Below are 281,837 nucleotides of genomic sequence, written 5' to 3'. Positions count from 1 at the left end.
TTGTTTTGACATCTGAACTAATAAAATACTTGTATCTTGTGGGCTTAACAGTCCCCATCCTACCCCCAAAAATTGCTTTGTTCCTTTCTATAATGTCACTGTACCATGCTATTGCTCTAGGACAACAATATTTTTTTTAATTAAAAAGGAAAATGGTATGACAAACATTTGTCACACATCTGTTAGAAGTGATGAATGAAAGGCTTTCCTGAAACTTCAGAATCAACTACTAATGAGTCAGGCATGTATATATTTTCTCAACTTGTAACGTAACTGAAAAAGTAATCAATTATTTGTCCAGAATTTTTTTTTGTCTGTGGTTCAAAATAGGTAAGAATATGTTAGCTTTATTATTAATACTAATTATTTGACTGATATCTGTTGCAGGAGATAATTCAAGCAGTCGTAAGCTCTTCTAAATTTGTGTGGCAAAACAAAAGGACAAAAATAAGAAAGAAATGTGTTGAATGGGCTCACTAGTGAAAATATGTCCTTGATAAAAGAACTATTTAAGATACATTGGATTTGTGGGCCATAAATTATATCTGTTCGGCACTTGAAATACTGATGTACCTTTTATCACAAAGCTAACAAGTGTTTGAAGTATTGAATATATGAAGCAACTCCTCTAACTTTGTATAGCTTACTCTGCCACCTGTTTTGTGATCACTTCTTACATTCTTATTTATCATGCTAGCAGGAGGATAAAAAGAAAAAGATAAAGAAGTCTCCAGGAGACAAGATATAGTAGTGAAAGTCTGTCACTTGTCAATTTTCAAAAGTCAAAGCCTGATAAGCAATTACAAAAAAAATGCTTAAAATCCCGAAGGTGAATCTTGCCTATTTTTATTCCAACTAATTAGAAGGAAGCTGAAGACAACACTAAAAATCAGTATGAAGCAGTTGAGCACATATTTTTGATTAAAGTAAATTTAAGATGAGTGTGTTGGAAACTAAGTTATACCTATGAAGGAAGCCAAAGAGAATTTTAAGAAGACTAGCAATTTATTCAAGGTGATGAATGGTTTGTACAACTTTAGTTATTGTGAATAGTTAAAGCTTTTCTTACTTGTCTTCAGTCCATATTTTTTGGGTTCAGTCTGTGTTCTCAACGGAAAAATATGTGTCAGCGTTCCAACCAAACTCTCCATCTCAATTCAGCACTCCGAGACAAAGTCCATCCAAGCAAGAATTTATTAGAGAAGTCATATTGGCACATCTGGAAAAACCCGGATCTGAAATACTGCGTTTTCCCCTGCTGAATTAAACTCACATCCAAACCCCTTACTGATCTCCCTCAAGTCACACTCCAATCCACCTCCACCCTGAACTCCCGCCAAGTCTGGTCACACCCCTCCAACCTCCAGCTCCTCGGCCTTGAGCTTTGGTGAAAGAAGGTTGTTGTGGTTATCCTCCCTTGTCACTTTACTTTCATTCCCAAGGTTGCCCATTCTCCCTTGTGACAGCCCCAAATCTGGTTCAAGATGGATGGGGGCGTTGACCACGTGTCTCTCAGAATCCAGTTATCTTCAGTATTCCAACTTAGATGGTTTGCAGTAGAAGTGATAGTGATAGTGCAGGGAAGTCTCAGTAGACGTCTTGCTATCAACAGGAGCTTACACATCAAGGACACAGTTGCAATCCTTTCATTGAACTGATTGTCTTTCTACACAGATAGTCCTCAAGTTACAACAGTTCATTTAGTGACTGTTTACAGTTACAACAGCGCTAAAAGTGTGACTGACAACCATTTTTCACAGTTACGACTTTTGCAGCATCCCCATGATCATGTGATCAAAATTCAGATGCTTGGCAACTGGTTCATATGTATTACTGTTGCTCTGCCCCAAGGTTGCGAGGTCCTCTTTTGTGACCTTTTGACAAGCAAAATGAAATGGGGAAGCCAGATGCACTTAACAGCTGCGCTACTCACTTTTCAACGGCAGCAATTCACTTAACAACTGTGACCAGAAAGATTGTAAAGTGGGACAAAACTCATTTAACAAATGTCTCATTTGACAACAGAAATTTGGGGCTCAGTTGTGGTCATAAGCCAAGGACTACCTGTATATGACAAGTATTATCTATTGTAATCCTTTTGATAGATATCCAAAAATCACAATATTTAAATACTCCAAAACTATAGGAGTCAAAAAATCCAAGGATGTGCAATGAAAATGTTCAGAATTCTAATTTAGCCTGGCCTGCTAGATGGTATTTAAGAAACACAGCTGGAAGACATAAGTTTGTGTAAGGTTTAAATCTATTTCAATCATCCATTTGTAAAATTATGCCCTTTCCAGAGAAAGAATAGAATAGAATAGAATAGAATAGAATAGAATAGAAAATAGAAAATAGAAAAGAAAAGAAAAGAAAAGAAAAGAAAAGAAAATGGAATGGAATGGAATAGAATAGAAATTATGGAATAGAATGGAATGGAATGGAAGAATGGGATGGGACGGAAGAATGGGATGGGATGGGATGGGATGGAATGGAATGGAATAGAATAGAGTAGAATAGAATAGAATAGAATAGAATAGAATAGAATAGAATAGAATAGAATAGAATAGAATAGAATATTCTTTATTGGCCAAGAGTAATTGAACAAACAAGGAATTTGTCTCCTTGTTAAGATTGTCTCTGAATAAGTTTGCAGTGTACATACAAACAAAAATGTAATATAATTATAAGAAACCAATAATAGAAGGTGATAGGAAAGATGAGAAAGGTAATAGCAATACAGCCTTACTAGATAATGCATATAATAACTCTTGCAGTTTGCTGTGTCTTCCACCACTGCAATTGTAATAGAGACACATACTTTGCACAAGTATAACACATGTTCACTGAACATCAAGTAATTCTAATGATATGATAATGTCCTATTTTTAGGTTAGACCGACGCACATGATTTCCTTTTGGAGTTTCAGAGTCACTCTATTCCTCAACATGGTCTCATGACCCACATGGTATATATTGTAGAATAGAATAATAATAGAATTGGAAGGGATCATGGAGATCTTCTAGTCCAACCCCCACGCCCTGCTCAAGAAGGAGACCCTATACCATTTCAGATGAATGATTGTCTGGCCTCCAGTGATGGAACACCCACAACTTCTGAAGACAAGTTTTTCCATTGGTTGATTGTTCTCACCATTAGGACATTTCTCCGTAGTTCTAGGTTGCTTCTCTCCTTGGTTATTTTCCATCCATTTTTTCTCCTCTTACCTTTGGTACTTTGGAAAATAGTTGGACCACCTCTTCTTTGTAGAGCCCCTCAAATATTGTAACACTGTTATCCCACCATGTCTCCCACTAAGATTCCAAGATCCCTCTCACAGCTACTGCTATTAAGCCTGGTTTCAACCAGTCTATATGTGTACTTTTGGTTTTTCTTGCCTAAGTGTAGGACTTTACTTTTCTTCACATTGAATTTATTTTTGTTAGATAGGGCCCAGCGTTCACGTCTATCAAGATCCATCTCGATGTTGAGCCTATTATCTAGGGTGTTGGCTATTCCTGCCAGCTTAGTATCATCTGCAAATTTGATAAGTTCCCCTTCTATTCTCTCATCTAAGTTATTTATGAAAATATTGAAGAGTAGTGTGCCTAAGACCCCACTGCTTATTTCGCTCCATGTAGACGGAGTGCCATTAAGGACTATTAGTTGAATATGGTTTGTCAGCCAGTTTTAAATCCATCTGATGGTAATGCTATCCCACTTTTTTCTTGCTTCTTTTTTCTTGCTTCTTCTTTATCAAGAAGTAAGTTGTGGTCTCTTTTGTTGAATGTCTTGCTGAAGTCTAAGTATCCTATGTCCACAGTATTTCACTGGTCTGCTAATTTAGTCACTGTCAGCCTTCAAGATTTCTTTCCTTTGCTTTGCATCTTTCAGCTGTCATAAGTAATGCGGGGGAAGAAGGGTGAAATAGTTATGGGAAGTGAGCTGGAGGTTTCAGAATAAACTGTATAAGTTGAGGCGAAAGTTTCTTGTTTATGCTTCTTTCTTATGCTATGCGCAAGCACACCTCTTTATCAAAATATGTCAAGGTCAACGGACAGAGGTCACATCACCACCTGAAGATGCCCACATGATGTTACATACAACTTTTAATTGGATGGAAAGTTTGGATTATTGTGGGTGGGAATGATGCCATCATTTTGTATATGTGATTTACGCGCTCATTTTCTCAGAGTCAGAATTCCTTTGGTGCTACCACTTAATTTCCAGTAAAAGATATCTTTTCTCTAATTAATAGAATCTAAGTATTTCTTTCTTGGATTTTGAATGGAGCACCAGCTGACATTATTCTGAATCTCAGTTTGCCAGCCCACCCAGAGAATTAATATTTTTTCTTCCGAGGGGGTCTGAAAACAATGTCTAATCCAGTCAGCAATCAAAAAGACCTGGGAGCAGCAGGAAGGCCAATTTCCCTGCTGTTAGATGCTGCAGGTGAAGCTGAGCTGTTTGCAGAGCTACATCTTGATGAGAAACCAGCCGTAAAGCCTAAATGGTCTCTGGGAGTCAGCTGGAAAGATCCGGAGGAAGAAACCCCTCCAGGAGTGACCACTACTCGACGGCGTAGCAGAGAGGAACCATAGCAAGAGGATGAAAGAAGGAATCTTTTATTAGCTCAAGCCTTACATCTTCTGAATGAAGCTGTCGAAGGAACTCATGCTGATCAAAGGTATGAGAGAGAAAAGGGGGAGGCAGTCCCAGCTATGAGAGCCCAAGTAGCTGCCCTCGTAAATCAACCTGGGCCAGCGCAACTGGTGGCCGCAGCCCAGGGCCCCCCAGCAGGGGGAGCAATTGCCTGAAGGCGTCAAACTCCAAAGGTGCCTCCATTGGAAGTTAAATATGGAGGGGATCCCAAGGAGTTAGGATTCTTCCTGGGCTCAAGCCCACAGCATTTCATTGGTCTACTAGTTTAGTCACTTTGTCAAAGGATGAAATAAAATTGGCTTAACAAACCTGTGCTGGCTACTAGTTATAACTGTATTTGTTTCTAGATGTTAGCAGATCTGGGTTGTTTTGTTATTTTTGCCATTATATTACCAGGGATTGATGTTAGGCTGATTGGTCTATAACGGTGGTGGCTAACCATTGTTGGCTCCCGTGCCGATAATTGCGCGTGCACTCATGCACTCATGCTCGTGCCTGCACATGTGATCCCCCCACCGTGCACCATGTGTCTATGCCTGCGTGTGTGATTCCCTCATCGCATGCCTGCACCTGTGCATGTGATTCCCCTGCCATACGCCGTGCACCTCTGCGCCTGCGAGCACGATCTCCCCGTGCACCATCTGCGCAACCGTGTGCAATCCTCCCATGCGCCATCCTTCTGTGCATGCACGCACGAACCCCATGCATTGCGCATCTCTGTGCATGCATGCGTGACCTCCTCATGTGCACTGCACATGTCTGCGCATGTGCATGTGTCTCCCATGCACCCCCTCCTGTGCATGCATACCAGATAGTTATTTTATTTATTTTGTTTGTCAATTGCTTACAAGATAATAGGTATAAGTAAAAACATAGTTATTGAATACATGGGTACATATAAGAAAAATAAAAATAAAAGAAACAATAGGACAGGGACGGTGGGCATGTTGGTGTGCTTATGTACGCCCCCGAGAGACCTCTTAGGAAAGGGGTGAGGTCAATAGTAGACAGTCTAAGGTTAAAATTTTGAAGGTTTGGGGAAGAAACCACAGAGCCAGGTAGAGTAATCCAGACAATGACCACTCTGTTGCTGAAGTCATATTTCCTGCAATCAAGTTTGGTGCGGATAACCTTGAGTTTGTATCTATTGTTTGCTCTTGTGTTGTTATGGTTGAAGCTGAAGTATTCATTGACAGGTAGGACATTGCAATGTATGATTTTATATACTATACTTAGATCAGATCGGAGGCGGCGTAGTTGTAAGTTTTCTAGGATACCCAAAAATCAGCTGTCAGGCGACACAGCGGAGCTCTTCTGGGCGAACTCTCATGTGCCGGCAGAAGTGGCTCAGCATGTCACTTCCAGCACGTCTGCCATAGGTTCCCCAACATGGGTCTAGAATTTCCTGGGTCTATTTCCCCCTCCCACCTTTTTAAAAAAAAGACGGGAAATACATGAGCCCTTTTCCACTCCTCTGGTAATTCCCCATTTGTTCCAGCATTTTTGAAGGATGTGATACAGTGGTTCTGAGATGACATCTCCCAGCTTCTTTAGAACTCTGGGGTGTAATTCATCCGATCCTGGGATTTGTGTTCATCAAGATCAGACAGATGTTCTCTTCCCATTTTTTTTTCTTATTTTAACTTTTATTTCTAGTTTGTCTAAAACATTTCTAAAACATGCAATTGATTATGCTTAATTTTGGTTTCATGATTACATTTTTTTTTTGGTTTGCACTCTTCTTTCAATACTGGCATCAATCTTTGTTGCAGGTTTGTCTTGATATATTCTCATTGTTAGATCAACATATAATATTAGTACAATATATAATATAAGTCTCCTATTTAGAGGACTATCTTTTGGCCTGTTGAACTCATAAGTTGGCACTCAGATGTATCTAAGAATTTTATGTTTTTTTAAAGGAACAATAAAGCAGAACTGATTTCCTGTTGCTTTTTCTCAGGGTTGAAAAGTTTCATAGTCTTTTCCCCATTGTGGATTATTTTATTTGTTTAATCATATTTACATAGCCATCAGTCTTACAAAATGTGACTTTGGGTGGCACACAATAAAAAAATAGACCAGAAAATAAAGAACATTTCAAGAATTCTACAGTTTAAAAAAACAAAACAATAATGTTATAGGCAGTGCAGCCTGAGAACCCTCTGGTTCCTGCTTTAACAGTTTAGTGTTTATGTTGATGATGTATTCATATCAATTCCCAAATATTTTATTTCTTTTAAAAATAGTATTTGCTTATTCTTAATGCATCAACCATAAAATCACTATCAAATCTCTATGCAAAAGCCTCCAAATCTAGCCTTAGATTTGGAGGGTTTTCTATATTTTCTATAGTAAATATGGGTACGAAAAACAGTCTTTTATATATCCAGATTCTAACATGTTTGTATCCTTTCCAGCCTTTTTTCAGATCCAACAAACCTCCCTCCCAACTGCATTGCTAAATTTATGTACTATGGCTGCCAAAATTAATTGCGTGGTTTCCAACTATGTAAATTACCAGAATCACTGGGCCTCTCACTGAATTAAAATATATATATAAAATGTGGTCCGTGACATTAACAGGTTGTCCATCTGCATATATCTAAAACAGCCCACATTTCCATTTTAGAAATGACAATAAATAATTTAAGAAAACTGGTGAGGTGACTAAGCGGAAGCGTTCCAGAATGGATGAAGGAAGAAAAATGAACAGAGAAAAGGCATCTCCCACTTTTATTATACGTCTGAAATTCCAGGAAAGTAAATCTCTGAATATTAGTTTCTGTCATTCTGCTGGTGGGTTTTCCTGAAGTATTTGTCTCACCATTGTGGGAAACTGGATACTGTATTAAACAGAGCTTTGAACTGCTCCAACAGGATTTTTTTTTCTGGGTTTATATTGTTAGTGGAATAGCTACACTCCCGATAGCTGGATCTTATGAAGAATTGCACAAGGATGGACATATTTCCCAACAGGCCCAGTTAGTCCAGTCAATTGTAAGAGATGCCAGAAGGTAATAGTTTAGCAATACTTGGTTGGCTATGCATTGGCCCTAGACTAGAAGAGTCCTGTGAATCCACTGCAGTGTGGAATAGGTTCATATATGAGATGACATTTGTGTCTTGGAGCAACTCAGCTCTTTTGCTCTAATCAGGCATGTTTATCTGGATATATATTAAGAAAAATGTTTACAAATGCCATCTTGGCGTTAGCAGTCCTCATGGATAACCCTCTTTTCCGTTACAGTTCTCAAGACAATTAACTGAAGGCAGATACAGTAAAATGCCATCTGTGCTGCTAAATGAGGTTGACTGATTTGGATAGGAATAAATACGATTGTCAAAATATTTTAATGAAGCATCCACAATTTGAAATACATAAATTGATGTTAAGCATTGAAAAGTGCTGGGGAACTTGGGAGAAGGTGTTGAGTGCGCCCAAGGATCTGCAAGGATCTCATCTGCCCTGTAAAACGAAGTAACATAAAATATGGAATTAAAAAATTGCTGCTTTGGAAAATTCTCCTATCTCTCCCACCCTCTCTCTTTCTCTCTCTGTGTATGTGTGTCAGTGGTGGGATTCAAATTTTTTTACTACCGATTCTGTGGGCGTGGCTTGGTGGGCATGGCAGGGGAAGGATACTGTAAAATCTCCAGTCAGGGGTGGGATTTGCCAGTTCTCCAAGTTACTCAAAATTTCTGCTACCGGTTCTCCAGAACTGGTCAGAACCTGCTGAATACCACCTCTGGTTGGTGTGTGTGTGTGTGTATGTGTGTGTGTAAAATAAATGAAGAATAGAAACAGGAGAGAAATACATTCAGAAGTGTCACATTTTCAAAACAACATATCAATAATATCTCATTGCAATTCATGTTTCTTCAGCATAGAACTCAGTTCAAAAATGGAATACATTAATGAAAACAATATGTAAAAATACTAGCTAGAGTGAAAGTAATTGCCTGTTTCTCTGTTTATTTATTTATTCAATTTATATAGCTACTCACCTCTCATTCATTACTCTGGATTACTTACAGTTAAAATATAATCAGTACCAAACAACCAATAGATAAAGCAACTATAAAAACAATCAAAATGTTTAAATAATTAAAAACCATACAGTACAGTCACCAGATAAGCACAGTTATTCAAGAACAGAACAACCAGAAAAGGCCATGCTCCTCATCAGACATCATCTCTAGGGGATAACAAGACTGCCACTCCTGACTGGATGGGTAGATATCACTGTATGGTGTGTATGTGTATATATCCATTTGTTTATGAATCTGCATGTATGTACAGGTATGCAGCATGCTGAGATGTCCTTTCACTTTGATGAAGCTTCGGATAGAGTAACTAGTTGAAGCTAGTCTCCAAAGAAGCCCCACTTCATTTCTAGCGCTTCATCTAGGCAAGGCTGGATGGAAAATGGACATAAGTCATTTTTTGTCTTCCTCTCCCCTCTCTTAAACTTATGCAGAAATGGAATTAATCAAACTAAACATACAAAGACACTACAAACAACTTCCTTTGTTGTAAAACATGCCACTCTTAAATGGTCATTATTTTCTTTTTAAAAAGCTGTGTAGATGACTGCTGCCAAAATTCTTCTGACAAGCCGAAATACATCACAAAAACTTTGGCTGGCTAAGTACACCAGAAAAAAAAAAGTGAATAGTTCAAATATTCCTGGATGATATGCTTCAAACATTTGGAGTAAGCTTTCCCTTAGTATTGTCATTCATGTCATTTTTGAATTACAACAATTGAGAGTGGAATAAATAGTTTCCTGAACATCTCAATACCACTTAATATTTTGCATTTGCCATTATGAGACAATAACAATAAAATCGTATTTTCATTAGTCAACATCACTGGTATTATTATGATGCAAAATTCTAAGAATGATACATGCAGAAGGATTTGGGGAAATGAATATAACACCCATACAGAATATTTCTTCTCCTGCATTATTGGGAGCTGAATGCATGCAGATTTTATACAGCGAATGGCAAAAAAATTTATGCCCCAGGAAATCATTTCCTCTGTTGCTTTCTAAAGAACACAAAGGTCCATTACAGGGTTAGCTATTGTATCAAGTAATAAACTCTATAGTATACTGAATTCTGTATAGCACATTGAAATACTTGGGGAGAAAAGGTCTGAAATAAAAGGCAAACTTATTTTTCCTAGACTTGATTCTTGATTTAAAAAAATAATCACAACTTTTTTTCTGGAGAGTGGACCTCAGAGTATCCAGAAAAAAATGAGCTTTACAGAACATATTTCTTTTATAGACAATATTCAGCTACCAAAAAGCATCACTACACTCATTGATCTGATTATGTCCCAGACAACTAAAATTCTCAGCCTCATTAAAATTTAATACCTGCAGAACTACTATAACTTATAGCCAACTGATTTGAAATATAATTTTGAGAAGCAGCTAGAGATCTGAAAGAAACAATTACATTCTTACAATTTTCTTAAAAGTTCTTTGCATTGAGAAATGACAAACAAATATTAAAAATACCATGACAAAAGCATTTTATTTTTGGTAGTGCCACAGTCTTAGTAATTCCAAACAATTAGATATCTACAGGTGAAACTCAAAAAATTAGAATATTGTGCAAAAGTTCATTTATTTCAGTAATGCAACTTAAAAGGTAAAACTAATATATGAGATAGACTCATTACATGCAAAACAAGATAGTTCAAGCCATTATTTGTCATAATTGAGATGATGATGGCTTACAGCTCATGAAAACCCCAAATTCCACAATCTCAGAAAATTAGAATATTACATGCAATCAATAAAACAAGGATTGTACATAGAACAATACTGGACCTCTGAAAAGTGTAATCATGCATATGTACTCAGTACTTGATTTGGGCCCCTTTTGCAGCAATTACTGCCTCAGTGTGGCATAGCATGGAACTATCAGCCTGTTGGAAGGAAGCATGAAGTGCTCCAAAATCTCCTGGTAGTCGGCTGCGTTGACCCTGGACTTAATGAAGCCCAGTGGACCAACACCAGCAGATGATATGGCTCCCCAAATCAACACAGACTGGAAACTTCACACTGGACTTCAAGCATCCTGCACTGTGTGCCTCTCCATTCTTCTTCCAGACTCTGGGTCCTTGGTTTCCAAATGAGATGCAAAAGTTGCTCTCATCAGAAAAGAGGACTTTGGACCATTGAGCAACGGACCAGTTCTGTTTTTCTTTAGCCCAGGTAAGACGCTTCTGACGTTGTTTGTTGTTCAGGAGCGGCTTGACAAGAGGAATACACCATTTGAAGCCCATGTCCAAGGATCCATCTGTGTGTGGTGGCTCTTGATGCACTGACTCCAGCCTCAGTCCACTCCTTGTGAAAGTCCCCAACACTTTTGAATGGCCTTTTCCTGACAATCCTCTCCAGGCTGCAGTCATCCCAGCTGCTTGTGCACCTTTTTCTTCCACACTTTTCCCTTCCACATAACTTTCTCTTAATGTGCTTTGATATAGCACTTTGGGAACATCCAACTTCTTTTGCAATTACCTTTTGAGGCTTTCCCTCCTTATGGAGGGTGTCAATGATGGTTTTCTGCAGAAATGTCAGGTCAGCAGTCTTTCCCATGATTGTGATTCCTACTGAACCAGACCATTTAAAGGCTCAGGAACCCTTTGCAGGTGTTATGGTTTAATTAGCTAATTAGAGTGGGACACTTTGAGCCTAGAATATTGAACCTGTTCACAATATTATAATTTTCTGAGATTGTGAATTTGGGTTTATAATTATCTCAATTATGGCATATCACAGCTTGACCGATATTGCTTTGCATGTAATGAGTCTATCTCATATACTAGGTTCACCTTTTAAGTTGCATTACTGAAATAAATGAACTTTTGCACAATATTCTAATTTTTCGAGTTTCACCTGCATATAATTTTTCGAGTTTCACCTGCACGATATTCTAATTTTTCGAGTTTCACCTGGATTTTTCTTTTTCCATCATGCATTTGTTGTGGTTCTTTATCAAGAGCCTTTTCAATATAACCGTTATTGTGTTATGGCAAGAAATATACAAACTCTTTCAATTCCAAAAGAAGCATGCAATTCAGGATTTCTTAATCCCGTGGAGAAACATATGGCAGGATAGAGAGAGGAGGGAAGGAGAGGAAGTGAAGTTAGATGATTAACAACCCTACCCTCTAATTGCATTTCCTTAGAAAGTCTCTAAGCACAGTCCTTTGGTGAGATATTTGCCTGCAGATTTCTCAGGACTATAGAATTACAGGTTTAGTTATTTTCACCATATCATTAAATTGTTGGTTTCACAGCATGAAAATACTATGCTAAACCCTAACGGGAGAGAAGGAAATACAAAATATAATGATGCCCTGCAAGAAGTCTGCACTAAGGGTCTGAAAGAAGATGAGAGAAAGGCAAGGGCTCGGGGGAAGGATATCAAGGGCAATGAGCAGAGAGAAAGCTCATCAATTATTTTCTTTTCTGGAATCCTTTTTGAAATGTAATTCACAATCTTTCCAGGAAAAAGATTGTCCATATTAGGTCTACATTATTCAGCAGGCTTCATGTTATCTTTCAATTCAGAGTCTAAAAATATAGCATCAGAGATGACGCAGTATTTTTATGACTCAACACTTGCATAAACTCCTCCAGAGGGTCACATTGCACAGCCAATAACTGATTTTAGCTTTCTGTGGCTTTGGGTCTGAACCATTAGTTGTGCCAAAGAGGGGTGTGGAATAAATAGTTACACACTGTTAAAAAAAAATCAGTTAACTAGTTCTGCTAGGACATGTAATAGAATTAACTAGTTCTTGTAATTAAGACCCAAATCCACTATAATTCTTACCAAAGTGTGAGTGTATAATTCTCAAGTAACCTTAAGTACTAGGAGACTAATAATGCAATTCTGTAAGTTCTATTTTCTTCTAAAAATTAGCAGGTTAACAGAGTTGGAAGGACCTTGTGGGTCAACTAGTCCAACCCCTCCACCCAAGTAGGAGACCCTACACCATTTCTGACAAATGGCAGTCCAATCTCTTCTTGAATGTCTCAAGTGACTTAGCATCACCCATAACTTGTGGAGTACAGGTGAAACTCAAAAAATTAGAATATCGTGCAAAAGTTCATTTCTTTAAGGAATGCAACTTAAAAGGTGAAACTAATATATGAGATAGACTCATTACATGCAAAGCAAGATAGCAAAGCAAGCCGTGATGTGTCATAACTGAGTTGATTATGGCTTAAACAAACTTTTGTGCAATATTCTAATTTTTTGAGTTTCACCTGTAAAGTAGTCTAAAGTAGATTAAAAACTTCCAAACCGTGTTTTATGAAAACAAGATGTTGAGCAATTCCAAATGAAAGTAAGGAATAAATCAATTTAGCCTTTCTTTTTAATCTGTTTAAATACAGAATTCCGAAAGATTAAGCCCACCCACTCCACCCCACCCAGAAAACAATCATGGGGAATCACTTTGTGGGTTGGGGTTTTTTTTTCCATGTTTTTTTGGAGTTTTGTATTTTAATTTTCATTTGAATAAAATAAAAAATAGATAAAAATAAATCGACTTTTGTCTCGATTTAGTAGCTGATTTCACTAATATGAGATACGTGGGTACAATCTTTATGTAACCAGCCATAACTTCTCAATTGCTGATGCTCCTGATGACCTTGAAAGGATGAAAGACGTCACCCAGCAGCTTCCTATAGAAACCGAAAGAAAGAGAACTTTCCTACTATCGCTGGTTGAAATTGCCCACTAAAGAAGGAATGGCAACACTACAGAACAGTCCTTTCAATCCCCGGCCCTCTGAAGTGGTCTAGAAAGATACAATGCTCAATAGCGTCAACAACCATTCAGAAGTTCAAGAGGACAAGAACAAATGCATTACTCTCATCCAAATCTTGACACAGATACTGTACTGTTCGGTGTATAAGACACACTCCCCCCACGGGTGGGATTCTACCAGTTCGGACCAGTTCTATAGAACCAGATGTTACGATTCTGTGCAGTTCAGAGAACCGGCAAATCGCGCCACTGACTGGCCCCTCCCCCCGTCCTGTCAGATTTCTGCTTTCTAGCTAATCTAAATCGCTGTTGTACTGCTTTGCCTTCACCCGGGAGGCTTCCCTGAGGCCCAGTCAGGGGTGGTATTCAGGGGATTGGGGGGGTGGGGGAGATGTGGCCTGAGAGCAGAGCCGAACCTTCCTTAGGACTGAAGCTTCTATTTTTCAGTGCAGACTCAGGCAGCAGATTGCAGAAAGGTAGATCTCTGAGTGAATTTGTGATTCGGCAAGTAACTCAATCTGCTTTGCCTGATTTTGGATAAAAGTTGTTCTTTTTTAAAATAAAAAATTCAATATTTACATAAATATTTACAATATGTACATACAAGCCACGCCCAGCCAGTCACGTGACCACCAACCCACCCCCAGTTAGCAAGCCACACCTACCCAGTCACATGACCACCAAGCCACACCCACAAATTAGGCCATGCCCACAGAACTGGTTGTCAAGAAATTTGAATCCCACTCCTCCCCCCCCCAAAAAAAAGTGGGTGGAAATGTCTATGCATCTTATACAGAGAATATGGGCCCATGTCTGGCCTCCCAAAGCCTCCGCCATTCCCATTTTTTGCCCTCCCTGGCATCCAGAAGCACTTTGCAGGCCAAAAACGGCCGCTGGTTAGCCTTTTCAGCTTCCCCATTTGACATTTAGTAACTGAAAAAGCACTTTCTAAACTCTACATTGGAATTGTGCCCCTGTGTCTGACACGAGTGATAAGACCACGTAGCGAAAGACACGATCTAAAAAATATCTTGGGCTGTCTCTGGCATTGGGCCATCCTTTACAGGGTAGAATTTAGACCATCTTGGCCTCAAAGATCTACCACCGCTAACATGGCAATGAAGACTTTGGCAGAAGGTAAATCAGTAATGAAATCCAGAGACTGTATGCCGAGGGTGATGGTGGGGCATAGCCCTGCAGGCTTCTGACGGAGCGGTTTGGCGCTCCTGCACTTGTGGCAAGAAGTCACATATTCCCTGATGTCTGCAGCCATCCTAAGCCATCAAACGTCTCTTATAGTTCTATGCAGGGTTTTGAACATACAGTACAGTCCCTCTAAGCCCTGCCGTTTGATTATCATTGCAAAAGCTGCAGTACCTCTTCTGTGCACTGGGGGGCACTACTACTCTGCCTCTGGGTTTCAGAATACCTCCCTCCATTGCAAACAGGGCTACTCTCCTTGAGGTCCTCTATCCTGGCCCCTGAGAAGTAATCTCATTGTTGTTGCTGTCCCTTTTATCTTGGTGAACAAGTTCTGGTACAATTGGGCAGCTCCCAACCTCTCCGTGGGCTGGTGGTGATTGGTGAATCTGAACATTGGAAGTTTACAGGATTGTTGTTGGCTATGGAATCTGCTGAACAAGGAAATATGCTTATTTGTGAGAGAGCACATCTGGCATTAAACTCTTGGAGTCCGAGACATATGCATTGTAAAAATCAGAACATGAGAAGAATTGGCTCCATCTCACGTCTAGGCGAAAGCGGCTTGGTTTCTTGCAGGGTGGGTAAATTCTTGCCGTCAGTGTTGACCTCTATAGAAACGCTTGCACCTTCTAGGAAGAGTCTTCAGTGCTGGAATGCCGATTTAATGGCAAGGTGTTCCTTATTAAAGACGTCATAATTGCATTCTGGAGTTGTCGGGACCCTGGAAAAGAGGTTGCATGGATGAAAGCTGTCCTCTTCCCCCTCCCTCTTGTAAGAAAACAGCTCCAACGAGTTCATCTGAAGCGTCTGTCTGGACAAGGGCTGTCAAGGAAAAAGTTGCTTTAACTCTTTAAACGCTGTTTGGTGTGTTGTAGTTCCAGCAAATTGAACTTCCCTTCTGTTGGATCAATTGGATCGATGGTTTGGCTTTATGAACAATCCCTGGTCTAAATTTCCTGTAGAAATTAGCTAGCCCAGGAAGCATTGGACGCCTTCGGCTGTACAAGGGGCTTGTCGGTCAAAGACAGCTTGGACTGTCTGAAGGTTTCCTTTTGTGGAAATACGGTAATAAGTCTAGTTATATAGATATACTGTATAATGATAGCGGTTGCGATAGCAGAGATGGAGAAAGGTACAGCAATAGCAGTAGCACCTAGTGTCAGCTCTGCCATTTTCAGCTTAGATCCTCGCTGGCATCCTGCTATCAACGGCTATCAACTTTAGGGAGAAGGGGAAGGAGACTAAATGTACAAATGAGCATGTGTGGGGCATAAGTTTGGAGAAGAGGGAGTGGAGATGACAGCTCGACAGACATCAGAGGTGCAGGGAAACAGCCTATGCCATTCTCTGAGGCCATGAAGCTCGAGAATCTAATACGCATTGCTCCGAACATCTGAGCGTTTCTCAAAACACCTATACGGCTTGCCATTGGCTGGAGTCAAATCGGTCAAGGCGGAGGGGCAGGATGAAAGGGAAAAGTTTGTAATGTTTTGCATGGGAATTTTAGTCCTAGCCTGACTTTACCGCAGCCAGCAATCTTTAGTTTAAAGAACCTATCACTTCAGCAAAATCAAAACATTTGGTTTTTAACGTTGGCTTTCTTTTGAAACCTAAAATATTTTTTTCTACAAAAATACACAGGTTTTCTCTTCAACCCGTTACACGAGCGTTCACAATAATTGTCTCGTTGGAACCACTTGAATTAATTACTGCCCAAAATAGAAGCATTGCATAAAAAGTTCTTTTGTTGCATTCTGTGAGAAAAATCGATTACAAATGGCCCATGCAATTAACCACTCTCTGTCATTTTCTAAAGATTATAACACTTGACAATACTAATAATAACACAGATTCAAGGAAGGTCAAGTAAGGACATATCTTGTATGTCAGTTGAACTAAATAGGCCACAATTCTGCACTTACTGAGACCTCTGTTTTATTTTCAAATGTTGTACAGTAACTGCTGCTGCTGATGTAACTGAATTAGCAATGCCACTTTGCTTTCAGAAATTACAAAACGTTCTAAAGATAAAATAACATATTTAAAACATTACATAGACATCACCTATAAAAGGCATCACCTAGCAATATTTTCCCCAATTAATTTTAGTAATGAAAAGATAAGATAATATTTTATACACAATTAGAGGCTGCTGAAAATTAGGAATGCTCGTTTATTGTATGCTCATTTCCAAGGGCTATGGTTTATTTATCCAACATGACAGCCACAAGACCACACATATATATTTGGTAAATACAGATCAGTCCCTGACTTAGAACAGTTCCCTTAATGACTGTTAGAAGTTAAGTCACTGAAAAAAAGTCATTTATGACTGTTTTTCACACTTATAACCATTGCAGTGTCTGCATGGTTGGAAAAAATGACAAAAAAACATATAGACTTGAAACCAGAGATATTTTTATTGGGAATTTTACCTGAAATATATAGTAAAGACTTGGAATATCTGATTATAAATGTATTAACAGCGGCTAGGATTGTATTTGCCAAAAACTGGAAAAATGAGAAAACACCATCACAGGAGGAAATCATTAAGAAAATATTGGAATGTGCTGAAATGAGTAGATTGACATTTGAAATTAGAGAACAAGAGGACAAACAATTTTATAAAATTTGAGATCTATTCTATCAATGGTTAGACAATAAAATACAGTAATGAAATATGTAGACTTTTAGAAATTTTGTATATCTACAAAATGATTTTAGGATAGATTTGGGATGATAATATGAACTGTTATAAAACAAACTAAGTAAATTATGATTATCTTGTAAAACATGAATGAATAAAAGTATAGTCAAATGACTGATTAATAAATTAAATACTAAGGTATTTAATTTTTGATTGAAAATACGAGATTATATGTAATGTAATTGTAATTGAAGACTACAAAATGGAAGCACAAAACAATTTGTAAAGCAACCGGCACACTGCATGTACATATATGGAAGATGGTTTGATGTTTTTATGTTTTGTTTGTTTATGTTTGTTTTTAAAAACCAATAAAAACTTTAAAAAAATAATAATCAGTTGAGTAGGCGTGGCTGGGTGGTCACATGACTGGGTGGGCGTGACATGGGACTCGTGTGGTGCTAAGGCAGGCCTTCCCTGAGACTCTCCCTCCCTCTCATTATGCGGGTAATCCTTCAGTTACAAATGTAACCTGGGGATTTGACTGAATCACGTTAAATGAACGTGATCACTCCGTATTTTCCCCAATGCATTTGTTAATTGAATGCACATGAGGTATCTCAGCCTGGGGAACAGCGTATGGGACCAAGTGCTGCAGCGGGCCATCCAAGGCTTCGCCCAATCCAATCTGGGGTCTCCATGATGGGGACAACTTTGCTAGCATCCCAAATCCCACTTAGTCTTTCCCACCCCATTTCCCGTGGAATACTTATGTTTTGAAGATCTCCACAGGTCCAGAAGAGGCTGACCCACTGGCAGAGAAGCCAAAGTGTTTTATTCAACTGGTGGCAAAGCTGTAAGAATGTGAAAGCTAAGGAAGCTTTCTGAGAAAAGACTTTTGCTTAGGGACACATGGCCAGCGGGGCCTCCTGCTTTAGGACAGCTTCAGGGATTGAAGTAGCAACAGCAGCCAATCAACAAGGCGTTTGCTTCCTTTGTCTCACTGGGCTGAACTGCGAGACGTTGATTGACTGGCACACCCCAATTCCTGAACTAGCGATTTAGTAGCATGCAGGAGGCTGATCCATGGCAGAGAAGCTGGTCTTTTATTCAAATGGGAAAAGCTATTTTCCTCACTTTTTACAGCTTCATCGGCTTCTGACTTTGGCTTCTTCCGCCACGAGGTTCAGCCTCTTCTGCAGGTCTTTGAAAAGTAAGTATAGTAAAGGCATGGGAAATGGGCAGGAATAAGTGGATTGGGCCCATAGAGGCTCCATTTTGGCCTGTAACAGGCTGGGGAAGGCCTCCAGAGGCCTGAATGGGGCAAGGCTGCAGCTGGTTTGCAAACTGAGCAAACAGTTAACACCTGGTTCTAGAGACGCGGTGCAAACTGGCTGAATCCCATCACTGATACGGATCATCAGTTTGATTTGACAGACAGCAGCCTAATATGTTGTCTATTTAAAAAGCAATGATGAACTCCATGAAATATTTATTTGATGTATAATTTATATTACCACACCCCAGCAAACATGCGATAATATTATGACTTCTGTTTTCCATTTGAACCATCCAAATCTTAATTCCTAAACTTTATAGAGAGAGTGAAATAAAAGTATAGTCTTTGTAGCCCTTAGTAAAATAAGAAAATTTCTCCTACTCCTTTTAATCTATATAAACTCTTTGAAAAATCCAGTTTGTACTAAACTCATTTTTTTTCCTTAGAAACAGCCCTTGATTCAGCATTAAGCAAATACAGTAAAGTAAATTTAACAATCAATATTATAGATAAATTCTACAGCACCTATAAAATAAAACAGAAAAGGAAATTCACTTTAAAAAAAACCCTAGAAAACAGAATGTTCTGTAATTCTTTATAAATTTGTCTTTCTCTATGATATAGAAAATTCATATCTGACTGTTCAATTGATATAAAATAAATGAAGTCACCTACACAAAGGTAAGACTTCTAAATATGTAGATTTCTGTTCAGCTTTCGGAGAAAACTGCATAACAGGTACATGTGAGTATTAAAAGCAATACTAGGTACAGCTTCAAACAGTTTGTTTCTATTCTCATTTTGCTATGTATAAATCGGTACATATGCTTTGCTTAAAACTTTGTTTAATTTGAATACTAAAACATTTCTTAAGTTTTAGGATTCCCCCATTATGATTTCGATTGACTGTTAAAGAGTTTAAGTTGTAGTTTAATGGCTAGTTTTAAAAACAGAGTTGTTTTCCCCCTCAATTTTATTAAAATTGATTAAAATGTTATGACTCCCATCAAATTACTGTATCTGATGAGCATTACAGATATTTGGTAAATGCTATAAAGTGCACGAATAAAAATTAATTCAATTATCACGGTTATTGACCATATTTTGCCATCAATTTTTCATTTACTTATCATTGCTGTCAAGAGGAAGCTACTAAAACATTGATGGCAAATTGCAAAGCAGTGTGCTATGTTCTATTTTAAACACAGAACAAAGAAAGATTTGCTGGATTAAAATCCTGGGAGGTAAACTGAAATGCCCCTTCCTTCAGAATGTCATATAAAGACAGAGGACAAATCAAATTACAATCGAAATACATTCTGACAGCAGTCCCAAGAGTTTTGAGCCAAAAAAACAAACAAAAGAACCAACAATATTAGAAGCACAATGCTCTAATGTTTCAAGTAAAGTGTGCAAAAGGTCTTAAGAATAATAGCATATTTTCTTCTTGTCTGTTTTTGCTATTACAAAACAGTTTCTTACAGACGGAAAGCCTCATTTGCTTCCTTTATAGCAGAATGAATTGTTTTCTCCTCTTAAACATAGCTAATCATTCTTATTTGGTTCAACTGTCTTAAAAGTTTCCAGAATCTATGTGGAGAGGAGACAGGAACTAGCAAAATATTATACAGCTCTTTGGGCTTTTCTCCTGTCACAAAGAATAATAGCGCCATTTATTTTACAGCTACTGTTAAATAAGCTTTAACAAGAAACAGAAAATGTAGCATGCTTCTTAAATTGCCAAGAACAAAGATGAAAATTTCAGCCCTAACTACTTTCTGAGTTAGCGCCTGGTCTCAGTGCGGACTTCGCTAGTTGTTTGATTAAGCCTTGAATTGTTTATTTCTGATATCTATATCATTCAGCATAAATGTAATTGCCATGTTTGCCAGCTCACATGCACCAAACAGATGGAATCTAATACTTTGTTCATTTTGAATTCCACTCTCCAATCCCTTTCCAGAACAGTGAACAAAGCTGATTGAACAGGGATATCACTAGCTGACATATTTAGCCATTCAGTTTATTAAAAAAAAATACCCTGTTTTAGAGGCACCAGGATTATTCCTTCTCAGGAATTAGAATCCCAACTAATGCACTGTTTTTCTAAAAGCTTTTTTTTGAAAAGAAGATAATTCTTAGTCTCAGGAAGCTGGAAAAATGACAAAAACAAAGCTTCAAGTCTGGCTTCTACAAAGCGTTCTTTTAACAGCGTCTGATTATATTGCTTAATTTGGATATTAAGAGCCTGAATTTTGATCCTGTGACCACGGGGATGCTGCGACCATTGTAAATATGAAAACGTTCGCAAGTCACTTTTTTCAGTATGTTTGCAACTTTGAATGGTTATTAAATGAACGGTTGTAAGTCAAGGACTACCTGTAATTTCTCATGTGTGCAATAGATGCTTTGGGGGATTATTATAGTCTCACAAACACATTCTACGAATATTTGTGCATGACAAAGAAAATCAAACCCTTTCATGTTTAAAAGGCAAAAGGCAAGATTTTAACGATTTAAAATGTGCTCATTAAAAAGTAAATACTCATACCAGATTTCACCAGGGGTGGGATTCAAATAATTTAACAACCGGTTCGCCCATGATCAGGTGGGCCGTCATGAGACACATAGCCCAATCCCATCCTCCAGCTTTGTTGCACATATGGGACGAGTCTCCCGCGACAGCCAACCTGACTCTGGGTGAGCCAGTTGTTAAATTGCCACCATCAACACCACTATCAAAGTGGATCCTGGGCTCTGCGCTACAATGGAGAAATGAGGAATGGAGAGGTCTTTCTTCTCCCTCCTCCTCCTCCTTCCCTCGTGCCAGCCACCCCGTTTCCCGTTTTCTCCATTGCAGTGCAGCGCGGCACTGCAGAGCTTGTCCCTCCCACCACTGCCCAGATGCCTTCACTTCCCCTAAGCTTTTCTTTGCCTCTCTGATTTTCAGCTTAGCCGTGTTTCTCCGTTGCATTTCTTGCCATCGTGTGGAGGCAAACAAGTTGGTGAGGCTAAAAAAGGAAAGTTCAATCAATCAACTCCAACTTCACGAGATCTTTTTTTGGGTGTGAGAAGTTGGAATTGGATTGATTGAACTTTCTTTTTTTTTTTTTTAGTCCCATAAACGTTTGTTTCCCTGAACACGAGGGTGAGAAACGTTACGGAGAAATGTCACAGAGCTGGAAATCAGGTAGGGAAACAAATGCTTGGGGAAAGTGAGGGCATCTGTGTGCCAAGCACTGAAATGAGCCGCTCTTTCTCCAGCAGCTGCCCAGGCCTGCCAAGGGAAGGCTGGCATCAACCAGCACTTAAACATGGCGGCATTCCAGCTCTGGCCAGGAAGGGGCCACTGGCATGGTTGCTGCAGGCAGGACGCCCACTCTCTTTAGCACCGTTCCCAATCGTCTGGTGCTCCACTGCCACTTTGGCCCCGGGTTGCCGCCTTATGCGAAGGCCCTGCCTGAGACAGTTTTCACCCGAGTGATGTGATCAAAGGTTTCTATTGCTCCTCTCTTGGACTTTTGGGGAGGGTTCCCCCCGGCCTGGAAGGACGTTGAATGACAACCAGACATATTCCAGAAAAGAGATTTTCCAGAACACATCTAACCAGTTCATAGAACTGAACAAAAAAATTAGGCACCGGTTCTGCCGAACCAGTTGAACTGAATGAATCTCACCACTGGATTTTACCCCTAACAGTATCAACTGCTTTTTTTCCTCTCTCTCTCCCTATAGCAATAGCACTTAGACTTATATACCGCTTTATAGTGCTTTCCAGCCCTCTCTAAGCAGTTTACAGAGTCAGCACATTGCCCCCAACAATTCTGGCTCCTCATTTTACCCACCTTGGAAGGATGGACGGCTGAGTCAACCTTGAGCCTGGTGGGATTTGAACAGCGAAATTGTAGGCAACTGGCAGTCAGCAGAAGTAGCTTGCAGTGATGCACTCTAACCACTGCGCCCCAGAGGCTTTGCATGGTTCATGTGAAATCATAAAATATGAATGTTCATTAACAAATTTAACATAATTTTATGATTCTAGAAATGAAATTGATCCAATAATAATTCATGATGAACCAGTTTGTATATTGTATGTGTATATGTATAATACTACATGTTTAAGTTAATAGTTGATCTTGTTTGTATCTCTCATGCGACATCTTTAAGATTATTCTGCCAATCTGTGTTGTTTCATCTGATTAAAAATTCATTCCCTAAGAAGAGGCAGATTCAAGAATATGTATGTCACCCTGGGTTATAATACTACTGTACTATACTATATTATATAATACAGTATTATACTATGAATTAGAAGCTATATTTTTCTATATTTAGGTGAATATACATAAATAGACAGAAGCATTCTGAAAGAGGAGTTTTAAAAATATCTTTCTCTTTCAGACACTTTTGTCTATTTAAATGTATTTGTCTCAATGCAGAAAAATAAAATGTTCTGAGCTCTATGAACTATTTAGTCATCTTAAATAACATTTGTTAAATTAGATTAATAAAGGAACGTTTGAAACTAAACAATAATGAGATTTTATAGTCATATCTTCATGAAGATCAATCTGACTTTTTGGCAAAAAGACTGTTTTGAACATGACTGAATACTTACAATATCATAACAAGAAACAGGTAGCTTTAATATTTTTGGATGCACAGAAGGACTTCAACAATTTAAATTGGATTTTTTTTATCTTTTGGAAGATACGGATTTGGAGACAAATTTATTCAGTGGGTCAAAGCAATTTATACATCACAGCAAGCAAAGATGATTATTAATGAAGACTTAACTAAACCATGTGAAATTTAAAAGGGTTCAAGCCCCTTATTTCGCCTGTTGTTTATATTGGTGTTGGAAGTTTTGAATATGAATATTAAGCAAGATGAGAAAATAACAGCTATAAATATGAAAAAGGAAATTTATAGATTGAGACCATTTGTTGATGATTTAGTTATATTTTTACAAGACCCCAAACTGATAATGAATATTTGATGAAGAAACTAAATGAGTTTGGAGCTTTAGCTGTCAAGATTGAATTGCTCTACTTATTCTGACAGGAGGAGGGAACGGGGAAACGAAATGCTAAGATTTTGTCTACGGACCACGAGAGCCTGAACCTCACCAAGGTCACGACTGCAGGCGTTACATGGAGACATGGATTGTTCTCACAACAAAAGGAAGTTTTATAATTGGACAATGTGAACAGCCAGGGGTGGGGAGAAATGGAATCTATTAGTTAACTGAGTATTTACGGAGGAAAATGAGCTGGTTTTGCTTCTGCAGTTCCGAAGTGGTATATCCAATAAAGTTATACTTTTGGGAATTCAAAGATCCTGAGAGTGTCTACTTCTTTTGTGTTCACTAGTCAGAACGTTAACATTAGCAGGCTTCAAAATAAATAAACAGAAAACAATTAACAATTAACAAACAGAAAACAACAATAACGCTTATTAAGAATATGACCTCTCAGGACTATGACTGAAAAGTCAGGTTCTAAGATAAAGAAAAAGGTGAAATACCTGGAGGTTATGTTGACAAATACAAATCATACAGTAATTGATTAAAAATAAATTTGTGCTTCTTTGGAATTTGTTTATTTTATTTATGTATTTAGAAAATGTATTTGCTGCCCATCTTGTATCCAATGATTCTTTTAAAAAAGACATTAAGATGGGATAAATTGCAACTATCACTATTGGGTAGAATCTCAGTAATTAAGATGAATGTTCTACCAAAGGTGCTTTTTCTGTTTCAAACACTATCAACTCTTATAACTGATACTCCATTTAAACAATGGCAAGTTGACATCTCTAACTTTATATGGCAAAGAAAAAACCCAAGAATTAGATATAAATTATTGCAAGATGCTAAGGAAAGAGGAGGCTTGGGTTCACCAGATTCGAAATTGTATTTTGATGCCTTTTGTTTGGTCTGGCTAAAAGAGTGGGTGACTCTCCAAAATAAAGGTTCATGAAGGAGGTTCATGAATTAAGATTTTGATGACATGATGATAAGGTTAAATTAAATATTTATTTCAATAATCACTTTGTAGATATGCCATCCTATGAGTCTGGAATAAATATAAAGTAAAGATCTCTGTGAAGATGCCCTTTTGAGTATCACCCAAAAGAGAAGGACCAGGGGAGACAGGAGAGCATCTTCCAATAGTTGAAGGGCTGCCACAGAGAGGAGGAAGGGGTGAAGCTATTTTCTAAAGCACCTGAAGGCCAGACAAGGAATAATGGATGGAAACTGAACAAGGAGAGATTCAACCTGGAAATAAGGAGAAACTTTCTGACAGTGAGAACTATCAACCAATGGAACAGAAGTTGCCCTCGGAAGTTGTGGGAGTGCCATCACTTGAGACTTTCAAGAAGAGATTGGACTGCCATTTGTCAGAAATGGTGTAGGGTCTTTTTGAATTCTCCACCAGTATCTTTGGGCCACCACATATGGTAGAATCTTCTGTGTTTTTTACAATTGAATATTACTGATCTCTGTTCCTTGCCTGCTTTCTTCGCTTGCTACTGCCTTCACCACTCAACTTACCACAACAATCAAGTCCAAGACCACGGACCGATACTGACTAACCCTGTTTATTTTGATATTCTGTTGATAGCAAAGGTTATTTGTTGTATTATGGTTTGATATTTGTGTGCTGTAAAAGATATGGAACTGGTAAGAAGACATTATACCTGGATATTTCTGGACTGTTAAAAACATGTGTGACATGGACTGTTTATTGGACTGTGCTATTTATTCAAGTAAACATTAATTCAACTTGTTCAACTCTGTGTGGCTGTATATTTATTCATAACTGTTCTCATAAACCATTTGTGTGTGCATATCCTTTTTATACAAGAGTTACTCTGCACATATCCTAACAAAACTGCCCACGGAGCTGTTGATACAATAATTCACTCAACAACTATTTACAAAGTCTGCACTACTATTTCTATTAATCTTCTCATCATTCCTTATCACTCATCACTGATAGACTAATAAAATATTTGAAACCCCAAGAAACTAAATAAAATGTAGGGTAGTGTTCTTTTAAAAAAAACAAACATACATTATTGTCTATATATTACAAAATATATGGGGAAACCTTAGTAGGAGTAAAAGCAGAATTATGATCTGTTTGGAGAAAAAAAAAACAAAGAGGTCTTTGATGGACAATATTTTGATTGGAGAATAAGTGGACATTATCCTTGGCTCTGAGAGTCACAGATACATCTGTTAAACCAGATACACATACATTTAAGTTACATAATCTTACCTTCTTCTCTTCATCATCCTACCTCAGGCACTTATTTAGAGAATTAGGCACTGCACAATAATGTCCATGAGGAAGCTAATAGAAAGTCACTGTATCAGACATACATACGCCTGCATACTTAAGCATTCCTCTAGGGGCCTCTTTTTGTTATATTAAGCAAGCAGATATTTTCTTAAAATTACAAGGCAGTTAGGTAATTAAAACCTCTCTTCCCATTGATCCTGAGAATTTCCACATTGCTAATATGGCGATAGTTTTTCAGTGCTCAATCAAGTAGGCAAATTTGCTCAATGCTTCACAGGCTACAAGATAGTGAATTACAGATGCAGCGTCCTGTGTTCTTAATAATACACTGGAAATGCACTATGTGTGAATATATGTATCTGTTTTCCTTGAATAGCTTTTGACCATATTTGGTTATGTACTTTCAAAGTCTATAAATAAGTCTGCATGGTAGACCAGAATAGACAAGATCTGAACTAGTATTTTAATTTTCCTCATATTAAGAAAAATCATTTCCGCACAGAAAGGAGCTATCTTCTTATCACATAGCTGGAAATAATTTGTATTATTAAGAATAATATATTTATAAAGTATTCAGCTGCTTGAAACTGTAACGGAACTACAGACATCATACCGGCAAAGAGTGAAAGAAGGAAAAAGAAAAAGAATCCATTATTCCAGAGAGTGGCTGGATCATAGATCATAAGCCATAACTTGATTTCTTTGGGACTGATTTAGTGCCAGACAGAGTTTAATTAGCATTAAGGCTGTAGATTGTGGCTTAAAAATTATCACGATGGGTACTTAGCAAGATGGATGAATCAAAATGCAACTATTCCAAGAGTACTATTCCCAAAAGGAGAGAGAGTACTATTTCTTCAGGTTTTTTTTCTTTGAAAACATTTCTCTTCTCATCCGAGAAGCTGCTTCAGGGAAATATTCTGTCAGTGTTCCAACCAAACTCTCCATCTCAATTCCGCACTGAGAAATAAAGTCCGTGCAAGTAAGAATTTATTAGAGGAGTCATATTGACATATCTGGGAAAACCCGAATCTGAAATCCTGCATTTTCCTTTGCTATATTAAACTCACATTCAACTTCCTTACTGATGATCTACAACTCACACTCTCCAATCCACTTCCGTTCTGAACTCCCACCAAGTCCAGTGACTTGACCTTGACCTTGGGGAACGAACGTTGTTGTGGCTATCCTCCCTTGTCACTTTACTTTCGTTCTCACAGTTACCCATCCTCCCTTGTAGAAGCCCCAAATCTGATTCAAGATGGATCCAGGGCAGACAGTTTGCATCCCCTTAAGCGATGATAACATCCTGAAACGAAACAAGTGATGGAAGTTAGAAATTACAGCAACTGACCACCTCTTCCTCCCCCCAGGGGGCCACTTTGGCTTATCGGGAAATTTCTCTAGAAACTGTTTCACTAGCTTTTCTGCTGTCACATTCCAACTTTTTACCCAAGCGGCTTCGGACAAAGGGCACCCCTTCCACTGAATTAAATATTGTAATTGGCCCCTATGCAACTTAGAATCAAGAATCTTCTTTACTTTGTAATGCTCTTCTCCCTGGACCAATGTTAGTTTTGGTGCTGGTCATTCACTAGGTCTTACTTGGAAAGTAACAGCCAGCTTTAGTAAGCTGCTATGGAAAACTGGATGCACCTTCCACAGCAAGCAAAGGAGACCCAGCTGCATAGTTACTGGATTAATAACTTTTACTATAGGGCAGGGGTCTCCAACCTTGGCAACTTTAAGACTTGTGGACTTCAACTCCCAGGGTTCCTCAGCTGAGGAACCCTGGAAGTTGAAGTCCACAAGTCTTAAAGTTGCCAAGGTTGGAGACCCCTGCTATAGGGATTGGACCTAAGAACTTGGGACCTAGTTTCTTTGTGGGCAATTTTAGGGTAAGATATTTAGTCGATAGGTAGACTCTGTCACCCAGTTTGAAAGGGCTTGTGGAACTGGTGTTTGTCTGCTTGACATTTGTATTTCTCAGCAGAACAAGGTTAAGCTGGTGCTACTATGGACTGCGCTATTATAAGCCACCTCAGCAAATGGCAGCAACTCACCCCAATTGTTCTGTTGGTAGTCCACGTAACACCTCAGATACTCTTCCACCATTGCATTGGTTCGTTCTATGGCCCCATTTGTGCTTTGATAAAAAGCCAAACTCAACCCTTGAGAGGATCCGACGAACCGTAGGAATTCCCTCCAGAACTTAGCGGTAAACTGCACTCCTCTATCTGAGATGATCCGTGGCAGCACTCCATGAAGTCTCTAAATCTGTTTAATGAACATTTTCACTGATTTCTTGGCTGAAGGTAAATCCAGGGCAAGCAGTAAAATGCACTTGCTTAGAAAAGAGGTCAACCACTGTCAAGATAACTGTACCCCTCCCCCACTGTCTGGAAGTTCTACAATAAAGTCCATTGTTATTTCCTCCCAGGGTGGCTGGGATCAGCTACGGTTTGCAGCAGACCTGGCAGTTTTCCTGGTCACATTTTCATCGACGCACAGGTGGAGCAGCTTTCGACATAATTAGCTTTTATCTATATTGGCTTTCATCTTTTGCCAACCAGACTTGACGCCACATCAAATGGAGGGTTTTAGGAACCCCAAATGTCCAGCCAGCCTCGAATCATGGCAGTAACTAAAATACCAGAGTTTTTGCCTGCGAATATATTTAATTGGAGAACGTGAATGGTGACACCCAGCCTGTGAACGTGCTCAATTGGAGAATCTGGTTTATGAGACACCCAGAGGGGAAGGGGGGAAACAGGGTCACAGATGACTGTAAATTACATATGCCAGAGTTGGCTTCATACAGGGTGATACCAGTATATTGCCTCTAATGAATCCTTTGAAGTTTATTGATGTTTGGCTGGAGAATCATGATTTAATTAGATGATTGCCTGAATCCTGACAACTTTCTTCCTGATGACCCAAAGGGCTCATCCCTCTCCAATCCACTTCCATTCTGAACTCCCACCAAGTCCAGTCACTCCCCTCCAAACTCCAGCGACTTAGCCTTGAGCTCTGGAGAAAGAATATTGTTGTGGCTGCCCTCTCTTCTCACTTTACTTTTATTAATATAATGTTTTATTGTTTACATATTTGTTGTTAGCTGCAAAGTCGTGCCTGACCCATAGTGACCCCATGGACAATGTTCCTCCAGGCCTTTTCTGTCCTCTACCATCTTCTGGGGTCCATTTAAGCTCACGCCAACTGCTTCAGTGACTCCATCCAGCCACCTCATTCTCTGTCGTCCCATTCTTCAATTCTAGTGCAATACTATAACAGATAATCTTACTTATTGCACTGTACAAAACAGCATTAAAACAGTCTGACATATGTTTACCTAATAATCTATTTTTAAAGAAGTTCACTTCTAGTGATGAGGACTTTACAACTTCCTGTGTAATTTGTTCCAGTCCCTAAATGTTTTTATGTTTAGGAAACTCTCTTCAACTTATCTTTCTTCCTCCAACCTTATCTTGCTTCCTCTAGCTTGCTGCTGTGTTGCCATGGTGAGACATCAGTTTGCATTTTTTTCCCCAAACTCTGAATTTGAAGAGGGCTTTTGTCTGTTCTCTGAGTAAATTGTTCAGAATGTCAGAACTATGTATTTTGTTTTCTACTGCTATTACAAGTTTTTACTTGGGGGAGGGGGGAGTTTTGTTGAAGTTGATGGAACTTTGTGAGAATTAACTTCCTTGATCAGAGAAAAGATTAACTATGTTTATTTCTGATTGGAAATTCCCTATAGAAAAAAATGAAGTTGTTATTTATGGTTTTTGATTAGACAGCACAGATTAAAGAAAGATGAGTCATGTTGTAACCATAGAGTAAGAAGTAAATGTATAATTGTAACTAATACATAAGTTATACTTATATACACAGTGTATTGCTGTAAAGAAGATGAAAGATATTTTGTATCATTTTCCTTTTGTATTACTTTTTTCCTTTCTTGCATTTTTAGCTTTTTCTTTTATTTTTTTGTATTAGTTTTTATACACACACACACACAAAGTATGTATATGTGTGTGTGAAAATAGAGAGAGAGAGAGAGAGAGAGAGAGAGAGAGAGATTTTCAGTCAATTTTGTTTTGCTGCAGCCTGATTCTACTGTGATTGAATTTCATTTTTCCCTCATTAATCTACACTCAGTATCTCATAATGATAAAGTAAAAACAGAAGTTTAGAAATGTCTGTAAATTTATTAAAAAGAAAAAACTGAAACATCACATTTTCAGACCCTTTGCAACAACATTTGAAATTTAACTCAGATGCCACTCATTTCTCTTGATTGTTGCTGACATGTTTCTTGATTGTTTATTTTGTCAAGCAATTATAAGATAACAGGTATAAGTATAAACATGGTTATAAATACATGAAATGGATATGAATAAGAAAAAAAGAAACAAGAGGACAGGGATGGTAGGCACCATTGGTGCGCTTAATGCACACCCCCTACCTACCTCTTAGGAAAGGGGTGAGGTCAATAGTAGAAAGTCTAAGGTTAAAGTTTTTGGGGTTTGGGAAAGAAACCACAGAGTCAGGTGGACATCCAGACATTGACCACTCTGTGGCTGAAGTCGTATTTCCTGCAATCAAGTTTGGTGCACTTAACCTTGAGTTTGTATCTATTGTTTGCTCTTGTGTTGTTATGGTTGAAGCTGAAGTATTCATTGACAGATAGGACATTGCAATGTATGATTTTATATACTATACTTAGATCGGACCGAAGGCAGCATAGTTCTAGGTTTTTTGGTCAAGAATTTTGAGTCTGGAGCATAAGGTATTCTGCAATGAGTAGGAGTGGAGAACTCTTCTTGTGAAATATTTCTGGACTTTCGCAACTGTGTTAATATCAGATACGTAATGTGGGTTCCAGACTGATGAGCTGTATTCGAGTATTGGTCTAGCAAATGTTTTGTATGCTCCAGTTAGTAGTGTAATATTACCAGAGAAAAAGCTACGTAGGATTAGATTAACGACTCTTAATGCCTTTTTGGCTATGTAGTTACCATGGGCTCTAGCACAGGATCCTTGACAGAGTTTGGATCATCAATAAGGTCTTGACTATTCAGCCTGTATTTTATTTTCTGATTTATTTATTTTTGCTAATATGTAGGACAGAGCATTTATTTGTTGAGATTTGAAGTTGCCATTTGTTTGACCATTCTGATACATAGTCAAGGTCTTTTTGAAGGGTAGCAGTATTGTCTGTTGAATAGCTTTACATCATCAGAGAAGAGAACGCAGTTGCTCTTGATATGACCACAGAGGTCATTTATGTAGAGTATGAAAAGAGTTGGTCCTAGAACACTGCCTTGGGGGACACCACTGTTGACAGGTACAGAATTTGATAGGACGCTCCCAATTTTGACCATTTGTTGTCTGTTTGACAGGAATGCTTCTATCCAGTTATGCAGGTGTCCAGAGATACTGTAAGATTTTAGTTTTAAGAGTTTGTCGTGTACCACTGAATCAAAGGCTGTACAGAAGTCTATGTAGATTGCGTCTATTGCTTTGCCCTGATCGAGTTGTGTAGTCCATATGTTTTAGCAGTGTAAGAGTTGCAGATTAGGCTGGGGTCTCCTTTTTGAAAATGGGGATGACCGTGGCTTGTGACCATAGTTTTGGCAAGGAGCTCGTCCTGAAAGATTTTTCAAAGATTATGCTTAGAGTTTCGGCTATGGCAGTGGGTAGCTTTTTTAAGAAGTAGGCACATGCTCCATCTGGTCCAATAGATAGAGATGGTTTTAGATTGCGTAGTGCTTTTTCAACATTGTTTTCTGTAAGATCGATATGTATTAGATCATTGTAGTTGTCTGTGGTTCGACTAGGAAATACTAGGCATGATCCATTGCTGTTTACAAATACTGAGCCAAAGAATGTGTTAAAGAGGTTGGCTTTAATAGTGTCATCGTTGCAGTCTTTACCATTAAGTCCTTTCAGGGGTGGGATGGACCTTGAGTCTTTTAGTTTGTTGTTTACAAAATTGGGGAATTGGTGCGTAGAAGGTTTTCCTCTTGTTTAATGTGATAATTGGTGCATTCAGTTTTTATCTGGTGGCATAAAATTTTGTATCGGCTTTTGAAGTTGGCAACGTGACCAGATTTGTTTTTTCGCCAAAGTGATCTCTTTTTGGATTGAAGCTTCCTTATTGTTATGGGTAATTTCTTTTTTCTGGTTTTGGGAGTTGTTAATGGTACATATAGTTTGATGACTCTTTTGACTTCAAGTCAAAATATGTTGTAATGGTCTTCTACAGTATTGCATCCAGAGAATAGAAATTGCCAATCAAGGGACGAGAAATCATTGTTTATAAGATCATAGTTGCCTTTTTTGAAGTTATAATTGGGGATTCCATCATGGTGATGATTTTTGTGTGGATGTATGTTGAGACAAAAGTCAATCATGTTGTGGTCACTGTTGGAAAAGGGTTCTCTAATTTGTATTCTGTAAATTGAATTCAAACTATTGCAGAAGATGAGATCGAGGCAGTTGTTAAGTCTAGTGTTGTTGGTTACTAGTTGTTCTAGTCCCAGATTTGTTACTGCATTGTAGATGGTTGCATGTGTGGGCTCAGTTGTACATTCGTTAAGGGTCCAGTTAATATGAGGTAGATTGAAGTCACCAAGAAAGATAAAAGTGTGTGGGCAGGATGCTGCCCATGTTAGTAGTGTATTTAGCTTGTTTACATGTTCTATGTCATAATCAGGGGCTCTGTAACATAGTAAGAATCGAAATGTGATATTTAAGGACAGTTCACAGACAATGGTCTCAGGTATGGCAAGCTCCTGGGTAACTTTTGGATGTTTTTTAGATGTAGGGACTTTTTATAGAAGATAGCAACGCCACCTCCTCTGCGGATTTCATGATCTGATCGGTAAACATGATAGTCTCTTACTGTGGTAATGGAGTCAGAGAGAGATGCGTTGATCCATGTTTCACAAACAAATATAATCTCAAATTTAGCCATATTTAGTAAGAGGAGAAATTCAGGTATTTTATTTACAAGGTTTCTTGCATTGAGCAGCTAGCATTTAAGGCCAGTTGTGGTTGGAATAGAGGTAGTTAGGGGCGTGCATGCCTAGTTTTGAGTGATGTTGGATTGGATGGGGTGGGGTTGGATGCGGAGTTGTGGGTTGTGTGACTTTCTTTTGATGCAATCAGCTCTGTAGTCAATGTACAGGTCCTTTTCTTCATTGTCTAGACCGTTTTTGAGTTTTGCACAGAGTTCATGGGAGCGGATTCCTTGCAGTATGGATGAGTCTGGTCTTGAGCGAAGTTTTTTGTGGTTGGGATTGGTTTTTGCAATGGCATTTATTGTATGAATGAATATGCGTTTGCTGGACTCATTTTTGCATACAATTCTACAAAATCTTGGGGCCACAGAGCTGTCATTGTATTTGTACCCATGGCCATCTCTGGTTATTTCAATGGTATCTTCAGGAGAGATGTTTGCTGTATTTGAGTTGCTTATGATATCACGAACTTTGGTGATGTCATCTGATTTGTTGGTGTCTTCGAGACCAAATAAGATGGCATTTGGACATTTCTGTTCACATTCCATGGTGTCTCTGACGAGTAAGGTGATATTATTTGTGGAATTATTTGAAGGGATAGTAATTGTCTGTGGCTGTGGTTGGTGGTTATTTTTGGTTGTAGTTGTGATTGTAGTTGAGGTAGTGGTTGTAGTTGTTGTGGGATTTGATTTTGAGCTGATAGGTACTCATCTGTGCTGTATTTTTTTTCCAAGAGAAATTAGGCTTGCTTGTATAGTTGTTTCAAAACATGTTGCTAAGCGTTCTTCTATTGAGTGAATTAGTGATTCTATGCTTTCAACTCTGTCAGGTAGGGTACTCAGTTTGCTTAGCTTAGGAGAACATGATGGACATAGATACAAGAATGTATCTGAATTTTTAACCATATTAGCTAGGCTTTTATTTGCATTTAAGCAGGCAGGGTGGGCTAGATTATCGCATAGGTGGCATTTGATGTAAATTTCTCTTTGATTGATGGTTTTAAGACATTTGAAACATGTGCAGGAGTCTGGGAGGTCATTGGTAGAGATATTTTTCTTTTGTTTTGGTTTGGAGTTTTTGGTTGGCATGGTCAATGGCAATAGTACAGTAATCAATTACAATAGCTAGTTAATGTGATAGGTGGACAGTTACTTAATGAATGTTGGTAATTAATAAATGTTAATTGATATGTCAGAGAACAAATCAAAAGGTTGCTTATTACTAAAAATCAATCAATCAATCAATTGGTTATTCAAATCACTCTAATCAAATAATTTTGCTAAGCAACAAACAGCCTAATTTATTACAGTAATTACTAAACACACTGGTCAATTAAATTCACTAAGTCACTGGTTTTACTCATCACATATTCAGTAATTACACTAGATGCACTAAACACTCAATCATACTAAGCAATAAAAACAATAAATCAATTGATCATTTGATAAAAATTATTTATTTTAAAGAAATTGATTTTGTTGAGATAATGAAAGTAATGAAGTAAGATAATGAAAGTAATGAAGTAATTAATTGCATGCATGATGTTACATCATCATTTATGCAAATAACAAACCTGCACAATGGGAAGGGCACGAGGCAGCTATTCAGGCCAGGTTTATCTCAGCCAATAATGGTCCCATAACTTGCTACCCACCAGGTTTTGCTTCAGTCTCCTAGATCATTTCCCGACTTTCACTAACAGAGTATGAATTGTTTATGACAGCCTGGCCAGTGGAATTTCCTACAAATCCCAGGTTGGCCTTTATTCCTAGTCTGCTGGAAGAAGGGGCAGCCTGATAGGCTATGCCCTTCATTGAGGGCGATGTTGCCTTGTTGGATAAGTATCATAACTTGATGAAAAATGTACGCCTCCTTTTGGTGATTTAATTAAGAGAAGAATAGCAAATTGGGTGATTTGCAAGCTGAAGCAAAGAAACCACCAACTTTATGACTATATAGCTGATTTCCAGTACCTGCCAGAGACGTGCATTAGAATGATTTTACCCTGATTGGCCAGTTTCAGAAAGGATTCTCTGATGAATTGAGGGATGAATTAGTAAGACAAAATATAACATACAATTTTTAAGTATTGTTTCAGTGCTGTATGTTAATCACCTGGTGATCTGAAAAATTAAGGCATGGATGAAACAACAAAGGGAAGATATTTTACAGCCTTTTGTTGCACTACACACACACATACACACTCTATCTATCTATCTATCTATCTATCTATTTCTCTTGATTGTTGCTGACATGTTTCTTGATTGTTTATTTTGTCAAGCAATTATAAGATAACAGGTATGAGTATAAACATGGTTATAAATACATGAAATGGATACGAATAAGAAAAAAAGACACAATAGGACAGGGAGGGTAGGCACGTTGGTGCGCTTATGCACACCTCCTACAGACCTCTTAGGAAAGGGGTGAGGTCAATAGTAGACAGTCTAAGGTTAAAGTTTTTGGGGTTTGGGGAAGAAACCACAGAGTCAAGCAGAGTATTCCAGACATTGACCACTCTGTTGCTGAAGTCGTATTTCCTGCAATCAAGTTTGGTGCAGTTTACCTTGAGTTTGTATCTATTGTTTGCTTTTGTGTTGTTATGGTTGAAGCTGAAGTATTCAATGACAGATAGGACATTGCAATGCATGATTTTATATACTATACTTAGATCGGACCGAAGGCAGCATTTTTTTGGTCAAGAATTTTGAGTCTGGTGCATAAGGTATTCTGCAATGAGTAGGAGTGGAGAACTCTTCTTGTGAAATATTTCTGGACTTTCGCAACTGTGTTAATATCAGATACGTAATGTGGGTTCCAGACTGATGAGCTGTATTCGAGTATTGGTCTAGCAAATGTTTTGTATGCTCCAGTTAGTAGTGTAATATTACCAGAGAAAAAGCTACGTAGGATTAGGTTAACGACTCTTAATGCCTTTTTGGCTATGTAGTTACAGTGGGCTCTAGCACAGGATCCTTGACAGAGTTTGGATCATCAATAAGGTCTTGACTATTCAGCCTGTATTTTATTTTCTGATTTATTTATTTTTGCTGATATGTAGGACAGAGCATTTATTTGTTGAGATTTGAAATTGCCATTTGTTTGACCATTCTGATACATAGTCAAGGTCTTTTTGAAGGGTAGCAGTATTGTCTGTTGAATAACTTTACATCATCAGCGAAGAGAACGCAGTTGCTCTTGATATGACCACAGAGGTCATTTATGTAGAGTATAAAGAGAGTTGGTCCTAGAACACTGCCTTAGGGGACACCACTATTGACAGGTACAGAATTTGATAGGACACTCCCAATTTTGACCATTTGTTGTCTGTTTGACAGGAATGCTTCTATCTAGTTATGCAGGTGTCCAGAGATACCGTAAGATTTTAGTTTTAGGAGTAGTTTGTCATGTACCACTGAATCAAAGGCTTTACAGAAGTCTATGTAGATTGCATCTATTGCTTTGCCCTGATTGAGTTGTGTAGTCCATATGTTTCTGCAGTGTAAGAGTTGCAGATTAGGCTGGGGTCTCCTTTTTGAAAATGGGGATGACCGTGGCTTGTGACCATAGTTTTGGCAAGGAGCTGGTCCTGAAAGATTTTTCAAAGATTATGCTTAGAGGTTTGGCTATGGCAGTGGGTAGCTTTTTTAAGAAGTAGGCACATGTTCCATCTGGTCCAATAGATAGAGATGGTTTTAGATTGTATAGTGCTTTTTCAACATTGTCTTCTGTAAGATTGATATGTATTAGATCATTGTCGTTGTCTGTGGTTCAACTAGGAAATACTAGGCATGATCCATTGCTGTTTACAAATACTGAGCCAAAGAATGTGTTAAAGCGGTTGGCTTTAATAGTGTCATTGTTGCAGTCTTGACCATTAAGTCCTTTCAGGGGTGGGATGGACCTTGGGTGAGTCTTTTAGTTTGTTGTTTACAAAACTGGGGAATTGGTGCGTAGAAGGTTTTCCTCTTGTTTAATGTGATAATTGGTGCATTCAGTTTTTATCTGGTGGCATAAAATTTTGTATCGGCTTTTGAAGTTGGCAACGTGACCAGATTTGTTTTTTCGCCAAAGTGATCTCTTTTTGGATTGAAGCTTCCTTATTGTTATGGGTAATTTCTTTTTTCTGGTTTTGGGAGTTGTTAATGGTACATATAGTTTGATGACTCTTTTGACTTCAAGTTAAAATATGTTGTAATGGTCTTCTACAGTATTGCATCCAGAGAATAGAAATTGCCAATCAAGGGATGAGAAATCATTGTTTATAAGATCATAGTCGCCTTTTTTGAAGTTATAATTGGGGATTCCATCATTGTGATGATTTTTGTGTGGATGTATGTTGAGACAAAAGTCAATCATGTTGTGGTCACTGTTGGAAAAGGGTTCTCTAATTTGTATTCTGTAAATTGAATTCAAACTATTGCAGAAGATGAGATCGAGGCAGTTGTTAAGTCTAGTGTTGTTGGTTACTAGTTGTTCTAGTCCCAGATTTGTTACTGCATTGTAGATGGTTGCATGTTTGGGCTCAGTTGTACATTCGTTAAGGGTCCAGTTAATATGAGGTAGATTGAAGTCACCAAGAAAGATAAAAGTGTGTGGGCAGGATGCTGCCCATGTTAGTAGTGTATTTAGCTTGTTTACATGTTCTATGTCATAATCAGGGGCTCTGTAACATAGTAAGAATCAAAATGTGATATTTAAGGATAGTTCACAGATGATGGTCTCAGGAAGAGCAAGCTCCTGGGTAACTTGGATGTTTTTTAGATGTAGGGACTTTTTATAGAAGATAGCAACACCACCTCCTCTGCGGATTTCATGATCTGATCGGTAAACATGATAGTCTCTTACTGTGGTAATGGAGTCAGAGAGAGATGCATTGATCCATGTTTCACAAACAAATATAATGTCAAATTTAGCCGTATTTAGTAAGAGGAGAAATTCAGGTATTTTATTTACAAGGTTTCTTGCATTGAGCAGCTAGCATTTAAGGCCAGTTGTGGTTGGAATAGAGGTAGTTAGGGGCGTGCATGCCTAGTTTTGAGTGATGTTGGATTGGATGGGGTGGGGTTGGATGCAGAGTTGTGGGTTGTGTGACTTTCTTTTGATGCAATCAGCTCTGTAGTCAATGTACAGGTCCTTTTCTTCATTGTCTAGACTGTTTTTGAGTTTTGCACAGAGTTCATGGTTGTAGAGTTTTGGTTGTAGTTGTGATTTGGTTGTAGTTGGTTGTAGTTGTGATTGTAGTTGAGGTAGTGGTTGTGGTTGTTGTGGGATTTGAGTTTGAGCTGATAGGTACTCACTTATCTGTGCTGTATTTTTTTTTCAAGAGAAATTATGTTTTCTTGTATAGTTGTTTCAAAACGTGATGCTAAGCATTCTTCTATTGAGTGAATGAGTGATTCTATGCTTTCAACTCTGTCAGGTAGGGTACTCAGTTTGTTTAGCTTAGGAGAACATGATGGACATAGATAAAAGAATGTATCTGAATTTTTAACCTTATCAGCTAGGCTTTTGTTTGTGTTTAAGCAGGTAGGGTGGGCTAGATTATCGCATAGGTGGCATTTGATGTAAATTTCTCTTTGATTGATGGTTTTAAGACATTTGAAACATGTGCAGGAGTCTGGGAGGTCATTGGTAGCGATATTTTTCTTTTGTTTTGGTTTGGAGTTTTTGGCTGGCATGGTCAATGGCAATAGTACAGTAATCAATTACAATAGCTAGTTAATGTGATAGGTGGACAGTTACTTAATGAATGTTGGTAATTAATAAATGTTAATTGATATGTCAGCGAACAAATCAAAAGTAAGGTTGCTTATTGCTAAAAATCAATCAATCAATCAATTGGTTATTCAAATCACTCTAATCAAATAATTTTGCCAAGCAACAAACAGCCTAATTTATTACAGTAATTACTAAACACACTGGTCAATTTAATGCACTAAATCACTGATTTTACTCATCACATATTCAGTAATTACACTAGATGCACTAAACACTCAATCATACTAAGCAATAAAAACAGTAAATCAATTGATCATTTGATAAAAATTGATTATTTTAAAGAAATTGATTTTGTTGAGATAATGAAAGTAATGAAGTAAGATAATGAAAGTAATGAAGTAATTAATTGCATGCATGATGTTACATCATCATTTATGCAAATAACAAACCTGCACAATGGGAAGGGCACGAGGCAGCTATTCAGGCCAGGTTTATCTCAGCCAATAATGGTCCCATAACTTGCTACCCACCAGGTTTTGCTTCAGTCTCCTAGATCATTTCCCGACTTTCACTAACAGAGTATGAATTGTTTATGACAGCCTGGCCAGTGGAATTTCCTACAAATCCCAGGTTGGCCTTTATTCCTAGTCTGCTGGAAGAAGGGGCAGCCTGATAGGCTATGCCCTTCATTGAGGGCGATGTTGCCTTGTTGGATAAGTATCATAACTTGATGAAAAATGTACGCCTGCTTTTGGTGATTTAATTAAGAGAAGAATAGCAAATTGGGTGATTTGCAAGCTGAAGCAAAGAAACCATCAACTTTATGACTATATAGCTGATTTCTAGTACGTGCCAGAGATGTGCATTAGAATGATTTTACCCTGATTGACCAGTTTCAGAAAGGATTCTCCGATGAACTGAGGGATGAATTAGTAAGACAAAATATAACATACAATTTTTAAGTATTGTTTCAGTGTTGTGTGTTAATCACCTGGTGATCTGAAAAATTAAGGCATGGATGAAACAACAAAGGGAAGATATTTTACAGCCTTTTGTTGCACTACACACACATACACACTCTATCTATCTATCTATCTATCTATCTATCTATCTATCTATCTATCTATCTATCTATCTATTGCCACTTGTACTTCTTCCAGCATTATCTTTATTCAAACGGTGCCCAGAGAAGAATGAAAGACATTTGGTGTGGGGGTGTTCTGTTTAGAAATAAAGAGCCTGCCCCCACAATATAGCTAAGGAGGAAAGAAATCCAAAGGAAACGAGTTAAGTAGCTATTTAGAATGGGAATCAGAATGTTTTTTAATGGCATACAGTGCTTTTATGTTTACTCTGTATGTATCTGTGTACATGCTATTGGTACTAAAATGATAAAACAATACTTTATTTAAAATTACCTTACAGGACTCTGAACCCCAAAGGTCTTTGTGCTGCAAAGACCTGCTGTCAGATAACATTTATATTGAGCTAGGAACTGTGAAAATGCATTTCTTACCTTAAGTAAAATCAATTTGATAAAAGCTGAGATTTATTTATTTAGTGTATGGCACGTTAGCCAGGGATCACTGAGATGGTTGGCTACCCCTGTGAAATACCTTTATGGTATTAATACCTTTATGGTATTAAGAATAATATCAGACTATACTTATTCTATCATTCCACTGTTTAAAACAATATCAAAAAATGAGACTTGCACTGGCAAATATAGATGCTGGGAAGTGATATTTTCGGGCAGTTTTGTTTTTACCCACGGGATGCCTGAATGCAGGTATGTAATCAGGAAAGTCTTCTTTCTTGCCTCTTTGTGGTTTATTCGCTCATGGGAGAATCGAGCCGCCAAGCTGCTGGGCTCAGCGGTGCGCAGCCCCAGCGTCTTAACACGTGAGCCACTGCAGCCCCGCAAAAGCTGAGAAAAAGTCAAATACATGACAAAAATATTCTGCCTGGTTCATGCTTCTTTTATGAGGAGTATTTCCTGCTGAACTATTGTCTTATCAGAAAACAAAAATGAAATTTCTTTTTTTTTTTAAATGATTTTGCGATCCCAATATTTTTTTTAAAAAAAGTTGAAGCTTAAATCTGGTACACATGCATTTAGAAGTGCAGGCCACATTATTAGAATGGAAGTTTTGTAATTATCCACTTTTATTTCATAGGCATAGCCAGCATTTCATCACAGAGTAAAAGCAAGCCGTGTAGAACATGAAATGGAAAATTGGAATGTGGAAATTCTACAACCCCTGAAGTCCAAATGTAGCCAACAGAGGGATCACTTCCCAGCATCTTTATTTGCCAGTGCAAGTCTCATTTTTTGACGTTGTTATAAACAGTGGAATGATAGAATAAGTAATGTCTGGTATTATTCTTAATACCATAAACAATACATAAAAGAAGAAAGGCAAAAAGTCCTGTTGGAAGAAATATCCTTCTGGGTCCAGTTCCAAGTGGGGAAGAAAGACTCTGGAAACATGGTGACGGCTTGGAAAGATGGTTTATTGATGAACAGAATAGGTTCCTGGGCACAAAAAAAGGACAGAGATGCTGAGAGTCCCTTGGTTTTATGCCTTCTGTCGGGATTTGAATTTGAGCTTGTATTCTGATTGGTTGTCAGACTCCCATGGGGCCAGGCAGGGGCAACTCTGTAGGCTGTCCTGAGTCCCAGGCTTGATTGAGCCTTGCTGGGTGATGATGTAATGAAAGGGCTTTGGGCAATTCCTATATGGCTCTACCTGGAGGAGGTAGAACTTTGTTATGTAAAATAGAGTGGCCCAGGCCAGAGTAATGGCCCCTTAGCAAAGGTGGGGTGGGGGAGGTTGAGTTTCTGCCTCTCTGAGTTTCTACTTTTCTTTTGGGGGAAATATTCTGCCCTTTTAATATATTCTAAAATATTTCATTTTCCTAGGAGAGGGGTGGGTTTTAACTTCCAACAGTACCATTAAAAAACCCAATATCAAAATATATAAACAAACGATTTCAGCAAGAAATATCTGATGCTTAGAAGACATGTAAGGTTGAAAGCTTTTTAAAGTAAGCCCCGGACAATAATAGTTTAAGGTAAGAAGAATCTACCCAAAAGTCTCCCGCCTTCCCCCGAGTTTGGTCTATCATAGGGAGATGAGAAATCTGCTCAGTTTAGTGTATGTTTCAATTTGGTTTCCTTAATACAATTGTGAATTTTATTTCAATCCCCAGTGTACTTGCTTTACAAACCATAAATTTCCACAAAATATATATATTCCATACTTGATCATGCTAAACCCTGCAATGATATCCTGTATTTCTTGGAGAAAGAACATTTGGTCTCTTTAGAAAGACGAGCTGAACTGTGTGAGCGATGCTTCACTGTCCAAAACAATGTGGTATCTTATAAATAAATCTACCAAATATTTAACTCAATTGGACCATTATTCTATATTACAATTTTATATATAGCTTTGTACCATATTCAAAATTATACCCCCCAAATGGTAAACTTTTAATATTTAAGTTTTATGCTGTTTCTTAAATATTATATACCATCCTACTATTGTTTCAGACATTCTACTGAGAGCTAAATCCTAAGCAATCTTTTAAAAACAAACACCCCAACATACTCAGGTATTCACTATTAATGTAATATTGAACAGCCTTAATTTCTATTAATCATATCAATTCCCCATTTATTGAGTTGTACCGTTGGGGAGCAACCGCTGGCTGCCCTCGGCCCTTGGGGAGCAACCGCTGGCTGCCCTCGGCCCTTGAGGAGCAACCACTGGCTGCCCTCGGCCCTTGGGGAGCAACCGCTGGCTCCCCTCGGCCCTTGGGGACCAACCGCTGGCTGCCCTCGGCCCTTGGGGAGCAACCGCTGGCTGCCCTCGGCCGTTGGGGAGCAACCGCTGGCTGCCCTCGGCCCTTGGGGAGCAACCGCTGGCGCCCTCGGCCCTTGGGGACCAACCGCTGGCTCCCTCGGCCCTTGGGGAGCAACCGCTGGCTGCCCTCGGCCCTTGGGGACCAACCGCTGGCTCCCTCGGCCCTTGGGGACCAACCGCTGGCTCCCCTCGGCCCTTGGGAGCAACCGCTGGCTCCCCTCGGCCCTTGGGGAGCAACCGCCGCTGCCCTCGGCCATTGGGGACCAACCGCTGGCTGCCCTCGGCCATTGGGGACCAACCGCTGGCTCCCCTCCGCCATTGGGGACCAACCGCTGGCTGCCCTCAGCCCTTGGGGACCAACCGCTGGCGGCCCTCGGCCCTTGGGGAGCAACCGCTGGCGGCCCTCGGCCCTTGGGGACCAACCGCTGGCTCCCTCGCCCTTGGGGACCAACCGCTGGCTGCCCTCGGCCCTTGGGGACCAACCACTGGCTGCCCTCGGCCCTTGGGGACCAACCGCTGGCGGCCCTCGGCCCTTGGGGAGCAACCGCTGGCTGCCCTCGGCCCTTGGGGAACAACCGCTGGCTCCCCTCGGCCATTGGGGAACAACCGCTGGCTCCCCTCGCCCTTGGGGAACAACCGCTGGCTGCCCTCGGCCCTTGGGGACCAACCACTGGCGGCCCTCGGCCCTTGGGGAGCAACCGCTGGCTGCCCTCGGCCCTTGGGGACCAACTGCTGGCTCCCCTCAGCCACTGGGGACCAACCGCTGGCTGCCCTCGCCACTGGGGACCAACCGCTGGCTCCCCTCGGCCACTGGGGACCAACCGCTGGCTGCCCTCGGCCCTTGGGGACCAACCACTGGCTGCCCTCGGCCACTGGGGAGCAACCGCTGGCTGCCCTCGGCCACTGGGGAGCAACCGCTGGCTGCCCTCAGCCCTTGGGGACCAACTGCTGGCTGCCCTCGGCCACTGGGGACCAACCGCTGGCTGCCCTCGGCCACTGGGGAGCAACCGCTGGCGGCCCTCGGCCCTTGGGGACCAACCGCTGGCTGCCCTCGGCCCTTGGGGACCAACCGCTGGCTGCCCTCGGCCCTTGGGGACCAACCACTGGCTGCCCTCGGCCCTTGGGGACCAACCGCTGGCGGCCCTCGGCCCTTGGGGAGCAACCGCTGGCTGCCCTCGGCCCTTGGGGAACAACCGCTGGCTCCCTCGGCCATTGGGGAACAACCGCTGGCTCCCTCGGCCCTTGGGGAACAACCGCTGGCTGCCCTCGGCCCTTGGGGACCAACCACTGGCGGCCCTCGGCCCTTGGGGAACAACCACTGGCGGCCCTCGGCCCTTGGGGACCAACTGCTGGCTGCCCTCGGCCCTTGGGGAACAACCGCTGGCTGCCCTCGGCCCTTGGGGACCAACCACTGGCGGCCCTCGGCCCTTGGGGACCAACTGCTGGCTGCCCTCGGCCCTTGGGGAACAACCGCTGGCTGCCCTCGGCCCTTGGGGACCAACCACTGGCGGCCCTCGGCCCTTGGGGAGCAACCGCTGGCTCCCTCGGCCACTGGGGACCAACCGCTGGCTGCCCTCGGCCCTTTGCGACCAACTGCTGGCTTCCTCGGCCACTGGGGACCAACCGCTGGCTGCCCTCGGCCACTGGGGACCAACCACTGGCGGCCCTCGGCCCTTGGGGAGCAACCGCTGGCTCCCTCGGCCACTGGGGACCAACCACTGGCTGCCCTCGGCCCTTTGCGACCAACTGCTGGCTGCCCTCGGCCACTGGGGACCAACCGCTGGCTGCCCTCGGCCACTGGGGAGCAACCGCTGGCTGCCCTCAGCCCTTGGGGACCAACTGCTGGCTGCCCTCGGCCACTGGGGACCAACCGCTGGCTGCCCTCGGCCACTGGGGAGCAACCGCTGGCTGCCCTCAGCCCTTGGGGACCAACTGCTGGCTGCCCTCGGCCACTGGGGACCAACCGCTGGCTGCCCTCGGCCACTGGGAGCAACCGCTGGCTGCCCTCGCCACTGGGGAGCAACCGCTGGCTGCCCTCAGCCCTTGGGGACCAACTGCTGGCTGCCCTCGGCCACTGGGGACCAACCGCTGGCTGCCCTCGGCCACTGGGGAGCAACCGCTGGCTGCCCTCAGCCCTTGGGGACCAACTGCTGGCTGCCCTCGGCCACTGGGGACCAACCGCTGGCTGCCCTCGGCCACTGGGGAGCAACCGCTGGCTGCCCTCAGCCCTTGGGGACCAACCGCTGGCGGCCCTCGGCCACTGGGGACCAACCGCTGGCTGCCTCGGCCACTGGGAGCAACCGCTGGCTGCCCTCAGCCCTTGGGGACCAACTGCTGGCTGCCCTCGGCCACTGGGGACCAACCGCTGGCTGCCCTCGGCCACTGGGGAGCAACCGCTGGCTGCCCTCGGCCACTGGGGAGCAACCGCTGGCTGCCCTCAGCCCTTGGGGACCAACCGCTGGCGGCCCTCGGCCCTTGGGAGCAACCGCTGGCTGCCCTCGGCCACTGGGGAGCAACCGCTGGCTGCCCTCAGCCCTTGGGGACCAACCGCTGGCGGCCCTCGGCCCTTGGGGAGCAACCGCTGGCTCCCCTCGGCCACTGGGGACCAACCGCTGGCTGCCCTCGGCCCTTTGCGACCAACTGCTGGCTGCCCTCGGCCACTGGGGACCAACCGCTGGCTGCCCTCGGCCACTGGGGACCAACCACTGGCGGCCCTCGGCCCTTGGGGAGCAACCGCTGGCCCCTCGGCCACTGGGGACCAACCGCTGGCTGCCCTCGGCCCTTTGCGACCAACTGCTGGCTGCCCTCGCCACTGGGGACCAACCGCTGGCTGCCCTCGGCCACTGGGGAGCAACCGCTGGCTGCCCTCAGCCCTTGGGGACCAACTGCTGGCTGCCCTCGGCCACTGGGGACCAACCGCTGGCTGCCCTCGGCCACTGGGGAGCAACCGCTGGCTGCCCTCGGCCACTGGGGAGCAACCGCTGGCTGCCCTCAGCCCTTGGGGACCAACCGCTGGCTGCCCTCGGCCACTGGGGAGCAACCGCTGGCTGCCCTCGGCCACTGGGGAGCAACCGCTGGCTGCCCTCAGCCCTTGGGGACCAACTGCTGGCTGCCCTCAGCCCTTGGGGACCAACTGCTGGCTGCCCTCGGCCACTGGGGACCAACCGCTGGCTGCCCTCGGCCACTGGGGAGCAACCGCTGGCTGCCCTCGGCCACTGGGGAGCAACCGCTGGCTGCCCTCAGCCCTTGGGGACCAACTGCTGGCTGCCCTCGGCCACTGGGGACCAACCGCTGGCTGCCCTCGGCCACTGGGGAGCAACCGCTGGCTGCCCTCAGCCCTTGGGGACCAACTGCTGGCTGCCCTCGGCCACTGGGGACCAACCGCTGGCTGCCCTCGGCCACTGGGGAGCAACCGCTGGCTGCCCTCAGCCCTTGGGGACCAACCGCTGGCGGCCCTCGGCCACTGGGGACCAACCGCTGGCTGCCCTCGGCCACTGGGAGCAACCGCTGGCTGCCCTCAGCCCTTGGGGACCAACTGCTGGCTGCCCTCGGCCACTGGGGACCAACCGCTGGCTGCCCTCGGCCACTGGGGAGCAACCGCTGGCTGCCCTCGGCCACTGGGGAGCAACCGCTGGCTGCCCTCAGCCCTTGGGGACCAACCGCTGGCGGCCCTCGGCCCTTGGGGAGCAACCGCTGGCTGCCCTCGGCCACTGGGGAGCAACCGCTGGCTGCCCTCAGCCCTTGGGGACCAACCGCTGGCGGCCTCGGCCCTTGGGGAGCAACCGCTGGCTCCCCTCGGCCACTGGGGACCAACCGCTGGCTGCCCTCGGCCCTTTGCGACCAACTGCTGGCTGCCCTCGGCCACTGGGGACCAACCGCTGGCTGCCCTCGGCCACTGGGGACCAACCACTGGCGGCCCTCGGCCCTTGGGGAGCAACCGCTGGCTCCCTCGGCCACTGGGGACCAACCGCTGGCTGCCCTCGGCCCTTTGCGACCAACTGCTGGCTGCCCTCGGCCACTGGGGACCAACCGCTGGCTGCCCTCGGCCACTGGGAGCAACCGCTGGCTGCCCTCGGCCCTTGGGGACCAACCGCTGGCTGCCCTCGGCCCTTGGGGACCAACCACTGGCTGCCCTCGGCCCTGGGGACCAACCGCTGGCGGCCCTCGGCCCTTGGGGAGCAACCGCTGGCTGCCCTCGGCCCTTGGGGAACAACCGCTGGCTCCCCTCGGCCATTGGGGAACAACCGCTGGCTCCCCTCGGCCCTTGGGGAACAACCGCTGGCTGCCCTCGGCCCTTGGGGACCAACCACTGGCGGCCCTCGGCCCTTGGGGAACAACCACTGGCGGCCCTCGGCCCTTGGGGACCAACTGCTGGCTGCCCTCGGCCCTTGGGGAACAACCGCTGGCTGCCCTCGGCCCTTGGGGACCAACCACTGGCGGCCCTCGGCCCTTGGGGACCAACTGCTGGCTGCCCTCGGCCCTTGGGGAACAACCGCTGGCTGCCCTCGGCCCTTGGGGACCAACCACTGGCGGCCCTCGGCCCTTGGGGAGCAACCGCTGGCTCCCCTCGGCCACTGGGGACCAACCGCTGGCTGCCCTCGGCCCTTTGCGACCAACTGCTGGCTTCCCTCGGCCACTGGGGACCAACCGCTGGCTGCCCTCGGCCACTGGGGACCAACCACTGGCGGCCCTCGGCCCTTGGGGAGCAACCGCTGGCTCCCCTCGGCCACTGGGGACCAACCACTGGCTGCCCTCGGCCCTTTGCGACCAACTGCTGGCTGCCCTCGGCCACTGGGGACCAACCGCTGGCTGCCCTCGGCCACTGGGGAGCAACCGCTGGCTGCCCTCAGCCCTTGGGGACCAACTGCTGGCTGCCCTCGGCCACTGGGGACCAACCGCTGGCTGCCCTCGGCCACTGGGGAGCAACCGCTGGCTGCCCTCAGCCCTTGGGGACCAACTGCTGGCTGCCCTCGGCCACTGGGGACCAACCGCTGGCTGCCCTCGGCCACTGGGGAGCAACCGCTGGCTGCCCTCGGCCACTGGGGAGCAACCGCTGGCTGCCCTCAGCCCTTGGGGACCAACTGCTGGCTGCCCTCGGCCACTGGGGACCAACCGCTGGCTGCCCTCGGCCACTGGGGAGCAACCGCTGGCTGCCCTCAGCCCTTGGGGACCAACTGCTGGCTGCCCTCGGCCACTGGGGACCAACCGCTGGCTGCCCTCGGCCACTGGGGAGCAACCGCTGGCTGCCCTCAGCCCTTGGGGACCAACCGCTGGCGGCCCTCGGCCACTGGGGACCAACCGCTGGCTGCCCTCGGCCACTGGGGAGCAACCGCTGGCTGCCCTCAGCCCTTGGGGACCAACTGCTGGCTGCCCTCGGCCACTGGGGACCAACCGCTGGCTGCCCTCGGCCACTGGGAGCAACCGCTGGCTGCCCTCGGCCACTGGGGAGCAACCGCTGGCTGCCCTCAGCCCTTGGGGACCAACCGCTGGCGGCCCTCGGCCCTTGGGGAGCAACCGCTGGCTGCCCTCGGCCACTGGGGAGCAACCGCTGGCTGCCCTCAGCCCTTGGGGACCAACCGCTGGCGGCCCTCGGCCCTTGGGGAGCAACCGCTGGCTCCCCTCGGCCACTGGGGACCAACCGCTGGCTGCCCTCGGCCCTTTGCGACCAACTGCTGGCTGCCCTCGGCCACTGGGGACCAACCGCTGGCTGCCCTCGGCCACTGGGGACCAACCACTGGCGGCCCTCGGCCCTTGGGAGCAACCGCTGGCTCCCTCGGCCACTGGGGACCAACCGCTGGCTGCCCTCGCCCTTTGCGACCAACTGCTGGCTGCCCTCGGCCACTGGGGACCAACCGCTGGCTGCCCTCGGCCACTGGGGAGCAACCGCTGGCTGCCCTCAGCCCTTGGGGACCAACTGCTGGCTGCCCTCGGCCACTGGGGACCAACCGCTGGCTGCCCTCGGCCACTGGGGAGCAACCGCTGGCTGCCCTCGGCCACTGGGGAGCAACCGCTGGCTGCCCTCAGCCCTTGGGGACCAACTGCTGGCTGCCCTCGGCCACTGGGGACCAACCGCTGGCTGCCCTCGGCCCTTGGGGACCAACCGCTGGCGGCCCTCGGCCCTTGGGGAGCAACCGCTGGCTGCCCTCGGCCCTTGGGAACAACCGCTGGCTCCCCTCGGCCACTGGGGACCAACCGCTGGCTGCCCTCGGCCACTGGGGACCAACCACTGGCTGCCCTCGGCCCTTGGGGACCAACCACTGGCGGCCCTCGGCCCTTGGGGAGCAACCGCTGGCTGCCCTCGGCCCTTGGGGAACAACCGCTGGCTCCCCTCGGCCATTGGGGAACAACCGCTGGCTCCCCTCGGCCCTTGGGGAACAACCGCTGGCTGCCCTCGGCCCTTGGGGACCAACCACTGGCAGCCCTCGGCCCTTGGGGACCAACCACTGGCGGCCCTCGGCCCTTGGGGACCAACTGCTGGCTGCCCTCGGCCCTTGGGGAACAACCGCTGGCTGCCCTCGGCCCTTGGGGACCAACCACTGGCGGCCCTCGGCCCTTGGGGACCAACTGCTGGCTGCCCTCGGCCCTTGGGGAACAACCGCTGGCTGCCCTCGGCCCTTGGGGACCAACCACTGGCGGCCCTCGGCCCTTGGGGAGCAACCGCTGGCTCCCTCGGCCACTGGGGACCAACCGCTGGCTGCCCTCGGCCCTTTGCGACCAACTGCTGGCTGCCCTCGGCCACTGGGGACCAACCGCTGGCTGCCCTCGGCCACTGGGGACCAACCACTGGCGGCCCTCGGCCCTTGGGGAGCAACCGCTGGCTCCCCTCGGCCACTGGGGACCAACCGCTGGCTGCCCTCGGCCCTTTGCGACCAACTGCTGGCTGCCCTCGGCCACTGGGGACCAACCGCCTGGCTGCCCTCGGCCACTGGGGAGCAACCGCTGGCTGCCCTCAGCCCTTGGGGACCAACTGCTGGCTGCCCTCGGCCACTGGGGACCAACCGCTGGCTGCCCTCGGCCACTGGGGAGCAACCGCTGGCTGCCCTCAGCCCTTGGGGACCAACTGCTGGCTGCCCTCGGCCACTGGGGAACAACCGCTGGCTCCCTCGGCCCTTGGGGAACAACCGCTGGCTGCCCTCGGCCCTTGGGGACCAACCACTGGCAGCCCTCGGCCCTTGGGGACCAACCACTGGCGGCCCTCGGCCCTTGGGGACCAACTGCTGGCTGCCCTCGGCCCTTGGGGAACAACCGCTGGCTGCCCTCGGCCCTTGGGGACCAACCACTGGCGGCCCTCGGCCCTTGGGGACCAACTGCTGGCTGCCCTCGGCCCTTGGGGAACAACCGCTGGCTGCCCTCGGCCCTTGGGGACCAACCACTGGCGGCCCTCGGCCCTTGGGAGCAACCGCTGGCTCCCCTCGGCCACTGGGGACCAACCGCTGGCTGCCCTCGGCCCTTTGCGACCAACTGCTGGCTGCCCTCGGCCACTGGGGACCAACCGCTGGCTGCCCTCGGCCACTGGGGACCAACCACTGGCGGCCCTCGGCCCTTGGGGAGCAACCGCTGGCTCCCCTCGGCCACTGGGGACCAACCGCTGGCTGCCCTCGGCCCTTTGCGACCAACTGCTGGCTGCCCTCGGCCACTGGGGACCAACCGCTGGCTGCCCTCGGCCACTGGGGAGCAACCGCTGGCTGCCCTCAGCCCTTGGGGACCAACTGCTGGCTGCCCTCGGCCACTGGGGACCAACCGCTGGCTGCCCTCGGCCACTGGGGAGCAACCGCTGGCTGCCCTCAGCCCTTGGGGACCAACTGCTGGCTGCCCTCGGCCACTGGGGACCAACCGCTGGCTGCCCTCGGCCCTTGGGGAGCAACCGCTGGCTGCCCTCGGCCACTGGGGAGCAACCGCTGGCTGCCCTCGGCCACTGGGGAGCAACCGCTGGCTGCCCTCGGCCACTGGGAGCAACCGCTGGCTGCCCTCAGCCCTTGGGGACCAACTGCTGGCTGCCCTCGGCCACTGGGGACCAACCGCTGGCTGCCCTCGGCCCTTGGGGACCAACCGCTGGCGGCCCTCGGCCCTTGGGGAGCAACCGCTGGCTGCCCTCGGCCCTTGGGGAACAACCGCTGGCTCCCTCGGCCATTGGGGAACAACCGCTGGCTCCCCTCGGCCCTTGGGGAACAACCGCTGGCTGCCCTCGGCCCTTGGGGACCAACCGCTGGCGGCCCTCGGCCCTTGGGGACCAACCACTGGCGGCCCTCGGCCCTTGGGGACCAACTGCTGGCTGCCCTCGGCCCTTGGGGAACAACCGCTGGCTGCCCTCGGCCCTTGGGGACCAACCACTGGCGGCCCTCGGCCCTTGGGGACCAACTGCTGGCTGCCCTCGGCCCTTGGGGAACAACCGCTGGCTGCCCTCGGCCCTTGGGGACCAACCACTGGCGGCCCTCGGCCCTGGGGAGCAACCGCTGGCTCCCCTCGGCCACTGGGGACCAACCGCTGGCTGCCCTCGGCCCTTTGCGACCAACTGCTGGCTGCCCTCGGCCACTGGGGACCAACCGCTGGCTGCCCTCGGCCACTGGGGACCAACCACTGGCGGCCCTCGGCCCTTGGGAGCAACCGCTGGCTCCCCTCGGCCACTGGGGACCAACCGCTGGCGGCCCTCGGCCCTTGGGAGCAACCGCTGGCTCCCCTCGGCCACTGGGGACCAACCGCTGGCTGCCCTCGGCCCTTTGCGACCAAGTGCTGGCTGCCCTCAGCCCTTGGGGACCAACTGCTGGCTGCCCCCGGCCACTGGGGACCAACCGCTGGCTGCCCTCGGCCACTGGGGAGCAACCGCTGGCTGCCCTCGGCCACTGGGGACCAACCACTGGCTGCCCTCGGCCCTTGGGGACCAACCGCTGGCGGCCCTCGGCCCTTGGGGAGCAACCGCTGGCTGCCCTCGGCCACTGGGGACCAACTGCTGGCTGCCCTCGGCCACTGGGGACCAACCACTGGCTGCCCTCGGCCACTGGGGAGCAACCGCTGGCTGCCCTCGGCCACTGGGGACCAACCACTGGCTGCCCTCGGCCCTTGGGGAGCAACCGCTGGCTGCCCTCGGCCACTGGGGACCAACTGCTGGCTGCCCTCGGCCACTGGGGACCAACCACTGGCTGCCCTCGGCCCTTGGGGAGCAACCGCTGGCTGCCCTCGGCCCTTGGGGAGCAACCGCTGGCTGCCCTCGGCCACTGGGGACCAACTGCTGGCTGCCCTCGGCCACTGGGGACCAACCACTGGCTGCCCTCGGCCCTTGGGGAGCAACCGCTGGCTGCCCTCGGCCACTGGGGACCAACCACTGGCTGCCCTCGGCCCTTGGGGACCAACCGCTGGCGGCCCTCGGCCCTTGGGGAGCAACCGCTGGCTGCCCTCGGCCACTGGGGACCAACTGCTGGCTGCCCTCGGCCACTGGGGACCAACCACTGGCTGCCCTCGGCCCTTGGGAGCAACCGCTGGCGGCCCTCGGCCCTTGGGGAGCAACCGCTGGCTGCCCTCGGCCACTGGGGACCAACCACTGGCTGCCCTCGGCCCTTGGGGACCAACCGCTGGCGGCCCTCGGCCCTTGGGGAGCAACCGCTGGCTGCCCTCGGCCACTGGGGACCAACTGCTGGCTGCCCTCGGCCACTGGGGACCAACCACTGGCTGCCCTCGGCCACTGGGGAGCAACCGCTGGCTGCCCTCAGCCCTTGGGGACCAACCGCTGGCTGCCCTCGGCCACTGGGGACCAACTGCTGGCTGCCCTCGGCCACTGGGGACCAACCACTGGCTGCCCTCGGCCCTTGGGGAGCAACCGCTGGCTGCCCTCGGCCCTTGGGGAGCAACCGCTGGCTGCCCTCGGCCACTGGGGACCAACTGCTGGCTGCCCTTGGCCACTGGGGACCAACCACTGGCTGCCCTCGGCCCTTGGGGAGCAACCGCTGGCTGCCCTCGGCCCTTGGGGACCAACTGCTGGCTGCCCTCGGCCACTGGGGACCAACCACTGGCTGCCCTCGGCCCTTGGGGAGCAACCGCTGGCTGCCCTCGGCCACTGGGGACCAACCGCTGGCTGCCCTCGGCCACTGGGGACCAACCGCTGGCTGCCCTCGGCCACTGGGGACCAACCGCTGGCGGCCCTCGGCCCTTGGGGAGCAACCGCTGGCTGCCCTCGGCCCTTGGGGAGCAACCACTGGCTGCCCTCGGCCCTTGGGGAGCAACCGCTGGCTGCCCTCGGCCACTGGGGACCAACCGCTGGCTGCCCTCGGCCCTTGGGAGCAACCACTGGCTGCCCTCGGCCCTTGGGGACCAACCGCTGGCTGCCCTCGGCCACTGGGGACCAACCGCTGGCTGCCCTCGGCCACTGGGGACCAACCGCTGGCGGCCCTCGGCCCTTGGGGACCAACCGCTGGCTGCCCTCGGCCACTGGGGACCAACCGCTGGCTGCCCTCGGCCACTGGGGACCAACCGCTGGCTGCCCTCGGCCACTGGGGACCAACTGCTGGCTGCCCTCGGCCACTGGGGACCAACCGCTGGCTCCCCTCAGTAAACTAAGCCCAATAGCTTTCATTTCCCACAATTCTGGTATTCTGATACGCAGGGACCGCTGCCCAGGAGACAAAACCCGTGTACATTTTGCCTGGGAGTTCAGATGTATGCCTTTCACGAGGAAAGGTCTTTATTCCGTCTGGCAACCCGCTTTATACTAGCGAATCCGCGATTTTCTCCATCGCCGCCGCCTCTTTCGTGCGCGGCTTTTCCCCTCAGCCGCCCGAGTTCTAGTTTAGGCGCTCGCTGATTGGACACACACACACGGACACACACACACACACACACACCCCAACCCACATCCTCTGCCTTCTAGCCGGGAGAGAGCGAGGGAGCCGCTGGGGAGGGGCCGGGAGGGGCAGCCGAAACCAGCTGCCCCGACGCGCCTTCCCAGCATGAATTAGCCGGGAAAAGGCTGAGCGCCTTCGGGGGGGGGGGGGGGGGAGCGCGCCTGCCGTTCCTTCCCCTCGCTGCCCTTCGAAGAGCGCGGCTGGGGCGGCGGCGGCAGCCCCCGAAGCGAGGAGCAGCGCCCAGACCGGCCGCTCGTGAGCTGCCCCGGAATGTCGCTCTTTCTCCCTCTCTCTCTCTCTCTCTCCGCCCCAAGGCGATCCTGAACAGGTGACTGCGCCCGCCCGCCTAGTTTTCCAGGAGAAAAGCGCAAGCGCAAGAGGAGCCGGGAAGGGGTTTGTGTGTGTGTGTGTGTGTGTGTGTGTGTGTGTGTGTGTGTGTGTCTGTGTGTGTGTGCGTGCGTGTGTGTGTGTGTGCGTGTGTATGGGGGCGCGGGGAAGGGTTAAAAGCTGCCCCCCCGCCCTGTCTTGGCTCGCGCTTTGCAGCCTCGCTTGGCTAAGCCGCGGCGCCTCGGTTGTTTCCAGGGCGGGCGTCGCTTCTCCCTCGCTTCTACTTTCGTGGTCGGCTTCAGCGGGATCCCTTCCCCGGGCATCGTCCAGCCGAGGCAGGTCGGTGTGCGAAAGGGAGGCGGGAATGGAAGGAGCTCGTTTGCCTCTGTAGTAAATCCCACCGGCGGGTTTTTTGCACTCTTCCATCCCAGCCCGAGAGGGTTTCTTTATTTTGATGGATTGATCTGGCTTGTCAGTTGCTTACAAGGTAATAGGTATAAGGATAAACAGATATGAATACATGGATATGGATATATTTTTATTTACTTATTTGGCTTAATTGCTTACAAGGTAATAGGTATAAGTAAAAACAGTTATGAATACATGGATATGGATATAGTTTTATTTACTTACTTGGCTTGTCAATTGCTTACAAGATAATAGGTATTAGGATAAACATAGCTATGAATACATGGATATGGATATATTTTATTTATTGACTTATTTGGCTTGTCAATTGCTTAAAAGGTAATAGGTATAAGGATAAACGTAGTTATGAATACATGGATATGGATATATTTTTATTTATTTACTTATTGGGCTTTTCAATTGCTTACAAGGTAATAGGTATAAGTAAAAACATAGTTATGAATACATGGATAGATATAAGAAAAAAGAAAGAAACAATAGGACAGGGACGGTAGGCACGTTGGTGCGCTTATGCACACCCCATACAGACCTCTTAGGAAAGGGGTGAGGTCAGTAGTCTAAGGTTAAAGTTTTGGGGGGTTGGGGAAGAAACCAGAGAGTCAGGTATGTTCCACGAAGTCCGATCCTTTAAGTATAGTATATAAAATCATACATTGCAATGTCCTATCTGTCCGTGAATCCTTCAGCTTCAACGATAACAACACAAGAGCACACAATAGATACAAACTCAATGAGGTTAACTGCACCAAACTTGATTGCAGGAAATACGACTTCAGGATTTACGAATCCTCTACCTGACTGTGGTTTTTTTTCTCCAAACCCCCAAAACTTTAACCTTAGACTGTCTACTATTGACCTCACCCCTTTCCTAAGAGGTCTGTAGGGGGATTGCATCAGTGCACCAATGTGCCCACCATCCCTGTCCTCTTGTTTCTTTTTATTTTTCTTATATGTATCCATGTATTCCTACGTATGTTTATACTTAATATCTATTGCAAGCCATTGACAAAAATAACTAAAGAAATAAAACAGAAATCAGTAACAGGCAGGGCTGCTTCGAGTTGCAGCTACAGGTGGCAGCGGGGCTAGATCCTCCTTCCCACACCACCATCAGGCTACCTTCTTTTCTTGGAAAGGAGCCTGTCTGGTTTGTTTTTCCCCCCCTGCGCCGCATCCGGCCACCCGTCCCGCGATCCCAAGCTGCTCCCGCTGCTGCAGAATCCCCCCCGCCCGCCTTCCCCTTTTGAGCGCGCCTGGGGTTTTTCCCACGGATCGCGCGCAGCTGAAGGGGAAATGGCCTGGCATGAGGCCCTGGAGGTCAGGGCTTCCAGGAACTGGCAGCGGGGCAGGTTCGTGGGAACAGGCGAGCAGAGCCCCTCCTAAGTCAGGTTTGCAGCCTTGCAACCCTGGCTGGCGTTCCTTGAAGATTGACGGTGGTTCAGTCGCAGGGGTCTCCAACCTTGGCCACTTGAAGCCTGGAGGACTTCAACTCCCAGAATTCCCCAGCCAGCTGGCTGGGGAATTCTGGGAGTTGAAGTCCTCCAGGCTTCAAGTGGCCAAGGTTGGAGACCCCTGGTTCAGTGATCCCTGGACTGTATCTCGGCCTCTAAAAGTAGCTTCCCTCTCTGGTGTAGAACCCTTGGTTGCCCACTCGTAAGACTGATTCCCACAAGACGTGGGTAGCCCTAAGACGGTTTGCTCTACTGATGGATTGGTTGCTTCTGATTCTTGCCTGCCTCTGGATTTTGGAGGATTGACAAGATTTCCCCTTTTTATTCTTGTAGTCATTAACTGGTATGGATCAGATTAGGCTGCAAGGGTCATTGACCAGCCAGGTCGTTTGGCTGAGCTGAACGGGGCTGGGTAAGAATGGTTGTTTATGGATTCCTTCCAAATTCATGCACGATTTCCTTAGACCGCTGCCTTTTTATATGTAGAATAGGTGAAGAAATGCATCCTAACAATGAAAGCCTGCAGTGTATGAATGTCATTTAATCAGACATTTCAATGAGAGAAAAAAAAGATAAACTCTAAAACCAATTGCATGGTATTGTGAAATAAACAGGAAATCAGCTCCCCACAGAAAAGTCTTTCAGGAAAATAGGGTTATAGTACCAGGCAACTGTCTTCAAGCAGAAGGAAACTCCACAGCTTTGAAGGCTACCGGTATCTTTTCTTTTGTGGAAAAACTTGGCTTTTGGAATTTTGTTCGTCAGACAGCTATTAAAAGTGAAAGACCAACTGCTCTATTTTTAATTGATTTATTATTGATGTATACATTCATTTTAATGAATAGCGGAAACAATAGCTTGCAGCCATAGAGACAGCTATTTCTAAATATTTTAGCTCCAAATATATTGCAGCACAAGATGTAGCCAAGTAAACAAAACAAGTTAGTTATTTTAAAGATTGTTTTAGGTTTGCTCATATTTTAATATTTAGTTTTACATTTTACTTATATTTTAAAATTTTGTCTATCATTTTGTTAGTTACCAAGAACCATTTTTAGTAGAATACTAGATAAATTTTGTTGATGTACAAAAATTAATCTTCGATTTTTCAGTTTCTTAAAAGAACTGTCTTTTATTTCAAGCTTTGGTTGGTGGAATGAATACAAAAACAGATTTTACAAAAAGCAGTTTGTTTTCTACTGTAGTTTGGTTTCATTTGTTTACAAATTATTTTATAGTCGTATTGTTTTCCATAAGCTTAGAAAATAATTGATTAAAATTTGCTATGCCTAATAGATTCATTTTGAATTTATTATAATAGGATGTTGTCCTCTGAAAGGCCTGTTTGTATTAGTTATAAACATTTTGGTTGACATCATTTATTTTGATGTCAACCAAACATTGAAACATGTGGTGTGATACATAGATAGATAGAATTCTTTATTGGCCAAGTGTGATTGGACACACAAGGAATTTGTCTTGGTGCAAATACTCTCAGTATACATAAAAGAAGAGATACATTCCTCAAGAGTCAAGAATCACAAGATACAACACTTAATGATAGTCATAGGGTACAATATGCAATCAATCATACTAGGAAACAGTCAATGTAAATCGTAAGGATACAAGTGACAAAGTTACAGTCATACAGTCACAAGTGGGAGGGGAGGGGGGATAAGGAGTGATGAGAAGATTAACAGTAATATTAGTGCAGACTTTGTAAATAGTTGGACAGTGTTGAGGGAATTATTTGTTTAGCAGAGTGATGCCGTTTGGGGGGGAGGAAACTGTCCTTGTGTCTAGTTGTTCTGGTGTGTTCTGGGCTCTATGGTGTCATTTTGAGGGAAGGAGTTGAAACAGTTTATGTCCGGGGTGTGAGGGGCCTGTAGATATTTTCACAGCCCTCTTTTTGACTCGTGCAGTATATTGACATCAGATTGCAAGATTTTGCTAGATGTATAGCGAGGATTTCTGTGCTATGTTTGCTATTTGAATGTTTAATTATTATTGGGATGAAGGAAAAGTGAAAGCTAAGCATTATGTATTTGTTTCTGATTTTTAACCACTTTTTTACTTTTAAGTGTTTAAAATTTCATTATTGGTTGGAATTTAGATGCAAATGAAGAGTTAGTAAATTTATTGTGGCATAACTACAAGCTTACTCTATTAAATGCATTTAAAAATGGAGCTTGGTAATACAAAAGCATGTGCTACAATGCTTCCAACTTTTTAATATATCATAAGAATCTTTGCAACTTTATTGTACTTTCTTATGATTTGATACCTTGTCATTTATTACATGCATGTTATTCACAACTACCTTTTGATAGGCACTGCAAGGCTAGTGAAGAGAATACCTTTCATCTTGATGAAATAGTAACACTGGAACAACATATCAAATGATCAACTTATGACAATAAGGAGCCTTTCATAAAATTTTAAAGGAGTAAGAAAATCAAGTTCAATTAAATAACATTGGAGAATAAGAATGGCTAATACTGTTAATAAACATATCACTGAGCTGAAAGATTATTGAAATTTTACTTTACAATGTTGAAATTTAATATTCTTATTTAGAGACACAGCAGTCTTTTTCACTGGATGAATAAAGTAACTAATGGGTGTTATCAGTATTTCTGAATTTGTGGACATCTAATTCTTCAGTGAATTAATTTATGGTCATCTCTGTGCATTACTTTGAGTATGATGCTAAGATTGTATCTCATTACATTTTGTCAGCCAGGTCAGTCAGGAGACTACGGAATTTGGTGCTGGACAGAAAAGTGAGACAGCTGATCAGGGGTCTATCTAAAAACAATAAAATCAGACAAAGACATTTATTTGAATTGTCTGAATTCCACTGCAGTGGAAAATATATACAAGAAGTATGCCTTGTCTCAGTTGTACCATAATTTGTTTCATTGGTATTTAAAGCCAGGAGGGACGTGTTTTCTCCATTTGTCTTTCTACCTCTTTCATATACTGTACTACCATTGAAATATATTTACAAAATTCGTATTCCTTAAACAGTAACAAAGTAGTTAACTTTTATTATTCAGAATTCCTTGGAGGGCATTACCTTAAATCACAGAAGTGTCAAAACTCATAACATTCCAAGGTAGTTGGCTTGGAAGTCTTAGTGAAATTAATTTGTTGTCATTAACACACTTTGAAAATAATGGGAAATGGGGTAAGATGTTGCCTTGCATATATTCTCCAAAGAATGCATTGCAAATAGATGCCTAATAGAAAATACCAAACTCCTCTTCTATGGCATGTTAATGTAAAAAGTAAGTATGAGAAAAATAAATAAAATTGTATACAGGTATTCCTCAACTTACAAGTGTTCTTTTCTGTACAACCCTTTGTTTAGTGATTGTTCAAAGTTATAACATCACTGAAAAAAAATTGACTTACAACTGTTTTTCACATTATAACTGTCACAGTATCCCCACAATCACGTCATCAAAGTTTGCAACTGGTGTGTGTTTATGACAGTTGCAGTGTCTCAGGCCATGTGGTCACCATTGGTGACCTTCTGACAAGCAAAGTCAATGGAAAAGCCATGAAAAATAAATGATTATGTTTGTAAAAGTGACAAATTGAAAATTAGAAAAGTAGCATTCATTGTTCATATACATCGAATTATTAGCCCCTTGATATATATACCTGTCCATATTTAAAATATACCAATTCACAGATGGAGGACTTTAAACATATAGAAATCCAGTTTGTATTCACTGCAAATGAATGATAGCGATGAATATGCTAGTAACATATGGTTGTGAAAATTAGACATTGAAAAAGAGAAAAATAAGACATCTTCAAATGATGGATTTGGAGGTGATGACTAAGGGTATTGTGGACTTCAAAAAGAACAATCTAGTTAACAATTCAAAAAGCTGGCTGCTTTCTAGGAATGATGATATTTTAGGCATGATAGAAGCAGAAGGTGGGTTAGAAAAATGCTTACGTAAAACAATGGGAAGACTGATAAGGTGGATGGAAAGAATGACTGAAATATCGTTGGAAGAGTGATAGGTTTTGTAAGGGGGTGATTTGCAGTGTAGACAATTTGTTATGATAGTACCTATCAGTTCTTATATCCCTTTTTTCAGAGTTACATATATTAATAACAATTGCATGCAATATTATAAATACATTTCAGAATAAGTACTGTAAGGATTTACCCCAATAGCTGTAGGTCTCTACACATATCTGTTTGCAAGTTAAACTGAACGTAATGGGCCATCTGAATAAATGTGCTTATTGAAAAAAATACATTATAAATGTTGTAATTCATATCTGCTGTTTTCATATCTGGAACTCAATCGTACTTGCTTAGGGTTTTAAAATAGAGTTCTGTCTTGGAATATGTGCCGAGGAAGACAAAAGAGAAACAATCATCAGGCCTGATTAACAAGAAAAAGTCTCAAAATGCTAAGGTATTAAGATGGCTTCATACTCTTAGAAAATTGATCCCAGATTATATGATATTATATATTATATTGTATAACCTCGATATTAATGGTTTAGCCCAGGGGTCTCCAACCTTGGCAACTTTAAGACTTGTGGACTTCAGCTCCCAGAATTCCTCAGCCAGCCATGCTTTGAAAATAAAGAAATCTCAGTATAGCTGAAGAAGCTTCTTGGATGAAAAGCAAAATATCTTCAAAGAAAAACAAAGTTGAAAAAGCACCTTTGGGACAAACAGTAGGAGAATTTTAAGAAAAATGGTGGAAAGAATTTTACAATTCAAAGTTTGTAATAATTATTTTATGCAAATGAGAACCACTAAAAGAACAGCAAATATATATTGTAGAATTGTTATTCATTGCTAGTTTTTTTTAAAGCAGGGATATGTTTGATTGCAGATATTTTTGAAATACAGCTTTCATGATCCCTCAAGACCTTAGAGGATCCTTAATTGGTTGTCCACATTTCAAAATATACAGCAATTCTTTAATTAAGCAGCTGTTAGCTTGATCCTATAGTCTGCTTTTTTGAAGTAAATCAACCATTGAGCTGTTTCCAGAAAAGTTAGTGTATTCTGCACACAACAAAGCCTCTGTTACTTGTCTGCTATAGTGAGATAAAATTACTTATTAAAAAAGCACCATTACCACAAAACCTTGACATACCATCTGGCAACTAACGTCTTTGGCAGACAACATTTTTTTCTAGTTTTCTTCAGACTTTGGGAACATGTAAAATGAGCGATTGTGGTAGTTGTAGTCCAATAACATCTGATCAATATGGACCAGGACCAGGCCAAAAAGTCTGTCTGTTTGTATTTACTTACTTATTTATGAGTGACTTACAACATAATAAAATACATGGAAATAGAAAATTGTAAAAATATAAAAACAGATACAAATTAGAGGAGATTAAAAGAAACAAAAAAAAAACTTGGGTTTATAGTGGAGAGTTGATGGTTATTTCTCTTGTTACTACACTGGCCACCTCCAGTCAATAGCTTCTCCCTCAGGGCTCAATGCCAACCAGCATAACCAAGTTTTAAGGCATTTCGTGAAGGCCAGAAGAGTGAGGGTGGACCTCATCTCCTGTGGAAAATGTTTTAAAGGGTGGGACCATGCAGAAAAGGCTCTTCTGGCCCCCACCAGCTGCAATTCCCTTGGCTAAAAGGGTCTGCAGTAGGCCTCTTTGGCCAGCACCGGTGGGATGGACAAATCCCTGACCCATGCCGCAAAGGCTTTAAAGGTAATGATCAACACCTTGAATTGGCCCTAGAAACAAATTGGCCAGTGTAGCAACTGAAATCAATTGCTCATGAATATAGTATATTCTCCAATTTTATTTTATTACTTATTCTGAGATTTGGAGAAATCTTTCCAAGCAACTAAATATTGCACCTTTTCCCAATGACGTTTGGAATCTAAAATGTCTTCAATCTAAAATAACTTCAAAATGTTTTTCTACTCCGATCATTAAAGAGTCATGTGGAGGTGGCTCACACCTCTGAGTGGGAAGGTGATCTTGGTCTTTAACAAACTGCCACACTGGGTGGATCCAGTAAAGAGACTCAGGCAAATCTAATTTCATCATTACCCGGTTGACAATGCATTTGATGGGTAAGGGACCCACATGCCTGGGTCCTAATTTCTTCGATTGCTGGGATTGCAGGTATTGAGTGGATAAATAAACATGGTCACCAACACTGAAGACATTGAAGTTTTTATGCACTTCTTGTCAGCCTGCTTTTTATATGCCTCCCTTGTATCTGCAAGGGATTTTCTCAAGATCAGCCATGTTTTCCGTAATTGGGAAGGCACAGGAAGGTCATTAAGAGGCAGCTCGAACATGGGAGTAAAGTCTTGTTCTGTAACCATTTTGAAAGGGGTAAATCTGGTACTACTATGTCCCAAATTATCATATGCTACCTCTGTAAATGGTAAGAGGTCTGTCCAGTTGTCTTGTTGATAATTAATATAGCACTTGAGTAGGATGGTATTGTACTGGTTCAGCCCAGTTCGTCCGAACTGATGCTCCAAGGATTATCTGTGAGCAAACCGGTTTACTCCAACGATCAGCTGCTGGGCCTGACCACCCGCTTCGGCTCTACTCTGACCTTTATTTCCTGGTTTTGAAGCTCAGCTGCTTCACGTGGCACAGCGGATTGCTGTGCGTTTAACACACACAGTGCAGGATTGCAGGAGAAGCTCAGTAGCAAACCCTCTCTGCATGCATTTGGCATGCACACGCGCCCATCAAGCCATGCCCTCAGAACCGGTGGTAAAAAAAAAATTGAATCCCACCATTGCGACTTGAGATATTGTTCTAACACTGAGTTCAAACGTTCACACACCCCATTCACTGGGGGGTGATAATTGGAACTAAGCCCCTGGTCAGCCCCAAAGAGGTTTAAAACTCCTGCCAGAATTTGGAAGTTAATTGCATTCCCCTGTCAAATTTTATATTGTGGGGCCCCATGCAGCCTATAGATATGTTGCACAAAAAGCTTTGTGGGCTGAGAGGATTTTTTGACATGGGACAAAGTGTATCTGTTTGGAGGACAAGTCAGTTGTTTCCTGACTTTTCTAGGAGTTCTACTGTGAAGTCCATTGAGATTTCCTTCCATGATGCTTTCAGCTTGGTCGCAGGAGCGCTGGGGTTTTCCCTTGCCACGTTTGGCAGAGGCATAGATTGGGCAACTTGTCCCATAGTTTTCAATGTCCATTTTTAACGATGGCCATAAAAACTGCTCCTTAATTAGATGCAAAGTCTTCACAAAGCCAAAATGTCTCTCTTTTGAGTCATGGCTTTTACCCAGGATTAATAATCTCTGGCTTTCGGGCACATACAATTTAGCCCCCAGCCAAGCTAGTCTGTCCCATATGGATCATTCATTGTTGTGACTTTGAAACCACTTGTCCTCCTGCAGTGAGGTTTTAAGAGCTACTGTTGCACTGTTGTCTATCTGAGGTTTTCTCTCACTTGCGCAGCCAGCTGGCACGATGGAATTAATGGATTGACCACATCTATCTATTCTGACGCATTCATAACAGAGCGTCAGCCAGGATATTTCCCCCACACACACACACACACCCTGGGAAGTAGCATGAAGTCAAATCGATTAAAATAATGTGCCCATCGGACTTCTTTGGGCGACAGCTTTCAGGGGGTTTTCAGCATTCCTATGTTTTTGTGGTTGGTCCACACCTCAAAAGTACCTTGTTCCATTCTAGAAAATGCCTCTAAGCCAAGATCCCAGCATAAGCCTCTTTCTCCCAAACTGTCCATCTTTGTCCAGTCTTTGACAGTTTCTTAGAAGTGTAAGTGCAAGGCTTGAAAGGTTTCCTTGTTTGTTTTGCTGCAAAAGCATGGCACTTACTGCCACATTACTAGCATCTGCTCAAATAATAAATGAAGTGGTTGGATCTGAGTGTTTTAAGACAGGTTCAGTTGCAAATAGACTGTAAGGACCTGCCTCAGCTGTCTGCTCAGGAAAGCATGATTCTTGAAATGGTGGTAGTTCAAAAGGAAACATTTACCAAGAGAAAGTGCCTGCAGAGAATTCAGGTGGAATCTGAAATTCCCACACAAAGCTATTTTTTCATCTTCACTCCAATCCCCCAGTCCACCAGTAGTCAATGTAATGCCGCAAAGGTGTGAGAACTCTGAGATGTTAGCTTAATAGCAGTTCATTCTCAGGGTGCTTTGACCTTGGTAACAGGCTGGAACTGGCTGGGAGGAAGCCCATCTATTGCGCAGACCTGCCCCGCCCCCCTTCCTAGATACTATGTGTTATAGCAAAAGCAGAAGCATGCAAAGAATATGGCTCCAGCAACCTGCCCCCTCCAGAATGGCAATGTCCCTAACATTTGAGCTTTTCAAATCCTGCCTGGCATTCCATAGTTCATTTTAGAGGTTAGCTGCTTTTAGGTTTGGCTGCTTCTTTCATTTTCAAAAGATTAGTGATGGGGAATGCAATTTGGGCAAGTGATGGGATAAATTGCTGGTAGAAATTGCCGAAGTCCAGGAAGCTTTGCAATTGCTTCCTGGTGTGTAGTGGAGCTCAGTCCAGTACCGCCTGGACCTTTTGGGGGTCCATTTCAACTTTGTGAGAGATACGGTAGCCCAAATAGTCTATTTTGCTCTGGTGAAATGGATAATTAGAGAGTTTGGTGTACAGTTTAGCAGTTTTTTGCTTCTTGAGAATCACTTTCACCAACTTCATATACTCATCTTTCACCTCCATATAAATTAATATGTCATCTAAATACAGGAGCACTTCCCCTTGTATAGGTGCTTGTGTAATACCTCTTTAATCAGTTGCATGAAAACAGCCAGAACACCTCGGAGGCCAAAAGGGAGGATGTTAAACTGGAGACACCCTAATGGGCAGTTGAAAGTGGTTTTGACTCATCCCCTTCTTTGATCCTCACCCGATAGTACACCTCCCGCAGGTCCAATTTAGTAAAAAATCTCTTTTTAAATTATTTTTTTTATTTTTTATTTCTAAAAATACAACATTGTGTGAACAGTGTGGTTCCAGGTCAATTAACATTTTAAAACAAACATTACCCTATTTTCAAATGTATACTATTAACTTTCTTAAGTAACTTAGTATTACTATGTATTACCAGTTTTATCAATCAGTATTCATTCCCATATGCTACTTTATGTCATTCTCTATGTTCTTATCATTTTCTGTTATACATGTTCCCTTAAGAGTCATATTTGCAATATTTAACAAATTATATTATTTAAGTAATTATTCATAAATTCATATTAATGTACATTTTCTGGTATTTATCCCCTTCTTAATGTTAATTATGCCACTGTTATATATTTAAAACAAAGTCCCTCTCTAATCTCATTGTAATACACAAATTCATTTAACAAATTTATTTCATTTAACAAATTATGCATTCTAATAATAATATAATCATTTTTATCTATTACCATAAACTATGTTATTATTCTTTCTATCATATTCCACATGTCATTTCTTTCCCTACAATATCATATTAGTTTTCATACATATTTCAATTAACAATTATCAATCTTAAATAATCATCCTATAATAAAGTCTTAATTCCATATTTGTTTGAATTAAAATATTGAGCCTTATATTTATTACAATTAACAATTTATATGTCTTTAGTAATAGTTCTACAATAAAATATTAATTTCAAATTTCTCAAAGTTAGTTAAAAATTCTGGATCAGGATTAAGTCATGGATAGAAGAAATAACAACTGAAATTCTTCTAGCTCTCTTGGGGTCATTGAGTAGAGCTTTGGTTTAGGTAGCTTGGCCCCTGGCAAAATCTCTATAGCACAGTCTGTTAGTTGGCGAGGCAAGAGCTCATTTGATCCCTTTTCACTGAACACTCCCCTCAGGTCCCAGTACTCTTTGGGGATAGGGGTAAAGTTCTTCCCCTGCTCATGCACTGGTCTGGTTGCCATTCCCATTGCTAGGTTCCCTGGCTGCCACAGGTGAGGGTTACTCCCTTGGCTCTTCCTTCCCAGTCATCTTTCTTCCCGATGCCTCGATGAGTCTCGATGTCTTGATGAGTCTCCCAGGCCTCCAGCCTCCTTCGTCCACTCAGAGATCCACCTGGGGTGAAACGCTCTGGATGAGCCTTTCCCCAGCATTCGCCTTCCTCCTGGTCGTTGCCTTTAGCCAACATTGTGTGTATGGTCCCCAGGGTAGAGTGGTAGGTCTCTCCAGGTTGACCACTATTTCAGATTCTACCGAATGTCAGGCTTGTCCCAGTAGTCCCCCTCTTGAATCCATTGAATTAAATCAAAATAACTTTTACTATGAGAAACTGGTTGCAGTAAAGAAAACCTGAACTTTCCACGCAATGCAAAATCAATTCTTTCAGTTTCCCAATCCCAACACCCCCGACCAGTCCACCGGCAACCAATATGATGCCAAGAAGATGTTTTGAGAATGATGAGGTGCTAGACAAATCACTGTTCACGCTCAGGACACGACCCTGGTAAAAACTGGCTGGGAAAGGCGTCCGTCCTCTTTCCAAAGACCGTCCTTCTCCCTAATTCCCAAGCATAGCGGACCCCATTGCCTCCAGCACAATGGCAGAACACCAGAATACAATGATGGACCTGAGAAATATGCTGCAAGAATGTAATAAATGGTTTAAGACTTCATATCTATATTGTATATAAGGTTTTAAAGGCAACAAAAAAAACCAGAATGAAAATAAAAAACTAATTTGGCATCCTGCATTATTTTGCTTCTACTTGCTATAGCTGATACTAGTAAACAGTCTGTGTGAAACAATGGCACTGAAATGCATTAAAATGGCTACTCTGATTTGGAATTGCACCTTGCACTCAAATTTTTGTTTGGTTTTCTGTTAGAAATTTCAACTTTGATTGCTGATTTTGTGACTAAGTATAACACTTAACTGTAGCAAACTGTTCTTAAATTAGCTATGTGCCAAGTATACCTAATATGGTTAAACTATGATAGGACCCATTTTCCTTTTTAATTAAAAATAGTTATGGGTAAATTTAAATAAGATTTGAACTATGGCTCCTAGAAGAGAAATGCTAATCGTTTAGCCATGTTGTCTTATGATCTGTCTTTTAGTGACCCAGAGGTTTTATTATAGTTTTCTGTCCCTGTGTCACAGTTCTTAAGGTTTGAACTCAAAATGAAGGTTCTGAAAGATGTGATCAAAACTCCATTTATAGTTGTCCACTGTTTTTTTTAAATATTATTCAGTCAAGAACCCTGCTTTCTATCAAAATCATGCTTTAAAATGTTAGTATTAAAATAAATATGTTTCCCATTGTTAATAAAATAACAGTACTATGTATACTTTTAAATATATCATATCATAAAATTTAGGTATTAAATGAGAGCATATTAATATTGCTTTTAAATCTCAAATATTATATTGCATTTTGTCTTTTAATTAAAATGTTATGCTACTTTAGAATATCCTTTTGTAGTCAGTTTGATACATTCCTAATTACTTTGGATTTAATTCCAGTAAATTGGGCTTGAAATGTCAAGTATTAAAGGATCAAATAAATCACTGTGTTTACAGGAAGATCCAGTTGGAAGGAGACTAAATGCCAAAACCTTCTGTAATAATAATGACTGTTACAAAGCCCTGACTTCTAAACAGGGTTTTAAATTAAAATTGAGGGACATCTCTCTTTTAGACAGTTAATATTCCTCAATTTCTTAGTAACTGCTTGCTCACTGAGGAGCTGAGACTTCAGTTTCAACATTTCTAGGTCTTAATATCTAATATCCCAAACTGCAATCTGTTTATATATACATTTTAATTAACGATATTTCTACCTATGTAAATAGAATACTTAATTGTTCAGATATATATCAATGAAGTTACAATTAATTTTCACACATTTTCTGTTATTGCACATTATTTTGAAGTATGGTTCATTACTTTCCAACATTACAGATTGCAGCATCATGCTGGGTAGTCAACTGCCCTGTAGTGCTACAAAATCTCTTAGAAAACTGCAGAGCTGCATACAAAGTAATCATATTTAAATGCTGTTGGAACCACAGGAATGAAATCTGGAGGCAGAGCTGGGAAAAAATAATTTTCTGTCTAATATGCTTCAGTGGTTTGTAAGGAAACTTTCACATGCCTTCAGCCATTATCATCAATTTTCTTAGCCATCTATGCTTCCCCCTCAAAATATAAGCTGATTTCACTGCTTATGACAGAGGTTAATTCCCAGTTGGTAAAAGTTGGGAAGGAATAGATAGATGGATGACTGGATGGTTTCTTTCTTTCCATAGCAACACACCTGACACTAGTTCATAGCAATATATTTTAGTTCTATTTCTTTTCTTCTGGGAGAGTGCCTGGAGGCAAATAATCAGATTATTTTTGAGAACAAAAAAAATATATATGGATCTTAGGAAGTCACTATAGAATTCCAATCTAATTCAGTTGACAGCATATCTGTTCTTCATTCTGAATTCAGAAATAGTTTCTATTATATGTTGTAGTTGACCCAAATTAGTGCCAGGTGAACTGTTTGTGGACTAGATGTGTGTTTTATGAAGTGAGACCAATTTGTAAATTGTGGGTTAGATTTGGTTCCATTTATCTAACCCAGATTAATTATGTGGGGGCAAATGCTGCCTTTTACAACCAGGATACGATGATACCAGCTTAAAGTTATCTTCATAACTTAAATGGAAAGCACCAAGAAAAATATAAATAAATATTACAGCAATCTATATGAAGATGGTTGTAAGCAAGGCAGATAGTTTCCCGCAGACCATCATGCTGTATCATGTAAGCTTTTTTTTTTTTCAACTGGCATCCAGTCCATAATCTGTTAAAATCTTTAGCCTTGGGAAGCAATAAAAACAGAGTTTACCCATTTGATATATGATATATAAAAGAATTAAAGTGTTATACAATTGACTTTCTTCAGAACTGTTTTTCTCATATTGTCCCCCAAATTGATTTAGTTTGATTCTGCTTCATTGTTCCAGAAATACCTGTTTCTTGGCAACCTAGTGAAAACTGGGTTTTCATATCTTTTTCTTTTGCTCCCAAAAGAGAAGAATGTAAGAATTCATGTGCCTGCAGCTTATTATGTCACCAATTACTGTATAATTTAATAAGATGTCCAAAAAAATAGAGATCAGAAATTGAGAATGGAGAAATTATGCCGGTTCTTTAATATAGTGCAAAGTATAATATAATACTCCGTTCACTTTTTTCCCTTTTGTTGCAGACTAAAAGAAGATAAAGTTGTTTTGGAAGTTGATTTTACAGTCATAAGTAATTTGCCAGAAGAATCCCTACTGTTAGCTTCTTTCTTCTGTTGTTGGTTAATGGAAGTGGCACATTAAGCACGAACTAGAGATATACAACAATTTTATAACCGCGATCTGTACAGTATGTTCTGCACAAAACTGAAAGAGCTGAAGATCACTGGCGAATGTCCTTTCTCCTTGCTCAACCAAAGTTGCATTCCAGATGAAAATGAGGAAGAATGTGCGGAAGTGCCCAACAGTTCTACGGCTTCTTTGCCCATCTGCAGAGAGAAAGTCCCTCGTGGGAACTTGCCTCAAAGGAAGATCAGCAGGAACCGAGTATTTCTGCATACTTTAGCCGAGAGCATTTACAAGCTCATCTCTCCAGAAGTAAGTTGTTTGGAACAGCAATTGGAAGATGCTGTGTTGTTTTTTTTAAAAAATACCCCTTTCCAATCTTTTTTCTAGACTATTAGAAACATGTTGATACAGGTAGCCTTTCTTTCTACTAGCTGAAGATCAGCTTATGTTACCCATTTTTTACTTGGGAATATTTTTTCAACTATCATGTCCCGGATCTGATTGTATGTCTCCATTGACATCAATCAGAGATTGTTCTAAGAATCATGTGGAGAATACAGTATAGTTGAAATAGAATTAGAAGTTGAAAATACCAATAAATGTCTGTGTTTGTTACTTTCTTTGAGTTTTAAAAACTAGAAATTGTGGAATCAAATGAAACTTAAAAATCCTTGATACATTATTTCTTTTAAACATAATTATTAATTACATTTTGTTTTAATAACGAGAAATATTTCTGTGGTATTAATTTCAAATGTAAAATACTAAAGTCAGCACTAAAGCTTTTCTTCAGGCAACGTAATCTTCCTTTATACCTATTTTCCTTTCATTAAATGTCTTTAAATTTTGGTGCAATAAATAATGAAAATGGCAACAAATGTTAAATATAGTAGCCACCCAAATGTGCTATTCTGATGGATCGATAATAGGAGTGGACAACCATCTATTGAGGATTGCTGGGGTCTGGTTAACTATCGTTGGATAACCTGCATTGTGCAAAGGCCTGGCTTAATTGCTTAGAAAACCTACAAGTCCCCTTCATTCCTCTTGGAAATTTGCTAACCAGAAATCTCTTAAAGCCATAATCTTTGAGTGCGAATTGTTGAGGAGCAATGGAGAATAATTCTGAAATATAAGTGCACTGTTCATTTTTTAAAAATGTTAGTGCAGTAACAGCTGTTCCTGGTGAGCATATTATTTCAATGTATCTTAAAATGAAATCACAAATTTATGATCTGTATACGGATGTGATTATTTTGATGAAGAATCCTTGTGTACTACGCAAACAGATAGTTAGGAATTTTGGCAATCCAAAAATCTGTATGTTTTTGTTTTGTATGAGGTAGAATTCTATCTTAAACAAGATGTTCCTGGATTCAGTCCTGCTGTTGGCTTATGTAAATTTCAATATGCCTTTCTTTGAAGAAAGAAAGGAAACTACTCTTGGTCTAAACTGTAGTTGACAAAAGGTCACACATTATGTGCAGATTCTCTGAAAGAGACCTTCCTAATTAAGTATATATTTCTATTAAATATATAGAATGGATTTACACCTGAGCTAAATGACATTTGGGCCTTTTCTCTCCTTCTGCTTAAAAGACCAGGTTCTCTCTGACACCAATATTACATATTGAAATCTGATTTAATATGACCTTTTCTCATTTCAGTATGAAAAATTGTATCTTGCATTTCAAAGAAGCCTAGCCAATAATAACATAACAGAAATCAGGTGAGTTATCTGCAGCTGCAGCATTTAAATTCAAAAAGAGTGATAGATTTATCTAGCAGTTATTGCTGCCTCATTAATTTCAATTTCCTATTGTATAATGGCTAAGTTTTAATACTTGCAAAGTCATAGTTGAATTGCAGCTTTATAGTATAGTTTCTTCTCTTGGTATTTTGGATTGTAACACTTAATATGCTGTTGGTACAGGGATGTATATTATTAAAAAAAAGGCTTTAACATTATTAAATGTACACTCTTTTTTTTTTTTTACAAAAATGGTGAGAAAATAAAAAATGAAGTAACAAATCTCTGAGGGATTTTTCTGTAAGTTAGCAAAGGTTTCTGTCCCATTGATCCAATAAGTACAAGAAGTATGAAGAAGACCACACAGTGGCAATAAAAATGTATATAAATATGATCTTTGTTGCCATTTTGTGATCATCAAATTTTTGCAGCTTTGGCCCTGGGGACTCAGTTTGTGCTGATCAATAAAATAGTGTCCTCTGTTCTAAATAGCAAAGAAGTTGAACTATAAATTAGTAGAAAAATTTGGACTTTTTCATCAACACAGGGTTAAAAGACTGAATCTTGAGTTGTACCTCCTTTGTAGGAGAAAGGAGTAAAATATTTCACTTTGAAAATAGCTTGTGCCCCTTTCCTTTCCTTTCCTTTCCTTTCCTTTCCTTTCCTTTCCTTTCCTTTCCTTTCCTTTCCTTTCCTTTCCTTTCAAGCTGTGCTGTCCTGAGTCATGAAAACTGACAGCTTAAAAGTTTTACATATGTTTTATGAAGATGCCAAAAAGCCAGACTTCAGGTTGGATTGTACCATTTCTTAACATTTTAGCTGCTTCTCTAACCAATTTGATATAATCAGAACAAGAGTTATGATCTATTTGTGGCACTGCAGTTGCAAGCAAACTGATTTGGCTGCATGTTCTGTCAGTTTTCAAATTTAGATTTGATCAGAATTTCATGGCTGTATATGGATATATGCAGTGGTGGGATTCAAATAATTTAACAACCGGTTCTCTGCCCTAATGATTTGTTCCAACAACCAATTCACCAAACTGCTCAAAAAGTTAACAACCAGTTCTCCTGAACTGGTGCAAACTGGCTGAATCCCACCACTGGATATATATTTAGAGTGATCATCATTTAATTTGTGATAAATGGAAAACCAAACTAAGAATGAGGATTATACTTTAAACCCTGATACATTACTTGTTGTTTTATTAAGTGTGTATATTTAAATTTTATTTTGTCTTTACTAGACAATTGTAGTATTAATTTTGTATTTTCTTCCTTTACAGACAGTGTGAGGAAAAAGATTTTGAGAAGCTACTCACTGATAATGCAAATCTGGCTGGTAATTATATATTTATGACTAGCAAGTACTAACACTAGAATCAGTTTATTTAGTATCCCCAATAACCCAAGTTCCACCAAGACTACTAGTGACATAGAGTCTTCTTTAATGTCTTACTGTCAAAAGGAAAACACGCAGCTGAACAGACAGATAATCAACAATATTGAATTTATATCCCTTATACTCTGATAGCATGGCACGAAATTGTCGACACTGCTAACTATATATGTATGTATATGTGTGTGTGTGTGTATGTAAGATATTTATACTCCATTTTTATGCTCTTCTTTTTTGTTATTCACATGTTATTCACAGCTCCCTGAATAAAAGATTAGAATGCAGATCTCCTCTAATGGTGTCTCTCTGTGAAAAACATCAAATTAAACGTTATCTCAGATAATCTCAAATTCAAACTAAATGTTAAGCTGTACAGAACTCCAAATCTGTAGAATCTGTTGCCTTGATTAGTAGGGAAAAAGCAGCAATCAGAGTTTTTTTTTCTTATCCTTAAATTTTTCATTTAATTCGTTGCATTTCTGTCCTTTTCATTTCAGAAGGCCAAATGGCTAAGAGCAGATTAAATTTAAAAAAGGGTTAAAGATCCACTTGTGACCCATTTTACATTTGCCACTTGCACCAATAGTAATTTTTAATAAGAGCAATTGCACCCCAAAGTTTGTGGTATGTGCCTAGTTGGTGGTTACATTTCTCTTGCCACAGCCAATAATAACTGCTCACCAGATTTTTACAAAAAAATAAAATAAAAGAGCAAGAAGAAAAATAATACTTTGCTCCAACCATATAAGGTCTCAGGAGAGAAAAACTGATTTCAGAAAATGATGTAAAATAGTTATTTATCTGAAATGTTTAGTAATAGAAAACAGGGTTAGGTAAAGGAATTGAAAGGTGAATGTACTTTGAAAATCAAAACTACGTTGACTGGGGGAATTTAAAGATTGTATTTAGAACAATATCGGTAATCCAAATGTTTTATTGCCGGCAGGAATTCCAGTCACTGTTATAAGAGAATCCCTTGGCGAAGAGTTGTTCAAAATATGTTATGAAGAAGACGAACACATCCTTGGAGTTGTTGGGGGGAGCCTGAAAGACTTTTTAAACAGTTTCAGTACTCTTCTGAAGCAGAGCTCTCATTGCCAAGAAGCTGGAAAAATGGGCAGAGTTGAAGAAGTCTCAATTTTGTGCTTGGAAAAAGATCCCAATTTTTTAAATGTATACTATTTTTCCCCCAAAAAACCAACTACCCTCATCCTGTCTGGCATTATTAAGGCAGCGGCTCTCATTTTGTATGACATGGAGGTGGAAGTAATTGTAATGCCACCTAGCTTCTGCAAAGACAGTTCCGAGTTTATTGATCAACCTTACTTGTTATATTCTGTGAACATCAAAAGCACAAAGCCATCGTTATCACCTTGTAAACCCCAATCTTCTCTTGTCATTCCTACTTCTATGTTCTGTAAGACCTTTCCTTTCCATTGCATGTTTGACAAGGCCATGGATATTTTGCAAGTTGGCAATGGCATCAGGAGGTTATTAAACAAAAGAGAATTTCAAGCAAAGCCACAGTTTGATGAGTGGTTTGAAATTTTAGCTCCTAAAATAAATTGCACATTTAGTGGGATCTTGACAATGCTGAACATGCAGTTTACTATAAGAGTGAGACGAGGAGACAAAGTTCTTAAAAAGTCAACAGGGGTAAGAATTGGATGTATCATTTCTTGCTTAAATCCATTTTTCTTTAATTAAATATGAGACTGTGATTCAACTTGTATGTACTGTGGTGAGCTACAGTTTGCTTAATTATCTTTGTTCGGATAAATCAGCCACCAACCATAATTCATAGCCTACAGTGTCATGGTCCATAAAACCAGTCTGATTATGACTAATCATGATGAATGAACCCAGCCTATCATTGATTGGTGTAGATGATCCACTCCACTTTTTAAGGTTTTCATCTAATACTCTTCACTGTGAATTTATGAAGGAGAGACACATGTTAAATATTTGAATCTGTATCTTTCCTCTATGCATGTTTATTTTCAGTCAGTACAATAGATTTTTCAAAAGCGGGAGATGCTCTTGCATGCATTTGTGCAAAACATTGGTTAGGTCTTCAGATTAATAGACGATATTCATCTTGATGAAAATTTCAAAAGTCTAGAGATACTTTGAAAAACGTACACATTTATAAGTAACTTTATCAGAAGACAAACTAGCTATCAGAAGATAAGGTAGAATATAGGCATCAGAAAATCAAAACCTGTTAAATGCATAATTGTTTGCCTGGAATGTGGATAGATACCACAGTAAATAAGTTTATTTTTGTTATCTTTGTATATGTTAAGGAGCTTCAGAATCCTCTCACCGCTTCATTTCTCTCTCTCTTGGCTTAGGTTATGGATCTTAAAGGACAAATGATTTACATTATTGAGTCTAATGCCATTTTATTCTTGGGATCTCCTTGTGTGGATAGACTGGAAGACTTCACAGGACGTGGCTTGTATCTTTCGGATATTCCAATTCATAACGCACTTAGGGATGTTGTTTTAATAGGTGAACAAGCCAGAGCTCAAGATGGATTGAAGAAAAGATTAGGGAAGCTCAAAGCAACCCTTGAAAAAGCTCATCAAGCTCTTGAAGAAGAGAAGAAAAAGACGGTTGATCTTCTGTGCTCTATTTTCCCCGAGGAAGTTGCTCAGCAGCTATGGCAAGGACAAGTTGTGCAGGCCAAGAAATTTAGTAATGTCACAATGCTTTTTTCTGACATTGTAGGATTCACTGCAATCTGTTCTCAGTGTTCAGCCATGCAGGTTATCACCATGCTTAACGATCTTTACACTCGCTTTGATTATCAGTGTGGAGAACTGGATATCTACAAGGTAAAGAGTGGTTTCCCCAAGAGAAATAATTGCAAAAGAAGGGAATGGATACGAAGAACTATTTTGATTCAAAAATATGACAGGTTTTAAACATATATAATGGAGTATGTTTATTTGCAGCTAAACTGTAAGTGTAATCAAGTAGGAAGCCTAATGTAACTTACAAGTTGATATTTTAGCTTCAAAATGGGAAATTACCGATATATGCTTTAGACTGCAATCTTTACTACATTTGCCTTGAAAGACATTGACTTCAACGACACTATTTATGAGAAAGTGCTTTGGGGTAGCGGGTAGTGCCTCAAAGAAGTAGAATTCAGGGTAAATATGTTGACATAATGTTTTTATTATAATAAAGAATTGCCAAAAATGAATCCGACTTTGCTACGCAAAAATATTTAGCAGTTGATAGATTGCTTAACAGAACTATGCATGTTGACTAAAAGAATAGGTGGTTTGGGGAAAAACATGGTTGACACAAGCATTTCAAACTTCATTTTAGGTTTCCTTTTTAAATTTTTCATCTTATAAATTGTTCATTTTAATGTTTAGGTAGAAACCATTGGAGATGCCTATTGTGTAGCTGGAGGCTTGCATAAAGAAAATGAAACCCATGCAATTCAGATTGCACTAATGGCACTTAAAATGATGGATCTGTCCAATGAAGTGATGTCACCACATGGGGAATCCATAAAGGTTAGCAAGCTATTTGAACACGACTTCACTTATTTTTGGAATAGTAATCAGTCTTCTCCCAAAGTGATACTTGCAGCTGAAGACTCACAGTTGGGTTTTCTGGACATAGTTCTTAACAAGTTTTTAGTTTGCTATTTTTTTAAAAAAAAAAACCATTAATACAAATAAAACTAGCACCCTTCATTTAAATATATCAAATCCAAATTTCAAACCTTATATCTTTTTTATCACTCGTGTGTTACTGTTATGACGTTTAGCCACTCTTTTGTCAGTGGGAGTGATGGCTGATGTTATTGCAATGATCATCTGATTTCAGAAAATCCCGTCTTCTGTTGTTCCTGTCCCATGTAATATTACTGTGTATACTTTTTTCCACACACAATTTAATTTAATATGCGAACAATGTTTCATATTAATGATGCATTGATCTATTTGTTGTAACCTGAGGGTTTTTTTTACAGTTCAATAGTAGGACAGATGAATGACATCATATAATTTGTTGCTCTGCTTTTTTAAAATTTCCCAAGCTTGTAAAATTGAGTTTGAGTAGAAGATGACTGAGAAACAAATTTTGGGTGTTTTTTTTGCAAAATTGATTTTGAGATATGGTGCTTGCTCTTAGACTATTTTGTATATAATGCTTAGTATGTTATTATATTATCACATGCAACAGTGATAACATACTGTATGTGTTTGAGACTCGGGATTTTGATGTTTCTTCATTATAGGCTGCGGTTGAATCTTTGCGTATACTATAGATTAGAATTATCTCAAGTAATTCATATTCATTAGAAACCTGTAAATTTAAGCACTGGAATCCACTGAATACAGCTTCCAAGCTGAGCTCACAATTCATCCTGACGTATAGAAATATGTAGAACTCAATAATATTTTCATTTTGGCTAAATGTGGTTATGATTTTTAACATCTTTTTCTTCTTTCTCTCTTATAAAAGATGCGCATAGGACTACATTCTGGCTCTGTTTTTGCCGGTGTGGTTGGTGTAAAAATGCCCCGTTACTGCCTGTTTGGAAACAACGTAACACTTGCCAACAAGTTTGAATCTTGCAGTGTCCCTAGGAAAATAAACGTTAGCCCCACTACCTATAGGTATAGTAGTTTTACCATGTCAAGTACTTGCGTTTGCAGCTTGTTTCTTACTACTGTTAACAATAATCCGAAACCTTCCTTCTCTCCCATGGCATTCTTTTGAATTCTTGCCCTATTGCTTTGTATGTACTGGTGATAGCCCTTACATCCTCCTATCTATGCTGGTGAGATCTGCAGGTAATATCTGAAATATGTAATGATAGCTTTCATTCACATTGCAGGTTGATAAAGGATCACCCTGGCTTCGTGTTTATTCCTCGCTCAAGGCAAGAGCTTCCTTCCAACTTTCCAAGCGATATACCTGGCACCTGTTACTTTCTTGAGGCTTATCTTCAAGGGAAAGGCGCAAAGGCCTGGTTTCAGAAGGAAGGTGCTGAAGAAGACAAGACAAATTTCTTGGGGACATCCACAGGAGTGGATTAAATTGTATTTTGGAGATAACATATTGTGTGTGTGTGTGTGTGTGTGTGTGTGTGTGTGTTTATAATATTTCTGAGTTTTTATTTCCCTTTTTTTAAAGAAACATAATAGCACTTTAGCTTATTAATCACTTGAAAGCCAGTATTAAATTTTAGATAAAAAGGATATTGCATACTATGTGGAATTTTTATTGAGATAATATATTCATTGTATAAAAAAGAATAGTTGAAGCAGTAACAAGACAGAGACAGTCTACCTTTGAAGAATTCCGTCCCTCCAAGCAATGAACTTTGAAGTCAGATGGGTGCTTTGCACCTGCCCCAATTCCTAGTTTTAGAATCGGCTTTCACAACAGTTTCTCAGCATTCTACAGCTCTATCTGGGCTGTATGAGAGCATCAGAGCATGTACCACAGTTTTCTTCTTTTTTTAAGAGAGTGGACAAGGTACTGGCCTAGAAGATAGGAGGCTGAGTTCACCTCAGGCATGAAACTGACTGGGTGACCTTGCCAGTGACTCTCAGCCAAATTCACCTTGTGGGACAGTTGTGGGGAAAATGGGAGGAGGAAATATGTATATTCATCACCTTGAGTTATTTATAAAGTAATAGGTGGAATAAAAATTAAATAACTATTTAATTAAGTAAATAGCAAGCGCCAGGTGAATGTCACAGCTGTTTTAGTGAATTTTTCTAAATGATTTCATAAGGAATTGGAAAGTGCAGCCATACATTATGGTCTACTTACTGCTAAGGATGTCGACAAGCTGTTTAGACTAAAACATTTATAACCCCAGCCCCCAAAGCCATAATTTATGGAATTATAGTCCAGAATATCTGGATTTCATACCTGTCTGTTGAAACCCAATTCTTGGTGCGCTTTTTTTCCCTTCTAATGTCTTTTTTATGGTTGTCTTCCTTGGCAATTTTCAAGTTGTGTATAAATTAACTTAGATGACACTGTGCTTCTTATAAAGCAATATTTACACCCGTGTACTACATGAACTTAAATTCAGAATTGCCTCTACTTTATTCTATGTCTAGTTTTTTTTTAATGCACAACTGTTAATATTATCTACAATATATACCTTTCCATGAAAAGAATATATGTTTTATCCAGTTCATGAGAAGGCCATTGAAATTACTCACTATTGCAATATTTGTTCCTTAACATCAACAAGAACGCTTTGGTCAGGTGATAATACCAAAGATTTTGGAGATACTAAGAGGTAAACTATGTCATTTAGATGACAATTTTATTTGCACCTTTCTAGATAAATGCCAATGAATTCAGTAGGACATATGAGTAAACATATGTAGGATTGTTATTTCCCTATTTGTATGGTGTTGGCAATTTTTAGAACTAGTATACAAAAGATGCTAGTCACTGCTAGCACTGTCTATAAATTTGTAATATTTAAAATAATCAAATCTAAAATCTATATTCAAACAGCATTTTAAGTTTAGGAGGCACACATTTTATAGGAAGCACATCCTGTATATACCCTGTTCTCTATAATAGCAATAAATGTTTTCTCAAGTTAAGTAATTTTAACAGTTTAGATTAAAATGTGTATAATCTTTGCTTAACAGTATTAACATAGCACAGATATTGGAAAATATGAGGACTTATAAATCAAATATATGTATATAGAGACTTTGAATGCATAATGGTAATGTTTGAGCTCAATAAAAAAAATTACACAGAAAACATGTACAGAATTTCGATACCACAAAAATTATTTTGCCTTGGTATACTTTATTTGCCAGTTAAGTTTAATAATAACATTAATGTCATAGGGCAACATTTAATTTAAGTCAGTCCTTATGTTTTTCAGTCCTGAGTAGATCCTGTATAATTCTATTTTTAACAAACGCACATTACTCTTATAGTTCCTAATATTTCTGAATACCTAGACATGCTTACTCCACTTCACTAGTGCCAGTATGTTTATTAATTAGGGCTCGTTGTTCCATGTCATACCTGAGAGACGCATAACCAGACTAAGAAACGTATTTGTCCTTTGGGAGTTATGCTACCACCATAATATGAAAAAAAAAATGGGTGGAGAAATTGAAGACTCATTTCATTTCATTTCCAATTTATATTAAAATGAAATGTAGTACTATCAAATTTGGAAACCATGTTTCTAGGTATCCAGAGGCCACATAGGACTTCTGATGATACCACACAGTTCATGCGGTGCAACACATCTATTATGGGAGGAAAAACTACACAAGTAACTTTTTCATTGCAATGTTCCGAGTCCTTCATGGATAGCTGATTTTCAGAGGCACTGAAATGAGGAAAAATCAATTGTAGCACATGGTAATAAAAATAGTATGTTTAATGATGCAGAGAATTAGATATTATTTTAGATCATATTATATAACACATTTCACAAATTTGTGACTGATGGGACATGAATATTTGTATTCCATTATACACTGCTCAAAAAAAATAAAGGGAACACAAAAATAAGACATCCTAGATCTAAATGAAAGAAATATTCTTATTAAATGCTTTGTTCATTACATAGTTGAATGTGCTGACAACAAAATCACACAAAAAGTATCAATGGAAATCAAATTTAGCAACCCAGGGAGGTCTGGATTTGGAGTTACACTCAAAATTAAAGTGGAAAAAAACACTACAGGCTGATCCAACTTTGATGTAATGTCCTTAAAACAAGTCAAAATGAGGCTCAGTAGTGTGTGTGGCCTCCACGTGCCTGTATGACCTCCCTACAACACCCGGGCATGCTCCTGATGGGGTGGTGGATGGTCTCCTGAGGGATCTCCTTCCACACCTGGACAAAAGCATCTCCCAACTCCTGGACAGTCTGTGGTGCAACGTGGCGTTGGTGGATGGAGCGAGACATGATGTCCCAGATGTGCTCAATTGCATTCAGGTCTGGGGAACGGGCGGGCCAGTCCATAGCATCAATGCCTTCGTCTTGCAGGAACTGTTGACACACTCCAGCCACAGGAGGTCTAGCATTATCTTGCATTAGGAGGAACCCAGGGCCAACCGCACCAGCATATGGTCTCACAAGGGGTCTGAGGATATCTCGGTACCTAATGGCAGTCAGGCTACCTCTGGCGAGCACATGGAGGGCTGTGCGGCCCCCTAAAGAAATGCCACCCCACACCATTACTGACCCACTGCCAAATCAGTCATGCTGGAGGATGTTGCAGGCAGCAGAACATTCTCCACAGCGTCTCCAGACCCTGTCATGTCTGTCACATGTGCTCAGTGTGAACCTGCTTCCATCTGTGAAGAGCACAGGGCGCCAATGGTGAATTTGCCAATCTTGGTGTTCTCTGGCAAATGCCAAATGTCCTGCACCGTGTTGGGCTGTAAGCACAACCCCCACCTGTGGATGTCCGGCCCTCATACCATCCTCATGGAGTCTGTTTCTGACCGTTTGAGCAGCCACATGCACATTTGTGGCCCGCTGGAGGTCATTTTGCAGGGCTCTGGCAATGCTCCTGTCCCTCCTTGCACAAAGGCAGAGGTAGCAGTCCTGATGCTGGGTTGTTGCCCTCCTACGGCCTCCTCCACGTCTCCTGATGTACTGGCCTGTCTCCTGGTAGCGCCTCCATGCTCTGGACACTACGCTGACAGACACAGCAAATCTTGCCACAGCTCGCATTGATGTGCCATCCTGGATGAGCTGCATTACCTGAGCCACTTGTGTGGGTTGTAGACTCCATCTCCTGCTACCACTAGAGTGAAAGCACCGCCAGCATTCAAAAGTGACCAAACCATCAGCCAGAAAGCATAGGAACTGAGAAGTAGTCTGTGGTCACCACCTGCAGAACCACTCCTTTATTGGGGATGTCTTGCTAACTGCCTATGCTTTCCACCTGTTGTCTATTCCATTTGCACAACAGCATGTGAAATTGATTGTCAATCAGTGTTGCTCCCTAAGTGGACAGTTTGATTTCACAGAAGTGTGATTGATTTGGAGTTACATTGTGTTGCTTAAGTGTTCCCTTTATTTTTTTTGAGCAGTGTACTTATATTGTTTCATTTCTTTCTTCCCTTTCCTGTATTTGTATCAAATGACTTTAAGCCAGAAAATTGCATAATTTTGCAAAAGTAAGAAGAAATTGAACAGAATTAGTACAGTGCAAGTTACACACACACACACACACACATATATGTTTTCTTAAGTTTTCGCAGGTACTTACATGTATGGCATTCAGCTTTGTTCGGGTATTTTCCCACGTCATTGTAGTTGTGCTTTTAAAGTTGTAGCAACGTTTCAGCAGAATCTCATTGCCATCAGAGTAAGAAGCATTACTCTGAGAAGCACAGAGCCGAAGACACAAGCCTGAAGATGATGAATGAGACTTCATCGAAACGTTGCCTAGATACTTCCAATTTTACGTGGGAGAAAACCCGAATAACCAAAGATCCACATACAAGTACCCGCGAGAACCTCAGAAAACATATATATATGACATATGAATCCTGGAAATTCTTGTCCTGCCTTCTGGTGCTTTGGAGAAAAAGTCAATTCCTTTTTCACTGTGACAGCCCCTCAAATACCGGAATACAGCTATCATGTCACCCACCCCTAATAAGAGAAGAGGTTTGGAAGCTAAATCATTTGATGAACAGTTGAGAGAGCTGGATATGTCTAGCCTAACAATGAGAAGGATAAGGGGTGACATGATAGCTGTATTCCGGTATTTGAGGGGCTGTCACAGTGAAGAAGGGATTGACTTTTTCTCCAAAGCACCCGAAGGCAGGACAAGAAGTAATGTGGGGAACCTTGTTAAAGAGACCCATCCTAGAAGCAAGGAGACATTTTCTGACGATGAGAACAATTAATCAGTGGAATAGTTATCCTCCCAGAGCTGTGGATGCTCCATCACCGAAGTTTTCAAAAACAGACTGAATAACTACTTGATTGGGATCCTGTCTTGAGCAGGTTGGATTAGAAAACTTTGAGGTCCCTGGCCCAGTGAATCTGTGTTCTATGTTAGGCACGCTGTGTAGATTGGGAAACTACAAAAAAAGAAAAAAAAGCCAAACTCAGATCACTGAAACATCTTGTATTACTACTTTTCCACTCCATAAACAGTAGCTTCTGTATTTCGGTTTAAAAAAACAACGTATCTTTAGCCTTATTTTTTTTCTTCTGATATGATATAAAAATTGTTGGGATGCTTTAAAGTATGGTTTCGGGCTCTAATGTATAATTGGAACGAATCAATGACATAAAGCAACACCAATAGTCCATTTGTAAAAATAAAAACGTTTGAATTTCAGGTTCCCTTGATTAAATAACGCTTTGGAAAATCTCAAGATGATTTCTAGACATACTAGTCACTTGCTGGAAAGGCACATTTTGGATAATAAGCCTGCTTCAAATGCAGATTCCATCTATGATTCAGAATTCTGTATGAAGAGTTATAATTTTACCAATGTTACTATTCAGTAAGCTTTTTTTAAACAGATGTAAACACCGGCTGAAGTTGCAGCAAAGGAGGGGAGGATTTTGTCCAGATTGCAGGATAAAAAAATAATGTTTTTAAGGTACCATAAAGTCACATTCTAGTGGAAAGTTAAAAATCACTTCAATAGGAAATGGTGGATATTTTTAAGCAGGAGCAGACATTTGCTTTGGATGTTTTATTGTGGATCCTAACAATGATCAGAGAAGATTCTACAGCTATTAGGGAGCGTGGTAGATGCCAATATTTATCTTGTTTGATAAATCTTGCCTATATAATTTCTTTCTTTCTTTCCAGTTTTCATCAGAAATTATGACCTGTGCTATTGCTATACAGAAGAACTAGAAAAAGAGAACAAGTTAGTGCCTTCCTATATGCAGTCTGTATCAATCATATTCAAAGTTTCCTTTGCACTATATGACTTTCTTTCAGTGCCATGAAATTCCATTTATATGAGGCATATACAAACATATAACCGATTACTAAGAATAGTACCCAAATACAACATTTCAAGATGTTTCTCTCCTAAGTACAAAAAGTAGATCTGAATGTTAAATATGCAGTTATATTGGAACATGAGGTTAGACATACAGTCAAAGAAATAATAAACTGTTCAGGAATTTGGAATAAAGTAAACAATCCTCTAACAATATATGTCCCTTGGGCTTCGGAGGTTACAGAGCTGACAGCAGAGTAGCTTTTCAGAGTAGCAAGCGAAGACAAACTCTACTTTTCTTTTGTATCTACTCAGACCTCATATCCTGAAATACATGAACACAACCCAATTAACCCTTTCATATATTTTATATAGTCTTGATAGTGTCTTTGCTGAAATAATTCTTAAACCACTGGCTCTGAATTAGAAATGTCTGGCTCTGAGGATGACTGGCACGTAGTTGGAAAACTTCTCTGGAAACTGAAATAACTAAGGTTGCATCTCTGGTTGAAGGGTAGGAAAGAAAGAACATATCAGAGAACACCAGCTTTGTCTGTGATACTATTCAATTTTTAATATGTTGTGTTGAGAGCAGGAATTGGCCCATAAAAGGACGGAAGAGATATTTCCACTATTCAGCAAAGTTAAGTAAACTTTATGTCACATTAACTCAATTTAAAAAGCTTGTACCTTGATGATAGACAGCATATTTGAAATAAAAACGTAAAGTAAAATAATCAGCTAAAATATTTTTCAATATTGACTTTTAATGAAAATCCTGGCAAAAGATGGTAGCAAGTGTTCAATTTTATTGCTCTACAAATGCAGATAGATAAGGGATGAGATACAAGGAAAATCCAAATAGATATCTAATCTTGACAATACACACAGTCCTCAACTTACAACCATTCATTTAGTGACCATTCACAGCTACAATGTTTCCAAAAAAGTGACTTATAACTATTTTTCACACTTATGACCTTTGTAGCATCCCCATGATCATGTGATTTACATTCGGATGCTTGACAACTGGTTCATATTTATGACGATTGCAATGTCCCGGGTAATCACCTTTTACTATCTTCTGACAAGCAAAGGCAGTGGGGAAGCCAGATTCACTTAACAACCATGTTACTAATTTAACAACTGCAGTGATTCACTTAACAATTGTGGCAAGAAAATGAGGCAAAACTCATTTAACAAATTTCTCACTTAGCAACATAAATTCTGGACTCGATTGTGGTTGTAAGTCGAGGATTACCTGCACAGATAATTATTTCTGTGCAGAAGAAATCAAGTCCCAATTTATCATTTGAAAACACTGGATGATCAACCAGGTAATGTATTTTGGAAAGCTACAATTCTCTAGATAACAGATTTAAGAGATATAGGCATGGCTGATTTAAAAGTATTGATCTGGAGAGCTGCAGTATTTGAGGATGTCTAAGTAGCAATAGCATCAGCACTTAGACTTATATACCACTTCATAGTGTTTTACAGACCTCGCTATGCAGTTTACAGAGTCAGCCTATTGCCCCCAACAATCTGGGTCCTCCTTTTACCCACCTCGGAAGAATGGAAGGCTGAGTCAACCGTGAACCTTTCAGAATCGAACTCCTGGAGTGAGCAATGAGTTAGCCAGCCGTAATGTACTACGTTCTAACCATTGTGCCACCACGGCTGTGCAGAATTACAATGCATTGTATGGGCATTAAAATCCAGATTGTCCGATTGTTTCAGATTGATTTAGTCAAGTCAGTTGAAGATGTGCAGAGAAAACGGAGTAGTGTCATTTTGAGGGATAGGAATACTGATGTCAAAAGAGCTTCTCCCATCAGATTCTTTCTTTGTATTTCCGGTAGAAATAGGAATCAATTTATATGGATAGATGGGGACAAACAATCTCTCTCCTTCCCTCCCTCCCTCTCTCTCACACACATGTATGAACATTTGAATAATTATAAATATAGGCCTGTGAAAAGCACATCAAAATCCATAAGTTCATATATCACATTTTGTAAATTCAGTGATATGAAAAAAATTCAGATGAAGCAGAAAAGTGTAAATTATAAATATAGAAAGTGAATGCAGTAATCTTTAAAAAGCGAATCAGTTTGGCAAAATCATCTGATTATATTTGAAGAACAAAGCAATCATAATAGAAAATTTATTTGATTAGATTTCACTGATGGATTATGTCACTTTTTCATACTAGATATGTAGCTAGGCTCTGATTTGCAGATTTTAATCAATTTGCAGATTTTTTTCAGTCAGTTGTACCTGGGTGTCATGAAAATTTGGATTCATATTTCATTTTATTTACCAATAAAATGCAAATTGGAAGGGAGTGACTTGAATTGAATCATAATTTGCAGTAAAATGTAATAAATTTTGATAATGAGAAGCTTGGATAATGCTGACAAGGGCTAATTTTGTGTCATCATCAAAACATATATAATAATTTACAATTTATCTTTTTCTACTTCATAGATGTTAATAACTACAGTATAATTAAATGTCCAATAATAACATACCTCTGAAATCACATTATTGCTTTAAATCAATCATTGTATTCCATATTTTTATCAGTTATTTTCAAAAAAGCAGAAGACACCAATATGGTTTATTTCTGCCAAGAGGTATTTCATATAATTTTTCAGCATATTACTGATGCCTTTTGCAAGATAGTACAGTACAGTACATTGCTGCAATTTTAAAATGGATCTCTGAAGACCTGCGGTGGTAGAAGGAAACATTTTAAATGAGACCTTAAGAAATAATTTTGAAACACTTGGCATTCCAATGGGTGGCAAAACTGTGGATCTCAAAATATTGTTCTATTACAGTTTTGCCAATTTTCCTCACGATAATCCATTGTAGGAAGAAAAATCCGGTCTGGTTTCAAATAAAATGGAGAATGACTGACTGCAAGCAAAGGTTTATTTTGTTTCCAGAAACTTCAGTGACAACAGCAATGCTTCTGGGATGGCTGACAAAATGGCTGAATGAGTGGATGGATCTTTACAAGTTTCTGGGGGTTTGTGTTTGAGATGCTTCAGGGGGTTGTGCAACATAAGTGAACTTTGTGTCTTTTGCTATTCTAATGGTGGTGGGTATATCCTATTATGTGCCCTTTCCTCAGGGAAACGTAGATTCTCAATCCTATCAACTCTGGGGTAGCTGGGCTGAAGATGTTTTGTTTATGAACAGATTGGCCTGGATTTCTTAATGGGACAAAATATCCATATCTAAAGACTTGAAGCTTCTGCTTGAGGCTATGGGGCTGCTTTCTGTTAAGATTTTTCTCCATTTCCTTTTGGGGAAATATAATATTCTGCCTCTTTTAATATTCTCCAAAATATTTCATTCTCTTGGGGGGCTTCCACACCATATTAGTTAGGAAAGTTGTAATTCAATAATGAAGAGGCTCATATACCTTATCCTTGTTTCACTTGCCATCTATGTACAGCTATAATTTTGGAAAATATTATGGTTTTTAAACCCCTGTTTTTAATGTTCACTTTAATGATGAAGCAATTTGGTAAATAATCACAGTATTTTCCCATTTCCTTTGAGAACAGTCCATGCTAGTGTTGTTACTCCTGGTCATTCAGTTGTAATTATAATTTCAATTGAGTACTGTCAAACTGGCTCTTCCCTATGCAATTATTAATGAGATCTAAGCTACAATAGAATTTTATCTATTTATTTATTTATTTGGTTGGTCAATTGCTTACAAGATAATAGGTATAAGTAAAAATATAGTTATGAATACATGGATACATATAAGACAAATAAAAAAAATAAAAAGAAACAATAGGACAGGGACGGTGGGCACATTGGTGCGCTTATGCATGCCCCCTACAGACCTCTTAGGAAAGGGGTGAGGTCAATAGTAGACAGTCTACGGTTAAAGTTTTTGGGGTTTGGGGAAGAAACCACCGAGTCAAGTAGAGTATTCCAGACATTGACCACTCTGTTGCTGAAGTCGTATTTCCTGCAATCAAGTTTGGTGCGGTTAACCTTGAGTTTGTATCTATTGTTTGCTCTTGTGTTGTTATGGTTGAAGCTGAAGGATTCATTGACAGGTAGGACATTGCAATGTATGATTTTATATACTATACTTAGATCGGACCGAAGGCGGCATAGTTCTAGGTTTTCTAGGTCTAGAATTTCAAGTCTGGTGGCATAAGGTCTTCTGCAACGAGTAGAGGAGTGCAGAACTCTTCTTGTGAAATATTTCTGGGCTTTCTCAACTGTGTGAATATCAGATACATAATGTGGGTTCCAGACAAAAAATCCACATCTTCATTGTCAATTGGCAACTGAAATGAATTGGAACAGACTGTAAAGGGACAATCTGTAATGTCCAGTTCTTGATGGGGCAGACTATCTAAGGATCTACAGGCACCACCCATGAGCTTGTTGCATCAGAGGACTTCCACAAAAGCCTGAAGATCTGGCTCTGCCAGTTGGCTTGGGGCTCCAAAGGGGAAATTTCACACTGGTTGGTTGCTCAACTAATAGCAGTTCCCTCATCTCCCCCGTAGTCTCCTCCCTTCCTCCCCATCGTTAGTTATAATTTGCATTTTTAATTTGAATGTGATTTTATATATTCATTCATATATTTACAGCTTCATTTTAGTGTTGTAAGCCATCGAGATATCCATGTTGGCGAGATGGGCGGAAAACAAAATTAATTAATAAATAAAAAAGTAACATATATCCCCATTACAAGAATCTGTATACTGTACTTCCTGGAGGGGAAATTTTCCCGAAAGCCATCACTCTGCTAAACAAATAATTCCCTCAACACTGTTGAACTATTTACAAAGTCTGCACTACTATTACTGTTAATCTTCTCATCACTCCTTGTCACCCATCCCTTCCCACTTGTGATTGTAGGACTGTAACTTTGTTGCTTGTATCCTTACGATTTATATTGACTGTTTCCTAGTATGATTTGATTGTTGATTGTACCCTATGACTGTCATTAACCGTTGTACGTTATGATTCTTGATTCTTAATGAATGTACCTTTTCTTTATGTATACTGAGAGTATTTACACCAAGACAAATTCCTTGCATATCCAATCACACTTGGCCAATAAAGAAGTCTATTCTATTCTAATTCTATTTCTATTCTAATTCTATTCTAATTCTACTCTATTCTAATTCTATTCTTCATCCCAATATTCTATTCTATTCTTCATCCAATATATATTCTATTCCATTCTATTCTAATTCTATTCATCCCAATATTCTATTCTATTCTTCATCCAATATACTATTCTGTTCTATTCTATTCTAATTCTATTCTTCATCCCAATATTCTATTCTATTCATCCCAATATTCTATTCTATTCTTCATCCAATATATATTCTGTTCTATTCCATTCTATTCTAATTCTATTCTTCATCCCAATATTCTATTCTATTCATCCCAATATTCTATTCTATTCTTCATCCAATATATATTCTGTTCTATTCCATTCTATTCTAATTCTATTCTTCATCCCAATATTCTATTCTATTCATCCCAATATATATTCTATTCTATTCTATTCTATTCTATTCTATTCTATTCTTCATCCAATATATATTCTATTCTATTCTATTCTAATTCTATTCTTCATCCCAATATTCTATTCTATTCATCCCAATATTCTATTCTATTCTTCATCCAATATATATTCTGTTCTATTCCATTCTATTCATTCTATTCATCCCAATATTCTATTCTATTCTTCATCCAATATACTATTCTGTTCTATTCTATTCTAATTCTATTCTTCATCCCAATATTCTATTCTATTCATCCCAATATTCTATTCTATTCTTCATCCAATATATATTCTGTTCTATTCCATTCTATTCTAATTCTATTCTTCATCCCAATATTCTATTCTATTCATCCCAATATTCTATTCTATTCTTCATCCAATATATATTCTGTTCTATTCCATTCTATTCTAATTCTATTCTTCATCCCAATATTCTATTCTATTCATCCCAATATTCTATTCTATTCTTCATCCAATATATATTCTGTTCTATTCCATTCTATTCTAATTCTATTCTTCATCCCAATATTCTATTCTATTCTTCATCCAATATATATTCTATTCTATTCTATTCTATTCTATTCTATTCTTCATCCAATATATATTCTATTCTATTCTATTCTATTCTATTCGGATTCTATTCTATTCTATTCTATTCTATTCTATTCTATTCTATTCTATTCTATTCTATTCGGACTCTATTCATTCAAGTACAGCCAAGGCAATGAAATATAGCAGGGGCAGTTTCCTGCAAGGCCGAAAAAAATTCAATTTCTCGAAAGACATATATATATATATATATATATTTTTTTTATAGAAAGATAAAAAATAAATGAATAAATAAGTAAAATCTCTCTGAGGAAAAAGCCAACCGGTCCCTAAGGCGACCGGGCAGCGTGTTCATATTATTGCTGGGGAAAGCGGCACGAGGGGCGCGCAACGGGGAAGAAGAGATCCTGTTCTCACAGGATCGGGGGCGGGGGCTCGCGCTTAAGAAGGCGACGTTCCGCCTCTTCTTCCCCTCTCTCTGCCCCCCCCACAGCCGAGGGGGGATCGATCGCGAGCTTCGTCGCTACGCGCCCGCCCGCGTTCCCCGACCCTCGAATCCATTTTCCTCCCCCGTCCCCCCCACCACCGCCCGGAGCCCAGAAGAGCGCCCAAATTCCTCCTCTCCGCCTTTTGATTGGAAGCCGCCTCTCCTGGCTCGATCTTGCCATTGGCTACGGCTCGGTGACAATCAGAGAATGCCCACCCACCCCACCCACCCACCCCCGCCCGCGCGGGGCGGCTGGCGCGCCGAGCTGGTGCTTTTGCTGCCTCTTCGTCGGTCTTTCTTTTTTTTTTTTTTTTGCCGCTCGCTGGAACCGCGTCCGCCCCGTCAAGCCGGGGACGGGACGGGACGGGACGGGACGGGCGGGGGGTTGCTAGACGGCAGGCGCGATGGTGAGTGTCCGGGGGCGCGGGACGCTTCGCGAGGGCCCGTCGGAGCTGGGTGCGGGGAAGGCGGAGATGCGCGGCGGTTGAGGTGGGAGGTGAAAGGGGGGCAGAGAAGGGGGGAAAAGGAGGGGGGAAAAAAGGGGGGGAACGTAAGCTGAGGGGGTGCAGCGGAAGGGGGGGAAAAAAAGGGGGGACACACACGTAATCCGAGGGGGTGCAGCGGGGCCCGCCCGGCTCCTTCCTCTCCGTCCCACTCCGGGTGGCCCCTCGCGTTGCCCCCCCCACCCCCCCACTTCGCCCTTCTGTGCCAATTTTAACATTTTAATTTTAAGACTAATTTAATCATGATTGTAATTTAAGATTAATTTTAACTCCTTCAGTGGGGCGTTCGAATTTGTCTTGGATAAGAAGCATTAAATCCCTGGAATAGATGAAGGGGCAAGTTGCCAGCTTTCCCACCTGGGCTTTTTTTTTCTTTTAGTATTTATTTGATTTGTAAAATCGCTTACAAGATATATGAGAATATATACGAATATAATATATAATATTATATAAGAATATATAATATTATATAATATATCTGTTTAATTATATATATATGTATGTGTATATATATATATATATAATATATCTAAATATAATATTATATAAGATATATATATATATATAATATATATATATATATAAGAATATAAGATATATAAGAATATATATGTATGCATGTGTATGTATGTATCTGTATATATATATTTGTTTTCTGAGGTTCTCGCGGGTATTTGTATGTGGATCTTTGGTTGTTCGGGTTTTTACGCGTGGGAAAACCCGAACAACCAAAGATCCACATGGCATTCAGCTTTGTTCAGGTATTTTCCCACGTCATAGTAGTTGTGCTTTCAAAGTTGTGGCAACGTTTCATCAGAATCTCATCTGCCATCGTCAGGCTTCTGTATTGGGTTCGTCTGGTTGAATGGATGAACACTGTATAGTGTTCATCAGATGGACCCAATACAGAAGCCTGACGATGGCAGATGAGATTCTGCCGAAATGTTGCTACAACTTTAAAAGCACAACTACAATGACGTGGGAAAATACCCAAACAAAGCTGAATGCCATACATGTAAGTACCGCGAAAACCTAAGAAAAGAAATATATATATATATATATATATATATATATATATATATATATATATATATATATATATATATATATATATAAAAGATATATAAGGATATATAAGTATAAGAATAAATACAGTTTTGAATACATGAGGTAGATGCTTATAAGAAAAATTAAAAACAAAACAATAGGACAGGGATGGTAGGCACGATTGCTGCGCTTCTGCACGCCCTCTTGTCTGGGGTTTCCACCCATCTTCTCCCTCTTTTGCTCCAAAGCCTTGTAGCCACAAAAGACTTCCCTCTCTCTCCCCTTTTTCTCTTTTGACAGTATGGTTTTGTCAATCACGCCCTGGAGCTGCTGGTGATTCGAAATTACGGCCCCGAAGTCTGGGAAGACATCAAGTAAGTGAGAAGCCAGGTGGGCTTCAGGTTCACCTGCAAACCCCTCCCACCCACCCCCGGGGCCAAATGTTGTGGGCACCGACTGTCCTTTCCTCCGCCCCCCGAACCGGCCCTGCTTCCTTGTTTCTTAAATCAGGAAGCCCAGCTGAGAAAGTTTTCCTGGCTCTTCCTCCTCCTTGTCTCATGGAGCGAGGCTGTTTACACTTGGGGGTCTCTCTCCAGGCTTTGCCTGGTTCTCACGCTCTGGAAGGGTGCAGGAGGGAGAGAAGGGCTGGCGGAAGACTCTGATTTCCCCTAATGGGAGAAAGAGGAGGTGAGAGCAGCCTGGCACTCAATTGGTCGTGGGAAGAGGTTACCCTTTTTCGTGGTTGATTCTGACCTCAGAGTTGATGGGAAAAACAAAACAAAACAGGCAGCCAAAACTTCTAGGGTTGAGAATCTCCATGGGGGAGAGGATGAAGAACCATCTTAAGTTTTTTAGCATTTCTTGTTGTCAGGCAAGAGTGCGTCCTGCTTCATTGATTCATCCAGCAGGAGAAAGCACCTTTTTTCCACGCGCCTTTTTTTCTGGCTCTCCCTTAAGTGGAATTGTGTCCTGTTTTGCTTCCTTTAATATAATCTCTGCCTGTAAATATGCATTAGGTTTGCAAAAACAGTGTATAAACCTAAAACCTGTGTCAGAAAGACACAGAACATGCTTTTTGGTGCTTTTGAGTTAGTCTTGACTCTTGGCCACTGCCTGGACAAGCCCCTGCAATTTCCTTGGAAAGATTTCAAAAGTGGTTTTGTCGTTTGCCTCCTTCGTAGGGCTGAGGGAAAGACTGGCCCAAGATCCCACAGCTGGCTTTGTGCCTAGGATCGAACTAGAACTGGTGCTCTCCAGCTTCTTACTTGGTGTTTTAATCACATCAACAGACTGCAGTAGTTATCTCCATAATTTTATTAGGATCAACAAAATACAAGCTTGCAGGTTTGCCATATGCCTTTATAGATGCTAAATACAAAACAACCTGTATGTGGATGCAAAGAGGCCAGCAAGAGAGAGCCATCCTATCCTATCCTATCCTATCCTATCCTATCCTATCCTATCCTATCCTATCCTATCCTAAGAATGCAAAATTCTATAGAATGCAAAAACTTTCACACTGCACTGGGTTATATTTATTATTAGGTCAAACATAATTATTCCATTATGCATAAAATTAGTATGTAACTTGAGCAGGAAAATTATTCCTAATTCCAATTATTCCTAATATTGTTCCTGAGAGGACATTTTTTTTTTGAGGAATTGGTTGCTCGGGTCTGCAAACATTAATACATGTTTATCACAAATTATTTTTCTTGCTGGGAAATTTTAAATGAGCTTTCATAAAATGGATGTTGGAAATTCTTAAATGGGCCTTATATGGGGCAAGTGATTAGGTATAATATTCTATGGATTTATAGAGCTGTTGTGTTAGACTTACATGCTATATGTTATATGTGCAAACTTTTGTTAAATATTAATTTTCAAAAATTATTAGCCTGATTCCTATTTTAAAATCAATATATGTAAACTACCCAATATCACAAAGCCAACCCAAAAATATACGGAAAAGGAATAGAAAAAGATATTATTTTAACATGTTGGTTGCAAATGTGGCAATTGGGTATAGGTTTTAAGTAACAAGCTGTAAGTGTCTTTTCTAAGACTCCTAAAAAAGGGGATTGTCTAATTTTTAGGCCAACTGGGATTCTATGGAACCTTAGCTATTGTAATTGAAAAAATAGGTTTAAAAATACATGCATTACATGGTGTTAATGCTTGCAACTGTAGGCATTCTGACATGCTGCAATTCGATTGCCAACGCCTGAAAATGGTTTCGAGGCTTCTTCCATGGTACATAGATTAAGAAAAGCTGCCTAGATGTAACTTAATTTAATAAGTTATATCTTTTTTCTTTCTCTTTGCCATAATTGAATGCCACATGTTAACAGACAAATCTATATGCTTATCATTTTGTCATTTGGCACAGTTCTTCATTCAAACAAATAGTTTCACCTGGAAGACTGCATTACAGTTTGTGTATTTATATATAAGACAATAATCTTATCCAGGATGTCTGAATCATCCCTTCTTAACTGGGTTAATGCTGTGGATCATGTATAGAAAATGTGGAATCCTAGAATTGGAAATGGCTGTTGAGCTTATGAATCTTATTTGCAAAAGGAATTTCAATTAACATACTGGCTAGCTTCAGCTTAAAAACAAAGGAGAGTCCCCTATTTTCTGCGGGTTGGTTTTACATGCCTTAACTCAGTCTATGACCAGCATTTCACAAAGGGAGTTGAATGTTCCTTTGTACTTTGGCACATTTGGCTGTCCATGAAAGATAACCACAGTTGGATCTGATAACACTTGGATTAAAGACCATTAAGAAACTGAACTAGAAAGCTGGAAAAAAAAAAACATGTCAGAGCAGACTGGAAATTTATTTTCATATTATTGCCAAAAACAAAACGTCCATAACAAATCCAAAAATACACACTATGTGAATGTATACAAGTTGCACAGACAGGGAAACAAGACATAAAACTAATTAAGATAACTCCTTTCAAATAGACTCTCAATTAGATTTACTTTCCTTCAATTAAAAATAATAGGAAAAGAGAGGAAGAACAATTCCGAAGGATTTCAGTTTCCCCCATTTGTCTTCATTCAAGAAGGTGCAAAAGTTCAGTAGCATTTAGTGATAGGAGAAAAACCATTTTCCATGTTTGTTTTGATAGTTTATATCAGGTGGCAGTTCTATGCATTCAAAAGAGGGTAGAACAGTTGGATGCTCCTAGATCTTCCCTCACAGAAGGAAGCCCATCTTCATGAGTCAGTCCCCCAATTCATTTCACTTTTATGTTAACTGTCAGTTACTTTCTGGGATCTCAGGCATTATTTTTTAAAATTCTACCTGGAAATGCTAGTGATAGAACATGTTATGTTCTTCACACTTACTTTATCCTCTGTTGATGTCTGATTTCTTCTCTTCTTATATCTGCTAAATATTCTCATTGTGTAACTAAGTAGGTCGTTACACAATGAACTCACTGTTTATAATGATTGAATTTTTAGCATACAGCCTTTTCTCCATTAAAAATTCAAGTATTTCTGAAAGTGCAGTTACTTTCTGTCACATTTATCTTGCCAATCTTCTGAGGACCAAAACCCACGCCAGAGGAAAGAGATTAGTAAGAAGGATAAAAAAATACTGTTGTATAACAGGAGGAATTGGAATGAAATACAAACTATTAATATTGTGTTTCAGGTAAATTTTTGACAAAGGGATAGCAAATGATTTGAGCTGCTAACAGAGTTCTGTTTATATAACAGAATGAGAAATTCATATTGTTCTTTAAGAAAGTAAATAAGTTTTTCATGTAGAATCCTTATCTTTTATACTGTTATTTTTTTATGATTAATGTAATAGTGATAAAGTAGCATGCCCAAATTTAACCTCTGCCTATGACAAATACATATTCCCATTTTCTTAATTAAATCTGGTAGGCATAATATTAAACTGAATTACGCTACTGTAATTTAATTAAAGATGCAAAAAGAGAGGTCAGTGTAGCTATTTCAACAGGCAGTGCTTCTAGTCCTTCCATGGGACCTTTGCCAAATGAAATAGACCTGTCATAAACACAATATTTGACAGTGCAATATATATTATCTGCTAAAAGTAATTGAGTTTATGGGACTTAGCTCTTAAGAGGTAAATGTATGATTGTAACGCACATGAAATTTCAGAGTTTTGCACCTGAGTTCTTTGATTTACACAAAGTGAACCAGAACAATATTGTTTAAACTGAAACAGGAGATCCATCATTTCTAAGACAGAAACAAAACAATACTCCTAAAAATACACACACAAATGCTTAGCAAACCTGTATAGCAGGACTAATCACTCTTGTATCCTGTTTTAGATTACCTACCTTCTTTTGTCTGGACTTTCCGTTTGAATCAAACCTGACCTTCTGATTTATTTTCTAACTAGATCTTAAAGGCTTCAATTTTCTTATGGACTATAAAAGGCAACAATCATATTTTTGTGCACCTGTATATGTATCATACAGGTGCACAAAAACATGATTTTATAAAAATAAAAAAATCTATCATAAGAGCGGTGGGATGGAACGCTTGCCTCCCACTTGGAAGGTTAAAAGTTCAGTCCTAGGTAATGGTAGATGTTTCTTTCCTAGGGTGTAAAGCAAAAAATACTTGCTACAAACTGCATGGCATCAGGAAGGGCATCTGGCCAGGAAATGCTCATCTCCATCTAGTTGCCCCGACTCTACCCCAAATTAAGGAATTACGGGGTCATAAAAATGGAGCTTTTTAGTATACCTATCATACGAATTAAACAGATGATTTGCATCCTTCAAGCAATTGAAAAGATTAAGCAATGGGCTGTCTGAGGAACTATTTTACCCCAATGGGATTGACTTGTCCTACCCAAGCCAGCTGAAGGAACATGCTATGAACCCAGTTAGTCAGTGGATTCTGGCTGGGGTCCAGAAAAAGAGCCTTTTCCGCTGTGACTCCTGCCCTTTGGAAGATGGTGTACGTACGCTTTCAGCTTTCCTAAAGGGACTGAAGACCTGACCCTGCCAACTGGCCTAGAGTCCCAAGGACGCCAACCATTCTAGACATAGCTAAAGGGCTAAGATAACTCCCACGGACGTCTTGCTTCCTTCCCCCGAGCTTTGTCAGTTTTAAGCCAATTTGATGCTACTATTTATTGCTTTGATATTTTAAGATTTTTAAATCAGGATGGCATATAGGTTGAATAAATAAATACATTAATAAACTTACACAAAATTTATAACACCTTTACCTGAATTAGAATCAATCAGAATCATAAACTCTGAATTTAAGCCACTCCCATCTCCCAAATGCACACAGGAAGATCAGATAGGCAATTTGTATACCTTCCCAACCAAGGGTAAACCAGGGGTGGAATTCTACCAGTTCGGACCAGTTCAGTAGAACCGGTTGTTACGATTCTCCATAGTTCGGAGAACTGGAAAATCAGGCCACTGGCTGGCCCCACCTCTCTACCACTTCTCTGTTCCCTGCCCAGTCAGTCCTTATCATGCACGCGTGACATGCCTGCAGCCTGCTTTTGCCCACCCGCCTGGCCAGCCATTGCTGCCTGTCTTCCGCTGCAGTCTTGCCTGATCTGATCTCCCTGGGTGAGTGAGACTCTACAAGCCCTCCCCCACTTGCATTTTGCCGCCGCCGCTGGTCGCCTTTTCCCACCACCACCACCACCTCCACCACCACTTGCCTTCCACTGGGGAACACGTGCTCTCGCCTGCTGCTCCATCTGGGAGAGAAAGAGAGTCTTTCCGGCACAGCGAAAAGCTTGCAAGTCCCCCTCCCATCGGGAAAACGGCTCCTGGGCAAAGAGAAACAGAGAGCAACCTGGCTGCTTTTCTGTCGCTGGCTGAGCCCTGATGGGAGGGGAACTTGCAAACTTTTCAAGATTGAGGTTAAGAGCGCCCCAGAGGAAGCCAAGAGCAAAAGTAGAAACTGCAAGGGCGACAGGGGCATGTGACGTTTCCCTCTGTAGTCCCCTCCCAGGTGACAGCCAGGGCTTTGCCTCCTCTTTTCCTCAGAGATGCAGTGTCTGCCTCCCTTCACACTTCTTGTGGAGGGACACGCCCCCGCCTTGCTCTCGGTTTCTTGGCTTCTTCCACTAAGCCGGCCAGGGTTGCTTGGATGGTTAGCAAGCAGGCGGGAAGGGGGGCGCGCTGAACCTACTTGCTTCATCCGGGGTGGCTTTCACTTTTTCCAGCCTCCTTCCCCAGTTCCACCTCCTCTGGCTGGCTGCCAACAGGCGGGAAAGGCAGTAGAAACAGACAATGAGGGCGCTGCTCTTTTCCACCCTCCGTGTGCTCCTGGGCCTTTTATTTACAGTCAGCAGGGTGACCAAGCTCACCGACCTTCCCTTTATGGGATTCATTTGTTCAAAATACAAAACAGGTTTGTATTGAAACACCTTGCTCTGTTTCATTAGCTCTTCATGTATCCCTGCATCCCTGGTGACACCCACTGGGAGCTGGTGAGGTGGGAGGGGAAGCCCGCTTGGTGATGCAACCCTCCAGGCTGCTGTGCGCTTGCGCCCACCCCAGCTTCCAACTCAAGCCTAATCTAGCAAGTGACATGATTTAGGGCAGGAGTCTTCAAAATTGAGAGCTTTAAGACTTATGGACTTTGACTCCCAGAATTCCTCCTCCAGTCACGTTAGTTCAGGAATTCTGGGAGTTAAAGTCCACAAGCCTTAAAGTTGCCAAGTTTGGAGACCTCTGATTTAGCCAATCCTGATTTTAATGAAGGAAATGCTGAAGCAGAAGTGAATCGATCAATAAGTATGATGATCAGGAATTGGGATATTCTCTATTTTAGGTGAATATGTATTATATTATCCCTTTGAATGATCTGGAAATACTTTTTACTTTTCAATAATGTTTGGATTTTCAAGTGACAGTGCTGGAAAAGAATGCAACTGCACAATTACACCTAGTGGCAACAACTTCTAAGCTAAAAGATTTAGCGGGAATCACCTATTCCGTAATAACGTATTAACTGATTATGCAATGTGTTATCTGCAGTGCTGCATTTGAATCTCCAGAATTTAACTAAAATGCAGCAGTTAAATTGCTATATGTGTTATAAAATTTACAGTGACTGTCAAACACAATTTAAGATATTAAACTTTAAATGAGTTCAAGGCTATCTGAAAAACCATCTCGATATGAGCCAGTCTAAAGGCTAAGATCAGGAGATGCCCTAAAGATACCTTCCCTTTATGGGATTCTTTTTTTCAAAATACAAAACAGGTTTTGGGATTACCTTGCTCTGTTTCATTAGCTCTTCATGTATCCCTGCATCCCTGAATAATTTAAACACTTTCTGTACTAGATATCTTCTGCTTTGGTAATGAGAAGACAGTCTTTATCAATACAAGATGAAATATGACAAAATTCTGGAAAGCGGAAGTATGGTTATAGAGATGATGGCGGTACTAGAGGTACTACGTTGGTTAGAATAGATTTGGTTGTGATAATTATTGAATTTAATCCAGAAAAGAGTGATTAGATAGCCTAAAATGGTTTGGGTAGTTTTTGTACTATTAAAGGCTCATCTCTCTCTGAGTAGATAAGTCCACAAAGTAGTTGAGGGTGAGACTCACAGGAGAATTTCTGAAAAGGAAAACCACTTTGGAATCTAAGAATGAAGATGTGTCAGAAGACAGATGGAATAAAAAGAGACCAAAAGTTTATGTCTGAAGGTTATAGAGAAGTTCCACACTAATTCATTGCCTGTGAGATATAGAACATTGCCACTAACTTAATGTAAATGCTTTTCTTAAATCTAGTTAAATAGAGAATTCCTAGTGCTTGAAAACATAGAGGGGTATAAATATATTAGCATATGACATGTGTTAAGCAAAGAGACTTGAACCTGGGAAAGTGAAAGTGAAATTGCTTTTTGATGTCTGTTAAATTATGTTTTCAAAAAGTATGATTAAATAAGGTTTTGACTCCTTTGTTCTCTTGGGAGGGTATTCCCTTTTCAGAGCAGGGATTCCTTTTCTTTCCTTGCCCCCGCCCTGGGATTTCTTTGTCACAACTTTATCTCCGCCCTCTCCAACCTCTCCGCCTCACACAAACACACATACACAGAGGTTGGACCTTTCTTTCCTCCTGGCCCATACAGGCAACACCCAAGCAAATGACTTAGAGTTGGCCATGCCCACCCAGTCCAAAGACTACCAAGCCATGCCCAGCCAGTTATGTGACCACCAAGCTACGCCCACCCAGTCACATGACCAAGCTACACCGACAAATTAAGCCACGCCCACAGAACCAGTTGTTAAGAAATTTGAATCCCACCCCTGATTAGAACTATATAAAAGCATAGTTCATGAGCTACAACCATTACTTGCACATGACCAGAACTTCTCAGCTAAGAAAAACTCTCACCATGGCCTAATAAAATGTATAAAAGCGAAACTGGGAATGGCAATAAAACAACTCTTAAACATTACACTCAAAACAATTCAAGCAATTGATTGCTCTTAAGAAGAGACAAGACACAATGTCCTCCTGGGAACAGCTTATTGTGGCAGCAAAGCAAAAGAACTCTTTGCTATTCTGGCATCTAATAGCTAGTCACCCTGACAGAATTCATATCCCACGAGAGGCCTGTATACTTCCTACAACCTGGGAACGTCACTTTCAGAAAATATATGAAGACCCCTCCAGCCAGAGTATAAGGTGTATATACAGTGAGGGATTTACCTGAATTTCTCCCAGTTTCAGATTCCGAAATTAAATTGCTCATTGGCCAACTCAGGACTGAGTTGACTTCATTTCTGCTGAATTATTAAAGAACAATTTGGAGTGGTAGATAACAGTTCTGGTGCCGCTATTTACTTACATCGACTCCACTGGCCATGTCCCGGAAGATTGGGGCTCGGCAATTGTCCCAATTTTTAAAAAGGGAAAGAGACATGATCCTTACAGACGAATAAGTCTGCTAAATAACAATCAGCAAACTCTGTGCCATACACCTCTACAAGATAAATTAAAGGAGTGGCTGGATCTTGAGAATTTGATCGCTGAAAAGCAAGCTGGGTTTAGAGAGGAGAGGGGCACCACAGATCAGCGCTTAGTTCTTCATCATCTGATTGAAAAATACCTATAAAATAGACCTGTATCATTATATGCCATTTTTATAGATCTCAAGATAGCCTTTGATACGATTACCAGATCTAAGCTATGGGACAAACTGGAAGCTGTCTCAATTGACCGCAGGCTTCTTCATCTATCACGTGCCCTACATACTAAAACATCCCTAAAAGGGGAGGTGTAATATGCAAGGTTCCCTCTTGAAGTCAGTAAAAACTCAAGTGGGTTAAATAGGTGCATTTTGGGCCCCTTGCTTTTTAACTTCTATATAAATGACATGGTAAAATGGTTAAATAAAAACAACTTACCACCCCGCCAAAATAGGTGATCGAAGCATCACCCTGCTCTATGCAGATGATGCTGTGACCCTCTCCAGGACACCAGTAGGTATTAAAAGAACCTTGCGAGCCCCTATCCAGGATTGTAATTACAATAAACTGGACATAAATTATGAGAAAACAAAGATTACAGGCTTTGCAAAAAGGCCAAAATTCTTCATGGTATCTAAATGGCCATAAAATAGAGCAGGAAACCACCTTCAAATACCTGGGAGTGGTCATCCAGGTCACGAAAAACACATGATGAATATATGCTTGCCTTGAGCCAAAGATCAGCAAGCGCCATCCTTACATTTTTCTGCACAAAGGGAGGATATTATTTGTCTGCTGTACTTAAACTTTTTCTAGCCAAGCTTCTTTATGGGACCTTCCTTGGACCTTCAGCTTTGTGTTTTACACCATTGGAAAAAGTCCAATCTAAATTCATTAGACCAATTCTCCGATGTCCTGTTGTGCCTCAAATGCACTCTGCACCTGGAGACAGGATTGACAAAAGTCGAAGCAAGAATCTCTGGCTAAAGCTTAACTTCTTTCTGCAAAGTCTGGCTCCCTTGTCCCAAGACAAATTCTCCTCATCATGGATCAAGGCTGTCAAGTTCAACCTTGCCAAACTAGGCTCTCCCCAGCTTCAGTACTCAAGATAGACTACGACCAAGCAAAACAAACCTTGCGACAAAGGGTAGAAGACATCGAAAGGCAAATGGATTTAGGGAAAGCTCTGCTGTTTCTGTCTCCAGACACCATTAGATACGTGTTGTTGCTCTTGTCAGCTATCTTAGCCAGTCGGAGTCAGCAAACCACTGGAAAGCATTTTCACATGGTGCCTCGTGCTTCCATTGGCTGTCCTGTATGACAAGGATAAAAATATACCATTGACCGAAAGACTCTGTTCCTGTGGCTCAGGAGAGGTGGTGATTGTGGGTCACATACTCCTTCGATGTTCCTTTTACACTGAGATTTGGAAAAAACATATTCTGTCAATAATTGCTAGGTATCCTGGCCATTCTGACACTGCTTATCTCCAGTGGCTGCTTAAGGACGAACGGTCCATAACAGTCCATAACTACAGCGCAAGTGGCTGGATTCTGCGTAGCAGCATTGGGGATTTATCGGAAACGCCTGTATAATGCACCATAGTTATGTCATATAACAAATGTGGCAAACCCTTTGCTCCGCTTATTCCTTTCCCTTTTAGTATTAAACTGACAATGGGCCACGCAGTTTATGGATTGTAACTGTAATACAGCTAGGTCATGCACGACAGATTGGATTTTATCATAGATTTTAGTTATTTATTATTTCATACTAGAATTCTTAATTGTATATTTACTGAATGTTTTTATTTGTTCTGGTCTCTGGTCTATGACTGAAAAAAACCTATTAAAAATTACCTTAGTTTATTTTCAGTGCATTTTAATGATTTATTTACTTTTGAAAATAACAAAGTAAATTATTTCTTGAGAAAGAATCTTTCAGGAAAAATATATATATATATTTACATATACACACTGATTTTTAAAATGCATTTAACATAATTTTGTCCAAAGTAGACATATCTTAAAGCAGTTTATAATAAAAAGTGTTAAAATACAGTATTAAAAACACTGTAAATTATAATTGCATAAAATATATTCATTAAAATTGTGTTTGTAAGGTGGGGAACAAAACAAAATAATTCATATAGGGAAGGATCTCAAGAGGATAATATGTTCCTTCTTAATATAGCACATGAAGTAGAATATTCCAGAGTGAAGACAGAAGAGGGCTTGTCTATCAGTCTTCACAAGGTGACACGATCAGTTGCAGCAATGCAATAAGTGTAAATTTATGATCTTGGCAATTTTCCAAGCCTATAAAAGGAAAGAATATCTCTAGGATATCTAAATAAAAAGTTGTTTAAGGCCAAATGTGGTGCAACAAACTCTTCAACTTCTATCACATTAGTTTGCATTATATTATGCTGTCCTTGAAGACCACCATGAAACTTCAGTTGGTGCAAAATAATCGTTTCTGGTCAGTTGCATTAACTGCCACGTTACACTGACACAGGAGTTCTGTTGGCTAATGAAATATTTCAGAGTGTTGCTCTATATTAAATATATTATTATTATTATTATTATTATTATTATTATTATTATTATTATTATTATTATTATTATTATATTAAAAGTGCTAGTTGTTACTTTTAGAGACCCATATTGCTTTGTATCTGCCTGCTTGGTGTGACCAGAGAGCATCTGTTAATGATCCCCGCTTACTATGAGATGCAATGGTAGAGGGCCTGATCCTGCACATTTTCTGTGGAGGCTCCCCTCCTAGAGAAGAGGCAAGACTGCTGTTCTGGAATGGCTTTGGGAATTAAATGTGGAACCCTAAGGTAGTTTTGTTGTTATTGCATAGTAATTCACTTTTATTCTATTAATTGCTAGTATTAGTATCAGTATAGTGTCTAAGGTCATTGCTAGGTGTCTACAATAATTAAGTAAAGAGAAACCGTTTCAGGCAGGTAATGGATGTAGGAAGAAGCATTGATCCTTGTGGTAGTAGTCCATTATTCAGCTTACGATATCTGCTTCTATTGAATTCTGTGAAAACTTGAAATAACCTATTATTCAACATCTTGTCAATCAAGGCAGTGGTGTTATGATAAGATGTAACCTTGCTTAGTTTGAGAAGAAGTGCCTTCTCCCCAGATAGTATGATAGACTAGCAAAGGTCAAGAAAAACAGAGACATTTTCATGATTTCATGAAATGATTTCAGTGGTAATTGTTCTTTCTTTTCTTTGCTTGCACCTTACTGATGTATAGTGGATGCTAATAATAAGATTTCCTGTCCATTGAGATCAGAATATTTGGGGGGGAAAACTAATTCTGAAAACACATCTTTTTAATCTTTTCTATTGAAGTTCAGAATTAATATTAAAGTAACGCTTTAAATAACATGACAGTTCTGTGGGTTGACATGTGTTCAGAGTTGTTGATCATGGTTTCCATACATGGTGAAATCTATGAAGGGGATTTCCCTCTCCCCTAAAAATAGGAAATAACGGTTACGCATTAGAGTGTCTAGTGTTTTGCTAAGCAAAAAGTCACTTGCCCTGTGCTGCATTTGCTATTTAAGAAATCCTTTATTCTGGAATACTTTATTTTATGAAACAAATAACCCCTACCAAACGAAAATTCTTAAAGCATTGCGGTCTTTTTAGATATGAACATTTATCATATCTATCATACAGTATTTATTATGCTTTTATATAAAACCAGTTAACATTGTATGAATTAATGTGCTAATGTTTGCTGTTTACCTTGTCTATCTGCAGAAAGAAACATGGAAGCTAATACCCTGTTTCTCCAACAATACGGCCTCCCCCAATAGGAAGTCCCAGCATGTTTTATAGGCATGAAATGAAATTAAGCCCCTCCCCCCAAATTAAGGCCTATATTAAAACATATGAAATGGGAGGGAAATGGCGGGGGGGGCTTGCCGTTAGGAAGTACTTTTGTTGCACACCGGGATATGGTGCTGCCTGCATTGACCCCGATACAAAGTGCCCCACCAACGCCGAGGTCAACATCCAAGCCGTCGCTGCCCGCCTGCCTGAAGATGCAAGGGGGGGAATTAAGTCACCCCCGAAAAGACGGCCTAGCCATTTTTTCGGGGCTCAAAAAAAAATAAGACCCGGCCTTATTATATGAGAAACACTGCAGAACAAGAAATTTTCTTATTTTCAGCTGTTGTTGACAGCTCTGCTAAAGTGAAAGCCAGTCTTAAAAATATTTTAAACTATAAAACAGTAGTTCTTGCTTTTTTTATTCCTCTCAAAAAGGAAAGGCTAAAAGTAGCATTTATCTTATTAGAGTGCAACATCAGGTTTATCTCTCAGAAATAGTCCAACTGCTTCCTGAGGATTTGGAATCATATGGTTTCCTGCTCTTGGACTTTAACAGTAAGCAGCAATAACAACTGCCAAATGTTCCAGCTCGTCTTAACTAATTGGAGTTATTTATATGCACTCCATCCACCCTTACCCTCTTCTCACATGCATCAGAGACAATGGATTTACATAAAGGAAAGTCCTAACATCTATTTCAATATTAAAATGTGTAACCTCCAATTTGATTTGAATAGTAAAAGACATAGAAGAATATACAGTATCCAGGAGTTGGATTTATCCAAATTGTTTTAAGCAATTCTAAAAACAAAAATAAACAAGAATATTCTACCTTGGCAATATATAATTGACAAAGCAATGTTCTGAATTAATAGCAGAGAACGAAGGGAAACTTCAGAATTTTAATGGTCCGTGAGAATAAATTTGAGAAACAGGAGGAGGAGGAACTGCAGCCTAGGTGTTTTTGTCTCATGTCAAAAATACAGAAACTAGAAAGAGGGAAATTATTAATTTAAATTTTAAAAATTAAAAACTTTAATAAAAATATAATATTGCCTGGTGCTAGGCCATATTAATTGCAGAGGTATTTCTGACCAGCAAGTCATTCTGTGTCCATATCTGTCCCAGGGGGCAGTGCAAAAAATGTTAGTTGTTTGAATAGTGCCACATTCACTGTCAGCATCCTTATCCTCAGAAAGGAATGCCCATTTTAACATGTGTTCTTTAGTTCTAACTTTAGTTGGCTAGAACTAAAGGACACATGTTACAATGGGTGTCTTATTTAAATATCTCCAAACTGTCCACTTCCTCTCCAGGCAACTCCTCAAGTGGTTCTATCCAATCATAAAGACTTCCATCTTTTTAGTTCTTCTGTTTGAGGTGTGGTAACAATCTCAGTGCAGTCAAAAAAAAAATTCCTTGATTTCAATCTTTTTGTAGGGGATACTCGGCCAAATAATGGGTGTGCTGGATCATGTAACACCTTTCCATGTTCTATGTCAAGTGCTACAGTTCTTCTAACACCTGGTGGGACTATTCCCACCAAGATAAAAAGTCTGTCAAGTGGGGTGCGGTGCAGTCATCCAGGAACAATGCGGCATGTATCACTAAGCACCATATCCACCTGTGTAGAATGCACAGACCAGACCCAAATGGAGTAGGCGTATGCCACTGAGTAACAGTGCAAGGATGGCCATTCATAGAATAATGCGGTGGGCACCCCCAAATCCTTTATGTTTCTCTCAATAGGCCAAAATAAATCAGGTTCAAAATAAAAATGTAATCTTTCTTGAATAAAATGAATGAAGGAACTTTCTAGTGGATCCTTCAAAACATTACCATTGCTTTGCTAGGATGGCAAGATGATCAATTCCACTGATACATTATAAGACATTTTAACAAAATTCCTGATATTCTAATAGACAAGAAATAAATAAGTAGCAATAATGCTTCTGTGCACACAATGATTCTGGAATATGGGCTTTAATGAGAAGTATTTCAAATGTTAAACATTTCAAGTCACATGGAATAAAGATTTTGTGTCTGACTAAATTGTTAACGGCCTATTATCAAACTTGTCCTAGATAAAGTTGAATTGTATGAACGTTTATAAAGAGATGTGTAGTGTTTTCTTTTTTTCTCTTTACGATGATCTCCATTCTATTTTGCCATTGTTCTCTTGGGAGCATTTCCCCTGATGAGCTGTTCCTTTTTATATTAAAAATTTATTGCATGAGAATTCACAGTGAATACGAAGTGCGGTATCTAGATAGAGCATCAAGGTTATAAGTCATGTTTTCTAACACGGCCATAAATCAGGGCTAAGGAGAAACAGTGCTACGTAATCAGGTCACACATCGTTTTGTTAGTGGAAGAGCAACGGAATGCGGCATTTCCTTGTAAAATACGGAGCAAAATTTTGAACTGTTAACATGATCACTGTTCTTCCTCTGCTTAGCCGTCATTTTGCCTTATTGCTTATAGTTACCATTCTAAGGTTGAAGGCTGGTACAAAGAGTGAACAAATAGCAGAAATATTAAGAATGCTATTTTGCAAAAAAAATAATAAAAAAAATCTATTTGTTAGAAAGTCAAAGTTAATTGTCTTAATTTATATCATTTGTCCACCCAAGAAAAATTTGGAAAGGAAAGGAAAATTTAGAAAATGGTCTTATATAATATGGTAGATCAAAATAATAGACTATGTAATAGGTCACATAATACACCAAAGTAAGTTGTTTTAATGTTGTCTGCAAACATTAGGATTTATTTGTTTATATAAATCTCTCTCACCGAGTTTAATGCAGCTTAAATGTGCTCAGTTATTTGGGTTATTGAACTGAATGACAGCTACTGCCCTTTGTCCAAAGGGGTAAAATAAGTATGTGACTCTCCTTTGTAATCTGTTTACTGTCTCCATATGCTCACCCAATTTAATTTCAAAACATAAGCAGTGACTTTAAGTTCCACTTCTTTCTGTGTTGCTCTTCACTGCTAATAAATCCACTTTGTGCTCTCTTTGTCTTGTCCTTGAGTTAACCAAATTGTGATAAAAATAGGGCAAAAATAAATGACTTTTTTCATTGATCACAAAAAATAGAAAAAGAATTAGACTTATTTACTTTAGTATTTACACACACTCATCAGCTACCATGAGTGAGAGTAGGTTGCAAAACTTTTGATTAACAATATATTATCATCTCCTCTATATCCTAAAATGTGCTAATTCTGAAATATGGTTTGATAAGATAAACCACAATTTAAGGTTTTACAATGAATGTATTTAGCTTACAGTGGACATCTATATTAGGTACAAAATCTACTTTCCTGTATTTTTTGTACCATCTAATAATTTATTATTAAATTATGTATTATTTATTAAATTTTTATGCCGCCCATCTCCCCAAAAAGTGACTCTAATTAGATGTACAAACTTTTGTAGCTCAGGTCTGGTAGCACTAACTTTTTCTTATTTTAGACTTGACAGGAAAAGAACAGTTAGAACTATGCTATCGTTGTTTATTTCTAATATGTAAATTAACTAGATTTAATGAATCCAGGTGCTTCTGAGAGTCCATTTATGCTGTAGCCTGAAATCTTTTTCCTAACTTATTATTTTGCTAATGATATATGAAAACAATTTTGTGTATGACAAGAAGTGTTAAGCAATTATTAATTGTTGTAAATTACTGTTTTTGCTTGTAATAACTTGAAATGTACTTTAATATTTGATGGCAATATTCATGAGTCTCAGTACATTATTTATGGCAAAGTTTATCAAAATACTTCAATAACAGCATCAACAAACAAGTTTTATATTATCACAAATAATCTGGAATTAAGCTCCTTTGATGTATCCTCCATTACTGTCACTTCCTTCCCATTTATAACTTTACCATGTTTGTTTGGTGTTTTGTTTTGTTTTTTTGCAAATCAGTTTGGCTAGAATAGCAATTCATTAAATAATGAGACTGTTACATGAAAATTGTCCAGTGGTTGATTATTAGGGAGATGCATGAAATCATTAATTTTTTACATTTTTCAGTCAAGGGCAGCATTTCAGAGGCTAGATTGTTTTACATGTTCTAATCTTTCTAAATAATTAGTTACTTCTATTATTGTTATTTATTTTTAATTAAGAGTAGCATATTGCACATTCAGTAGTATGCTTTCACCTTCATGCTCCAGTAATTCTAATGATACAGACCAGTAAACCTGATATCAATGTCTGGGAAAATCCTGGAAAAGAATCAAGCAATAGATCTGCGAATACCTAGAAGCAAGCAAAGTTATAACCAAAAGCCAACACGGATTTGTCAAGAACAGATCATCCAAACAAGTCTTATTTCATTTTTTTTCACAAAGTGGCTAAACTAGTAGACCAGCAAAATGTAGTGAACATAGCATACTTGGATTTCAGTAAGGCATTTGACAAAATAGATCACAATGTACTTCTTGGTAAGCTAAAAAATATGGAATAGCATCAGCTCAGAAGGATTTGTAACTGGCTGACAAATCACACTCAAAGTGTGGTCCTCAATGGAACTACATTTACATGAAAGGAAGTATGCAGTGGGTACCCCAAGGTTCCATTTTAGTCCCAGTGTTCTTCAACATCTTCATATATGACCTAGATGAGGGATTAGAAGGGAAATTCATTAAATGTGCAGACTACACTAAACTGGTAGGAATAGTCAACACTCCAAAAGATAGGCTCAAGATCCAGATGGATCTCAATAGATTTGAACACTGGGCCATATCTAACAAAATGAAATTCAGTGGAGAGGAAAGTAAAGTTTTACCTTAGGCTGTCAAGATTGAACCACTTTGCTTCTTTCAAGCCCAATGCTTTTCAACTTGCCAATGAACTGCGGGGAGGGAAATGGAATGTGGAGAATGTATGCAGGGATCGTGAGAGCCTGGAGCCAGCAAGGTCCCCACTGCAGGTGCTTGAGAAAGAGATGGACCATTCTCATAACAAAAGACCATCTCATAATTGGACAAGGTGATGAAGGGTAGGGAGAAAGAGAAAGCATTGTTTAACAGGACAAGCATTTGCATGGGAAACCAGAGTTGGTTTCATTTCTTCAGTACCAATATGGTGTATCCAATAAAGCTTTACTTTTGGGAATTCAATTCTCCCAAGAGTGTTTTGGGTTCGCTAGTTCGACAGTTGATTTTAAACCAGCTCACCTAAGTCAACTCAGCCTACTCAGGTAAACCCGAGAGAGCTTTGACCTAACAACGTCAGGAACGGAGTGAAAAGCTGATGCCGCAGTGAAGCCTGGATCACTCCCATTTTGGGAGGCACTAGTAGTCCCTCAAGAGGATGCCAGAGTGCAGACAATCGTAACCAATCCAAAGTGAGAGTGGAGAAGTCAGAGCAGCCACAAGTGTGTGAGGAGGGGATCGTAGCTGGATCCCTTTTCCCTGATCTGAAATGCGACGGCTGAGCAGACTGGGAAAGATAGCTGAGATGGATTTCCCCTTGGTTCCATCTGCAGTGGCTGTGATTTGAGGAAGCAAATGGAGGGCTGCAGACCGAGGAGACCAGGGGAGTGGGAGAAGGAAATGTATACTGTTTGATGGGCACTTCTGACTTGGAGGCAATTCCTAGAAGGCAGTAGGATTTTGTTCGAAGTGTGGACTGACCACAAGAACCTGGAAGCCTTAAGAACCCCGAGGAAGCTGTCCCCCAAGCAAGTGAGATGGGCACAGTAATTTAATCGGTTGAACTTCACCCTTTGATACTTGCCAGACGGGGGGGAAGAATTTCCTTGCCGATGCATTTTCTCAGATGCCCCAGTCCAAAACCACCCGAGAGGAAATAGTTAACTCCGTCATTCTTTCCGGGCAACTGGAAGCACAGGTCTCGGTGAGGCAGCAACACTAGCCGCTCCTCAATCAGCCAGTGGCATGCTACTCCAACAGCTAAAAGAAGCCATGAAAGAAGATGAACGGCTCAGAGATCCCAGAGCCGACCAGGCAATGAGGGAGGATCTGGCGTAGAAGGGAGACTAGCTGTATATTCCAGTCAGTCAGAGGACCCAAATCCTACAAAGGAGCCATGATGTAAAACTGGCTGGGCATGTTTGATTTGTAAAAACTCTTCACCTGGCTAAAAGACAAGTCTAGTTGCCCCAAGATGAGGAAGGACATAGAGAACTATGTAACCAACTTCCCAGTGTGCATGTCTATGAAATGATTGCCAGGGAGAGACCCCTTTGTTGCTATAGCTGGTGACTAACCCTAACGGACCATGAGAGGAAACTGCCATGGATTTCACAGCGGAACTGCCAGAGAGTAATGGCAGCACTGTAATCTGGACTGTGGTTGACCTGCTTTCAAAACAAGCACACTTTATGGCATGCTCGAAGCTTCCCTCAGCCCAGAAGTGGCCCAAATGTTTGTGCAGCACATCTACCAGTTGCATGGGGTCCCAAGGCACATCATTTCAGATTGGGGGGAGGAGGGTGCAGCTTACAGCAGAGTAAAAAGCAAATAGGGTCAGCTCAGGGGCATAGTTCACGGTTTGATCTGTGCACCAGTGGGGTGGCAGAAAAGATTAACACAGTGGTGGAACAATACCTACATTGCTATGTAAACTATCAGCAAACCAAGTGGGTGGAGTTCCTATCTTGCACAGAAGTGGTTTATAATAAACTTGGAGCATAGCATTACTGGATTTACCCCGTTTAAAGTAACTGTGGGGGTTTGAATTTGTACCAACGCCAGTGTTTCCGAGGGAACCTCCTCCCTCATTAACAATAGCTGAATAGACTGAGACCCTGAAAGCTGCTTGGGGAAACATGCAGAGAGTTCTGAATAAGGCCAGGGATTTGCAAAAGAAACGGGCAGATCGAAAAAGAGCCCCTCAAAAGGAGTTCAGAATCGGCGAGAGAGTTTACTTGCCTATGAAATACTTAAAAGCTGAAACCAGCCTTGTAAGAAACTGGGTCCTAAGTATACAGGTCCATTCTCAATTGTTTGAATCATAAATCCTGTTACTGCGGAGTTACATTTACCTCAGATACTGAGGTGAGTCTGTAGCTTATTGAAGCCCTTCCAAGGCTCAAAGTGAAGGCCAGTTGAGGACAAGCTGCCACCTCCTGTGATGGTGTGTGTGCGGAGAAAGAGATAAAGAGGATACTGGACTCAAGGTACTTTAAGGGGGAATTACAATATTTAGTGCAGTGAAAAGCACATCCCTCACACCAATGCGGTGTGAGTAGGTGCCCAAAACACTAGTGCAGACAAGTTAGAAAGGTTCCATGCAAAATACCCCAAACAACCAAAGATACCGGTTACCGTTAGTACAAAGTTTGCTATCTTGCCTCTGTGTCTCACTTCTGTTCTTGGCTTTGAAGCTAGGCACATCCTTAAAAATATAGAAGAAATGGTTACCCAGGAATATCAAGTCCAATAAATAAAAGAACCAGAGTGGGGAGTTTCCTGCCTCATAGATTCTGAATCCTGAAAGCATTTTCATACATTGCAATGTCCTACCTGTCAATGAATCCTTCAGCTTCAACCATAACAACACAAAGAGCACACAATAGATACAAACTCAAGGTTAACTGCACCAAACTTGATTGCAGGAAATACGACTTCAGCAACAGAGTGGTCAATGTCTGGAATCCTCTACCTGACTCTGTGGTTTCTTCCCCAAACCCCCAAAATTTAACCTTAGACTGTCTACTATTGACCTCACCCCTTTCCTAAGAGGCCTGTAGGGGGCGTGCATAAGCGCACCAACGTGCCTACCGTCCCTGTCTTATTGTTTCTTTTATTTTTCGTATATGTATCCATGTATTCATAACTATGTTTTTACTTATACCTATTATCTCGTAAGCAATTGACAAACCCAATAAAATAAAATAAATAGAATAAACAACTTTGCCAGGGAGAGAAACCTCCCCTATAGGAATGCTCCATACAAAGAATGCTTTAAAGGTCACGTTGGTAACGAACCTTTGTCTCCGATTGGGTAAATCTTGTTTCTAACGGCGTATAATGTGTATAGTACTCTGAGCCACTTTTGCAGGGGTGTGGCTATTCCTTATATGCATTTTGTCTGTATGTTTTGGATATATTTTTGTCACGCAGCTTTTGCTTTGGCCATGAATAAAAGCTGATATTTTTGCAAATCTCGTCTTGAGTTTCACTCCCTTTGGCATCTCAGTGGCTCGGGGAAACTTCTGGTACCTTACATTACGTTGGAGATTTTTCTAGTATTAAGAGTCAAAACATGACATTTATGCTTCTTTTTTCTTTCTGTTAAGATTATAACCTTGGGCCACATTACATCTTCACTCCTAGCACATTTTCAGTGTTCTCAGCAACTAACAAATTTGATCTCTTTTATAAATGTCCAAAATATATGATTTTTTTTTAAAAAGTATGCTGTACTTTGTTCTAGGAGAGAGGCACAGCTGGATGAGGAAGGACAGTTTTTGGTCAGAATTATTTATGATGATTCCAAAACCTATGATTTGGTGGCTGCAGCAAGTAAAGTCCTCAGTGAGTAAACTTGACTTTCTTTCAGCATTGCTTCTAAAGGGTATGATGCAATTCAGCCACTTTTATGTTTTATGATATATACATGATAGTTTACACATAGTACAAAAAAAAAGTTTGCTGTAGTTCAGTCTGGACTGTTATTTTTCAATGACTTGACAATGGTACATGCAGTCATTCTTAGAATGTTTGTTTTAAATTAAGAACAGGCCTTAGGACTGCTAAGGAACCCTTTCTTTATAAGGATCAATTGATTCAGAGGATCAATTTTCCTGTGAAGTGGCTAAATTTATATTCATATTCCTACATGCTATAACCTCAGTAAATATTGGTGTCCCCTTCACTGAAGTGGCTGATCCCTGCTACTGAAATCTGCATGTTAGACTGTATGTGCACACATAAACACAAGCGTGTCTAATACATGTGAGCATTTATCATCATATAGTTTTCCCAAATTGTTGTTTTAAAACAGACTCATGAACTGTAGTTTGTTGAAATTAGAATTGTGAGATAGAATACAAGATACTTATAATATATGCAGTTCTCAAATGTATTTTGCATATCACTGTTATTCTTATGAGCTTCAATTTAGAAGGAGAAATATGCATAAGTATAATCAGAATTTTTGGAAGAATTTGTTTCACACAATCCAATCCATTGAACTTTGAGACAATTCTTGAAGCTCCTCTAAATGTGGTGGTTATCTAATCTAATATCTCTAACATACTTTAAGTACTCATAAAGATTTTATAATTGGTTTTGAAAAGAAATAATAGATATAATGTGGCTTTCTAGACTATAATTTGCTGAATTTCTTGCTTCACAAAAAGCCTTGACCTTGACACTTTCAAAACATAGAATTTTATTATTTTGTTTGTTTGTTTATTTTGCAGACCTTAATGCTGGAGAAATCCTTCAAATGTTTGGGAAGATGTTTTTTGTATTTTGCCAAGAATCTGGTTATGACACAATCTTACGTGTGTTGGGATCAAATGTTAGAGAATTTTTACAAGTAAGTTAACGGAGACAAATCATCAGTGGCTCAGTTCCGGGACAATTGAATTTGAACAGTGTGGTTGCTGTGGTACTATGCACATTTACTTAAACACAACAATGTAATGTATCAAATCTCTAGATCCAGAATCAGAAATCCTTTCACTCTGGCTACTTATAGGCAGTAACTTTAATAACACTAGCCTCCCAAAATAATGTCTTGATAATTTACATTTAAGAACCAAAATAATACACATCAAACTTCAGTTTTTCATATAATTAGGAAATTAGTGGAAATTATAAGAAGAAATATATTTAAATAACAGTCTTCCAAAACAAAAATAACAATGAAAAAGCCGATTCTGTGCATTCATTTACCCATACATCATGTATGTATATATCCATTATCATTCCAAAATGCAACCATTGTTTTAAATACAACAGTTTAATTTTATGACTATAAAAATATCTCCAGTACATAATTTGAGAAGAAAATATTGCTAAAGGCAATGTTAACGCAGCATGTAAATGAAGAATGGCTAGTCAATAAGTGCAATTTGAGGCATCCCAGGGGTATTTTTGTATTAATAGCATAAAAGAAAAATCAATCAGACATAGAGTAGTGGTTAATAAAAAAATACTTTAGGGAGCAGTCTAGTCATACACAAATATGCACTCTCTGAAGATATAATATTCAAAAACATGGCAAAATATCAGGTAGTTTTAACCTTGAAAGCTAGATTAAAGATGGCCAGGTATAAAAACAAATCTTTTATGCTCAGAAAGATTGCTCAAATTGCATTTTATGTACAATTATTAACCATTAAACAAAATGTAATGAGGAAAACATGATTGGGAATCCATATTTTTCACTGATACTTGAAATAAATGGAATATTGTATTCTTTCAACTTCCTTTGATGTACTGTTTAAAAGTCAAGAGTTATACTAAAAAAACAACTTATTTAACAAGTACAGGTAATTCCAGGGTTACAAGTGTTCATCTAGCACCGCTTATCACGGAATAAGCGTTCCCTAATGCTTACAAACAAGTCCCCAAATTACGACTGTTGCTGCGTCACGGCAGTTTTTCACCCTAACGAATGACTGCAGAGGTCTGCAACACTCACCTTATTTCCTAGCCGCTCCCCACAGTTCCCTTCCCTTCCTATCCTGCCTCACCAGAGTCACTTACCTTGCAAAGATCTGTGTCCTCTGCTGCGGCTTCTTTGCCTAGGAGGGACAGCAGAGTCTTTGGAAGCTCCTGTGTGTCGTAATATCGTGCTTCCAGCCTACATCAGTTCTCCATTTGGGTGAAAAGTGTTTGGGCGCCTATGGGATGCTTAGAAACAGAGCGGGTGGCTCAGTTTTTAAGCATTCCTTTTGCAAGGAAATGAAGCTTTCAATCCGCGTCAATTGTCTGGGCAAAAAGTGTTTGGGTGCCTACGTGATGCTTGGAAAGAAAGTGGGTGGCTCTGTTTCTAAGCATCCCACAGGCATCCAAACACCTTTGGGTTTTTTTTCCTGAATAATTCAGAGATTTATTCAGGCATTTACTTTTCTCTAAGAAATACCGTGTTGCTTAGAAAGTTCATTATAATGCATTTTTTCCTGCCTTTTCAGAATGACCCATATTGATGCATAGGCGAGGGTTTAATAGCATTTGGAAACATCATAATTATAAGTGTTCAAATGAAAGGAATTCACATTTTAAATAAACTGTGACAGCAGTAGTAGGATTCAACCAGTTCAAACCACTCAGGAGAACCGGTTGTTAACTTTCTGAGCAGTTTGAACTGATGGTTGGAAATCATTAGGGCAGAGAACCAGTTGGTAAATTATTTGAATCCCACCACTGTGTTACAGTACCATGATTTAGAAATACTTCAGAAATTATTTGAAAAAATAAAATCAGTCATTTAAATTTTTAGTCCAATACTGGCAAAGTTTCTATCGGTATAATGAAGTTATGAAGTACAATACACAAAAATCTAAAGTAATCCATCCATCCATTTTTTTTTCATTACGCTTTTCCCTACGCTGCTGTGCTTTATTTATCCCACAAGCATATCCTCGAAATAGTGAGGTTTATAATTAGTGAGTTCAAGTAAACAGCTCACTGTATTGTAGCATATGTTATTTTTGTTGCTATATTTTTAATTCAAAACAAAACTAAATTCCGTGAGAAAAAAAAAATCTTCTTTTGGATAAATTTAAAACAAGCATGTATGTGAAGGAGGAAACTGATTATGTGGTGCCTAAGAAATTAATTCAAAAGATCCTTGTTTCCTTTGGATGTATCCCGAAAGACGAGGCTTTACATAACTCATAGGAGACAAATTCCTAGCTACGCTATGCTGTTGGTTTGAACTCCGAACGTGGCAATTTGGTTGCAAAAAAGGTTTCATCACCATTTGAGGACACATCGTCAGCGTGTTTTGAGTTGTGCTTGTCTGTCAGAACACAGGTCTTTGAATGCCTTTTGATGAAACACAAATTAATCTGAATGTTGTTTGTTCAGATATGACCTGATTTTGGACTGTTTGATTGTCTGGCTGTTGTTGCTGGGCTACAGTTAAGTATTGTCTGTCCGATTCAGATTAGGATTAGAATAGTTTCTCTGTGTGCTTCTGAATCATGGCCTGGTTTTGGCTTGTTTGATAGTTTGGGTGGCTGGCTGTTGTTACTGAGACGGGATCCAATTTCTTGTGATCTGGCCAACCATCAAACTATCAAACAAGACGAAACCAGATCATGAGTCAGAAGCACCCGGATAAACAACTCTAATCTTCATCTAGGGCTTTTCTCACAACTGGCCATATGTTTTGAAGTTGTTGTATCCACTCCTTAAGGGATGATATGGTGGGATCTTAGGGACCTGACGCTTCATGTGCTTTAGGGTTACATTAACAAAATATACCCTGTTTCTCCAACAATACGGCCTCCCCCAAGAGGAAGTCCCAGCATGTTTTATAGGCATGAAATGAAATTAAGCCCCTCCCCCAAATTAAGGCCTATATTAAAACATGCAAAATGGGGGGGAAATGGCGGGGGGGGGCTTGCTGTTAGGAAGTACTTTTGTTGCACACCCGGATATGGTGCTGCCTGCGTTGACCCCGATACGAAGTGCCCCACCAAGGCCGAGGTCAACATCCAAGCCGTCGCCGCCCGCCTGCCCGAAGATGCAAGGGGGGGGGGATTAAGTCACCCCCGAAAAGACGGCCTAGCCATTTTTTCGGGGCTCAAAAAAAAATAAGACCAGGCCTTATTATATGAGAAACACGGTAGCTGCATACAATGCAGGAATAGGGATAAAGACTGTACGGTAATTTAGAACTGATGGAAATGATGTTGATTGTGGTAACTATGTGAATGTTTTTCTTTTCTATCTTAGTGCAAGTAAAAGTAAGTTAATGAAAGTAGGGGATACTTGGAAGGTAACAGATTTTCCATCCGAGTACTGTTTTCTTGATTTCCTTTCTTGCTTTCCAACACCTTTATGGGCTTATTTTATATATGATAGGTATACATTGGATCTCTGTTTACCTCAGCTTTTGAGCACAGCTTCTCTGTGAGAATGCTAAGACAGTTAGATCATAACATTTTCTTGTCCTTATTTTCCTCTCAGAATCTTGATGCTTTACACGACCATCTTGCTACAATATACCCAGGAATGCGTGCTCCTTCCTTTAGATGCACGGATGCAGAAAAGGGGAAGGGCCTCATTCTGCACTACTATTCAGAGAGGGAAGGACTCCAAGATATTGTCATTGGAATCATCAAAACAGTTGCTCAACAAATTCATGGCACAGAAATAGATATGAAGGTAAGTGTCAAGATAAAGTCTCTCCCCAGGATGATTGTGACAATGGATAGCTCATCATGGCTCTGTTATTCCATTACACATTTCAAGAGTTAATTTTTATCTATAGGAAATTACAAATAGCAATATCAGGAACAGAAATCTGTGTAAATTATGTTTATGGCTATTTGTATATTAATTGATCCAACAATTTTGGAATCCTAAATGTGCTTATGAGACCAATCAGGATTTGTCCCAATATTTTTATTATCTGACTCAGGATGGGAGGAGGATTTTTAAGAATGGACAAAAATAATAACTACACATATTACCACAGAGTTTCCAGTTCTAGTCTTCATAGAAAGTGTCAGCCTTCAAGATTTTATCTTTTTTTTCCCCCTTTGCTTTGCATCTTTTGGCTGTCATAAGTAACGGTGGGAGGAGGGGAGATATGGTTATGGGAAGTGAGCTGGAGGTGTTACAAACCAGAACTGTATAAGTTGAGGCGGGGAAGGTTCTTGCTTAGGCTTCTATCCTATGCTATGCGCAGCTGCAACTCTGTATCAAACTATGTCAAGGTCAACGGACAGAAGCCTCAGCACCACCTGGAGATGCCCACATGATGCTATACACAACTTTTAATTGGATGAGCCAATGGAACTATTGAGGGTGGGAACGTGGCCATCACTTTGTATATATGATTTACGCGCCCATTTCCTCAGATTCAGAATTCTTGTGACGCTACCACTCGATTTCCAGTAAAAGATATCTTTTCTCTAATTAATGGAGTCTAAATATTTCTTTCTTGGATTTTGAATGGAGCACCAACTGACAGAAGGGTTACTTGGGAATACTTCAGCTTCTTTACCTAAGCTGACTTCTCTAGTTGATGTCCTTCAGGTACTCTTGAACTTTAGTAACCATAATTTCTAACTCATTGACCATACTGCTTGAGAAGTACCGAGTTAGGAATGGCTACCATTAGCTGTTCGGGTGAGGGCCCATCAATTCTTTCTCTTTTTGTGTCCTCTTCTTTTCTTTTTTAAAATATACACAAATAATAGAACGCATCGACTAGTTATAGAGACTGCCTGATTTCTGGTTTTTGGAATTGTATTTCTGCTCCATAAATTGAGAATTTCCAATACATTATTTTGTGTTATTATGGATGAGATCATATAGAACAGCAATATGAGCCAGCAGTGAGTGGTGGCAGTAAAAAAAACCCCATGCAATCCTAAATTGCATTAACAGAGGGATACAATCATTAGGTACTAATACCACTCCATAAAGCCTTAGTAAGACCACACCTAGAATACTGCATCCAGTTTTGGTCACCACACTATAAAAAAGATGTTGAGACTCTGGAACAAGTGCAGAAAAGAGCAACCAGGAAGATGAGGAGACTGGAGACTAAAACATACGAAGAATGTTTGCAGGAACTGGGCACAGGTAGTCTTGTGAAGAGAAGGACCAGGAGAGACATGATAGCAGTGTTCCAATATTTGAGGGGCTGCCACAGAGAGGAGGAGGTCCATCTCTTCTCCAAAGCACCTTGAAGGCCAGACAAGGAACAATGGATGGAAATTGATCAAGGAGAGATTCAACCTAGAAATAAGGAGAAATTTTTTTACAGTGAGAACAATCACCCAATGGAACAGCTTCCCCTTGGAAATTGTGGGAGCTTCATCATTAGAGGCTTTTAAAAGAGATTGTACCGCCATTTGTCAGAAATGTTGTAGGGTCTCCTACTTGGGGGGGACGGGGGTTGTACTAGATGACCTACAAGGTCCCTTCCAACTCTTTATCTCTTAAACAGCTTATATTACATTATAAAATAGATATCAGAAACCAGGTGATATGAGAGTTTAGCAGGAATTGATTAGAGAGGATAAATAAAAGAAAAAGTATCATATATAGGAAAGAGTAGCATATATACTATAAGCACAGCATTGTTTGCCTACTGAAGGCACTGTCATATATATAGATTTTCCATAATCTACCAAATTACTTGACACATTGAGCTTTGCCACGAGAACAAATTGGTGCTGGGCTCATTATTGATGGTAGTTGGCTAGCAAGGTACTCCACAAATAGCCTATACCTACCTGGTAGCAGAATAGTATTCCCATCTGAAATAACATGGCTATTTTTGTGCTGGTTCAACTGGCAACAGTGGGCCATTTTCTATTATGTGTTAAGAGCAATTCCTGCTTTTCGGACCATACCAAAAATAAATAAATGGCAGGCACCAATCAAGCATTGTTAGATAAGGTGACTGTTTACAGACTGAGAAGTAAACTAGATGATATCTACAATTTATATTGTACTGCCTTACTTCTGTTTTATCTTTTAAAGTGTATATGTTGACTGTTTAATCTGGACAGGATGGATTGCACCATGGGTGGAGGATAACTGATTTGATTAACTGATCCAGTTGAATACTTACAAAAAGAAAACACCCTATCCTCACCCTATCTTTATCGATTTGCCTAACATGGACTAAGAAAAGCATTAGCGAAATTAGAAGTGTAATAGGACCATACCTATTGTCTAATTTTACTGAAAGGCCTTCCTAGAAAATTCAGTCATAGGTAAATGAAATAGCTTTACTAAACAAAGACAATGTGGCCTCACAAAGGAGGTGATGCAAATCTGTGTATAATGCTGGCTGGAAAGGTGACACGATTTCTGGAAATATTTCTGGAAAGGTGATACAATTTTAATAATAATTGCATAAAATCACAAAATACGAAGACCTGCAAATAAGTATAGAATGACTGTGGCAAAAAAAAAAGCAATTATATTATCAAGAGGCACAATCCCAAAATATCTTGAATATCATCAGCATTGACAAAATCCCCATCAGTCAACTGAAAAAGGCAGAACAACTTACATCTTGTAATGGTATCTTTAATACTATCAACCAACATCTGCTTATCCCAAATCCTTTAGAACAGGGCTGTCAAGCTCCCGGCCCACGCTAGCCACGCCCGGTTTAGCGGAGGGGAAAAAAGTCCCAATACGTGACATCATGCTGTCATGACGACATAAATTCGATACCCGTGCCTTGGAAGGACTTGGTAGGTGGATAAAATGCCAGATCCAATCTAAACACCTGACTGACTATGCGGCCAGCAATAATTTATTAAAGTTATATACTGGCCAACTCCCAATGTTGTTAGGCCTCTTACATTCAAAAAAATATTTAAAAACAAAATGTAATAGAAAAACACACAGAGACAAAAACAGCACAAGACTGAACAACAGTGGCAAAGAAATTTGACCAAGAAGGGAATGGAAAGGGCATCGGTTATGCTTTCCAAAGATCCAGACCTTTCAAAACTCCTACATCCTATATTAACATTAAATATTTAAATTAATAAGTTACTGTTTAGGCCTGCATCTTTGCACATATTATGATTTTTTTTCCTCACATCTATACTGTAACTCATGCATATATTAGGAAAACACCAATTGTTCTTCTCTTCTGGTGCTAAATACATACAAATATTTAATTTATTCAAACAATATATGTGACAACAGAGCTTAAATCTGGAAAAGGAATAGGAATGAATTTATATAGAAATCTTCCCAACAGAGAAATGTTTATACATACATAAATACTTGGATGCATGTGTGTGTTTGTGTGTGTGTGTGGATGGATGGATGGATGGATGTATAAATAACAGAAAGGCAGTTTTAGACCCTTCCCTCTTTTTCATTAGCTGAATAGAAACTTCTCCTTTTGCCGATTCATTTTGCTGCTGCTCGGGGAAGGAGAGTCTGCAGCATCTTTGAAACCTGATAAGCAATTTGACTTCATTTTTACTGCTGTTGCCATGGTGAAAGACTTTGAAAATGGTGCTGGCTGCTCTCGTTTGCTAGCTAGTTCATGGAGAAGATAATTTAAACTATTCCAGGTTGTGTCCCTGGTACTGATGTTCTTGTTTAGCTTCTTTAGCACATCTGCCTCTAAAGCTGCGTGAAAGCTTATGGAATGTAGAGAATTCATAGAAAGGGAGTGGGCTTTATTTTTCAATTCCCTGCCATTTATCAGAATCAGGTGATTGTGCTTGAAAAAATACCACAGTCTAATATATTGAAGAGAATACAACTGTTCTTAGTCTTGTGAAACAATGGAAATTGGAAGGTTGTCAAATTTTCTGGGAATGGAAAATACAACTTTTTGCAGCTGTTAATATTTTAAAGCTTGCATCTAATTCTAAGGTGTCTTTTAAGAGATGTGTTATGTAAGTTTAGGTAAAATTCCTTGAAGTGAGCCTTTATATCAGTAATATGTAGTAATATATATTCTTTAACTCCATCAAATGCTTAGTTTGTTCAATGTTCCTATTGTGGACTGAGTTTAATGCAAAAAATTCTGCTAATTTCAGCTATGCTTTTACATGCAACTTATTTTGCATTTTTGACCTCTCTTCTTCTAGACACGTATTCTCCCTATGTCTCACAATATATTCTAAATCATTTGCTATAAATTTCCTTGCAGCTTTGCTGTTAGTGACACAGGAGACTAGCAGAATATTAAAAGATGAATTTTATCAAATTATGAAAGTTTACAGTGCCTAGTGCATGTTAATGTCAGCGCTTGAAACAGTGTAATTATGTGGCAGAAGGATCCCTGTTTTCTAGATAATATTTTGTATTGTTTACCTTTTTAATCTGGTGGTTAAAGAGAAGGCTTTGGATAGAAAATGATTAAACCATTTAGTGGTATTTTGAACATTTCAGTTATAGTGTTCAAAAATGTGTTTTTTGAATAGGTCTACAGGATTTAATTGATGTCTTTATTCAAACTCTTTGATTAATAAAAGCTGGGTATAATACATCAGAATATTTTAAAACATTTTTTTGAAAGCTATTAAATCACACTTTAACTATCAAGCATTTGGCTGGTGACAACTTTAATAACAGCAGCAGCACTCTTATTTCTCTAAAATAATATTTTCTGTGACGTACACATGACTAGTCAGAACTAAGATTATTAAGACGTATTTCTCCAGTCACAATGCATCATTATTATTTTAACCAATAAAATGAATGAAGGTTTTGGTAACTAGATACCATTGTAATTTTAGTATGTATGATATAGCTGAAAAATGACAAGTTAGACCAGGGGTGTCAAACTCACATTGTCACGGTGGCATCATGTGACATATCCTGACTTTTTTCCCGCCTTTGCTAAACCGGGAGTGAGCATGGCCAATGCATGACGCATCCAGCCCATGGGCGGGGAGTTTGACAGCCCTGGGTTAGACTGAAATCCATGTCTACTCAGAAGTAAGATACGGTGAACTTAATAGGATTTTTTTTCCAGATATACACAGTATCTTCAAGTTCTTTTCTTTTATTGTGTGGTAGTTTGTCAGTGATATTAAATAAATAGTAATCATGCCAAGTACATTATTTTCTGCAATGGAGTTGATATAAAATCAGAGGAAGGCTATGAATGTATGTCAGTTTAAATAACAGTGAGCCACAGATAGAATTGGTTCTTTTAGTTTTGGAGGAACCCTCGTTTATTACTAAGAGTTTCACCTTCTTGCCTCTGCCACAGTGCAGCTAGCTTAAACAATGGAAATAAATCTGGCTTGGATCCAGAGACTGGTTTTGTACACGACAGAATACCTCTCTTTTACATGGGGGATAATTTCCTCCTTCTTGGGCAAAAGCTTTATATAATTAAAATACAATTTAAAAATTGCTACTCTTACCTTTAATTCAGGTTTATCGGATCTCTATAAGGGTAATGAAAGATTCTGTATGAATATGATCACACTATGTGAAAAAACAGTAAATGCCTGAAAAGCAGAGGTGGGATTCAGCAGGTTCTGACCAGTTCTGGAGAACCGATAGCGGAAATTTTGAGTAGTTTGGAGAACTGGCAAATACCACCTCTGCCTCCTGAGTCCCAGCTGATTGACTGGGTCTTCTTTTGTTGCCCTGCACAGGAGAACAGAGCTGGAAAGCAGGTTAGTGGGGTGGGGAGGGAATGGGATTTTTCAGTAACCTTCCCCCTGGAGTGGGGAGGGAATGGAGATTTTATCTTTGCCCTGCCATGCCCACCAAGCCATGTCCACCAAGCAATACCAGGCCCACCAAGCCAAGCCCACAGAACCGATAGTAAAAAAAAATTGAATCCCACCACTGATGAAAATGAGTTTATATTATAGCTGAACATCTGTTTCACAAAACTATATTGTAAAAGTGTCCCATTTGGATTGAATACCTCTAACTTAAAAACATTTATTATATTCCATTATATTTTAAACTAAAAGCACATCTTCTTCACTGGCACTATTCTTCCTTTCTTGGTTTCATTTACTATACAAACACTGGATGTGTTTGAAGTATTGCAAAGAGACTTAGGTATTCCTAGAAACCAGAGATTCAAATTGTCAAATTATTCTTCATCATGCAAGGGGCTTTTTGGAACCTATGGTTTTCTATGCTGTAAATTGATTCTTCCTGATGACCCTCTTTCTTTGGTAAATTACTTGATCTGAAGAGCAAATTGAGCTTCAAAGGTAGGCTTTCTTGTTCTTAAGTCATCATGCCTTACATTTATGCTATTAGTTCATTGTTTATGCTATTAGTTCATTGCACAGCAGTATCACGGCCAGGAATTCTAATTTAAGTCTGCTTATTTTTACTCCTGTACTTTAGGTGTCTAGATTGGAATTTAGTATGAGCAACACTTGTTGCTGAAGAATAAAAATAGACTAATCTTGGATTAACCACCTTTTCTTTATGATGTTCAGGTTATTCAACCAAGAAATGAAGAGTGTGACCATATTCAGTTCTTAATTGAAGAAAAAGAATCCAAAGAAGAAGATTTTTATGAAGACCTTGACAGATTTGAAGAGAATGGTACTCAAGAGTCTCGCATCAGTCCATACACGTTTTGTAAGGCTTTTCCTTTCCACATTATATTTGACAGAGACCTAGTTGTCACTCAGTGTGGAAATGCAATATATAGAGTCCTTCCCCAGGTAAGAATTCTTGTTTTTCCTGCAAAGCTTTTGAGTTCCAGATTTTCCATCATCCTCCTATTCACTTTTTGATACCAGTTCTGTTACTCAATATTTTGTATGCACTATTTGGACTATGAAAGGTATTCCACATTTCTCCCTTTTTTACTATTACATCTGAATCTGCACACATGAAATTTTAATGATCAACTGTTTAAATATTTCATTTAAAATATTAATATTGAAAAACAAGCATAAGCTGTTGGGTAGTTTAGCCCTTGCATGTTTTAAATAGTTTTCATTTCATAATTAGCTATGCCCATGTTACCTGCTGAAAAGTTTTTTTCCCTTTTTAAATTAGCAAATATTATGTACTCTAGCATTTCAAAAGATTTATATTATTTCATGCCTCTACCTTTCCTCCTCCCTCCCCTTTCAGGTTGATTTTCATAAAGTCTGACCTTAGAATACAATCCTTGATGAAAAGCCTCGAGTTTTTCATTCCAAAACTTTTTCTTAAAGAGTCAGTTTGAATTTATTTTAGCCTTTGCAGCCTGAATCACTGTAAACATGACATTTGGGAATAGGGCCACATGGAACAGGTCAAAGTAGAAGTGGCCACCACTTCCTTGAAACGTTGCTTGAATTATTGCTGCGGATTGTATAACACAAAGTTAGTCATAGAGATTGTTTAGAACAGCGTTTCTCAGTCTTGGCAATTTTAACAAGTGGACTTCAACTCTTGGAATTACCCAGCCATCATGCAAGGCTGAAAAGGCTGCTTTAGAGTATCTCCTTGCTGAGTGTGATTGAAGGTAGGATAGGATTCATTCTTTTCATCCTAGAATTTGGACAGTGTGAACAACTCTCATTCCATTTAATTTTTTATGCAAAAAGTCCATTATTTAATTGTACAATAGGAGCACTGCTTCACTAAATATTATTGTACTAACGCCACAGACAGTACAGAGGGAAATGGACTGCAGTCACTAACCAGAATTCAAAGTCTTAAAATGTATTTTTATTTTTTTTACTTATATTTCAGCTCCAGCCAGGATACTGTAATCTGTTATCAGTATTTTCATTGGTTCGGCCTCATATTGATATTAGCTTCCATGGAATCCTCTCACATATCAACACAGTGTTTGTGTTAAGGAGTAAGGTAATGTAAAACCCAGTTTGCAATTTTTCAATAGATATCTGTTTTACTAGGAAGAAGAAAAGGACTTTAAAACTCACGTTAGTTTGAAATAGGAAAAACACAAGTCCTAGGAAGACCCCGTGGCTAGGGTACTTGCATCCAGTTTTGGTTGCCACAGTGTCAAAAAGATGTTGAGACAGAGTTCAGAGAAAAGCAACAAAGATGATTAGGGGACTGGAGGTTAAAACATATAAAGAACGGTTGGAAATGTCTAGTTTAATGAAAAGAAGGACTAAGGTGACGTGGTAGCGGTATCTAAGGGTTTGCTGCAAAGAAGAGGGAGTCAAGCTATTCTCCAAAGCCCCTAAAGGCAGGACAAGAAGTAATGGGTGGGAACTAATGAAGGAAAGAAGCATTCTAGAACTACAACGAAATTTCCTGACAGTTAGAACAATTAACCAGTGGAACAACTTGCCTCCAGAAGTTGTGAATGCTACAATACTGGAAGTTTTAAAGAAGAGATTAGACAACCACATGTCTGAAAAGGTATAGGACTTTCTGCCTGAACAGGAGGTTGGACTAGAACAGTGGCCCCCAACCTTTTTTGTACCACGGACTGGTACCGGCATCACAAAATGATCCACGGACCAGTGCCGGCATCAGCATGCATGACCAAGGCAAGGCGAGCCGAGCGACTGGCCAGCCAGCCGTCCCCCGCTTCTCCCCGCCACCTTCAACTCCTCCTTTGTACCTTCTCGCGGTCGATGGGCTTTTCGGGCTCTTTCTTAATCTCCTCCTGAGTAATGCGAGACTCCACCGCCATCGGGACGGCTCTTCGTTCGAAGCCACCCCCCCTTCGACGAAACTAAGGTGCGAGGATTCCTTCAGCACCCAAATGCCGCTTTCCATCCAACCAACGACCGACAAGCTCACCCGGAAGCACTTTCTCAAGCGCCGTCCATACAAGATGGCGGCGCCCAAGCAAAATAGGTGGCTCAGTACAAAATGATCCACGGACCAGTACCGGTCCGGGGCCCGGTGGTTGGGGACCACTGGACTAGAAGACCTTCAAGGTCCCTTCCAATTCTATTATTCTGTTATTTTTTGATTGTCCATAATATGAGGATATTCCATCTTGGATGGGCGTGCAAGGTCGGTGAATCTTCGTGGACCTAAAGCTTATGCTTAAAGAACCAGTGGTGGTTGTGGTCCAAAAGGCAGCCTCTGGTGCACCCCTTCAGGGCCTTTAGATGGTCACTCCTGCCACGGCCATATTGTTTTGTGGCTGTTCATAGGATGTTGGGCCACCTGGAAGTTCTCTCTGATCCAGAACGCACCATCATGACCAGTGATAGGTATGCCTTGGTATCCCCAGTAAACCTCTCTGCTTTGCAGGCTGCACCCATTGATAATTTGCTCTTGGGTGCAATTAAAGTGCTGGGCTTAGGCCTTGTAAAGACTTGATTTCTGAATATGGATTAGCTGATCTGTCCTGCATATGGCAGTTGGTATGCTCTGAGTTCCTTTGGTTAAACAAAGGTCCATTTGGACCTTGGAAGGGTGTCTTCTCCGTAAATGGAATTTCTCCTGAGATCCATATGGCCCCTACCCGGCTATTTTTCAGAATATGGCGAAGACTTGGCTCTTCAACCAGTCCTTTGACAAGGGAGAGTGAGACCCTTGTGGTGTTTCCATTCAGTCTATCATTCTTGTTATCTATTTTGAAATCTTTGTTCTCCTTTTTTTAATGTTCTATTGTGTAACTTCTTCCTTTTGATTGTTTTGAGCCACCCGGTGTTGTTGAGGACTGGGCTTTTATTCACAACAACACAAATGCTTTTCTTTATAATATTTGTTTAGGTAAAGATCAGAAAATCAGAAAAAGAAAAACCACACTAAAGTTTTCTGTGGGTGAACCTGAGGGCAAGGCTTATAACAATGGTACTTTTCATTGAAGTTTCCTTTTGTTCTTTAAAAGGAAGGGCTTTTGGATGTGGAAAAATTGGAATGTGAAGATGAATTGACTGGTACAGAAATTAGCTGTTTACGCCTGAAAGGGCAAATGATCTACTTACCTGAAGCAGATAGTATTCTTTTTCTTTGTTCGCCAAGGTAAGCAAATAAGATTTGCGTGTGTAGTGCATTTATAGTGTTGCAAAACAACTAGAATTGCAGCCTTTGAAACCAAAATGCCCCTTTGATTCTTGATCAGGAGGTGATTAAACATTTCTGTTTGTCCTTGTATAACAGCAGCCCCCAACCTTTTGGGCACCAGGGACTGGTTCCACGGGGAGAGGTTTTTCCGTGGACCAGAGGGTTGTGTGGTTTTGTGTGCTGCCTGCATCCCACAGATGGGCCTTTGCTCGTTTGTGTGGCCCAAGTTCTGGCGTGTCATGGCTTGGTGTTTGTCCATGAACCACAGTTTAGGGATCCCTAATGTATACCGTCCATTCCTGAAGCGGATGATAATATCACTGCTGGGGAAAGTATTGAAGTATAATAACACTAAGAAAAAAATAGTCAACAGGAGGGTGGGTGGCCATCGATAACTGTTTTAATTGCTTGTATTTTGACTTTGATTTCAAACAATGTCATGAAAGAATCAGTTATTTCAGAAGAATAAGTCTTACGTTAAGTCGATGAACTGCTTTTTCTTTAAATAGAAATGTACCACATAGCGTAATAGAAAAATGCAATATTAATAGTGTCTTCAGTGATGAAATAGAGATGTATTGTTACTTTTGGGCAATTGGAAAATCGGCAAAACAGATTGATCAGTATCTTTTGCATAAAAGTGCCAGGAAAATCTTGCCCTCTCATTTCCTCCCTCTCACTTTTAATTGCATTAGTGTGATGAATTTGGATGACTTAACTAGAAGAGGGCTGTATTTAAGTGACATTCCCCTGCACGACGCCACACGTGATTTGGTCCTTTTGGGAGAGCAATTTCGAGAGGAATACAAACTGACCCAAGAACTGGAAATATTAACGGATAGGCTCCAGCACACTTTAAGAGCTTTGGAAGATGAAAAGAAGAAGACAGATACGTACGGTTTGATCTCTTACTTTGAATATGAAGTGGTATAAATGATCAATGTTTATCACTCTGCTGTCTCTCTTTGGAGGCTTATAAACAACTCTGCTTCCTAATTGCCTAGTTAAAGTCAGTGACATTACTCTCGATAAAGTAAGATAAAAATGTTGAACAAAGAAACATAAACGTGTCCCTTGCTAAAGCCTGGGAATGTTTTCTGTTTACAGTTCTTGCACACGTGTGACCTTTATATTTAGGTCACCGTTTCTCTTATCAGTCTGGGTGGATAAAGAAGATACAAAGGGTTGAATACAGTGAAGATAATTTAGCGTCATGCCACTAAACGAAATAATCTGCAGCCGTGATGGCAAACCTATGGCACCAGAGGTGGCACGCAGAGCCCTCTTTGTGGGCACGCACACTGTCGCCAGCTGCTCTTCTGGTTTCCGGCGCATGCATCACGCAGGCCAACTGGTTTTCATGCGCACTGGAGTGCTGGAAACCAGCTGGATGGTGCGCATGCGCATGCCAAAAACTGAAAGAGTAGCTCTGGCTGGCATGCATATGTGCACCAGCCAGCTGGTCTTTGGGTTTCCAGCGCTCAGGCCTTCATGTGCACTTGTTCTGATTTGGGCAGTTGGCACCAAAAAGGTTCGCCCTCACTGTCTGAACTTTCTAATGGAATGTTCATATATAGTTGAATCATATAAATTACTAATTTTATATTTTTTTAAAAGACATGGTTATGAAGCCTTGTAATAAATGCATTCTTCAGCCTTCACAATCTAGATGAGTTGCAATTCACTCCTCATAATATGTAGTCATCATTGCCAAATTAATTTCTAGTTATGGGAGCGTATCTCAAGGATATCTGTTTTGGAAATCCTAATGTATCATGGGCTACCACTGAGTTTGTCATGCAGTTTTTGTCTTGTAACAGTATTTTCTGTTACAAAAGTCATTATGTATTAAATTTAATTTACTATGCATATTTATTGTGTTGTTTGCTTAGAAGTAAACTTTATAATGCAATGATGCCTGCTGTAAAATATGCTAAGTTTTTAAATCAGTGAATTCTAGACACGAATATGATAAATTTATCGGAAGAAGATCAATTTATTTCTTTTTCTATTTTTTTTCCTTTGCTACTGTTACACAAACGTATAGATTATTATATTCTGTGCTTCCTCCATCTGTGGCCAATGAACTGAGACACAAGCGTCCCGTACCAGCAAAACGTTACGATAATGTGACTATATTGTTCAGTGGCATTGTTGGTTTCAATGCCTTCTGCAGTAAACATGCCTCTGGCGAAGGAGCTATGAAAATTGTCAATCTTTTAAATGACCTTTATACAAGATTTGATATTTTGACTGATTCACGAAAAAACCCGTTTGTTTATAAGGTAAATATGATATGTCATTTCTGTTCTGTGAAGAGGGTAACACTGTTTAAGGACCAGCTTATGACAAATAGTGCAAAGGTGTGTGGCTGAGCACGTTTCTAGAGAAATGGGTTGCGGGTTCCAAAACATTTTACTGAAGTCTCAAACTATCTCTTGGCAACTTCTTAACGTAGGCTTACACAGTCTGATGCTAGGCACAGTATTTACAGTCTGAAATTAAATTCCAGGTGGGTTTATCATGAAATAGAATGAAAGGTCAGTTTGGACAACAGATTGTTAGAGCTTTGCATACAGATAAGCATAATAACATGTTCTATTTTATTATGTTTAACCATACAAGATTGATAATTTTGAATATTATAGGTCACTGTGGGTTGAATATCATTTAGGAAAATTGTTTTAACTACTGCTATAAAATAGTATAGATAATAGGTTTATTCCTCCAGGAAAAGATTTTCATGAACTGTGGTCTTGCACTTTTTGTGGCTTATTGGGAGATATGTATTTAAACTTACTTTTAAATAAAATTTCTTGTATTGACCATACTGAAATTTTGGCAAATGGAATGGGTATATTAAGATGGAAATGCTGTTATTTTGGGGCAAAAAAGTGCTACATTGGGATGGGAAGTTAATACAATTTCCAGAACTTGATTTCCTGCGTATTTGTTAAAAATATATCTCCCATAATTATTCATATAAGCGTATGTATTGACGATTTTAGCTTCTCAGGATTTGTGAAAAATGGGGAGGGTCGAGTAAATATGTTCCATGTTTGATAACTGTGAAAATAATCTTTCTAATGAAATTATACTGTTTTAATTTCAGATGATTGATAATCAAAGATTATCTTACTGAGGCAAGAAAAGGAAGGGAATATAATAACTTTCAGATTTATATTTTGCTAGGTTGAGACAGTTGGAGACAAATATATGACAGTAAGTGGCTTGCCAGAACCATGCATTCATCATGCACGCTCTATCTGCCACTTAGCATTGGATATGATGGAAATAGCTGGACAAGTTCAAGTTGATGGAGAATCTGTTCAGGTCAGTGATTGGCAACATATTATAGGATTTAGGGATTTTATTATGATGCAGTTCCAGTCCTGACTTCATGTAGGATCAACTTTCAGGTTTTTAAACTCCATAAAAATAGGCAAGATGATGACCCCTATGAGAAATCCGTCTGCTACTTTTTTACTTATTAATTCCTTATTACTGTATAGATAAAAGAGTTCTTAAAACTGAGGGTCATTAGTATAAAATTAGGGACAAGGAGAATAAATTGTGTGTGCGTGTGTATATATGTGTGGATAGATAGATAGATAGATAGATAGATAGATAGATAGATAGATAGATAGATCTATCTTTGGTTATTCGGGTTTTCTCCCGCATAAAATTGGAAGTATCTAGGCAACGTTTCGATGAAGTCTCATTCATTATCTTCAGGCTTGTGTCTTCGGCTCTGTGCTCTGAGAAGCACAGAGCCGAAGACACAAGCCTGAAGATGATGAATGAGATTTCATCAAACGTTGCCTAGATAATTCCAATTTTACGTGGAGAAAACCCGAATAACCAAAGATCCACATACCAATACCCGCGAGAACCTCAGAAAATATATATATATATATAAAATATTATAATTTATCAGGAAAAAAAACAGATCAATAGATAAACATTTCTTTGCAATTCTTTACGAGGCAATTAGTTACATTACTAAAAACATAATTTTATTTTGCCATTCTTAGAGAAAGTGTAGATGTTTTCAGAATTACATTGAATGATTTTCTAGTTTAGTTGTATAAGTGAAATCTTGAAATAGACTGACTGCTATATTTGTTCTAGATTTGTAGTGTTGTGTTACATATTTTATTATATAAATTCTATTAAAATTAAACATAAAGTTAATATTTAATTTCCTATTCATAGTCCATTCACATTACTAACAATACTCTTCTCCTAATATTAAATCAACTTGATATCATTTTCTTTTCCATTAATTTTTTATAATAGATAACAATAGGCATTCACACTGGAGAAGTGGTCACAGGTGTCATTGGCCAAAGGATGCCACGTTATTGTCTTTTTGGGAACACTGTAAATCTCACAAGCAGAACAGAAACGACAGGTGAAAAAGGAAAGATTAATGTCTCCGAATATACTTATAGGTGAGAAATTCCGTTTACTTATATCATTGTATCTATTTCCAAACCACAAATTTGAAAACACAAGGTGCTTTTAGGAAATTTACTCTAAGAATATTTTATTTCAATTTAACTAATTAAAGTTTCGTTTAAAGTTGAGATAAATTGCTGGTAAAATATGGACACGCTCTTGTTATTTTTGTCATAACAGTGTGGAAGTAGTTTATCATACAGATAATGCTCACTTATGAGCACAGTTGAGACCAGAATTTCTGTTGCTTGGTAAGGCGATTAAGTGAGTTGCACCCTGTTTTATAGCCTTTTTTTGCCACAATTGTTACATGAATCCAATGGTCATTAAGTGAATCCACCTTCCTGTGTTAACTTTGCTTGTCAGAAGCCAACTGTGAGGTTCACATGACATGCAATAGTTATAATAAATATACTGGTTTTCAAGCACCTGGAGTTCGATCACATAACTGTGAGGATGCTGCAGTGATTGTAAGCGCAAGGACTGTCATAAGTCACTTTTTTCAGTGCTATTGTAACATTGGACAGTCATTAAATGAATGGCTGTAAGTTAAGAATTACTTGTAGTCCCTTTGCTTCGACTTATGCATGTCATATTAAGCAAACTATTTAGAATAAAAAAAACTTAGCATTGCCCAGATGAGTAATACAATCATTTTCAAATAGTCTGAGTGGTCTTTTGCCAAATATAATGTAATATTTAAATAAAAGCCAAGATACCAGTAGCTTAACTAGGAATGTGCATTGATGACTGTGATATGTACTATTATTCAGATGATGGCTTTGGATGATCAGCATAATGGAAGATACTGGATTCTAGTGTCTCTTTTCTCTATTTGCTTGTCACTACTTTCACATACCACCACAGGAAAGGGAGAGGTTGTCTCCTGTTTTGTTTTTATTTTGTTATTATTATTCATTTTTTGACATTGAACATTTTCTTTACTTTAACCTGTCTATTTTCTGACCATACCGGGGGTGGGGGCATTATGTGTGTGTGCGCGCATTGTATATGGTCTTGGTTCTTGGTGATGTTGACTGAAAGGACTTGCTCCAGCTGGTCCCTCAGGAAAGTAAGACTCTGGAATCACATCTCTTGAAGCACACAGCAGTTCTTTCATTTCCCCAAACCCAAATCTTCCTGACCAGTCCACCAGCAGCCAGTGTGATGCTGCAAGGTTGTTTTGGGAACTCGGAGGTGCTAGGCGGATAACAGTTCACCCTCGGGGCACAACAGCCTTGAAACCAGGCTGGAGCCAGGCTGGGAGGGAGTCCGCTCCATCTCCAAAGACAATCCCCCTCCCTAATTCCCAAGCAGTTACAGCAATAGCATATGAACAATGCCAGCAAGCTTCATCCCTTCCGCTTCTAACAGAATGACATGCTGCCCCCCTGAATAGCGACATTAGTCCTGAACATAAAACAAGATAAATGTCTGTCTAGTTGGCAACATGCAGAGGAGACTTTCAGCCACCTCAAGCGGATTCCTAATTTTTCAACCAGGCCCCTGGTAAGCCTGTGTGGTCCGTAAAGTGGCCTTCAACCCCCTGAGGCTTGGAAACTTAGCTCTATGGAGAGCATCCCTGGTGTGACTGGACCACTTACCAGGAGATCATCGTCAGTGACAGTTAGCTCCTGGCTGTCGGCTGGTGGGGTCAGAGTTCTCTCTCTCTTCAGTGATGGAGTGAATTCAACAACCTCCACTCCATTCAGTGCTGTTTTCCTGGTATGCTATGAGGCCTTGGTGGCTTTTCCGAGGGGCGGGGGGGGGGCATGAGGTGTTTTCTTGGCTGGGCACCTGGTCTTGCACTCTGCTGCTTGGTGCCTCTCCTGGCCATATTTGAAGCAGGCAGCAAAAGGTGGCTGCAGGTTTTGTGGTTTTGCCACTCATCTCTTCTATGGGGCTGGTTACATGCAACGTTGGATTGAGCAGGACGTGTCGTGTACTTGGTTGATCTCCACCTCCTAAACCAAGACGTACCAGTTGTGATGAGTGGCAGGGGCTCCCTTTGAGATGCGGGCATTGTATCAATTATTGCTCAGCCCATCTTTGGAGCAACTGATGAGGATAACCTCTGGCCACTCATTAAGTTGACGTGCCAAATCATGGAATTCCTCAGTGTACTCTGCCTTTGCTCTGTGACCATAATGCACAGTCTTGATGGAGTCCCTTGCTTTGTGGTCAGCGAGGAGGTCTTCGAATCGCCGACGAATCGTTGTCATAAAGTGATTGAAGTTTCTCAGCTCATTATGGAAGGTCAGCACCCAGCAGGCTGTAGCCCCTTCCAACACCAGGGTGATGCTTCTAACCTTGGCACCTTCGATAGGGATCTCCTGCCCATAATTCTTGCTTACATGTCAGAATGTGGACCAGAAAGAATCCTAACTGCTGGAGGTCTTCATCGAACTTCACGTGAATCTTTTGGCACTTGGCTCTCACCTGGCCAGTTCCACCAGGGCAGCAGCTCTGGGCAGCTCCCCCAGGTGCCCTGTTTGCAACAGTTGAGGCAGTGCTGGAGCACCGAAACTCCTATTGTGGTGTCTAGTTCCTTGTGGGGTTTGCTAGACCTCACTGGTAGCAGACTTGGCACGTATCTCGCATGCCTTCAGGTTTGGAAGGCATTCATTATGAACTGGATGTCTTGCCTCACAAACCTTGAAGGCACACAAGGCGTATGCCAAGGCTGCTACGACTGCTTTGTGGTTTTTTTTGCAAAAGCTCTTTGCGGATAGCTTTGTTTACAGTTGATTGATTTTGGGGGGATTTTTTGATATTGAATGAATTCAATGATGAATGACTTGAATACATTCATCACAGGACTCTAGACATTACGTTGTGCCTTTTTGCTTGCAGAGACTGCTAAAGATGCAAGAAGATGTTGTATTAGTCAGCTTGCTCTATTCATTTTGATCATGTGTTCATTTTGATCATGCATTTATGTCCTATTGATTCAGTCCATGGTATATTTTGCTGCGAAACTTGAACTTGTTGATTATTTGAACTTGTTTATTTGGTACATTTGCTGGAGCTATTGAAAAAGCAGTTGAATTGCTGATCGAGGTTATGTGCGTGACTTATAGCGATGCTTTTGCTGTTTGTGCTTCTGAGCATATGAATATGATTTAATATTTTATAATCAATATTTTATAACAAGAGCGGTCATGCTCTGGAGGAAGTGATTGACTGAAAGGCCTTGGGAGATCAGGAACAGAGCCAAATCTATGTCCCCTAACCTTCTTTCCAGTTAGAAATCCTATAGCTGCCAGAAAAACAGTTGCTCCAAAGAAGGCTCTGGCTAAGGATACCAGATCCAAGCTGTAAAAATCCAAACGACGACAAACAATAAAAGTTTTCTGCAATTCTTTGCTCCCTTCTGGTGGCTATTCAGATTTTGGCTGCCGAAGAAACCTGTTTCTCATGGATGAAACATCCAATACTGTTCCAAATTTGTTTATATTGAATCACGGCCAACCTGCATGGTGTCAACAAATCTTCCAAAATTCAGTGTTCTACATTTTATATATGTACAACAACAACAACAATAATAATAATATTACTTATTATTATTTCATTCATGCTCCTATTTAACTATAATCTGTTTAATTTCAGATGTCTGATGAGTCCAGAAAACTCAGATCCACAGTTCCATCTAGAACACAGAGGTCCTGTTTCTATGAAGGGTAAAAAAGAACCCATGCAAGTTTGGTTTTTGTCCAGGAAGGGCACAGAGGTATGACTAACCAAAACATTCCATCATAATAAAAAGAAAACAAAAGTGATTCAAGGACTAAATATGGTATGAGTAATCAAAACATGTTCATCAAAATAAAAACAAAACGAAAAATGATGCAAGGACTACATATATGAAGTCTAAATCAGGCAAAATTAAATGTCCTCTTGAAGAAATGAGCCATTTAAAAATATTGCTATGTTAATATATTTGCTATTTTGACAGCCAATTACTATCTATTATATGTTACCAGACCTTATGTCTTTGTATTTCGTGAAATCTTGGAGACAATGCCAACTGATTAAACATTAATTTTAATGTTTTCCCCTCCTGCACTAGAATTTGTATTTATTTAATGTCTAGTCCTAGTGATATTAGATAGTTCACTGTTCTGCACATTATAGTCTAAGACTCTTTTTACACTGTTTAAGCTTTAGATGTTCTTTCAAAAATAGTTAACATGCTATCATACATTTGCACATAGATTGAGGTTCAATATTTGGCACAGCCACAGAGCAGAAAGCGGTTTAACTGTACATTATTTTCAAGGAATAAAATGTGTGTGAAATAAAGCTGTAATAGAATTTATTCCTAGTCTAAAATGTTACTTGTCTAGATTTTTTTTTTAAGAGAATTTAAAGCTCTGCTTATAGTAATAGTATTTATCTTAATATGTGTTCAGTTAATTAAGGATATAGCAGATTCACTTATACAGCTCAACTAAAACAACTGCTGTTGAATCTTTTGATTGGAAAATTTCAAGCGTGTTTTATTCTGATGGATCAAAATCTGAAGTTATAGAATGCCGGATTCTTTCTAACGCAGTATGTAGAATATATTCCATACATGCTTTATATTTTATAATATATTTATATTTTAAAAATCTCACACATGTGCTTATAATATGATGTAACATCTGTCTCTTTCTCTCTCCATATATTTTCGTCTCTCTTTGAAACCTCTTTATCACCAAGCAGGCAACAGTTAATTTATGTCTTTCATCGTGAAAAAAAAAACAAAAAAAAATTTCTGAACATATTTTTTTTACTTCTTTCTATTGCTTATAGCTGCAACAAATGGCAGGAAGGATGGTTTCTGTGCCTATTTTAATTGCTTTGATTTTTAAAGTTACTTAATTTTAATTGCTGATGTACTTCAAGTTTCCATGGATGGGAGATTTTTTTTTTCTTTAAAGCCAATCATAAATACTATAAACAACACGAAGCTCAGAACACAACATAGCAAATTTGAAGTGGCATAATTTTTTTTAATAATCGGAATGTTGGAAATAAAAACAAGGACACCCTTTTTCAGAGAGAAGCATAAAAATATAAAAAAATAACATAAACTAACAATCAAGAGAAAAGATAAAAAGTAAGAAGAAAATAGGGATGGAAATGCAAAAAGGTATAAAGAGAAAGAAAGGAAAACAAAGATATATACAATGAATGACTTCCAACTTCTGCCAAGGATATGAGGAACGCTTACATTTGATTCTTAGTAAATCTATTTTTATGGCCACAGTATCATATTAAACTGTTATCGTATATAATGACTGCAAAATAGCATCATTCTTGGAAATAGTAAATAATTAATATCCAATTGAGAGACAAATAAACAAGATTAGCCTAGCCTTAATTAAAATAAATAGAATCCAATGCTTTGATGTATTATTGAGAAGGAAGAATTAACTCACGTATTACTCTGTCCTTTGAGACATCACACATTCATATCACAGTAGGTTGCAGGAAAATATCAGTAATTTTATGAGGAAGAAGGAAATGTTTCAAACTATTTAATTTCTGTTGTTTACCAATTAAAGTGTATTTCTGACATGCCAGATACGATTATTAGATTGTAGTACCTTACTTTTTAAACTTTTTTTGCATGCCTTCAAGGAAGTAACACATGGTGCTAATTGAGCCAGGGTTGAAATCCTGGAGAAGAACAGAGTGAACCCTATCCTGCAATTTATGTAGTCTGGCAGTATCAGATAAGAGCGCAGTTGCTTCAATTTTATGTCCAAATCCATAATAAGCATTAATTCTTGCATCACATTTCCTGCTTTTGCTTCTTTTTATTTAGTTTGCATTTAATTTTATAGTATATTATAGTATTTGTGCTGTATGTGTGTTTCAATATCTTTGCTCTTTCTTCCCAAATTATGAACATAAATAATCCATACAAATGCTTGCTAATCACAAAATATTTCACACACGTGCTTTTCATCTCCATATTTAGTGACTAATCATTATCTTTATGCTTGTGTACTCAAAATAGTTTCTGCAAGAAGAGACATTGTGATGCCAAGAATCATAAACCCAGAGTATTTATAAGCATTGTTTCACAATCATCAGTACTAATCCACCTGTTTCTTCCAATCTGCTTTTACGATGTATTGCAGCCATTCTGTTAGATAGTTTCCGCATTGTTAGTCTTTTACTATGTATTTGCTGTTATTTGAGGCAACATATGCATTTTCTATATGGAAAAGAAATGAATATAATTTAATGTTAGGATTATGGAAATAAATAACAATTTCTACTCTTAAGCTGATTATATTATTATGCATAATAAGTTATTAGATGTTTTATGTATATAACTGGTTTAAATATTGTTAAATTAGGGATGGAAAGAGTTTCACAGAAAAAAATCAGATGCCCTATTTTATCAGACTTGATCCCTGATCTGGTTTATTTTGGAAGCATGTCTCATATCTATCCAATATGTATGAAAAAGGGCCATTATACAAATCAGAAAGCAGCAAATTACTTAAAAAATGTTGCTTTAACAACATCCAAGGAAAAAAAATATGTATTACAGTATATGATTGCCAGTATGCATTGATCTATAAAAAGAAATTAATTTGAAAAACACATTCAGATTTTTAAAAATCGGGTCGTTATGTAGCCTTTCTAGAAGTCCTTGTTTTTTGGGGAGGGGATAATTTAATTTGTGCCAAGAGCACTGAAAGTGGTGTGTTTGTATGATACAGGTTTCTAAAACTTCAGAGTATAGCATTTCATATATACTGTAGTACTCCTTTATTTTTCCAAGCTTATAATTGCAAGAACAAGAAAAACATATAATTCTGTTTCAAGTTGCATTTGGGTGGAATCTCCAAATTAATGATGATGCCGTTCTGCAAAACATCTTTTCTACTGTTTATCCATAAGTAAAACATTTCACATGTGAGTAAGTAGTGAAGCTTTCAAATTATCTTCACTTTATTGATTAAAAACAATAAAATTATATGTGGGTGAATCAGATTCATCATGTGTTCGTATATAATCCTATGGAAACATAATGCTTATGTAAACAGCATTTCTATTTCTACGAAGTCCTGGTTATTTGTCCATATTTCAAATATGTCAAACTAATCCATGTAATTTAGATATGTTGTAGGAAATAATAGATCTGTTTAAATTCATTTGATATTTGAATCTGTATTAGATACAAATGAAAAAAATCACGATGATAAGGTTAAGGGGAAGGTAGAGTGAAGACTCAGATGGTTTCCTGATTTTTTTTTGATTGTGAAACTTGTTTGTGAAATTGCATTCTAGGGATCGGTTGGGATTGTAGTTACTGTACTAGCCCTCCTGCCTGAGCTGTGTGCAATTGCTTCTCCTGGCAGAGCTTGCAGTAGTGCAGTTTCCTAGACTTGGGCACTCCCTCATGTGGAATCTGAAATGGCTCAAAAGTGACTCATGGCCACCATGAGCTTAACGTAGGTCATGAAGGACCCAAAATGTACTGATGGTCACCTGCTGGAGCTGGCTTTTTGTGTGTGTGTGTGCTCAGAACGCTCTTGCAGCTTTCTGTTTAAGGGACCTTACGGATCACCGCTCCTGCCCTCCGGAATGGCCTTCCTCCTGAGATCCACTTAGCCCTGACCCTGCTGTCTTTCGGGGAAGCATTAAAGGCTTGACTTTTCCAGCAGGCCCGGGATCAAGGCTATTGATGAACTGCTTGAATGGCTACTATTTAAATATTGTAGATTCTCTCCAATTGCTGACATTGGTGTATTTAATCTTGTGTTGCTTTGTTTAAAGATGCTTTTAATCTATTGTACATTGTCTTGAGTCATTTCAGGTAGCAATATGTATGTATGTGTGTATGCATATACATTATACACACAAACACATATATATGTACACACACAAAAATATATAAATGTTATGTATAAAATACGTTAGTATTTAGTGTGTATATATATGTATACAGTGTGTGTGTGTGTGTGTTAGTGTGTACATATGCACAGTCACATAGAATATATGTATAAATGTTGTATTAATGTGCACAAGGAAGGTTTTTGAAGTAGGATTTTCCCCACAGATTTTTGTAAGATATTCTTTTTTCTCCTTTATGCTGGTGAAAAATTATGTTAATTTTCTGAAAAGATATAATAAATACACTTTATTCTTAATATTATTTATACAATCTGCTTTATTTTTGAAAAACATTCTAGATAGATAGATAGATAGATAGATAGATAGATAGATAGATAGATAGAATTAAAAATAGAATATGCACTATTTCTAATGGTAAACCTGATAATTAAGCTGAATTTTGTAAATGCCTGTAATTAAGGATCAGGTACTTGAAATTATGTGGGCAGTATCTAACCCTGAACAGCATTCTTATACATATCATTTTGCAAAAATCCAAACAGGAAGTAACTAGAGCAGTTGTGATCTTGAGCAGAGCTCCTCCCAACCCAGGAATAGATGCAATTGACACACAATATGAAATTGTGCAAAGACACCTGTGGCCATAGCTATCCCCTGCACTTTAAGTAGAACCAGTGAGTCCAAAAGAGACCCCCTGGTTGTGCATTGAATCTGAGTCTAATCTTCTCGTGATTCAGGAATGATACCTCTCCAATTTCAGGATCCGTGGGGCCCCAAAATCACAGCTACTCAGTCTTGGTAAGGTTAAGCTAAAGCCTTTTTGTTCTCCGTACAGTCTTCACAGCCACTATCTTCACTTTTCATGGAATGCCAAAACAATCTTAAAAACATTCACTATTCAACATCTATCGTATGTACCACAGCAATACTATCATGGAAATCACCTCAAACTTTGCACCTCAGATGCATTTCTCCAAAGGCAGTTTTTTTACAATCCTTCAGAAGTACAGTAAGGTGGGAGAGGATCCAGTATCTAAGGGCAAGATGTTGTACAGAACCCCTTATTGGAAAGGCCAAAGTTCTCCTGTGCTACATTGGATAATGTGATGGCTCCTATAAATGAACAAGCAAAAATCTTTTGGCATTAATATAAAGCACTATGGTAAGTTGGAGAGATGGGGGAAATATTGGATTTTATGTAAATTGTCAGCCACTGACAATAAGATCTACCACGTAGCCATTTCTTTAAAACACAGGTAGTCCTTGACTTATCCTGGGATGCTTAACGTTATCAAAATCATCTAACTATACAGGTATACCTGTGTTTGATTAGCCTAAAGTGACTTTTATTTTTTGGCTCCTGAGGCTGACATTCCAGATTCTAATGGAGTTATTCTTTGACCTCTGAGTCATAGCATCAAGGCAGGTTCTGCTTGCAGCAAAGGATAAAATGGATCCTTTCCTCCATGTATTTATTTATCTATTTATTTATTTTTATTTTTATTTATTTGATTTGTCAATCGCTTATAAGATAATAGGTATAAATATAAACATAGTTATGAATACATGAAATAGATACATATAAGGAAAATAAAGAAACAGTAGGACAAGGACGGTAGGCACGTTGGTGCACTCATGAACAGATCTCTTGGGAAAGGGGTGAAGTCAATAGACCGAAGGCGGTGTAGTTCTAAGTTTTCTAGGTCTAGAATTTCAAGTCTGGTGGCATAAGGTATTCTGCAACGAGTAGAGGAGTGGAGAACTCTTGTGAAATATTTCTCAACTGTGTTAATATCAGATACGTAATGTGGGTTCCAGACTGATGAGCTGTATTCGAGTATTGGTCCAACAAATGTTTTGTATGCTCTAGTTAGTAGTGTAATATTACCAGAGGAAAAGCTACGTAAGATTAGGTTTTGGCTATGTAGTAACAGTGGGCTCTAGCACTTAGATCATTAGAGATGAGTACTCCAAGACCCTTGATAGAGTTTGGATCATCAACAAGGTCTTGACTATTCAGCTTGTATTTTATTTTCTGATTTTTTTTGCCAATATGTAAGACAGAGCATTTATTTGTTGAGATTTGAAGTTGCCATTTGCTTGACCATTCTGATATATAGTCAAGATCTTTTTGAAGGGTAGCAGTATTGTCTGTGGCGTTGAACAGCTTTACATCATCAGCAGAGAGAACGCAGTTGCTCTTAATATGATTACAGAGGTCATTTATGTAGAGTATAAAGAGAGTTGGTCCTAGAACACTGCCTTGGGGGACACCACTGTTGACAGGTACAGAATTTGATAGGACACTCCCAATTTTGACCATTTGTTGTCTGTTTGACAGGAATGCTTCTATCCAGTTATGCAGGTGTCCAGAGATACCATAAGATTTTAGTTTTAGGAATAGTTTGTTGTGTACCACTGAATCAAAGGCTTTACAGAAGTCTATGTAGATTGCGTCTATTGCTTTGCCCTGACCGAGTTGTGTAGTCCATATGTTTTTGCACTGTAAGAGTTGCAGATTACAGGACAGGTTTTTTTCCTGAAACCAAATTGTTTATTAGAGAGTAGGTTGTTTGTCTCTAAGTGGAGGATAATGGATTGGTTAATGATTGATTCCATGACTTTACAGGTGACGCAGCATAAGGAGATTGATCTGTAATTTTCAACTGGGCTGGGGTCTCCCTTTTTGAAGATGGGGATGACCGTGGCTTGTGACCATAGTTTTGGCAAGGAGCTGGTCTTGAAGAATTTTCCAAAGATTATGCTTAGAGGTTTGGCTATGGCAGTGGATAGCTTTTTAAGGAAGTAGGCACATATTCCATCCGGTCCAATAGATAGAGATGGTTTTAAATTGAGCAGTGCTTTTTCAACATTGTCTTCTGTAAAATCGATATGTATTAGATCATTGTAATTGCCTGTGGTTCGACTAGGAAATACTGGGCATGATCCATTGCTGTTTACAAATCCTGAGCCAAAGAATGTTAAAGAGGTTTGCTTTAATGGTGTCGTTGTTGCAGTCTTTACCATTAGGTCCTTTCAGGAGTGAGATGGACCTGGAGTCTTTTAGTTTGTTGTTAACAAAATTGTAAAAAGTGCGGGTGGAATTGGTGCGTAGAAGGTTTTCCTCTTGTTTAATGTGATAATTGGTGCATTCAGTCTTTATCTGGTGGCATAAATTTTTGTATTGGCTTTTGAAGTTAGCAACGTGACCAGATTTGTTTTTCCATCAGAGTGATCTCTTTTTGGATTGAAGCTTCCTTATTGTTATTGTTCATCTACCAAGGCCAATCATACTGGCTGAATCTGCATGTCAATGAGATAACATCTACCACCATTTCTTAGGGCAGAGGCTATCTGAAGGGTTACACGAGAGATCATTTAGTACATCCACCTTTCCTATCTACTCCAACCGTTTTCCCAATTGGCTGCTTCTTCCAGTCTTGAAATGCTGCATTGCAGCAGCAGTTACGACAGCATGCAACCTAAGTGGAGAGTAATGTGTAGAAATGTAATGCTAGAGCGCCTGGCTTAGCCTGGCTTTTCCTCCGTGCTTTCTTCTTCAGGAATCCTTCTTCATCTTATTTATGATGCAATAAATGAAGAGGACCAGAACAATATATGTCCCTCGGGGGAGATCAGGAGAAATGACCACGCAAATGCCAGTGTCCCTGCTACCCTTGTCCAGCAGCTGTTGACCCAGGAGGCAAATTCACATTGCACAGTAGCACAATAGGCCTAAATTGGATGCACAATAGAAAGTGAAAAGTGCAAGAGGAGTTACTGTTGATTTCTTTTCCCAAAAGAGGTCTTTCAATTTGGACAGATGTGGAAAACTAGAATCAGTAGAGAAAATGGAAGGGTGCTATATATCAAACTGAGATCTAAAATCACTCAATTGCAATGTCATTTAGTGCCCTGATATGAAAGTGTAAATTTATAAAGAAAGCCTGATGTTGAAAATGGCAAATATCATTTCCTTATCTGCCTCTATTTTTAAAGTCATTTCCCCTCCGCTGTAAGAAGTTCTAAGGAAAACCACATTGTTTATTTTCAACAGTAGATGTTGTGAAAATACCAGGCAGAGATAAAACAATTAAAATTGCAAGAAAGAAAGAAAAATCCCAACCACTGATCTTCATTTCCCAAAAAGTTTTACTTTTTACTGTTAATGTAATGCTGTAATGGTGTCATCCAGTGTATTTGCATCTTTTAATTATTTTTAATTTAATATTAAAAAGGAGCAAAACAGGAAAACAGAAGAAGAGAAAATTACAGAAAAAGAAGGAAAACAAAAGGCTAATAAAAGCTCCAAGGGTGTATGTTTTGTATTCTAAGATTTTAAAGAAAGCGAGTAAAGATTTAGTCTTTTGTCAAGATTAAACCCAGTGTTGATATTACTTTTTCATGGTACAAAACTGCTAGTCCCCATCTTAGCTACATTTGCTGAGATCTCAGTAAATATAAATATAAATACTGTAAATATAAAAACAAATATTAGTTTCATGCTCAGTTATAAATGATAACTGAGAAGTTATCACTATTCCAAAGTACCTGCAAATAACGATGTTCATTAACAATGTTTATCAACTATCTTTTAAATACTATTGATTATAATCCAAAACATTTCAGAAATGTGATTCAGAGGTTTTATATGAAGCACTAATACTAATACTCAGGATTTACCTATTTTAAACCTGAAATTATCTCAAAATGTAGGTTTATTAAAAGTGATGACCATCATACTTTCATCCTTACTTTTCCAAATATGTATTGAATGCTAGAAATACTAAAGAACTGTGATTAAGTAGAAACCAAGCTTTAATCACAATATCTGAAGAGATCAAGAATAATTTGCTAATGTTGTAGATTAAAAAAGTAACATCTAAAATTAATAATGGTCATCATGGTATTTTTAATATATCTTGGTTTCCATAAACAGAATGCAAAATGTAGTCGTAATCATCATAATAATGGAATCCATTGGAGAACATACATGGTATGTAATATTATGGTAACATTCAGTTTTTTAATAATCAACACAGATGGAAAGGGACGCGCGCGCGCGCACACACACACACACACACACACACACAAAGATGGAGAACAAAACCCATTTTAAGAGCTGTGCAGATACTGTACTGTATATTAATACAAATCGAAAACCTATTGGGTGACAAATGTTCACTGCCTTAACATATTAAAAAGGCAAGATAAAAATACAATAAAACAGCAATAATTAATCTGATACATTTACATCATAGCAATAGATCTTGATATATTAAATCTTATGGATGTTCAGCATATAACAATTTATATTTTCTTCAACTGCTTTTGTGCACATCAGTTGCCAGACAAATCAAGAGTTCCAACAGCAAATCAAATGAAAAAAGAGCTCATGTCTGATCTTTTCTTATCTAAAGAATCAGAGAAGTTAAAGAGTTGACAGATCTTGGAAATAATCACCCAACTCTTTCCCAGTGCAAGAATTCACTATTGCATCCCAGGCTCTGTTCAAATATCTCCACAAAGGAAGAATTCACAATTCTTTTGAGCAATTCTTTTTCCTTTATCGTGCAGCTATTCCTGTTAGAAATCTGCAGATTTCGCAAGCGCAGCTGTATGTTCTCCGTTATTTTTGTGTGTGCGGCATTATATTAAATAGGAAAAGCAAATCTTCAAGATAAGAAAGAGTGAGCAAGGGGAAGGGGAAAGATCTGTCATCTTAGTGTATGGCTCTCTTCTAGTTTACCTACTGTTGAACTACTAGGACCAATATAGATTTTCGGGCAGCACTCATTTAGTTCCAGGTCCAAAATGAATTGGATCTTGGAATTGTATTTCATTCACTAGAATGTGTCATAAACAGCAAATAAAATAATACAAAATAAAAACAAAACTTCTGAAGTTTACTGTGAGCATATATAGCATCTTTAAAAGCATGCATGGTATCTAAATAAAACTCTATATGTCTAAAAAAAAGTGAACAATATGCTTTAGTCTCTAACACAGCCCTGCATGAAAACAATCCTGATTGATTTTGTATAATCTCATGACATCACCGAAAAGTCCATTTTTCTGCAATTACATAATACCAAAATAATTGGAAGTGATATCACAAAAATATCTGGTTTCATATTGATAAGTTTAGAGAAAGAAACAGAAACAGAAACAGATGTTTTTATTTTGTTCATCCTTTCCCGACAGCCTACACAATATTTTTCTTTCCCTGTGACTTCTGATAAACAATTTGGCAATCAAAATTGCACATGTAAATCAAAACATTAAAAGCTATTTTCTGTAAAACAAAGTATTATGTAATATTGTAACAAATAACTGATTCATGGAAAGATTTTAAAATTTACTACAGTATCTTCCATAAACAAGAACGATTTTTATTGTTATCCAAAAAGTTATCAAAGGGTAACATTCAAAGAAAGTTTTAGATATCCTGACAGAACAATTTATCAGTGGAACAATTCATCAGTAAAACAACTCGCTTTCAGTGGGTTTAAAGAAGAGATAGGACAACCATTTGTTTGATATGGTATAGGGTGGAAATGCTTGTTCAGGAGGATGGACCCTCAAAGATCTCTTCTAACTCTGTTATTCTGTTAAAAGTTGTATCTGCGTATGGTGGAGGCAATATCAACTGTTTGACTAACATTCTCTGTTAGTTGCTCTACATAAGATTTTCATTCATGCAAAAAAGGCCACATGATATGGAGAGTAGGGAGTGGAATGGGTCAGGATATTGACAGTTGGTTCTCCTTAGGGAAGACGTGTTTATACTGTCAGCAAACAACAATTATCCAACTTCCAGGCTTAAAACTTACGCAAAGGCTTGAAACAGATCTAGATAATAAGAGGGAGCTGAGGCACAAACACTTGAGATGGAATAAAACAGTACATGAATTGAAATTAGGCAATCAATTTTTTATTTAAAATTTGAGGCACTGCTCTTGAAATAATTATGCGTGTTGAAAATATTGAAGACTGAAAAAGACTAGAATGTCTTCAGGATAGTTTAGATAATAACTAAACTAACAGATCCTGGCCTGTAAAATAAAATAAAAGTAAAAATAAAAGTAAAAAAATAAAAGCAAAATAATAAAACAAAAGTAAAAATAAAATAAAAGTTAAAATAAAATAAAAGTTAAAATAAAGGAAAAGTAAAATAATAAAAAGTAATAAAATAAAAAGTAATAAAATAAAGTAAAATATAACCTGAATACAGATACTATAGGCTGCTGGAAATAATGTATTTTGGCCTTTTTTGTTCTCTTCTGTCATGACCTAGGAATTGGACAATGACTTAAAATGTGAAGAAGCTGCTCCAGCAGGACCTGTGGCATGTCTGTTTCAGGAGACACAAAGTCACAAATCACATGAGGCTGATCAAACATAGCTACCAGCTAAGCTGCTGGAGAAGTGATGGAAGAAGGCCTCCAAGGCTCTGCATCTAACAAACAGAGAGATAAGCAGAGAAGAGGTCTTCTACAGGCTCCTCTCTTGATTAATGTTCCCTGGTTGCAATCTTATCTAAGAGGCAGCCCTATCCCATAATCCCTTGTTGGAAAAAAACATCTGATCTTTGGATGTTGAAGGATGTTTCTCCCATGAGCTGTTCAGAGCATCCAAAAGTGCAGGTGCTTCAGTCTCTTCTGGGAAGGCTGGTCTTAAAACTCCGGGACGCTCCTCCTCCTCCACGGGACACCTCCCCAGCGTCCCCCAGTTTTAGCTCAGCCTTCGTGGTAAGAGGTGCACTCCCTGACTGGAACGGTTTTCTGATTCAGCTAGTCAAAATTCAGGTTTGCTCTTGGGTTAATTCGGCTTGTAAATTTTTCCCCAATTAATTTGGCGATTTCAAGGCTTGTGGCTCTATTAGGTCATCCCCCCGATCAGTTCGAGAGCAGTTCTTTGTAGCTGGCAGAGCCTGCCACTCTGCAGGCAGCCTGAGACGGCCGCTTCAGGCCATTAGCTTATCTAATCCCTCAATCGTCTTATCTGAAGCACTCAGACTGAAGCACCTCCACTTCTGGATGCTCTGAACAGCTCACAGAGAACGGGCATATCAGGTAAGTACCAACGTCCTTTTTGTGGATTCTGCTATGCAATTTTGACCTACGGATGACCTCATCTTACTCTTGGAAACTTGGATTGAATTTGGACTACGCACTCTTTTTAAATAAAACCATTTATTTTTTTCATCCATGAGTCAATTCTAATCCAAAACTAATGCAATAAAAATATTATTACATTACAACATATACATTACAATAAATATTTATAAAATATTGATACAATAAAATCAGAACAATAAATATTATTTTATACAAATATAAGGAAACAAAAAGACCAGAACATATGCTTTCCAGATGGCTGCATTCAAATTAACACCAGACAAACAATGAAATAGAAAACATTAATCAAGGAACTATCAAGCAAGCCACACCCCATTAACATGGCAAGCTACTGTATATAAACTGAGAAAACCATACATTCATGATCATGTTACCTGGTCAGTGTTAGATCTTGCGATTGGCGGGAGAAGAACTGAGGTGAAACAAAATAACAGTGGCTAGCAAAGGTTTATTGCTAACATGGGTTGCCAATGGGCAGTCAACTATTGCCCCCTGCACTAACGGCAACCAGAGGCGGTTCTGTTTGACAGCTCTTTTATAGTTTCAGCTGTCCAGTGGCCAGCCAATCAGGAAGCCATATCGCATCCCCTAGTATACGGACCTGAGTGAAGACTCCGTACGTAACACTCTTCCCCCCTTAGTGAAGTGCATGCGTAGTCATCCAGATAGGCCGACCAACGCCTTGTTCGCATAGATCTTCTTAGCTCCTTGCCTGTGGACGAAGGAAGACTCTCTGCCGCTCTTTCTTTATCAGGATACTGCAACACCACCTTAGCTGGTTCCGACTCCACCGGTAAGTTCTCTTCTTGATCTGCAACAAGTGCACCATTGCTGATGGGAGGGCTATCGCTTATTGGCAGCATTCTCTCAGAGGTTGCAGCTCCCACTCTCAACTCACTTAACTGTTGGGATCTGTCCCACCCCCTTAAATGATCAATGTAGCGTTTCCATAATCTTCCACCCTCCAGTTCTACTGTATAAGAATAAGGCCCTGTTATTTCCACTACTAGCCCTGGTAGCCATAGTGGGTGCCCAGCATAGTTCATCACATAAACACTACCCCTCAGGTTAAATGAATGCCAATTCCTAAAAGAGTCAAGGGGCTTCTCCGGAGCAAATCCCGGGTGTAATCTATCAAGGGTGATTCTTAAATGTCAGCTCATTTAATAACTCAGCCGGGCTGCGATTTGTCAAGGTGTATGTCATGTCATGCTGAACTGATAAAAATTGTGCTAACTTGGTCTGCCAGTCTCCAGAGGTCATTTCCCCCAACACCTCTTTGGTGGTTCTCATCATACATTCAGCTGTGCCATTGCTAGAGGCATGCCAAGGTGCAATTAGTGAATGATGGATGACCTGCCTTGCTAAGAACATAGTGAATGGGGATGAGGTAAACTGGGGCCCATTATCAGATACTACCAGGTCCGGCAACCCATGGGTGGCAAATAATTTCTGTAATGCTTGTATCACTGCCTTTGTAGTGATGGATAAAATAAGGATGACCTCCAACCACTTAAAGAAGGTGTCAACCACAATAAGGAAAGTACCACCCCCCCCCGAAATGGGCCAGCAAAATCCACATGGAGCCTAGCCTTGGGTCCCCAGAGGGTTTCCCATTCTGGTACTGGGGCCTTAGGAAGGGCCGGTCTGGACTCCTGGCAAGATCTGCACCATGAAACCCATTTTTCTATAGGTTGGTCTAATCCAGGCCACCTTCATCCTGCCCATGCCAGGATGACCCTGTGCAACAAGGACAGGATGGCATTCTGCAATGAGAGTGGAACACGACTCTGTTGCCCCATAGGAGGCAATCTTGCTGGGCTGATAACTCATGCTGTCTGGCTTTAAAGGATTGAAACTCTGGGTTTACTGCCCACTATGGCCATTCCCTCATCACCCAGTCCAGCACCTGGACTATGACACTGTCCTTAGTTGAGTGCTTTGCAATGTCAGCAGCTGAAATAGGTGCTTCAAGGGTGTCAAGAGTACAGAGGTTTGTGGTGCTGGGTCCACTGTGTTGTTGGGGAGCAGGCAGCGACTCAGGGCATCAGCATGGCCGAGGTGTTTTCCTGGGCGATGACAAAGCTGGTGGGAATAAGCTGCAAGAAAAACAGTCCAACAGGACATCTGGGGAGGAAGAACCTGAGGCATTTGTTTGTCGCCTGCAAGTAGTCCCAACAGAGGTTTATTGTCAGTAATAAGTTCAAAATGTCAGCCATACAAATATTCATGAAAACGTTTAATGCCGGTTACTGTTGTCAAGGCCTTCTTACCAAGCTGGCTATAGTTCCTTTCTGCAGAGGACAGAGTTCTGGAGAAAAATGGTATTGGGGCCTCAGAGCCATTGGGCAGTCTATGGCTTAGTACAGCTCCAATCTCAAATGGTGAAGCATCACAGGCCAGGATTAAAGGAAGGCGCTCACTGTATTGAACGAGAATGCTATCTGAAGTCAGTAGGCTCTTGAGAGCACTGAATGCTTTTGCTTCTTTCTTTCCCCGCACCCAGGGTGCCTTTAGATCTAATAGGCGACGCAGAGGTTCTGCTACTGACACTTTGTGGGAAATGAATATGCTATAAAAGTTTAAAAGGCCCCAAAAGGCCTGCAGTTCAGTCTTATTGGTGTGCGCTGGTGCCTTCTGTATTGCTTGTACTTAGAGGCTGTTCATCCAACAGGTCATTAGCATCCATGAAGTAATCCAGGAATTCTACCCTGGGTACTCCAATTTGGCATTTTTTTCTTTCTTCAACCTAAGGCCCACTTCCTGGAAATGTTTAGCACCACACATAAATGATTTAAGAGGTCAGTGTGGCTTAATGCTGAGACCAGGACATCCTCAAAATAGGGGATGACCTCTGGGATACCGTGAAGTAGCCTGAAGGCTTTGGAAAATGCCAGGTGCTGCGCTGACTCCAAATTGGAGGCAGCGGAACTTGAAAGATCCCCTATGCATAACTATGGTTTGGGCTTCAACTGTAGCCTCATCCACAGGGAGCTGCTGATAGGCTTGAGCCAAATCTAGTTTGATGAAGATATTACCCTCGCCTAAAGAGTGCAGCAAGTGCTGCATTATAGGGAGAAGATATACACTTTGTTGAAGGGCCTGATTCAGCATACACCTATAATCAGCGCAAATATGAATTGAACCATCAGCTTTTATCGGGATGACAAGGGATGTCTCCCATCTTGTGTGATCCACTGGTTCTAGTATGCCTTGGGCTATAAGTTTGTCTAATTCGGCATCCACCTTGCGGTAGAGTGTGAATGATACCCTCCTGGGTTTTAAACATCTGGGATTGACTTGGGAATCCAGATTAAATGAAATGGGCGTTCCCACTTATCTGCCTAGGCCTTCCTTGAATATGTTGGGGAATTCATTGGCCACAGTATTCCAATCCAAACTGCCTGCGGTATCAGTGCTATGAATGCCACTGATTCCTAATCCTAAAAAGTCAAACCAATCAAAACCCAGCAAACTTAGTCTGGGTTCTTCAACTATAATTAGGTTAAGGCAGCCTGAGAATTTCTTAAATTGTACTAGGAACTTATGACTCCCAGGATGGGAATAGACTTTCCTTGATAATCCTTGAGTATCAAGCCACAAGGTTTGAGCCATTTCTTTGAAATCTTGGGCACCTGTCTTTTAATGGTGCTGCAGGACATCAATGATAAAGACAACCTAGTATCTATTTCTATCTGGCAGGGTGTCCGCTCTAACTTTACAGTGAGTAAAATCTTTTAGGGACAGGCTAACTTGTCCAATGACTGTTTCCTGTTGCTCTTCTATGATAGAATAACAGTCACACACACCCCCGCCTAGCTTTCCTGTGTGACTGTTTTTAAAGAAGCGTTGCCCTTTTGACTGGTTAAATTCTGCTGGCTGGGGAGCCCTGCTGACCCTGGCTAAGTGCCCTATTTTGCCACAGCGCAACCAACTGGCATTTTTAAACCTGCAGTGGCTCATGATTCCCACCACAGCTATCACAACCCGCTTGAGGATGCTTCTTCTTTCCAACTCTGCTTTCCCCTGGAGCTACCTTGAAGCAATGGATGTCATTGTCATCCAGGCTCAGGGTCTGCATCATCTTGGTGGATCAGGGCGTTTGCTCTCACTGTGGACAAGCTGATGGTCTTTTGGATTTCTGCCATTGACAGATTTGACAATTCTGCAGCACAGGCTTTATTTAGTGCTGATCGGACTGTTAAGTCAGTTTTCACCAGGAGGTGGCACTATAGTCGGAGGACTCTATTGCCATAGACCAATTGGTCCAGAAGGACATCCTCCAGATTATCAAAATCACTCTATCAACAAAAGAAAACCAAAACTGTTTTGTTCTGTCAGCCTTCAAGGTTTTCTCCCTTTGCTTTGCATCTTTCGGCTGTCATAAGTAACGGGGGGAGGAGGGGGGAATGGTTATGGGAAGTGAGCTGGAGGTGTTACAAACCAGAACTGTATAAACTGGGGTGGTGATGTTACATTCTTGCTTAGGTTTCTATCTTAGGCTATGCGCAGCTGCAACTCTTTATCAAACTATGTCAAGGTCAGTGGACAGAAGCCTCATCACCACCTGGAGATGCCCACATGATGATATACACACCTTTTAATTGGATGAGCCAATTGAACTATTGGGGGTGGGAACGTGGCCATTACTTTGTATATGTGATTTACGCACCCATTTTTTCAGATTCAGAATTCTTTTGCTGCTACCACTCGATTTCCAGTAAAAGATATCTTTTCTCTGATGAAAGGAATCTAAGTATTTCTTTCTTGGATTTTGAATGGAGCACCAGCTGACATGTTCTCACACCATTACTAACTCGACTAGATTGTTTGTAGACCCTTGTATAAAAAAATAGAGATTACGATTCTTAACAGTTCTGCTGTTGTTTATATCAGTCTTCTCTCCAGATGCTTGGCAATTGTCAGAGTTGGGAAGAATGCCAAGCATCAGATATTGATATTGCTTCATCAGTATCTGCAAGTGGGAGAAGTAAATATCTCTGCTTCAATTTACTGTAAATATCCAGTAAGAATGGATAGAAGCAATATCTTCATTTTTCTACACTATGTGTAAGTTTCTAAAAAATTTTCTGCCATATCTCGATGGTTTTAGTTTTACTTTATTAAACTAAAGCGGTAAACACATTTCTATAGGTTGTATTACAATTTAACAAGATACAGTAATTATCTTGGACAAAAAAAAATTAGCACTTAAAAGCTATGATATGTGCTAGTTGGCTTAAATATATATTCATAATTACAAAAATATTTTAAGATAAATTAACAGTATTCAGTATTAAACACACCAACACCCATGCTAGATGAGATTTGCATTCCATCTGTTTCAATTTCTTATCTCCACAATGACCAGTTAGCTGCTTCTGAGAAACTTGTAAAAAGATAATTTGGTTTTTCTCATTTGTTTCATAATATTAGAAACACATTGTCTCGGTTATGTTTCCTTTGAGACATTATGATCCTGCCTTTTTTCCTGAATTTGTATACATTCTTTTAACTCACCTAACGTAGTGGCCATTGGCTTGCCTTTAAAAGCCAGTTTCTAAGCACTCCAGTTTGCAAAGTGACCAAGAGACAGAACTATTTTCATATAAAACCTTTCCACAATAAAGTATAATTTCTTTTCTTGTCCTAAATCTGCTAACACTCAATTTATGGCTTATCAAAAGTCAAGGAAGAGCCAGTTTGTCTCAAAATGAAACCATTTGACTTCTCTGCTAGTAAGAAAGGAGGCACAGTTTTGCTTCACAAAATCACAAAACCAGAAAGTATTTCAATACAAATGCACCATCAGTTTATATCAATGTCAAACAAGAACTACGTCTATTAGCTGTTCTAGTGGAATTAGCAGAATTAATTTCCCTATCGCATTGATTCTATAAAACAATAAAAGTCAGTTCTACATTGTGTCATGCTTTTAAAAAAAAAGGAATTAAAAGAGAAAGATGAGTAGGACATCTGCTGGCAATAGACTGTAATTAGAGATGCTTAAATCTACTCCATTTTAGCTGCATATTTATCTCTTCTAATCTGCGAAAATGTGCATCAAGAGTACCTACCACATATATTAAATAATGCTTAACAAAAAACCTGGTTATCAATGAGGTTCTTTAGACAGCTGTTATGTGCAACAACATAAAGAAGCGTGGATATGAGTGCAAAAGTGCATACATTTATTGTAATTAATTGTTTAGAAAACAAATGTATTAAAAGAAATTCATTTCAGCGTGAATACAAAATGCATTATAGCAGGAAAAGTTGTACCCAATATATAAATATAGATTTTCTTGTTTCAAAAAAATATAAAGACATTAATATATGGAAATGAACCAAATTTAATCTACATGTTCCAGGCCCCAGAAAAATTGTTAGATAGAAGTGTTACAATCTGACAGTCACAGATTATTATGCAAACTCACAAAGTGGTTGTATGTACATGATCTACTTTATCAGGGTTAATCAAAGTTTACTTGATCCTTTTCTTAAATTTTCTTAGATTCACATAACATGCTTAACTGTACACTAACTATACACTAAGCACATTTTGTCTAATCACTATTCAATAAACTGTTTAAGGACTTATGTTTTGCAATGCTATTAAAAATATGAATTAAATACTTAAGATAGAGAAAGATAAGGAAAAAAGCAAACAATATAACTATGCAGTAATAAAAGTTATCACTTGAAGCTAAAAAGTAATACAACCAATGCAGTGGTGGGATTCAATTTTTTTTACTACTGGTTCTGTGGGCATAGCTTGGTGGGCGTGGCTTGGCTTGGCATGGTGGGTGTGGCTTGGTGGGTGTGGCAGGGGAAGGATACTATAAAATCTCCATTCCCACCCTGCTCCAGGGGAAAGGATACTGCGAAATCCCATTCCTCCCCATCCCACTAACCTGCTTTCCAGCTCCGTTCTCCTGTGCAGGGCAACAAAAGAAGACCCAGGCGATCAGCTGGGACTCAGGAGGCAGAGAATAGATGGGGGTGGGGCCAGTCAGAGGTGGGATTTGCCAGTTCTCCGAACTACTCAAAATTTCCGCTATCGGTTCTCCAGAACTGGTCAGAACCTGCTGAACACCACCTCTGAGCCAATGGTGGGATTCAGCCAGTTTGCAACAGTTCGACTGAGCCAGTTGTTAAATTTTTGCGTAGTTCGGCAAACCGGTTGATCCCACCACTGGCTGTCCCCACCCCGTCCACCGGGGGTTTCCATTCAGGGTGGGGAGGCTGCAGGGGCGTGACTGGGAACCGCACTGATCAGCTGGTAGGCGGAAAATGGACCGGCCATGCTGATCAGCTGGGAGGCTGCCCCCTTGTGGCCCATTTTTGGCCTGGATGGCATCGTACAAAATCCTGCATCAACCACCATTTCCTCACTAACCTGCTTTCCAGCTCTGTTCTCCTGTATGCAGGGCAAAAATAAAAAAAGATCATGTGACTATCTGTTAAAAAAAGTTCAGTCAGACCTTTCAACTTTGGGAGATCTTTTTTCCCCCAAGAAAGGAAGGTCTAACTGATCTTTTTTAAACTGGTAGTCACATGGTCTTCTTTTGTTGCCCTGCACGCAGGAGAATGGAGCTGGAAATCAGGTTAGTGAGGGAATGATGATTGCTCTCGGATGGGGTGGGAGTGAGGATTTAGCATTATGATGGCTCATAAGAACCAGTAAAAGAGGAATGGAAAAATTCCTATCTGTAGATCAGCGTTTTTCAGTCTTCAGTCCTCCCTCAATTGTTCTTTAAAATGCAGAGTTTCCCAGCATGCAATCTGGGGTTACTCGTCCCCAAATGAATCCTCTTTACCTGCACCTTCAAAATTTGCTGTTTGTTGGGAAGATGTGTAGTTAAAAGTCAGTCTACATTCAGTGTACATCAGGGGTGAATTCAACCACCTTGGCCCACCTTGGGAAGGGTGGTAGGGATAATTTGAATAGGTAAAACATTGCCCCAATCACCTCTGGTTGCGATTACTATTATACCAAGCCATGCACGCAGAGTCAGCAGGGGGAAAAAAATTGAATTTCACCCCTGATGTTCATCTGACTTTGGGGATATTTCTTCGTAACCAAACAAAAGTGAATTTTCTGTGCAGTTCACACCCCTTGCTTGGTGGATCTGGATGGCCCAAAACAAAGCCTACATTTTGTAATTAACCTCCCATGCCCCAATTTTGCAGGAGGCTGAGTGCTGTCACGGCCCCTGGCTACGCCCACCCAGCTGGACATTAGGGCAGAGAACAGGTTATTAAATTATTTAAATCCCACCACTGAATACAACATATCAATAAAGCAACATTAAGACCACAGACAGATCATAAATCATTAAATCATGTCCAAACCTTTCACTTGTTGTTGAAAAACGTTATAATGCAAGTTTGTGGAAAATCCCTTTGGTAACAAACTCAAGCCATAATGGGATTGCAATGACCACCATTTTTACTGGCTGCTGTTTCACATCAGCTGAAATTTCTGGGCTATTTTCAAAGTATAATGTTAATAAGCTAACAAAACATAGGTAACTATTACTTACTCTGTCCAGATAGATGCATAAAGTGGACTTTCTACTATCCTGATAAAAAATGAGTAACGATACTAAGGCTATCTTTTCTTTAGTAACAAAGATAGATATTAAAAATAAATGTCCTGTATACACAGAAAGGACTAGGGGTGTCTTCACCACTTTTGATTTGTTTTATGCAAGATATCAGCATTCTTGTACTCTTCTTTTGTGTATTTCTTCATTCTGATTTGAAGTGTTCCAATCAGGCAGTTTTGGTGCTTTTAGTAGAAGAAAGATACACATCCAATAGAAGTTGGTGAACACATATTCGACAATTTCAATGATGGTAATCATACTGGCTCCACAAAATAAGCCCAGTTGACCACCAATATCAGCTGCAACAAAAGCAACAAATTTATCAGTCTAGCGTTTTTAAGTGCAATTCTATCCTTATTTAATCAGAAGTAACTTATATGGGAGTCAATATAATTAAATACTATATATTAACAACTTGATCTCATGTGCACAGAATATATTGTGTTAAATTTATAATTCAGAATGAAAATGCAGGCCAGCTGACCATTTTCTCCGTATTGACATGGTATCTAACATGGAGATATAATATTGACTCCTCAGTCCTGTAAACATATTTGATGTCAGTGAAACCAAAACATGATAAAACTTATTCACAATAAGCCTGTGGATTTTATATATTTCAATCATCCTTATATTTTCATCTGTTTTATATTAGAGTTAATTATAAGCAAATTGAAATAAAATAAGAACCATAAAGTTAATTACATATTATTCAGCCTTATCTGAACTAGCAATAGGAGATATAAAATGTAATTATAAAATACTTACCTAACAGTTCTGATACACTCAGTGCCTTCTGCTGCTGGGTCATTTTGTAATTCAAATTGTGGTATTTAATGTCAATATATACAAGATTATGCCTAAGGGTTATAAAGATACTGTGTTGTTGTCAATTTAGCTATGCTTTCTTTCTACAGATGGAAAAATAATCAATTAATAGTCAACAGCAAACTTGTACATGTCATGTGTTGGTGGTTTGGTTGGTAAGTCCTGCACTCCTCCCTGACTTCCACAATCCATTGGAGTTTGCCAAGTTCATGTTCATTGCATCAAACCTGTTACATTTTAGTGGCTTCTTATACTCAGTTTTTCAGATCATAATACATCTCCGAATTGTGAGGAAAAATTTAAGGATTGACAAAAGCAGGAAAGTAGAGAAATAATTTGGACTGGGATATGGGTACTATTGCTGCTTTACATCATCAGCCTAAGAAATTTTGATCCCCAGATGGATCAGCTTCTTCACATTAACCCAATCAAGGCATATATCATCAAAATTAAGTAAGTTTTGGAATGAGACAGCAAATCTCATATATCCCTCCCTACTCTAGCAGCAAATCAAATCATCAGTGAAATAATTACAAGTTCCTGAGGGTGATGGGCTTAGTTAATATACATTGGAAGAGGGGAGGGGAGGAGGGAGGGAGGGAGAGAGAGAGAGAGAGAGAGAGAGAGAGATACCTAATCCAATCAGGATTTTAATTCAAATGAAAGATGTCTGACAGGCTGTGAATATTTTTCTCTTAAAATTGGTTATTAAAATGAAAAAAATATATATTTCTAATTCCAAACTAATAGTTTTTCTAAAATTTGAATTCAGAGACATTACATTTTATCTTATTTTTAATTGCCTTGGATAGTATGAAGTTGCTATTGCTTTTTGATGTTTTGCCATCAGTGAATAGGAGATTTAATAATATCTCCTAAGTGTGTGTGTGTGTGTGTGTGTGTGTGTGTGTGTGTGTGTTCAGACACTGAAATTATGGTCAATTATATACACTTGAAAGTACTGTCTATGTGTATATGGAAATATGCCTTTATTCAATTCACATGATATTCATTTGCAACAGAAATCTATATGTCCAATAACATATAAAAATACAGTGGTACCTGGGTACTCATGGTTAATTGGTTCTGGGAGATGTGATGAGTCCCAAACACGATGAGTCCCAAACAAATTTTTCCCATAAGGAATAATGTAGTGAATCACAAGGCAGTTGACGCCAACAAGTTCTAGCTTGTGTATTGAGTATCAAACAAGCGATGAGTTCAAGGACAAAATGCATTGAGTACCAAATTCAATGAGTTTCAAAGCACTTGAGTACTAAGGTACCAAAACAATATTTCGAAACCTGTGACAGCAACTAAGATTTTTTTTAAAAAACGATCTATAATCAATTCAGATTCAAATCACAACAGGGAGGTTCCAGCAAATTATTCAGTCCCCTGTCTATGTCTTCAAAAGCTTCTGCAAAGCTGACAAGTGTCAGGACAATTCGTTCCCAGGGCTATGGTGTTCCAAAGGGCAGGTGCTGTGACAGAAAATACTTGCTTCCTGTGTTTTGCAATAGCATTTTTTTTAAGTCAACGGGACTCTTTGGCACTACTGGATCTAATTAGATAGGTAGAAGCAATCAGAGAGAGGTACTCCCACAAATCCCCTGGCCCCATGCCACACAGTTTGATAGCTGACAATCTGTACTTTGAAGTGTACCTACAAGCATCCTGAGAGCCAGTGCTAACCACAAAGCAGAGCTATAACAAGTCTGTGCTGCTACATTCTGGATCAGTTGCAAATCCTGGATGCTCTCCAAGGGCACCCCAATGCAGAGCACTTTGTAATTGCAATCACACTTGTGTCAGAAGCACTTCGGTGCTTCCGGGTTGAAATGATGAGCTGGTGACATCAACATTGCCTGGGAGACGCCTAGTTGGGGGCTCATTTCATGTCGTTGGCAGGAGCTGGAGCAAAGGAAGAGAGCTCGCCCCATGGCAGCACCCTGGTCTTGAATGTGGGCTTGCTAACCTCCAACCCAACGTCCTAATGACGCAAGCCACCATTGCTCCTTAGCACTTTGTAAATAGTCCACTTGGGAGGCGACCAAATCATGGGTAGCCATGTACAATACATCCTAGTCCAGGAAAGAGTGTGATTTCCAAAAGGTAGTTGTGCAATAGCCCTTCTTACAACGTTTGCTGCCTGGTTTCTGAACATGAATCTGGGAGGATCTCCAAGTTGTGCACTAGTTTGACAACGCACTCCATTCAGAACTAGAGATGGATACTTTCTAGCTCCGGGGACAAGTAAAATGTCCTATCAATCAATTTTGGGAGACTAATCCTAGTATGCAAATAACCAACATGGCTATTTATTTAGTGTATGAGGAAAACATGACAAAGACAAACATATGCATGCAATCCACATAATTATATACAAAACATCTACGCGGGTGGGGTACTACAGTGGCCTCATAAATGGATGTTTCTTCCTCTGTCATGGCTTCATGGTCATGATAAACAGAAGAGTATAACTAATAATGGAAATACTGATTAATATCTGGGAAGGTGACTTAATTCTGTGACAGAATAATGGTGCTCAGATGCCATTGGATGTCTAATTCCAGCTGTCAATAGAATTTTTAGCCTAAATATATTTAGCCTAAAGTATTTTAACACTGGTTTTTTTCTTTTTTTTTCTTTGTAGATTCTCAAATAATAAAAAGATTACCTATTTTTTTGCCTAGTTCTGAACATTCAGGATTCATTAATGCAATATTTTCATTCTTAGGTAACATTTAATCTTACAGTCATTTAATGTCTTTGCTAATGGACCCCATTTTTATGATTGCTGACACAATAGATATGCTAGTTTTCTATACCTATGGCTCATAGCTGTATTATTTTTTACTTTTGTTTTTTTAATCAATGGATGACAATTAAATGACCATTTATAATGTTTATAATGTTTGCTTATTAATATGTTTGCTAGATTCATGTTGGTTAAGTACTTGGGAACAGAAATATGTTCCTGTAATTTGTCAAGCTTCACTGAGTAATTGCAAGATAGAGCTCCATTTGTGGACAATCAAATGTCAGAATAAATTAAATAAAAATGTTGATAGGAAACTCAGTCTGCAAATACAGCTTTGATCACAGCAATGACCCAGGAGGATGCTTTTTCTAGAATGATGTTTTCAATCTCTCCCACCCCTGAATCTTCACACCGGTTTTCTTCTCCTAAATAAATCATACAATAATCTGCACAGCACTTGATTTTCTGCTTTTAGCAGAATTAACCGTTCTTGGATTATATCAGTAAAGATGAATGCAACAATGGGGTTTAACTGAGGAAAAGGTTAAATATGTCATCTTTCAAAACACATAATTCTAATATAACTTGGCAAAAACAAAAAAACCCAGGTTGGCCTATAGTCCTTTGTACACTAGCCTAAAATATTACCAACATTTAGTAAGGAGCAGATGGAAACATTTATTTACATCCAGTTCCTTTTTCCATTAGAGATCCAGAGACACTGAGAAAGAGCTGAGATTACACTGCCTGGTGACATCAACCATCAGGATAAGATTTAAGGGTCTTTATCTACAGATGACAAAAAATTGCAGCGTTTTCCTATTAAAAGAAAAGTAAAAATGTTCTTGAATAATCCTGCTAAATGCACGCTTATATCCAAGTTGCTTTCTGGACCATAATTGATTTTCTATTACTTTTATTGGTTTTTTTTTTAATTTCTCTTGTCTCCTGCAAAAGCATCAGCCAAGCCAAACTTTGCACAGTTTCAGTGTCTATCAGGATTAAGCAGGTGCTGCACACATGGAGTGAAACTAAATCTGAAATCTGTCCATGGTTTGACTATATGATAATACCTGGCATATTCTGTTCTTTTCTTCAGCTTTGCAGATAGGAATTTCAGGGCTTGTTCATTTGCAAAAGTAGAATAGGAGATGGTGATTGGGTAATCGGTTTCTTCACATGGTACTGGACATGTGGAATTATGAGTTCCTACAGTACACAATCCCATGAATTCTATTTTATCTAAAATGGGGGGAAAAAAATAAAAATTACACAGACACAGGGAGGGAGAGACACTATATTATCTTTTCTGTGTGTTTGGTTTATCTTCTTCGATAATAGATGTCTTATCCAATGCAGGATTTTTAACTTAAAGTGAAAATTAATTCAATCAATCAGGATAGAACTGGAAGGGGCCTTGGAGGTCTTCTAGTCCAGCCCCCTGCTCAAGCAGGAGATTTTATATCATTTCACACAAGTGACAGTCCAGTCTCTTTTTAAAAACCTCCAGTGATGGGTGACCCACAACTTCTGAAGGCAAGCTGTTCCACTGGTTAATTGTCCTCCTTAATTCCAAGTTAGTTTCCATCCATTGTTTCTTGTCCTGCCCTCCGGTGCTTTGGAAAATCAATTGACCCTCTCCTCTTTGTGGTAGCCATTCAAATACTGGAATATTGCCAACATGTCCGCTCTACTCTTTCTATTGCCTAGACTAGCCAAACCCAAATCCTGCTACTGTTCTTCATATGTTTTAGTCTCCTGGCCTTTAATAATCTTAGTTGCTCTTCTTTGCACTGTTTCTAAGATCTCAACACCTTTTTTGTAATGTGCTGACCAAAATTGGATGCAGTATTCCAGGTATGATCTTATTAAGGCTTCATAAGTGGCGCTAATACTTAACTTGATTTTGATTCTATGCCTCTGTTGATACAACCAAGGATCGTATTACCTTAATTAATATATAATTAACATATTAAAGTAAAAGTTTATTCATGTTTTAAGGAGAAATGTAACTAGTTATAATTCTTGCCTGTTCCCCACACTTCCTAAAGATTAATAAAATTTGGATTCCAGAAGGGTCCTATTTATTTACAAAGTTAATGTTAGTATTTTTATTTAGTACAGCCAGTTCTAATTTTAAGATGAAAGAATTAAAACTATTTTGAGAAAACTAAGATCGTAATCTGTCTGAGTCATTTATGTCAATAAAATATTCACTGATGTCCAAATGCAATGGTTTCCATTTTTACTTTTTGCAGCCCAGCAAAACAAAATTAGGTAAAGAGGCTCAAGATTCTTTATGTACATTCTTTATGTTCACCCTGAAAAAAACTAAATGGAATACGATCATATTTGGTATGATGGTAGAAGCTAGTAAAAATAACATGCTCCAAAATTTCAATGGCTCCTATTTAGGACTATGCAGAAAAACACTTAGAAAAAAAACTGTGCCAATGAAACTGTACAGCAGCTGTACAACTTCTCAGACTATTACCAAGTGTCTCATTCTAAATATCTATTCATACTGTTAACAGTATCTAGAACAGAGCATGCAGAGTCCACCACGTCCTACACAGTCTATGCATGTACATATGTACACATAGAACATATTACTTTTCACAGAAAAAAATACAGAGGTTTGCCTTGGCCACTGCTGGTCAGAGTTAGAAAGAATTCAATAAGCCTGCATATTTTCCTTAATTTGTTAATTCCCTCAATGTAAATGCCAGACTCTTATTAACTTGTTTTTTTAATCCTTATAATTCTGTCTTATGCATTTATGTAATCGTGATAGTATATACTTAGGAAAACCCAATATTACATTCTAATATTACTTCTTACTGAATCTCATAAGATTGGTACGGGAACTCAGATCATATATTATCATTCACTCAGTGGTCATATTACCATGTCCCTTAATGATCTATCTAAGCCTAATTTGGTACAGCTAGAATGGAATATTTGAACCAGTTTTTAGCTTTGTGATATTTATTGGTTATACTCACACAAAGTAGGAGAAACACAGTTGTAAAATTTCTCCAAGTCGCATTCTGTGCCATTTCCTTTTCAACAGGTGCGTGGGACAATTGCAGTAAATAAAAATTAGAAATATAAACAAAAGTATGAATAGCACTGTCAATCTTATATTTCCATTAATCTAACAATTCAGTGTTATATCTACTCACAGGACATGTATAGCATCTCTTTATATAAGAGAAAGAAAGAAAACAACATTATTTATATTATCCTATTCTATTGATGAATCAAATGGCAATTTCAGCCATTCTTTCCAGTGCTTATATCTCCTTTTAAGTTTTCCCTGAAAGTCGTATACAGAGAAGGTCTATGGGAAGCAAAAATAGTATGTCCACTCTCTCCATAGGAGAGGTATTCTTATACATCACTGTTGCATTGTGATTTGTCACATTTATATATTTCTACTTTGAACCCATTTGAATTTTAATCTAAATGTATTGTAACCTCTGCTTTTGAACATCTTGATAGCTTCTTTTTCTTCTAATTATGATTCCTACAGTACTATTGGATTCTTTTTAGCCCAGACCCTTTCAAAATAAGAAGTACATGTGCCAAACTGTACCTGGCAGCAAAAAAGGTAAACATCCACAGTACTTTTGTATAAGGTGGCCCTTGCATTCTTGTAGACATCCATATGTGCTGTAGATTTGGTGATGCTGAAGCTTAATGTTTGGGTTGCATTCTCCCCAAGGGTATTCTTGGATAATTGTCTGAAAAAAGGAAGTTTTATTTTGAGAAAATGGCAACAATTTCAGTGGCAAAGCATTGACGAAACAACTTTTAAAAATTAAGCCCAGAAAAGTAATTGCTATAAAAGGAATATTTTCAGCACAAATCATCTTCAAATACAAAACATAACAGAATGTACTGTGAATTATATTACTTAGGTTGAAATAAATAAAAACATTTTGCTTTATGGCAGAATCAAGGTCCTGTTTCAATGTAACTTTTAAAAATCTTACTTTTCGTATCCCTTTTATCCCCTAATCTTAACCCAGATCTTATTTGTCCCTAATTTTATTCTAAGACAATTCATTATCAGGACTGAATTTGATTTAACAATGCAGAACAATTATTATTGCAGACTAAATTCTAAAGCTTTGTAATCTCTTTCCAACATGTTATAGCTATACAAATCATATATTTTATTATTATTGCTTTAAAATATAAGAAATAAAGCAACATTTTACACATCAAATGCTAATACTTACTTTTACCTGTTGGATTGCAGCATGTGCGTGCATCCCCACTGGCGTAAAGACACCTAAACCATCAAATCGGGGAGGTTCTTTAGGTGAGTGGATAGCAAAGGTTATGCCAGCATCAACAAAACCAAGATTAGGATCATCAGTGAATTGACCCTAATAAGATTATTTAGAGACAGACATAATAAAACAGATGGGATAAATTCCATGTCAGTGATTTCTTAATGGCTCTCCTGCAAAATGATCTACAGTGTTGATGAATTAAAATGAAACTGTATTGGTATGAAGTATTGCTATGTTATGTAATATGTCATTTTTATTAATTATCCTTCAACCATATTGGTTAAGATTGCTGTTCTATACACACTTACTATAGGTAAGTGCAATAAGTGCCATTACTAACTGTAGGTAAGTGCAATAAGTGCCATTACTAACTGTAGGTAAGTGCAATAAGTACCAGCACTCGTGCATTTTAAATAATTATTTAAATGCTTTTATTACTCTTTCAGTATAAATGCCAATAGTTTTTATTACGGTTACTGACCAAAAGTGCAAACAAAAAGAAATGTAGAACTTTAGGATAATCTTAGGTTTGCGTCTTTGTGACTATCGTATAAATGATCATTCAGACTTGACTTACATATCATGGAATCTGGACTGTACAATGAAGTGAGTGATGTTTCAGAATTACCCAAATATAGTGAAAACTGACAGGAAATTAAACAATGGAAAACGCCCTGATAAAAAAATGCAAGTTAAAAGCATACAGCCTATTTTTTCTAATACTTGACAACTGCAAGAATACATTTTCTCATCACAAACATCTGGTAGGAGCCAATATGTTATTAGTGCCCCCTGCTCCGAATGCTGACATTCATTGTAGAAATTTCCTTAATTTTCCCTACTGCACTTTGAAAGATATTGTATCTTGTATTCTTGCACTTTTGTGTATAGGAATTATTAAGTTACAATCATATTAATGGGTAAGCATTTTTTCTGTCCAAGTGTAACCAAAAACACAACTCTTTGATATTTTGTTTCATTCTTTTCCAATGCTCCCTCTAGCACAGGGGTCCCCAACCACCGGGCCCTGGACCGGTACCGGTCCGTGGACCATTTTTTACTGGGCCGCTATTTTGCTTGGGCGCCACCATCTTGTTTTGACGGCACTTGAGAAAGTGCTTCCGGGTGAGCTTGTCAGTCGTCGGTTGGATGGAAAGCGGCGTTTGGGTGCTGAAGGAATCCTCACGCCTTAGTTTCATCGAAGGGGGGGCGGCTTCGAACGAAGAGCTGTCCCGATGGCAGTGGAGTCTCGCATTACTCAGGAGGAGATTAAGAAAGAGCCCGAAAAGCCCATCAACCGCGAGAAGGTACAAAGGAGGAGTTGAAGGTGGCGGGGAGAAGTGGGGGATGGCTGGCTGGCCGGTCGCTCGGCTCGCCTTGCCTTGGTCATGCGTGCTGATGCTGGTACCGGTCCGTGGATCATTTTGTGATGCTGGTACCAGTCCGAGGTACAGAAACGGTTGGGGGCCACTGCTCTAGCATGCTCAAATCATAAACTTAAAGGTGATCTTTGAAAAGCTCTATGATCAGAATTTAGTCTCTAAGAGTTTGTTATGTATTTGAGTTTCAAAAACAGCATTTTATATATTAAATGTATTTAACTGCATTTTAAATGTATTTTTAAAATTGCATTTGACTTATTCTAAGAGGAGGAGATGAGAATGTAGACTAGACTCGGCTCCACAGCGTACGAAAACAACTTATCCTGCTGGGTGTTTTGGGACTTGCTTTTTGGGAGCTCCAGTATATATGAGATTGCAATATTTAGAGGAAGCAATAAACCAGCACATTCAAACTTCAGCAATTCTTAAAGATAGTATAATTAAGTTCAAAACCTTCTGACAAATCCATACGATTTGCCATTCCCCAACCAGTGAAGTTTCAAAAATAGTACATTCATGAGAATATATCTACCTGTTTGACATCAAAAATCAAACTGAGGCCTCTTCCAGAAAGGCTAACTCTTCTTCTTGTAGGAAAGTTAATATGATTAAAAGTAAAGCAGTTCCCATATTCAGTAAAGACATGTGCAAAGTCCTTCCATAAAGAAAAAACAAACAAATGAAAAATAGAGTTAGCATTTTCTCACATTGTAGGTATTGGGATTTGCTATTACCTGTGGCACTTTAGTATCCGTGAATAATAGGTTTGTACTACACAGAGATTTGCAAGTATCTTTCTGATTAAAAAACCCCCTAAAGATAGAATTTCAGCTCTGCCTAAAGATCACTGTTAAAAGTGGGCAATCAGTGCAGGTCTCATTATGCTTAAGCTTGTAGTAAAGTCCCCATTGGTGAAATCAGTGTATTTTAATTGGGGAACACAATGCTTTATTTAGCATAAATAAAACCAAATATTAATGAAATACAATATGCTTGTTGGCACTGTTATGAGCTTTTAAATCTCAGTAATTATTATCTTTTGACCTTTTTTGATGGATAAGTAGAATTGATTTTTGAATTAAAATTCAGTTTCACTGTGCAAATTAAAAACCTATGGAGTGATTCACGGATGTATACCTACACCTCATGTATTTGTGAAACGCTGAGCAACAAATCTCCAACCTTAAGATCTATTGAGAGCCAGGATGGTCTGGTTAAAGGCACCAGGCTAGGAAGTAGGAGACTGAGAGTTTAACTCCCACTTTTGCCATGGCTGACTTTGGACCAGACTGTCTCTTTTAGCCCAACCCACCTCACACAGTTGTTGTTGTTGTGAAATAGGATAGTTGATAGATCACCGCCTTGAGTTATTTATAGAAATAATAAAAGTAGTCTATAATTTAAAAAAAACCACAAAAATATTAGCATCTCTTATCACATTGCATTTGCTTCCTGACAGCCCAATATTCATCCTCTCAGCCTGGTAGAAAAGTGCTTCGGTTTTCAGACAATATTTTTTCTGGCAATATTGCCTTTCAGATCATTAGATAAAGACTACATTTATTTCGGCATTTGGCTGATAAGTTTTTTTTATAAAAACAAAAACATTACCTTTGGGTGGCATTTTTTCCCAAAAAATTCACAATTCAGCAGTGTGCTACTGTTGAGATAAAAACCATTATCTCTTGTAAATTCTTTGATGCTGAAATTTTGATTCCCTTGGAAAAAATCTTGTAGTTCTTGACTAAACTTATCATCAATACTGAACATACGAAGAACTCCTGACACTATGCTCCACAAGAAGAAAACGATGCTCAGGTTAGTTACTGCTTGAGTTTGGAACCTATGAGCATAAATCAGAAATGCAAATATAAGTTCTGTCTATATTTTTTCCAAAGCAAATATGAATTACACAGAAGTTATTTAATTTTATACTGGGTATAATATTTCAATCTTAACTCATATAAATGCCTACTATACAATGCTAAAATTGTTAGCCTTAATGGTTGTCCAATTGTGATCTTCAGAGCTTAAAATCTTACAGGACACAAGGAAGAAAATAGTGTCTTACCTGTTCAGATTACAAAATGTTACAGCAGGAAATTCAATCTTCTCCACATATTGAACTACCACTGAAGTTGTCGTGGGCCAACTGAAATAATTGATGAAACGACAATAAACCTGCCAGGCAACTAGGACAATGGAGCCCAAGACTACTACCATCCATAAGATCTTGCGTGTCTTGCTCTTGGTATGAATAATATTGTGCACCCCATGGAAGGAAGTCGAAGTTGCAAACTCATCGTCGTATTTCTTCCTTTCTTCCAAAGATGGTAGAGTCTTTCTTGTGAAATAGAGCCTGGCTTTTCCCAGAATTTCTTAACATTTAACAAATAACGAAAAAGTCCATTCAGAACGAGTTCAGTTGGATAAAGGATATATTAACCCCCACCTTAATAAAAATATAGCATGGTCAATTTTCATTATTCAGTATTTACAGATTACAAATGACAGATTAACAGAGTTGGAAGGGACCTTGTAGGTCATCTGTCTAAGCAGACCCTAATACCATTTCTGATAGATGGCAGTCCAGCCTCTTCTTGAAAGCTTCCAGTGACAAAGCAGTTATTTATTCTTGGCGTCTACATAATTGGCATGCATTTCCAAACAGATATTAAGAAAACAAATAAGAAGAGATTAGACAGAAAGAATCCATGCAAATGTTTTGCCCAAAAAATCAAAATAAATTCTCTGATCACACTAATTCGTCTAAGTATCAACAATAAAAGACGGCATTTTTAATGCAAAAACATAAGTATTCAGATATACTTTCCTATGGATATAGTTGTTGTTCTGTTATTTCACTTTTCTTCTTAACAAGCTGCAACCCAAGATGAATCAGATGTAAGTAACATACGATATTTTTCTAAGTATATGAAAAATTGTAACTGCAGTTTACCTGCATATTATACTCAAAATAATTAACTATTCAGTATCCTCTCAACAAGAAAAGTGCTTATAATTTTCACTATGTCTATAAAAAGCGAATAATGCTAAATATAACCAGCTAACTCAGTGTAATAATAATCATAGTGTACCTTTGCCATGAAAGTTCCTTAATTTTCTAAGCTTCTCCATTAGACAAATATTAGATTAGTTTCTAAAACATGGGGAGTTAATTGCTTTTATAATATCAGGAAATGGGTGGGGATTGTATTAAATACACAACAACGTGCAATTAGCCCTGTCTCTGTTGCTACTGTCTCTAACACAGATATACACAAACAAGAAAACTAAATGCATGCATTTAAGCATACAAAATATCATTAAGAAGATGAGCAACACTTTTTAAAAACTGTAAATAATATCATAATTAATGAATTAAATGCTAGAATATCAAACAAGGCAATCATAGATTTTGAGTAAAACTCAGTAGTTATGATCAAGCAATAGGTTTTACTTTTTAGAAGACTTTGTGTGATTTCACCGCATTAGGTGACAGCCTTTCCTGTGAAAGCAGAATGCTCAGTTGTTAAAATTAATGTCTAGATTAGCAATTTGATTCACGCATTATTCTTCACAAAGGACCCATGTCACAGTTCTACCAAAGAATCAGTAGAGTTTTGTGTTTTGAAGTAATTTCCATGTATTCTGATGAAGTTACAAATCTACTCATAAACATGGGCAGTAATATAGTGTATAAAATCCAGTTGGGAGAAAACACATAGCAAATTTGAATAGAGTTATGATATTTCGCATAAACAGGGCCGTTTATTATACAACAGGAAACCTGCCAGTATGCAGTGATATCACAATTGCTCTTCTGAATTTACAAAATAAACATGGGAAGGCGAGAGGAGCATTGCATTCAAAAATCATGAAAATTCCTAATATCTGTAATTGATTAAACTTCATGCTGAAGATTACAACTTAATGAAATCAATGAATGATATACTATCATTACTATTTACTAATAAACTCAGTTGTAAATAATAAGTAAATCCTTTCAATTTACTTATGAAATTTCACAAAGCTCAAACAATTAATTGAAGATGAAAATTCATGAACGTGGATAACATTAGGGGGAGCTCAGTAACTACTGTGTAGCTTCATTCTGGGACACTCCAAATGAGATGGTGATAATTTACATAATTCTGTGGAACAGTCATTATTTGCATTAAATGTATGTGTACTGGAACCAGGATGGTGATGGGTAAACCCCCTTTTAAAATAATAGAGGAAAGATGTGGATTTGGTAGCTGGCACCGGCTAGGTTGATTTACTGTCTATGATCTTCTCTGAATAGCTCAGCTTATCTTCATATCTTAACTACTTTTAACTGAAATAGAGATAGCCATTAAGTTAGCCTTTGTCAAAATGACACATACCCATATATGATTCCATTCTATTTTATTTAATTCAATTAATTAATATTGAAATGAATTAAATTATCTGTCCAATTTAGCTTAAGCTTTAGCTTTGTATATTTACTTTCTTTAGCTTTAGCTTTGTATATATTTGTTAATGTCATTAACTGTTTGCAGTTATGAAATATAGCAGCATGCAAAAAAGATAAACACATAATTTCTTAAGAATCAAACAGCATCAACCAAATGACTTCTTCCTCAGGCAACGCCATCTACCTCAAATTTCCATGGTTTTAATGTACATTATTAATAGTCATTTATGTGATTATTCCATGTATTTTGTCTGTCTGGAGAAAAAAAGGCAGAAGAGGTAGTGTGGGAGTAATTGCAAATAATGTCATAGTGAACAGGCATTGTTGTAAAAAAGCATAGAACAAGGTGTGAATTGAATATTTTTAAAAATCCATTTGTGGCTTTTGCTCAAAGACTCAGAGGATTTATAACAATGCATGTCTGCAACTTCTGTTTTTCACTTTCTTGTTATTTACTAGCTGTTAAATTAGAAGAAGAGTAAGTAAAGGAAACGATGATAGCATGGGTGAAAAATATTGGATATACCGTAGAATTAGATAAATGGTGGAAGCTAGGGGAAAGAAATTATAATTTAACAATATCAGCAGCATATAAAGAAAATTTGTGCAAGATGTTTCATAGATAGCACTTTGCACCAGCAAAACTGGCAAAGATGTTTAAAGACCAATCAGCCAAATGCTGGAAGTGCCATCAGACACCCAGAACATATTACCATATGTGGTAGACATGCGTAGAAGCTAAAAGATATTGGAAAAAAGTACACACATGGTTGGAAAAAATGATAAAGCAACATATAGATTTGAAACCTTGAAATATTTTTATTAGGGATGGTACCTGAATGTTATAGAAAAGAAGAAATATATTTAATTATTCATCTATTAACAGTAGCTAGGATTGTATTTGCTCAGAATTGGAAAAGCAATAAAATACCAGCAGAAGGAAAAGTGATTGAGAAAATATTTGAATGTGCAGAGATGGATAGATTAACATTGGCAATTAAAGAAAAAGAAGAAACTAAATATTAGATGGTATGGGATCTATTTTTGACCAATGGTTGGAAAATAAAACAAGTTAAAATTGAGTAGATGAACATATAGAGAAATAAGACTGTTATAAAGATAATAGATATGAGACAATGGCTATAAAGAAAATATGATCATTGTTATATTGGTAAGAAAAGTACTAATTATAATTGTTAGCACCAGACATATGTACCCAGTTGACATGCTGTTTACATGAAAGATGGATTTATTGTAAATATAAAATAAAAAACTTTACAAAAATCCCCCATTTTCATGTAACTTCCACAAGATCAGCCTAGACTACTTGGAGTCCAAAGATGGGGTGGAATTTGATCTGAGCAAGGTTATAGCAATCCTGGAATGTGAGGCCCCTCAGTCCAGGAGGCCTTTTGGGCTTTGCTAAATTTACTGGCAGTTCAGCCCCATGTTTGCCCAGATAGTCCTTGTGGCGTTCGCAATAGACTAAGCTGAAGTCTTCACTCCGGTCTGTGTTTCCAGCGGGAACACGGACCATTCCTATTGGCTGATGCCGTTTGACAGCCGGCTATAAAAGGGAGCTGTCAAACGGCATCAGCTGTTGTCCGCCAGCTGGCTGCCTTGTTAGGATGGCAGCCACGGCAACCCTTTATTGTTTCAATAAAGTAACAGCTGAAGTTTGCTCCGAGTTTGCCTCAGGTTTTTCTGCCGCTCTACAACAGTCCTGTCCATCACCAACTAGCTCAAGACATGAAAGGAGTAGAGCCCAAATTGAATCGATAACTAAATTGGTCCATCAAATGCCAAGTAGACTTCGAAAAGCTGAAGCAGCTCTTTGCTGCTGAGCCGATATGAACCAAGATTTGTGATCCAGGCAGATGCCAGTGATGTGGCAGTAGAGGCAGTTTTACTTCAGAGGAATGAAAAGGGAAAGTTGCAACCATGTGCCTACACATCTCGCAAGTTGTCTAATGCGGAGAAGGCAGTAGGCCATCTGGAAGAAGGAGACGTATGCGGTCCAATAGACTCTTCTGACCTGGAGGCAGTTCTTAACAGTAAGTTTCCAATTGAAATGTAGACAGACCACAAATCCTGGAGGCATTAAAGGCCCGGAGGAAACTATCCCCTAAGCAGGTTCGATGGGCTCAGTATTTTAATCACTTCAGTTTCACTCTTTGAAACTAGGGTGGGAAGAATTTCTTAGCCAATGTCCTCTCTCATATGCCCCAGTACAGAAGTACTGAGAGGGCATAGTTAACTCCATTTCCCCATCCAAGCAGCTCACAGTGCCCAGCATTCACGAGGCAACAGAGAACAGTCACCCTGCAGCTGGCTGGGATTCAGTGATGCAACCATTAACAGATGCATTGGGGACGGGTGAATGATTCCAGAGTCATAAAGATGATAAAGGAAGGCTTGGTGTGGAAGGGGACTAAAGTGTACGTCCTAGCCAGTCAGAGAACCTTCATCCTGCAGAGGAGCCATGATGCAAAATCCTTAGGGCATTTTGGGTTTGTGAAAATTCTTTACTTGGTGAAGAGACAGTTCTGGTGGCCAAAGATGAAAACGGACATAGAAGCCTATGTGGCCAATTGTCCTGTATGTTTCTCCATTAAATGGGAAGCCTCCCAGCTTCCTACAGCTGGTAGCCAACCCAACTAGTCCATGGGAGATAATATCGATGGACTTTATTGTGGACTTGCCTGAGAATGTTGGGAGCACAATAATTTGGACTGTCATTGACCTGTTCTCAAATCAAGCATGCTTTGTGATGTGTCCAAAGATTCCTTCTGCCTGGACTCTCTCCAAGAAATTTGTACAACGCATCCAAGGGTGGGATTCTACAGGTTCGTACCTATTCGCTAGAACCGGTTGTTAACATTCTAAGCAGTTCGGAGAACCGGTTGTTAGAAGAAATTACTGGCCTAATCCTGTAAGGAAGGCAGGAAGGAAACATTCTCATGTTGCTTACAGAAACTGCCCTTCCGTTGACCCTTATTACATTCTTGGCAGGACTAGACTTCCTGTCTCAGGAACGTCTCTGGAGTTTTTTCCCCACTCCTTTGCTGGTACTTTGCTTGTGTGAAGTGACCTTTCAAAGTTACAGCGGCACTGAAAAAAGTGACTTATGACTATTTTCACACTTACGATTGTTGCAGCATCCCCACAGTCATGAGAGGCCAGGCGAGGAGATGCATGCCTCGATGTGAGTGATTTTGAACACGCCCAGCCAGTCACATTACCACCAAGCCACGCTCACCAACTAAGCCATGCCCACAGAACCGGTTGTTAAAAAAATTGAATCCCACCCCTGAACACATCTACAGACTACATAGGGTCTAGAAGGCTTTCCTCTGTTGTTTGGATCTCTGTAGAGAGGAAGTGATCTATAACTTATATTGCAATTTCACCTCCTCTTTTATTAGCTTTGTTTCTTTTGAATAGTTTCTATCCTTCTATCAATACATTCCAGTCATGAATTTCATCCCACCAAGTTTCTGTAATGGCAACTATATCATACACACCTTTCAAGTTCACTCTATTTGTTCTCTAAATTTTGACCATTAGTGTATATGCATTTAAATTTTGTACAGTTGATTCTGGGTATGCTCCTATACGTCCTACTTTGAGTTTTTCTACTTTCTCATTTCTCCTTACCTCATTATTTGATTGGTTGTTCAGTGTTTTTTTTGCTTGGAATTAGATCTTAAAGTTTGTGACCCACTTCAAATTTATTTTATAGTCCTTCTAAGAAGATGAGACAGTTGTTTTCCAAATATATTCTTTCCAGTTCTTATGAGGTGCAGTCTATCCCTTGCCAGGTGTTCTTCATGTAGGTAATATAGATCTAGGAATGTAGCTCTAGGAAACCAATGTTCTCTTGATGACACAAATTTTTAAGTCAGTGGTTTGTTTCTAAAATCCTTTGCTCTCTCATTGGACATTGTCCTTTTGCTGTAAGTATAAATGAAAACACCACTTGTGCTCCTAATTCCTTAACTTTTTTCCCTAGCTGTTTCTAATCTCATGTTATGGTTTTCAGGTTCATTGTTGTGTCATTTGTCCCCATTTGTAGGAGAAGAAAGGGGTCTCCATGTGGTCGATTATTTTAGTAAGTTTCTCAGGTACATCGTTGACTTTTTTGCTCTAGGACAGCATACCTGCCTATAAAGATACCCTTTTCTTCTGCTACATGATTGAATGCCCTTTCTTCTCCTTGAAATGTCATTTCTTGTCCTATGCCAGTGAATGTCCAGACTGCAGGTTATAGTTTCTGATACCACAGTGTAAAGGCCCTTTGAAAAAAGAAGAAGCCAAGGATAATCTTTCAGAATGTCTTCTGTAGCTAATGCTTTTGCTATGCAATTTTTTGAACCTTGTCCTTTATTCCGCCCACTGAAAATGAGTATGTGATTGGATTAGTAATATTGCATCAACTGTTATCCATATTTGCTTAACCTTCAGTTATTTGATCTCTCATTTACTTAAAGCAGCTATTAATTGTAAATGGAGGTTAAATGTAAAAGGCAACATGTGGGAGGAAATTACAAAATAGGCAAGGATCACAGGAAGTGTGGGCATGTGTGCGCGCGCGCGCACACACACACGTATATATACACCGAGATACTAATGCATATTTCTATGCATTCAAGATAAGATATCTGTTTAAAACCCTCTGTAAGTCCCGCATGATTTTTATTTACAATATTTTGCTCAACATGAAAAACAACAAAAGAGATTTGGGCAAGATACATCCCAACCCCACCAAAATTGCCAGTTCAAGGCTACCCATAACTATTTCAGTGCAGAATTAAACTACTTGGCCCTTTAAACATTCCCAGCACATTCCAACAGCACCCCATACCAATGTTTCAAAGCTCTGTTTCTAAAGTACTGTTTTCAATTCTGAGCCACTGTAAGATTTTCTGAGCAGTTAGTTTACTGTAATAGCAGCCTATCAACTTTACCAACTCTCAGTACGTTCAATAGCTCCTGCTCCAGTAGCTGGTCACTGCCGTGTGGGGCCATTTCATGCTGAGCTGGTGGGTTGCTCTGCCCTCAGCTGGTCAGTTAGTTCCTGTTTTTTCCCTTCCAGCTGATATCCAGTTGTTGCCTCCTGACAACTTTGGTTTTCCCAGCATTTCTGCACAGTTCTACAGTTCATTACTTCTTCCCCATGGCTACACTTTCAGTTTCAGGTTCTCTCTCACTACCTACCCAATATATGAAAATGGTCCAACTCCTGCCACAAATTTGCAGCATAAGCATTTTAGAACAAAACCTCATCCTGAATGAATACCTCCCCCCTTTTTTTTTGCTTCAATAGAAAGTGAGAAACCAGTGCTTTCATTGCCAGAAAGGTTCCATGGACACAAAATGGGAAATTTTTTTTTACAAAATAACAGTTGGAAAGGACCTTGGAGGTCTTCTAGTCCAACCCTCTGCTCAAGCAATACACCCTAAACAATGTCAGACAAATGACCGTCTAATCTCTTCTTAAATATCTCCAGTGATGCAGCACCCACAACTTTTGGAGGCAACCCATTCCACTGACTAATTGTTCTCACTGTAAGTAAAAGGCCCCTTAGTTCTAGGTCGCTTCTCTCCTTGATTAATTTTTCACCCATTGTTTCTTGTCCAGCCTTCAGGTTCTTTAGAAAATCGACCTCTTCTCTTTGTGGAAGCCTCTTAAATATTGGCAGGCTGCGATGAAGTCACCCTTATTTCTTCTCTTCATTCGACTGGACATATTCAGTTCCTGGGACCATCCTTCATATATTTTTGCCTCCAGTTCCTTAATTATCTTTGTTGCTCTTCTCTGCACTTTTTATAGAGTCTCAACAGCTTTTTTATATTATGGGGATCAAAACTGCATGTAATATTTCAAGCATGGTCTTACAAAAGCATTATAAAGCAGTATTAACACTTATCTGACCTTGATTCTATCCCTCTGCTACTGCAGCCTAGGACGGCACTGGCTTTTTTTAGTGGCTGCAGCAGATTGTTGGCTCATATTTAAGAGGCTGTCAATTTAGCAAGGAACAACATGTTGTTTTGCTGTAATCAATGTAGCACTGAAGAAGTGATGATACAAGTTTGCGGGGAAGAAGGGGTCTGGGTTAGAATCAATGGATATAATGTGGGAAGGGGATGTGAACGTATTCGTAAGTGTAAACATCTGGGAGAACAAATAAAAAACAGGGATTAGTAAGGAGAAAACAATACTTAAAGGTGGGCACTGAGAGATTTACCCACAGAGGAGCCAGCCAGTTGGGTTTGTCTTATCTAAAATGTTCGGCAAGAACCAGAAGAACAATGAGGTTGTTGTAGCCATAGTCTGGATTGAGCACCAGCCTGGACCTTGCCAACCCACAGTAATCAAAATTTTAATTTACAAAGTTAACTTCAGAAGAAGCCAGCAGCTTCACAGAAGACAGGTAGCTTAGATCGGTGTCTAGAACTGCCACTGAATATGCAAATGATGAGATCAATAGCAGGCAGGTTGTATGAGTAATTGTTCTCTTCCCAGTTAATGACCCTTGTGAAATAATTAAAAGGGTAAAGAGAGAAAGTGCTATTAAAAACATGACGCCGAATACAAGACTTCACAGTATAAAGGTTTGCAATTTATATGGGAGTTTAGTTGGAAGCACTTGCGCTCATGGGTTAATTGCAGAAAGGCTTCCAATAATAAAACATGAGAGTTCAAGGTCATCACTGTAGGAAGTAAACAGCTAAAGAAAGGAAATCCATCTGCAACCGCTTTTCTTTGTGCTGAAACTGTGGGGATTGCACATACCCTGAGTCTTCATATCGTAGTAAATTTTTGGAAACATTTTAAAGCATAGTTGAACAGTCTGTGGCCCGTGGGATGCCTCTGGCTCTCAGTATAGCTGTGTGGACTTCGATTATCCTAAGGAAGGATTCAATCTCCACAAAACTCCAAAATTGCCCCCAAATTGAATTGCTGACATTCATCCGTTTTGCCAAATTTCATATTTCGGGTATTTGAAGAATTAGGAATGGTACAAAGGCAGTCTTCAAGAATCAGATGTGACTGAATGGAAGAAAAGATGGAAACAATGGCTTATTTGGGTCTCCTTTTCCTACTGTATAAACCTTGGAACAATCCACTTCCCAAGTGGGGCCAACAATTTGTAAGCTTGCTGTTCAAGTGATTTGCTATGTCATAAAAACATTGAAGGCCTTCTATTAGAAGAATAAGATGTAGTTCCCAGCAAACTCCATTTTGTTTCTCACTGTCATGTATCATTATTATTTTTAACGTCACAGTTGAATTTTCTGACTTCGTAAGTTCCATACAGTTTCAAGAATGACATTTATTGTATAGTTTTCTCTTGGATGACATTTTCTTTCCAAATAGCCTTGGGGGGTGGGGTGGGAGGTATATTTAATCCAGCTTGATTTCTTTCTGGGTCTGCCTGTGCCTAAGCAGGAATCACCTGGGAGACCTCTGATCACACCAGGCAAAGAAAAAAGAAAAAATTTGAAGTGCCCTCCTTATGCAATGTTTTCCAGCTAAAGGCGGCATTACAAAGTGGATATGGCCATATCAAAAAAAAAAGTGGTTTATTCATATATAAAGTGAAAAATAAATCACATCCAAAGTGGAATGCTTTTAAAGTGTTGAGGTTTAAAACAGGCAAAATCTGTTGCCTGTTGATGGCAACGACTGTACCAGATGCTAATAGAGAGTAGCTCATGTTGAATTTTCCTTACAAGCAGGAGGAGGTTTTAGGGGCCATGTTAAATCATTGGACTGATGCAAAGAGCTCGAGAAACATTGGCTGTCCATCCCAAGGTTGTTCCTTTCTTTTTGGCTAATGTGCTGAATAGTAGTGATGAGCTTCAGCTGGTCCCATGGTCCAATTTCAATTTCACTGGCAATATTCAGTTATACTGGCTTGCTGAAATCTGGGCCTTCACAACTGTGAGTCTAATATATTTTGGCTGAGGAATAGCTTCTCATCTCTAACATAAAGCCTGCATATTGCTATAAATGTGCTGGAGTGTAAATGCATCTGAGATACAGTAAAAAAAGGAAAGGGAAATACATCTTGATTTTCTGAAAATGATTGCTTCATTACTGAAGTGAATGTTATTTACACGCTGTTCAAACAAATCAGACAAAAAGTCTGACAAAAACAAGATTATTGATGATTACACATGCATTTTTATTTTTTAACAGAGTGACATCCTAAACATCTTAAAGGAAAGAGAGGGAAAAGAAACACTGTTTCGTGAGTAAAAGCCTAATTTGCTTCAGTTAGACAAAGTAATAATAATAATACTTTATTTGCGGTCACAGACCAAAACACAAGTACAACAAAAGAAGAACATGGGAAAATTAATCATGAACAATTATTGGTCACCAAAAACTCGATTAAGGGGAATTACAGCGTTCTCCTCTGATGGTTACAACTCTTAAAAAACATTTGGGAACCAAAGAAGTGCTATATGAGGAGCTATCCCCTAAATATAAGAACAAATTACTAACATTGCACCTAGAAGGGTCTGTTTCAAGGAGAGGCAGTAACTTAGATCTGCCTGCGTTAAACACTGGGCAATACAAAAGGACACGGTCCACAGTTTCAACCTCAGCTCTATCACCGGGGCATAGCCGCTCATTAATCGGGAGCCTCTTAAATGGCCCATCCAGTAGTGCTGAGGGCAAGACATTAAAGCGAGCCAGGGAGAAAGCTCTTCTATACTTGGGAATGGTTAGAGTGTAAAAATAGGAAGCCATCCTCAATTAGGCAAAGTATTGGATTCAGGATTTGCTGGAAAGGTCAGTTGCACCATTTATGTAAAATGTAAAAGTAAAAAAACTTCAACCAAACTAAAGCAAAGAACTTGCTGTTTCTATTGGTTTAGCAGGAAGGTGGTTTCCTTTCCTACCCCTTTTACTTAATGATCAAATCAGGTGATCAGAAATTTGGGTTTACTTTAGTTTTCATTCAGTTAGAATTTGTCAATGCCAGAGACTTACCCCTACGGTGAACAGAGGTATCCCCAAACTGGGGGAAGGTTTACCTTTTCCATTTATAACCAGTGCCCTTAACAGGGATGTGAACTTAAATTTATTTTATTTCCCTGTAATCTAAGATTTACTTTATGGCTCACAAGCAAAAGTTTAAAAGGCACTGCTTCTCGTATGTGATGGCCTAAATAACAAAGGAAGAGAAAAGCCAAATCCTTTCTTGGCAGCATTTGCTCAAAGAAGAGCTAGGCACGTTATGATAATTCTTTGTGGAATCTCCATCAGCCCTAATCAGACAGTCCTTGTTTAGCAACAGTCTTGTTTAGTATCCTTGCACAACTATCATGGTGGTGAAAAAGTAACTTTGCAAAAACAGTCATATTTATCATCTTCACGGGTAAAGCAAAGCAAAGCAAAGCTGAAATGATATCACAAGCACTTTTGCAATTTTACTTAGTAACAGCTTTGCTTAATGATTGAGTTGCCTGCTAAATGAAGACTACCTGTACTCATTTATACTGAAGGATTGCTGTGGGAGCAGTAGGGAAAAAGTTAAGTTCTGTCTTATTTCGTAGTTTTCTATTGAGAATAAGCTGTCAGGTTGCTCTAACCCAGGGCTGTGGCCCGGGGCCCTGGCCTTGATACATCATGTGAGCTGCCATGACCCTACAGGTTTGACACCCCTGTTCTAACTTATTGTGGAGGAAAAACAACGTCACTTCTTTTGAACGATAGTGAAATTAGCTAGAGAAAGTAATCTTTAAGAGTTGAAAATGCAGGGAGAGAAAGAGTTAAAAAGCTCATCACATTTTTCTGAAATTTTCCACAAATAATAAGAGATCTATAGTAAATATACAAATTGGCTCTGAAGAGGCTGTCAATTGTCTTTCCCTAATCTGGTTCTTTCCAACTGTCCTAGAACAGCAGTCTACAGAAATTTCCATTATTATCAGTGAAAAATAAAATATTATGGCAAAATTGCAACTTTATTTTTTAGATAAGGGTCATATTTGAGTGATGCCAAGGACCAGATTACAGCTTACAACAACAAAAACCCTCAAAAATTTTATGGACATTTGTGTGCAATTGAAAATAACATGATTTCAGTAATATCGATTAATATAATTCTACTTTTTTTCTGTCACATTAAACATTTCAAGCCCATTGCAACTCTGTCCAAAATTCCTTTGGGGAACATACCCTCTGCTCACTGCACTATGGTAATGCTTGCTTCACTAGTCAGTTTATTCATTTCATCTTATCTCATGTTTAGTTTCAATATTTGCATGGTAGTGAGTGGATTTTTTTTTGAGGCAAAGTCCCCTGCCATTCAAGCGATCAGCAAAACCTTCAACAACTTTCCATAGAAAGATTTTCTGTTTTCTGTGCATTCTATTCTGCCATCAGTCTGAAAATGATTTTGAGTAACTGAGTCAATGAGATCTTTCCCTAGTTGCTGAAAATGATGATGGTATATAAGAATGACAAAGAAATTCCCTGTAACAAATAGGAGCCAGCTTGACTACCAACCCTAGCAATATTTTTCTGTTGCTGTCTGATTTATGGTGTTCTATCTTTTTTAAAAATTCTGTTTCTTTTCAACCACAGAACTCCTGTTAAAACAGGAATAAAGCACCATTGTAATTTGGAAAGGTCATTAATCAATTGGTCATAACTCGAGGACCACCTGTATATCTCCCAATTGCAGAAAAATGGATTTTATTTACACAATATCTGAATTTTTCACTTAGCATCATTACTTGTATTTCTTTGTATTCTGCAGCTCTCTGTTTTAAATGCATTTTTTTTTCTATAAAGTTGCAGTGAAGTTTAAAAAATTAGATTCATACAGAGACAATGTGGGAAGAGATGCATGGCTGCTACTTTATCTGTACAATGACTGATAATGTTCCATATGATGCTTATATCTTGGTATGTTAGAAAAGAAGTAATGTTTGTGCTATACTCATGTAATGTTATGTCAAATTTATAACAAATACTTTATTGTACCAGAGGGGTAATTTCTCATGTGCCGGCTCAGACTGCAGCTGCTCATTCTTTTTAAAATTTCTTGAAACAGAATTATTCACTTGGAAAAGTGGAACCAATACTTAACACTGTATGCCCATATAGCTAAGAATATTGCATTTTAGGATCAATGGGATGACTGACTTTTTTGGTCAGTTCTTTTCTCTAGATATGACGCACCAAATATTTAGTGAAATTGAAATCCAGTAAGAGGACATGATGTATCACTTCAGCAAATGCTCTGTTAATGATTAGATGAAACTGAGTAACAATGTGCAATAAGTACAACTAGGATTTGGAAAACTAGTGAAGAATTCAAAATCTCTTGAAGAAGAATATTGGGACATTTTTCACTCAGAAAGAATTAACAAATGTTCAGAATGTTTTATTAAATTTGGAAGTTAGATTGCTTGAAAACATTCTGTTTTCAGAGCTGTCTATATTTATGTTTTGAACCTAGGATTTATAAACAATTCATAAATTATAAATTAAAATATATAAATTATACATTCTTTATACCACTTATATATTATTTCCCTAAGTTCTGCAGATATGTGAAGATGAAAAAATTGCAATAACTGAAGACTTTGAAATACCATTAAGAGTGCTCCTGTTACCTGTTAGGCTTGTGCGTTTTTTTTTGTTTTGTTTTGCCATTTGTGTTTGGGTTGAATGAAGGAATTGTTCAGATAACAAAACAAATATTTCACCAAGTTAATTTCTACATATCCGCTGAATCTGAATGGTAGCAAGGATGGGCATTTCAAGAAGGGGGCTGGACCTGAATTGTTGATCAGATTACATAAAAGAATGCACTAGGAAATGCACTTTATTTTATCTCAGGATATTGGAACAGGCAATATTTGATACTGGAGCCATGACTGGATGTCCGTTTTGGAAGAACAAATACCAGTAAGTGCATTTCTCTTTTTTGTGAATAAGGTATATTTGGATAAACAAAAACAAATGAAATAGATATACGTAAATATAATAATAATTTTTAAAAAGCAGCTGTTTTTTTGGAAGCCTGTTTTTATTTCCTATTTTGCAGTACATTTAATTGACAGAAACAGAATCAGTCTTGTCTTGTTACAAATTCAAATAACCAGCATAGTGATATGGTCCGTTATAACGTTCTCTTCTGTTGGCAGTCCTTAGCTCGGTTATCATTTGTTTATTCATAGATTTAATTTTACTAAACTGGCTTTGGGAGATGGAGCAGATGACAAATCGCAGGAAGGATTAAACAAGGCTAGCAAAGGTGGTCTTATCTATGGCGAATATCTACATGTAAGTATGAGATAGTGGTACCGTTTAAAAAAAAATGACTAATTTGCAACTGAATATTTCGGCACTTTCTGTAGCTCTTTAAGTATGTTTTATGATTGTGAAACTCTTGATGATTGTAATGAATCTTCAAAAGACTCATATTTTAGATACGGATCCTTAAACGGTCTCAGTAACCCCAATAGGCAAATAACCATTTGTACCCCCACTTCTCCCCACCCCAAAGTGGGTGGTTAGGAGTCCTACTTTATGAGGGGCAGTTTTCCATTTGAAGACTTGCTTCAAATTCTATTGTTCACAACATTTTAAAAAGTCACGAATAATCCATCTTTGTAACCTGGCTGCCTCTGTAAAAGGAATTTTTTCAGGCAATGTTATCTTTGTCCACAGGACACCTGAATGTCTGTAGGCAATTGGGGGAAGCTCCTTTCTTGTCCCTATGCAGTTTATTCGCTCATGGAAATTGAGCCACCAACCTCAGTGGTGCACAGGACCAGTGTCTTACCACATGAGCCACCACGGCCCCCCTCCAGCAGAGTTTCCCTGCCAGACAAAAATCAATAGTAAAACAATTATTGACAAAGCTCTACCAGTAGAAATGCAGCTTGAACCAACATGTTCTTATCCAGATCCATAATCCCTTATCTGACTTTTAGGCTGAGAGTCATTTTTATTGGCTGTTGGGTTCCCCACTCCCCCATGAAATTATTCTTGTCCTGTTGCTGCTGCAGCAGCTGTAGTTTTCATCAGAAAATCAGGTTTGTTTGATGTCTAATTACATTAACACGGGGATGGGGCGGCTGCAATAATTTTGCCAAGTTAAACATTAGGGCCAACTCAAAAATCTATGGTACCCCTAGGCCACATGGACTATGGCACCATCTCTTTCCAATGTGAACATTTTGCATTTTAAAAATGATTCAGAGAAAGGAAAGCATTGGTGGTTCCCAAACTTTGGTGTCCTACTCATCCTTACTTTAATTTAAGAACAGCCCTATTAGATAATATCTTTAAAGACATGGTATGTATGGGCACGACTTTAAAGCTATTGTTTTCAAAATATAAAAGACTAAAGATTGAAGTGTGAATTTTTAATGAAGATATATTCATTATGTAATACAGAATTAAATGACATTATCTGCAGAATTATTGAACGAGCAATCTTCTTTCTTTTAAGCTGGATAAAATATTGAATGCACAGGAACTTCAGAGTGAAAATAAGGGAAACAAAATTCATGATGAACATCTGTTTATTGTGACCCATCAAGGTAAATCCTGAATAATCCAGTTCATCTTATTATCTGGTGATTACAAGTACAGGCTTACTTTTTAATAAAATGATTTTGCTCTATATATTATTTTAGTACCCTATAAGTAAACGCAGTAAAACAGTAAGTAAAACAACTAACAGAACTCCTAGCTGAAAAGGCTGATTGAATTGTTTGAAGTGTCTTCAAATTTGGAACTATCCCTAGATTTCTTTTCTTTTTTAAAAAAAAAATACAACACTTTATTAATTAAATTATTAAAAACATTGGATGTGGTTTAATTGTCCCCACAATCCTGGTTGTCACACATATTATGGCATAAGATACACACTTAAATACATTATACAGCTGTACAATTCTATGGTATTTCCCAGTTTTAGTCATTCATGTTGCCATCCCTATTCTTTTTTGATGTTAGATCCTTCCTTTTTTCCCCACCATTGATAAAATTTATCCCATATTTTATAGTATTCTATCTCGTCCTTATCTTTCATTTCCCAAATTAATGTGTCTATCCCAGCACATGGCCATTTCTTAGCCCCTAGATTTCTTAAAACCCCAAAAGCTAAGATGTGTATTGGCAATCTTTCTAACTAATGCCAAAACTGCTAACTTTGCAGAATGTAGAACATCTATGCAATACATAAGAAAAACGCAAATAAACTGAAGTTCATTAATTAATTACTATGATTAATTCAGTTATAATTCAGGTATTTATTGTGCTTATTATACTACTTTGTGATTTTAAAGCATGTACATAGACACAAATTGTGTTGTATTTATGTTCTATACATGCTTTCGGGTTTCGTTTAGTTTCATCCATCAATTTCCCTGGGTAGGTTTACACTCGAACATAGTTTTGTTTTGCTAACTTTTTAAAAGTGATGGTATTTTTAATGTAGCAAAACCCACTATACAGTTGTGCTCATAAGTTTACATATCTTGGCTGAATTTTTGATTTCTTGGCCATTTTTAAGAGAATATGAATGATAACACAATGATGACTTTTCTTTCACTGATGCTTAGTGGTTGGCTGAAGCCATTTATTATCAATCAACTGTGTTTACTCTTTTTAAATCATAATGACAACAGAAACTACCCAAATGACCCTGATCAAAAGTTTATATACCCTGGTGATTTTGGCCTGATAACATGCACCCACGTTGGCACAAAGGGGTTTGAATGGCGATTAAAGGTAACCATCCTCACCTGTGATCTGTTTGCTTGTAATTAGTGTGTGTGTATAAAAGGTCAATGAGATCCTGGACTCCTGACAGATCCTTGCATCTTTCATCCAGTGCTGCACTGACGTTTCCGGCTTCTGAGTCATGGGGAAAGCAAAAGAATTGTCAAAGGATCTGTGGGAAAAGGTAGTTGATTTGTATAAAACAGGAAAGGGATATAAAAAAGATATTGAAGGAATTGAGAATGCCAGGCAGCCGTGGTTCAAACGCTAATCAAGAAGTGGAAAATGAGGGACTCTGTTGAAACCAAACCACGGTCAGGTAGACCAACTAAAATTTCAGCCACAGCTGCCAGGAAAATTGTGCGGGATGCAAAGAAAAGCCCACAATAACTTACAGGACTCTTTGAAAACATGTGATGTGGCTGTTTCAAGATGCACAATAAGAAGGCACTCGAAGAAAGAGGGCCTGCATGGTCGAGTCGCCAGAAGAAAGCCATTACTACGCAAATGCCACAAAGCATCCCGCTTATAATACGCCAAACAGCACAGAGACAAGCCTCAAACCTTCTGCCACAAAGTCATTTGGAGTGATGAGACCAAAATGGAGCTTTTTGGCCACAACCATAAACGCTGCATTTGGAGAGGAGTCAACAAGGCCTATGATGAAAAGTACACCATTCCTACTATGAAACACGGAGGTGGATCGCTGATGTTTGGGAATGCAGGAAATTTGGTCAGAATTGATGGCAAGATGAATGCAGCATGCTATCAAAAAATACTGGAGGAAAATTTCCAATCATCAGCCCAGAAGCTGCACATGGAACGTACTTGGACATTCCAATATGACCATGATCCTAAACACAAAGCCAAACTGACCTGTCATTGGGTACAACAGAATAAAGGGAAGGTTCTGGAGTGGCCATCTCAGTCTCCTGACCTCAATATCGTTGAGCCACCCTGGGGAGATCTCAAATGTGCAGTTCATGCAAGACAGCCCAAGAATTTACAGGAACTGGAGGATTTTTGACAGGAAGAATGTGGCAGCTATACCATCTGAGAAGATAAAGAGCCTCATCCACACATACCACAAAAGACTTCAAGCTGTCATTGATGTTAAAGGGGGCAATAGACCATATTAAACTTTTGATCAGGGTCATTTGGGTAGTTCCTGTTGTCATTATGATTTAAAAAGAATAAACACAGTTGATCGACAATAAATGGCTTCAGCCAGCCACTAACCATGAACGAAAGAAAAGTTTTTGTGTTATCATTCATATTTTCTGAAAAACAGCCAATAAATCATAAATTCTGCCAGGGTATGTAAACTTATGACCACAACTGTATGTATTTTGCATTAAGGTATCATGTTGCAAAGTCTGTCCTTTTTACATTTGTGTTGTGATGTCACCTACACATACAATTTTCATTGTGAATCACAAGAGATACTGCAAATTTTTGATGAAAACATTGGTGCTGATGATCCTGCCTTAAAATTATCAATGTTGTTCGGAATAGAAATGTTACTTGCAGAATCTGTAAACTCTAAAAGAAAACCACGGGGAATTTCTTTTACAATTGCAAGAGTCAAACGTTGTACTGGAAAGCCTAGGATTCAAATTGTTAGTCACCTACAAAACCATCAGAATAATCTTTGGCCCAATCCTATCTCTTCAATTAATCTATTTCACTGAGCCATTGAAGAGTAAAAGAAGGGTAAGGGGAAACACTGTCCTCACTGATTTGGCAGAATAGTGATGTAAAGGTAACTATTGATCCATTTGCTATTAATGTTTATTATTAATAAAGAATATCTGTGAGACCACCCTAGACATTAAATTGTCTCCAGATTTTGGAGACTGAAGAAGCATCTGGCCAAAATTATACAGTCATAAAATGCATCATTTGACTAGTAACAGCAATCATACAAATCAGTTATTTATATACAAAGTGGAAGCATTTTGAATTATCCGTCTGTTCTCAGCCTTCTTGTTCTAAAATATTTTTTTAATAAGGGCACTGGAAACTTTCACAAACTTTGAATGATAGGTACGTTATATAACTAGGGGCAAATGTCTGAGCTATATGCTTCTCGTAGAGACAAACTTTTCATAATTTACCTAAATAGAAATATTATCTATATAGGGGTTTGCAATTCAAATTATGGATGGTGATTGCAGAAAGCAAATCTGCTGGAGAGCTGATAATTGCAAGTTTATGTACTGTTTAAATATTCAGGTTTGATCATTATGTTGTTTTCTCTGAACCAAATCATGCTGTGCTTGGTCTGCTCTTTATCATTATTGCAAACGTACCAGAATCTGGGACTATTTTCTGCACTGTGAGATTACAACTAGCAATTTCTATTGATTTGACATTGTAGATTCTACATCTAAATGCCACTTCAGGGACAAATGGGATTGCGTTTCTTTATAACATACTACTTTACTATCAAGTTTTTGCACACATACACTTTTGAATCTCTATTCATTCACTTTTATTTATTGCTTGACAACTGAACTAAAGTTCCTTTCAACTTTAGCTTATGAATTATGGTTCAAGCAGATCCTGTGGGAATTGGATTCTGTTCGCGTGATATTTCAGAATGGCCATGTAAGTAGAATAGAACTGTTTTATTTCAACTTCTCTTTGGGTTATAAAATACAATTTGAAATTCAGCTTATGAAATGTTGATATTCTGAACATCTACAACAGTGTCAAAGTTGATTTCATTGAGGGCCAGATCGGCACTGTGATTGTCCGTTGTGGGCCAGAGGGTAGGAGGGCCATGACCGGAGTGGTAATGGCTGACCACCCCAGTTGCAGCATCCGGGGATTTACTTTGATGGTGGCGGGGCTTAGCGGATGGTCAATCTCTGTTTGTGGCATAGTGGAGAAGATGGAAGGCCATCCCCTCACCAGACCAGACCAGCCTGGTGGCAAAACGGGGATTGACCGGTCCCCAAACCCCGCCATTGTCAAAGTAAATCCCAGGCCCTGTGTTGCAATGTACAGATGAAAAACACAGATCTGGGAGAGAGAGAGAGGGAGAGATGCAGAGTGAGAGAAAGGGAGAGAGAGAGAGAGAGAGAGAGAGTGGGGGAGAGATATCCAATCCAAAGTGTGTGTGTGTGAGAGAGAAAGAGAGACAAGGACAGATCCATCCAATTCAATCTTGGAGATTTATATACCAGGCCTGGCGGCTGTGTGCGCTCTCTCCCTTCCTCCCTCTCCCTCTCTCTCTCACACACATACACACAGGTTTGATCAGATTGTTCTCTCATTCTCTCACCCTACTCCATGGTGGCCAGCACTGCTTCACCCTCCAGCCCCTCCTCCCACTTTGTCTTCATTCTTCATCACATCTTCTCCTTGCTCACCGCTGTAACAGAGCAGGAGGGTGAGCGGTGCAGAAGTGCAGCAGCTACAAAGTGAGGCGGGGGGAGTGGATGAAGGGGGGGGGGAGATGAAATGAGGCAGTGGGGGAGGTGGAAGACAAAGTGAGGTGGTGGTGGGGTGGAAGATGAAGCAAGGCAAACAGTTCAGACCTTCCCACTTTTCATGAAAAAAAAGATCTTGCAAAGTTGGAAGGTCTGGACTATTTTTTTTTACCGTAGTCGCAGACTACTTTTGTTGCCCTGCTCACGGTAGTGGCGAGCTGGGCCTGTCACACATGCACCCACCCCGTCCTGTCCCCACCCACACAAGCCCATCAGAATGGCCAAAGTGATGTGGGCTGGCCCCTTACAGTTTCCGGTATGGCCACGCCGGCCGGATCTGACTTCATCGTGGGCCAGATCCAGCCACGGGCCTCGAGTTTTACACCCCTGATCTACAATAATCACCATTTTTGGGATGCCAGTTAAGACAAAATCCGTAAAACGTATGACTGAAGAGTACAATTAAAATTCTTCAGGCTGCAATCCTATACACTGCTACCTGAAAGAAAATTTTATTGTTTGGAGGGAAATCCAATATATTCTGGCAGAGAAAGAAGGACATCACCTCATCAAGCAACAGGAGATGAAAATATGGAAATATCAAAATTGTGGCTGTGAGGGACCAATAGATAGTGGATGAGGCAAAACAAGCCTAGATTAAACCCTGGTTAAGATGGGCAATTTGTAAATGTTATCAAATAACTGTTATAATTAGAGCAGTCTATTATGGGTTATGATTTTATTGTTATTGTTGTGCTTTATTAGCCAAATCATAATATTTTTATATATACATTCAAACTTAAGGTGCGAGACGAAAGGAACATGCTGAAGGTGGTTACTCGAATGCAGAGAATTGCAATAATCCTTAAATTGCTTGTGGAACAATTTTCCGTCCTAGAAACAATGACAGCTCTGGACTTCTTCGATTTTAGGTACGAACATTTCAGGTCTTTGATTCATTGATATGTGCAATTGCCAAGGTCTTAAAATGAATTTATAGGAAAATAAAATACTGATAAAAGAAAAAATATTTGTAGCTCGGGATAAAAATGAGGAGTTGCTGGTGCTCTCTGAACCTGGTTGTTTTTTTTTGCAGACATTTCATTATCCAAATGAGGTAACATCAGCAATACTATAAGAGTAGAGTTTGCTCTCTATTTATATTATAGTGACTTATCCTGTTAGTATTGGTGGGAGTGGTCTTGGAGGTTATTTGTTTGGACTGTCTACTGTTAGCTTATTTGGCAGTTCCTTGATTAGGGTATTGAATACTTCTTGATTGTTAATCTTGGAGTTTATCTCTACTCATCTGGATGTTGATTAGCAATTAACTTGACAGGGCAGGATAAGGAATTGCAGGCTTGAGAGGTCAACAAAACACACACAGTTGGGAAGACGCCAGGAACCCAGATAAGCCTCGACAATAACAGATAACTCACGATTTGTTTTCAAAAACTTTGCTGTGCATAGCTTCCCTTTTTTAAACACTGGGTTCCCAGCTGCAGTTAATGAAGGGAATCAGGCAGGGGTGGGATTCAAATTTTTTAACAACCGGTTCTGTGGACCCAGCTTAGTTGGTGGGCGTGGCTTAGGTGATCATGTTATTGGTTGGGCATGGCCAACTCAATATCACTCACATCGAGCCACGCATCTCCTCCCCTGGCCTCTCATGATTGTGGGGATGCTGCGACAATCATAAGTGTGAAAAATGGTCATAAGTCACTTTTTTCAGTGCCATTGTAACTTTGAGTGGTCACTCCACACAAGCAAAGTACCAGCAAAGGAGGGGGAAAAAAAACTCCAAAGAAGTTCCAGAGACAGGAAGTCTCGTCCTGCCAAGAATGTAATAAGGGTTAATGGAGAGGCAGTTTCTGTAAGCAACCCCAGAATGTTTCCTTCCTGCCTTCCTTAAAGGATTAGACCAGTAATTTCTTCTAACAACCGGTTCTCCGAACTGCTTAGGGGCATGACACCCACCAACCTTAACAGGGCAACCAGTAGCATATTAAAATGAGAACAAACTCTACTCCCTGCTAGAACTGATGATGTTCCCTAGTTTGGGTAATGAATCATCTGCAAGGAAACAACCAAGCTCAGAGACCACCAAGGACCCCCTCACAAAATACTCTATCAGGATTTGTAGTGATGATAACGGTAATGTATGAGCATTTCACAGAATTGAGGAATAGAAGTTTTTATCCTGATAGGATTAGAAATCTAGAAATACGAAAAAGGAACAATTACAAAGGAGAGAACAATGACCACAGGGGAAACCAGTAAAGAAGAAGGCAGGCAAGTTCAAGCCACATATAGTTAGGCTTAACTGCAGGTTTAACAGGCAAGTCTGTGGTGAACAAATAGAGGCAACATTAATGGGTAGCATCTAAGGTACACATTACCATATTTTTAAATTAGCCAAATTTTACAAGATCACCCATTCACATGAGATTTTAATTGAAATTTCACCAATCTACTAACCTAAGGTTTTAGAAATTTTTAAAAAATGGTAGGGTTGGGGGTTTTTTTGGGACAAGGACATCTTTTCTATTGTACAGTATTGTTCAAAACCTTTTGAAGACAAGTCGTTCCACTGGTTAATTGTTCTTACTGTTAGGAAATTTCTGTTTTGATTCTAGGTTGCTTCCCTCATTAATTAGTTCATGTTTATGTCTGTGTGGTCTCCCTGAACTGGTCAACCTGAAGTGATCAACCTAGTCTAAAGTACATCCTGCTACTTAAGAATTAGGGTAGAAACTTCACGTGAGATGTGAATGACTTTTTAAAAGCCCTTTAGGAGAAATATAAATGCAGTGTTTCTGTCCTGATTCAGATGTTTTGGATGGCATTCTGGATGAATTAAAACAAAAATTAAGTAGTGAGTTTCAACTTAATTCCAGTTTGTATAAACACATACTGTAACTGGGCATATATATTTAGACCTAAGCCTTACAATGTTTGAGTCACTTTTGATTAAACATATAAAGTGTCAAGGGACTGGGAGGAAGGCACCGACACTGACCTGATTAAAATCAACGAGACAAGTTATCCAGGATTAACATAAATCTAATTTATTTCCAAGGATATGGTTCTATGCCTAAAATTGAGATTCTGTCCAGAGTGATTGCTTGAGCAAAGATTGATGATTCAATAACTTCACAATTGCTTGATGTAATAGAATAACACCACAAAATCAAATGTGCTTTTTTTATGCAGAATAATAAATCACAGCTCTTTCTCCTATTTTTAAAGAGATTATCTAAGTCCAGCTTCAGGATTCCAGAGTTTACAGTTTCGATTATTGGAAAATAAGATTGGCGTCCCTCAAAATCTGAGAGTTCCATATAACAGAAGGCACTACCGGGATAACTTCAAGGGAAAGGAATCTGAATTATTGCTTAAATCGGAACAAGAGCCAACACTACTGCAGCTAGTCAAAGTATGATTTTTCTCATTTACTATTTAACTGGTCACACAGAGTTGTGATCATCAAAAGGGCTCATCCAGTCTTGGGCTTTGAGGTGATTACAGCTTTTTCTTTTAAAAAATCAGCTCAGTTGAATTAAAATATAAGGAATTAAAAACTGGGTGGGTGTTCTGGTGGGATAAGGGAAAGAAGGATGCTACTCCTATTATTCTCTTGTCTGTTGATGCTTTGCTATGGCTAGTCACTAAGCACCAGCTTGCTAATTCACACATTGCAACTGGTGCAATCAATTGATATTTATTTTCTTGTGTTTTATAAGGCATGGCTAGAAAGAACACCAGGACTTGAACCAGAAGGATTTAATTTCTGGGGGAAATTTGAAGCAAATGTACTTAATGGATTAGAACAAGAATACGCAATAGTACAGGTACATATTCCAATTAATCATGTTGTCCTTAGATAAATAAAGTAGCTTTCATTTGTAGCAAAATCTCCTGGTTGTAGTTCTAATAAGAGAGCATATACGTATGAATTGTACCTCCATACATCTGTGAATTTTCATATGGATTGGTTTAAGCTTTCTGTTGCATTTATTTATGCCTGCACATACATGGGCTGTGATTGCTTTTGCTGAAATAATGAAAGCAGAATTGCAGTGAAGCTTTGGCCTTTTGGATATGCATGCAATGTTGCAATAAGTACACTGCTCAAAAAAAATAAAGGGAACACAAAAATAAGACATCCTAGATCTGAATGAATGAAATAATCTCATTAAATACTTTGTTCATTACATAGTTGAATGTGCTGACAACAAAATCACACAAAAAGTATAAATGGCAATCAAATTTAACAACCCATGGAGGTCTGGATTTGGCGTTACACTCAAAATTAAAGTGGAAAAAACCACTACAGGCTGATCCAACTTTGATGTAATGTCCTTAAAACAAGTCAAAATGAGGCTCAGTAGTGTGTGTGGCCTCCACGTGCCTGTATGACCTCTCTACAACGCCTGGGCATGGTCCTGATGAGGTGGCAGATGGTCTCCTGAGGGATCTCCTCCCACATCTGGACTAAAGCATCCCCCAACTCCTGGACAGTCTGTGGTGCAACGTGGCGTTGGTGGATGGAGCGAGACATGATGTCCCAGATGTGCTCAATTGGATTCAGGTCTGGGGAACAGGTGGGCCATCAATGCCTTCGTCTTGCAGGAACTGCTGACACACTCCAGCCACATGAGGTCTAGCATTGTCTTGCATTAGGAGGAACCCAGGGCCAGCCGCACCAGCATATGGTCTCACAAGGGGTCTGAGGATCTCATCTCAGGACCTAATGGCAGTCAGGCTACCTCTGGCACATGGAGGGCTGTGTGGCCCCCTAAAGAAATGCCACTCCACACCATTACTGACCCACTCCCAAACCGGTCATGCTGGAGGATGTTGCAGGCAGCAGAACATTCTCCATGGCGTCTCCAGACCCTGTCATGTCTGTCACATGTGCTCAGTGTGACACTGCTTTCATCTGTGAAGAGCACAGGGCGCCAATGGTGAATTTGCCAATCTTGGTGTTCTCTGGCAAATGCCAAACGTCCTGCATGGTGTTGGGCTGGAAGCACAACTCCCACCTGTGGACGTCAGGCCTCATACCACCCTCATGGAGTCTGTTTCTGACCGTTTGAGCAGCCACATGCACATTTGCGGCCCACTGGAGGTCATTTTGCAGGGCTCTGGCAGTGCTCCTCCTGTCCCTCCTTGCACAAAGGCAGAGGTCCTGATGCTGGGTTGTTGCCCTCCTATGGACTCCTCCACGTCTCCTGATGTACTGCCCTGTCCCCTGGTAGCACCTCCATGCTCTGGACACTACGCTGACAGACACAGCAAACCTTCTTGCCACAGCTCGCATTGATGTGCCATCTTGGATGAGCTGCACTACCCGAGCCACTTGTGTGGGTTGTAGACTCCGTCCCATGCTACCACTAGAGTGAAAGCACCACCAGCATTCAAAAGTGACCAACCATCAGCCAGAAAGCATAAGAACTGAGAAGTGGTCTGTGGTCACCACCTGCAGAACCACTCCTTTATTGGGGATGTCTTGCTAACTGCCTCTGCTTTCCACCTGTTGTCTATTCCATTTGCACAGCAGCATGTGAAATAGATTGTCAATCAGTGTTACTACCTAAGTGGACAGCTTGATTTCACAGAAGTGTGATTGACTTGGAGTTACATTGTGTTGTTTAAGTGTTCCCTTTATTTTTTTTGAGCAGTGTATATAAGAGGCATAAGTCTTGCATCATGATTGCACAATCCTGGCACCACTGTTATCATTTTGCTTTCCTTAACCATCCTGCAGATGCTACTGGTAGGGGAGAACCTTTAACTCATAGCAACACTGCATGAATGTCTTCCCAAACAGTTCAGTTCTCAAATGTTGGTGTGCTGAGGATGACTTATTTTAACAAGTTCAGATACTGAACCAGATAATCTGACAAAATTTAAAGTTCTTATTTGGACATTTAAACAGATAAAATATTCAAAATAAATTAATTCAAGAATGATTATATAGTTACAAGCAAACAGTTTTTAAGGGTATATAAGAGAATGTGTTATTAATAAATGTGATTATCTTCATGTTATAATATAAACTGGTTGTTCATTTCTGTGACCAAGTTTGCTTTAGGATGACAGATGTGTATAGTAGTCAATAACTTCCATCCATATCTAGGATATTCCATGCTTTTCCTAGCTGGTCCCTTCTAGATATGTTGAAAGCTACAGTCTTGGCAAAAGGTCCATGTTAGAGAAAGTTCATGATCTATCAGTTGATCTATAAGCAGAGGCATCCAAGTCTGCAATAGTTTCCTTCTAGTGCTGACATTTTTGTGTTTTATTTTAATCACACATGTACACAAGAGGAACTGTGATTGTCAAGCGTTAAACAGAAGACTTGTGGAAAAAAGCTCTGGGTATATGAAATGCAAAGGAAAAATATTCCCCATAAATGCAAGCATGGCTAAGTAAAATGTTTTTCTTTAAAAAAAGAATAATTGTCTTTGAAAGGCTAAAGAAGACTCTGAGGAAAAAGAAGATCAAATGGCAGAACTTCAGAAGCAAAAAGAAGTACTTATGTCATTATTTGATGAAAAACTCCACGAACATCTTTTTAGTAAAGGTAAGCACAGTAAAAGTAAACACACAGGTAGTCCTCAACTTACAACAATACATTTAGTGACCATTCAAAGGCACTGAATAAAGACTCATACTTTCGGCAGTTGCAGTGTCCTGGGGTCACATGATCCCCTTTTGTGATCTTCTGACAAGTCAACGGGGAAATTGGATTCACTTCTCCGTATTATTATAACAACTGCAGCAATTCGTGCAACAACTGTGGCCATGAACAGTGGTAAAATGGGGCAAAACTCACTTTACAGCTGTTTTGTTTAGCAAGAGAAATTTGGGGGTTCAGTTGGGATTGCAAGTTGAATTGGATTTTCAGTTCTTGATAGACAACACAAAGCCACCTGCATGAGAATTTCCGTATTATTTTCCACGTTTTAATTTTTTGCAGGTGACAGAAGATTGTCCTATAAAGCAATGAAAGGGGCGTTAATGATATACTTCTACAGGTACGCAAAAGGTGTGGTTGCCTCTGTAAATGGCTTTCCTAGCGTTATTTCTTTACTGAAACATTTCGTTTTTTGTTTTAACATCCTTCACAAGCAGGATTAGGATTATGGAGAATAAGAACATGAGTTCTTGCATACCAACCATTTGTTTAACAACCATTTGAAGTTACAACATTGGGAAAAAAAATAACTGTATGGTTCATTTACGACTATTTTGCAAGCTTTGCTGCCTCCCTTTGTCAACTTGCAACTAATAGATACTGTACTCTCCCTGATTTGTGGTTTTTAATCCCCTTGCAGAGCAGAGCAGATATCTTGCATAGGAAGAGAGAGAGAGAGAGTAAGTGGTTTGCTGTTCTACACATCACAAACAGTCTGGGAGCTGTGGGCATGTGTAAACAACTTACAGCATTCTCTAGAAATCTCTTTCTCTCCAAGTGATTTCTATAGGCAATCTCGCCTTTCAGTGCACTCCGATTCCATCTTATCTAAAGCTATTAGTCAAATCTTTTGCAAACGGATATCCACCCCACATGAAAAGCATAAGAAAACAAATGGGGAAAAGCTGCACTAAATATTTATTTTGACCCCAAGCTTCATTTATGCCTGTTTGTTGATTTCCAAAGAATATAAACAGGAATAGCAAATTTTGAGAAGCAAATTTGAAGTCTATTTTCTGTTTTCTTCTGGTTATTTTTAGCTATTAAACTGTAGCAAGTCTCAAATTGCTTCAGTAATTATGTTTATTCACTTGGATTTTCTTTTCTCTTTTTTTGCTTCAACACAAACTGATAAATTCAACCAACCTTCCATTATTTAAGAGAGGAACCTCGCTTCCAAGTTCCTTTTCAGCTTCTTACTTCTCTTATGGATATTGATGTTCTAATGACTAAATGGAGATGTAAGTTTTCTTTTGAGCATTCCTTTGATGCAAATAACATTATTTTCATTTGACATTGCCATTATAGTCAACATGAAAGGTTGACAGTCTAGGATTTTGTAGCAGATTGAATATTTATTCCATCCTGGAGTCCCTAGATTGCAAAAAGTTACAGGAGATGAGTACAGCTGGCTTATAACTTCAGGCATCTAATGATTTAAGTCAGATCTCCAAACTTGGCAATTTTAAGACTTGTGGACTTCAACTCCCAAAATTCCTCAGCCAGCTTGCTGAGGAATTCTGGGAGTTGAAGTCCACAAGTCTTAAAGTTTCCAAGGTTGTGGACCACTGGTTTAAGTGATGGATAAATTTGAAATACTCAGATATGGGTTCTGCCACGAAGTTGTGCACATTTAGCAGATCATTTTATTTTAACCTTACTTCTGCTCATCTGGAATGGGGGATGATATCACAAAACTATCTTTTAAGTTTTTTTTAAAAAATGCAGCAAAATATTGTATGTGATAATATATTGTGTAATAAATATATTCCAAGGTTCTGATCTTATACTTATTTTGGTAAATCTAGGCTATATTAAATCCTGCTTATTGAACTTTTATAAGGATCCACTTTGAAATAAAATAGGCATGTCTCCATTTAACTATAAATAAAGTAGAATATACTAATATAAAATGTAAGTTTGTGGAACTGATGAAACAATTCTCATTTAGAACAGTTAAATAATCTTTTTATATCTAAAAATGGAAAATGAACTAAGTGAGTTTCTATACACTTAGATAACCATGTGTGCATGGTGCACAGAATGATTGGGAGCAAGGCTGGGACTGGAGGCTCATCAGGCTACCAGTATTTACGCTCAACTGTAAGGTAAGTTTAGGAAACCAACCTCAGTTTTTGTTATTATTTATGAATGGCAACACACATACCATATTCACATAAAAATGGATAAGAACGCGAAGCAAGAATTAGAAAGCTCATAACATGGTAGCTGGTTTTTTTTCCTGAATTCACCATTCCCAACTCATTAGAACTGGATGCTAGTACATCAAAACAGTAAAAACCTTGGATAGCTTCTGCTTGCCATTATCTATAAAATACGATGGAATTCCATTTTCATCAATGTTTTTCTTTTTCTTTTTCAGTGACAGATATAAAGTATTTGTTGATTTATTCAATCTTTCAACTTACTTGGTGCCAAGAAGTTGGATCCCAAAACTGAATCCAACACTTCATAAATTCCTTTACACGGCAGAATGTTGTGACAGTTCATACTTCAGCAGCGATGATTCAGAATAACAGCTTTCAAAAGGCCTGGAAGTTGTGGAGTCGACACATACATCCAGAGGCACTGGTTTAAAATAACTTAAACATGCAGACTAATAATTTATATATATATAAATATATGTATTTATGCACAATATACAGTAACATAGATTTTAATATATAACTATTTCAAGTAAGTAATTATAAAATAAAATATAGAGATAGCCAGATCAATTTTAAGTTTTACTTTTATTAGTTTTACCTGACTTATTAGGCTGAACCAAGATGTTTGATTGCTGCAGTAAGTTTGTAATAAAGATTTAATTTTAGATTTATTACATTTGTAATTATACCTTCAAATTTCCTTATGAAAGCTTGCTCCTGAAAACAATATAAAAATGTTGGGATGGAGAAAGGAAAAAATTGCACTGTATATTAAAAAAAACTGAAGAAACCAGATATTTATATAGAATTGGCAACATATGCTAGAGTGGATTGAAGGAACATGTTATGCACATGTTGGAAAATGGTAAAAGTTTTTAATAAATGGTTCTTTTTTGAAAGAACCTTTATTTTTTTAAATAAGGAGAACTAATGTTATCAGAAGAAACAGAACATTTGAAAGGCTACGAGATACTTAAGAATTGTGAGATATACATTAAAATGATAGATCAAAAGACATGGATCAGGAATGAATGGGTGCTTAGTGAACTGAATACAAAATATGTGACCTGTTTTTTAAAAAGTTTAAATAGTTTTTATCAGATAGAGAGAATGAATGAAGATTGAATTGCAAAACAAATGGATTAAGGAAGAATGACTGAGTCAAAAAAGGTTGAGGATAGAAAAAAAAGATTGGTTGGGGATAGTTGATAAGAGCCTCAAAAACAAAGCATTTTAAACAAGGAAAAGCAGTAGATGAAGGAGAATATGGCCATAACCAAAGAAAATTAATTACAAGATAGAAAGGTATATTGAAAGGTTTCATGTAAATTAGATTTAGTTGTGCATCATTTTTGTTTATTATGACTGGAATAGCATATCTTGCTTTTCTACATTATTTCAAAAAGATATAATGTTAATAGGTGAGAGCATATAAAATCGTATTGGTTGATGGAATTGACTTGCCTTCCTTTCGGATGAATTAGCAATTATGATATATGTGCATGCATTTCTTTCCCAGTTGTTACTCAACCAAAGTAGAAAACCCTAGTGGGGGCAATTTTTGAAGTTCAAATGCAAAGAAAATAAGGTTTTTAAATGTTTATATTTATTATTAAAAATATCAGATGATACTGACATGAATATACAAAAAGAGTTTCATATGACCTTTTGAGACATTTAATTAAAATTTATTAAACTATTAGAAATATTTCAACTGTGACCAACTGTGACCAATTGCAAACACTTCAAAATTCTATCTGTATATGTATAAAAGGCTTCCAACCCTACTATTATCCAAATTAGCAATTCCAATTATTGCAGGATTCTATTCAATTTGAATCAAATTCATACATGGAGAAGCAAAAACTACACAGTAATACGCTTTTATTCCAGTAGAATATAAAAGATTACAAAACACGGTGGAAATAAGTTTCAGTTTTAGCAGAGTATCAAAGAAAATAGTTTCTAAAAAATATGTTTTTGAAGTTGGTTCATACATTCTGCAGCATAGCCAATATATTAATAGCATTTAGATGTATATACCGCTTCATAGTGCTTTACAGCTGTCAGGATCAAATCTGTGGCAGTGGACTATAATACTGTATTCTAACCACTGTGCCACCATAGCTCTAATATGCTAGTAGATCAAACAATAATTTAAATAATTGGAAATAGTATAGACTGTGCAATCAAGCAAGTAGTTTTGAGGAGCTGGCTGGAAGATCGTTCCCAGATCCAAGGACTGGTACAATCTGAACACTGGCAACATTCTTCATTATAAACTAGGATCTTCAATATTTGCCACAAATCCTTCATACAGATACAGCAGAAACTAAATCAGCAATACCTAGAGAGCAAGAAATCAAGTTACCATTTAATCTTTAGAGAAATCTATTATTTCTTTTACATTTGAGATTTTGATTTTTCTCTTATTCTTAGCCTAAGTAGTTAATAGAATAACAATCGAACATCCATGAAACTTAACACAAAACATAACCATCTATATCAAACTAAAGACAATAAAGACACCTTCAAAGAACCAATGCAACCATTAAAATGATCTAATAAAATAATCTAATGCAGCCATTAACCATCAACATGAAGTCATTGTACGTACAAGGGGTCTTACTTGATAGTTATAGCAGCGCTCTGACAGCTCTAGGCCTCCAGAGCAGTTAATCCGTTATCATTTTCTCCAAGGCCACCACAGTTGTGCTAATCTCATGTCTAAGACCATGCCATAGTAGTATAGCCATAATATAACTTTATCCCGGCTTTTGTCTTAATTATAGAAATAAGGGATCATTAAGAGCTTTTGCTATGACCTCTCTTCAGCCCCGCCCCTTGATTACACATCCAGATTTTTCACTAGTTTTAAGTATCCAGACATTTCAGGGGAAAAATAAGTGAAGGTATACTAATAATAAGGCCAATGTGTAAATAAAGAGGGCTTACAATTGATTGCCTGCCATTTTGTCTCAATTTATGACATAATGTTTAAGAAGCTGAATTTATAGCTATACTAATTAAGGGTCTAAGCTATATTTAGGAAGGCATGATTTTCACTGTCAGATATTGCACAAGTTAGTTTTCCAGTGTACAAGATACTACCTGAAAATTCAAACCGTCTGTTACGGTAGATGTTGTACAGGAAATCATTCGCATCTAAATCCAAGACAAATCAAAACTTACCACAAATATTAGAGCCCATTTTAACATGAGCATAGCCATTTATTCCCCATGTATGTCCCCAGGAGTTCCGTACAATCCAATAGGGAATCCTACCTGTAAAATGATAAAGTAATTTCCCTTTAAAAATAAAGTAGGAAATCTGGTTTCTTAGGAAGTCAAATTGCCGTCATGTCAGTTCAGAAAAGCACTTGCAACCATTATAAAACATTGTGCCAACCTCCCTGGTTACATGACCTCATTTCGGGGGCTTGACAACCATTACATACCCTGTTTCTCCAACAATACGGCCTCCCCCAAGAGGAAGTCCCAGCATGTTTTATAGGCATGAAATGAAATTAAGCCCCTGCCCCCCAAATTAAGGCCTATATTAAAACATGAAAAATGGGGGGGGGGGGAAATGGGTGGGGCTTGCCGTTAGGAAGTACTTTTGTGGCACACCCGGATATGGTGCTGCCTGCGTTGACCCCGATACGAAGTGCCCCACCAAGGCCGAGGTCAACATCCAAGCCGTCGCCGCCCGCCCGCCCGAAGATGCAAGGGGGGGGGAATTAAGTCACCCCCCAAAAGACGGCCTAGCCATTTTTTCGGGGTTCAAAAAAAAAAAAAAAGACCCGGCCTTATTATATGAGAAACACGGTATTTACAACTGGTTGCCAAATGCCCTGAAATCGTGTGATTGCCATTTGCAATTTTCTCTGCTGGCTTTCCCAGAAAGTCAATGGGGAAGCCTGAAAGGAAGCTTGCAACTGGAGAGAACATCAGATTTAAGGTCTATTTCTTTAGCTGGTAAAGTGATTTCCCCTCCCAGGCAGGAAGTGGGAATCCTCCTGCATGCTAGAGAAACAAACCACAAATCGCTACTAAACCTAAGCATTTGGAGCCTTTCGGAATGCTGGCGTTTGCTAGCATTTTTCTTTTCTCTGGACTTTCTGGACCTTCCAGAAGGGAGGGGAAAATGCTAGCAAACACCAGCATTTTGAAAGGTTTACAAGGCTGGTTCACTAACATTTTCACCAGTTATAAGGTCTGTTTCTCCCCCAGTCCTGCAGGAATGGACCTCAAATCTGACCAAAGCAATCATTCTCCTGGGAGCAGGGAGAAGGCACAGCCTTTGGCACTTAATGATCACAATTGGGTCATTAAGTGGGCCAAGCTAGTGTCATTATGCAAAGCAGTCACTTAACAACCACTTTGCTGAAGACTGCTATTTTGGGCCCAATTGCAAGTGGATGTCTGGCTTTAAGAATAAATGCAGTATAGGTGTCTGTATCCAAGTATAATTATAAAAACTGGAACAATGGAATGAAACTGAGAAATTAAACTTATAATTTCAGACATAATAATAGCCATGTGTTATAGGGACTGTACATATGTATATTGATACAGTCAAGGAACATATGTAAGGCCTCCTCATACATAAATAGCAAATGTGGAACTGTTTTGCATTGATGTAAATAACAAAATAAACAAATGAAAGTTTACCTGTTCTATCAAAACCTGTTACAACCACAGCATGATTCTGTTCCCCACTAGAACAATGATATTGTATGATACCACCAAGATAATCTTGCCAGCTAAGTGCATCTACAACTACGGACAAAGGACCCCATTTAATGAGCATCTTCATCATTTCATCTTCATGTTTGCTGCAAGACACAGTAATAATGATATATAGTTAGAATGCAATACTCAAAGCACCGCTCTGCAATAAAACAGGTTAATCTGTATCAAGAAGCTGACCATTCATTCATTCCCATGTCTGTTCAGAAACTGGAGTAACTTGTGCCAATGAAATTATATTAGGACGTATTTACTACCACTGCCCCAATAATTAAATAAAAACTTCATTCAAATGAAGCAAAGAATATGGAAAATATATAACCGGCTCCCTAAATTTAATTCAAATGCAATCAAGCCTCAATGCCAGGGACAGCGGGTGTCCATTAAAAGCAAATATTTGTTAAATGAAAATTTAACTTGGCTGGACTGATTCATTAACTGGACTTTTCCATTATTTGTTGATGAAGTCAAAAGTCAGAAGTTGTTTACCGTAGGGCTACCCAACCTGCAGTCCACAGACCGGCACCAGTCCATGGCAGGCCAGAAACTGGGCCGCACAAACAAGCAAAGCTTCACCCGCAGGATACAGGCAGTACATGAAACCATGACCCCTCTGGTCTCTCCAAAGACCCACTCCCTAGTACCCCAAAGATTGGGGGCTACTGATTTATTGCATCCAAAGTCTGCTGAATTGGGTGGGAGAGGAACAAGGGGCACTTTGTAAATACATATTTAATAGAGTTTAGTTCCCAATTCCAAGCCCATCTATCTGGTTTTTACCTGTAAGTTGAATCGTTTGTTGAAAAGATGCATGCAATAGATTGTTCTATATTAGGCTGTTCTATGTTTATCCAGCAGCTGCAACTACATTTTCATATACAAGTAGTCCTTGACTTACAACCACAATTGAACCCGAAATTTCTGTTAAGTGAGACAGTTGATAAGTGAGTTTTGCCCCCATTTTATGAGCTTTCCCTGCCACAGCTGTTAAGTGAATCACTGAAGTTAGTAACACGGTTGTTAAATGAACCTGGTTTCCCCGTTGACTTTGTCAGAAGGTAGCAAAGAGTGATTATATGACCGAAAACAACCAGGCCACTTGCCAACCATCTGAATTTTGATCAAGTGATCATGGAGATGGTGCAATGGTCGTAAATGTGAAAAATGGTGAAGAGTCATCTCTGTTGTAACTGTGAATGGTTACTAAACAAACTGTTGTAAGTTGAAGACTACCTATAGTTACAAAAAAGAGGAAGTGAATGTTTAGATGTGCTTTTTCTGCTGTTCTTGGGGAGTATCTTTCCTTGCCTGAAAAGAACCGCTTGTTAATACATGTATCTAGAACTATTTAGTCTCTGAAGAGAAATTTATTTGATATACATATATATCATTTTTATTTGATATATATTTCTCACACAATTAGGAAATGTACCAAAGCCTGTTATTTTATGCATTACAATATTCCAAATAACTCTTAGTGCTTGCATTATTCTTTTTTTAAAAAACTGTCAAATGTATATTAGCTGTAGAATAAAGGCAATGCTTTTTAAATACGTTTATCAATTTTTGTTACAATAGGCAAAATTTTTCAAAGCTGTAATGACATTAGTTACTAAAATGGTCAGTTTTTAGTAGTATTTTAATGAACTCTTTCACTTAACATTTTAAATATTTTAAATATATACTGGTTTGAACAAGCAAAAGAAAATGAATAGCTTTCATGTATGTATTAGTATTAGTGAATATTCCTTAATTATTTATACACATTTATGAATAAATATTGGTGTTCAACTATTTGCAAATATTTGCGATTTTCTTTTTTATTCAGGTTGTTCTGGTGAGTTATATAAACCCAAACAGCTTTGTTGTTTTCAGTATCACTATTTATTCTAGCCACATGGGAAAAGAGTCTGTATTTTATTTATTTATTTATTTATTTATTTTGATTGGTCAATTGCAAACACTGCAAACAGTACCTACTCCTTTTTATGGACAAATAGCTGATAACCCGGCGTTGCCCAGGTATTCATTTATCCCAATCCTGTATTAGACAGGAAAAGGAATGAGTTATATCTATAGTGTCAAATCAAAGCTCTCTCTCTCTCCTATAGTGTAGTCAGGCCTCATGGTGTTGTACTGTCTCTGAAGCTCTAGATGTAGCAGTTCTCTCACACAGCCTCGCAAGTCTTCTATTCCTCTTCTCAAGAGTTTTTTTTGGTCTATGCTAGTGTTCTGTAGCCTTTAATTGCACTTGGCCAATCGCCGGACGTTTCCTTGGAGGCAATTTGGGCCTGGCCCTGACCCCAACCACTGTGGTGAGAATTAGAGACCTAACTGCTCTGGCCAACAGCCTTGGAAAAATTCTACAGGGAACAGCCTTTGCGGTGATTAGCTGCTTTAGCGGGCACTTGCCCTCTTTGCTTGAAGCTCCCTTGTTTTGTATAAGGACCAATCCCTCTTCCCAAAGGGAGCCCCCTTGTGGAGTACTGTGAACCATGGTAACTCCACTGTGCTGTACAGTAGAAGCCATTTTAAGACACACACCCTGAGGGGTGTTAGGGGTGCCTTACCCCTACAGTACACACAGAGCCATTTTTTTTAAGAAGAGAGATATAGATAGATTGGGTTAATGTATAACACGTATCTGTCTCTTCAGAGATTGACCTGATTTGAAAAAAGATGGCCTTTACCACATATTTTAGAAGCCATTCTGCTTTATCCTACATTAAAAGCAGAAAAGTATTGTTTTTTTGCCACAAGTATGATGGATAAATTTATTGTGACTGGAGACTCAAGAAATTTATTTAAAATTCTAAAAAGGAAGAGAGGGACAGAATCCAACCTACTACTAAATTTATTGAGAACTATGAAGTAGGTTTCTATCATTTCAAGAATATTTCTTAAGTTTTTACTTAACATACACACACACACACACTTAAAATACACACACAGAGAGGTAGTCCTTGTCTTATGATCACAACTGAACCCAGAATTTCAGCCGTAAGTTGTTGCTGTAGGCTAAGCAGGTCACATTACCTGACTTGATTTTATGACCATTTTTACAGCAGTCATAGGGTGAAACACTATAGTCATTAAACAAACCACAAAGTTATTGAATTTATTTTTTAAATGTATAAGCTACCCCTCTCGACATCCAAAGTGGATCCAACATTTTCATGAGTGTTTTTTGCCATTTTCTAAAACGGCAAAGAAGTTGCAAATCATGATCACATCACTGTGAGAAACTGCAATTAATCATGAATATGAGCTGGCGACCAAGCGCCGTTGTGATGTGACTGCAGCGGGGTGGTCATAACTTCAAAGACAGGTCATAACTGCTTTCCTGAAGTCTGTCCTAACTTCAACTGCTTGTTAAGCAACTGATCATTAGACAAGGACTATCTGTATTTATGTTGCTCAATATACCAATTCCCTACTGCTATAGAACCAATTTTTGAACATGACTCCAACTCTCCCGCATCACACAGATCAAACGAAACTGTAACATATGGAAGGCCAATAGTTCTATATCTTAAGCCAGTCAAAAAAACCGTAAACATATTAATTATTACCTTAGGTCATATGCAACATAATCTGTTATTGAGATTCCAAAATCAGAACGTCTGAAGTAATGGCACAATCCTGTATGAGCTTTAAACAGATACTTTGACTCTCTCACCAGTTTCACATGTGTCTTCAGGGGAAAAAAAATCAATGATTCATAATTAAATATCAATACATTTATGCTTTTCAAAGTTATCTTTCATAGGTTCTATGCAAGAGAGTCAAGATAATATTGCAGTCCAACTAGCATGAAATTCCTTTTTTCTTATATTGCATACTATGAAGAGAAAGAGACCAGGATTCTAGAACTGTTCTCAATTCGTATTTGTAGACGGTTTTGTGGAAAATACTTGAAGAACTTATGTAATGCCTGAGGCACATGGTCAATATAGCCACTTCAAGCCAATCCACTAGCTTGAAAAATCAATGTAGCAGTGGAAGGTAATTTTTGCATTAGTATGACATTGAGTTCAACTAAAGCTTTTAAAAAAAAATAATTATAAGATTTGTCTTCTCTCCACAAACCCTGTTCACTTATCAATAAAGATTTTAAATAAATACCTCATTTAGCCAACTCAGTGCACTAATAGTTGAACCACCATTGCAACCATAATTATTATATGAACAGTCAATGACTTGCTGCACACTGAGTTCTTCCAGAGTATTTCCTTTAATTGCATAAGCAGATTCTATTCCACTAACAATACTGAAAGCCCAGCAGGCACCACACTGAAAACAAAAGAAAAAATCCCATGGGTGTTATTATTCTTTGAATAAGTGTTTAATAAAGCATGTTTACTATGAATATTATGTTATCCCACTGCACTTTCTAAGCACTTTCAGACTGTTGGAATATAATAATAATAATAAAAAAACCCTACTCTCTAGTCAGGCATAGCGTTTACTCAAGTCACTTTGAGCCAATCACGATCACTCAACTTTCTTAGGTCACAGGTTTGTGGTAAAAATTAAATGAGAATGACAGAAAAAAAAAACTCTGTACACTGCTCTTAGCTCCCAAGTAATAAATATAAATTAAATAAAAGTTGCATCATGCAAATCTAAGATATAATGCATTATGACACTAACATGAAAAGTAGGGGAAGGAAAATCCAACTGGTTCAAGCTGGGAGAAAGCACTAGAGACAAAATGGAGGCTGGAGGCTGATTAAAAAAAGAGGGTTTGTTTGTTTATTGGGGAACAGAACCACGTTTGTAGCTCCGGTGCAGCTGTTCATGTGGAGTTGAGAAAGGGGGTTAATACCTTCTCTTGGGTTTTGCACTTGAGCTTCCTGTTCCTGTGCAGGAAACATGTATTCCTATGGGGCCATGTAGGGGTTACTTAGGGATCATAGCTGGTTTTATAGGTGAAGTACAAAACCTAGGTGTTTGTCCAGCTAAGTTTGGTTGAAGTTTCTGAGGTGGTGCAATGAAAGGCCTTGTGTTATTATGAATAGAGCTATCTATCTCTTTATCTCTTAAGGGCTGACATCTGCCGTGGGCTATTAAGAAAGGTGGGGGCTGCTTTCTCCCTCTAAAAAAACATGTTTCTCAATGTCTCATCCAGGAAAATATAATATTCTGCCTTTTCAATATTCCCCCAAATATTCTTCTAGGAGAGTTGGTGGGTGCTAACTTTCTACAAAAGAAGGCAGAAATGTCTTTCCTTATTTATTATAGCTCCTCTAATTACAGTGTAAGGCTGCCATAGAATTAAAATATATCCAAAACTATAACACTGAGATTAAATAAACAAGAAATAAGACAGTTTACCTCTCTTTGATTTTTCACTTCTGTAACAACATTCTTGTCCCTCCAATCAAACTTTGCTGGCAAGGGTGACCCTGTTCCTTGTAATGCGACTTGAGGAACATAACTGGGAACTTTAGAAGATCTACTTTGTAGGTAAATAGCTTTAATAAAAAAAACAGTTTATTTATTTTGACTTTATAACAACTACAATCAGCACAGATATCTTGTTTTGAAAGCAAACACTTATACGTTTTAATTTAATGCCAATCAGATCATTTTAGTGATCCAACATATATGGAATAGTGGTCAATGCACTCTGTCTTTTTGAAACTTATTAAGGATAATATCAAATCCTCGGAATACTTTCATTCAGAATAAAGTGGTACCACTGGCAAATAGTACACTTGGTAATACGTTATGTACCTTTAAATTCTTCAGAAGATAAATGAGAAAACTGATTTATTCCATACAAAGCAGTAATATTGTCCCCGAATGATAATGAATTCCAATGCTTAATTCTTTTAATACTTTCCTGGGAAAATAAGTAGATCATTATATAATTATAGCCAAACAATTTTCAAAGAGCTACACTAAAGCCATTCAAACACACCTTTGGTTTCTGCCAACTGTAGACTTCTGAAGCGAACAGGGATTTTCAGCACTTGTGAAAATGCTTGACTTTTCACTACTCTTTTGAGAACATACTATGCGTTTCAAAACAGGCTACTTTCTTTCTTTTTTTATTTGTCAAGCGATTATAAGGTAACAGGTATAAAGTAGAAACATAGTTATGAATACACGACATGGATACATATCAGAAAAAAATCAAATCAAATCTTACTTACTTGCTACTCTCCTGCATCGTTTTTCCAATCTTTTTTTTTTAATTGATTTTACAAAAATGAAAAATTGGAAGAAAAAAAAAACCCATGCAGGAGAGGTTTTGCTGTGAGCCGCTGGGAGAGTTTCTCGTTCATACAGACTTCTATTGAAGGAGAAAGGAGAAACGATTCGCTTTCCCGGATTAATTCTCATTTTAATATCAACTACCGCCCTTCCTTCCTTCCTAATCCCCGTTAGGAAATTTGCAAAAACTCTTTGGAAACGGGCTCCTTGGTTTTTGCAGTCCTCTATTTAAAAAAATAATAATAATAATAAAAGATCTTCAAAAAAAGGAGGAAGTCGGCCGTCCCCCGGAGTTTCAAGAGCAACATTTGCAAGAGGGCGAAGTCGTAGGGCCGAGTATAATACAGCAGAGCTCTCCAAGCTTGGCCCCTTTAAGACTGGTGGACTTCAACTCCCAGAATTCTCCAGCCAGCATAGCTGGCTGGAGAATTCTGGGAGTTGAAGTCCACCAGTCTTAAAGGGGCCAAGCTTGGAGAGTTCTGTAATACAGCATAAATCGGACGGAAAAAAAAAATACCAAGCAGAGGAAGCCGAAAAGCGGGGCCTGTGCAACGAAAAAAAGGGGTGGCGGCGGGTCAGGAAGGTTTCCCCGCGACGGGGTGGGGTGAGGGGGGAAAGAAAGGAGGCTTAGGGTCCCTTGGGTACCTACCCGCAAGGCGCTTGCTTTCTTCCAGCCGCCGCCCCTGGGATCGCGGAAGGGGAGGGAGAGGTTCGCCCGCGGGGATGGGGAGCCGGAGCCCCCCCCAAGGAAGGGGATCATTAAAAGGGCGCACGGCCACAGGATCATGAGGGCGCGTAAAAGGATTTCCCTTTCGTTTGGCTGGCGCCGCCTCTTCCCGCTTAAAAATAGGGCGAAGGATTTTTTTTGGGGGGGGTGGGGGTCTTGTCCGGTTTGGTTGGTACCCCCCCTCCTCCTTTGTAATGAAATTTGTGGCTTGAATATTTGCAAAAAAAGTACAAAGATGCCACAAGGTCAACGAACGAAGAAAAGGGACCCTTGCATCCTATACACACAAATGTAAACAAAGCCTTTTAAACCTTGACCAAGGATTGATCATCATCTCTTTTTTTTCCCTTTCAAGTGTGCTTAATTATGTATACACTTTGACTTATTATCTTGTAAACAATTGACAAATAAATACCCGTATTTCCCCATGTATAAGCCACCCCTTTTTTCCAAAATTTTCAAGCCCAAAAAGTAGGGGGGGTGGCCTATACAAAGCAGGCACACTTTTTATACGTGAAAAATGCATAAAATAATAAAGTAGGAATAAACTGGTTTTCCAGCAGTATGCTATACTTTTTTGTAAAAATTGTACGTGACGATACGAGTGCGAGTACGCGATAGAAATGCATACGCTAGGCATCGGCCTGAATGCTTCGTTCCTACTCTCGTTCCGATGCGTAGATTGCTAGCGTCGCCCGCACCGCTTTCGGCGTCATGACCGAAGTTGTAGATCTAGACGTCGAATTTTGTTTCTTTGTAAATTTTCTTTCTTCATAACTTGTTTCTCTAATAAAATATTTTTTTCAAAACTTCACAGTCCAAAAATTGGGGGGGTGGCTTATACAAAGGGGGTGCTTATACATGGGGAAATACGGTAAATAAATGCCTTCTGGTCCGGGGTTCCGTCGCCAACCTTTTTGGACCTCAGTGTGAGATGGTGGCTAAAGAAAAACCACCAGGATTCAAAGTTGATCCAAGGAAAAAAAGGCTTTATTGGATATACATCTGCAGATGGGTTCCACCCTTGGCAGCTGGGAGGAATAAAAAGCATAGATTTCGCTCTACTTTTATACTCTAAAACTACACATACACACACATACACACACACACCGTATACAAATGGCTTGATTTACAATACATCTTTCAGGATACGAGTTACATTTTATTATCTTTTTGGTACCCAGCACATAACAGACACTTTCTTACCCGGGATCTGGCATTTCAAAGACATTCCAAAAAGTGTGATAATTCCCAGCGCTTCAAAGACGTTCCAAAAAAAGTAACTGGTGTCTGGTACTGCACTCCCTTACTTCAAGGACATAATCTATCTTTCAACATGAGATTTGAGTCATAAAAAGGATAATTTATTAACGCTTCTCACATCAGGGACCATTTTAAAATCCCGCCGACCAGAAACCCAGGGAAAATTCCCCCCGCCTCAAACAAAAAAGTCTGCAGGAAAATTGCTCACCCCCCCATTTTCCTACCGATCGATCATTTTTTATTTGGGATCGCAGGATAACCGTTTCCAGCTCCGTTCTGGAAGAGAGACTTTGGACTTCGTGCAAGGAAAGCAGCAGAAGTCTTTCTGTCTGCCAAACTCCACCAGAAAGGAGTCTTTGTGAGACTTGTCGTGCCGGGGCAGCCTCTTGGAGCAGGAGGCCTTGCGGGGTCCCCAATACTCATTTCTGGCGGAGTTTGGGAGAGAGAAAGAAAGTTTTTTTGCTGCTTGTGTGCAGCCAAAAACAGAAGAAAGAAGTGGTGGCCAGCCAGGCATGTGGGACGAGCAGAACAAGTCCCCCCCCCTCTGCCCTTTCCCCCGTCCCCTATGTGTTGTTCGCAATGCAAGCGACATAAGCCTTGAGTTCCCGCAGACCATGTGGGCGGCGCAGTCTTGTGCTCCCGCGCAGCCTGGATTAATTGCTTTGGGGGTGACATTTCTCTGCGGACCACCAAAATTTTCTCACAGACCACCAGTGGTCCCTGGCCCACTGGTTGGTGACCATTGTTCTAGTCAGTGTGGACTCCTGGTAGTGTCTGGACTACTACCTGGAGTTTCCTTAGCAAAGTATTTTGGAAGTGGCCTGCTATTTCCTGCTTCCTAGGGCTGAGACAAACTGACATATCTTATGTGGTGTTTTGCACGGTTAGTATGTAGCTTGTGATTCTGAACCTGGAGATTTCCTTAGTGGTCACATGCTCCTTATCCATATTCTCCTTAGTTTGCTACTAGTTCCGTGTGTAAATTGTTCCCATTAAGTCGAGAAGCTTTACTCTCTCCACATCCCGTGTCACGATCCTATCACCTCCAAGCAACCGGTTTACCTTTCCTTTTTTCCTCTCCTACAACTAACCGTTATATTGTTTTTGGTATATAAACCTAAGATAATTTTGTGTTGAGGAAAGTTAGCACCCACCCCTCCTAGAAGAATGAAATATTCTGAGAAATATAAAGAAGGCAGATGAGAAAAGGAGAAACAGGTTTTTAAAGAGAAAGAGCAGCTTCCTACCCCCAGCAGATACTTGGTGCACATTATGACTGGACCAGCCTATCTACAGAACAAAAGATCTCAGCTCCAGGGTGATGGGATTAAGACATGACATAATAGGATTATCTAGTTCACCACATGACACAATCAAGCCCCTTTATTACATCACTCAGCAAGGTTCGACCAAACTCGATTCAAGACAAACATGACTCCACATGGGATTCTGCAACCAATAGGATACATGCCCTTCCACGGGAACAGGAAGCTCAAGGTCAAAGCCCAAGAGAGGGTATAAATAACACACACTCTCCATTCCATGTGGTCACTACCCAGGTCTTGTTCACCATTAAACTATCCTTCCAAACAGCCCCCATGTTTCCAATGTCTTTCTCCCCACTTTGAATTAAACCCAGATGGATATTTCTTCCAACAGTGTGCTATCCTTTTTTTAAAAACTTCTTTTTAAACATGTATGCAAAGGCAAACAAACTGTTGGTATTCTTTCTTAGTGCAACTGAAAGTTTCCTATGTGTCCACAATCGTTTCCTAAACTGCGCTCTATTTTTTCTCATTAAAATTTGATTTCCAGTATATTTTTGAAAAATGTACTCCTTTTTCTGAAAGTTTCTGTCCATTGAAACTGCTTTGTGCTTTGCTAAATTTGTTGAAATGTGCTGCCTTGAATCCATGTAATAGTAATAATACACTGCTCAAAAAAATAAAGGGAACTTAAACAACACAATGTAACTCAAAGTCAATCACACTTCTGTGAAATCAAACTGTCCACTGAGGTAGCAACACGGATTGACAATCAATTTCACATGCTGCTGTGCAAATAGAATAGACAACAGGTGGAAAGCATAGGCAGTTAGCAAGACATCCCCAATAAAGGAGTGGTTCTGCAGGTGGTAACTGCAGACCACTTCTCAGTTCCTATGCTTTCTGGTTGATGGTTTGGTCACTTTTGAATGCTGGCGGTGCTTTCAGTTTAGTGGTAGCATGAGACGGAGTCTACAACCCACACAAGTGGCTCGGGTAGTGCAGCTCATCCAGGATGGCACATCAATGCGAGCTGTGGCAAGATTTGCTGTGTCTGTCAGCGTAGTGTCCAGAGCATGGAGGTGCTACCAGGAGACAGGCCAGTACATCAGGAGACGTGGAGGAGGCCGTAGGAGGACAACAACCCAGCATCAGGACTGCTACCTCCGCCTTTGTGCAAGGAGGGACAGGAGGAGCACTGCCAGAGCCCTGCAAAATAACCTCCAGCAGGCCACAAATGTGCATGTGGCTGCTCAAACGGTCAGAAACAGACTCCATGAAGGTGGTATGAGGGCCCGACGTCCACAGGTGAGGGTTGTGCTTACAGCCCAACACTGTGCAGGACGTTTGGCATTTGCCAGAGAACACCAAGATTGGCAAATTCGCTACTGGCGCCCTGTGCTCTTCACAGCTGTTTTTTTTTAATTTCTCTATTAAAATTATACAAGCTGCATATACGGTATTTCCAAAAAGGATCTCTTCTAAACATTTCTTATCTAAATTTATTTCCAAATGTTAGAATTTCAAATTCCCTGGTCTTGCCTCTAAAATGGAACAGATGCGTTTTAGTTAGAAAGTACCATTTATGAAAAATTATCCCACATTATAAAATAGATGTATTTAAAGAATTTTAAATACTTTAAAATATTTAAATAATTTAAAGAATATATATTCTAATATATATTATACAGGATTATATATATTGTTCATATATATAATCCTGTATATTATAAATAATACAGTAATAATATATAAATCTATTTTATAATGTGGAAGTTGAATATTGTTCATATTCACCTTCCATATTATAAAATAGATTTCTTTAAATAAATTGCAGTTTTATCTCATAGGTCTCTCAATCAATGTACTAAAATGGTTGCTATGGTTGCTGAGGTTTTTTGGGAATACAGAGAGGGAGAGAGAGGGGGGGGAGGGAGGAAGTGGGGAAGAGAGAAACATTCTCTGAAAATATCAAATACTTATTATTAAACATATTAATAAAGGAAACTGTATTTTGTTTATCTGAGTACCTAAAGGTTACTTTCTACACCTGCAGTTATGTTACATGGTGCACAAGACTTAACGTTCTTTCTCACATGAAATAGCATGTATCTTTTGTCTTTTTCAAAAACATTTTAGTCACCATGCCAACAAAAGAATCCATTAATGTACCAGGACAAAAAAGTGGAAAAGTAGATCGACAAGAGGCATTAGGAAGTTCAGCAGAAAATAAACTGGTTGCAGAATATTGTTCCTGTCATCTGAACTGACATCATCAGCCAAACAAGCTCTCTCCAGCAGTACTCCAGAATGATGATACACCTGGGACATTGTGAAAAAAGGTTAACAGGGAGGGAGGTAGGTTTTGCACACACCCCCTTGCCAGAGAAGATACATTAAGTTCTCTTATTTGAGCATGTGGTTCAATGACGCTGTAGCCTCATTAATGAAGAGTTGTGGTGGCGCCGTGGTTAGAATGCAGTACTGCAGGCTAACACAATGCTCACTCCAGGAGTTCGATTCTGAGCGGCTCAAGGTTGACTCAGCCTTCCATCCTTCCAAGGTTAGTAAAATAACGACCCAGATTGTTGGGGGCTATTATGCTGATTCTGTAAACCACTTAAAGAGTAAAGCAATAATGAAGCGGCATATAAGTCCAAGAGCTACTGCTATTGCTATGCTCCATCAATATGAGCCTGGCTATTCTTTCTAGGGATATCATGAGTGTTTTCCAATTTTTTCATTTTATTTATTTTGATGGGTTTTTTTTTTCTATTCTCAGAAGAATAAGATTATTATGGATAATAACATTATCCATGACTGGGAGTTTAGAAAGATTTGGGAGAAATGTCCTAATTGGCTTGAATGGCTCTTTTTGTAACCTGTTTTTCTGGGGTAAGTAACTTTTAGTTCCATATGGTTTATTTGAATTGATGGATGGCTATAATTTAACCATAATTTAGATTTTTTTGGTAATCACTTCAAGACATAAGAGGGTGAGATCCCAACAGAATAAAATACATCTAGTTTGGGACTGAATTGTGGAATCCTTGGTGCTCTTTGAACTTGACTGTTTTCTTCCATCCAAGGACTCCACAGAGTGAGATGTAACCAAGTAGGTCATGATAGATTGGCTTGGTGGGATATGAAAAAGATACAGTTGGCTCTTATAATTACCAGCCAGAAAACACAGGACAGTGAATCAATCAAGTACTCTCTTGTTTACCTTTGGCACAAAGGGGCAATGCAGACGCATAACAGATCCTATCCTAGAATCAGGTGGGATTGGTGTTAGCTACATGCTAACAAATTTCTGGGACTATCCTTGATTACACCTGAAAGCTTATTGGTAACAAGTGCAGTCATACAGCAGAGATATTACATAAATATACCACATCACTCTGCATATAGATTTTTGGTGGCCTAGTATGGCTGCTGTCCTGCTTTTGTGAATCAGCAATTAGATTTAAAAAAAAAAAAAGTAGCAGAAGCACAGTTCTGGCCTTGAAGAATAGATGTGCTATCATGAGAGCTTCTTGTTAGCCAGACTTGTGGGCAGACATAGAATAGTCCCTATGATTTAGCATGGTATATAGATGTTGGGGATTAGACCCCTGAAGGTATATGCACATCCACCAAAGTTGGATAGGACAAAAAAGAGAGGGGAAAAAATGACTATGCAAAACTAAGTTTCTTGACAGAAAATTTGGAGAATGAAGTTACATGAATATGCAGAGCAGCGGTCAGGAAGGGAGAAGAAAGGCCTATGGTGGCTTCTCTGGAGGAAGGAAAGCCAGGGCCTAGAGTGATGACATCCTCATCCAAGGCCCAAGATTGGACCTTGGACCCAGCTGGCTACAGAAGGCATCTGCCTGCAATATCCCCAAAGGAGAAGGAGCGGTTAGTCAGTTGATGGTAAAACCTGGTTTCTGAGGAAGGAGAATATAAAATCCCCAAAGACTGAGACATTAGGGACCTCAGACATGACTTGTCATCCTGGGACTGGATCAACCATGGAGAAAAGGAAAAGAACTACTGCAGTGCCATGCCTTTCATTGCTAATGTCCACAGTCAGTACATAACAATATCATTACTAATGGCTGCTGAATATAGTTGCTAAGAGATCCAGAATAACTAGGAGTTACACCACCTCCAGAACTCCTCTGTTACAGGTCATCAACATGCATGATCCATGCAATATCCATATTATATCCAAACCTAAACTAAAAAACATTCCTAAACTAAAAAGAGTACAGATAATCTGGTTCCTACAGGGCCCTACCGAGCTGCATGTTCATCAGTTTCTTGGTCATTTTTCTTTTGAAATTAGATGCAAATTGTCCAGAACTGTTGGATCCATGATGACTTTTTATGTGGGGATATACAATTAATTCAAGGGCAGGTTGAATTAATCTGTCATGCAAGTATATATTTATTACTACACAAATCCAACAATCAATTTATTCCCAGATAATTTTAACTAACCATTAATTTAAAAAGACAGGTAGACAGGATAGCAGTCATCCAAATCCTGTCCACTTCATCAGAATTACAGGGTCAATCTTCTCTCAGATAAGACGTTGTCTCTGCCAACTTGCATGTTCTTGACAAAAAGAGGGAATTAAATTGGTTTGTAAAATCCCACGTCCAATAAAAATGAAAATGAGAAAAGAAGGACAAGGGTGACCCAATAGCATTATTTCAGTATTTGAGGAGCTGCCAAGTAGAAGAGAGGGATCAACTTATTTTCCAAAGCAGTAGAAGGCAGGACAAGGAGCAATGGTTGAAAACTAATCAAGAAGAGAAGCAACATTGAGGAGAATTGAGGAGAAACTTTCTACAGCGAGAACAAGTAACCAGTGGAACAGCTTTGCCTTCAGCAGTTGTGGGTATTTCATCACTGGAGGTTTTTAAGAAGAGACTACACAGCTATTTGTCTGAAATGATTGAGCAGGGGGATGGACTAGAAGACCTCCAAGGCTCCTTCCTATTCCATCCTGTTCTATTCTCAGCAATCTAAGTAAAAGGGGTGACTATAGCCCCTTTATTCTACAACTGTAGTAGACAGGATAACGGCAATGGTGTTCTTAAGGAAGGCCTGACTTTTCAAACTATGTTAGAGAAATAAGAACTTGGTTGTTTAAAAATGTTGCTGTAAATTATGAATACACCCAGGGGTGGGATTCAAATTTTTAACAACCAGTTCTGTGGGTGTGGCTTGGTGGTCATATGACTGGGCGGACATGGCTTGGTGGTCATGCCATTGGCTGGGTGTGGCCAACTCAATATCACTCACATCGAGGTACGCATCTCCTCGCCTGGCCTCTCATGACTGTGGGGATGCTGCAACAGTCATAAGTGTGAAAAATGGGAGTTTAATAAAATCCAGGTGTTGATGACTGCCGATGATTATTTTATCAGTGATGTAGAATGAATCTTTTCTTATAGGGCTGGGCACCTCATTAGCCAAGCAGTATGAAAAGATTAGCAGGCTTAATGAGCAGGTCAAAACATCTGTTGCATTCATCAATTTATATGAAGCTTTTCAGCTGTATGAAACTGAAATTATTCTTTACTAGCACTCATTTTAATCAGTTATAAAAGAGATGCCATTGCACATTATAGCTGCTGATAAAAGTATTAGAATAAATTACTGCTTATTCCTAACATTGAAAGACTGAACTCTACCATACTGTATACTCACCTAATACCACATTTTACTTTTATTTCCATAGCACCTTTATCAGTAATTTACAGTGCTATTTTTTAGCTGAGCAAATGCCTCTACAGTTATCTAAATGTACGATTGCAGGGCCAAATTCTTTCAGCAAAAAGTATTTTGGCATTTTAAAGAATAACAGTGTTGTCATGCTATAAACTGAGGGGCTAGAGCAGTGCTTTTCAACCTGTGGTATGGATACCACTGGTAGTACTTTGGCACCTGGCAGGTAGTATGCATATAATAGATTGAAAAGCACTGTAAAAAAAAGTATTTAAAAAGTTTGAAAGTATAGCAGCGGAGGGGGGATGAACTAAGTGAAAAATGAACAGGCATTTCCCCCCTTTTTTTTAATCATCAAATTTTTGACACCTTGCTAGGCGACTGCTGGTACTCAAATGTTGTCATATCCTAAAAGTGGTACAATATATGAAAAGGTTGAAAAGCACTGGGCTAGGGTTCTCATCAACAGATGCGTGGAATTTATCTTCAGAAAGGAATATATGATTTTGTATTTGGGGAGGTTAGTTTAAAAAGAAAGGTTAAAAGCAAATAAATTATCTAGAGGCAGAAGCTATTCAGAGACTATTTATCTAATATATATGCAATCATTTTGCTTTGGAGAGCTAATTTACAGATGCCATGTGATAATACTGCTGTCTGTTTAATCTGTAGAAAATAAACCTAATGAAATTTAATCCAGCTGTTTTACAACCATTCTCTCTATTTGCTTAAAGGTAACTGACAGAATGTTCCGTGAATCTAAATATATATCTTACATTGCAGTTTCTACTTGCAGTAGGTTTACATCTCTTCATAAATAAATCTTGACAAAAGATGTTCTAGGTGAGTATTCTGTTAATTGATACCATTTTTGCTGAAAAAAGGAGGTTTAAGATATAATGGAAAAGTAGCAGAATTAGGCCCCCGATCTCCTTACAACACTCATCCGCTTTTTCCTTAGAAAAAAATGTGGATATTTGCCTTTAATATGTGAATAGATCTATCCGGTTCATAATTTGCATTAAATCCTAAATGATTTATCCTCAGTTTTCTTACATCTGCCTCAAGATGGGGCTGTTTTCTTTCGAATGGGAATGGGAAGGAGCGCCAACACTATTCCCTTTCCTAGAATTCAGCATCTAATTTTGCAAATATTTCTCCTAGGCTGGCAATTAGAAATGGTAAGCTATTTCCATCACTTCTTCCACTTAAGATGAAAAGTTCAGAGAAAGATAGTGCTCTCAATGTGTTATGGATTTGGGCAGATTTAGATACAGAGCAATGTTTTTTTTAAACAAATCCTGCTTTTTGAGGAAGACGAGTTTTTTCCCACCAGTAATAGGCATCTGTGGAAGGGGATATACATGCACAATGTCTGTCCTAAGGGTCTGTTTGTGCAACGTTATTTTTTTTCTTCTAATAGGCAAGCTTTTGAGCAGACTTCTGAATCTATTTTGCATATTACCGTAATTAGAGTTATTTTGTTATGTTGTCAGATTGCTGTTGAAACTAGTGTATTTGCATCCACCACTAGCCCTGAATAACATTCCTTTAAATGCTCTTAGAATCTGAAATATTGCATAGGCCTTTGCATAATGGCATAACTGCACCAAATGAAGAATAAAATATATTAATCTTTCACACCCCACTTCTGCCTTAAAAACACAAACGTTTATAAGTCATAACAAAATTTTGGATGATGAAAAAGTTTATTTCATCATTTTGCAAAAGTTCGGGTTGATAAAGTGTTTCTTTTCGCTTTTTGCCCTTCTAAAATGAATCAATAAGCCAGTTGTTTGGATAAGCCATCACTGGAAGCTGCAACACATAGAATAATAAGAGTTGGAAGGGACCTTGGAGTCTTCTAATTCAAGCCCCTGGTCGAGCAGGCAACACTAGATCATTTCAGACAAATGGTTGTCCAGTCTCTTTTTGAAATCCTGCTGTTGTGGCCCGCCAGCAGTCAGCGGAGCTGGCAGAAGATTCAGACAGTGACGATGCTGCGGAGGAACATGGGCCAGTCCTGGAGTCTGGGGAAGGCTCTCTGCTGAGTGCTCTGCGTCGGAGGCAGAGATGGGGCCAAAGTTGTCTGACAGTTATCAGCTGCCTTTGGGGTCAAACATCAGTGGGGCAGAAGAACAGCTAGAGCCTATTCCCAGTGTGCGCATGTGCAGAGCTGCCAGAAGAGGAGAACAGCGAAGGAACAAAGGAGTAAAGCCACAGGTGGACAGTGAACGTCCCCTCCCATAGGGAATAAAAGAGGAGTGAAAAGGGTTTTTCTAGAGACAGCTAGTTAGACAATTAGTTCATCTGAAGATCTGTTCCTGCATTCTTGCCTAGTGTTGTCTGCTATAGATATAAGCCTGGCACCTCTCCGAATCCTATAAAGGTCTGTAATTGTGAAATATCTTGAAAGACTGTCGGCCAGGACTTTGCTGGTGAGGAATTCACTAAAAATTCCTTAAATTAAATAAAAGGGGTTTACCGGAATGAGGAGTCTGCTTCGTGTTGTTGTGGAAGCCAAGGTAAGAACAGAAGCGCCCACAACTTCTGAAGGCAAGCTGTTACATTGATTAATTGCTCTCACTGTTAGGAAATTTTTTCTTTGTTAGTTTCCAAGCATCGTTGTTTCTTGTCTTGTCTTTTGGTGCTTTAGAAAATAGTTGGATCTCCCCATCTTTGTAGGAGCCTCTGAAATATTGGAATAATGCTATCATGTCCCCCTTGATCAGTGGCGGGATTCAATTTTTTTTACTAGCGGTTCTGTGGGTGTGGCTTGGTGGGTGTGGCAGGGGAAGGATACTGTAAAATCTCCAGTCAGAGGCGGTATTTGCCACTTCTCCAAACTACTCAAAATTTCTGTTATTAGTTCTCCAGAACTGGGCAGAATCTGCTGAATACCTCCTCTGCCCTTGATCCTTTTTTTCATTAGACTAGACATACCCTGTTCCTGTAACTGTTGTTCAGATGTTTTAGTTTCCAGCCCTCTAATCATTTTTGCTGCTCTTCATCAGATCAGGACAAAGGGAAAAAAATGGAAAAACATGTTTTTAGAGGCAGAAAGCAACTTCCACTTTCCTTAATAGCCCACAGCAGATGTCAGCATTTATGAGATAAAGAGCTATTGAAAACTAAATAGCTCTATTCATAGGCAAAGCAAATACTGCAGGGAGAAATCCATTCAAGACAGGATATTTTGAAATTCCCTGAAACAAAGTCTGAACAAAGGCAGAGTGATAGGATTAGCCCTCACCCAAGAGCCAAAACAGGACAAAAGCCATTAAGACACAATAGGAATTATTGCATCACCCTCAGAACAGTCCAAACTTCAACCAAACTTAGTTCAGACAAACACCTAAGACCTGCACTTTGTCTATAGAGCCAGCTATGACCCCTACTTGACCCCAAGGGAGACTGACAACAGCCAATAGAATATATGTTCTTGCACATGAACAGGAAGCTCAAGTGCAAAGTCCAAGAGAAGGTATAAAAACTCCTCACTCTCAACTCCATGTGGTCAGCTGCATGTGCTTGGTGGTTCTCTTCATCATTAAACCTTCTTTCCAATCAGCTTCCATGTTTCTAATGTCCTTCTCCTGGCTTGGAACTGAACCAGATGGACATTTCTTCCCACAATAGGATGTCACCATCCTGGTCAATAAAGGAATAGGTGCTGCATTGCTGTCATCAGTGACCACAAAGGGCTCAAGTAGTAATGGCAGTTCTATGTGTACTAAAGCTAATAGGAGCTGGAATCTAATAAAATTTGAGGAGTCAGTTTTCCTTGTTTTCATGTATGGTTCTTCAAAATATTCTTGGATCAGTTGATATACTGCCATTTCCCTTTCTTTGTTCCTAATGTTGCATGGAATTGTGAGATAGTTAGGCGAAATTCGATTTCTTATTATGCTTCTTCCAGCCATCTTTCCTCTTTCCATATTCATCATTTTTTAAAAGATAAAATCTACCATTTACAGGTATCTCTATCAAGTCCTCCTCAAGGACCTGGGATAGGCAGATATTGCTATCTGATGGTTTTAAAGCTACTGTCACAAGGTATAAGCTGTTCTAGGTAAAGATGCCTTTGCAAATGATTGATGGTGAATTTATTAATGCCAATAGTGTTCAAGTGATTCTCTAGCTGTTTTAGGATTGCATACAAGGTGGCTGTTACTATTGGTTCTACCATTACTTTCTTTTCCCCACAGTCGTTCTACTTCTGTTTGCAGATCTTTGTATTTTGTAATTTTCTCCAGTTCATTTGTATTAATTTATCTCCAGGTACACTATCCAGATTTTTAAAAAAATTCTTATCAACAATTGTTAAGCTTGGGTGCAATTGAATGACAGATGCTTGTCTATTTGAACTCTAAAATTCAAGAAACTTTAACGTCTCCATTTTCTATTGCCTTTGTCTATTTTGAAGTCTCATCAATAATTGCTTGCAGAACAGGGAGATTTCTTGAAGATATTCCAATGCACCATTTTGTTATGTGTACAATATTCTTATAGTAGCTAACTAGGTGGTCCGCTTCTTTGCAGAGATGGCATTTACTTTCTATTGCTGTTTTTTTTCAATGCTGGCTTTGTATTATTTTGTTCTTAAGGCTTGGTATTATGTAGCCAGAATTTGTACAGAATTTGTCTCTTTTCAGTTTTCGTGCACCTAGACATTACCAGGTCTTGTTCTTATGTGATTTTAAATCTTCATGGTCCACTATATGTCTTTCAAATATTATTCCAATGCCCCCTTTTAAACTATCAGGTTAAATAAACTTGCAACATTCCATGCACACCTATGGTCCATAATAAGTAATGTCAACATCACTGCATGAATGAAGGACATGATTCATTGTCAATATTTTCTGGCCTTCTAATCCAGATGGTGATCCCTTAATGGTGTTCCTCCACTTGGACATTAAGAACTTTATTCTCATGATGTATTCACTTCTATTTTTCTTGACTTCAGTGTGCTTGATATCAGTTTATTGAGAATATTATTATTATACAAAAATGTCAAATCACAGCTACCAATTTTTTTTAAATGTTGTTGGCCTTCATACACATCAAGCTCTTCCTAGGGATCTATGAGGTTATAATATATTAGCATAGCATCTATGCAAGGAAAGGTCTTCATGGTCGACAGATGGAAATTGCTATTTAATTATTACTACAGACAAAAAAATAAATGTTTATTTATTATTATAGAAGTTGTTTTTGGTCAGGAGGCAAGGAACCGGATTTTTGAGAAAACTTTCAACATCTTCCTCTTCTTTTGTTCCTTCTTTCATTTCATAATTCATGTATCTTCTTTTAAATGGTGAATATGGAAATAGGACAAATAGCTGGAAGAAGCCTTTTTGTTCTATTAATTTATACCATATGTTAGTTTAATATTTTAATAAAATAGTTAATATTTATATGACACTGTTGGTCATTTTGTTGTTATTTCTCTGGAGAGAAAAAGCAAATAATGGAAATAAATAAAGAAAACTAAGTTCCCAGAAATGTTTCAGTGTGGGCCTTGTACAGCACATGGTTCCAAAATTAGTTTAAATATAATTTCCTGTTTATTTTATCTGACAGTTTGAATACATGTTTAAGGCATGACTATTAATTATGACATCAGCTATGGATTTCCTGTGGTATCAGCTGAATCAACAGAGTGTTCTCAGGGGAGAGTTGGAAAACGAATCCATAATGGAGAATCAAAGACTGTCCGACAAGCCTTAACACTTGGGAAATACCAGCCGATGTTCCATTCTTATTTGTTGCTATATTATAATTATATGTCATAAATATTGACTTGTGTAATCAAAACATTATATATTATATTATATTTTATGAGTAGGTAGACCACAAATATTTTCTGCCACCTTCCTTGGTAACTAAAGGGTTCTTATTTTCCTTTTTTAAAAGTAGGAAGCTGGGTAGATATGAAGTAAAGCACTTGCCACTCATATATGTAGAGAGGCATTTTTAGTAAATAACTATTACGATTGGCTATAGCTCAGTATTTAGAAGTACGTGTCAAGGTTCCAATCGGACGAACCCAACCAGCAAGCACTGACGAGACGAACCAATCTCTTCATGCAAAACTTTATTGAGAATATCATTTTGGTACAGAATGAAAGCAAAACCAGCTCTGGTGAATATTCAGGCAATTCAATATAATTAAAGCATAGAATACTCCCTCCAATTAGTGCAGGTCACATTGTTCAATTGAGTGCCACAATATTGTTGTGAGAAGACGTCTCAAAAGCCTGCCAAATACCTGCTGACATGACCTTGGTTCTCACGGTTTGACTGCTTGATGTTTAAAAGCCCACATTCCAATTCCCCCTCTCCTCCCGCCACAGTTAGTTGGAAAGCTAAGAAGCCATCACAGTGAAAGCAGCCTGAATACACTTCGAAGTTTGAGAGTATGTTCATTTGCCTTGAAAAAAGTAACAGTTAGCTAAACTGGTTTGGATTATCTAGTAAACTAAAAATGGTAGCCAAAACAACCTCTGCAGCATGTGACTTGAAAGTCTTACTGTGGCATCTATTCAGTCAATAAGATAAACCTGTGGCATTGACAGTTCTCAAAATACTCTAATCCTAATCCTAACCAGTTGAAGATGGGAGTGTGCACTATAGACCAAGAGTTTGATAAACACAATCAAAACCTTTGACCAAAAGATAACCTTGTAACTTTTAAAACTACTTCATAAATACGGTAGCTGAAGCTTATGTAGACGGAGCATAACAATATTTCTATCATGTGAATTAGCACTGCACTTTCTATCATGTGAATTAGCACTGTACAATTTTCTCATGGCCGCTGAGATCATTATATAAATAACAATTTGCTTTAAATTGTACTTAAGATAAGCATGGGGGCACGGTTCTTGCTGATTTCCTCAGACATAGTTAAGATTATCTAATGAAACTGTTTGTCCTTTCCATAGCTTTCTGAGATGCAACTCAAGGAAACAACACACAAGACATGTTTTTCTCTAATGGAATTCAATATATGGAACACGTTGTCCCCAAAACTCTTGTTTTTCTCTTTCTTCTGCGACTGCTTGAAAGCAGTTGTTTTTCAAAGACATATTTTTTAAAAATTTGTTTTTCTGTTAGTTGAACACTAATAAGTCTGTTAGAGTTATTTTGGATTGCTTTAAAGTTTTAAATCAATATGGCTTTCTTCTGCTTATTAATTTGTTAATATAGTCTACTGCTGTATTTCCCCCCCTACTTCAATGACATTATCAAGGTTTGCATTATGGCTTGTTTCATTTTTTATTGATATGGACAGTTTTGGACACATCTGCCTGGAAGGAAAAATAGGATACATAATTTAATATAAATTATTACATTCAGAGGGTGATGCAGGAATCAGCCAGTACCTGCAGAGCTATACATGAGTAGAGAGTAAGAATCCAGCTGCAGCAGAACTGGGCAGATGTTTTTGATTTAACTGAAATAGACCAGTTGTTGTCACACAATTTCTAAGACAGTCTGAAGTTAAAATCCAAACCGGTCTGATTAGAAAAGGCACAAACTAAAAAGATGGCCAATATATAGAAAGTGTGACTGCCTAACAATTCATATACAACCCCAAAAAGCGAAATAAAAAAGCTTATTCCGTACATGTCTTATTAAAAAGTACTTGAAATAAGCTTCTACTACTCAAAAGGACTGCTGTAAGTTTTTTTTTAAAAAAAAGATCAACTTGCAAAGACATTTAACGACAGTAAATGGATTTCAATATTTACTGCAATGGACAGGATCCAGAGGGGGGAAATGCACTGCTGGAGATCTAAATCTACTTGGCCAAAATTTCGTATCCTTTTTCCTCTGTAGCAATTTCTCCAAACAGAAAAACTTGCCAGTTCAACAGGAGAAAATGCGAAGTTCCAGGGGTAAACATGATTCCTCCTTTCTCTGCATACCTATTATTTGGGGTACTGGTTGCTACTAGGTTGAGAAACAGATGAAAAACAGTGCAACCACTATGCTTTTAAAGGGGTGCTAGTCTTTTCAATAAAATTATAAGGAAGGATAGCATCATAAAAAAATCTAATTGCTGGTACTGTAACAGTCTTTCTCGGATATAAATAATTCCTTTAAACGTCGCTCCAAAAGATAACTCAACTACCTACAGTACTTTACCAACCCACTTCCTGTTTCTGTTTGGCAAAGTTGAAATTGATGCAGGCAACCAAGAAAGCCAATCATCTTTGACAAGTTTCTTGGCTGAAGTTATCCCAAGTGTGACTTCCAAGTTTTTTCTCTTAGGAAAGGGGTGAGGTCAATAGTAGACAGTCTAAGGTTAAAGTTTTTGGGGTTTGGGGAAGAAACCACAGAATCAGGTAGAGTATTCCAGACATTGACCACTCTGTTGCTGAAGTCATCTTTCCTGCAATCAAGTTTGGTGCGATTAACCTTGAGTTTGTATCTATTGTGTGCTCTTGTGTTGTTATGGTTGAAGCTGACAGGTAGGACATTGCAATATATGATTTTATATACTATATTTAGATTGGACTGGAGGTGGCGTAGTTCTAAGTTTTCTAGGTCTAGAGTTTCAAGTCTGGTGGCATACAGTGAGTAGAGGAGCGGAGAATTCTTCTTGTGAAATATTTCTGGACTTTTTAAATTGTGTTACTATCAGATACATGATATGGGTTCCAGACTGAGGAGTTGTATTCAAGTATAGGTCTAGCAAAAGTTTTGTATGCCCTAGTTAGTAGTGTGATATTACCAGAGAAAAAGCTACGTAGAATTAGATTAACAACTCTTAATGCCTTTTTGGCTATGTAGTTACAGTGGGTTCTAGCACTTAGATCATTTGAGATGAGTACTCCAAGGTCCCTGACAAAGTTTGGATCCTCAACAAGGTCTTGACTATTTAGCTTGTATTTTATTTTCTGATTTTTTTCCTGCCAATATGTAAGACAGAGCATTTATGTGTTGAGATTTGAAGTTGTCATTTGATTGACCATTCTGATACATGTTCAAGGTCTTTTTGGAGGGTAGTAGTATTGTCTGTGGTGTTGAATAGCTTTACATCATCAGCAAAGAGAACGCAGTTGCTCTTAATATGATGATATAAAGCTATTCAACGCCACAGACAATACTACTACCCTCCAAAAAGTCCTTGTCTATGTATCAGAATGGTGTAATTTCGCACTTGACGCCTCTATTCTCTGAGAATTGAGGCCTGGATGTTTGCAAAGGCTTCAGTCCTTCAGGCTTCTCTCCATTTGCTGAAGGAAAGAGAGATTGCAGGGAGATTGCATTCCTGTAGGCTTCAGCAGCCCTTTGCAAAAAGCCTTTGTTGGCACTAGCGGAGCTTGGGAGGAGTAGACACACCACTCCGAAGCCATGTTCCTACCAGCAAAGGCTTTCTGCAAAGGGCTGCAAAAGCCTACACGGATGTAATTCTCAAGCACTTTGCCAATGAGAAAGGAGCCCTGAAAGGAGGTAGCTTTTTTGGAGGTAGCTTTTTTGCCCCAGATCAGCTTGGCAAGGCCTCCGGCACTGATTAAGCAGCCCTGAAAGACAGCAGATCACACAAGCCATTTGAAGAGCTCTATCCCGCTCTGGGTTCCTCAGGCCCGCTGGCAGAACCAGGTCTTCAGGGCCTTCCAGAAGAGTATTAGAAAGGGGGCTGTTCTAATCTCTGGGGGAATGATGTTCCAGAGAGAGGGAGCCACCATGGAGAAAGCCCTTCTTCTGGGTCCCACCAAGTGTATCTTCCTCAGGGATGGGATCCACAGCATTCCCTGCCTTCCCACTCTAATGGGTCGGGTAGATGTGACCGGCAAGAAACGTTCCCTCAGATAACCTAGGTCAATAATGGGTTAATGGAGTTATTTTTAGCCTGAATCTCCTTATCATGACTCTACTTAACTGTTTCTATTGTCAGCCCTGTCTGCTCTGAGTTTTCTCTTTCAGCTGGTTATTCTTGGTTTTCCTAAAGGGGGAAGTACTGGCTTGAGTTTCTTGGCACTGTTTTCTGAGGTTTCTGGTGCTATGAAGTTTCTGGCACTGACCTTCCAAGGTTCCACAGAACAGTGCCGCCTGGCTGGAATGCTGAAAAAAGCTTCAGTACATTTTTAAGATGAAAAGTCTAAAAACCTTAAGTGACTAAACATGGCTTCCCCTCAATCCCCTGGCTTCTCTCTCTCTGCTATAGCTCTCATTCCATTAGGGACTGTTGGTCCAGGTAAGCCCAGGGCTAATGTAAGGTAGTGTTAGCTAGGAAAGATTTCTGTGGCAATACTGGCACAAAGTAACAAACTCTCTTGGTTCCATTTTAAGTGTTTATCTTTCAATTATTAATTAATTGTACAAATATCACCCATTCTTTACATCTCATTCTTACAGGGTTAGGGTTATGAGTTACGGTTGAAATTTGTGGCTGAGTGCTGTGCTGCTGTGAGATGTCAACTTGGCCACGCCCACCCAATCACATGACCAACAAGCCACACCCACCAAGCCATGCCCACAGAACCTGTAGCGAAAATTTTTGAATCCCATCACTGAGTTTATGTGAGCTTCTTAAATGAGCTACTGTAAGTATATGATCTATTGTTTCTTCTGCTTCTTTGCAATTTGAATTCTCTGTTGATTTTCCAATTCTGGTCTTGTTTGCATTGGTTTGAATAGTTTCCTCTTGAGCAATCAACATCAAACCTTCAATTTCTTTTTTTATGTTCTAGTTGCAAGTTATTGCCAGATTTTATTTTTATCCATCTTCTCAATCTTTTTTAAGAAAGTGACCATGTAATGATTTTCCTTATCAGCATTCTGTTTGTGCTTTTATTACATTGTTTTGATATTTGTTTTATCTCCTATAAATTTAATAAATTCCAATTTTTTAACTTTCATCCATGCATATTCTTGGCTGTCTTTTACATAATCAGCCAATGCACGTTTTTCATCTTCAACAGTTTGACATGAAGTAAACCATTTCTGTGAGGCATGTATAATCTTCCTCTACGGAGATTTAACGCATAATGAATAATAATCAGTTCTCTTGTTTTTCAGTCTAAGCTGTGCAGTTCAACTTGTGTCCAGTTAATAATTCCAGCAGTGTGTTGTAATAATACAGTAACAAAGAGCTCATTTCAACAATTATTTTCCTGCTTTACTGATTCCTTGTTATTTATTAAAATTACACTATTCAAACTAAAGCTATAGTAGGAGGAGTATTACTTTTTATTCAACTCTTGTATACAATATACATTCTACTGTTTGTATGATTAGGTATATATGACAGGGTGCACTAATGCTAGGGTGCGCTTATTGCATAACTTTGAACATTCTCTAAAGGAACTCTCGTAAACTGGGAATTACCTGTACTCAAGCCTTGCTATTAAGGTTGGGTTTAGTTTTCCTGGGTAAATTTTGGTCCCAGGTCTTTTGTTTTTCCTGTCCTAGGGATTAATCCTGTCAGGGAGGCAGGAAAAGGGAATTCTGGTGTGCCTTAGTGAGTTATTTTTAGCTTGATTCCACTCATCTTTATTGCTCTACCTAAGTGTTCTTTTCAGCTGGTGCTTTTGAATTTCTGGGTTTGAATTTCTTAAAGGGGAAGGGCTGTTTTAAGTCTTTTGGCACTGCTTTAGTGGTCCCTGGCACTGTCCTTTTGGGGTGTACTTCCCACAACACAATCATCTTCCCAAAAAACTCCTGTGAATAGAGGTGGCAATGAAACTCAAAGCACAGAAAAGGCACATATATATTTTTGTAGAAGCTGGAAGAAACTTGAAGGTCACCTAATTTAATACTCTCCTCACTGCAGGAATTTACAGCTGCATCATCACAAAAGCTCTGCAGCCTCTGTTTAAATACCCCATTAGTGAAAAGTATACAAATCAGACAACCTGTAGAAAGAGCAATGGCTTGCCTACAGGTTGACAGTTATTAGTAAACCATTTTTAAACTTACTGCTTTCTGTAATTCAGCTGGTTCTGTGGCTCATTCATTGAAACTTACCTTTTTTCTCCCTTTCCATCGTATATGAACTTCAAATTTAGCTTCCAAAAGCTTAATGTTAACATTCATTATACTATTTAAAATACTCTTTCTTTCCCCTTTAGTAACTTAACATTTCAAATGTATCTATTGTAAAATGCCTGTGATTCAATTACAGTAAGTTATGAAGAGGGAGGAAGGTCTGGATATTTAATTATTGGGTTACTAATTCAATAATGAATGGGACAACAACTAATAATTATTGATTTCACTTTATTCTTTTCAGGTGCTTTAAAGACAAAGGGAATATTACTATAATTTCAAAGATAAATGGAAAAGCTAATTTATAATCTTTTTAAAGGCTAAGAATAAAGTGTATGTTTTTTTGTTTGTATACCAACTAAGTGAACAGTGACTGACAATGGCAGTATCAATTTCAATTGCTATGACTATGTAGAAAAAAATACCGTAAAGCAAACATATTACAGATGTACAGCAATGTAATACAATAATCAAGTTACACAGAACATTTGCATAGCACAATAAATTGAATTGATAGCATTGGAAACTGAATCTACATAAAATGAATTGTTCTGGCCATATTACAGTTTTCAATATCAATTTTTGGAGTGCCATTTTGACAATGTTCAGGTATCTTAACCAATGGTCAATATATGGAAGCACTTCTAGAGGCTTGGTAAGCTTTATTTAAACTTATTCCACTTTTCATATTTCATACTTCATCCTTGATTGCCTGTTTCAGTTATTTCTTGACCCACTTTTCATATTTTGTACTTTATCCTTGATTACATCTCCCAGTATGACATTGTTATCACATTCAGCTTTATTTTCCTGCATACTTAAGGACCTAATTTACACTTTTTAGTATTCCACTTTACTTTTTGAAATTTGAAGGAACTTCAGAAAGAAGTGAAGGCTTGAATGCTGCAAGTGAAATATCACACAAAAAAAGCATCAGGCAAAGATCTAAGCAGGAGCCCTCCCTCGCAAATGGCAAGACTTTGTGAAAACAAAAGCAGTATATATTAATGAAGCAGGTTAAAATCAATCTATTTTAACCATTGTAAAAACACAGAGTTTGGAAATGTAAATTTCATTTTGATCAATAGTGGGATTCTACCTTAGTCGCTACCGGTTTGGTGAGTGATGCACCTAACAAGCCAATCAGCTGAGAGGATGAAGAAACAAAAGATCTTCCCACCCTCCCATGTACTTTTTGGTCTTTTATTCTCTCAGCTGATTGGAGGCTTTTTTTTACTACAGGTTAGGCTGAACAGGTAGCGATTTTTACTACTGGTTCGCATGAACCGGGCCAAACCAGTAGCATACCACCACTGATTTTGATGGATTTTCCATGTCTTAACATAATTATTTTGAAATAACATACAATTCATATTTGTTATAGTTATTCCCAAATATTTTGTCTTCTTTTCCATCTGGAAACCTATTTTATTCAATACTTCTGTTTGGTCTTGTAACTTCATCTTCTTTTTTAATTATTTTAGTCTTGAAATCTGCTAATGACTCAAATTATTTTAATTTGCTTATTAAACATCCAATTTTCTTTAAAGGGTCTGCCAAAATCAAAACCGAGTCAAAAGCTCTTAACATATATGACTCTTTCTTAATCTTCAAACCCATAATTCTCTCTTAGTGTCTTACACCTGTGTTTAATGTTTTAAGAACTAAAATACACAAGAGAGGAGACAATGACCATCTTTGTATTGTTAGTTTAGTTAAATCTCCATTAATGACTATGAAGATTCTCAGTCACCCAGGTCATGGTAGTCCCAAATGGGCTTTTTCAAGAGGCAACTAGACCTGCTGGTTTTTGTTTGAAGACGTTTTGCTTCTCATCCAAGAAGTTTCTTCAGCGCTGACTGGATAGTGGGGAATGGAAGGAATTATATTCTTTGTAGACATGACATCATTTGCATCTGTTTAGTGAGTCGTTAAGGCCACCTGGAGGTTTATTTGTGTCACCTGAGTAGTGCAAATGGGTGTGGAGCCTTCTTGGAACTATTGAAAGGGACTGTGTTGTGGACTGGTGATAGATGGTGTTGTATCCCTTCTCCTCTGTTGAGAGAGGGCTCTTCAATTTTGACATGCATGGCCTCTTTGACTCCTCTTTCAACCCAGCAATCCTCTTTGTTCACGATGAAGATTTTATTGTCTTCAAATAAGTGGCATTTATATTTTAAATGCAGATGGACTGCTGAATCTTGTCCGGATGGGTCAAGATCTGCACATTGGGAGCCGGGGTGAGATTCAAATTTTTTAACAATCGGTTCTGTGGGTGTGGCTTAGTTGGTGGGCATGGCTTGCTGGTCATGTGACTGGGTGGATGTGGCTTGGTGGTCATGTTATTGGCTGGGCATGGCCAACTCAATATCACTCACATTGAGGCACGCATCTCCTCGCCTGGCCTCTCATGACTGTGGGGATGCTGCAACAGTCGTAAGCGTGAAAAATGGTCATAAGTCACTTTTTTCAGTGCCATTGTAAGTTTGAATGGTCACTCCACACAAGCAAAGTACCAGCAAAGGAAGGGAAAAAAAAACTCCAGAGAAGTTCCTGAGACAGGAAGTCTAGTCCTGCCAAGAATGTAATAAGTGTGAACAGAGAGGCAGTTTCTGTAAGCAACACCAGAATGTTTCCTTCCTGCCTTCCTTACAGGATTAGGCCAGTAATTTCTTCTAACAACCGATTCTCCGAACTGCTTAGAATGTTAACAACCGGTTCTAGCGAATAGGTGCGAACCTGTAGAATCCCACCCCTGATTGGGAGGGGGGGAAACAACCACTTCATAAATGCATGGCACAACATAGGAAAACAATTCACATAGGAGATGACCATGCTGAGGGAGGCGCCAAGTGTGTCATTAGTCTCTGAATGCCCGTAAGAGATCTAAGTCCACCCCACCTTGAATGCCTTTCTATTCTTAATTTCTTCTAATTTCCCTTGATCGTTAGTAGTTCAGATTCTTGTAGAACGCTAAATATTTATTCTGATTTGAACTGCTTGAATCTCATGATTTCTCCAGGGCTGGGCATTAATTTGAACTTCTGTCCTTCATCAAAAATGTTCATGGGCTTGGGAATACCCTAACCATGACTTCAGATCCCAGAGATGCAGCTCAAGGAAAGATGACAGTTCAAAAAGGGCATTTTAAAGGAAGAAGTTTTAGCTGCCAGCTTCGATTTAATAATTTTTGGGCAAAGGAAAAGATTTGCCTCTCACAGACCTCCAACTCCCACTTCTTCATCTTATTTTGAAGGGCTGGGGGAATTGCATCCTTATAAACATTACATAATTTTGGTACTGGAGCTACAGGTGAGATGTCAAGAAGCCACATGTAACTTTGATCCAAGGATAAGTTAACCTTAAAAATATGTACAATCAATAATAAGAAATGTTTTAGTATTACAGTAGTTAGGAATAGAACAAAACAGAGCCTTCTCTAAGACAACTGTGATGACCCAGAGTATATCAGAAATATAACAAAACCCAAAACGTAACTAAAAGTCCTTTAATGCCTTCAACTTGGCTTCACTGTTTAATTGTTCACAGTGGAGGAGTAAACTGTTTTCAAAATAACATTTCAAAGGAAAGAAACACAGTTCAAATTCAAAGAGCCGATTACGAAGCGAAAAACAAAAACAAACCTCATTGAATAAAGTTCCACGACAGACCAGGATAGATAATTGGCAACTTCAGGAAGATAACCAGGTACAGTCTGTTGGAAGAACACCAACCAAGATAAACCTTCTTAAGGAATAAAACACTAATTTGTCTCCAGTGTCTGTTCACACGCAGGTCCAAACTCTTATGCAAATCTCCCACCTGCAACCCACGAAGGGGATCATGGCCCTCTCCTCCCAAGTGGACCACCTTTTACCCTGATCCTCTCCTCCCTGCATGCCCTAGGATGGAAAAGGGATGGGCCTGGGTCCTCCTCTGACTGCTCAGAGTCAGTCTCCACCAGGGGCATGACAACAACCCAACAGATACAATGTGCACACACTATTATATTCACTAGAATTATTTAGAGTAGTGACTTATCTATAGACTGGCAACTGTAATGGAAATATTTTTATTCTTACAACTAACTGCAAAGCAGGGCAACCACTCAGTTAATAATTCAGTGCTTTTACCTTCATAAGTCAAATAATGTTTCTTTTTATTATACCTTCTTTAAATAGCACATCACTTGATTTGATTGGATGAATGTAAAAAAAGTCTGTAAGTGACAGAAAACTGAAATAAATTAATCAGCGGCTTTGAAGAGCATGCTTCAGTGTTATGTAAAATAATATGTGACAGTTATGTATACCTATTTGTTCCAATACGGGCCTCTAATTAAAGAGAGAAAAAATGGAGGAAACGATAATGAGCTTTTCTGACTTTTCTGTGAAGTAGCTATATTGAGAAACAAAGGTGGGAATTAAAAATAATTAATCAAGAAATATCCTGATTAAGACATTATAAATGCCCAGTCATAAAAAGAGAGTGAATTAATCTAATACTTCAGAGTCTGGATGCTCTTAAGTAAAATAAATAATCTCTTCTAAAACACATACATTACTAAAAATTCAGTAAAAGGTTAAAAGTTGATGAGTGAATTTCTTGTAATCTGTATGTCAGCCTTCACAATTTCTTTCCTTTGCTTTGCATCTTTCGGCTGCCATAGTAACGGGGGGAGGAGGGGTAAAGGATGGTGGGAAGTGAGCTGGAGGCTTTGAGAATAAACTGTATAACTGGTGGGGGGGGTCTTGTTTATGCTTCTTTGCTGTGCTATGCGCAAGTGCAATTCTTTATCAAAATAGGCCAAGGTCAACAGACAGATGCCTGCATCACCACTTGAAGATGCCCCACATGACATTATATACAACTTTAATTGAATGGACAGTTTGAACTGTTGTTGGTGGGATCATTGCCATCTCTTTGTATATGGGATTTACGCGCTCATTTTCTCAGATTCAGAATTCCTTTGATTTCCAGTAAAAGATATCTTTTCTCTAATTAACGGAGTCTTAAGTGTTTCTTTCTTGGATTTTGAATGGAGCACCAGCTGACCCTGTCATTCAAAACTGACCCCAATGTCCAACAGACACCATACAATACAATACAAACTACCTATGCTCCCAAGGGGATGACAAAATAGCAAACATTTTCATAATTTATTGATTTATCAAATGTTCAGCTCACACAAAAAAAGAGCAGCAAACGTTAGTAATAATAATTTAACATTTTAAAAAAGCAGACGAGAGAATAAATGTTTACTGCAATAACACCTCAAAATCTCACCAATCACCTTGGAACCCCAGTCTGATGACATAGTCAGATTCTGAGGAACTTTCAGAGTTTTATCTAGGATGGAACTAAAGTCACTTCTTGGGGGAGGCGATTGTTTAAGGTTGGCACCACAGCAGAGAAGGTCCACAGGGTAATTCCCTGAGAGATAGGACCCACAGCATGTCTTTTATCCCAGATTTCATTGGACTGGCAGAAAGGAGAAGCCGTATTTCAGAAAACCTGTCTCCCAGCCCAGAAGGACTTTAAATTTCATTCGATCTGATTTGCATACCATTCAACTCCAGAACAAATTTGGACAACTTACAATAGAAAACAGAACACACAACATAAATAAGAAATATGGTACTGCGGGATAAATAATGCAATGGCGGTAGGGACAACAACATCAATACTAAAACAAACAATCTCAATAATTCCTGACAGGGAGATTAATGCTCCCTACCTTAAGGCCTGGAAAAACAGTTATCACTCACTATGATAATTTTTACTGGCCATGCAAAAACCACAAGTAATACACACTCCCTCATACAACAGGGCCTTTATACCACGTAGAGTTTTATATTAATAACCAGCCCCTTGAATCAGACCTGGAAACATACTGACCACTAAGGCAGATCATGAACCAGAGGCGTCATATGAGCAGACCAAGACAGCTCAACCACTACTTACACTGCCGTATTCTGGATGTTTAAGTGATGTTTAAGTGATGTTTAAGAATAGTCGAAGTGCAATAGTTGAGCCACAAGGTGACAAGGAAATAAGCAAAACAACTCATTTTTGATATTCTAAGAGTTATTCAAATTAAGCAGGTATATAAATCTGACGCCCCCTGGCTCAGAACTGTAATTGAGAACAGAGGGTTGGGATGTCCTTCTAGGTAGTGATGAGGACTTAGAAACCCATTTCTAGATAGATGAGAGGTCTTCTTGGGTCTCCAATATCTCAATTATATGTTTAGACTACTACATTTGAAGAAAAAGTGAGTATCCAAAGGAAAATTCATTTAATGCATGATTGGCAGATGACTTTGGGGTTAGGATGATTTATTAGTTATCTTACTATGTAACAATTTAAAGATTTAAGAATGGCTGCAAGCATAAAATATATATTTTAATAATTATATTTATATTATTTATGACTAATAACTTTTATAAAATATGTTAAATAAATTAGCCAACAAATATCCTTTTTACCTAGATGTCCTGCACATTCCTGCCTCCAAATAAAGCAGTATTCAGACCAGCCAAGTTCACCATTGTCTTAGAAGACAGAAAGAATTAAGAGAAAAGTGAACAGTGGAAACACAAATACAGGAATTTCAAATTCAAATATTGAATCGGTATATTTTACACCAAGAGATACTTTTGATCAAGCTTCTATTTTCCATCCTTTTATCTAAACACAGAAGGATTCCTTTTTTTAAAGACTGAATTTCTCTGTACATATTAGGTTTTCATGGATTTGATGCCAGCAATATCTCTGCTAATTAAAAAAGTTACTTTTCTGGGTAAATTGATCCTACAGAATTGGTTGTCATCTCTAATGCATGCCTCTCTGCATTTGCCTCTAGCCTCTATAAGATGATGTGGAAATGTGAAAAAAACATGTTTGTGTACACATAAGGCAAACAGTTCCATTACTCTCATTCTTTCCAGCATTTTTATATTATTATCCATGCATAGGGATAGACTAAAAATGTCATTTTGAATGTCACAGTATTTTCTTCAAAGATGTCCAGGCTAGTTTGAAATGTGAGATGTAGTAAGATACTAACTGGGATCTGTACTGTTGCTAGGAAATTTCTCCAATTGTTTCCAACATAATGCAGCACTTGCAATAGCTGTCAAAGCTTTTGGCTCTCAGCTACAACAGAGAGCTAAAAAGAATTTAGAACAAAGATCTCCTAAAAGGAGCTGAATAAGTAATGGGATCTTGCTGTGCCAATAGCTGAAAACTGTTTGCTAAACTAAAGAATAAGATTAATAAAAGTACCCATTCATTTCAATTTAGCCTCTAAATATTTTCTTGTCAATACCCCCCTTTTTAAAAAAAAATGGAAGGAAAAACATTCCTAGTATATTATTGTTTTGTAATAATATTGTTCTTTCTTTCTCATTGAAAAATCATCAGATCAACAAGATTCTCATTGATTATGTGCAAAATACTACTGCATATGAATCAAGGCACCTAAATCCAATTTTCAATGTGAAACTCTATCAGGTTTAAAAATCACAAGGAAGTCCCCATATTCCAAACTGGAGAGAAAAGATACTTCAAAATGCTTCTACTGAAATGAATAGAATGAATGAACTGGAAGGGACCCTGGGGGTCGTCTAGTCCACCCCCCTGCTCAAGAAGGAGAACCTAAACAATTTCAGATGAGTCTCTTCTTAAAGACATCCAGTGTCATTCCACTGGTTAATTGTCCTCCCTGTTAGGAAGTTTGTTCTTGACTCAAGGTTGTTTCTCTCTGTGATTAGTTTCCAACCATTGTTTCTTGTCCTGCCCTCTGGTGCCCTACCTCATTATTTGATTTGTTTTCTTGGGATTTATGATTGGTTTTGTGTTCTAAAGATTCTAAAGATTGGTCGTTCTCCCCCTTCAATTTTAGTTTAAAGTCCTTCTGATGAATTGGGAGAGACTTTTTCCAAGTACATTTTCTCTGTTTTCGTGAGGAGCAGCCCATCCCTTGTCAAGAGTCCTTCGTGAAGGTAATGCAGTCCATCATCCAGGAAACCAAAGTTTAGCTAGGGGTTTGTTCCTAGAATTCTTTTTATACCTCAATGGGTGTTGACTTTGTTGGGAGTACTGAGGGGAACATTGCTTGTGCTCCTGGCTCCATAACTTTTGTTTCCTTGTTGCTTGCAATATCTCAATGTTGTACTCAGGTTCTTTGTTGTGTCATTTGTCCCAATGTGAAGGAAAGGTAATAATCTGTGGGCCTAATTATTTTGGTTAGGTTCTCAGCCAGGGCTGGGATTCTACCAGTTCGCACCTATTCACTAGAACCAGTTGTTAACATTCTAAGCAGTTCGGAGAACCGGTTGTTAGAAGAAATTACTGGCCTAATCCTGTAAGGAAGGCAGGAAGGAAACATTCTGCTGTTGCTTACAGAAACTGCCTCTCCGTTAACCCTTATTACATTCTTGGCAGGACTAGACTTCCTGTCTCAGAAACTTCTCTGGAGTTTTTTCCCCCTCCTTTGCTGGGTACTTTGCTTGTGTGGAATGACCATTCAAAGTTACAATGGCACTGAAAAAAGTGACTTATGACCATTTTTCACACTTACGACCGTTGCAGCATCTCCACGGTCACGAGAGGCCAGGCGAGGAGATGCATGCCTCGATGTGAGTGATATTGAGTTGGCCACGCCCACCAACTAAGCCCCACCCACAGAACCAGTTGTTAAAAATTTTGAATCCCACCCCTGGTTAGAATCTTTTATTTTCTTTGAATCAGTTACTTATCTAGTAATTACCATCCTTTTGCCAACCAATTTGAGGCTGGAGCCTCTTCAAAAGTTCAGGAGATCTTGTTTCTCCCTGCTCGTTTCTTATCTTCGACGTCTTTCTATGTTTTTAAAAAACTATGGAGTACCACATGTACGGAGGGACCCATTATATTGTAAAATTATTTCATATTTTCTACCAACATGATTTTCTTGCCAGAATACAGTGGTGGTTTACCATTGCCTCCATCTGTGCATGTCTTTGTGTCATTGTCACTAAAGTGATCATCAGTCTCGGACTTCTTCCTATATCTCCCCTACTCAATTCAAGTGCCCTGGGATGACCTTCATCCTTTGGATGATCCTTCCAGGAGTATATTAGCATACACTCCTGACATTCTTTGTTCATCCCTCCCAGAAAGATCCTCTACCACAAAAATGACTTATTTGTTTATGTTCCACCTTTATTGTTTTTACAAATAACCCTCAAGGTAGTGAACACTTGAAATACAACTTCCTCCTTTTATTGTTCCCACAGCAGCAATCTTGTGAGGTGAGCTGGGCTAAGAGAAAGTAATTGGCCCAAGGTCATCCTGTTGATTTTCATGGAACTAGAAATCACAGTCTCCAGATTTCTACTACCTTAAAGCACTAGCATCGCAGGATTTGATGAATAATAGTTTGTTTACTTGTTTATTTATTGTCCAGGGGTATTTATTTATGGTCCATAGGTGAAATATAGCAAATAAAAGAAAAAATGCAAGCACACAAAATAGTATAAAAATCCAAATGTGAAGGAGGTACAAAGTGGTTTTTGAAAGCTATGTGATCAGAATGTTGTAATCTTCTTGACGATTCCTGAGAATGGATTCCTTAGAGAAGAATAGTAATCTCATAATCATTGTAGCAATTAAAGTTACTGACAACTGACATTATGTGTATTGATCATCACTGGGAATTTTTATAGCACATATGTAGATGTAGATTCAGTCTCTGGGTTTAAGTATAGGCATGGGCAGCTTTCTATAGAAATCAGTACATCTACCAATCATTGTCCTAATATGTGGCACTTTAATTCCTACAGAATTTGCCGAGTATAAAATCTCCTGTGAGAAAATGTAGAAACACATAGGGACATTTCAGAAAAGGAAGCAATTATAACACAACAGCATGCCAAGTCATCATTAATATGTCTCCCTAGAGCAGCATAAAGCCTGTTGAACAAGGTGAGATGGATTAGCTTGCTTCAGTCAGAATTTGAATTGGCAGAAATTTGAGCCCCATCGGAGAGGCAGCCTAATTCTAACTGTGGAAAATCATTAGAATTTGCATAAGGAAGACATGTTATACTTCTTAGGAATTTTGATTGGATAACTTCTAAACTTGGGACATACAGATATGCTAAACTTCAACTTTAAATACTTAATGGTGATTAGTGCATTGCTATTTGCAATCTGACCTGTATATGTAATAATTACAAGAGATGTTTTGGGAACTCTTATAAGCAGTTTCTCACTGCAATTGACTAACAAGAGAAGATTGGAATTGAATACCCAAATGTTTAAAGATCTAACTTGTTAGATAAACTTGCCATTAATCACTCAGCTAATTGAAGAGTTAAAGCACTTCCTAGAAAATACCAGGACCTTTGTATAGGAATAATTAATTCCAAGCTGTTGTCTAGCAGAATGAAGCTTCAACACTTTAAGACAGTGATCCTTAACCTTTCCGACTCTGTGGACTGGTGGCTGCAGGAGGGAGACGCATAGTTTTGTGCATGTGCCACTTACACAAAGGCAGCTTTGCATGGGCACTCACTCAATGGGCCATGGACTGGCACTGGGCCACCAACCAGAGGTTGGGGACTCCTGCTTTATGGGATCTTTGCAAGCCAATTTGACAACAGAGACAGCAGAGACAATGACTGCAACATCAGTGTTTAAAAACAGAATTGATATGGTGGGTATGGGAGAAAGGATGGAATTCTGGCTTGGCAAAAATATCAACAATATGATTTATATAAAAATTAAATATTAGTAGGGGAAGGAATAAAGCCATGCTTGGCATCTTTGCAACTAGTGATAGATTCAGTTATGTCACCTAGGCAGTTTATCTTTGACTTGAATAGTAGGACTCTGATACAGTCTTTCATAAAGTATTGAATCAAAGGTTGTCCTTAAGCCTATAAAAGCAACGGTGGAAACATGTCACTCATACAAACAAACAAACAAAAGCAGCAACCAAGTATAAGATCCCTCCTGTCTAATTCAGTACACGCACACTACAGCTGAAAAATAGATTTCATAGCCTCTCCCTGGAAGGCAGTATGTAAAGTAGACAAATAGAAAAGGCATCATCAAATGGAAGATAGACTAGAAATAAAAATTAAAATAAGCAAGAAAATGGTAAGAGAACACCTATCTGGTCTTGATGAATATAAATCCCTGGGACCTGATGGGATCTGACATCCCAGAGTTCTGAAGGAGCTGGCAGGTGTTATCTCAGAACCATTGTATCATATCTTTCAAAAATCCTGGAGCACTGGGGAACTACCAGAGGATTGAATGAAAGCTAATGTGGTTCCCATCTTCAAACAAAAAAACAAAAACAGATCCAGGAAACTACATGTCAGGGTTCCAACTGATGCCTTAATAAAAACAGGAGCCTCAAGCAAACTTTCAAGAAAAATCCAGTTGTTTATTAGGAGCATCGTGTCGGCACAGACCAAAGGAAGCCAAGTCTGACCCCACTCAGTTCACGCCTGGCCTCTGACCCCATTTCCCCCTTCCCTCAAGATGCATTATTAGTCGCATCCCCCAATGAAGCAATTTTGCAGGTCATAGAAGTCACTCCCTCTGGCCATTGTTGGTTTCTGTGGAAATGGCTTTGACTTTGGCCAGCTAGGATATGCATTGTTTTGATTGAGGTGCAAACTCCGTGATGCAGCTCAGTTGCCCATCCCCCTGCCTATAGCAACTTGGGAGCAGGTTAGGGAAGCTTTGTGAGTAGACACTACAGACCAGTCAGCTTGACATCAAAATCTGGGAAGATAAACCCAGATCTGTGAATATCTAGAAACAAATCAAGTTATAACTAGTAGTCAGCGCAGGTTTGTTAAAAAGAGATAATATCAAACCAATCTTATTTCACTTTTTGACAAAGTGAATAAATTAGTAGACCAGCAAAATGCTGTGGACTTAGTATATTTAGATTTCAGCAAGGCACTAGACAAAGTAGACTGCAACCTACTTCTTGGTAAGCTAGAAAAATGTGGGATAGACTGTATCACTTACCTGATGGATTTGTAACTGGCTAACAAAGCATGCTCAAGGAGCAGTCCTTCATGGTATTATAGCTACATGGAGGGAAGTAAGCAGTGCAGTATCAGAAGGTTCTGTCTTAGGCCCATATCTTCATAAAATGACAGATGAGGGAATAGGAGGGGAACTCGTCAAATTTGAGATGACACTAAGCGGGCAGGCATAGCCAACACCCCAGAAGACAAGCTCAGAATCCAAAGAAACAAAGGGAAAAATAATCACCTGAACCAAAGAAAAGAAATTGATCTTGAACACATTGCCAAATCCAAGTCCCATCAACAGCTATCAGATTTGAGAGTCAACAAAGCAAGGACTTTGGGGGATAAAAGATTACTTGAAACCCACCCAAAAGTCATCTTTGTCATCCAGCCCTGGCAGTTTTCATCCCTCTAGCTAGTGTCCACCAACTTAGTTAAGAAGGATTTGTGGATAAGTTTGTGTGTACAAGTGAGAAAGATCACATATATGCATTGTAACTAGTAAAGTTTTGATGCAATTTTAAATTTGCTGGGTCTCGTATAATGTAAAGAAGCAGATGTGACTCAGTGTTCAGTTGAAAGTGATTTGAAGGTGGCTATTTTCCAGGGCTATGAGTGTGTGAGACCATAAGCCAAACCTTGGAGCGCATGTAACAGTACAAAAGAAGAAAAGGAGTGATTTTCAGATGAATCAAATGGAAAGAGAAGCTCCATGCTCCCAACTTATCTGCAAAATTAGGTTAAACATATATAACTAAGAATTGGAGAAGATGTTTTTTAAAAAGGTATTAAAATAATCCTTTAATAGACTGATGGCAATTTTCTACCCTGAATTCTTTCCAACTATCTTTTTATCTATCTTCATGGTACACTATAAAATTTTCCCCTCACTTTTTCCAGCAATAAATCCATAACATTAAAGAATTAAACACCTAATTCTTAATGAATTATTTCATAGTTGTTAAAATACTGACTTGAACCTTTAATATTATAAGACCTTAGTTGCATCACAATACTTTCAAAATATAGCGATAGTGTCTATAATAATTTAATAATAATAATAATATGTGTTATTGGTTGTTATAATAAATAATTATAATATGTAATAATGACATGTAATTTTTTAAAAATTATTATTTAAAACAGTTACATGTCATGGATATCTAATATTAAGTTTTTAAAAATCTAGTCTGGTCCCATTCCATTGTATTTATGATTGGCAAACTTGGAAATTGAATCTAATACTCACTTTATCCTTAGAATTGTATTTATGTTCATCATAAATACATTTTTTAGCCCCTACATTGAATAATTTGCCTCCTTTAACCCAATTTCTTTTAATGTTGAGAATTATTGAACTGTGGGTCAGGAAGTTTCTATTTGTGCTAAAGACTATGATATGTTTCTACAGTAACTAAAAATACATCCTGTTGTTATGGCAACTGGAACTTGGAAAGTACAGAGATTTTTTTTTTTAATGTCTCCATTTTAAAAATTGTTCAAAACATTTCTCTCAAATACTCCATTACTGCTAGCTACAATTTTTCTTTGTCTAAAGTTAGCCTCCTAGTCCTTGCTATAAAATGGAAACAGAAGAGAAGATAAGTCAGATAACACTTTAATAACCTGATCATTCATCATCTCAATATATTTATATATATTCAGGAAACAAGATGAAAAGCTCTACCAATCTTGTGTCCTCCAGATGTGCTGGATTTGACCTTGCTAGCCTGAGGACTTTGAAGGTGATATGTCTATCATCAAAATCAAAAGGTCATTAGCCTGGAAAATGCTGATACCAAGAGTAATAAAGAAAAGCTGACACTTAAGAATTATTAGTTATATATTCATCTTTTGATAGAATCCAAGTACTTACTGCAAAATTGTGAAATGTTCGCTTCAACACAGTAGTTGGATGTTGTAATGACGAGGCAGTCGAGTTGTTTGATCATGAACAACTGAATCATGATGATCTTTATTGGAGTCTAGTCTTGCATTTATACACATTTTTAGTTATCCTCCATCACTGGTTAACTTTGGTTACTGCTTAACTTTCGTTACTGTTTAGCACAGTAATCCATACAATTAATTATCTCTAGTTAACGTCTAACATATGTTTACTTCCTCTCTCTAATCCTCCTTTAGATTAGTGACTTTTTTTATCTGAGTTGTATTTGCTTGGAAACATTCTTTAACTGAGGTTTGCCATCTGAGATTGGGACATTCCTGCAATTACAACTCTACAGTTGGAGCGCCACTGAAGCTTCATTTCAAGGAAGGACTTGAGAATTGCAGTAAGAGGTGATAAGTGAGTTATAGTTTCCATTCCTAAACAAATAAATAGAACTATTTTTGTATCAAATTCTCCCATGACATTCTTGTTGTGAAACTTCCTGTAAATATGTAAGCTGATATATTCCTCAACTGAGAAGGAAGGATAAATAGAACGATGAGCGGGCGGGAGAGAGAAAGGGGTCTTCTTCTGCAAAGGACATAAATACATTTGCCTAACTCCAAAAGAATAATATTTTTGATATTGGGAATTTTAGTATTAGTAATTTTATAAATCAGTTGCCGCATTCAATAAAACTTTCACCCTTCGGTCACAACCCACTTTTCTGTGGACCACAAGGCCTCCTGGAGGAATGATTTTAAAGTTGTCCTCTTTCTGTATGGTTAGATTAGTATGTTCATGTGTCTGATTCATGGAAAAATGATCACTTTGCTTTTAAAAATATATTAACTTCATGTAGGCAAATACTTATTTTTATCCTTTTGCTATTACTGTTTTAGGCTATAGATACATTGTTATATCACCAGATATGCTTAGATGTAGAATTCCCCTTTTTAAAAATAATTTTATTTTATGTACTAGATGGTGTAATGTAGGTATCTAATATTATAATTCCAAGAATTTCTAATTTTACTTGTATGCTGAAGCAACATTACCCACTTCTATAAATGAAGAAGAATGATCCTGTTTCCTTTACATCGGAACACCTTTTTCAGATAAAACTCATGCACAAAGACACAGAACAAAGCAAAATAGAATAGCTTAAAATAATCTTTTGCTATAATAATAGTCTGAAGGTTTCCCAGGCCATGAGCACTTTTACATGTAAGTTTGTTATTCCTTTACAGTGCAATTCTATTGATGTTTTTCAGGAATATGTCTTACTGAATTCATCTATGTAAATGTAATAAATAAATATACAAACCTTAAAAATCACCAGAGGAAGAGTTTTTTGTTTTTGTTCCATGCATTGCACTTTTTTAAGTGTTCAGATTTCCTCTCAGTGAATTTCATTTGACTGAAGGTTATTATCTTAACAGAATATGCAGTGTTGCTATAGAAATGAGAATATGTACCACCAGGGTAGTGTTGAATCCCACAATAATCCCATTATCTTTTCTTTTCAGCATTAAAACACTCTGTTTTTAAAGTGTTTCAACAGAACCTGTTAAAATTGTTACTTAAATATCTAACTAATCTAAATATCAGTTTAAAGAGAATTTATCTGTATTCATATCGTGGCTCTATATAGATGCAGGCATATATTCATTATTGCATTTATCTCCCGCCATAGCCCTAAAGGATTCTTGGCAATTCACAATAACAATTCAAAGATTCGTGATTAACATCTAAATATATAAAACTTCATAAAGCCAGCAATTTATAAACTCACCCATTTCAAAACACCCTCTAGAAGAGCTTGTTTTTAGCTGCTTCTGCAAGGCAGTCACAAAAAGAGGTGATACAATTTGGAATGGGAGGCCAATCCAAAGTGCCAGTGTCACCAGTGGAAAGTAGAGTCGCTGAGTCCTTTCTCCCCTCATGTCCTGAAGATAGGAAGCACCAGCAGTTTGACCTGACTTATCAAACTGGTCTAGTGAGAGAATGAGGATTTTGTATGTAGGAATCAGCACTTTAAATTGTTTCCAGAAGCCTATAAGAGCAGTGCTCTCAATGCAGGTGTAATGACTACAGGTAAACACTGACTAATACATGGGCCAATTCACTTTGAACCAACTATAGACTCTAAATGGTTTTTAAGGACAACCCAATTCCAGAAGAGAAGCAACAAGGCCTTGAGTTACTATGGTAAAGTTGTTTTGCTCCAGGTAATGCTACAATTGGTATATCAACCAGATAAACCAGGGGTGTCAAACTCACGTCATCATGGTGGCATCACATGATGTATTGGGACTTTTTTTCCCATTAACTAAACTGGGGGTGGGCATAGCCAGCATGTGACACATCCAGCCCGCAGGCCAGGAGTTTGACAGCCCTGAGATAGGCCATGGCTTCCATCTGCTGTTCCAATGGGAAGGAATTACACATCTAGCAGGATTCCCAAGCCATAGACCTGCTACTTTTTACTGTCCTTGCATAGTTTACTTATACCATTTCAGCAACAATGCAATTACTGTATTTTTTCAGGTTATAAGACACAGTGGACCATAAAATGCACCTAGGTTTAGAGGAGGAAAACAAGAAAAAAATAGTTTTTTGCCGGCCCCGGCACCCAGAAGCACTCTGCAGGCCAAAAATAGGCTCGTTTTTGACCTCGTGGGTCGGTATCAGGGACGCTGAAAATGGGATGCACGGAGGGTTTGGGAGGCCAAAAATAGGCCCGTAATCACTCTATAAGACGCACAGGCATTTCCACCCACATTTTGGAGGGGAAATGTATGTCTTATAGTCTGAAAAATATGGTAGATACTATGGTTCATACGCATAGTTAGGGCTTTATTCTATATTGAGTTAAAACGTTATCTACCTGTCACCGAATCATCCGAAAATTTGCTTCCCCTGTTGCCAATTCCTATCCTACCCCTATTATTTGTTTCAAGTTCCTGCCAATCATCTGATCTGCCTCTAAGGAAATATGACGTCTAACAGATTTTTTGTATGGCTGGAGGCTGCCCTTCGGTGATGTTCAAGTAAAGGCAAAAGTTTTATTTTAACATCTACACAGCTATGGGTGACCTAAGCCTATGTCACTCACGATCTGGAGATGAGATAACAGCAACATAAAAGGGACACAGAAGAAAAAGGATTTTAGCAGAGCATGTAATTTGGTCTCAGATATCACTGACATCCTAGGACAATCTTGTCATTCTGGAATAACTAATTGCTCATTTATTACATGCACATTTAGAACTATAACACATTGAAGAAATGTTTTCAGGCCATGTATTGAAAGGTATGGTTTTCAAAGCAAATCTTCTGCTGAGGAGACTGCTATAATCACCCTGAATAAAACTTGTACTAGTTCCTGTGCATTTAAGACATAGCTTTAGAAAGTAGGTTACATTAGGTTGCTAGGTAACCAGAAAGGAAACCTAGCAACTGCTGCTAAAAATGAAAATTATCTGTTGGTTATATAAAATCCAGGAAAAGAGATGAATCTGTTTATTATTATTTTAGTTCTCTGATTTAGGCTTCAGTTCTACGTGTACCTTCCTTAGAGTAAGTCACATTGAGTCCAAAGAGCCTTATATGTGAGGACCTGCAGAGGATCACGTTATGAAAGCATTATCTATGAATATTTCTATTTTTTTCAGTAGTGTTGCTGATAATAGATATTTGCCTTATAATTCCCCCCGTTTCTTTGTGTTATATAATGCATAAATTCTCAGGGGAATAAATATTGCATTTTGGAATAGAAATTTTTTTTTTAAAAAAAAATTATTATACATTTTCCTTTGTTATACATAACACTTCCATTTCTACAATGGCAATGTACTGTCTGTCTCAAATCTCTTTGAATACACATAATATTATACACATCATAATTATAACCATTATTCTCATTGTATTCTCATACAATATAATCACTTCTAATCGCCCTATACAATTTAATCTGTTATATACATATACATATATATATTTATATTTTATTGATCATCCTTAATTATAAATTTACTAACTTCTGCTTCTATTTTCTAACGATTTATAAAATAGGTCCCAAGTTAAATAGACATATTAGAATTTTGTCAAAAAGAATGTAGAATAAAAAGAGAAGAACTGAGCATGGAAGGTTATTCATGTCAATTGTTTTCATTTGTACCGTTATTAGAAAGATTTAAAGTGGATAGAAGAATATTTTGTTCTGAAGACTGAATTTGTAAGGAAAATGTGTACAAATGATGATCATGTTAATGCTAACATGTATAAACATTTATTGAAATTTGAAATAAAGAACAAGTGAAAGAATGAATGATAAAGTGGGCTAAAACTTTGGTTCTAATGTACTTAAGGATCAGTGGGAGAATTTCTGGTTGAAAGGATTGAAATTTATGTTATATTACCTGTGTTTCCCCCAAAATAAAACTGGGCCTTATTTTCTTTTGTGCCCAAAAATAAGCACTAGGGCTTCTTTTCAGGGATGTCTTTTTTCCCCATGTATGGGATGCCCAATTCTTCCACTTGCTTGTGGCAGGGCAGGAGGCCATGCAGTGCGCCAGTGCTACTGCTGTGTGGTAGCGGGCATGGAGTTGCCACACACGCCCCACATCAGCTTACCTCAGGGCCCCTGAAGCGAGGCCACCTCATGCGGTTGCTCCAGAAGCCCCATCCATCAGGACTCCAGCCCATTTCCTCTGCTTGCTTGAGGCCATGATGGAACAGGAGGTGGAGCGGTGCTCCATTGCTGCGGCCATGAGGTGAGGCAGGGGAATGGACCTGCCCACACACGCCCCACACCAAATTACCTCAGGATGCTCGCACCAAGCCATCCATGTCCCGACACCTGCCTCACCTCGCGGACTTGGCACCATCACATTGCTCAGCCTTCTCCGTGAAAAGCAGAAGTGGGCCAGCAGCCATGTTGGCTCCTGCTGTACATGGTTGTTGGTGCTGCTGCCGTGAGGTAGATGTTGGGGCATGGATGGCTTGCCCCGACATTATTCATTGCTTGATACTTTTCTCCACCTCTGATTAAAAGAGGCCTTCTACCCTGATGGGTAAGAGGAAACCAATAGACTTTACTGCTTTCCAAAATCTTAGCGGAAAAGAGATTGTCTTAACCATGACAGACAGAATAAGGGCCTAATACCAAGAAAGAAAAATAAATACAAATAAATAAATAAATCCTATTTATATCCTGGAATAAGTGGAATAAGTAGAAGGCTGTCAAACAAATCACTTTATTTTCCAGAGACATTTAGCATGTAATATTCTATATTTCCACGTGGGACATAGTAGTAACTTAGTATTATTATTTACTATATATCAATCCAACAAGTATTAAAATACAGAAAAAATGCAGATGAAATCAGATTTTGTTAAGGTTCCAATCGATGTTTCTGCTGAAATGATCTGAAAAAAAAAAGGACATCGGTTATGAATATCAAGAAGGATTCCCCCCACCTCGGGGCCAAATATTCAGTGAAAATGTTTCAAGAAAGTGTTTCAAAAGAGAGGAGAAGAATGTTTGCCATGAGAAATTATTTATTTTATATCACTTGCTCATTAAAACAATATGGCCATAGAAAGATATGTTGACACCTAAGATAGCCCACAGGCCTAACTTCACATTCAGAAGATGACTTCTGTTTAGCAGTTGAATCTTGACAAAAGAATACACTGAGGGAACACTGAGAAATGCTTAACTTGGCATGTCAGACCTCGCTGGTGCTTTTTATGTCATTGGCTGCCATTTAAAGCAGTTGCCTTATTTTCTTGGATGGGAGGCCAATTTTAGAAATAGACTAGTTCAAAAGGAAGTCTATTGTGCTTTGTAATGATATCTTGTTAGAACTAGGTATGTAGTTACTATACAATATATAAATAGCAGTCATGATGATGTATACCACAGTATATTACTGTGGTATACTCAATACCACAGTGTATTACTGTGGTATATTCAATACCACAGTGTATTACTGTGGTACACTCAATACCACAGTGTATTACTGTGGTACACTCAATACCACAGTGTATTACTGTGGTACACTCAATACCACAGTGTATTACTGTGGTACACTCAATACCACAGTGTATTACTGTGGTACACTCAATACCACAGTGTATTACTGTGGTACACTCAATACCACAGTGTAATACTGTGGTACACTCAATACCACAGTGTATTACTGTGGTATACTCAATACCACAGTGTATTACTGTGGTATACTCAGGGGTGGGCTTCAAAAATTTTAGCAAGGGGTTCTTTGCCCGGTTGCCAGGTGGTCATGGCCATGATGGATGTGGCCTAGTCAGCCTCCTGCACCATGGGGGGTGGGGGGCGCATTTTTGACCTCCCTGGCTCCAGAGGCTTTCCGCAATCTGGGAGGGCAAAAATGGCCTCCCCGGGCTCCAGAGGCTCAAACTTCTGGGAGACCCATCTTTCGCCCTCCCATGTGCGCCCTGCACTTACCTGCATCCAAAACGGACTGCGTGGGGAGGGGAGGGGAGGGGTGGGCTGAGCCAACCAGAAGTGGGATTTGGGGATTCTCTGAACTGTGCAGAATGTTAACTGGGGGTTCTCCCAAAACCCACGAACCCCCATCAGTGCACCCCTGGGTATACTGTGTATACTGACATAAAATAGCAATAGGGCTGTGGTAACAAACATTTTGTTACCTCAGTAATAGAAAAGAATTTCATTTTCTTGTGGAACATAACCCTTGAGATCTGTGCCCATTTGTTGACAGATGGTCAGGAACTCTAAACATCTGACGTGGTCCTTGTTGACCCGGATGATGACTGATCTGGGGTAGAATTCTTTTTCTGACTACTTACCATAGTTAATGGGTTGATGGACATACTTAATCTGGCTCTTCTGCTGAGATCTGTAGGGCTTGTCTGACCCTTTTGGTAGAATACACTACTATTACCAAAGCTCTCAACCTCATCAGAATATCATAAGCCACTCCCCCACAGTAGAGATTACTCCATGGAAGTTGTTGTTATTATTATTATTATTATTTACTCAGGCTCAATACAAAATACATATATTGTAAACATTTACAGTGTATCTTTAAAGTCATTCTTATTTTAGGATGAAAACAGAGGCTGGCTCCTCTTACTCTAATCAACATTGGGGTCCTTCTATAGGATGGAACCATGTTCCACCACTGAAAGCAACTTCTAAGATGTTTCTAAATGGATAAACATAAACTTTCTGTAGTACGATCATTTTTCTATTAATTTTTTAAAATATATACTTTCATGTAACTGAATAGCACGGATGCTTGCTGATATGATTTTAAAGTGATAGTTGATAACCAGGCAACCAACACATGGTTATGTGATCATTGCAGAAAATGCTGTCGTGAAAAAAGTGCAATGTTATTATTGGTAGACAAAGTCTTTTTTAAAAGAGTTGACAAAGTGGAGGAAACTTCTCAGACATCTGAGAAGTTAGAATCAATGTTAGCCAAATTTCACTTAGAAGGTGTGTGTTCATTATGCCATGAATATCCTTGAGAATGAGCAGCTTTATTCATTTCCATCTAAGAGGAAGTCATGTTGGAATGCTTTTACATTGCTAATTGGCACAATTTAATAATATTAGTGAAAATATATTTGGTTTAGTCCTGTTTTATGCTAAAGTCTGTAACTGAATTTGAGATCTCAGTGCTTAATTATACTTTGGTTTTACCATATGTTTTCTATAAAGAACCAGGTTACACTGGGTGCTATATGATTGCCTGTCTGGAAGATGAAGACAAGGTACTTTTAAAAATTAATTTTCTTCAGAGGCATACCCACGGTAGGTAAGACTGAGGCTTGTTCTAGTTTGCTATCTGGATGGGAAGAAACTTAACAATGTTCACATTGTATCTTTATCTCGGAATGTCTTTAATGTTGAAAGTTCTTTGGTTCAAAAGGTAACATATAAAACATGTTAAAAATAGATGTCTGGGAAAGATCTGAACGCAAAGAAAGGTAAGGAGGGAATTAAGGACAATGTGCTTCTGTACTCTATAGACCACAGAACAAATCAGCACTGTCAAAAATGAACTGTGAAGTTCTTAATGTATGTTTCCAAGATTGAAAATGAAAAAAAAAATAGCCTTGATTTGGAAAATAAAATGTTATGAAATGATGACAGACAAATATTTGGAACTGTGAAATAAAAATACAAGCAGAAATTCTGATGATAGAGACAAAAAAAACTGAAAAAGACATTAGCTTACTGGTAATATATTAAATGTGATCATTATATAGTTCAGGTTTAATGCTAAATCTCTATTTAATACTAAACCTTTTTGGCTGGTTTTTGCACTATTGTTATACAGAGGTTGCTGTTATTATTCCTGAAAACCATCATTATAATTAAATGTTTCTGTGAGATAGCTTCATCGGTGGTCTCCTAAATGTATCTGCTTCTAATTCTTATATATTTATTACCTAACCAATAGGCTGCCTGGATGGAAAAATCATTTCTGAGTCTCAGATGAAGATCTCAAATGAAGATCACCGCGGAGCAATGAATTTCTTCAGTTTCACTCTTAAACCACCCTCTGCCACCCCTGCTGCCCTGAGGTTTGTTCTGATCTATGAATGTTTACAGGCTTTCATTTCCAAGATTTCTCTCTTCTTTTTCAGCTTCTTGTTTATTTATTATTTTACATTATATGGCTAATATCTGCAATTGTTTATTATTTTACATTATATGGCTAATATCTGCAATGTGTCTCCTACTGAAATTTTAGAGCATTAGCATAGCAGAAAAGCATGCCCTTATTAAGATGAAACAGTCTTGTCTTATCTTGTTATTCAGTTTATTTATTGAATTTCCCCTTCTCTATAAAGTTCAGAAAATTTTGAATAGGATCAGAGTGAATTATTATCAGAGAAACCCTATGAAGAGAAATTGAAGGATGTGAGTTGCCTTGGGGAAAAGGGCTGATAGATGAAATAATAGTGCTCCTTAAATCCTTTGGAAGAATGCCAGAGTCAAAGAAAGCCAAGACTTCTTTCTCATTCCAGAATGCAGGACAGGGGAGGTTGGATTTTAAGTGACAGTAAAACAGGTGGGATTGAATCTTAGAAAAAAATTTCCTACAAGTAAAAGTAGTTTGACATAGAACCAACTAACCAAAGAAGATATGAACCTCACTTCGTTGCATGTGTTGAAATGGAGATTAATTAATAAGGTATCTTCACAAAAAGCTTTTAAAAAGACTTCAATTCAAAGAGGTGACAGGAAGGGTGGGCCACTGAAGTGCAACCATAAGTGTAAAGTACAGGAAATGTTATCTTGTTTAAAGTTCTATATAGTATTTGGCAAAGCATGACAGGATTTGCCTACCAGCCAAGGACCTGAAGTTCAAGACTATGAATGAGCTAATTCATTTAATTTTCAATATACCATTTGTATGTCTCCTTATCCCAATTTAGATTTTTTTTCTGTTGGACTCTTTGCATGCACATGGAAATATAATTTTACCCGTACTTTTTGTCTTCTATATATCATTTATAAGTGCATATGGTATTTCTATTATTTTTTATTCTTAAAAAATTTAATTCTAGCTTTCAAGAGTGTTATTGTTTGAGAGAGGATGCAAACATTAAAAGTCAAATACTAAATAATAATATAGGAAGACTCTTGAAGAATACCATTGTAAAACTGCAACAGAAATTGGTCCAGAAATAGGAGTTTACATGAAGAATTTCTTCCATAATGACTTTGAACGTTGCAGTTATACATAGACATTGTGTTTGTGTAAGTTCAATTTTTACAATAACAATTTATTTTTTAAAAGAGGATGTTCTAAGAACATCTTCCTACTAGGTTACAATAAATTATCTCAGTAATATTGTTTATATAAATTTTCTCATACTCAAATTGGATTTCATACTGCTGTCTGTTTGTAATATATTTTTTCTGCAAAGACCCCGAATTAGAAATTTCTTACAGTCTTTTTTCCAAGGCAGTCCATAAGTACCTGAAGCCATATTGTCAGCCTTCAAGATCTTCTACTATTGCTTTGCATCTTTTGGCTGCCATAAGTAACGGGGGGAGGAAGGGGTAAAGTCTGGGAAGTGAGCTGGAGGTGTTACATTCTAGTGTTGTATAAAATGAGGAGGGGGGAGTATAAATTCTTGCTTAGGTTTCTATTTCTCGCTTAGCTTTCTTTTTTCTGCGCAGCTGCAAACCTTTATCAAAATATGCCAAGGTCAATGGACAGAGGCCTCATCATCGCCTGAAGATGCAGACACGATCATATTCACAACTTTCAATTGGAAGAATCATTTGAACTATGGGGGGGTTGGAACCTTTCCATCCCTTTGTATATGTGATTTGCACGCCTAATTTCTCAGATTCAGAATTCTACGGTTGCTACCACTTCATTTTCAGTAAAAGATATCTTTTCTCTAATCTAAGGAGTCTAAGTATTTCTTTCTTGAATTTTGAATGGAGCACCATCTGACACATATAATAATTTAATATTGATGCCTTTCTGTTTCTTTGATATACTTAATTTTAAAAAAAATCACTTATGGATGCATTTAGGAAAAACCTATTACATTTGTCTCAATGGTGGGATTCAATTTTTTTTACTACCAGTTCTGTGGGCTTGGTGGGCATGGCAGGGGAAGGACACTGTAAAATCTCCAGTCAGAGGTGGTATTTGCTGGTTCTCCGAACTACTCAAAATTTCCGCTACCGGTTCTCCAGAACTGGTAAGAACCTGCTGAATACCCACCTCTGACTGGTGCAGGTTGTTCTCAAGAAAGCCATGATACTTCACTTGGACATAAATGTCCATCTGATGCCAACTTTTTCAAACTACATTCCAAAGCAAACCCATGTATTACTAACAAAATTCTTTGTATTTTGTAACTTTTGGAAAATTCATTTTGAAGATTTTATTTGTAATGTATTGATCTGTAGCTAATTCACCAAGCCTTGGAATTTTGTTGGATGGCAGAAGTGTGGAAATGATGCTGTTAAAAATGGCAATTTTATGTAACTTCTCCACTTGGAACTACACTAAATTATTAGTGTGCCTTTTTTTAAAGCAAATCATGTGTCACAATAACTATATCACATAATCACAAAAGAGCAGAACTTGAGTTTATAGATGGATCATTGTTCACGTTTGGATTTTTTTCATTTATTTGTTTATGTTAGTTGGGTTGTTTTTTTTTTTTGCAAGTGCAAGAAAGAATTTACAGTGCTATGAATTGTCTGGGCCAAATCCAAATATTAATGGCCTACTACCTCAAAATGATATTCTGTTTAGCTATTAGGGTATGGATGGAAACTAATCAAGGAGAGAAGCAACCTAGAACTAAAGAGAGGTTTCCTAACAGTGAAAACAATTAACCAGTGGAGTGGATTGCCTTCAGAAGTTGCGGGTGCTCTTTCACTGGAGCACTCTTTTAAGAAGAGACTGGAAAGTCATTTGTCTGGAACGGCATAGGGTGTCCTGCTTGGGCAGAGGGTTTGACTAGAAGACCTCCAAGGTTCATTCCAATTCTATTATTCTATTATTATCCAGCACTATTTCCTAGTATTGGTCATACATACAGAGTTTCCTTCTTTGGTAAATTTATGTCATATAATCAGGGTGAAATTCTACCGGTTCAGACCGGATCGGTAGAACCGGTTGTTATGATTCTCCATACTTCAGAGAACCGGTAAATCGGGCTTCTGGCTGGCCCCGCCTCTCTGCGCCTGTTTCTCCGCTTCCTGCTCATCAGGAATCACACATGCGCGACATTGCATGCATGAGCAACACTGCGGCCTGCTCTTGCGCACCCACCAGGCCAGCCGTTGCTGCCTGCCTTCTGCTGCAGCCCTGCCCTTACTGATCTCCCTGGGTGAGCGAGGCTCTGCAAGCTCCAGTCGCCTTCCCGACTGGAGCTTGCAGAGTAACACTGCTCCCACTGCCACATCACGGGTGTCTGCTTTTGCTGCTGGTGGTGGTCACCTCCCCCCACTTGCCTTTTGCTGCCACCACCAGTCACCTTCTCCCCACTTGCCTTTTGCCACCACCGCCGGTTGTCTTCGCCCCCACTTGCCTTTGGCCGCTGTGACCGGTTTGCCTTCCCCCCACTTGCCTTCCGCTGGGGAACACATGGAGAGGCTCATATAGGCTCCAGCCAGGTCAGCAGCTGCTTCACTTACCTGCTGCTGTTTCTGGGAGAGCAAGAGACTTTCCCAACACAGCATAAAGCTTCCAAGTCCCCCTCCCATTAGAAACAGCTCCCGGGCAAGCAGAGAAGCAAGCCAGGTTGAATTCTGCTTCTCTCTGCTTGCCCGGGAGCTGTTTCCAATGGAAGGGTGGACTTGGAAGCTTTCCACTATGCTGGGTAACTCTTGCTTTCCCAGAAAGAACAGCAGGAACAAAACATATGGAGAGGCTCATGTCAGCAAGGGACAGCTGATGGCGGCTGCGGGGAATGGAGCCTGGAAGCCCCGATCCTGGATGGTGGGGGGGCTGGTCCCAGAAGCCCCGATGCTCCCAGAATCACCATTGGCACCTTGCTGCTGCTGCATCCCCCACCCCCTGCAGGTTTGGTGAGCATGAGCCTTGGGAAGGGTGACCGACCACCTCAACTGTTGCTCCCACTTACTTTTTTTCCATGCCAAGAGTGGAGGCAAGAGATAGATAGATAGATAGATAGAGAGAGAGAGAGAGAGAGAGAGAGCAGCCCTTTTGGAATGGAGAAAAGTTGCACGTCTTCCCATATTCCTCTCTCTGCAAGCAGCCTCTCGCAGCACCTTTAAACTTAGCACACTTTACAAATGAGGAGAAGGGGACGAGGCTGCTCACAGAGAAAGGAATATGGGGAGATGCACAACGTTTCTCTGTGCTGAGCTGCACTTGCCAGTGACTCCAGACTATTTTGCCCAGTTAAGACTAGATCGGGGTTCCCAAACTTGGTAACTTTAAGACTTGTGGACTTCAACTCCCAGAATTCTCCAGCCAGCTTTGCTGGCTGGAGAATTCTGGGAATTGAAGTCCACAAGTCTTAAAGTTGCCAAGTTTGGGGACCTCTCGACTAGATTATCAATTATGCAGCAGACGCCTAGCAAAATTTAGTAATACTGCAGATTGGCTGTTTACATTGAAATCAGGTGCAAGATAGTGATGGTAGGTAAATTATTGGGCAGTTTAGTTTGATATTTATTTCAGTAGGCTGGTTTTAGAAAGCTAAACAGGATCAGATCTGGTAAGTACTTGGCTAGGAAGCCAACACGAAATAGGGTATGGGGAGGAATGAGGTTAGGAAGGAAAAAAGGAAGATGGGATAAGATAACTTTTATTGTCATTTTTTTTTACTGTAAGTACACCAGCACACATTAAAAGTGAAATATATATGCATATCCACATGCACACATAATATACATATACACATGCTACACACACATTGCCCATTTTGAATACATAGCGGAAAGGAAGAAAGAGTATTGGATACATATACACAAATGTGTGTGGAAAAAAAAAACTGCAAAAAAAATAGGATTATTAAAAAACAGCTTCCAATCTTAGCAGTTACAGATGACAGAGAGAAAGAGAAATAAGAAACAGAGAGAGCGAGAAAGAGAAAGAGAGATTAGGAAGAAAGAGAAAGAGATGAGGGAGAGAGAGATGAGAAAGAGGGAGGGAGAAAGAAAGAAAGGCAGAGACAGAGATACCTGTTTAAAAGGAAATAGAAAAATGGCTCTTTGAGTATTTAAGGTTGCAGGCCCCTAGGTTAGTCAAACACCATGGTCATTAAGTGAACACTGGTTGTGAAACAAGTCCATTTTCCCCAATGGGCATTTTTAACCAGAAACCAGAAAGAATTATTAGAAACTGGCAAAAAACATAGAAAACTTCAGTCACAAGACTTTGTGGGATATTGTAACTGGTCCTAAGTGTGTGTGTATATGTATGGCTGTCAAAACACCAAAAACAGGTCAATTAGCTCTTGGGAGGTCATTCTGGCCATTAAGCGAGGATCACTTATATTTGGTTTGCTAGTCACATGACCACCTAGCCAGGCCCACGCAGTCACATGACCATCAAGTCTCACCCACAAATTAGGCCACACCCACAGAATTGGTTGTTAAGAAATTTGAATCGCACCCCTGCATATAATATGGCTGTTTTTGTTTTCTGGTTATAAAATACTGGAACAAAAGGGAACTTGAACTTCAAGATCATTTTTTTAAAACGATAAATTTAATCCCATTTCAAACTATCAAGAAACAAGAGCCTTTAATCATCAATTAATCTTTATTACAGTCACAGACCAGCAAATAAGCCTTTAAACTTCTGAAAGAAATTTTCACAAGAAATTTCCAGCCGGGTATCAGGGGTTAATGTTTTTTTTTTTCTGAAAAGTTTAATTACCTATTTATTTATTTTGTGTTAAGATAAGATTCTGTCTGTCTCTCTGTCTGCCTGTTTCTCCGACCATGGGGCTGATAAAAAGATCATAAATCTCAGTGCTGTTGTAACTTTCAATGGTCACTAAATGAATGGTTCTAAGTCGAGAACTACCCGTCCTCAATTCTATACTTTGCTTCCTGTTCTTCAAAGTCATCCCCCACTCTTGTGTGTCTGTCTAATTTGATACAGCAATAGAAAAATAGCAATATTTATTGCTTAGATTGGCCACTGGGTGTCATCCTTGGAATACATTTTGGGCCGTTTTGAAGAATTACTATGGCAACCCAAGTTCTGTTTTTTGAGAGACTGTATGAATCTATCCTGGTTTAACAATATAACAACCCTGACACTATTTATCTTTATGTTACCAGCTTATAGCATTCTGAGATAAGTGAATTTAAACTGCATGTTTTCATCAGTGTCCAATTCTCATTATCCAAGAGATCATAAAGTTGAAGATTTAAATAATGCAGACTTGTGCTAGTTTGAAACCTACATAATTTCCCTGGATTGCTGGAACAAAATACTGCTGATTCAGTTCTACAGAGGAATTATTGAGTCTATCGTTTTCATCTCTATAACTGTCTGGTTTGATTCTGCAACCCAACAGAACAGACACAGACTTCAGAGGATAATTAGGACTGCAGAAAAAACAATTACTACCAACCTGCCTTCCATCGAGGACCTGTACACTGCACGAGTCAAAAAGAGGGCTGTGAAAATATCTACAGACCACTCACATCCCAGACATAAACTGTTTCAACTCCTACCCTCAAAACGACACTATAGAGCACTGCACACCAGAAACAACTAGACACAACGACAGTTTTTCCCCGAAAGCCATCAGTCTGCTAAACAAACAATTCCCTCAACACTGTTCTACTATTATAAAATCTGCACTACTATTACTGTTAATCTTCTCATCACTCCTTATCACCCATCCCCTCTCACTTGTGACTGTATCATTGTAACTTTGTCGCTTGTATCTTTAAAATTTATATTGACTGTTTCCTAGTATGATTTGATTGCTTATTATATCAATGACTATCATTAAGTGTTGTACCTTATGATTATTGATGAATGTATCTTTTCTTTTATGTATACTGAGAGCATTTGCACCAAGACAAATTCCTTGCGTGTCCAACCACACTTGACCAATAAAGAATTCTATTCTATTCTATTCTATTCTATTCTATTCTATTCTATTCTATTCTATTCTATTCTATTCTATTCTAAATAGGCTCTAGGTATACTGGGAAATAGTGTATGGTAATTCTACATTGGCACAACGAGATAAGTCAGGTGTGTGTGTGACAGAAAGTATATGTTGCCACTTACGATATAAACATTTACTGTAAATGTGATATCAATGAATGAAAAGATTTGTGACACTGCAAATCAACTACTGTAGTATATTAGAGAGCACTGGCGTTACAGTGGTTAGAATGCAGTATTGCAAGCAAACTCTGCCTACAACCTGGAGTTTGATCCTGATAGGACTCAGCTTTCCACCCTGCTGAGGTTCATAAAATGAGGATCCAGATTGTTGGGGGCAATATGCTGACATTGTAAACTGCCCAGACAGTGCGGTAAAGTACTCTGAGGCAATATATAAATCTAATATAAATCTATTAGTATTGCTGGGGGAGGCACGGTGGCTCAATAATTAAGACAATGGGCTTATTGGCTGGAAAGCCAACAGGTTCAAAATTTGAGTGTCATGTGTCTGTCCTCGCTTCAGCTCCTGCCAACCTAGCAGTTTGAAAAATGCAAATGTGAGCAGATGAAGAGGTACCACTTCAGTGGGAAGGTTAACAGTGCTCCGTGACATCATGCTGGCCACATTATCATGGAAATATATTTAGATAACACTGGCTCTGTGGCCTTGAAATGGAGATGGACATTGCGACCTATAGTCAGCAATGATTAACAGAGTAAAATCGGCAGGGATTTTTTTTAACTTTCTTGACTTTATTGCTGTTGCTATCGGTTTATGATTTGCCTGTTCGTATATTAAGACCTGGTCCACTTACTAAGAAACTGCACAGGCTGTTGACAAAATATCCCCGAATTATTAATTTAAAATCCTTTTTATTTGTTTAGTCAAATGACTTCTTGAAGATCTGACATAAATTCATTAAAGATAAAGTAAAATGAAATGAAATGAAAGCCATGCTTTTAACTAAGAAGATATTATGAAGAAGGTAAGGTCTTTTTTTTTTTTTAAAGTATTTTCTCATGGCTAAGTTAATGTGTATTTCTTCCATCCCTGTGTTGGTCCAAATATATACCACCATCAATTGCACTGCCCTAACTGTTGAGGCTTGGGATGGTGCTGTTCTCACAGTTTTGTGTGGGAATTTAAAGGAAAGCAATTTTCCTGGCTCTGTTTTGTCTCCCATTAAACATCATCTGGTGAGAAAATCATCCACTGACCAGTCTCTGCACTGTGGACTGAAGATAAGAGTGGGTTTTCACAAGCGCCCGGAGCTCCAAATTTCACTATTTGTCAAATCATGCTATAGTTTTCTGTTAAGAATTTTGTATGAGTGGGTTAATAGGGAGACAGATTAGCAAGCTAGCAATAATCAGCTGATTACTGACTCCGATTTAGAACTTTTCTGGAATAGTGCCTTTCTTAAATATTGCTATTCTGGAAGTAAACTCATAGAAGTAGCCATAAAACCTGTGGGAGAAAGGAGAAAGTATTGGTCAGGTGAAGCCAGAAGGACTTATTTCATCAACTTCGTCAACTTTTGCCACCTACAACAGGTTTGCTGCTCAGCTCCAACTTACTGTATATTTCAGTCCTTGTAACTGGTCGCATGATGGGCTGTGTAGTGTTCAAAATGGACTAAGCGAAAGTCTTCACTCCGGTCCGTGTTTCCAGTGGGAACATGGAACGCTCCTATTGGCTGATGCCGTTTGACAGCTGGCTATAAAAGGGAGCCGTCAAATGGCATCAGCTGTTTTCCGCCAGCTGGCTGCCTTGTTAGTGCGGCAGCCGCGGCAACCCTTTATTGTCTCAATAAAGTAACAGCTGAAGTTCGCTCCGAGTTTGCTTTGGGTTTTTCTGCCGCTCTACAACAGGCTGCCAGAAAATTTTATACTTGGGATACCACTGGCCTTGTAGTGGAACTTCAGGAAGATGAAAGCTGGCACTTCTCATCTACCCGAGCTTGTTACTTTGAGATACACCTGACAGGTACATCCGGTTTGGTGTAGTGAAGTGAAATGAGAGAGATATTTCACACCCAGTTTTGCAGTGTCTGTCAAATCACTTTGGGCTAATTTTAAATATGGGTGTGGTGCCATTTGTGAAGAGCAGAACACATTTTTTTTTAAAAAAGAAATAGTTCTAAATACAGTTGACAGAAGGCAGGTAGGCTGAAGTGAGAAGTTCTGCTACTGCAGAATCACTGTGAGGGCCAGCACTGGATGAGGTGGTTAAAAAAAAAAAACTTGAAAGAGGAGAATTACTCACAAGGTCTTCAATCTCACAGAGAAACAGTGTGATCAAAGACCTGGCAGAGAAAAAGTTGGCTTGGTCTCACTTCTATAGTCCCTAAGCCTCACTAGCTCCTAAATTTGGCAAGAGTAATGAATAGAAGTAGGGAGGAATGGTTGTTTGATACAAGCAGAAAGCAGGGCTTGAAAGAGTTGCACTATGTCTTTGCCAGAAGCAAAGTGCCCTGAAAAGCAGCTTGAGAACTAGAAGCGAAGGGGTGATTGATTACGTGCCATGAATTGGTGCAAACTATCAGTGACCATATAAACTATCTCTAGAAAAAGACATGTGATGAGGAGCTATGCTGAGACAATTACTGTCTATTCATACTATAGCTTTCAATGCGTTGTTATTTTAAACATATTAAATACCAAATGAGAGCTTGCATGCACGACTGATGTGCAATTCAATCTTCTCATTGGCAGACTAAATGCCCTTGATCAAAAGTATTCCTCTGCACACTACTCCAGCCCCAGGCAACACAGAGTAAAGCTGGTGTATTTTAGTTTATCACCCGGAAAACCAGAGGTTATCTATTGCTGAATTATAGCTATTGTAATTCTATGCTTGGAAATAGTTTACTAACCTAAGCTTGTGATAGGCTCAATGGAACTAGAACTTTAGGACATAAAAAAAAAATGAGGAGTCTATCTATTTACTCTTAAAAATGGGAAATGTGTTTTGATCTTCTAGTTCCAGTAGATCAATTGGATTCTTTGGTCCTGCATGACTTCTGCTTTACTCTTTGACATTAGTTTCATGAAGAGTCTATCAGACACAACAGATCAAAAGATACTAAGAAACTGGTAAAACTTGACCTTCTCCTAGACACAGGTCAGACCTAAATGATTGATTTGCTGAAAGCTGTAATTGTTTCGTGCACATCCTGAGACTTAGCAGCCATGATTTTAGAGCGGAATTCTGCATCACAGAAATCTGGCTTCAGGGTGACATTGGGCCTTCAATTCTCATGCCAGTGGGAAGATGACAACTACCTTTTAAGAGAACCACATCCCAGCATGACAGCTAGTTTTTGTTCTTTGCAACTGCTATGCCAACTCACCCCATAATCTTTAACTCACCACAATCACAGCTGTTCGTGCAGATGAAAAAGAATAAAAACAAAATATTTTTAAATTCTAAGCCACTGAATATGCCAGAGTTGGTATGACTCAACTGTACAAATATTACATTCAGAATCACCTTTTCTGCAAGCAGTCATTTTTAAGTTCAATTTATTTTAGGAGTTTCAGATGTCTCTTATGAATCACAAGGATGCAAAAATGATGAACGTACATTGTAACATCAGACCAAAACACACCAAAAGGCATGTCATTCATTGTGATATTGCATTACATTTCATCATATACCTACCATCCTGACCTCATCTTGTGGATACCTATGGGTTCCACTTTAGTTTGCTTGGGTTCCATCCTCATTGAACTGAACCTGAATTTCTCTAGTTCTTAAATAATAGGCTACACTGGAATAATAATTCTGTGAGCAAGTTATGGATTCTTCATCTTCTGTTAATTGCTTTTAATGCATACTGAATAATAACCTAGTCATTAAATACTGAATAGCTCTTTATTTTTTGCACAGGTCTTGTTATATCAAATGAAGAATATCCATTTTTCTTTAAGATTCCAGCAAGCCAAGACCAATATTCTCAATATTTAGCTGAACATAATTTTAGTTTAGTTTACTTTATTGCCATTGTACCTCGTACAACAAAATCAAGCACCATCTTCAGTGCACATCATGACCATGAAAAAAAAAAGAGTGATGAAAACAAAAGAAAAATTTAAACAACAATTAGGAGATGCAGGAAATATACCCATGGACAGGCATAAATGACTTAAATGCTTATACACAAATGCTCAAAACAAACAGCGTGAATTAGAAGCAATAGTACACAATTACATAGTTGCCGACACAGAAACCTGGTGCGGCAAAACCCTTGACTGGAATGTACTGTTCAAAAGAAACAGATCAACAAAAAGAGGAGGTGGAGTTGCACAATATGTAAGAGATCACTACATATTTACAGGAATGCACACAATCAAAGATAAAACCCCTCCAGAATGTATATGGGTCAATATAAAAGGAAGGGAAAGTGACATAGTCATAGGTGGATGTTACAGGCCACCCAACCAATTAGAAGAAATAGATAAACTCTTTGCCAACCAATTAACAAATGTATGTAGGAAGCATACCACAGTAATAATGGGAGAATTTAACTATCCAGATATCAACTGGGAAACGAATTCTGCAGCGAACAGGAGATCAAAAAAATTCCTAACCAACCTAGCCAACAACTTGTCATCCAAAAGTTAGAGGATGGAACTAGAAGCAAAGTCATAGTGGACTTAATTCTTACTAATACAAAAGAAGTGATAGAGGGAGTGAAACTTGCTGGAACTCTGGATGAAAGTGATCACATCATACTGGAATTCAATATAATGCAAACACAACCAATAGAAAAATAATCCAACCAGTGTCTTAAACTTTAATAGAACCGATTTCAACAAACCCAGAAACAACCTAAGAAAAAAATTCCATGGACATAAATCCTAAAGAAAAACAAGAAACTGAAAAATATGATAATAAAAGCTTAGTCCAGCACAATACTACTGAAAAAAGAAAAAAAAAAACAAGAAATTCAAGAAGAAACCAGCATGGCTGCACAAAGATCTCTGACAAATTGAAAGTCAAAAAAGACAAGTACAAAAAATTTAAAGAGGAACACATAACTAAGGCTGATTATCAGCAGATAGCCCGAACATGCAAAGATGAAGTCAGGAAAGCTCAGAATGAACAAAGACTTGTGACAGAAATAAAATATAATAAAAAAAAGTTTCTTTCAACATATCAATAACAAGAAAAAAATTCAAGGAAACAGTAGATCCACCAAAGAGAGAAGATGGCAAGGAGGTAATAGGGAGTAGGGAGAAAGCAGAGCTGCTTAACTCATCCTTTGATGATAGAGGCAGGTTGCAGTTTATTTTTATTTATTTTATTTTATTTAGTCAAGCGATTATAAGATAACAGGTATAAGTATAAACATAGTTATGTGTACATGAAATGGATATATATAAGAAAAAACAGTAGGACAGGGACGGTAGGCGCGTTGGTGCGCTTATGCACGCCCCCTACAGACCTCTTAGGAAAGGGGTGAGGTCAATAGTAGACAGTCTAAGGTTAAAGTTTTGGGGGTTTGGCGAAGAAACTATAGAGTCGGGTAGAGTATTCCAGACATTGACCACTCTGTTGCTGAAGTCGTATTTCCTACAATCAAGTTTGGTGCGGTTAACCTTGAGTTTGTATCTATTGTGTGCTCTTGTGTTGTTATGGTTGAAGCTGAAGTATTCATTGATAGGTAGGTAGTTGCCAGAACCTTGGGTGAAAGTGTTCACATCATACTGATATTCAATATAATGCAAACACAAGCAATAGAAAATAATCCAACCAGTGTCATAAACTTTAAAAGAACTGATTTCAACAAAGTCAGAGACAGTCAAAGCAAAATTCCATGGATGAAAATTCTAAAAGGGGAAACAACTAAAGAAGCATGGGAAACTCTGACAGACTGAAAGACAAAAAGGACAAGTACAAAAAATGGAAAGAGGGACACACAACTAAAGCAGAATATCAGCAGATAGCCAGAACCTGCAAAGACGAAGTCAGGAACGCAAAGGCTCAGAATGAACAAAGACTCGCAACAAAAGTCAAAAGTTAAAAAAAAGTTTCTTTCAACATATCAATAACAAGAAAAAAATCAAGGAAAAAAAAAAGGTCCACTAAAGAGAGAAGATGGCAAGGAAGTAACACACAGTAGGGAAAAAGCAGAGCTGCTTAACTCGTTCTTTGCATCAGTCTTCACGCAAAAAGAAACCAAAAAACTACTGTAAAAGACAAAGTAGAAATAAAAATTAAAACAAGCAAGAAAATGGTAAGAGAACACTTATCTGATCTTGATGAATATAAATAACTGGGATCTGACAGATTACACCCCAGAGTTCTGAAGGAGCTGGCAGATCAGGGGTGGGATTCTACCAGTTCACACCTAGAACAGGTTATTAAGATTCTAAGCAGTTTGGAGAACCGGTTGTTAGAAGAAATTCCTGGCCTAATCCTGTAAGGAAGTCAGGAAGGAAACATTCTGGTGTTGCTTACAGAAACTGCCTCTCCGTTAACCTTTATTACATTCTTGGCAGGGCTAGATTTCCTGTCTCTGGAACTTCTCTGGAGGTTTTTTCCCCTCCTTTGCTGGTACTTTGCTTGTGTGGAGTGACCATTCAAAGTTACAATGACACTGAAAAAAGTGACTTATGACCATTTTTCACACTTACGACTGTTGCAGTATCCCCAGTCATGAGAGGCCAGGCGAGGAGATGTGTGCCTCAATGTGAGTGATATTGAGTTGGCTACACCCAGCCAATAATATGACCACCAAGCCACACCCACCAACTAAGCCAAGCCCACAGAACCGGTTGTTAAAAAAATTGAATCCCACCCCTGTGGCAGATGTTATCTCAGAAACATTGTACCATATCTTTCAAAAATCGTGGAGAACCAGGAAAGTACCTGAGGATTGGAAAAGGGCTGATGTGGTTCCCTTCTTCAGGAAAGGGAAAAATACAGACCCAAGAAACTATAGACCAATCAGTCCAACATCAATACCTGGGAAGATACTGGAAAAGATAATCAAGAAACAGATCTGCGAACAACTAGAAGCAAAATAAGTTATAACTAGTAGTCAGAATGGTTTTTTTTTTTCCTTTAAAAATCATGCCAAACCAATCTTATTTCATTCTTTGATAAAGTGACTAAATAGACCAGTGAAATGCTGAAGACATAATATACTTAGATTTCAGTAAGGCATTCAACAAAGTAGTTGACAACAACCTAGTTCTTGGTAAACTAGAAAAATGTGGAATAGACAACATCACCACCAGATGGATTTGTAGCTGGCTGACACCCTACTCAACAAGTAGTCCTTAATGGTACTATATCCACATGGAGAAAAGTAAGCGGTGGGGTGCCACAAGATTCTGTCTTAGGCCCAGTACTCTTCAATATCTTTATAAATGACTTAGATGAGGGAATAGATGGGGAACTCATCAAATTTGCTGATGACACTAAACTGGTAGGAATAGCCAACACCCCAGAAAACAAGCTCAGAATCCAAAAAGATCTTGTCAGACTTGAACAATGGACCCTATCCAACAAAATGAATTTTAATGTAGAGAAAAGCAAAGTTTTACATCTAGGCAGGAAAAAATCAAAGGTACAAGTACAGATTATGTAGGTGAGACCTGGCTCAAAAACAGTAACTGTGAGAGGGACCTTGAATGATCACTTGAATATAAGCCAGCAGTGTGCAATAAAGCCAAAAAAGCTAATATAATCCCGAGTTGTATAAAAAGAGGCATAGATCACATGAAGTGATCTTGATTATAACTAGAGTTATAAAACCCTAGTAAGACCATACCTGGAATACTGCAACCAATTTTGGTCACCATACTACAAAAAAGATGTTGAGACCTTGGGAAAAGTTCAGAGAAGAACAGCTAAGATGACCAAAGGCCTGGAGACTATAACATATGCAGAACAGCTGCAGGATTTGGATTTGGCTAGTCTAAAGAAAAGAAGAATTAGGGGCAACATGATACCAGTATACCAGTATATGAGGGACTGCCACAAAGAATACTTTATATTTCTCAGTATCCAAAGTTTATTGGATATAGATACAGACTGACTTTAATTAAGCATTTAACATGCATCCAATATCCTATAATGCTCAGAATGCCACTTTCCCCCCAGGATATCCAGTGACCACAATTAAACAGAAATTAAGCCTCCATCTGAATCAGGTAAATAGGATCTGATTTCGTCCCCCTGCCTTTATCTGCGTGTTCCAACATGCATCTTCCAAGTGAAAGTGTACACATTTATTCCGTACATAGAACAAACACTGCGGCTCGGGGATGCTGCAGAATCGGATGGGACATGCATCTTTTAACATAAGCATGCACTAACCAAAACCCCACTGTTACAAGGTCCAGCCTGCAAGGCATCAGTTCTGGTCTGCAGAAATCCTGATAGCCCCAAAGAACTAAAGTTTTTAGTACAATTTTGCACATTTTGTGGTATCATAGATTTGCCACCCCAGATAAGATAGTCTTTTATCCTTGATCACTGATATCATATTTAGTGGATTAAACTTTTCACTTGTGTCCCAAAATACACCTACCCAGATTGTGAGTGTACTTGGGCTATTTGGGGAAGAATTCCTCCCTTTCTGTAGCAATTTTCCAATCCCATGGAGCACTTGTATAAGGTGGGATAATTGGTTCTAAAGAAAGTGTTCTGTACAAATCTACAACTTATTACTTCAGTGCTAGAATGGATGGTCTTTTGTTTGTGTAAGCATCAATTGTGTAGTAAACTTTTGTCTCTATGACAAAGCTAGCTTTCCCTATGAACCATGAGGGCACTTCGTGAGAAATCCAGATGCCCTGTATATAAATGGACACTTGCTTGTGATTGTGGATAAGAAAATAAATAATAGAATTTGAGTTTTGAATTACATTTTTTAATCCGGCTTGCTAATATTTGATATAAAAATATATTGAGCAAAGTTCTAAAGAAAGAAGGGAGAGAGGGAGGGATATTTCGTACCTAATATTCTGGGGAGTGTTATATCTTTTTCTCTATGCAAAATACAATTTGAACATTGATTGAAATATGACTGGTCTTGTCCACACGGATAAATTTCTTGTATTACTAAATTACTGATCCATTGTAAAAAATATCTTAAAACAACAATTATTATTTGATGATAGGAACTCTACAGTAAAACAAATCGGTCAAGGGTTTTCAGATTTTAATCCTAACATTATTAATACACAATACAAAGACTGTTTCAATATACTTGCCACATAGCCATCATGTCATTAAAAGGATGACATACTTCATGACATAATTGTGCAAATGATGTGAGTTGTGTCATGATAGCATGACTTGTCTTTTGGTCCCATGCTTGCCTAGGACTGCCTTGGAAATTCACTGCAATTATCCGTTTTCAGTGACAAATGTGGTAACTCTTACTGCCAGAAATCCTAAAAGAGACTAATTGGTAGGCCAGGGGTTGCTTAGCTTTGGGGTTGATGTGCTTTGCAGAAAGAACTTCATAATTCATTGTTATTGAGAAATTCTTAGCTGCAGATAATCTCATTCACGAACCCTTTCGGCCTTTGCTCTGCTCAGATTTCCAACAATTTTATCTGCTCAGTATCCATTTTATCTGCTCAATTTTATCTGCTCAGTAACAATCTGGGTATTTCCCTCATAAACACTCTGCGAAGTCACAAAGATCTCCGCCGTAGACTTCAGCAAAAGCAAGGTCAGGTTGTGAATCTTCCTGCAGTCAACAGCGAGTTTCTTTGAAGAATTATTTTCACAAGGCGAGTGAAAACTAACTGCCAGCTTCCACATCAATAAGGGAGTGATTAAATGTTAAAAATATGCAGAAGTCAACTGCAAAGATTTTCCCTGTTAAATCTTTTTGACTGCACATGTGTATTTCAAAAACTGAGGGTTTTTTTTTTCCCTGTCTCACTCCCTCCTTTCTTTCCTTTTCCAGAAATGGTTGGAAATTATTTTGAAGTCTTCCTGCCTTTCAAATATTATTGGCTGTGTGCTCGAAACTAATGCTTTGCGAGATAGGATGTTGGAATCTAGGGAAGCAAAACTTTCTCTAGCCAACAGCCTATTGTGTGGAATATTGGCTGTTCAAAAAAGCTGGAGATGAAATATATGTTCCATGATTCAATGCTCTCACATTTGTTTACAAATCTGCTTGTGAATTCTGAAGTAACCAAATAAGGACTGATTCCCAAATGAAGGTTAGTATTAATGTGAATCTGTTGCAGCCAGCCCGGTTTCTTGGCAGCTGCTGTGTGACCAGTAGCACTGAAAGGCTGGCTCCAAAGATAATTGTATATGTTACAAAACCGCTGAATATTATGGTTGCTCAAGGAAGTCTTGGCACTGGGACATCAGTAATGTTGCATGTCAGGAGTGATGTGATTTGGCAGGGACATATGGAGGAGCTTACAAAATGTTTGTCCACCCTCTGTTTTGCTCACACCAAACAGCTTTTAGTCCCCTCTCTGTCATGAAGCCTGAAATACTCTTTGAAAATACTCAGTACATACTTAAAAATAGATGGAACATATCCCATTTTCCCCTCAGTTTAAAACCAAATAATTTTCTATGCTATGTCTGGGAATGTTTCCCAAGCTAATAAAAGTTCCACACTGTTTACCATTCAAATTTCAATCACTATATGGTAGAGGCTAGATGAGACTGGAGAAGAGGGAGAACCTACTTTAGATCAGGGGTCTCCAACCTTAGCAACTTGAAGACTTGTGGACTTCAACTCCCAGAATTCCTCAGTCAGCTGAGGAATTCTGGGAGTTGAAGTCCACAAATCTTCAAGTTGCCAAGGTTAGAGATGACCCCTGCTTTGGATGATGAAGCACAAAATGTGCAAAGGTGGTCCTATGAATGCCACTTCTCACTCACGAAGTGTGTTTACAGTGATGTGAGGAAAATTTCTTGTACAGCTTTGGAGAAAGTTGGCTATAAGATTAGAAACAGGTAACACTGGGAATGTTGAAGAAAGAGGAACAGATATATGATTTCTATAAGAAGCTATACGAACATGAAAAAATACCAGAAGAAAAAATAACAAGCTCTTTGGAAAAAGCTAATTTACCAAAGATTCCAGAAATGACGAAGAAGATGCCGAATGAAAGAATATCAATGGCAGAAGTAACCGAAGTGATTGAAAGTCAAAAGAACAATAAAACCCCAGGCCCAGATGGTCTCCCAGTAGAAATATACAAAGAACTGCAAGAAACCTTGAACCTACCAATGCTGGTGAGTATAATGAAGCTCTATTAGAAGCCAAAATACCATAGATATAGACAGAGGCCTACATCATCTTTATACCAAAAGAAGATTCAGATTTAATACAAATAATGAATTACAGACCAATTTTGCTATTAAATGCAGATTATAAAATATTTGCCTCAGTGATTGTGGAAAGATTAAAAAGATCTCTAATTGAGTTTATACATTCAGATCAGAATGGGTTCCTGCCTAAGAGACAAATTAGAAATAATGTAAGAATAATTCTGGATACACTGGAGTATTATGAAAAGCATAATGAAAAACAACTAGCCTTAATGTTTGTGGATGCCCAAAAAGTGTTTGATAATATCAACCAGCAATTCATGTTGCAACAACTAAAAGAAAATGTACACACACAATAAAAGCAATTTATACACAAACAGAAAGCTAAGGTGATGGTGAATGGAGATGTGACAGAAAGCTTCAATATAAAAAAGGGAATGAGAGGAGCCTCCTTGCTGACAGACCGTAGATCGTGACTCTCTGCAGCTATGGTCCGTGCTCTTTCGTTGGAGAGCCCTGATCATTACAGTTAGGGGCTGAAGCTACCTTGGAGGGGCAGCGGAATCAGGGGAAGTCACACGCCAGGTGGAGGGGAGCCGCATCTCCCCACCTGGGTTTGGTCTCTTTCCCCCCCAAAGACGACTGCAGCGGTGGTTTAAAATGGCCACCCCGAAGCGGAGGACTCAGCTGGATTAAGATTTGTGCAGGAGGGAAGAAAGAGGTGGATAACATCTGAACCGGGACAACTGGGCAATACAACTAAACAAAAATACCCCGGGATTAAGGTAACATGGAATTTTTAAGAAAAGAAAAGTGAGCAGCGAAATTACAAAGGGACAGGAAAAAAAAAAGAAAATATTTTTGACAACTAAGCGGGGCTTTGACCCGGGAAAGGGAGAAGCTGGAACTAAAGATTTAACTAAATTGGACTAAAATATTTTGGGAATAAACAGGCATAAAATAAAGCTGGACTTAAGATTGTCAAATAATAATAATAATAAAGTTTACAAATTGGAGACTGGACTGTGCTGGAATATTGAGGTTCGAAAAATCCTAAATAAAAAAATAGGGGGAAAAGGTGAAGACTTTGTATAATGGAGAGTGCCACCTTTTGACAAAAACTAGAGCTCAAACAAAAGGGAAAGCATCCTGTTTCTGAATGAACTTGTGTGGATATAACATTAAAGAAATATTGAAACAAAGTAAGAATCTGAGAAAGTGAAAGCAGAACCAGAATAAAGAAAAAAGCAAGAAAAGACTGACTGTGGGATTGATTGATGTTTTTGGTATAGACCCTCAGCTGGAATAACTGAGAACTTTAGAAAATTGAAAGAAGAAAGAAGGAAAGTAAAAGTGCTTGTTTTGTGGACTTTAACAGTCATAAAATATAAGAGTGTGTAATGATGATATCTCTTTGGGAATTAAAAATGGAACTTAAAAATATCAGAGAATTACCACAGGAAAGAGGCAAATCGCTTTGCTCTGTGTTAGAAAAAATGGAAATGGCGATTGAAGAACAAGAAGAAAGAGCTTCAGAGGAGGAGGAGTCAACTCAAGGAGAAGACATCTTAAATAGACAATTAACACAAGGAACACTACAAAGAAGTGGGGAAAAGAAGGAAGGTTAAAAGGTTGAGATTTAAGAAGGCAATCTAAAGGGGGAATACCTGTAAAGTCGGGAAAGGCAGAAAGACCCAGCAGAAAAGGGGAAAGGAAGATATTAAGAAAGAGTGGGATATAAACTGGAATGAGAAAAGATATGGGGAAAAGAGGGGGAGGAGAAGCAGTAAGAAACAGGTTCATGAAATAAAGAAATACGGAAATAGTAAAATGTTGAAAAGAAGTTGTTTTTTCAGAGATAATGGTTGATGAATTAAAAGGGGGATTCTGTAGGGTGACACGGGGTAATGAGAATATTTCTGCAATTAAAAATATTTAGAAAATAGGGTAATATAGATACTGATAACTCTTATTAAAAAATCAGGGGGGAAAATATGCTGTGGAATCCAAGTGAAAAGATGTAATGATTATTATTGTAACTTCTTAAAAATAATGGTTTATTGGGAATTAAGATGAGGGAATAAAGGTATATTTTAATCATTGAGATGTCACACTCAAAACAGTAAAAGGGGGGAAATCTATACTTGTTTTTTTTAGTGTTAAAATTTGTATTAATCTAGAATTTATAAAAAGAATGTGTAATGGAATATGACAGACTAAAGAACCAACAAAATTAATAAGTTAATATAGACTATTAAAAGCAAAGAGAGACATTGGTAACATTATTATTATTATTATTATTATTATTATTATTAGTCAAACACATTGTTTATCTTTATTTTTAAAATAAATATTAAAGGATTATATTTGAAATAATTGAAATGAAACAAAAAGATGTTTCAATTGAGATTAATGAAAGAGGCTAGAATTAATGTGTTTGTTTCTCTCCTTACTGAAAATTTGGAATGGAAAAGGTAATAATAGAATTAAGTATGCATATATGAATGTATAATTGCTGTCATATTTGTATGTAAAGGTGATGACCCGGAAATATGTTGTCCACTAAAAAGAGATTTTCGTTTTTAATGTGAAAAACTGAATAAAATTTGTTTTTTTTTAAAAAAGGGAATGAGACAAGGCTATCTCCTTTATTATTTATTTTAACTTTAGAAGTGTTAGACAGGACCCAGAAATAAAAGGAATGGAAATTAGAAAAAGAAAAATATAAATTGCAAGCCTTTGTTGATGATCTAATTTTTATGTTAGAAGAACCAATAGAATCGGGTCCAAAATTGATAGGAAAAATTGAGAAATATGGAGAGGTGGCAGGGATCAAAATAAATAAATTAGGAGAATGAGCGCATACAGGGAGACATAGTGAGAGAAGTGTTTAACTAATACACACACAGCACACAGATACACTGTACAGTAAATGTAGGTTTTTACTTCCAGAAATGTTTAAGCAAAGTTCAAATACAGTCCAAAGTCATTCACAGGTAAAATCAGTCAGTTTTCATCCAGGGATAATCCAATAACAAAGTCCAGTGTCAAAAACAGTTCAGTATCAGACTTACATCAAATCCATGAATATCAGTCAATTAGGAAAAATGGAGGAACGGCAATACTCTCCAACAGAAGGAAAACAGAGTCTCACTGAGACACACTCTCTTCTTAGACTAAGACTAAACAACCCAGATTTCTGGCTCCATCTTATGGCTGTTTGAGTAACCACACCCAATTGCAGTTTTTAGCATGCTCTTAAAGAGATAGTATTAAAATGTCTATCCTGGTTTATATATTTCCATCTCAAATAGCTGTTACATTCCTAACGAGGATGTGAATTAAAAACTATACAACAATTACAGAGTCAAGGGGTGGATTTAGATTAGATACCTCCAGATACAAACAAGATATGAGAAGGATGTTAAAACATGAGATCTAAATAAAGAACCAACAGCATTAGATAAGATACTAATGGAGACAGATGAAAAACTGATGAAAAAGGATATAATTATCTATTGATAATTATAATTATCTATTGATAATTACAAAATGGAGGAGGAGCAAGTCAAAGAAACAATGATTGTTTGGGCAAAAAAAATCGAATATAATATAGAATTAGAAGGGTGGCATAAACTATGGGCTAGGAACTGTAAATTGATGATGGCTTCAGCATATAAAGAAAAATTACATAAATTATTTCATAGGTGGCATCTACCACCAGTAAGATTGGCAAAAATATTCAGTAACTTGTCTGCAAAATTCTGGAAATGTAATCATAACCAAGGGACTTACTGCCACATGTGGTGGACTTGCACCAAAGCAAAACAATATTGAGAGAAAATAGAGAGCTGGCTGGAAAAAAATAATTAAACAGAAGATAGATTGGGAACTAGAAGTATATTTGCTGGGTATAATCTCAGAGGGTTATGATAAAGCATATGCATATTTAATTTTACATATACTGACAGCAGCAAGGATTAGATATGCAAAATTATGGAAAAATGAGAATACCCCACCAAACAAGGAGATAATTAGGAAAATTTTAGAATGTGCTGAGATGGACATATTAACCTTAAAAAGAAAAGGAAAAGAAGACTCGGAATACTACTTGATATGGAATAAATTCTATAACTGGTTAAAGACAAGGGGTAGAAGTCAGAGAAAGAAAACAATGAATGTTTTTATTAAAAACAGAGATGGTGTATAACTACAATATTATATGTTATAAATATTCTTATTAGAAAATGGGGCAATATTTTAATAGTACTAGCTATGGTTCTTATTCTTTGTAAATAACAGACTCGGAAAAAATGCTTTATTCAAAAATATTTACGTATAAACATTAAAAAAATTAAAAAGAAAGAAAGAGGAACAGGACTAAGAAATCATAGTCTGAGATCACTCCAAATGATACAGTTAGTGCAATGGCACTAGCAATAGCACTCATACTGCTTCATAGTGCTTTACAGCCTTCTCTTATGGTTTATAGAGCTAGCATATTGCCCTCAACAATCTGGGTGTTCATTTTACCAATCTCGGAAGGATGGAAGGCTGAGTCAACCTTGAACTGGTCAGGATTGAACTCCTGGCAATGGGCAGAGTCAATCTGAAATATGGCATTCTAATCACTGCACCAATCACATCTCAAGATAATAGAATCCCAGCCTTGTTTTACAGCTTTATCACAATAAATCACGACTTGTTATTCATAAATGCAGCAATCCTGGGCGCTAATTTTTCAGCATGTTTCTTCGGTATGTTGCTCATCCTAGAAATCAGGCTATGGAATCTTGTATGTGAAGCTTGCTGACAACAAGGGAAAATAGACTTGGACCTATTGGAAAACGTGATATAAAGCACGGCATCTAGTCAACATGTCAGACATTTACAAGACTTATTTTGACCATACTAAATTGAGAACTATTGTATAAATGCAATATGTTAGTAAGGGAATTTCCAGAGTCTAATCTCATTTTGCTTATGAGTCATCAGGTGGTTTTAAGCAATTTCTGATATACTGCTCGTCAGTTTTTGAAGTTGGGATTCTTTTGGAAGTGCTAGGCTAATGTAACCTTGATCTGAACCACATGCTTATGATGTTGAGGAAAATGCATACCTAGCATTAATTTAGATTAGTCATGCTTTAATTGTTGATAGCTGTCTTCTTAGTTGAAAACAAATTATGTCATAGGAACTGGAGGAAGAGTATGAAAATGTAAATGATACACAATAGAACTGGTCTGTATCTCTTGTAAAGCTTATTTATTTTCCACAAGCTGAAGGATAATTCTGATTGCAGTCTTCAGTTCCATCTTGTTTGGAAGCAGCATAATACATTGAGTTGAACATCTGTTTTTCAAGATTGTGTTCTTTCGCTATTTGCTGTCAGCTTTTGTTTCAATAACCTCACTAAAATTCTGCATTTGCTACTTGTCATTTTTATAAGCAAGAAAATGTGTTTTTTTCCCTTTTGAACTTATTCTGCACATTTTATTTTTTTGTAACATTGGTAAATAAGAACATTTATTGAATGCTGCAGCTGACTTTCAAGTCTTGGGATCCCATTTTCCTATGTTTAAAGCCATATTGGCAATTATAGATTATATCCCAATTCAGGTCTTAAAAGCTAAAAAATGGATTGCTTTCTATATTATGCCTTTTTTTTAAAAAAAATAAGTATATTACATACAGTGCTATATCAGGTTGCGAATATTTGTTAAATATTTGGATGTGCTCAAATAAACATGTTTGAAAGCCGTTTTTCCCCAAAAATGTATCAGCATATTTTCCTCAGTACAAACTGTCTCAACATATTTATACATATGTACTTTAAAAGTGAACAGAGAGCAAAATATAAAATTGCTCATTTTCATGGTAAATTTTTTAAAAACTTAAATCTTTCACATTTTATTTTTTTCCCAAATAAGAAAAATAAGGGTACCAAAGGCTGAATACACTCAGCAAAACAGATTAGGTCCCATGATACAATCACAACTGTTTGATCGTTGGGTCCTAGGTTATAAATGATGATGTGTAAATCATCCAACTGTCTACCCCACTGTTTTTTCCATATTGGTTCATTACAAGAAAACAACTTCCACATACTGTATTTTCAACTTCCCCTCCAACCCACCTATCAATTCTCATAGAGAACAAAAAAAAGGGTTTAGATTGTATTTCTATCTTCAGTAGTGTTATGCCTTCATATAATGGAAGGTGAGAATGACTTTGGCAGATGGGAGGGACGGGGAGAGGTACTGCTTAGGGAATTATCAGATAATTATCAGAGAAAGAACATCAGAAGGATCCACCTTAACTAAGGGTAAAATGAGACTGTGGGAAATTTGTACTTTCAGACTTGCAAAACTCTGATGTAGCCGTACAATAAAATAGAATTAGCTCATCTGGTCATGTTTCCCATCTGACTTGTTGAATGCTCGCTATTAAGGACCAATGATGGGGAAATAATTATCTTCATTCTTATCTATGAATTTCCTAGCATAAATATCCTCCAGATCGTCCGATGATGCATCCCTGGTCACTGTAATTGAGTTCATTTATCTTGCTGTAGATAGTTGCTTTCCTCATTTAATTATTAATGTGATTATATTGACTGACATGAGGGCAATGGCTACAAGGTGTCAATCTTCAAGTCTGTGGGAAAAATACAGGTTCCTTGTGTATCATATAAGGAACAAAAAATGGAAACAACTCTAGTTTCCCAAACAACAGTCTGTACAATTGGATGTATGGCAATCTAGATGAGACTCCAAGGATGCCATCCAATACTATGCCGAAACGAGGAAATCTCAATTAATTAAAGCCAAGATTTCAGTATGAGTGCTCTTTTTTAAAAAATAAATATTTGTGGCTTCACTTCATTCTCAAAATGACTGATTAGTATTAGAAATAGGTTGATTTGATGCTGTGCAGATAAGGAATAGAATAGAATTCTTTATTGGCCAAGTGTTATTGGACACAGAAAGAATTTGTCTTCGGTGCATAAGCTCTCAGTGTACATAAATAGACACCATAAATACATTCATCATGAATCGTAAGATGCAACATTTACTAATAGTCACAGGATACTAAATAAGCGATCAACATAAATTATACTAGGAATTAATAAACAATATAAAGATACAAGTAACAAAGTTCTAGTCATAAGTAGAAAAGGAAATTGGTAATAGGAAAGATGAGAATAATAATAATAATACAGCCTTAGTAAACAGTTTGACAGTGCTGTGGGAATTAGCAGACTGATGGCATGGGGGAAAACTGCCTTTGTGTCTAGTTGTTCTGCTGTGCAATGCCCTATAACATCATTTTGAAGGTAGAAGTTGAAACAATTTATGTCCAGGATGTGAGGGGTCTATAGATATTTTCACAGTCCTCTTTGACTTGTGCTGTATACAGGTCCTCAACGGAACGCAGGTTGGTAGCAATTGTTTTTTCTGCAGTTCTAATTATCCATTGAAATCTGTGTCTGTCTTGTTTGGTTGTGTTGTCAAACCAGACAGTTGTGAGGTTGCAAATGACAGACTCAATAATTCCTCTGTAGAACTCTATCAGTAGCCTCTTGGGCAGTCTGAGCTTTCGTTTTTTTTAAGTCAAGTTTTTTTTATTTATATATAAGTATTTTGAATACAGTGTATTGTCTGGGCATACTATTTTACAAACAAGAAAGAAAGAAAAAAGACAACACACATAGTGATCGCAATAATAATAATATAACAAAATAAATAACCAGATTTATAATTATATTTTCTTAAGTATCTTCCTATTAAATATATTGGCATACATATAATTATAAACAACGTTCATATTTTACTTAAACATAACAGTACTCTTTCTTCATCTAATTTCTATCTTTATCTCTAACCATAGATAAAATCTATTCCATGTTAAATAGTATTCTGTGTCTCCTTTGTTTTCAATGTCAATCTATCCATTCTGCACAGTTCAATATTTTCTGGATTATATTTTCATCCGGTGGGGTGTTCTCATTTTTCCAATATTGTGCAAATACAATTCTTGCTGCTGTCAATACATGTAATATTAAGTATATAGTCCCTTTGTCATAATTTTCTGGTATTATACCTAACAAAAATATTTCTGGTTTAAAATCTATGTGTTGCTTAATCATCTTCTCCAACATGTATGTATTTTTGTCCAATATTTTCTTGCCTTCACACATGTCTATCACATCTACCATTCCAGTCACTTTTATCTAATTCTGGAAAATAATGAAGGAGTGGCAGATGTGCCAAAGCTTCCCGATTAGATTTTCTTTAACTGAATATGCAAGAAGTTCAAATCTAATAAATTTGTTCTTGAAGCTCGTATTGCAAATTGAAATATGTCCTCTTTGAATACCTAATCTGTGAGTTAAATCACATGTGATTCACCAAGCTGGAAGAGTATATTTCACCCTTTCTTACAGAAGACGAAATATAATGGGGTATAACTTTGAAAGGAATTGGAGAGGCACTTTGAACTGATGAGAGAAGATGAGGCACCTGTTTATTTACATTTTTTCCGTACTCTAATGCATTCCAAAGCAACTACCCAGAATCATTTTCAAAGTATGAACATCCCTAATAAGGGAATCTCACGATTAAATGATTCAAACTATGTATTATAGATTATCCCCACTCATATATTGATTATAAATCAATGGATTAATAAAACTAGTGAATCAAGCAGGTTCACATTCTGAACTAAAATCATATCTGTTTTTCTCTAAGACTAGTTTCAGTTAGTATCTATGATTAGGAACAAAAAGCATTTTTCAAATATGCATAACAGTTTTAAAGACCCTAGTTCTTTCATTAGAAATTGTAAAAAGCTTATTGTGCAATAAGCTTCTTAGAGTGTAATAGGACCCGAGAGATTACTTTTCATTTGTGTAATCAGACATAACTGTTATATTTTATTTTATTCCAATCTGTAATGTAAAAGCTCCACTGTAAAATGTGAAAGCACTTCTGCAATAAAATATCAACCAATGTTCAAGTTTAAAATCAAATCAAATATTAAAACAGATTACTGTGTGTGTGTGTGTGTGTGCGCGCGCGTGTGTGTGTGTGTGTGTGATTTTGGTCAATTCTGAAACTAGACAGGAGTATTTGTATGCATGAGACTTTCATTGTGGTGAAACTAGGATTAACTTAGTGGACAATCACTTAAAAATGAGCCAAAAATGTGTGGCAGCAACTAAAGAAGCCAATGCAATCCTAGGCTGCATTAATACAGGATACAATCAAGATCACGTGAAGTTCTAGTACCACTTTACAAAGCCTTAGTATGACCACTCTTGGAATACTACATTCAGTTCTGATCACCACAATATAAAAAAGATGTTGAGAATCTGGAAAGAGCGCAGTGAAGAATAACAAGAAGGATTAGGGGTCTAGAAGCAAAACATATGAAAAAACGATTGATGGGTATGTGTAGCTTAGAGGAAAGAAGGACTAGAGGTGGCATGATAGCAGTGTTCCAGTATTTGATGGACTTCCACAAAGAAGAGAGAGTCAACTTATTTTCCAAAGCACCAGAAGGCAAGACAAGAAGCAATGGATGAAAATTAATCAAAGAGAGAGGCAGCCTAGAACTAAGGAGAAATTTCTTGACAGAATAATTACATCGGTGGAATGCTTGCCTTCAGATATTGTGGGTGCTCCACAACTATTAAGTTGTGGCTATTAAGAAGAGACTGGACAGCTACTTTTCTGGAATGGTTGGGTCTCTTGCTTCAGCCGGGGATCAGACTAGAAGCCTCCCAGGTTCCTTTCAACTCTATTATTCCATGTTCATTGTGTGTTAATAAAAAAGGTATAGAAATTTAGTGTCTCTTCATGAAATTTACTTTATTTTATGATATTTTTCATTCTTTTCTAATAATTTTATAATTCCTAAATATTATATCAGAATTAGAAGCAGGCTTATTTCCTGTATCAGATACATTGTGTGTTGTTGTAAGTATTTTTATTTTCAGATAACCTAAAATGGATTTTGAGACATCAGTTTGGAGATGACAGCATATGGTTGGATTTTCCCTTCTAATGTCAAAAGAAAAACCCCATTTTAAAAGATTAAAATATAATATTGGATTCTACCTTTTATCTAACCACTTTTGCCCGAGGAAGGAGATATCTCGATCTATAAGAATTTGCATAAAATTTAGTAAATTTAGGTAAAATGAACAGAAATAACATTGTAGTGGAAACTGAACATGCAACCTTCCATCCATGGAAGGAAAGCTTTGCTAATAAGTGCTTGATGTGCATTGATCTGATTCTTGGAAAGGAGACTAGTGTAAGTGGAGAATCAACTATTTACCTACCTTCAATTTCATGTATCAGCGAATCCATTTCTGAGTTCCAAAACCTGGGAGCTTTGAATGAACCCATTGTTGTCTCTTCTGACAGCATGGGGATGAACTCCTGGGGCTAGGAGGATGGTAGGAGAAAGGAACAGGAAAGGAACAGTCACACCCCAGTTTTAACACCCATGAAATAATAATGCAAGAGTTATTAATGTTGGTCCATTAATGTTGGTGCACATTTTCACCATGATCCCACTTAAGCAATCCCAGCCTGATTTTATTTTTATTTATATTGTTAAATCTTACCTTTAAATAATACCTTGAGCAAAAAAAAGATAGATTCCTTGTACTAATCTAGATCAACCAGCTTAGCTTCTTATTTTGGTTTTATGGGTTGACCCAGTAAATTAAAAAGAAGAGATAACATCCCTGTTACTTCATACTTTGTGGTTAGTACACATTTTTTCCTTGACAATGTAGGCATAAAAATCCCAGCAAAGAAAGGCAGCTCGGGGTTGGGTAGGAAATGCCTTTTATTTGGGATATATTTTTGCAATGACTTCATCTCCAGAAATATTAATATTCGTGTGTCTTGCCTTTGCAACTAAATGCCTTTTATTTTGGTAAGTTTCACAGAAAGTTTTAGCTGCTAAAGGCAATTTCAGATGCTCGATTTTCGTCCACAATTTATTCATAGCAGCAGCAGCAGCAGCAGCACAAACCACAGCTGTGGTCAGCATCTCAAGTGGCAGACGTCTAAAGGGCATTTTCTTCGTCCACCCACTCTCATCCATTTGATTCACTAACCTTGACTCATGCATCCTGTCTGAGCTAATATCAGGGCTGGGATTGCAGAGCATCTGGTGCTTAGTAGACTCCCGTTACAAGCCAGAAGAAACTGCCCCACTCCCACCACATAGGATTGTTCTTTAGCTTCCCTCGAGTAGCGGAATCAAAAAGTCCCACATTGCTCTTTTACATGGGTGCGTATCTGAGCTTTCATGGGAATGTCCTTGGGAATGAAATATCTACATCTCTACTTGCAGCATCAGAGCCAATAACCTTTAGTGATAAGAAAAGAGCAAACATTGCTAGCTCTAATCAGTGAGCCACCAAGATTTCAAATTCAGAACCATCTTACATATCTATTCGTGCTAATAATAATTTGAAAAGATATATCATTG

General features: G+C 39.1%; 5 protein-coding genes across 11 annotated transcripts; 3 read left to right on the top strand and 2 right to left on the bottom strand.

Annotated features, from left to right (window-relative positions):
• Positions 1 to 53,407: 53,407 nt before the first annotated feature.
• Positions 53,408 to 78,817, top strand: GUCY1A1 (guanylate cyclase 1 soluble subunit alpha 1). Of its 4 annotated transcripts, none has more exons than XM_087936691.1 (9): positions 53,408 to 53,685; positions 68,793 to 69,204; positions 70,563 to 70,624; positions 71,931 to 71,986; positions 72,990 to 73,699; positions 74,398 to 74,883; positions 75,436 to 75,579; positions 76,535 to 76,689; positions 76,911 to 78,817. In XM_087936691.1, the coding sequence occupies exons 2-9, from the start codon at positions 68,959 to 68,961 to the stop codon at positions 77,110 to 77,112; spliced, it is 2,061 nt and encodes a 686-aa protein (XP_087792817.1). In that variant the 5' UTR covers positions 53,408 to 53,685; positions 68,793 to 68,958; the 3' UTR covers positions 77,113 to 78,817. The 4 variants fall into 4 exon arrangements, with proteins under 4 accessions (XP_087792817.1, XP_087792818.1, XP_087792820.1 ...); XM_087936692.1 differs by lacking the exon at positions 53,408 to 53,685 and adding an exon at positions 53,709 to 54,023; XM_087936694.1 differs by lacking the exon at positions 53,408 to 53,685 and adding an exon at positions 53,709 to 54,171.
• Positions 78,818 to 89,846: 11,029 nt separating this feature from the next.
• Positions 89,847 to 148,124, top strand: GUCY1B1 (guanylate cyclase 1 soluble subunit beta 1). 4 transcript variants are annotated; one of them, XM_087936698.1, is made up of 15 exons: positions 89,847 to 90,017; positions 91,461 to 91,534; positions 112,415 to 112,515; positions 113,406 to 113,524; positions 117,133 to 117,330; positions 124,089 to 124,319; positions 125,344 to 125,460; positions 127,418 to 127,551; positions 128,289 to 128,486; positions 129,641 to 129,878; positions 130,786 to 130,926; positions 131,893 to 132,047; positions 135,664 to 135,784; positions 136,852 to 136,875; positions 136,913 to 137,158. In XM_087936698.1, the coding sequence occupies exons 1-15, from the start codon at positions 90,015 to 90,017 to the stop codon at positions 136,931 to 136,933; spliced, it is 1,875 nt and encodes a 624-aa protein (XP_087792824.1). In that variant the 5' UTR covers positions 89,847 to 90,014; the 3' UTR covers positions 136,934 to 137,158. The 4 variants fall into 4 exon arrangements, with proteins under 4 accessions (XP_087792824.1, XP_087792822.1, XP_087792825.1 ...); XM_087936696.1 differs by lacking the exons at positions 136,852 to 136,875; positions 136,913 to 137,158 and adding an exon at positions 147,215 to 148,124; XM_087936699.1 differs by lacking the exons at positions 136,852 to 136,875; positions 136,913 to 137,158 and adding an exon at positions 137,683 to 140,213.
• Positions 148,125 to 156,632: 8,508 nt separating this feature from the next.
• ASIC5 (acid sensing ion channel subunit family member 5) lies at positions 156,633 to 175,461 on the bottom strand. The gene is made up of 10 exons (XM_087936689.1): positions 175,375 to 175,461; positions 168,020 to 168,326; positions 167,560 to 167,791; positions 166,481 to 166,603; positions 164,510 to 164,659; positions 163,861 to 164,008; positions 163,268 to 163,324; positions 161,336 to 161,504; positions 157,439 to 157,530; positions 156,633 to 156,969 (listed from the first exon to the last, which is right to left on the bottom strand). The coding sequence occupies exons 1-10, from the start codon at positions 175,433 to 175,435 to the stop codon at positions 156,779 to 156,781; spliced, it is 1,530 nt and encodes a 509-aa protein (XP_087792815.1). The 5' UTR covers positions 175,436 to 175,461; the 3' UTR covers positions 156,633 to 156,778.
• A 6,584-nt stretch (positions 175,462 to 182,045) lies between these two features.
• On the top strand, positions 182,046 to 198,726 carry TDO2 (tryptophan 2,3-dioxygenase). The gene is made up of 13 exons (XM_026699978.2): positions 182,046 to 182,064; positions 182,280 to 182,348; positions 182,621 to 182,726; positions 183,901 to 183,991; positions 187,717 to 187,787; positions 189,419 to 189,546; positions 191,864 to 192,050; positions 192,358 to 192,465; positions 195,092 to 195,203; positions 195,600 to 195,657; positions 196,479 to 196,558; positions 197,335 to 197,425; positions 197,701 to 198,726. Exons 2-13 carry the CDS (start codon positions 182,314 to 182,316, stop codon positions 197,852 to 197,854), a joined length of 1,221 nt encoding a protein of 406 aa, XP_026555763.1. The 5' UTR covers positions 182,046 to 182,064; positions 182,280 to 182,313; the 3' UTR covers positions 197,855 to 198,726.
• A 343-nt stretch (positions 198,727 to 199,069) lies between these two features.
• Positions 199,070 to 209,299, bottom strand: CTSO (cathepsin O). Its single transcript, XM_087936700.1, has 8 exons — positions 209,109 to 209,299; positions 207,977 to 208,085; positions 207,575 to 207,714; positions 206,363 to 206,530; positions 205,810 to 205,931; positions 202,160 to 202,323; positions 200,678 to 200,770; positions 199,070 to 199,832 (listed from the first exon to the last, which is right to left on the bottom strand). The coding sequence occupies exons 1-8, from the start codon at positions 209,244 to 209,246 to the stop codon at positions 199,798 to 199,800; spliced, it is 969 nt and encodes a 322-aa protein (XP_087792826.1). The 5' UTR covers positions 209,247 to 209,299; the 3' UTR covers positions 199,070 to 199,797.
• Between the last annotated feature and the right edge of the window lie 72,538 nt (positions 209,300 to 281,837).

The sequence above is a fragment of the Pseudonaja textilis genome, chromosome 6, assembly GCF_049901715.1.
Source record: "Pseudonaja textilis isolate UNSWEBS1 chromosome 6, rPseTex1.2, whole genome shotgun sequence".
Classification (NCBI taxonomy): Eukaryota; Metazoa; Chordata; class Lepidosauria; order Squamata; family Elapidae; genus Pseudonaja; species Pseudonaja textilis.
The sequence above is the reverse complement of the archived record's forward strand: the minus strand, read 5'-3'. Positions and strand labels throughout refer to the sequence as shown.

Bases quoted from the DNA above. Each gene is read 5' to 3' on its own strand.
- GUCY1A1 (XM_087936691.1), top strand. From the start codon at position 68,959: ATGTTCTGCACAAAACTGAAAGAGCTGAAGATCACTGGCGAATGTCCT. The intron at 69,205-70,562 runs GTAAGTTGTTTG...TTCTCATTTCAG, and splicing joins ACAAGCTCATCTCTCCAGAA to TATGAAAAATTGTATCTTGC. The intron at 74,884-75,435 runs GTAAAGAGTGGT...TTTAATGTTTAG, and splicing joins GAGAACTGGATATCTACAAG to GTAGAAACCATTGGAGATGC.
- CTSO (XM_087936700.1), bottom strand. From the start codon at position 209,246: ATGATCCTGTGGCCGTGCGCCCTTTTAATGATCCCCTTCCTTGGGGGG. The intron at 208,086-209,108 runs GTAGGTACCCAA...TTATTTTCCCAG, and splicing joins AGAAAGCAAGCGCCTTGCGG to GAAAGTATTAAAAGAATTAA. The intron at 207,715-207,976 runs GTACATAACGTA...TTTTTATTAAAG, and splicing joins ATCTTCTGAAGAATTTAAAG to CTATTTACCTACAAAGTAGA.
- TDO2 (XM_026699978.2), top strand. From the start codon at position 182,314: ATGACTGGATGTCCGTTTTGGAAGAACAAATACCA. The intron at 187,788-189,418 runs GTAAGTAGAATA...TTCAAACTTAAG, and splicing joins TGATATTTCAGAATGGCCAT to GTGCGAGACGAAAGGAACAT. The intron at 189,547-191,863 runs GTACGAACATTT...CTATTTTTAAAG, and splicing joins CTGGACTTCTTCGATTTTAG to AGATTATCTAAGTCCAGCTT.
- ASIC5 (XM_087936689.1), bottom strand. From the start codon at position 175,435: ATGGCCCCACACGGCAGTGACCAGCTACTGGAGCAGGAGCTATTGAAC. The intron at 168,327-175,374 runs GTAAAGTTGATA...TTAAATGTTAAG, and splicing joins ATTGAACGTACTGAGAGTTG to AAATTCTGGGAAAAGCCAGG. The intron at 167,792-168,019 runs GTAAGACACTAT...TTATGCTCATAG, and splicing joins ACATTTTGTAATCTGAACAG to GTTCCAAACTCAAGCAGTAA.
- GUCY1B1 (XM_087936696.1), top strand. The intron at 112,516-113,405 runs GTGAGTAAACTT...TTTATTTTGCAG, and splicing joins TGCAGCAAGTAAAGTCCTCA to ACCTTAATGCTGGAGAAATC. The intron at 125,461-127,417 runs GTAATGTAAAAC...GTTCTTTAAAAG, and splicing joins TGTTTGTGTTAAGGAGTAAG to GAAGGGCTTTTGGATGTGGA.